Below are 262,181 nucleotides of genomic sequence, written 5' to 3'. Positions count from 1 at the left end.
GATCACAACTTTTCCCAAGACTATCGAAGTTTGTTTACATTCACAGCTAAGCAGGCCCTAAACTTAAAAGTTTTGTTTTGGGCCATCTGATTCAGCCAGAGTTCACTATGAAAAGAGGAGAGTCGATTGGGCATTTGTTTGTTTGTTTGTTTGTTTTGAGACGAAGTCTCGCTCTTGTCACCTAGGCTGAAGTGCAATGGCACGATCTCAACTCACTGCAGCCTCCGCCTCCTGGGTTCAAGCGATTCTTCTGCCTCAGCCTCTGGAGTAGCTGGGATTACAGGCGCCTGTCACCATGTCTGGCTAATTTTTGTATTTTTAGTAGAGACGGGGTTTCACCATGTTGGCCAGGCTGGTCTCAAACTCCTGACCTCAGGTGATCTGCCTGCCAAAGTGCTGGGATTACAGGCGTGAGCCACCGTGCCCGGCCCGATTGGGCATTTGTAACCACAAATGTCTTAACACACTGTCCTGAGCAGGAGGAAACCAGTGTCCCGTAGACTTTCAGCTTATGTAGCCTTTTAGAATACATCATTTCTTGTGATACTCACAAACCTCGTCTCCCAGTTACTTGGCTAGTAAATGGTGAATCCAGAGCCCCTTCCCCTACTTTCAACAGCAAACCCCTTTTTTCAAAGGTAACTGCATTGGTAAAAGGTTTAAGGTGTCTTTCGCCAGGATAAATTCTTGAGTTCACATTTATAACATTTACTGAATATAAAGTAACTCAATGAGAACAATGAGGCTGTTTTGAAAAACAAAAATTCATATTAATTAGAGTTATGAAAGCGTTCCAATCTTATATTCAGAGTCTATATTCGATTTCTCCGTTTTGCTTGTCTTTTTATTACCACTTTAAACGTGGAATTTGAATCTAATGTTTATAAAATCACAGAAGCACCTCATAGACTTCTACATATTTTCGTTTGAAAATCACTGCTCTGGAGTGCTTTTCTTCCTATACCATCCACCTTATAATGTGACCTTACATAAGTCATATGCTGTCTCAGCCTCATTTTCCTCACCTGTAAAACAAGATTACAGTCCACCTGTTTGGGTCTCAGACCTTTTGAGAATGTGTTGGAAGCTACAGAGCTTCGTCTGAAAACTGTACAACAGTGTGCACAACACAAATTTGGATCCTTTGGGGGTACACTGGCCCCACTCCCAAACCTATCCAAAGACTTAAGAAATCCTGGGCTAGATCATGTCTAATATCCTAACTTCAAAGCTATGCGGTTACCTGAAGAGTTTTTACTTTATAGGAACCAAGAAGAAGGCAAAAGGAACCACGGTTGAATGCCAGTACTGTGCAAGACACTTCACACATCTTTTTTTCATGTCCATTTGTAATCTCATTTGGCTGTGTTTGACCAGGCCACAGCAAAATCCCCGGGGATATTAGTGATGATCTCTTCCTGTGATGTTGTTAACATCAGGTCTACAGCAACCCAGGCTCAGATCAAGCTAGGATTTGCCTAAACCAGTCATCCTTGCTAATAGGATACAGCCCCTTTCAATCTACCCTGTAGCCAGAAGAGTTTAGTGAGAAAGGAAATTGAAGCTGCTGTTAAAACTGAGGTTTTACAATAAACTCTAGAAACAAAGTAATCATAATGTAGGCTGCAAATCTTCCCTAAAAGATTCCACGGGAAAAATGACCGGAAATTGAGCACTCTGAAAAGTACTGGATGCCATAGAACTGCAAGGAGCCATTACTTTTAATTTTCAGCCTATGGCCCCCAAAAGTCTCCAACAAAATGATGGTCTACCCAGCATCCATTGATCTCCTCCGTCCTTCCTGGGAGCCATGACTTTGTTCAGATACCTCCCCTGAGAGGTCTGACCTCAAGAGAATTCACCCCCAGCTGCTAGGATGAACCCAACTGGCCCAAGAATAATTCCATCCTTCTAGCCCATGATTCCATCAGGAATGATTATGTGACACAATATGGGCTCTTGAGACCTGAGGAAAGGTTTTCCGTGGACTTGGGAGTGGTTCCTCCTCCCTTTTCTGAAAACATTTCTAGAAACAGTCCTCTTTTCCTCTGGGCATGGCTGTTCAGGGGTGTGGCGCAACCAGAACGCCCGCAGATATTTTACCACTAGACTAGGGAGGGCCAAGCCAAGAGAAGGAGCAGGAAACCATGAAGGCCCTCTCAACTCTGAACGGATTGTGTATGAGAGCACGTAAGTGTGCTTACAGCTTAATTTGGTTTGAGTTAGCTCTCCATTGCTTACAGCCAAAAACATCCTGTCTGATCCACAGTACATTGGGTCTTTGCCTTCGTGGATGAATACTAGGTTCTGCTGTGCCCTAGGTGCTTTCATTATTTTTAACCATTTTGGAGCACTTACTATAGGCCAGACATTGTACTAAGCATTACCTCTTAATCCTCATGAGAATTCTAAGTGGGGTGACACTATTCTTATTCCCATTTTTCAGCTAAATGGCAAAGAACTTAAGTAAGATCACACTGCTAATGAGTGGTAGAGCTAGATTTGAATCCAGGTCTGACTCCAAAGGCCAGCTGTAGTAGTATAATATAAGGCTTATAGTATAATATAAGGCTGCTATGAACATGGGCATCTGTTTGATTCAAAGTGTTCTTGAGCCAGAGTCAAAGTCAGCCAGCAAGGGAATCGTGTGTCTCCTGTAAGCAGGTGTGCCATATATTATATATATAGCCACTATATATATATATAGCCACTATATTACACCACCTCCAGCTATAAGTACTAATACAACATTACCATTTTGCAGGTGGGTAACTTGAGGCTCCAAAAGTTTTTTTTTAAGTATTATATCTATAATGCCTTGCACAAAGTAAGTACAAAATAAATATCTGTTCAACTGAATTGCCCAAGATGGACACAGGATCCAAGCCTAGCATTGTCCCTCTGGCATCTGTCTCATTATTTCACAATGATTTTTCCATCGTAGGAGATGATGACGTCTGCAACCGTTAGAAAGATAAACTACGTGATTGAAGTGATAGTGTTCCTGACTGGCTTTTCGGCCTTTGAGAGAAAAATAAGAAGTCAGCATCTCAGCGGCCCCAGGCTATTTTCTTTCTCAGAGCATTGCACAACACTCTTTGGAGGCCACAGCCATACCCTTGAATGCCGGTATAAACTGAAATGAAGAATTAATGGGCAGGTCTACCTGAAATTTTAACTCCCACGAATTTCTAGGAAGTAAGCTAGCTCTGTCTACACAGGCCTCTAACTGCCTTTCATGAAAGCCCTGGAAGCTTTGGGTGGTAAATGCCAGTTTTGTACCAGGACTTTGTCAAGTTGATTGCTGTGACCATGAAAGCAGACCTTTGGGGGTCGGCAAGGCAGGCATTATGGGATCAAGTCCAAACCCTTGGTATGGCATTCAAATCCCCAGCCCGCCTCTCAGCTCAGAGGCCTGCCACTCCAGGCTGCTGTCTGTCCCTGAGCACACTGTTCCCCCACAGCCCCCTGCCTGTACTTGCTGCACCTCTGCCTGAAAATGACTTGATCTTCTCTGCATGTTTCACCCGGAAAATTTCTTCTCCACTACCCTCAACACTTCTGCAATGAATCAGAATCTCTGGAGGAACGGCCTTGGGGAATCCATGCTTTTAAAAAGTTCCCTGGGCAATTTGGGTGATCAGCCAGCTTTGGAAACAACAGTGTAAACACACACACACACACACACACAGAGCCTGCCCATCATTTAATCCCTTATGCTGGTTTCTGCTCTTTTACAGTCATATGCTTGGGAGCTTTCACATCATAACTCAATGGGGATGGAGTGATGGTGGGAGGTGACACAGAACAAGAAGGGGGAAAACAAGGTGAGAAGAGATCAAAAAGAACAGACGGGGGGGACTGGGGAATGTCCTCCAGCAGGTTCCTTGGACTGCTTGAGAGTCTCCCAGGAGAAAAGATTATGAAACAACATAGAAATATCCAAGAGGGACTTGTGACATGCTGAGCTTGAGTAGAGAGTCAGGACCCAGGGGACCAAGAAGGCACAAAACAGTCCCTTTCCCATACCCTGAAGACCGCAAACTTTGAGAGCATCCGGGGGCAGCTCTTGTGATGGCAGCTGCTGCAGTGATTTCTCCACATAGCTTTGGGGCAGCAGAATGAATCTGTGGGAACCAGAGGTAGCAAGGAAGGTCCAAGCAGCTGCTACAGGATGTGGCAGCTATGAGGATGCACCCTGCCCGCTTTCCACTGCAAGGCATATACTTGATAAGAGCTCCGGCTGCTGGCTTTGAACTTCATTTCACATGTGTCCCAAGGCCAGGCCTCCCAGTGACTGAGTGCAGGGGGCAGATAAGGCACGCCTGCTTACAGGAGACACACGATTCCTTTGCTGGCTGACTTTGACTCTGGCTCAAGTACACTTTGAATCAAACAGACGCTTATGTTCATAGCAGCCTTATGCACGATAGCAAAAAGGCACAAATAATCGGAGTCCATTGATGGCTAAATAAACCAGATGTGGTATAGACATGCAGTAGAATATTACTCAGCCACAAAAAGGAGTGAAAAGTTGATACATGCTATAACAGGGATAAGTCTTGAAAACATTCTGCTAAGTGAAACAAGCCACACACAGAGGACAAATGTTGTGTGATTCCACTTAAATGAGGTCCCTGGAATAGTCAAATTCTGAGACTGAAAGTAAAACACAGGTTACCAGGGGCTGGCGAATAGGGAAGAATGGGGGATTAGTATTTAACGGGCAGAGCGTTTATACTGGGGATTATCAAAAAGGTTTAGGTACAGAGAGTGGTGATGGCTACACAACACTGTATATGCAATGTTACCGAAATACACACTTACAAATGGTTAAAATAAATACGTTGTTATGTAGTTTGCCACAGTAAAAAACAATGAAAATGGGACTATACCATTAAATTTAAAAAGAACACTGAATTTGGCTTTGGGACTGCCAACAAGCTTTGCCAAATCTTCCTGGATTAAATAAATGACCACTAAGACACTTCGTGCAACCTTCTCTCCCCTTTTTCTCCACCTAGGGTCAGACCTGCGTCTAGGGTCTGATGGCTCTCCCAGTCTTCCTTGGTTCCCCACCTATTTCCTTTTTTTTGAGACAGAATCTCGCTCTGTCGCCCAGGCTGGAGTGCAACGGCACGATCTCAGCTCACTGCAACGTCCGCCTCCTGGGTTCAAGAGATTCTGTCTCAGCCTCCTGAGTAGCTGGGATTACAGGCATGTGCCACCACACCTGGCTGATTTTTTATTTTTAGTAAAGACAGGCTTTCACCATGTTGGCCAGGCTGGTCTCGAACTCGTGACCTCAGGTGATCCGCCCGCCTCAGTCTCCCAAAGTGCTGGGATTACATGTGTGAGCCACCGCGCCTGGGCCCTCCCTATTTCCTTTCACATAGGTATCCCCCAGGACAATCTACACACCTCTTATCTCACTGTGGCATCGCCTCTCAGGGCACCAGGATTCACACACAGGGTGGATGCAGCTTTTCTGCTAGTTCACAGGCAAATGCGAGGCACCTCTCTGGGCATTCTCAGAATTACCAGGGACATAGACAGGGCAGACGCTCGCTCTCACTGTCAGATGGACACAAGGAAACAGCTGAGCCACACTAGAGTACACACTTCAAAATGTTTTTATTGAATTTAATTTCCCAAACACAGATGTTTTAGACAATTTTGCAAGGACCCTGAATTTTTGCAGGGCTATTTTTGGATACTGTAAAAAACAAAAAAACAAAAAAACCATACACACACACTCATAGCAGAGTTGCTCTGCTCGCTGTAAGGCCTCTTTGAGGGAAGGACAGTTCCAAAAGGCACTGACCGGTGACATGGGTGGGTCCTGCCCCTCCTCAGGCAGCCAGCTCAGCCATGGCCCTGTCCAAGGGATCCACAGACCAGTAATCATCATCCCAGCCAAGGAACCAGCCCACGAAGGAGGGAGGCTCAAAGCCTTGCTTCACCACGGTGATGGGCGTCCGCCGATCCCGATTGGCTGGGTCCGTCTCGATGTACCGCTTAGCTGCAGACACACGTGCAAGAAAAGGAAACCCCAGGAATTCTTAGTGCCTCCCACACCAGGGAGAGGGTGACTCAGGACAGCAGTTGACAAAGAAGGTCAAAGGTCAAAAGACAGTAGGTCAAAGGTCAAAAGACAGTAGGTCTATGGTCCTACTGTCCCTACTGCCCACCCCCTGCCCTGGGCACCATCCTCCTTTAAAGGCATGATACCCATGTGGGTTCTCTACCACCCTGCTCAGGAACACAGGAAGGGACGGCGTTATGGCTTAACCTCCTGCTTCATAAAGTTTATTACTTTCCCTTGTAGTCCCCTACTGGAAGATATGGGAACCAATTTTTGGGTTCCCAGCCCATAAATCAGGTAGCTATTCAGCTACCCAGAATCTGCTTTGCAACATCTTTTTCTTTTTTTTTTTTTTTCATTTTGAGACACCATCTCGTTCTGTCACCCAGCCTACAGTATAGTGATGCAATCATGGCTCACAGCAGCCATGAACTCCTGGGTTCAAGCAATCCTCTGACCTCAACCTCCTGAGTAGCTGGGACCACGGCTACACACCAACACACCTGGCTAATTTTTTTGTATTTTTTCTAGAGATGGGGTTTCACTATGTTGCCTGGGCTACTCTCAAACTCCTGGGCTCAAGTGATCCTCCTGACTTGGCCTCCCGAAATGCTGGGATTACATGCATGAGTCACCATGCCTGGCCTGCTTTGCCACATCTAAACCTTGACAAGTTCAGCTCCTGAGTATTCTGGGAACTTGAAGAGACTTCTCATCTGTTCCTTCCTTCCTCTGGAACTGATGTGTTCTTCACTACCCCAGGCAGGACTTATAAGGGGCTGGCCACAGAGGAGGAAGTCCCCACCCTATCTTGTCCATCAGTCCCCTAGAAATGATGCTCATTCCCAGACCTGTACAGAAGCCACTCCCACCACCCCACAAGCAACGGACCCCCCCTCCCCCCAGGGACTTGGGTCCTCACCAGAAGTCAAGGCTTCTGTCTTTTCTTCTTCTTGAGAATCCTTTCCAACCCAGACAAAGACCTGGAGGTGAGATGAGACATGAAAGGTACATGAGGGGTGCTGACCAAATTCACGGCTGGAGGAAGACTGGGGAGGGGCCAGGTGTCAGAAAAGAAAAAGCCCTTTTTAAGCCCCTACTAAGAGAGCCCATGAACTAACACTGGAGGAATCTGGAACAGAGGTTGAAAACCAGCAACCTACAAACATGTTTTGTTTGCTCACCCACCACCTTGTGTTGGCCAACAATGTCTTTTTAAACTATTGGTGACATAAAAATCTAGATTTCCAACTTCTCTTAAAAAACTGGAGGATCTAGCAGCCTGGGCCTTCAAACCTCACTTGAGTCAAGCTGTGCAGGAGCCGGCCCTTTGAGATGGGCAGTTCTAGTTTGCCTCAGACTCCACTGCTCCTTCACATCTCCCCATCCCAGTCTGCTTCACTCGCTAACACTGCCAGCCAGGTGCCATCAGGCATTGAGTTTGAGATTCTTCTCTAAAGGTCCATAAGTTGTCTCTGAACAGCATTCACTCGTTCAACAAATGAGTGGCCAAACATATTCTCACTCATTTATTCATCCAACAAATATGCACCGAGAGTCTACTATGTCCCAGTCTGTGTGCATCTTCGTCAAAATGGGCCTACGGCTTGGAATAAAAACAACTCACCCACTGCTATCACCATTTTGAGCCTTGTTACAAGTTTTATGTCACATTATTTAGCTGATTTTTATGTATCATCTATCTTTATGCATATCTAAAATATTACTTCAAAGAGCACCTATCATTGATAAAATGGCATTAGACAGTAAAATGTCAGACTTGGTTTCTCTCACTTTTTTTTAAGACAGAGTCTCACTCTGTCATCCAGATTGGAGTGCAGTGGCGTGATCTCAGCTCACTGCAACCTCCGCCTCCTGGGTTCAAGTGATTCTTCTGCCTCAACCTCCTGAGTAGCTGGGATTACAGGCACCCACCACCACACCTGGCTAATTTTTTTGTATTTTTAGTAGAGACGGGGTTTCACCATGTTGGCCAGGCTGGTCTTGAACTCCTGACCTCAAGTGATTTGCCCACCTCAGCCTCTCAAAGTGCTGGGTTTGCAAGCATGAGCCATCGTGTCTGGCCCTCTCTTACTTATCTATAAATGTGTTCCCAACTAAAGTGGAAGCCCCTCGAAGGCAGGCATTCTATCTATTTTGCTTATCATAGGATTCTCAGCACTCAGCATTTGCCTGGAAGACAGTGGTGCTGAATAAATGTTGGCTGACTGAATCCCTAACAGATGAACAAACACATTAAGTAGCCAATGGACCAATCAATGACAACTGCTGAATGGCTCAAGCTGCAACCATTTTTGGTCCTGATCTTCCAGCCAGGGATTCCGACCAGCACTGTGGGTAGTGTATTCTTATGCCTTCGTGGTCAGTCACTCCATAACTCTGAGGACGCTGGGAGAAGCCACCTTGATAGGAAAGATGACTGACCTGACACCCCCGTGAGAACGTAAGCCCTGGGAGGGCACGAAAACGCCTACTTTATTTATTGCTCTATCCCTAGCATCTCAAACATAAAGCACCTGGTACAAAGCAGTGCCCAATTAATACTGGTTGAGTGAGTGAATGGCACCTTCCCCTGCCAAGAAGTCCTACATAATGGCCTTCTCTAGGAGATGAAGTAGAGACAGAGCCAAGAGCCCTCAAACCAGAAGCAGGAGCCCTCTAGAGTCGCTAGGTGACACTGGACAGTTTATGCCTGCAAACAAGATGCTGCTAAGTTCAACATCCCCCGCCAACAGATTTAAAGGAAGAGTTCATGCTCCTGCAAGGCCTGGGAGAGAATGATGAAGGTCATGTGATTTGGCTTTATAGGGCATTTTGCAGCTTTCAAGGTGAGTGTATCTGCAAGGAAGGTACCGCCACTCTCAGTTTACAGATGAGGAAATGGAAGCTCAGAAAGAGGAAGCGACTTCCAGTAGCCTAGAGACTTTTCTGGCAACACCTGGCACTGCCTCTTTTAGGTCCTTCTAGCAACTGATCATAGAACTGGAAGTCTAGTTTCTCCCACTCCCTCTGGCAGAGACAGCCTTCACCTGTCCTTCACCCACCTGGTCCCAGGTGTCCAGAAGCATGACATCATCCGTAGCCAGGTCTTCCTGCATGAGCTCACCAGGAACCTCTTCGATCTGGGAAGGAACGAAAGAGCATCAGCGAGATGTCTTCCCTCCCCTGGGTGGGCTTCCTCTCTCTGCCCCCTGAGGGAGTGGCACAGCTGGTTGCAGCTGGCAGGGGGCCCCTTCCTCTGTGCCATGCCATCAGAACTGTTTCTCCTGCCTCTGCTTCCGACCAGTCCCGTGGAACTTGTCTCCCGAGGGGAAAGCAGAGGTGTGACCTCAGCAGGGGCTCACCACAAAACGTCCAATCTTGTTGGAGCAGGCAAAGAGGCGAGGAGGATGGGCATCCATCTTCTTGTCCTTCAGCCGTGGGGATGTGCGGTAGGCAGCCTTCCCGCCCAGGGCCTCCCAGAAGCCATCTGTGAGGGGAGGCCATGCCAGTTTGCCGAGGGATGCCATCACCCCTCTCTCCCATCTCATCACACCCTGGGACCAGCCCTGCCCAAGCCCAACCAACTGCTCTCCCCCTTCTCCCTCCATCCTAAAATCCCAGGAGGTCCGGAGGGAAGAGGCCTGAGGGAATTGGAAGGTGACGAAATAGAGGCCCAGAGAGGGCAGACTTGGCAGGAGTGACACAGTCAGGACTACTATTGGCTTGAGGCTGACGACAGCATTGCGGGATGAGGATCATTAGCTCCACTCAGCTAATGAGGCGATGTGGCTCAGAGAGGTTAAGCAACACGCAAGGTCACACAGATGGTAAGTGTTAAGACCAGGATACAAATCCTGTCTGATTCGAATGCCCATATTCTTTCCACTATACCTGCTCTGTCCATGTGTAGCCATTTACATTTAAATTCATTAAAATTAAATTCAATAGAAAGTTCAGTTCCTCATTCCCACGAATTCCCACTGGTCACATTTCAGGTGCTCAACAGCCACAGGTGACTGGTGGCTGTCAAACTGGACCCGGCAGACACAGAACATCCATCTGCATAGAAGGTTCTGCCGCACAGAGCTGCTTTAGACCAAGTCACTCGTCTCCATTTCTGTTAAGCATCAAGCAGCTGGGAATGAACTCAAAGTAACAGTAAAAAGACTGCAGGCTGGCAGAAGGAAGAGCTTCCCGGCCCACATTCTGGAAACACAGCAGGCTGGTGGCATTTCTGGCCATGGGGAGTCTAGAGATGCAAAGAGCCCACTGCCCCTCTGATGCTATCAGCGCTGTCTACCACCTCTCAAGGCTTCCTAGCGAGGGACCGCCTCCTTCCACAGCCCAGCTGCTCCTTCCCACACTGGGCTCTCCTTTCTTTCTTTCTTTCTTTTTTTTTTTTTGAGACGGAGTTTTACTCCTGTTGCCCAGGCTAGAGTGCAATAGCATGATGTCAGCTCACCACAATCTCCACCTCCCGGGTTCAAGTGATTCTCCTGCCTCAGCCTCCTGAGTAGCTGGGATTACAGGAATGCGCCACCACGCCCGGCTAATTTTGTATTTTTAGTAGAGACGGGGTTTCTTCATGTTGGTCAGGTTAGTCTTGAACTCCCGACCTCAGGTGATCCGCCTGCCTTAGCCTCCCAAAGTGCTGGGATTACAGGCATGAGCCACCACGCCCAGGCTAGGCTCTCCTTCCTTTAGCTCCTGGAGACCCCCTTCTCTCTGACCATAGCCCTCATTTTAAAGCCACTGCTTTTAACATACATTAGGGGACAGGCCCTGGGGCATGGGGAGGATTTAGAGCCCGCAAGCCCAAGGAAAGAAGGGAAACCTAACAGCTGCATCCTGGAGAGCAGCAGGCCCCCCACCCCAGCTCCTACCTGGCTCACTGCCTTCTGCCACCTGCACAGGTTGGGCCCGTAGCACCCTGAGCAGCTCCTGGGCCCCCGTCTTCTCTGCCTCACTGGCTCCTGTACCCACCCACAGGTAGGCAGCTGAGGGGGTTTTCAGGACAAAGGCATCGTTGGAGTTCAGTGCACCAGCCTTAGGCAATACCTGGGAGGGTAGAGCTTGGTTAATCAGGAACCAGACAAAAAGCCCTCAGCCCCCTCCTCACAGCCCAGGAGACCCTGCAGCAGGGCTAGCTCTCAGGTGGGGACTTGGAGGAACACAGCCCATCAGAGCTGAGGGCACAGACTTTGGACCCTGATGGCCTTGGTGACTCCCATGAGTCACTAATACACTGTGACTAACAGAAGTTGAATGCCCAGAACAAAGGAGGTGAGAATCCCATTCCCCTCTAGGCTGCTCAAACCATCCTGGGAATCACGTCCTGATCTGTGCCTTCCTCCATGAAAGGGACAGTAGCCAACTGGAATGTAATCAGGAATGGCATCCCGATTGTACAGAATGGTAGGTAGTGAGCTCTCCACTATGCAAAGTGTGCAAGGGACACTGGGCATCCTTGAACAGGGGAAGTCTAAGACAGACAACCCTGTGGCCAGGGCAGGATGATACAAAAAGCTGCTTCTTACCCACTCACTCACCGCCCCCCGCCACCCCCGCCCCCATCCTGTGCCTGGACATCTGGTCATCCAGCTGGGAGGTTTCAGGGAGGCCAATCCCTTCTGTGGTCCAGGACCTGGAAATTACCTCGACAGCCCGGGTGGCTCCAGCGCTGTTGGCGCGGACCTGGAAGAGGCGGGTGCTGGCAGGGGCTGTCTGCCCGCCCTCGCGGGAGGTGCCGCCCTTGTAGATGATCATGGGCTTCCCACCAAACAGGCTCATGAGGTGTGCGGGCTCCTTGCCTTGGACCACACGGCTCTGGCAGGGAGACAGGAGAGCGAGTAAGGGACCTTGGGGGCAGGCCTCAGTCCTTCTATGTCGCACTGGGCCCACCCCGCCAGACAAAGCCATCATGCTTGTGTCTGTGTGTGGCATGGAATGTGACCTAACAACACACGGGCAGGGACAGCAGAATTCCAGGAAGAGCGGAGACAGCGCTATTGCCTGAGGTCCCCGGGGCACTGCTGCTGTGGCTGCTCTCCATCTCCATGAAGACGTGCCTTCCTGACCCTCAGCCTGGTCTAAGAACCAGGAGAGCCTGTGTTTGCAAATATTCCCTTAAATAGAAGCACAGGGATTGCTGGTGGACATTCTTCTAGAATGCTGACGTCAGGCCTGGGCATGACTGCCAGTAGAGTGTAAGAACAGAGCATTCCAGATCTGGAAAACTTCCTTCTGCACAGCCAGTGCACCCCAGATGCAGGAAACAGCCAGGGGCTTGGTGGTGGGAGTGAGGCAGGGAAGATGTACACCCTCACATCTGCTCCTGCCCTGTGTGTGGCACCTTACCGTGGCCCCAGCTAACCGTGTCCAGAAGAAAATCTCACATGTGTGTCGGGCGTATGGCAGTCGCTTCCCACCACGACCCACCACCGCTGAGTTAGGGCTTAGACTCCAACTCCACCCTGATGGTGAGAACCTGGGCACGTGTCTCAACCTCTTGGGTTCATCTTCTGAAAAATGCAGCCAAGGATGCCACTCCCAAGGCAGTTGTCAGGATGCACTGAGCTAAGATGGTCATCTCATTTAGTGCCCAGCACCCAGACTATCATAGGCAAAGGTCAGGGCACGAACCCCCAATTCCAATCTAGAGCCCTGCCCACTCCTACCACAGTGTGGAGGAAGCACAATTGTCCGCTTCCCCCTCATCTCCACAAACCAGCTCTGCTGCCCTCCAGCGCCCCCTACTGGCCAGAGCGACTTTTTAAACCAGAAATCACTACAGCTCAGACTTACCATTCAGCAACTTCCTGTTGTTCTCAGCATCAAGGTCAACATCGTCACCATGGCCTCTGGTGGTCTGGCCCCTCTGAGCACCTCTCTAGCCTCAAATCAGGGCACTTTCCCCTTGCTTTAACACCCAATGCCCCCTCCCACCTCAGGGCCTTTGCATGTGTACCACCCTTTACCCAGAATGTGCTTTCCTTCACTCTGCCTGAGCAACTCCTACTCGTGCATCAGGTCCCACTTGACCAGTCCCCTCCTGGGACAGGGATGGGCTTTTCTAATCCAATAGGATCCTACCCAGGATTTACGTCCTTGTACATAACACATGTGTATAAGGGAGGGACTTCTTATATGCCAGGCATGGCTCTAAATGCTTACAAATGTTAACTCTTAGTCCTCACAGCAATCCTGTGGGATGGTACTGTTATGACCCCTATTTTGAGGACACAGAGGCACAGAGAGGCTAAGTGACTTGCCCAAAGTTGCCCAGAGGTAAGGACAGAATTCAAACCCAAGCACGCTGGTTCCACATCCGTGCTCAGCCACGTCGCCTCTCCCATGTCTCTCTCCCCAAGGTCTTGTCAATTTCATTCACTGCATCTGTCACAGCCATTGGTGTGCATGTGTGTTGAATGTCTACTACCACCCAAGAAAGCAAAGCCCATTAGGGCAGGGGCAGTGTGCCTGTGTGTCCATGGCTACAGATGCAGTGTAGAACACATAGAAGCCCTAAATAAATACCTGTTCCATGGATGGATGGATGGATAGATGGATGGATGGATGGATGGATGGATGGACAGATGGACAAACGAACGGACGGATGAGAGTCAGACAGATGAGTGAAGAGAAGGACAAGGCTCAGGCTGCAGCCCAGAGAGGCGGTGGGCTGGGCTCACCTGAACAGGGGTACCTCCCAGCTCCTCATCCAGCTGAGCAGTCAGGATGGCCGATGCAGCGACCTCATCCTGGGTAGACTGGGCGCCCTGCCTGGAAGGGGAAGTGAGATTCAGCATCAAGGTGTACACAGAGCCCTGAGCCTCTCCCTTACCCTGAGTCTGAGAAACCTACAAATCTCCCCGTTACCAGTAATGAAACAGAGAGAGAGGGAAGGGCACTCTCTCAGAACAACGAGAGCCAGGAACCACACCAACACTTCCACTCTCAGCCTGGCATCTTGCCCGGTTACAGAGATCTGAGTGCAACGCATGGATTTCCTTATGCTAAATGTGTCCCTCAGGAGACAGGCTGGGTCTTCCCATGCTGAACAGCCACAGAGAAGATGCTCTGAGACTCACACCTGAGATGTAGAAAAGTGGCCAGGACATTTGTCTGGGTGGAAAAGCAGGTTGTAGAATAGCAAGTGTTACGAGAGCCTATTTGTGGGAAAAGATGTCAGTGATTAAGCCTCCCGTGAACACGTGCAGAGAGGTCTGAACAGATGTTCACCAAAAGGTCCATGGTGATCGCTCTTAGAGGGAAGATTCAGGGGGATTTTGCCTTTCTACCCCACCTCTTTGCATATTGTCTAAGTTTTCCATAACCAACGTATGTCATCCTATAAGCAAACAAAATCTGACATGTCAATGTGCTGATGCAGCTAATTTTTAAAACAGTCTTCTCACAAATTTTGTGCCAGGTGTGTGTATTATCTAGTGGAAAAAAAAAATTTAAGCTGTTTTTAGATGTCTAGGGTTGTCAAATTGAGAGGCATTCTACAAAATAACTGGCCAGTACTCTTTAAAAGTATCAAGGTCATGAAAAAAAGGAAAGACTGGGAAACTGCCACAGATTCAGAGAGTTCAGAGACATAAGTAAATGCCATGTGGGATCCTGGGTTAGACCCTAGATCAGGAGAAGAACAGTAGTGGGGGCCAGGTGCGATGGCTCATGCCTGTCATCCCAGCACTTTGGGAGGCCGAGGCAGGCAGATCAGTTGAGGTCAGGAGTTCGAAACCAGCCTGCCCAACATGGTGAAACCCCATCACTACTAAAAACACAAAAATTAGCTGGGTGTGGTGGCGTACACCTGTAGTCCCAGATACTCGGGAGGCTGAGGCAGGAGAATTGCTTGAACCTGGGAGGCAGAGGTTGCAGTGAGCCAAAATCACACCACTGTAGTCCAGCTTGGTGACAGAGCAAGACTCCGTCTAAAAAAAACCAAAAAACAAAACAAAAAACCCACACAGTAATAGGAAAACTGGGGAAATTTAGGTAAAGCCTATAGATTAGTAAGTAGTATTGTGTCAATGTTCGCTTCCTGGCTTTGTTAATTGTGCTATGGTTATGTAAGATGTGACCATAGGTGAATATTCCTTTGGGTAATGGATATACGAGAACTGTCTGTACTAGTTTTGCAACTTTTCAGCAAGTCTAATATTATTTCAAAATAAGTTTAAAAAAGAAGGAATCCAGCCGGGCATGGTGGCTCATGCCTATAATCCCAACGTTATTGGACGCGAAGTAGCCAGCGCAGGTGGGAGGGCAAGTAGTCCCAGCTACTCGGGAGGCTGAGGCATGATAATCGCTTGAGCCCCAGAGAGAGATGAGGTTGTGGTGAGCAGATTCTTAATCACCGCACTCCAACCTGGCACAGAGTGAGACCCTGTCTCAAAAAAAAAAAAAAAAAAAAAAAAAAAAAAAGAAGAAGAAAAAATCCAACAGTCAATAATCAGACAAAAAGTTTTAGACTGTATATAAGAGAAATACAAGTTAAAAATACACTGAGACACCATTTTATAAACCATAAGATTGACAAACGCCCAAAAGTTTGACCACACAATCCACAGGTGTGACTACAGGGAACCAGGGACTCTCCCAGGTTGTTTGGTGGGAATGTAAAATGCTACAAACACTATCGAGGGAAATTGGGGGCTATCTAACAAAATGACAAGTGCAGTTACTATTTGACCCAGCAATCTCACTTCTGGGAACTTACTCTAGAGGCATTTCTCTGCATGTTCAAAATGATGTTTGTTTAAGGTTACTAATCACAGCAATGTTTGTAATAGAGAAAGACTAGAATCAACCCAATTATGCATCATCAAGGAATCTGTTAAATAAACTATAGTACAGCCACCCAAAGGACTATTACACAACTGTAAAAAAGAATAAGGAAGCTCTCTATGTACTGACATTATTGATCTCTAGGAATAATGGAGTCAGAAGAGCAAGGTGCAGGGCAATACACAAAATATGCTACCTTTTGTGTAAGGAAGGGAGGGACCAGGCTATAAATTATTTGCAAATATATTTTTTTTTCACAAAGAGTTACTGGAAGGATATGCAAGAGATTAAAGCAGTTACCCAAGAAGGGGTGGGGTCTGGAGAATGGGGTAGAGAGGGACAGGGGTGGGAATAAGATTTCTCAATGAATACCTTTATAATCTATTTTGATTTTTGAACCATGTAAATGTATTCTCTGTTTTAAAATAATTTGGGGGCTGGGTGTGGTAGCTCATGCCTGTAACCCCAGAACTTTGGGAGGCTGAGGCAGGTGGATCACCTGAGGTCAGGAGTTCGAGACCAGCCTGGCCAACATGGTGAAACCCCTGTCTCTATTAAAAATACAAAAAAGTAGCCAGGCATGGTGGTGGGCATCTGTAATCCCAGCTACTAGGGAGACTGAGGCAGGAGAATCGCTTGAACTCGGGAGGCAGAGGTTGTAGTGAGTGAGACCACACTATTGCGCTCCAGCCTGGGCAACAAGAGCAAAACTCTGTCTCAAAATAAATAAAATAAATAACTAAATAAATAAAAATAAAATAAAACAAATTTTGGCTTGAAAAATATGTGTGGGAGGATAGACCCTAGTGTGCACAGTACTTGGCATGGATTTGTGGGAGATGTTCTGTTTGTTTCTCCACACTCACTATACCTCCTACAATAAATGTATAATCATTTGGTAAGAAGAGTTTAAAAGTTGTTTGGAGAAATAAGCAAGTGTGTTGCCCTGTGGACAAGAGTCTCTCCCAGCAGGCAGTGGCAGTCCCACCTCAGGCCCTCATACCCTCCGTCTGTCTTCAGTCTGTCTTCAGTCCTGCTCAGGGCCCAGCCAGTGCCCCCACGACACACACTGATGGCCCCAGAACCTCACCAGTTGTAGATTATCTGCCCCTGGCGGCCTCCATGGCGGTAGTTGTACAGAATGATGTAGCTGTCTCCTCCATAGAACTGTCCATATGTGGCAGGGTCCACGGGTACTTTGCTGGAGCCTTCAATTCTCCAGATCTGTGGAGCAAAGCTGGGGTCAGATGCTGGGCAGCACCCCCACCCCGCAGCTCAGGCAAGCCAGGAAACCACAGCATGGTAGGTTGTGGTTAGACCATGGGATGAACTTTTAATCACTTGGGCTTGGACTGGAGTTAAATAGTTTGCCCAACTCACAGAGCCACTAGGAGGCAGGGCTGGGACTCCCGGCCAGGGTTCCCGCCTGGGACCCTCATACCATGCCCTGCCCCAGGCTGTTTGTCCTTCGCTCAGGATCGTCAAGGCAGCTCCAAAGGAATGCAGTACAGTGAGGTGAGGAGCCAGACACAGACCCCAAATCAGGCCCCTCATCCCCTTCCAGGCCATGAGACCTCAGACAACCGATTTAACCGCTCTTAGCCTCAGTTTTCCCATCTGAAAAATGGGGATAATTACAGTACCTACCTCAAAGTATTGTGAGGCTCAAATGAATTTACTCAGGGCCTGGCACAAGGGAACTGCTCTGTAGGTAGCAGCTGCTCTTATTATCATAAGTATTATTATTGTTTTACTAATATCACCATTATCTCCATCGTTACTGAGCTGCCTGGATTCTTCTTTCTTCTTTTTTTTTTTTTTTTGAGACGAGGTTTCACTCTTGTCACCCAGGCTAGAATGCAATGGCGCAATCTCGGCTCACTGCAACCTCTGCCTCCCAGGTTCAAGCAATTCTTCTCTCTCAGCCTCCCAAGTAGCTGGGATTACAAGCACCTGCCACCACGGCTGGCTAAGTTTTGTATTTTTAGTAGAGACCGAGTTTCACCATGTTGGCCAGGCTGGTCTTGAACTCCTGACCTCAGGTGATCCGCCTGCCTCGACCTCCCAAAGTGCTGGGATTACAGGCGTGAGCCACCATGCTGGGCCTGCCAGGAATTTCATAGGTCACCTGCAGAGGCAGGGTCACCACGAGGCGACCTCAGCGTGACCCCTGCTGGCAAGTGTCTGCAGTGTTCTGGTGACACCGCTTTTTCCAAGTGGTCACGAGGCCCAGCAGCGCCACCTGGTGGAGCTATGGAGACATGGAGTTGTCCAAGTCCTGGGAAACAGAATCCTAGAATCTCTAATTTTGAACATTCTTGAAGGTGATGGAGTGGGATGAAACCCCACTTTACAAGTGAGAAAGTGAAGCTCAAAGAGGTTATGTTACTTCCCCAAAGTCTCACAGTCAGGCTGCCAGGGCTCTTACCACACCGCCCTACACGGAATGTTTTCATTGCATTATCCCTATCTACTGAAGCAATGAATGAATGCTAATAACACCAAACCAAAAACAATAATACATAAAAATGAACACGTTTGTTATTCCTATCATTAGGAATGGAATCAAGTTTGCCTGAAGCGGATTCTACCTCCTAAACACCTCTGAACCCCACACCCCTCTTCCCCTTCTCCACGGTGACCTTCTTAGTCTCAAGGTCATCATCTCTCCCCTAAACTATTAGAATAAGCTCCTCATAAGCTCTCTACCTTCATTCTCCTGCCTCCAACCCACTTTCTTAGTTTTCTTTTATTTTTCAACTGATTTTTTTTTTCCTTCTAATGATATCCTAGAGTCATATTCCAACCCATTTTCGCCGGGTGCAGTAGCTCATGCCTGTAATTCCAACACTTTGGGAGGCCGAGGCAGGAGGATTGCTTGAGCCCCAGGAGTTTGAAACTAGCCTGGGCAACATAGCGAGACCCTGTCTCTATTTAAAAAAAAAAAAAAGATAAAGCATAGATCTGAGCTTGTTGCATTTCTGATTTAATAAAAAGAAAAACCCCTCACTAGCAGCCCCTGGTTAGAGGATCAAGTTCACACCCTTGAAACTGGCATTCAAGGCCCCTCCCTGGGGATGCCATCAGCACTAGCCCCCTGGGACAGCTCCCTCCTTTCCGAACATAGCGAGTCCCGCCTGGAACACCCACCACCCTCCGCTCTTCTTCTCCGGCAGCGAAGCCCTACTCCTACTCTGAGACCCCACCCAAGCGTTCCCGTCTCTGTGCAGGCTGCCCTGACCAACCACCCCCGCTGCTCTTCCTGTGTCCTCACAATCCCCTGTGCTCCCTCCCATCTTCCACTGATCACACAGATCTGTGGCTGTGGTCAACTCCCCTCCCAGACCAGGCACTCCTCGGGGCAAAGTGGGGCCAAGACACTTGGCCCAGGGCCTGATACACAGTAGGTGGTCAGGGTGCATTGGCTGTAAAAACTAAGTAACACCAAAGAATCTCAGCTACCAAAATTGTGCAAACCTCAGAGAGAAACCTCCTTGGGGAAGCGAGAGGCAGTGCATGGGGAAAGTGAGAGAGGGGCCTAGACACACCCACCCCAGGCCCTAAAGGTACCTGTTTCTGGCCTGTGCCATCATCATCCATGCCGTGTTGGGCGGCCATGGCAGTGGAGGTGTGCAGGGTGGCGGCGTCGAAGGGCACCCGCTCCACGTTGGCGATATGGCTGGAAAGGTAGGACAAGCCCAGGCCATCTGTCTGGTCTGGGTCCCGCCAGTTCTTGAAGAACTGCTTGAACAGTGGGGTCTCACCGCCCTCGGGAAGGACCGAGACCTGGGGAGGGGAGGCGGAGGAGCAGAATGTGGCTGGGCTGCCCAGCAAGGGTCTCCAGGGGAGCCTCAGATACCCCATCTACACTGAGGGTGGGACACCCACCTTACTCCAGCCCATCCCCTCCAAACAGGACCCACCCCTTCCCATCCTACCTGGCCTCCAAGACTCACCTGGGTCTGCTTGGGGTAGTCCATCTTGGTGATGAAGTCAGAGGCTGTTTTGAGGGCAGCCTTCCTCTCCTCCGTGTTAGCCTGCTTGCCTGTCAGTACCCAGAGGAAGTGATGGAGGGTTAGGGGCCCAGCATCCTGCTGCATCCTGACCTCCAACGGTCCAGGAGAAGGAGCTGCCAAACTTCCCTTCCTACTCTTCTTAGACAGTGGATAGCCAAGGCCAGAGACCCCCAGAGCTGACCACTCACTAGAGCTCCTGGAGTCCAGCCTGGGGCTGACCAATGACACCAATCACAACACGATTGTGGTCCATTTAGTGAGCATGTATTTTGTGCTTAGAACTATACATAGATTATTTAATCCATGGAACAGTCTTAAGTAATAAAAAAAATTGCTAGCTTGTTCCTGAGTATCTATAAGGAAACCAGGGTCTTAGAGACATTAAGTTACTTGACGCAGGTTCCTCAGTGAGTGAGAAGCTGCCACCCTGAGGGCATTCCTGTGCCAAGGAGCTCCTGGCCAGCCAATGCTGGCCCTCAGTCCCAGCCTTCTCACTGCCAAGGCCAAGGTCCAGATCAGCTGGCTCAGGGCCCAGGGGGCCTAGAGAGTAATAATTATAATAGTTTCTCTCTCTCTCTTTCTCCCCACTCTCTCCCTTTCTCTCTGTCCTCCTACTGCCTCCCTCTCCTCTGTCCTCTTTCCCAAGATGAGCCTTACAGAATCAGGGGAGGATACTGATGGGTCCTCTCAGAAGATCTCAGGGCCTCTAAGAAACATCTGGGCAATGGTTTCCAAGAGAATTCCCACAAGACAGTACCCAAAGAGTTTATGAACTTCTAGCTTAGCATTTCCCAAACCAGATCATCTTCATGAAAAGCATCCCTGTGAATGCACAAGTTAAAAGTCCTACAGTAAACAAACTTGAACATTTTTAAATCCACTGTTGCCTATGAACTTCTCTGACCATACAGTTAAGATGTTTTGGCCAGGCGCGGTGGCTCAAGCCTGTAATCCCAGCACTTTGGGAGGCCGAGACGGGCGGATCACGAGGTCAGGAGATCGAGACCATCCTGGCTAACACCGTGAAACCCCGTCTCTACTAAAAAAAAAAAAAACAAAAAACTAGCCGGGCGAGGTGGCGGGCGTCTGTAGTCCCAGCTACTCGGGAGGCTAAGGCAGGAGAATGGCGTGAACCCGGGAGGCGGAGCTTGCTGTGAGCCGAGATCCGGCCACTGCACTCCAGCCTGGGTGACAGAGCGAGACTCCGTCTCAAAAAAAAGAATTAAAAAAAAAAAAAAAAAAAGATGTTTTCTACATAATTTCTTCAGGATGCCAATTGGCGTCTCAGAGAACTGACGTTATAATGCACTTGGGAAACACCCATTTTAGCCCAGATCAGGAATCTGAGGCCCAGAGAGGGTAAGTAAAGTGCCCAAGATCACACAGTACGTCAATTGCAAAACCAAGGCATCAGCCCAAGACTTCTGATATCCATTGCACCAGGCGCCTCTATCACACTCCACGCTCCCCTGGAGCTGAGTTCCTGGGAGTTGCGGGACATCCCACCCAAGGTCCTACAGGCCAGTTGGGACCCTTCCCCTGTCCCCAGTACCTTTCCAGACAAAGATTTTCCCGTCCTTGCCATGGTCCAGGATGAAGCAGTCCTCTGACTTCAGGGCCCCCTGGGCGAAGGGGTTCTCATCAGCCACAAGGGAAACAGACATGGTACCTGCACCATTGGAGACCTGAGGGGACGAAGCAGAAGGAACCAGCACGTGAGTGTCTGTGGCCGCCCACCACCATCTTGCCCCAATCCCCCGCCCCAAATGGCACTGCAGAGTAACACCTGGGCTTTCTCTTGCAAACACTGAGACGTTCTTTTTCCTTGTCTGCTTTGTCAGAACCACATCTGCTGACCTACACTCAGGGGTAACTGCACATGGGAATAGAGGGCGGGATAAAATGAAGGAACATTTGGGAACTGGGTGGCAGAGGGGAACTGCATAGTTTGCTGAAAAGGTATTCAACTTTACCATTTAAAAAAAGGAGTATGCAAGGTGGATCCTTGATGAGCCAACATTGCCCTGTGGATACATATCTATGTTTACGCGCTATTAGAACAGAAGGTGCTGTATATAGAAATATTGCTTTGAAGCAATATTTGCAAAACACGCAAACTTCTGTATCTGTATTTGGAAAAAATAAAACAGGTTCTTGTTGCAAAAAAAAAAAAAAGAGAGAGAGAGAGAGAGAGAAGAGGCCGTGTGCAGTGGCACACACCTTTAATCCCAGCACTTTGGGAGGCCCAGGTGGGTGGATGGCTTGAGCCCAGGAGTTCGAGACCAGCCTGGGCAACAAGACGAGATCCCATCTCTACAAAAAATACAAAAAGTAGCAAGGCGTGGTGGCGCTTGCCTGTGGCCCCAGCTACTTGGGAGGCTGAAGTGGGAGGATCACCTGAGCCCAGGAGGTCGGGGCTGCAGTGAGTTGTGACTGCACCACCACACTCCAGCCTGGGTGACAGAGCCAGACTCTGTCTCGAAAATAAAAAAGTAAATAAAATAGAATAAAAGTAAAAAGAGCTAAATGCAACCTGGTATCCTGGATTGGAACCTAGAATGAAAACCTGGGGAAATCTGGATAAAGTCTATAGTTTAGTTAATGGTATTGAAGCAATGTCAATTTCTTAGTTTTGATAAATGTACCTGGTTATGCTAAGATGCTAAGGAGAAGCTGAGTGAATGGTATATCGGAACTCTTTGTACTATCTTTACAATTTTTCCATAAACTTAAAAATTATTCTAAAACAAAAAGTTCATTCAAGTTCAAAAAAAAAGTCTATCTTAAGAGTCAAAATCCAAAAGTTTAACAATACCCAGTTGGCAAGGCTCTGGGTAAACAGGCACAGTCTGACTCCTAACTCCAGAACCAGTACTTTTTTATTTTATTTTATTTATTTATTTGTTTATTTATTTATTTATTTTGAGATGGAGTCTTGCTCTTGTCACCCACGCTGGAGTGCAATGGCGTGATCTCGGCTCACTGCAACCTCTGCCTCCCAGGTTCAAGTGATTCTCCTCCCTTAGGAGGAGAGCTAGGATTACGGGCGCCTGCCACCATGGCTGGGTAATATTTTGTGTTTTTAGTAGAGATGGTGTTTCACCATGTTGGCCAGGCTGGTCTCAAACTCCTGACCTCACGTGATCCACCCACCTCGGCCTTCCAAAGTGCTGGGATTACAGGCATGAGCCACCACACCTGGCCCAGAACCAGTATTTTCAACCACTGACTTATTCTTCAGCCTGTGACCAGCAGTTCCTTGTCTAGGAACTTGCCTTAGTGCTATGCTGTACTTAGCACAAGTGCACCAAGAGGGACTGTCTGTAATTGGAAAAGGTGGGAACATATTAGGATTTGCTTAAATTCTTACATTCATAAAATAGAATACTATACAGCTGTTATAAAGGGTCATGTTGAGATTTATTATACAAAGATATTCTCGACCATGTTGAGTGGAAAAAAGAAGACCACAGAACAGCATGAATAGTTTGGATCCAGTTACATAAAATAGAAATGACTGGGCGTGTTGGCTCAGGTCTGTAATCCCAGCACTTTGGAAGGCTGAGGTAAGTGGATCACGTGAGCCCAGGAGTTCGAGACCAGCCTGGGCAACGTGACGAAAACTTGTCTCTACAAAAAATATGAAAGTTAGCTGGGCGTGGTGGGACCTATCTGTAGTCCCAGCTACTTAGGAGGCTGAGGCAAGAGATCGCTTGAGCCTGGTAGGTAGAGGTTGCAGTGAGCTGTGAGATGCCACTGCACTGCAGCCTGGGTGACACAGCGAGACCCTGTCTCCAAATAAAAAAATAAAATGGAAATGGAAAAGTAATTAGGCACAGAAAGCTGTGGCTGGACAAAGATGTGTTCTCTGGTGAGGAGGAGAGGCTGATTTTTTAGCTGGGTATTGTCATTTTGGTAATTAAAACACATTTTAAAAATAATACTTTTTTTTAAACTAGTGAAATTGCATGGACTTTTATTTTCTTTTTATATTTCGAATACTGCTCATTTTTTCTTTTACAATAAACATGTATTACTTCATAGTCAGCAAAAAATCAATAATGTAGCAGTTTTTCTTTGGCACTGGGGGAATCCACATCCCTATTTTGTTGTTTTACTGCAAATACTTGGGGCACAACATAAGTGTGATTGAGCCTTCTCCCAGAGCTCAGCCAAGAGAGTTCCTTCGCTGGAGCTAAGCCTCAATTCAGTTGTGAAAATCACAAGAAAGAAACCATAAATAAAGTCATTATCTGTAACCCACACCCGCAGCCTCCCCACATACACACCATTTCTGTAGTATTTCCCCAAGTATTTTCTAAGCTGTTTTCCCATCCATTTTCTCTGTGGACTCCCAGAAATCCCGCAAAGTCGACCATTCTGCTCTTCTTCCCACGTTACAGACTAGGAAACTGCGACTCAGAAAGAGAGACCTCGTGTGTGAGCGTGACACAGATGTGTCCGGAGTTGATCGCATGCTCTTAGCACAGGAAAGCAAAGGAAGTACACATGCGTCCACTGGAGATGTGAGAAAGTCGAGTCCCCCACCAAAGGGGTGCTTTGCTCAAGGTCCCACAGCAGTGGAGTGGGGAAGACCAGGTCTTCCACCTCCCTGTCCTGACCCCATGCCCAGGCAGTGCATCTGGTGCTCACCTTGTAGAGCTTGGCCAGCTTGCGGTTGGCCGCATCCTCCTTGGCGGTGTCCTCGGTACCTGCAGGCAGAGCCGGCTTGGGGCCCAGCACCTGTAGGAGATAGAGAGATGGAGAGGAAGGGTGGCTGTGAGGGAGGGGCCAGGCTCCCGGGATAGCTCCCAGGCAGGCAGGGACCACAAGGGCATCCATTGTGACCCTCCCCATGGAGTCTGACCTCCTCCAGAGACATCCTGCGTCTGCTCGCAAGTCCAGATCTGTCCATCAGAGGTCCCTTCCACCTTGTCCCCCTGACTCAGAAACTCCAGGAGAACACTCCTGCTCCTCTGCCTCCAGACAGCTCTTCAGATGTTTTGTCTACCGGCTAATTGTGGTAACTACAGCTATTGAACGCCTTCTACTGCCTGCCTTTAAAAGATCTCACTTCATCCTCGCAACCAGGCCAGGAGGCACAGATTATCACTCTTATTTTACAGAAGAGGAATCTGAGGTCTAGAGAGACGAAATCACCTACTCACACAGCTATTAGGTGGCTAAGCCAGAATCTGAACCACCATCCCTGTGGTTTCAGAGCCTATTTTCACTCCCACTGTCCCTCCCTAGCCATGGTTCGTGTCCAGGTCCCTTCCCATAATAATAATTACCCTTCTGCTCTCTCCAAAAGCTGGAATTGGATGCCCCCAGAGAGGCAGGAACCAAGTGGCATGGAGCAGAGCTCATGGTCTCCTCCTTTTCCTGGTGGATCCTGCCTCTATTGATAAGTCCTCAAAGCACAATGGCTGGCAATTCCATCATGTGACTAAATGGGCCAAAAACTACCAGGAAGAGTCAGAAGAGGAAAGAGGGGATTGGGGCTCAGTGGTCTCTTTCTGACCTTGTTCTAGCACCAAGCTGGCCCTCTGGGGATGCTGAAAGACTGTCCTCCTGAGCTCTGCAAAGGACCTGGCCCTCCCCGCTGGAGAACGCGGTTCACACTCCCAGCACAGCCTTGGGTTCCAGCCTCACCCCTCGGGAAGTCTGGGAGTTGTACAGGTAACTGATCTCCCTCACTCCCTAAAGTGATCGGGTTTGATGGAAAAACAGCCTCAAAAGTGAGGCAGGGCCAGCATGGTGACTCATGCTTGTAATCCCAGCATTTTGGGAGGTTGAGGCAGGTGGATGGTATGAACCCAGAAGCTGGAGACCAGCCTGGGCAACATGGCAAGACCTCATCCCCACAAAAAATTCAAAAATTAGCCTGGCTTGGTAGCACTCGCCTGTGGTCTCAGCTACTCGGGAGGCTGAGGCAGGAGGATCACTTGAGCCCAGGCGGTCAAGGCTGCAGTGAGCTGTGATGGTGCCCCTGCACTCCAGCCCAGGCAACAAAGAGGAAGACCCTGTCTCAAAATTTTAAAAATAAAAAGGCGGTTTATAGCAGAAGTTTTTTTCCTCAAATTCACCTCAAATTGCCTACTGAACAGAAGAAAGTCATGAGCAGCGTGTCCCCATACCCATCCCCATACCCACCCCAGTGCGCACCCCACAGGCACCTGAAGCATCGCCTCGGGCTCAGCGCCCTCCTCAGACACGTGCACTCGGGCCCGGCCACTCCGCTCGTTGTCCCGGATGCCCTTGGACACCTGCGTGGCCTTCAGTCTTTCAAACCGGTTGCTGTTGGAACCGCACCACTGGTGGATGTCCTGGAAGACAGAGACCCAGGAAGTCAGTGTCCCGTCTTCCTATAAGCCCCGCCCAGTGACAAGGCTTGGGGAGTGTGGCGTGTGGTGTGCAGGTTCACCCTGTTCTGAGCTTGCCCACGTGCATTATTCACATACAATTAAGTGTGATCTGCATACACCAGGGGATGGGAGTGCATGAATTTTTTCACATACAACTACATCTAGAATGTGTGCAAAAATATTTGCCTGCTGAAGGGAATATAAATTGGTACAATCATTTTGGGAAACCATTTGGCCATAGCCACTAAAGGCGAATACACCTATCTCCTTAGGACCCAGAATCCTCCTTCTAGGAATATACCTGACAGAAGTGCGTTCGTATGTCCACCAAAAGACTTGTGCAAGAATGTTCAGAGTAGCACTGCCTGTAATAGCCCCAAACCAGAAGCCACCGCAAGTACCCATCAACAACATAAAGGATACATAAATCGCGGTGCACCCACACAACTGAATCTTCCACAGCAAGGAAAATGAACAATCTATAACTAAATGCAACAAGACGGATGCATCTCAGAAATGTAATGTTGAGCAAAAGGTAAGACATAAAAGAGCAAGGTTCCGTGTCTATAAAGTTCAGAAACAGGCAAAAGTCATCTATGCTGTTGAGAAAGTTCAGGATGATGGTTGCCCTTGGGGTGAAGGCACCAAAAGGGGGTAACAGGGGCCTTCTAGGGGCTGGTGAGCTTCTGCTTCATGATCCAGTGTTAGGTGGGTGTGTTCGCTTTGTGTAATCCATCAAGCTGTACACTCAGGATTCACACACTCTTCTGTGTGCCTAGGATGCTTTAATAAAAAGCTTACACTAAATCAGTGTGTGCTCATGTTTGCACGGACATTATATCACAGGTATATATGCATAGGAGCTTTGGGGTAGAACGGCCGTGTCCATTTGCAGGTCTGCACTCACAGGGACTTGTGAGACGAGTGTGTACGAAGCATCACAATTCTATAAGGTAGGCCTGGGTAAGGGCATCCCACACACATGGTCATAGATCACATGCATGTGCAACTACATGTATGACATACACATGCGGGACTTTAAGCAACATACCCGAGTATACATGTGTGGGCATTCATGATGGTGCACATGTGCACACCTGGTGGGCAAAAGTCTAGAGTGTTTGCCCATGACTTTTATGTATTTATAAGCATGTGAAAAAGGACACAAGATGTACGTACGAACAGAAGGTGCCAGGAAGTCTATATGTCAATCAAAGTCCAAGTACGCACTATACCCACGGTGTGTGCTTGAGTCTACATTTGTGGGAGTCTTTGCACACAGACATATCTGTACGTGGGTCTCTCCGACTCATGAACAATGCTGGTCCCCGTGATTTGCCCATCTGTGTCTATGCATTTGTTCATGTGGATGTTCCCAAGTCCATGGTCAGGCCAGGAGTACCTCGGTGGCTCCTGGGAAAGGGGAAAGCAGGACTCACGTTGCCCAGGTCCAGGATGAAGCAGTCGCCATTGTTGAAGCTCTCCCAGGACACAGGCACCTCGGTGGCACGGACCACACGCCTACCTTTGACCTGGAAGAGTCTCTGCACCACCACCTCGTTGGGTACCACGTGCTTGAATCCCGATGCCACACCTCCTTTCTGTGGGGCCAAAGAGACAGCATTAGCCCAGGGCAGAAGGCCCAGGGAAGCTGATATGGAAGAAGGGGATAGAAATGAGGTGAAGGAAATTCTGGCTTGTGGACCAGTGGCTTTCCAGCAACACAGCAATTCTCAGTTAACTCAGGACTTTCATACCATTATCTTGTTTGAGACTGGAACATTCTGATGCCCATTTCAGAGTAGGAAACTGAGGTTTAGGAAAGCAATAAAATTTGCCCAAGGCCACACAGCTAAGAAGTGAGAGATTCCCTGCCCACTGCATCTTTCTGCCACCCATTTGAATCCCATACTCCACTAACAAGGACCCCTGTAGCCACTTTCTAAATCAAAAAACTGCAACAATTCCTTTCTCAAAACCAGCATTTCCCAAAGGCACACTAGTCCCCTAACACATTCTGCAAGCAGAGTTCTACAGTCAAATAAGCAGAGGAAATGCTTCTCACTCACCCTCTCTGACTGTTACACAATGCACATGTGCATAATAAAGGCTCTGTCAAATCCTATGGTGGATACACCTGCTTGCCTTTTGTTTTATACAGCATTTCCCTATCTTACTGAATCAAGAACTGCTTTTCTTTCTTACCCACTTTCTTTTTTTTTTCTTTCTTTCTTTTCTTTTTTTCTTTCTTTCCTTCTTTCCCTTTCTTTCCTTTCCTTCCTTCCTTTCTCTCTTTCTTCCTCTCTTTCCTTCCTCTCTCTCTCTCTCTTCCTTCCTTTCAACAGGGTCTCACTCTGTCCAGGCTGGAGTGCACTGGTGTGATCACAGCTCACTGTAACCTCAAACTCCAGGACTTGAATGATCTTCCCATCTCAGCCTCTTCAGTGGTTAAGACCACAGGCATGAGCCACTGCACCCAGCTTATTTATTTATTTTATTTTATTTTATTTCTATTGTAGACATGGGGTCTCACTATGCTGCTTAAGCTGGTCTTGAACTCCTGGCCTCAAGCGATCCTTGGGTGCTGGGATTACAGGAGTGAGTCACTGAACCCAGCCCAAGAACCACTTTTCTTCACCATATCCTGCCTCCAGCTTGAGTATTCTGCAAAAGCCACTTTGAGAGGTACTAATCCAAATCTTTCTCATCCTTCAAGGCTCTTCTGGGAAGTCTTCCTGGATTGTTACGGCCACGCCACCCTTCACGCCACCCTACGGTACCACAGCAACTGCCCCCCAGCAGTGCCTTCAAAGCAGCTGAGGGTAAGGGACAGGTGCCCCGCCACAGCAATGCTCGATGGCTTTGGGTAAGTCACCCGCCCTTTCCGAGCCTCAGGCCTCTCCTTTCTGAAGAGGAGACACAAGCTCCTGCTCCCTTACCCTCTGTCATCATTACTGCATCCCAGAGCAGGACATTCAGGAGAGCGTCCCTGCTGCAGTCACAGCTGCCCTCACTCAGCAGCAAGCCAAGGAAAGTCAGCTGGGCTTTCCTGTGAGCAGTCCCCAGCTCCGTGCCCCAGAGTTGTCAAATCAGAGTTGTAAAGGTCCTTCTACAGCACCCCACTTTACCCACGGTAAACTGATGTCCAGAGAAGTGAAGTGACTCACTCAAGGGTGCTCAGCAAGTGTGTGGCCAAGCCAAGGCTGGAAACCTTGTTTCCTCCTCCCAGTCGGGTGCTTGTCTCCCGGCTCCACACATGGGGGTGGAAGCAGAGGGCTTCCACTCAGGCCAGCAATGCAGCCACCCCATCCAGGGCCCCTCAGTCCACTACGCTAAGTCTAATTCTAGCCACACAGACTCGAGGAGGGCAAGGGGCAAAGGGAGTCCATGTATATTGGGCTCCTGCTGTGTCTTCCCGTAGTCAACAATATATGTGTTTGTGAAATGATGATGCCCACTGTGCCAGGCATTCTTCACGCATCGCCTGCAAGGGAGGCATCATTGCTCCATTGCGCAGATGAGCAAAATGGGGCCCACAGGTGATGAGACTTGCCCAAGATTATACAGATGGTAGGTGGTGGAGCTAGAATTCAAACCCAGGCGTGTCTGAATCTGTAAGATTCACATTCTTCTCTCAATATCAAGTTTTCTTTCTATTTTCTTTTGAGACAGAGTCTCGCTCTGTCACCCAGGCTGGAGTGCAGTAGTACAATCTCAATTCACTGCAGCCTCTGCCTCCTGGGTTCCAGCAATTCTTGTGCCTCAGCCTCCCGAGTAGCTGTGATTACAGATGTGCATCACCATGCCCACCTAATTTTTGTATTCTTTGTAGAGACCAAGTTTCACCATGTTGGCCAGGCTGGTCTTGAACTCCTGGCCTCACGTGATCCTCCCGCCTTGGCCTCCCAAAGTGCTGGAATTACAGGCATGAGTCACTGTGCCAGCCAATATCAGGTTTTCTTAGAGCAAAGATCACTCAGACATCCAGGATGGGAGGAAGGAACAAGCCACTATTCAGAGCCCTCTTTCAAGTAATGGATGTTTTTGGGTTGCCAGTGGCTGGAGGACCCCCTGGTGTCCCTTCTTGGTCTCAGCTAAGGCCTTTCAAGATTCCCTTGGGCCTAGCAGGGCAGCCAGTGCTCACAGAGCTGACAACCTGTCTTTCCACCCTGCTTCCAGAGCCCCTCCAAGGGAGCTGTGGGTTGGCCATGCTATGACTGACCTCGGTGCGGAGCAAGGGGTAAGACTGTGACTTCTCCTGAATTTGCTGCCCAAAACTGGGAAGCAAGACAGTAACTTTTTCCATCATCAGGAAGGAGTGAGTTGGGACTCTGGGTTGAGAGACCAGGTCTGAGGGGGCCTGAGGGCTGGATGGCCATGAGGCCTGGGATTGGAGAGCCAGGCAGAGTGCAAAGGACATAGGTCAGGGCAATGCAGCGGGAGCACAGAAAAACAGGAGGGTTCTGAGAGCAATGTAACCAAGACTGCCCGGAGCAAGTGAGGAAGAGCAGCCAGGGAAGAAAATGCAACAACCAATGCTCACCTGCACTCAGCTGTGCTTACCTGTAACCACCACAGTGGCTGCCACTTACAGAGCTTTGCCAAAGCTGGGGCACTTGCTTTAAGTGCATGCAATGAAGTCCTGACAACAAGCCCCTGAAGCAGGAACTATTAATAATTATCCCACTTCACAGGCGAGGAAACCGAGATTCAAAGAGATTAAGCATTGTGTCCAGAGCCCAGTGCTGGGCGGCAGTGCTAGGTTCTATCCCCAAGATCCCCCTGCCAGGGACCCAGCCTCATTCAGCTGTCAGCCTAGGAACTCCTGACCACGGGACTTCATTCAACTGGACATAATGAGAGAGTGGATGTGCAAACCTTTTCCAAAAGGTGCTAGAAGGACTCACTAACTGTTTCTATTGATTCCTCGGAGACAAGGAAACGGGAGCAAAGAAAAAAATTGTATCCCTCTAAATACTCATTGAAGTATGCCTTTCATTTTTGTCATTAAAATTTTTACCCTATTTTTTAAAAAGGAAAAAGGTTGCTTTATGTCATAAATCTCACTTTTTAAAAATTCTCTGTATTTACTTATAAAATAATTCTTTTTTTTTGAGACGGAGTCTCGTTCTGTCGCCCAGGCTGGAGTGCAGTGGCACGATCTTGGCTCACTGCAACCTCTGCCTCCCAGATTCAAGTGATTCTCCTGCCTCAGCCTCCCGAATAGCTGGAACTACAGGCAGCCGCCACCACGCCCTGCTAATTTTTGTATTTTTAGTAGAGACAGATTTCACCATGTTGGCCAGGCTGGTCTCGAACTCCTGACCTCAAATGATCACCCATCTCGGCCTCCCTAAGTGTTGGGATTACAAGCGTGAGCCACCGCACCCAGCCTTATAAAATAATTCTTGATGTTGAATTATTGCAGCCATGAGTTTCCTGATTAATTAATTCCTCTAATTTTACTGCTCTAGGAAATTAGAATTGGAAAGATTAATTAACAAAAATAAATTAAAGCAAGCTCTTAGAAGACATCAGTGGATCTACAAGGGCAGGGGAAAGAAGTTTTTTGAAGTTGTTCCTGTTTTTGACTATAATCTTTAGCACTGATTGTTGCTTTCTATGGTCTAATCATTAGGTGGGCAAGATTGGCATCAAATTATTTGAACAAAATTCTATAGGATAAATTGTTTTAAAAGCCACTTTCCAAATTAAAGTGATTACATATATATGCATCTGTCTATCTATATACGTTCAGAGAGAAAGAAATTAGCCACTATATGCTATATATCTCCAAGGGTAGAATCTTGTTGGGGGGGCTTTTATTTTCTAGAACCTATATTTCTGTAATGTTTGACATTTTACAATAAGCTTATATTACTCTTGTAGTCAGAAGAAAGGGGAAAAAAGCGAAGAAGATTTACATGAAAACAAAAGTTAAACTGTTTCTAAAACCAAGAAAAATGAATTGATCAGGCTTGGTCCCCTCTACCTTCTAAACTCAGAGCTCTTTATCTAAGGAATAGGAGGGAGGGAGGACAGAAAGATTCCAGTGATTCTATGGGTTCCCAATTGTGTTCCTCAGGTCCAAGGGCTCCTAGGTCTCTGCACAGCCCAGATTCCATTTGAACAATGGGTTTCAAATAACCCAGCCCCAGGGGGTCTCCAGGGTTCAGTCCAAAAATGGGGGTCTGGGGAGTGGGAGGAGGAGGGTCGGGAATCAAGGGATTCTGAACTCTCTTGCAGGGCAGCGACCTACGGATTTGGGGGTCATAGAACAAGAGGGCCAAGCCCCAAGTCAGCCCTTTCTAGTGGCTCGCTGTCCCCTCCCTGCCCCTTCTCACACTCCGAGGACAGAATTGGCTTAGAGGAAGAGGCTTTCACAGGAACAAGTCTTGCGTAACAAGCCCTGCTCCTCGGGGATCTATAATTGATGAGGGCGCCGGGGCGAGAACCTTGGCCTGGACCTGCCAAGTGCGGGGGCAGCCTGAGGACTTGCAGAAGGTGGTAAACAGGATCAGCCCTGGGCCTCCCGTTCGCACCAGGAGCCAGCGCCTTTCAGGATGGAAGCCCCAAATCTGGGCCCAGCTGGAGCCCAGATCGTCAAGTGTGATCCAAGAACATCCTGGAAAATCATCAGCAGTCAGGGAACCTGGCTATCCACGTCGATCCCAGGCCATATCCGAGCTAGATCAAAGATCAGGGAACCTTCAAATGTCGACTCTGAACCAGGTCTGTGCTAGGCCCTTCACGCTTGGGTTTGCACCCTAATCCAGTCACTTACTAGCTGTGTGACCTTGGACAAGTTGCTTAACATCTCTGTGTCTTAGTAGCTTCATTTATAAAATGGTGCTAACAGATACCCTACCTGTTAGGGTAAAATGAGTTAAATGAGTAAAGCACTCAGAAGAGTCCCTGACACACAGAAAGTAATAGATAAGTGTTCAATGATAAGCATCTTTTACCAGCTGTGTGAACTTAGGCAAGTTAGTTTACTCCTCTGAGCCTCAGCTTCCTCATCTATGAAATGGGAGCATTACCATCTACCCTAAAGGCTATAGTGACAATTAAATGAGATCTTGTAGTCAAGGCTTAATACACGGTAAGGGTTCTTATCATCCTTGTTTATTTCTAAAAATCCAGGGAGCCTATGACCTGCTCTGCAACATTCTCTGACCTGGAAAATCATCCTTCCTGTGTATATGAGAACTCTCATATTTGTAACCATGTTAGACCGTCAGGTTATGCCCTAAGAAACGGTGACTAAGACAAGATAGATTAGCAAACACCTACTCATCTATCTCATCCCTGAACCCCTCTCAGAACTGAGCAGTCCCTGGGATCCCACCTGTCACCCAACGTGGAGGCAATGGATTGACTCTTCGTGAGCCTGCCAGTCTCCCCAACTCCTCGGGACACTTTCAAGGGCAGGGACCCACCTTCTTCACTTGGGCACCCTGGCACCCATCACGTGGCCTGGCAGGGGTAAGGGAATACAAGCCTGGTTTGAATGTAGCTTATGTGACCTCTCTGAGCCTCCAGTCTCATCTGTAAAATGGAATTGGAGTTCCTTACCTCCCAGGACAGTTGTGAGGCTGAAATGAGATAACCTACATTCCCGGTATCATGTCTGCCACAGTGTAGCAACAACAAGCCGGTGCTGCTGTTACTGAGGCTCAGTGAATGTTTGTTGAATGAATGATGAATGGAGGATGAGTGATAACACCCACCCAAAGATACACGACTTGCCCAAAGTCTCACAGCAATTACAGGAGGTAGCCTTGCGACCTCAATCCCAATCTCTGTGATTCCTGGGCAAGTGCTCTTTCCACTTCTTGCTCCAGAAGTTGCAAAAAGACCTGGTCCTTCTGCAGCTCAGGGACCTGGTTCCCAAACTTCTTACCTCTCCTTCTGCAAGGTGTCAAGGCCCCAGAAAGGACTGCAGGAAGAAGGCAGAGCTGGACAGCTTAGCAGGAGGAGCTCAGTGCAAAGGGAAACTGGCACACAGGGGGCTCCAGGGAATCCAACCCAGCCCTGCCCAGTCCTGGACTGTGGTTCCCAGGACACACCCTGCCTGTTGCTATCTGAGTCTCAATGACGCTTTCCCATCATTCAATCTCTTGTGCCTCACCAGGGCAGACAAGGTCACCCTCCATTGACACAGATGATGCTGAGGTCCAGAGAGGAACAGTGATTTCTCTAAGGTCACACAGCACATCAGCAGCACAGACAGGCTTGAACCCTACCCTAGGACCCTGGTCATTAGAAGTTTGTTGGTATAGTGGAAAGAATGCTGAGAGTTAGAACATCTGGGTTCTAGTCCTTGGTCTGGCACCAATTCTCTGTGTGACTCTAGGCCAATTGTTTAAGCCTTTCTGCATCTCAGTTCCCCTTCTCCTCCAGTAAAATGAGATTTGGACTCTGACATTAAGGCCCACCTGGCTGTGAAAGCCTGTGATCCGCCTCTCTGTCCTGACCAAGGAAAACCCCAGCTTTGTAAAACTACAGTGTTCCCAGAGCCCTTCCAGATGGCAAGCCCCACGCAAGGCATTTCCCAGCCACCCCTGCACCAAATCCTCTCCCAGTCCTGTAGGGCAGGTACAACTGGCTCTCAGGTAACCAGAGAGGAAAGGGAGGCTCAAGGAGGTCAAGTGGCTTGCAGGAAGTTACCAGCATATTAGGGTGCAGTCTCATGGAGCTCCCAGTTTGGCCTTGCTCTGCCCCACCTGGCTAGGAGCTTGGGAAAAGAGCTCCGTCTTGGTCCAGACTGCGAAAAGTTCAAGTTCAAAGGGGATTCTAGCGAACAGAAAGAGGGATGTGACTAGCAATGCCCTATTAAATACCTAATACGGGGCCTTCTGTTCACAAGGCCCTAAGAATTAAGGGGTACCAGAACAGGACCAGGCCAAAGCCCCCTGGGGCCTGCAAGAACTAGCTTTCTACCTCTGGCCCACTCCTCACTGTTGGGGGCTAGGAAAACAACACTATGAACTTACGGGGAATTTTCTTCTCCCCATTTTAAGATAAGGAACCAGAGGCTCAGAAAGGCCGTGTGATTTGTCCAACTTCACACAGCTAGAAAGAGGCGAGGATTTAAACACAACATTGGTTGACTCCAAAGCCTGACCTCTGATCGGTCTGCCCACCGCATCACAAGGCCGAAAGATAGATGGGCCTGAGTGAGCCCTGTTACTGGTGCATCTGTCCCTACTGCTCAAGCAAGGTGGGGCCCAACCCACCTTGTATTTCAGGCCAGACTTGAAGTAGCCTAGGAAGGTGGCCGACTCGAAGCCCTGGACCTCACGGTGCTGCACAGCCCGGCCGTTCAGGTAGTCATCCAGCTGCACGGTAAAGATGGCGGCCGCCCCGCTCTCATCCTGGCTGCACTCATTGCCTAGGGGACATCGGAACAGCATGAGCCTGGTTTCCCAGAAGTACCCCAGACCCCTGGGGAAGAGGAGGATGAGGAGGAGGAACCCCAGCACTGCCCTGACCTAGCTGTAGAAGCTGAGAAAGCCCTTGCCTTCTGTGAGCTTCAGTTAACCCATCTGTATAATGGGACGATGGACCTCATTTTTCTCTAAGCATCCTCCCAGCTCTGTCACATTCCCCTACATTCATTCTCAGCCCTCCTGAGCGTAAACTCAGGACTGGGAGCATCAGCTCAATTCACAGATTAGGAAACTGAGGCTCAGCAAGGGGGCAGGACTTATAGCATCCCACAGCAGAGGTGTGGCAGGGACTCCAGGCTCCTGACTCAAGGGCAAACTGGGGAGTGCCTGGAGCTGGGCCAGGGAGGTTGTGGAGGGGCCCAGGGTCTCCAATTCACCCACAGTTCTGAGTGTCACAGTAAGGCGTTTAACCCTCATGACATTCCTGTGAGATAGGGCAGAGCTATCATCATGTCCACTCCACAGGGACATTGAGTGACTTGCCAAAGGGCAGAACGTGAGTCAGGGGCAGAGTAGGGGTGTGAACTTGGCCAGGCTGGCTCTAGAGTCTAAGGGCACAAACCACCAGTCAAGGGCCCGGCGCATACTAGGTGCACTCAATAATCAGTTCCCTTCCTGGGGACCATGCCTCAAAGGTCTGTACTGTTCAGAACGGGCGCTGGGGCAGGGGCTGGGGGGCCAGCCTCACCCAGCCAGTAGTGGAGGTCGTACTGCAGATTCCCATTCCTCAGCTGCACTGTCTTCAGGATGACGTAAGCATCGCCCGTGAAGAAGTCTCCATAAAGGTTGGTGGGCACGGGCACCAGATCAAACTTCTCCACACGCCAGATCTGCAGGCCAGGCTCCTTCCCTGCCTTGAGGAACTCGGGGTGTTCCACCACCATGCTGTTGGGCTGGGAAGAGACAGGGCAGAGCCTAAGCAGGGGCAGGGTCCTGGCAGGGAAATGCCCCGGGCATGAGGGAGGGCGGTTTCCAGCACCAAGAGCATCTCACTTGAGCCTCCTGCTCTCCCCACGCCCCAGGCAAGTCTATCCCCTTCTGAGCACCCTGTCTCAATGAGTCAACAAACAGGACAAGAGTTTTATGCTTCAAATCCTGTGCCCTGGCCAGCATCTGTCCCTCCTACTTAGCCCTCTTCGGCTTTTTCTGGTGATGGAGGATACAGAGGGCTCTACCTCCCTGCTCCTTTCTTTTCTTTCTTTCTTTCTTTTTTTTTTTTTTTTTTTTTGGTGAGACAGAGCCTCGTACTGTTGCCCGGGCTGGAGTGCAATGGTACAATCTCGACTCACTGCAACCTCTGTCTCCCGGGTTCAAGCAATTCTCCTGCCTCAGCCTCCTGAGTAGCTGGGATTACAGGCACGTGCTACTACGTCTGGCTAATTTTGTATTTTTAGTAGAGATGGGGTTTCGCCATGTTGGTCAGGCTGGTCTAGAACTCCTTGACCTCAGGTGATCCACCTGCCTCGGCCTCCCAAAGTGTTGGGATTACAGGCGTGAGCCACCACGCCCGGCCTCCCTTCTTTTCTTATTGCCAATTGGATGTGATAACCAAGGCACAGAGAGGTGAAGGGACTCTGCCGGGGGACCTCCAGCTAGGAAACAGTGTAGCAGGGGTTGTCCTGGGCTCCAAGATCATAAGCTCTGGGACTATGGGTAGACCCCTCAGATGGCAATAGTAAATCTAAGGGTCCCCAGGGCCTCAGCTTGCTCCCTTCCAGCATCTTCAATGGCTCTTACAACTAAAGGGCCCTCCGAGAGCTCATTACCCAACCCCAATCTGCAGATAGAGAAACTGAGGCTCAAAGAGGGGAAAGGACTGACCGAAGGTCACACAGCCTGTTTGCTTTTGCTCTTTGGAAGTGGAAAGATTTCCAGCACGGGGCCTGGTAGACAGCAGGCGCTAGCTCTGTGCATGCTAAATGGGTACACTCGCAAACCGAGGTGAGCCCACCTGAGCCTCCCGTGATCCACAGGAACCCCCTGTCCTCCCTGCACCCATCCCCATCATACCCCCAAGAAGGGTCCAAATGGCTGAGCCCTAGTGGCCTCCTGAGCTGTCTGCCTCCTCCCTCCTGCCCCGCAACATCCCACCCCCAAATTGCATTTCTTGGAAGAGACGAGGATGCACCAGGGTCTGCAGGAGGCTGTTGGAGATGAGGTGGTTAAAAATGGGGCGGCTGTTAGACATGCACTGGGGCGGGGGCCGGGGTGGGCACAAGAGGGTTAGGCTGGAATCGAGGACAAAAATCAGCAGGTGCAGGTCACCTCTGGCCGGAGAAGAGATCTGGTGGGAGTAAAAATCAGAGGGGAGAAGTCAGAGAAACCAGGCAGGGAGAGGGAGAAGAACTCAGGCAGAAGGTGGAAAAACACGAAACCAGACAGGGCAGGGAAGACAGCAGCAAGGAGAGAAGAAATGATAGTAATGACCATAAGCAAACAGGTGAGGTCCTACAAGGAAGAAGGAAATATTGGAGAGGGAGAGAGATCAAATGAGAACAAGGAATCGGAAATGGAAGAAGACATCAGAAGAGGGAAGGAGAGAAATGAGGCAGAGGGGAGAAGAAAACAGAGAAGGGAAAGGAGAAATCAGGAGGCGGGGGAAAAGAAATCCGGCCAAGGTGAGGTTAGCTTCCTGGGAGGGAACAGCCAGGGCCCCCAGGCTCCCACCCTCATCTGCGAGCCAGGGCCCCAGAAGCAGCAAGAGATACTTACAAAGCAACAAAACAGTTTTTCCATTCTAGACCTGAATTACTCCCCTTTTCCTAGCGCTGTATCTGCAAGAACTTACAATAGAGAGTTACTCTGGGAGCCCCGGGGCCCCCCGGGCACTCACCCGCGCCTCGGGCACCCGCCCCTGGGATGCCCTCGCCTGGGACGCCCCCTGCGACGCAATGGCCGCACGCGCGCGGACGGGCAGCGACAGCGCGCACAGCGCCAGGAACAGCGCGCAGGGCAGCGCGGGCGCGGGGCGATGCGGAGCCATGGTGGCGACAGCGGCAGGGGACCCAGTCGGCAGCAGCGGCCTCGGGTCACCGACCTTAAGTAGCCGCCCGCCCATCCCGCCCAAACCCGGGACCGCCCCGCAGGGAGGGCGTGGGGCGGGGATAGGTCTCGGATCTTGGAGACATCTGGGTTCCCACCGGGATCGACCCGACAGGGCGCGGCAGTTCCTGCACCCCAGATCCGGGGCGGAGACCCAGCAACGGGCTTGGCATACAGCAGGCGCTAGCTCTGTGCACGCTAAATGGGCGCAGGCACGAACCGTGGTGAGCCCAGCTGAGCCTCCTGTGACCCACGCGAGCCCCCTCTCCTTTCCGCACTTAACGTCTCCAGCAAAAAAATAACATGAACTAACAATTTTTGAAAGCTTTTTACCGACGCATCAGCACATACTTTTCAGAGATGGTACAATGGCCAACCCATTTTACAGAGGGCGGAACAGTGCAGGGTGGTGAAGCAACTTGCACACAGCTTGCAAATGGTGCTGCCTGGATTTGAACTCAGGCAGCAGTGGGCCTGGGCAGAACCCCCACCAGGCAGCATGCACCGCAGCAGGGCAGGGGACCCGGCTCCCCTGGGCAGGTGAAACCAGCAGGACTCAGCTGGGCAGACGGCTCAGCTCCTGGGATAGCCCCTCCTACTTTACCCAAGACGGCCTTTCTTTCCTTCTTTTTAAAAAGTGTTTGTGTTTTCAAAGTTTTATTTTGATCAAAACGTAAAGTCACATGTCTGTACACAGCTGTTTCCTCTCCCTCCCATTTACCTCTCCCCAGGGACAAGCACTGCTATCTACCTCTTTTAGCTGATGGTTCAGGGTTTACCTTCAGGTCTCTAAACAAGCCCTTGTTACTTCTTGAAGTTGTTTTGTTTGGTTTCCATTTTAGGTACTATTCATTGACTCCCCTGGGGGAAGACAGAGTTTGCCTTTCCTCCTCACTCCCAGGCTCCCTTCCCATCCCCACCCCTCCACCCTCCCACTAGAGTCACTGGGTTAGGGGAAGAGCTATCCAAACTGAAGGCCTGCTTCCCACCTCCTCCAACCCCTCCTCTCCCTCCTAGCACTGTGCAGAATCCAGCTGCTCCACCTCTAAGTTCTCTTTGTATCCCAGACCTCCCTTTCACCCTGCAGCCTGATGCAGTGACAGGAAAGAGGACTGGAGAGTTGGAGAGCTGGCTTTCATTCCCACCTCCACTGTGCATGTTTTCAATGTCTCATTCTTCTCATCTACTAAATGAGTACAGTAGTTGAGGATTAAATCAGTCTGAGGGTATGAAAATAGCCCGGCCAGCAGCTAGGTAAATGTGAGTTCTCCACCCCCTCCCCAGAAACTATGGTCCCCCTTCCCAGCTCCTCCGGAAGTCCAGCCTCTATCTAATCAGGCTGAAGTTTGCCCTCTCCCACTCACAACTTGCTCCCACCTAAGGGGGGATGTGGTTCAGATAAAAGGCTAAAGGAACACAGAGGAGACAGTTCAGGCTGCAGAGATTATAAGAAGGCTTTGTGGAGAAAGGGACTTGTGACCCAGGCCTTGAATGACAGGGAGGATGGAGATTAAGAAGAAAAGACATTCCAGGGGGAGGGGACACATAGGCAAAGGGCAGGCAAACATAACCATATCCAGTGAATTACCCGGGGTCCAGCAGGAAACACAGGGAGCAAGAGGAGAGGAGGCTGCAGAGGGCAGCAGGGGTCACCAAGGCCTGTGTGCCACACTGAAGAGTCTGAACTTGTCTTGGTGTCTGTGGGGGGCCCCAGAAGGATACCTGAGTTCTCAGAGCTCCAAGTCCAGGCCTGGGCCTGCCCAGCCTGCAGTGGGCCAGCTCTGGCCTAAATTCAGAGAGCTCTCCCTTCCCCCTAGCCATTTGGAGGATGATATTATAAAAAAAAAAATCCACAGCTCCCATAGGCTCTTAATGGAAGCATAAACCAGTTTCACCTCTCTAGATAGCAATTTGTCCAAACTGAAAACACACAATGCAACAACAGTTTCACTTTCTACAGAATTACTTACCAACAAACACAAAAATATATGTGCAAGGATGTTCACTGAAGCATTGTTTGAAGAAAACTGGAAGGGACCCAAATGTCCTGGTTAAATAAATGAGGGAGCCACCACACAATGGACACTATGCAGCTGTGAAAAAAGAATGAGCTACATCTGATTGTGCCTGGCACATAGTAGGCACTCAGTAAACACAGGGAGATCTCCAAATGCAGAAAGCAATTGCACAATAATGGCTATAGTATAGCTCCTCTTCTCCTTTTTACAATGGTGCCTGTTTTTGCATACACCCTTAAAAAATCAGAGAGTAAGCACCAAACTGTTAAGGCCATTTGCTGGAAAGGGAAGGAGGAGAACTTCATCCTCGAACATTGCCGTGGCTGCCTGAGGCTGGAGGAAGTACCTAGATCACTGCAGTTGGCATGAGGGAACTTTTCAGGGTGATAAAAATATTCTAACACTGGATTACGGTGAAGATTATACAACCAATTAAATCTACTAAAATTCATAGAACTACATGTATACTTAGTGAGTGAATCATTATGATATGTAAATTATACCTCAATATACTAGCTGAAAAAATTGTAAAAAGCATTGCTATAGTGTTTGAAACTTTACAAGTATATATCCAATATAGTTTTATTCTTTTATAGAACACAAATCCCTTTGTTTTATAAGAAACAATCCCTTTTAAAACATGCTTACAGTGATGCCTGCTCATTAGACAGTTTGGAAAATTCAAACAAGTAGGAAGAAATTTTCTTAGCCGCCCAGCCCCCAGACTGAACCTGGGCCAGCAACTGCCCAGCTGAGTGGCCCCTTCCGGAGCAGTGTGACTCTGACCTGCATAGTTGGTGATTAATAGAGGGGCTGCTGTGGCTTGACCTTGGCCCCAGAGGCCACTGACCATCAGCCCAAGGACCACGTTAATGATCATGAAGGGCCTGCAGCTTTGCCCACTATATAGCACTGGAGCCCAAGCCCTTGGCACGGGAGAGCTGGTGAACAGACCCCACCCTTGCCCTCTGGGAGCCCTCACTACAGACCCTGGAGCCCTTGCTACAGGGCACTGATGAGTGGAGACCATGATGGGAGCAACATTGTCTTACTCTGCTTCCAGCCTGGAAGAAGATGTATGAGTTCAAGGGAATGGGGGAATTCGGGTACAAAAGAAGGGCCCCTAGGTGGAAAGGAAGAGGCCCCAGTGCTAGGGCTGGCTCTGCCACTGACTTCCTGGGTGACTTTGGGCAAGTCACTGTACCTTTCTGGGCTTCAGTGTCTTCGTATGCAAAATACAGGGTAGGGCCTGATGCTCTGACTCTAAGCCTCTTTCCTAGTCCCAGCACTCCCAGATACTGGTTGTACAACCAAATCCAGGACCTACAAGTCTCTGAGCTTCAGGGTTCCCATCTGTAAAATGGGCACATTGGACCAGGTCACCTCTACAGGCCCTTCTGGATCAGACAGTCCACGGCCCCTGACTTGAGGAAGGAGGCACTGCAGTCACTGACAGCAGCATGCCACCTCACCTCTGGGCCCAGCCTGGGAAACTGAGACTCAGGGAGGTTCAAGTCACTCAACTAGAAAGAAGTGTTGCCGAGATTCAAACACAAGTCTGACTGGTTTCAGAGCCCAGGCTCTGTGTGCGGAGATCAAGCAGGAGCTCCTAGCACCACCTGGCCCGGGCAGGGAGCAGCAGCGCCCTCTCCAGGTGACAGGCTACATCAATCAAGCCCGAGTCAAACCTGGCAGCCAGGAGTCTCCGGGGCAGCCGTCCCCACGACACTTCCCAGGCCAGGGCAGGAGATGATACCGGGAAAGCCCTCTAGCCATTCACACACCTGATGTGAGTGCCCAGGCCAAAGGCCTGGAAGATCCCCAGGCTGTGGCCACTTAGTGCGGGACTGGTTGTGGCACCTGCACTCTGGGCCACATGGCACTCAGGTCTGGCATGGTTCCTTTGATTTGGAGGCAGTCCTTCTGCTACCACCTCAGTACCTGAGCACGTCCTGGTCTCTGCGCTTCTCCGCACCTCGGAGATCTCCTTGACCTCTGATCTCAGCTGTTCCCGGGTCCACCTCCAGGCACACAGTAGGCAGATTATCTGTGTCTGCCACAGGATGGGGACTATACTGCCCATGTCCCCCTGGGGTCTCTCCCCTGTAGTTGACCCAGGACCTCCACAACACAACCAGCTCTGGGCCCTCCTTCCCTCTGTAACCTTGTGGGACTCCCAGGACAGCTACCAGAGACCAGAGGAGGTGGCCTCCCCACCCTCTTCCACAGTGTACAAAAAGGCCTTGGCTGGGCCTGGAAGACACCACCCTGTTCTTTTCTCTTTACTCCAAACACTGTTGTTCTTGATTTTCCAGGCAGCCAGGCACTCATGGAAAGCCCTCTCTTGGAGTCTATTTGCTTTTTGGCTCACTGCTGTTCTCTTGGTCCTCCCGGGAGCACCCGCCCTTCTGGCCAGGGATTTTGCTAACTGGGACAATGGTCAGTAAACAAGAGAAGCCAGTTATGAAACCCAGTGAAACTGGACAGGGCCTGGACAAGTTCTGGCAAGCTCTGTGGACAGGTTTTCGAATCTGGACTCAGCTCCTGCAATCAAGACCTCAGTTTCCTCATCTATAAAAGGGGGAGAATGGTACCTAGAGCACGGAGCAGTGAGGAAGCCCAGGATGTGACGCACAGGAGCTCCCCAAAAGTAAGCACTCTTCTTTCTGAGCAGCCTGGCTTCTGTACAGAGGCCTGCCTTCAGTATGTGATGGTGCGGGAGAAAGGTTACAGATTTCACAGTAAGACGCTAGAGTTCAGGTCTGGGCTGTGTAAGGTGGAGCAAGTTACCTTCCCTCTCTGAGCCTCAGGTCACTCGTCTGTAAACAGGGACAGTGATGCCCAGTTGCAGGACTTTTGGGGGAACAGGAGTGAGACTGCTGGAGTATGTTGTTCAGAGCAGGACTTATTAGCAGCAGTCAGCGGTCATTAGTCTGTCTTCTCTTTTGTAGATGATCACACCAAGAACAAGAGGGTGACTTTTCAGGGTCACAAAGCCAAACAAGTGCCTGGCAGAGTAGATCTAGAACTCAGCTCTCTCAAAAACCAGGCCAGAACTGAGGCCCGGGTCTCCATGACACAGCGGTGCTCCCCGTCGGGGCTGGCTGGGCTTCTGCTTTGGCCAAATCCATCCTGGGAGTGGACAGCTGCTGGGGAGGTGGCCAGCGGGGCTTGGCTGAAGCCAACTCCAGGAGACCAACTGTCTCAGGGACCAGAGCCATGGCCCTTTCCCAGCTTCCGGAGCCAACCCCACCTAGTGCTGGGACCGGGCTGGACAAAGACCCCATGCCCCGGAAGTAGCCAGATTTGGCCATGGGTTTGAGCTCTGGGCCGTTCTTGCTAGGACCCACTTCAGCAGTCGTCTCCCCTGCTCTCGGGGAGGAAATGGCCCTGAGAGGCGTGGTGGCTTAGTAGCCAGGGCTGCAAATAACTATGTCCTAGCCCCTTCAGCACCCCACCACCCACCCCTGGGGAGTCCAGGCACAAATGCAAATCTGCAGCAAGACAGGGAGGCCTGGCTGCAGATGCTGGGACCATGGAACCAGTAGAAGACTTTGGAGAGACATAGGCTCTGCAGAGCTGCAGGGGAAGGCAGGGTCTACAATGCCCAGCTGGAGTCAGAATGAGCAGGAGAAGCCACAGGAGGCAGCTTCCTGCTCTGCAGGGGAAGGACTTTCCAAGAGGGAGAAAAACAGAGAGCAACCTTCTGTGTGTGACTGTGGAAAGAGCTCCCACCAGAAATGCCTGCGTTTAAGTCCCCGGTCTGTCACTTATTAGCAGTGTGGCTTTGAGCAAGTCGCTCTGGCTCTCTGAGCCTCAGTTTCCTCATCTATAAAACAGGGATTATAATACCTTTTTCTGAGGGTAGTTGTGTGAATTTAATAAGGTAAAGAACATTTGGGGCTTAGCACAGCGCTTGGTACAGAGTAAGCACATATAAAGGAGGCTGCTTTTATTGTTAAAGGAGAGACTTGGATAAGCGTCTATCTCTCTGCGCCTCAGTTTCCTTATGTGTAAGATAGGGTTAAAAATGCCTTACCTCTTCTTTTTTTTTTTTTTTTTTTTTAAAGATGGGGTCTCACTCTGTCGCCCAGGCTGGAGTGCAGGTTCGTGATCTCGGGTCATGCAACCTCTACCTCCCAGGTTCAAGTGATTTCCAGCTAATTTTTGTATTTTTAGTAGAGGCAAGGTTTTACCATGTTGGCCAGGCTGGTCTCGAATTCCTAACCTCAAGTGATCTGCCTGCCTTGGACTCCCAAAGTGCTAGGATTACAGGTGTGAACAACCACACCCGGCCTATTAAATGGCAAACTTTATGTTGTGTGTATATCAACACAGTTTAAAAACAAACAAACAAACAAAAAATGGAAAGACAAATGCTGGTTTCCTTCCCCTTTTCCAGATAATGAGCTGCCCAGTGGTGATATGGTTGAGAGGACGCAGGTGGCAAGAAAATCCGCCCATGTCTAAGAACCCTTCAGGCCCTGGGACTCAAGGATGCTAAAAGACACACGGCGAAAAGCAAACAAGTTTGTGCATCTGGCCAGGGTACCCGCCTGCCTGCCTAGGGATCAGATTCATCCTTCACTGGGATCTACCAGGAATGCTGGAAGCTTCCCCAGGCCAACCACCTTCCTGATGGGGACAATGAATGATGCAGGACACCAGATGATGGCACCACATCCCTCCTCCTGCTGGCTCCAAACAAAGCCCTTCTCTCTCCTCAAGCCTCCCATATTAACTACTTTCAAGATTTCCTCCTTGCTGGGCTCTGGCAAGATGTGTGAGCCCATTGTCTGGATGTGGAAAATCGGGGTCAAAGGGCCTTTCTTGAAGGCTAGTTGAAAGGATTAAATGAGACCATAAATGTGAGGGATCCGAGGACCATGCCCTGCAAAGGCAACCTGCAGGGAGAACTCCCTGAGAAAGACAAAAGGGGGCAGGTGCAGCGAAGAGGGAAAAGACAGCGGGCTCCAGGAGTGCCTGCAGAGTCTCTGTGGGCCGGAGATACCAAAAATGATCAACAGGGTGAGGATGAGTGACCTTCCAACCTAAGGAATCTGAGGCAACATACAGGGACGAATCTGGACAGAGCCCAAATCCCTACCACCAGGGAACTTGTGCCAGTGGCACCTTCCGTGGCATTGCAATTTCCTCCTCTGTAAAATAGGGTGAAGATTCCAACCTGGTGGGGTGTCTAGTAGGACTGAAGGAGCCCCTGGCACTGTGCTTGGCACACAGCAGGTATTCAGTAAGCATAACTAGTCCAAAGACGACCCCCAGCATGTGTCCAGACCCTATACACACATATAGCTTACTGGCCCCTATACCTGCCCTACACCTACCTCATACCCACCCCTCTACCTCTGTGTCTTTGCATCCAAAGCAAGGGAGACAGGGAAGGTTCCAAACAAGGCTGGTACCAGGGATGGCGATGCATCTCAGGAGAGGGCCTCAAGCCAACAACTATTGAGCCAGCCTTGTTACCCAATCCCCTCCATGAGACTCCTTATGACACCCCCTCCCCTCCTCTCTGTCTTCGCCTGTTCTGCCCCACCCAAGAGAACAAGGGCTCTTGGCTGAGCATGGTGGCTCATGCCTGTAATCCCAGAACTTTGGGAGGCCAAGGCAGGAGGATGGCTTATACCCAGTAGTTTGAGAACAGCCTGGGAAACAGAGCGAGACCCTGTCTCTACAAAAAATTTAAAAATTAGCCAGGCATGATGGCATACACCAGCAGTCCTAGCTACTGGGGAGGCTGAGGTGGGAGGATCACTTGAACCTGGGAGGTCGAGGCTACAGTAAGTTATGATTGTGCCACTGCACTCCAGCCTGGGCGACAGAGCAAGACTCCATCTCAAAAAAAAAAAAACAAAAAAACTCCAGTGGGGAGATATATCAGAGAATAGCTGTTCCTCCGTATCCACGGGGGATCAGTTGGTTCCAGGACCTCCCTCAGATACCAAAATCTGCAGATGCTGTATATATAAAATGGCATAGGATTTTATATATTGGTATATTTTATATACAGTATTTGCACACAACCTACATATATCCTCCCATGTATTATACTTTAATCTCTCTAGATTACTTATAAAACCTAATACAATGTAATTGCTATTTACATAGTTGTTATACTGTAGTTGTTACATAAAAATATAAATGTAAATTTCTATGTAACAATAAACTATGTCAATAGTTGTTACACTGTACTGTTTTTAAAGTTTGTATTATTTTTACTGTTGTTTGTTATTTTTTACTTTTATTTTTTTTAATATTTCTGATCTGTGGTTGGTTGAATCCACGAATGAGGATACAGAGGGCACAAGGTAGCAGATATGTGGAATGAACAAGTCTGGAGAGCTCATGCCTGTAGTCCCAGCACTTTGGGAGGCTGAGGAGGGACCATCGCTTGAGCCCCAGAGTTCAAGACCAACCTGGGCAACATAGTGAGACCCTGTCTCTCTCTATATTAAAAATAACAAAGATAAAAATTTCAAAATAAAAAAGAGCACTAACGTGCAACACAAGGACTATAGGGAATAAGTTGTACTGTATTTTGGGATTCATGCTAAATGAGCAGATTTTATTAGGTCAGTGCAAAAATAATTGTGGTTTTTGTCATTGAAAGTAATGGCAAAAATCACAATTACTTCTATGCCAACAGAGATGGGTATGTTCATTTGCTTCACTATAGTAACCTTTTTACTGTGTATATGTATTCCATAACATCATGTTATATACCTTAAGTATATACAATAACTTGTATTTTTTTAAAAAGAGAAACTCCAAATAGCATGATTAGAGATTCTTCACAATTTATCTAAAACTTTTGACTACAATAGAACCATCAGAGATACAAAGATATTTTTATGGCTACTCATCCTTTTAACTCTAATAGGTTTTATTTAAAGTACTTTCCCCTCCTTTAACCCAAACAGAGGTACAGTACTGGAATGCTTTTCTTCCTTCCCCAGCTTACAGGATAATCATAGCCAGCTGGAAGATTTAAACAAGATCCAGCACCTAGAATACAGTCCCTGGCATGAAGTTGGGCTCCCATGTGGGTGCTGCCTTCTGTGCCCGGGTGTGCTTTAGGCCTCACCTCCGTCCAGGCACCTGCCCAGTCACCAGCACTGTCCTCCAAGTCCCTGTCCATGTGGGAGCTTCTGGAACCCTCTGGGATACCCTTGGAGGCAGGACCCAACCACAGTCATCCCACCAAGACCAGAGCAGAGACCAAGCTCACCTCCTCCCCACTTTACACCCACTTCTCACCCCCACACTCCAGCCACTGTCCTGGTTTGGTGTCCCCATCTTTTCCCTGGGATCATGACATCAGCTCCCTCACTCCCTTAAACCCTCCCTGCACTGGGCCCATCACCCATACAGATTGCATCATCCCTTCCATGGACCTCAGTGCAGACAGAAAGAAGTCAGGACTCCTGAGTTCGGTCCTCTATGATCTGGGGCCCACAAGCCCTTGCAGTCTCATTGCCCACTAACCCCCCAACAACATCCCCTGTGCCATCGCCTCTATACACCCTCATCTGCCTGCTCCGGGAGACCAAGGTCTAGCCTTGGCTCTGCCTCCCTGTGTGACCTTGGGTAAGTTCTTTGCCTCTCTGGGTCTGTCTCCTCATCGGGCTACTGGGGCTTTGTGTAAATGAGACAAGATGAGGTAGTGAGTGCCAGGTGCCAAGAGGCTCAAGAAACGTTAGCCTGCAATCCACGGCCTCCTGTCTAGCACATCCACCCCCTCCTACGGCAGCTGTTAGCAATCTACTTCTTCAACTTTAACAGCAGCAGGTTCTCACTCTCTCTCCTAAGCTCTGGAATGCAGACGTGCTCACAGCCAGCACCAGCAGGCAGGGAGGGGAGCAGAGGGAAGACAGCTTAGAGGAAAATTACCCAGCCTTCGCCCCAGCCTTCGCCCCAGCCAACGCCGGTGCTCACAGCTATCTCAGAGAGGGAATCTGGGGGCCTGGCAACCCCTTCCTGAGCCGGGGGCTTGGCCCCAAGCCTTGATCCCTGTCTGAGCTGGTGGGATGGCAGGGGTTACTCTGGCCACCACTGCTCTGGGGCACTCCCACTTTTTGGCATCCAAAGAGACAGGGAGGAGGAGGGAGGAAAAAGAAAACCAGACAGGCCTTTGTGAGGAGGAGAAAGTTGGTTCCTGCCATTGCTTGCTGGGGCCCCAGGCACCAACATAATGCAGGATCCCCAGTGACAAAGGGTCCCACAGTGGCTGAGAGCCTGCCCAGTTGCCATAGCTCAAGTCTCAAATCCTGAGTACCATGTCTCTGCATCATAGAGTTTGTCATGCCCAGTGTCACATACCCTGTAACTGTGCCACCTACCAGGCCCTGCGTTCCTCTTGCTTTGTCCCGTGTGTCTCCCTTGTAGTGGCATCTCATGCCTCTTACACCCTGGGTCATGCTTCATGCACCATGTCATGTCTGTTTTGTGACAGACTGTACCATGCACTCAATGGATTCCCCCCGCCTCAGTCTCCCAAAGTGCTGGGATTATAGGCTGAGCCACCTCGCCTGGCCTGCATTCTGTCTCTCTGAAGATCCAGACCTGTGTTCATTCCATCTCCCAGATCCCCTCTCTGAGATGCCTGTGAGTCCATCACACAAGGTCCTACCCCTTAGAAGTATGTGCCATTAACCTTGTCCTGGATCTATGAATTGTGTTGTCCCTTGCTTGATGATTCACATCAGGAAGGGGACAGGATGATATTTAGGGAGGACAGGCTCTGGGATGGACTCCCAGCCCTATCAACTATCATCTATGTGAGCCTGCAAAAGTGACTTCCCGTCTCAGTGCCTGTTTCTTCAGTTATAAAATGGAACTGATACTCACATTCACTGAGGATTAAAGTAGGTAATGCATGTAAGATGCTTAGTCTAGAAGCTGGCACACAGTGAGTGCTTTAAAATGTTTGCTAGGCCTGTGCCAACCGTGCCTGGGCATCTGTTATGTCCTGTGCCCTGCGTACCAGCCTCCCACGTACCCAGCTCCTCGGGTGCGTCAGACACTGTGCACATTAGTGAAATTCAACAACCCCCTACAGGGAGGGTAGGATTATTCCCTCTCATGCAGAGGAGTAATCGAAGGGCAATAATTTGCATGAGGCCACAGGGCCAGCTGGAATGAACACAGGTCTGGATCTTCGGAGAGACAGAAAGCAGGCCAGGCGAGGTGGCTCACATCTAACATACCAGCACTTTGGGAGGCTGAGGCGGGGGGAATCCATTGAGTTCAGGAGTTCAAGATCAGCCTGGGCATCACCACAAGTCCCCATCTACAAAAAATACAAAAATTAGCCAGGTGTGATGGCGTGTGCCTGTGGTCCCAGCTACTCAGGAGGCTGAGGTGGGAGGATCACTTGAGCCCAGGAAGTTGAGGCTGCAGTGAGCAGAGATCACGCCACTGCACTCCAGCCTAGCAATCCAGCCTAGGCGACGAAACGAGAACAATAAAACAACAAAGAGACAGAAAGCAGATACGTGGTCAGCTATGGGGTGTGCGTAGAGACGGACGTAAGCATGAGGGATCCTTTTGGGGATGATGAAAATCTTCTCAACTGAATTGTGATGATGGCTGCATAACTCTATAAATTTACTAAACATTGTTGAATTGAGTGAATTATGTGTATGTAAATTATATGTAAATTTACTCCAATAAATCATGTAAATTATATTTCAATAAAGCTGTTTTTTCTTTAGGAAAAAAAAAAAAAAGCCCAAGCGCTTCCAGTGCACTATTCTGCGAAAGCATTCTGCAAGAGAAGGGCGCTCCCTGCGGGTCAGTGAAGTTCAACCAGAGGCCAAGCTGCTCTGAGGCCCAGCTGGGAGCAGGTTTGAGCCCAGCGGTTCCCTAACACCTCTGTGGACCAGGTGTGCAGCAGGATCAACCCAGGGAGCTCAGGAAACAATAGATTCACAGGCCCCACCCCCAGCCTCTGAGTCTGTAGGTCTAGGGTGGGGCCTGGGAACCTGTGATTCTGAGGCTCAGCCAGGACTGGGCCCACATCTTCCTTTCACATTTGGGGAAACTGAGGTTAGCCAGGAGACGGGCCTGGTCAGACCTAGTTGATCAAACGGTGGGAGAGCCAGGGCTAGAATTAGAGCCCTTTCCTCTTCTCCTCTCTCCATTCCCTCCGCCTCCCTCCCACTCCTCCCCCGTCCTCAGCCTCCCAGTGACTCAGGGCTCTGAGTCACCCAGAGGCCCCACAGAGGAAACTTCTTAGGAAAAACAATCGCCAAACAAAGCTTTCCCTGATCTGGGGAACAGAATAGGCCCAGGGGGGCCAAGAGAGGGAGGGGAGGGAGAACACAGGGTGGAGTCGGAGGCTCCAAGACTTGGAGACTTGGAGTCTCAGCCACTCCCTTGTGTGGGGCCCTAGATAGGGATGTCCCCACAATGCACGTCCCCACCTGCAAATAACACCTCCTATGCTATTAGATGCCCATTGTGATGAGGCCACATGATGAGTACTTTATAAGCATTGTCTTGTTGAATCCTCCCCAAAACCCATAGCTGGCATTGATTCCTTTTATAGATGGAGGAACAAAGGCTCAGAGAGGTTCAGCCCAGGGTTACACCATTAGGAACCCAGGGCTGTCTGACTCTGAAGTCCGAAGTCTGACTCTCACTTCTACACACCTTTAAAAAATACCTACTGCACACAGTGGCATGAAGATCAGCTCTCATCAGACAGGTAAGGAGAATGATGGCCACAGTGGCTGTTCAATCACAAACTGTCTCCTTTCTTTCTCTGTGTCAGGCCCTGCCTTGGGACTTCCTGACCCAGTGGGCACACAAACAGGAACACCAATAGTCATTCAAGTAGCTGTGGGCCCTGGGAGCACAAAGGAGGGAGCACCCACGCCCGAGGGAGCCACGGAGGAGGGGCATTGGAGCAGAGCCTTGGAGGACAAATGGAGTTTCCTCTTTGGGGAGGTAGGAACAACAGAAGCAAAGGCTCAGGGCTATGGCCCGCACAGGGAAGCATAAACAGTTTGAAGAGGCATGGCTGGGGTTGAGACAGTGGATACCTGGGGGAGAAGGGGTCTGACTGCTATGGAGTCCTGGCCTGATCCGAGGCACTGAGGATTTTTAAGCAGGGAGAGAATAGGATCGGAACTGGTTTCATCTCTGCAGAGGGCCTGGCTGGTGGTTGAACTAACAGTCAGGAGTGGGACTTCCCCTTGGGTCTCCCTGGCATCCCTCCTCTGAGCTGGCTTCGGGGACCATCCCAGATCCCGTGCTACTCACCCACGGGTCAGAACTGCCCCCGAGGGCTTCTTCCTCGGCCATCACTAGGCTGGGGGGAGCTATGTGGGCCTCTCCTGACACAGGCCAACCTAATCATCTCAGCCTATAAATAGGACTCAGGATTAGTCTGGAAATAGCTGTGCCAAGCCAACTCCACAGGCATCACGGGCACGCACAGTTCCGGAAATGGTTCTTCTCCTCAACACAATTAAAACCCAACACTTCCTCAGGAAACTATTGTTCACACTCTGCTTTGCTTCCTTAAGCACGAAGTAGTCGGTTTTGGGGGAAGAACCTGCCTGCTTACTGCTGATTAGTGGGGGTATGCTTTGTGGAGAGGAGGCCCTTTTCCTGCTTCTCCTTCTCTGAGGACCTGAGGGAGCCACTACCACTCTCTGGGCCTCAGTTTCCCCAAATGTAAACTAGGGAGGTGGGACACGATGCCATTTTTAACTTACCAGGATTTCAAAAATTAGAATTGTAATAAACATGTGAGCAGGGAGAAAGGAACAGGTCCAGGGCCTGCCACGGAGGGGCTGAGTGGCCTCGGATGAGCCACTGTTCCTCTCTGGGCCCCAGATTACTCAGCTGTAAAATGAAGGTGCTGGGGGATGATGTCCAAGGTCAACAATTTTTTTTAATTTCATTTTTTTGTTTAGTACTTTTGAGAACCCAGCCAGCTGGCCAACCTATGCCAGCCTTGTGCTGAGTGCTGGGGATATAGGGACAAATAAAACCCAGTCCAGGCCTCTGTGTGCCCAGCCCTGTGCCGGATCCTAGAGTGTAACAGCATGTCCAGTCCCCTCAGTGTCCCACTAGAGGCTTTCTTTGGGGCTGCTGGGGACATCTTGTTTCTAGTTGAGAATTCAGATTTACGTCCAAAGACAAGAACTCCCTGAGGGGCAGATTACAACATGGACTGAGCTATTACAATCGACAAGGACACAAAGCTAACACAGCCATCGTTATACACCAGCCATGTGCTAAGGACTTGATTTCCCCATTGTTTAATCATCACCAACTCTATTATCACCCCCATTTCACAGATGTGGAAACTGAGGCTGAGAGGAGTACGGGACTTGTCCAAGGGCACAGAGCAAGTCAGGGCTACAGTGATGTTTCAGGCCCAGACCTGTTTGCCTCTGGAGCCCAGGGTTTAACACACCCCAGTGCTGCTGTGAAAGGGCTCTGGACAGCTCAGGCTGGCCGGCCAATGCGGGGATAACAGAACAGGGGCATGGAACAGAAAGGGGCATTGAGGATGTTGCTGTGTGTGTGCGGTGGGGGGAGTGACAAGGCTTCAGCAATGGTGCTCATTCTCTCCAACCAGCTCCCAGCGCTGCCGTCCTCTGATCCACCCTCCACTCTGCCTGCCATGGACTGATTGTTCTGAAATCCCATGGATCAAGCCACTCCTCAGCTGAAGACCTGTCCATGATTCCCTGGTACCCAGAGGATAGAAACCCAGTATTTAAAACCTCTCTGACCAGGTCTTCCGGTCAGCTCCCCACCTCAACCCTCACACTCCTGCTCACTAGCCCCCAGGCATAGTGGGCTCCTCCAGCGGCCAAGCCTTCGCCTATGGGGCCTTCCTGCCTGGAATGCCCAACTCCCCCTTCTCAGCCTTGTTTGACTCTCAAGTAGGAAAGGCACTCTTTGGCTCCCTGAGCCCTTTGGCACTTATCACAGAGCACTGTGGGCGTTAACTGCCACTGTCTCCGTCTTGGATTAGAGTGGATATCCAAGGGCCGGGTGGTGTCTGATTCACCTCCCTCTCCAGTGCAGCAGCTCAGCAAGGGCTGACCGGGTAAACTAAAAAATGCAAAGAGCCGAAAGAATTCTGGGAAAGTACACGTTTCCCAGGACTGCCCAGTGACAAGCCCCATACTGAGGCACAGCATCAGGACACCCTGCTGTGGAAGAACCAAAAATTGCACCCTCACGGCTTATCAGGATGGTCCTTGTGTCTGTCTCTTTCAAGGGTTCTGATAATGAAATCTGGGCAAGTCACCCTCCTGCTTTAAAACTTCCAATGGTTCCCAGAGGTCTAGCATAAAATCCAAACTCAAGAGCCCACATAACCTAGATGCTGCCTGGCCCCCAGGTCCTCCTCTTGCCATGCCCCCTCCCTGGCCAGCCTCCCTCACTTCTTTCAGTTCTTCAAGGACTCCCCCACACTAAAGCCTTACCCAGACTGCCTCTCCGCCTGGGGAGCTCCTCCGTTCCCTGCTCACTCAGCCACCTCCCTCTCCCTCTTCAGGTCTCACCTTTTAGGGGAGGCTTCCCTGATCTGTCCAGATAAGACCTCACCACTCCCACCCAATCCCACACGCTCCCATAACCCGATCGTTTCCTTCACAGCAAGAATTAATCTTTGGTGTAAATAATGATCTACCGGAAGACCCATGAGGAATGGGAAGGTCTTGTTTTTTGCTGATTCTCAAACACCCAGCTCAGAGGCTAAATATCTCTCAAATGAATGAAGATATGAATGGATGAATGAATGAATGAATGAACCTATATACATATATCAAGACAAGAAGGTGGGCAGAATCCTAGGGAACACTGAGGCAGAAAAAACAGGGCCCTGGGCCGGGCATCGTGGCTCACACCTGTAATCCCAGCAGTTTGGGAGGCCAAGGTGGGCAGATCACTTGAGGTCAGGAGTTTGAGACCAGCCTGGCCAATGTGGTAAAACCCTGTCTCTACTAAAAACACAAACATTAGCCAGGTGTGGTGGCATACGCCTGTAGTCATAGCTACTTGAGAGGCTGAGGCAGGAGAATCATTTGTACCTGGGAGGAGGAGGTTGTAGTGAGCTGAGATCATGCCACTGCACTCCAGCCTGGGCACCACAGCAAGACTCCGTCTCAAAAAAAAAAAAAAAAAAAAGAAAGAAAGAAAGAAAAAGAAAAACAGGGCCCTAACTAAAAAAGACAGGAGGAAAAACAGGGCCCTAACTAAAAAGAGAGGAGGGGCTGTAACCGAAAAAAAACCAGGGCCCTAACTAAAAAAGTCAGGAGGATAAACAGGGCCCTAACTAAAAAGACAGGAGGAAATAAACCAGACAGTGCAGCCTCCCAGAAGCAAAAGGAGGGAGTTTCTAGAACTGCACTAGAGACTGGTACATGGAATCCTGAGGAAAGCACTAGATTGGGCATTGAGGAGGTCACTGGGGCCTCCGTGATTGAACCAAGGTTCCGTGGAGGTCGGCACAGGGCTGCTACATTGCAGGGGGCAGAGGAGTAAAGGGGAGTGAATAAGCAAAGCTCTCAGGTGATGGGTGCTCAGCTGGGCCTATGCCAGCCTGGCCCTGCGGGGTCTATGGAAGACAGGGCCCCTGTGTCACAGTTACCAAAAGCATCAACAGGGCATAACATTCTTTTTGTTGACAGATCACTTTGAGGTAACTTGGCTTTTGGAGTTGTCAGGGCTCAGTCTCAAAGGCAGGCGCATCAGAGCCAAGACTCGGCCCTCAATTCCTCCAATTAGGGCAGCACTAGGGCCACCTCTTTGTCACCAAAACCTTTGGGTAGCAGCTGATGGGGTGAGTCACCTTTCTGGGCCCAGCAGGCCTTTCGGGAATCACTGGCTTTTGGGGTACAACATCCTGGGGACCATCAAAAAGCCCTTTCACCTGAGCTTTGGGAATGAGGAACCGCTCCGGCTGTGGGCGGCTCGTGTCACCATCTGGAAGCCAGCTGGGCCACAGCAGACGTGTAAGTCCTGTGTGCATTCATCCCCTTCTCCTTTTGGCAGAAAAGGGATGGTGTGGGCTGGAGAGGTGTTTTCCTGGGTTCTTGCACAATTGCTAATTAGAAATTCACTTTTGTTTGGGTGTTGGAAGCTGGGCGATTCCCCCTAGTAGCGATCCTTCCTGTCTCACTGGTCACAAAGCCCTTTGGCATCTACGAGCTCACTGGGTCCACAGAGCAGCTTTGTTAGGTGGGTGGGGGAGACCAAGGCACCCGTCTTACAGATGGAAAAACCGAGGCTGCAGCTGGGAGGTGAGCCAGTCTCCTGGCTTCCAGCCCAGGACTCTGCACTCCTCCCCCCACCTCCCCGCCTACTTCAGCAGGTCACCTGTGAATTTGATAGTCAGGTGGGCCCCACCCTGCCAGCTGGCCCCAGTGGGCATGACTCATCCGACTTCCCCATGACTCACACGCCTCGGGTGCTCCTCCTCTGGTCAACAAGTCTGGAGACTTGGCAAATGGACCCCCATTTTTCTCACCTCTCCAAAGCCTCTGGGAAGAATTCCTGCACCTCCTCTTTATGGGGACTCTATTCTTCTACAGAAGAGCCACCAAGGCCTTGAGAGGGAAAGCCACTCTCCTAAAGTCACACAGCAAGCAGGCAGCACAGCCAGGGTGGGAGCCAGGCATCCGGGCACTGAGCCCAGTCCCTGCCTCCTCCCCACAAGATCACTCTCGCCTGACCTCCCTCTCAAGGGCAGGAAAGGAGCAGAGACGCACTCTGAGCCTTATTGGGAAGACCTCAGGGACTCCCACTGAATCCACTGCGGCTACAGTGGCTGCTTCCACCACTGAAGTCCCCTCCAGGCTTCCCTGGGCAGCCAGGGCGGGGTTTAACAGGAGGACAGGTGTCTGCATTGCTCTACCTACCTAACAGGGCTGTGCAGGGTGAAGAGCGCTGCTCTGTGGGAAGGCACCCGAACCAAGGCCGAAGCACTGGACAAAGAGCTATGAGCACCACCTGTAAAAAAAGGGCACAAGAATGTCAGCCTCAGGGGGAGTTCAAGGTTATCTGGTCAAATCCCTATTTGATGTTTCAACTCCTTTCCTCCCCTCCACCAGGGGTCACACAATCAGTACTTGCACACATCCTGCAACAGGGCACTCACTACCTGCCAAGGCTGCAAGACCTGCTGCTGGAGGGTTTGGCTGGGTAAAAGAATTTTCCTAAGGACGCACTAAAATCTCTCTCTTCTTATGCCTTGTACCTGCTGGTACTAGCTCTGCCTCCTTCTGGGTCAGCCAGAACAGGTCTGTCCCCCTCTTTCCTGATGGCTCTTTGGAGATTTGAAGATAGTGATCCTGGGCCCCTCAAGTCTTCTACAAAGTATGCACCCCCTTTCCTCCAGCTCTTCCTGAGACCAGGGTTTCTGGTTCGCTCACCCTGTTCCCTGATCTGCTCCAGATGAACTCTGTCCCTACTGACAGGACAAGACCCAGAATTAGACAATCAGACAAGCTCTACCCAGGGCAGGGCGAGCAGGACTCTCACCTCCTTCATTACAGATATCATGCTTCTATTAATTCAGCCTAAAATCCCATTCACATTTAAGGTAGTCCTATTGCATGGCTGAATTCAGTTTACAGTCAACCTCAGAGTTGTACTTTAGGACTCTGGAGTTATATAAACTGGGCCCTGACTTAACTGTGTAAGTTGAGCAAGCTACATCACTTCTCCGAGTCTCAGTCGCCTTCTCTGTTCAAGAGGGATAATATTAGAACCTACAATGAGATCAAGCATGTTCAGGGTTTTGCACAAGGCATATGTTTACTCTAATGATTACCCTGATTATTAATAACTAAATTTCTAAGTCTTTTGCCTGCAAATTGTATCTTTCTCATCCTGCACATGTGCGGTTTGGGGACCCACCCTGTTGATTTGTCATATTCGCAGCTCTGTGCCTCAGCATCACTCTATTACTGTTCTAATGCACTACAGCTGAGCAAGACTACATTATCAATGTCTGGTGACAGGACTTTCTCTCCCTCCAGGCTGTCAGCTCCTCAGAGGCAAGGATTCTGTCTGCTTCACCTCTGAAGCTTCAGCATGGCATGTGCCCAGCAAATGGCAGGGCCAGTGGACATATGCTAGATGAGTGGATGAAGGACCACCCCACATCAGCTCATCGTGGAGTATGCAGCTCAGTCCCCCCGCCTCTCAGGGACAACTTGGATCTTCACCCTTCCTCGCCACTAAGAATTCCAGTCAGCTACATTCAGAGGAAAGCTGAGCAAACTGGCTCCTGCCCACACTGGAAAATTTCTCTGCCTAAACCAGCTTCCCCAAGCCGAGGGGAAGGTCCAAGATCCCGAAGGTGGCAGGGCCATGCAGGCTCCTGGGATTAAGACACAAACAAGCCCTGTTCTCAGGCCGACAGTAAATGATCCAGACAGTCTTGATGACTTGTGCATTGTGACTGACACGGGATACAGCCACGGAAGTGGAGTCACGGTACCCAAAACCAGAGACATCAGAGGCAGACACTTATCTGGGCTGCAGGACCTGGTGCCCACTTCTGTGGGCCTTTCTCAAAGACTATGGCAGAAACTTCCTGGTTCCAAGGGACGGGCCAAAGCAGAGTTGGGTTTTGTTTGTTCCGGCAAATAACTAATGACCTCCCGCACTATGTCAACTCTGTGTGAGGATGAGCCTTTCGAATCCAGCTCCACTTCTTTCTACACACCCCAAATTGCACTCTCATCCTCAGATGCATATTGCAGTTCTGCATTTGTTCCCAAGTGCAACCTGCTCCTTCCCAACTGCACCTCATCTCAGCAAACAGCACTACCATCCACCATCCACCATCCACCCAGTGGACCAGTCCAGACACCAGGCTCTCACCCTCCTCAACACACCACCTCACCCCTTTGCTCTGTCACTCTCCCCTCCAATGTATCACCATGTCTTGCTAGTTCAACCCCTGACTGCCTCCAGAGTGTCACCCCTTCTCTCCACCTCAATGCCAACATCTTGGTCCATAACCCCATCACCTCTCGCCTGCATGACTGCAGAACCTTCCTAACTGATCCTCCTGCATCCTCTCCCTCCTACAATGCATCCTCCTCAGAGCAAGCCCAGACCATGCCACTCCTCTGCCCAGACTCTACCATGGCTCCACTGTGGCCCCAGATAAAGTCCAAGATCCTTAACAAACCTCTCCACATTCTTCATGACCTGTCCCCTTCAACTCCTTCAGCCTCAGCCCTCATGGCTTCCTGTCTTCCACTATACCCCACCAGGCTCCAGCCAGATGCAACGGCACTCTGTTCCTGAGTCCTCCATGTAGTTTCCGCACAGACCTCCACACCCACTAGTCTTCCCAGTCACACTCTACAGTCTATTTGCAAGTCAGCCTCCCCAGTTGCTCCCATGTATCCCAGAGCCTGGCCTAGGGCTGGGACCACCGCAGCTCAAGATTTACCAAAGTAAGAAACTATGACTCGCATGCGTGCACACGTGTGTAACATACGTGCACATGCACACACACATTCGTAGAGCCGGCTAAGAGTGCAGATGCTGCCATCTACGGGCAAGAAAAGCATTACACCCTTCCTAAGATTCAGACACACCCCAGGAGCCTCCAAGCTCTCAGACTCAGCAGGGTTTAGAATTAGCCTCAGCTAACTCCAAGTTGGTCTGTTTTCCATTTTGGACCTTAAGGCTGCAGCAGTTTAAAAACAAAGTCGGCAAAACCACTGACTCTAGTCCACCGCCCACACACTCCAGATGGAGCCATAAAGAGAAGGGTTGCGTTCCAGCACTCACAATCCCAGCCCGGGGCTCTCACTACGTGCCTGTTTGCTGAATCATATCTTAGGGCATAGGAACAGAAGATGCCTTCCAATAGTCTCAGCTGTGGAAAGGCCAGCCTTTGGGGAGAGAGCTCGCCTGGTGAAAGTGTGCAAGCCACCACGGAACCCTGTCTGTCTACGTGGCTAAAAAGGAGCTTTCCGCTCTGGAGGTGGGATCGGGGGAGGCTGGAGCAGAGCATTTTTCTCTCCTAAAGGACTGCTCCCAGTTCATTGGAAGGGCCTTCAGACCTGATGGGAGTAACATGATATCTGTCCATTAATGCCATAAGGGTTCGAATGGCCACCCTTAATAACCATAGTTATCATTTTCTGTGCCTCTTCCAAGTGTTAAACTCTGTAGGCATCATGTCTCATTGTCGCAATAACTCTACCAGGCAGCAATCTTTGTCCTCATTTTGCAAAGCTAGGACACAAGCTCAGAGAGGTGAAGTAATGTGCTCAGGGTCACACAGCTAAGATGTCTGGGCAGTTCCCACCAATGCAGGCTGCCTCCCCTACGTCTTAACCTCACTATATTTCAAAGCTGTAAGGCTAGGCCTCTTGCTCACTAGAAAAACAAACAAACAAACAAAAAACATGCAAATCTTCGGGTACTCTAGCTCATGGGCCAGCAAAGTTTTTCTGTAAAAGGCCAGACCGTAAATATTTTAGGCTTCATAGGCTACACACCCTCTCTGTTGCATATTTTTCCTTGTTTGTTCGTTATTGTTGTTTTTTAACAGCACTTTAAAACTATAAAACCATTCTTAGCTTAGAGGCATACAAAAACAGACTGGGGCCTCCCCAGGGCTGTAGTTTGCATCCATAAATACAAAGAGAATAATGTTTATAATCACAAATACAAAAACTTCTGGTGAAAAGGTTGATCAAATGCTAGCTGTATTTCTCCCCTTCCAATGGCTTTCCACTGAGTCACTCTCTCTCCTAAAGAAGGACCCTACTTTGCTCCATAATTAAGCAGCAAAGTATTTCAGGGGCTGTTCAGATTCTAGAAACTCATAGCTGCAGATAAAATAGATAAGCCAGATATCGAAGACAAGACATTACAAGATCTGGGCTCCAGACTCAACTCTGTTACTGTGACTGGCTCTTTAGCCCTGAAACAAGGGACTTGCCTCTTAAGCCCCTTTTCTCATAAGTATTGATTCTACATGAATAATAGATTGATTTCAAATCTTACAACTGAAAATGTGATCCCTGGACCAGCGACATCAGCATCACCAGAAATGCAGAGCCTCAGGCCCCACCCAGACTTGTGGAACCAGAATCTGCATTTTAACAAAAGCCCCAGGTGATCTTAGAATGCTCTAGAACATATTTTCTGTCCATCTGAAACACAGTCCACAAAATCTTTGTTAGCAACGAGGAGAGAAAGGGTCTACAGACCTCTTTCATGATGTCATGGTATTAAGTCCCTGACCTAACGCACGTACCAGTGACTTCATAAAGCACTCCACTCTAAGACCAATTGACAGACCAAGATCTACCACCGGATCTTAAAGTAAAACCTTAGCCAGGCAGAAAGTAGACCTAGGGGAACAGGAGAAGGTGCTATTCCCCATATTATGGAGTGCGGCGGGGAATAGGTTAGAGAGAGAAATGACTTACCCAAGACCACGCAGCCAAGACAAACTAAGTGGGCATGACCACCACCAGGTTTCTTAATCTTCCTTAGTCAGGCCTTAGGTTTCATGAGAACTGAAATCATTTCGGTTTGGTAGAGCAGCAATGAGAGGGCTTGCTGTTGGCTTTGAGAAATTCACTTGCTCTCTCAGGGCACAAGTATCTGTAGCCATGAAGTGAGCGGGTAGAGCCAGGCGATTCGTAAGGCCCTGCCATAAAAGTCATGTTCTGGAACGTTTTGAGATGAGGAGGCAGTCAGGAGGGGTGCCCTATGCCAAGGGTCACCACAGTCACACCAAAGTCTCTGGGGGATGGGACCTCAGAGCCAAGTCCTTCAGTCCTTTGTGAGGAGGCTGAGGAGGGACCTGGTGTGGGCCCTAGTCATGCATCCCCTTGGGGCCACCTCAGCTGGTCACCACAGGCTGGCATGCATGCTAAGGATGTAGCCCATTTTACAGATGAGGAAAATACGTCCTCAAGAGGGCCTAGGGCTTCTTACCAAAGCAAAGAATTTTTCCCTTCAGCTGACAACAGTGCAAGGGTACCCTGTATTCAGAAAACCTAACATGTGAACACACAGATGCGTGCAAATAGTTGATCTGGGAATAATCAGGCTCTTTATAAATTGCACATTCTATTTTACCGACAGATTCGTTACAAAAAGGATTCATTCTGGGCTTTGATGGCGAGGCTCCCAGTGCAATGCCTCTCACACTTGAATCTGCACACGAATTCCATGGGGATCTTGTGAAAATCTGGATTTGGATTCGGTAGGCCCAAGGTGGATAGGGTTGCCAGATAAAACACGAGATGCCCAGTTAAATCTAAATGTCAGAAAGACATTAAGATGTCTTGGTATAATTATGCCCCAAACCCTCCTCGCTGTACTCATGCTTAATTGGCACGCTGTTTGTTATTTGCTAAATAAGGCAACCCTAAAGGTGGAGCCTGAAATCCCACATTTCTGAAAAGCTCAAAGATGAAGCCTTAGTGCATTTAAAATGCAATGTAAATCTATGAAAACTATGTTTAAGCAACTATGAATTTTATGGTCTTTTTTTAAAGACCACTGAACAGGCTAGGCAGGCATCTCTCACCTTCTAAAAGAGCATAGAAAGAATTCTGGCTGCCACTGGAACTGGGAACTTGCCTTCCAAAAGAAACAGGTACTGTGGTGGGAGGGGAGGTGGAAGGGGGATGGGTACAGGCCAGCCCACAAAAGCCCATTTTACCTCCATTCTAAACAACACAGTTCCGCTGGACGACCACTTCTTGAACTGAAGCTTAGGACGCCAAGAAATACGGCCGTTTCTTTTCTGAGTCCATGAAATGGGAAGGATCTGTCCCTACCTGCTTCCTTCCCAGGGCTCTTTGGAGTCAGATGAGATAATACAAATTCCCAGCATCCATATGATTGCACTGGCCAAGCATCGTGTTAGATACTTTGTAGAATTCTGTGAAGTGAGTATTGAAGCCCTAACTGTATAGTTGAGAAAAATGAAACTCAGTGAGGTGATGTCCTCAAGGTCTTATGGCAAGTGCAAAACATAAACCAGAAGGAAAACCAAGTTCTCTCCGCTTCTTCGGCCTGGCAACCTAACTTGTTAGGCTTTACTGCTGCTGAATTGTTCAAGTGTATTTGCCAAATGAATGAATGAAATGTAACGTTTCAGGAAAATGGTCGCTGTACTCTATAACAAGACAGCTGAGCTTTTTATAACCAGCTTCAGATGCTCCTAAAGAATGCTGCCACTCTCACGGTTGGCTGGTAGGAATAAGGACTACTGTAACCCTTATGAGTAGAAATTTAGCATGACACAGATTCTTCACTTGGCCAAACTTTAGCCAGGCTTCTGAACCTTCTCCTCGGCCCACCTGTGCACTTCCTTGTAAAATCCAGTTTTAGCAAAAGAACCCTGCTAAGTCTGTTTAGCCAGAACCCCTCTTCCTTGATATCTGATCGGGCTCCTCATCCTCCACCATGCTCCCAGTGATGTTTGAATCACCCTGGTTTGTCTTCATCAATACTTTTGTTAGGTTGGTTTAGCAAGAATATCCCTTATTCCTGAGCTTCCTGTTAGTAATTTTCCATCTGCTGACCCCTACCCTGCTCCGCAGCCAGCAATTCCCACGCGCCCCTGCTGTATTAGGAGTTGAGTCCAAACTCTCTCCCTCACTGTAGGACCCTGTTGCAGTGGTCCCTATACCCAAGGCGATGGTCCTGAATAAAGACTTCCTTACTGTGTTTTAACAAGTATCACTGAATTTTTTTTTAACAAGAAAAAGCTACAAAATGTGTCATTTTGACTCAGGAACTCCATTTCTAGGGCTCTCTTCTAGGAAATAATAAAAGAAGAACACACACAAAAATTATGCACTAGGTTGTTCACTGCAGTATTGTTCATAAACTGCCTAAATGTTTCATAATTGAGGATCGTTAAGGGAACATGGTATATGCATACCAAAGATAGAATAATAGTAAGTGACGAAAACTCAGGTGGGCATTTATTTCCACTATAACAAAAAAAAGTAGGAGGCAAGTCCCTTGTTTCAGGGCTAAAGAGCCAGTGACTGTAACACGGTCCAGCCTACAGTCCAGATCTTTTAATGTCTTATCTTTGATATCTGACTTATCTGTCTATTTCATCCGCAGCTATGAGTTTCTAGAATCTGAACAGCCCTTGAAATACTTTGCTGCTTAATTGTGAAGCAAAGTAGGGTCCTCTAGGAGAGAGAGATTCAGTAGAAAGCCGTGAAAGGGGCAGAAATACAGCTAGCATTTGATAAACCTTTTCGCCAGAAGTTTTCATACTTGAGATTATAAACATTATTTTCTCTGTATCTATGGAAGCAAACTACAGCCCTGGGGAGCCCCAGTCTTGGTTCTTCGGGGTGATCTTGGGCAAATTCTGTCTCTCTGAGCCTTTTTGTTAATAAATAAAAAGCATTATTTCATTTTTTAATCCCCTGCACTATTGGAATAAAAGATTTAAATTAGAATAAATATTTATCTACTTAGGTATAGTATGCTTTTAAAACTTTTAAAAATTAAATTTAAAAAGAATCCTTAATAACATGAGAAAAATATTTATGATATAATGTTGAGAAAAAACAAAGTCAGAACAGAAAATTATAAATACATGATAACCACAACTGTGTGGGGGTAAAAAAGAAAATGCACTGAAAATATCAGGAAGGAAGGACACCCAGATGTTGGCAGTGGTTTTCTCTGATTAGTTATGAACACTTCTTTTTTTATATATACTTTTTTATTTTCTAAATTTTCTATCACAAGTGTAATAGAAATAATAAGGGGGGGCGGTGAAGGTCCTTGGAGGTAGGGAGAAAAAAGTACATATGCCACCCACACCATCAACGCACACCCACAAAGTTAACTAGTATTTACTTAGTATCCACCAAAACCCAGCCCAGCCACAGCCTCTGTAATAGGAAAATTAAGGGCCAAGCCCCACCCTGAAGGCTCACATATGTCAAATATATATACTTTGCTTGGCAAATAAGTCTGGCCCCGATGATATTCTTATTGAGGTTGGAAAGTAACAGGACTGTTTGCTTAGCCAGCTCAGCAGAATAAAACGAATCCATTCCCACTGGTGTGACCCTTCTCGGGAGTTCCCTGTGAGGCTCCATGGCTTAAAGCCTTTCTGGATCACTCTTGGGAAGAGCTGATTTCAGGGGTACTTTATAGCCCAGGAAGAAAACTGTTCTCATCCCTTAACCCAAGCACTGCATGCAAGAGGTGAAGAGGCACCCTGTGAGGCAGAGCAAGCAAGGGACGAGGGAGGAGCAGGAGGGCCTGGGAAGGAACCTGACAGGCCATGTGTGGCCCCTGGGGACCCCTGGGCAAGGATGCTCTCGTCTCCAGGCCTGAGTTTCCTCACTGGTAAAATGGGTTACATAATGACAACCCCCTTTGGGAGGCCGAGGCGGGCGGATCACAAGGTCAGGAGATCGAGACCACGGTGAAACCCCGTCTCTACTAAAAATACAAAAAATTAGCCGGGCGCGGTTGTGGGCGCCTGTAGTCCCAGCTACTCGGGAGGCTGAGGCAGGAGAATGGCGTGAACCCGGGAGGCGGAGCTTGCAGTGAGCCGAGATCGCGCCACTGCACTCCAGCCTGGGCGACAGAGCGAGACTCTGTCTCAAAAAAAAAAAAAAAAAAAAAAACAAAAAAACAAGACAACCCCAGGACTACTGTGAGACTCAAAGAAGAGAATGTGAGTCCTTTTACTGTTCTGAGCCTCAGTTTCCTCATCTGTAAAATGGAGTCAATATCTCTCCCTCGTAGATCTGTTAAAAGATTAAAAAAGACAGTGAAAGCAAAAGGTGAACATACATAGTAAGTGTGTTACATATGGTGGCCATTATTATTGTTGCTTGTAGAGCAGGGAATGGGATACATAAACAGAATCCTAGACCTCTTATCTGCAAAATGGGGCAATCAATTCAGTCTGAAAACATTAAATTCAAGAACAGTAGCTGAATCACCAGCTGCACCACTGCAGGCTCACTTTGTGTCTCAGACATGCTGGACCCAAGTTCATGTGGGAAGCACAAAGCCCTCCAACTCAGAGGCCATCGGAGCTGGGAAGGCTGACATTATGCTGTCCACCCCACAGTGCAGAATGGACACTGGGGCCCAGAGAAAGGCATGCATTAGCCCAAGTCACCCAGCACTTTGTCACTGGCAAAGCCAGGACCCAAGTCCAGGCCTTCAGCTGCCCACCCCTGCCCACAACACCCACTGCTTTTCTCTGCCCTATTCTTAAATTGCTGATGTGGTCCCAGGCAGGGCAGAGGAGAGCAGGCATATGGCAGGGGAGGGAGACAGGGGAGGGGAAGCTGGCCAGCAGCAGGAACTGAGCCTGCCTGTGGTCTCCAGCTTCACAAACCACATCAGGCTGAAATATGACACACGCTCACTCAGTTGAAAGCGGGGAGATATTTTTACTTAACATCCCCCGGCTGCCTAAACACTGGTCTCTTTTTTTCCCTTCCTCCCAAAAATGCATAACCCCTGGGACGTTCTTTTCTCTGCTTCTGCTGGCATTTTCTCAGGGAATAACCAAGGAGCAGGAGGGTGCCCATGTTTCCTTGCTTTGCCAGATACATTTCCAGAACATGGGCTCGACTGATGAAAAGCGGGGACCAGTCCTGGCTGGGCTCTCACCTCACCACATGACCTTGCTGGGCAAGTCTTGTGTCCTCTTGGAGCCTTGATTCCCTGCAATTGAGGGGAGACTGACCTACATTCGAGGGTCCTGTGGATGGCACAGGAAAGTATGAGTTTACAAACAGCCCTGGGAGGCCCCTCCAGGCCTCTCTGCTGCAGGGCTGAGCTCTCCAAGCTCTGCATACCGACTCCCACCCCTCATAACAGCATAACAAACTCCCTTACCAGTTCTCCTAAAGCCAGGACTAGAAAGAATTTTCAAGAGAATGTTTAGTGCCGTCATTAAGAGCTATGGCTCTGTCGTCAGACCTCTGGAATCCTTGCACCATCACCCAATAGCCACACAACCCAGGGCATGTTATTCAGCCTAAGACTCAGTTTCCTCACCTGTAAAAGAGGATACTAGTATCTACCTCAGAGGAATTGCAAGGAATCAATAAAGTAATAAATGTTCCAGTGCTTGGTATATTTAAAAAATAGCTTTTTTCCCCCTCTTTTCTTTGTTTGTTTTGAGACAGTCTTGCTCTGTCACCCAGGCTGGAGTGCAGTGGCATGATTTCAGCTCACTGTAACCTCTGCCTCCAGGGTCTAAGCAATTCTCATACCTCAGCCTCCCAAATAGCTAGGATTACAGGCCCATCCCATCACGTCTGGCTAATTTTTGTAATTTTAGTAGAGATGAGGTTTCACCATGTTGCCCAGGCTGGTCTCAAACTCCTGGCTTAAGCCATCCACCCAAATCGGCCTTCCAAAGTACTGGAATTACAGGTGTGAGTTACCATGCCCAGTTAAAAGATAGTTTTTTATTATTATCATGCAAACCAACATCTCTCCATTCTACAGATGAGGAAACTGAGGCTCAGAGAGATAGGATTTGCCCAAGATCACCCAAAGAACCAAGACTGGGGGTCCATTTCCAAGTCAGTGCTTCTAACTTCTCTCACACCTGAGGTCTCTGATAAGCAAATATATACACTCAGAGACCGCAGACATAGGATGTAAAAGTTTAAAGAAAACCAGAGATCAATGTCTCAGCTAAGTACCATAGACCAAGCAGAAATCATCTCTATGACCCACGTCACAAATGACCCAAACTATTCACATGGAGTAGGGGAAAGTGGCCCACTGTCACTGGATGGCTAAGAGTGAAGGCATCCAACCAACGTGTTTGGCAGAAGCACACACACACCACTGTTAACAGTGGCGACCTCTGAGGAAAGAGGAGGGCTTGGAGGGATAAAGATTTATGTTTGAATCTTCAACAATATTTTTTGTTTGTTTTAAAACTCATGAAAAAGAAAAAAAATTACAATGCTGAATACGTTAGCATCCTTCTCCAGTAGGTATAGCCTGTTGTCTGCTTTTAGATGAAATTTATAGCAGGTTCTGAGACCTTCAGCTGGGCTTCCAGAATCTGCTGCTCTGACCCATCCCAGTGGCCACTGCTCTAGTTCAGACCTGCATTCTACTTCACTTGAATCATGCAGCCACCTCCTCAGGGCCTTCCTGCCTCCAGATCAGCCTGGTCCAATGCATCCCCTACATCAGCCATTCAGAATAATGAGTTTTTAAAAACCACTGCTCTGTCAAAACCCTTTCTCAGTTCTTCATTGCCTTCAGGATGAAGTCCAAACCTTTAGCTTATAATCTAGTTCCAGTTTCATTTAGAGTCTCAACTCCCACCACCCTGCCCTTCTCCCATCCTCCACTCTAGCCACTTGGATGGCTCAGAAAACCTCAGTGCCTTTGCACAAGTGGTTCCTGCTTCTCAGAATGTCTTTTCCTCCAACTCCTGTTTCTCCTGGTAAATGATTACTCATTCTGAGGTCTGGCTCACCCAGACAAAATTAGTCACTCCGCCTGCAGGCTGAAGTCACTCTTAATATGGCACGAAAGTGTCAACCACTATAGATGACAAGCATCTTGAGGACAGAGAGCTGTGTCCTCTTCTGAGGCTGTTGGGCCCCTCGCAGGGCAAAGCACAGAACACAGGTCCAGAGAAGGGCTGAAAGGAGGGAGGAGGGGTGGAAGGAAATGCCATGCAGGGCAAACTCTGCAGCCACCCCTCCTGGGAGCAGCCTGTTTCCAGGCTCATGTTAGTCCCTAATAAAAGGACTATGGAAAATTCTGGAGTAAACTTCCCTTCCCTGATTCACACAGAAACCTTCTTTGCTGCTGTGTAACTCACCGAATGCCAACCCAAGCTCCCCTGGCTGTTTACAATTTCCCTGGCATGTCTAGATAGCAAGGCCCCAGAAAGAAAAATGGAGTTTCAAAGGAGTTGAAAGCCGACCGTTCCCACCCCCATCCTTGCTCCTCTGTTTCCAAGCCTCTCTCCCTTAACAGCCCCAGGAAACACCAACCAGAATCCCCAAGTGTGTATGTGGGGGGGGGGGGGGATGCTTGTCCCTTTAGTGAACGGAACACCCAAGAAGGAGGCTAAAGTCCCTCCCAGCAAGGAATCCACAAAGAGCAGACTGGAATTGGGTCCCAGCCCTAACCTGCCTCACTGTGTGTCAACTAGCCCATCATAAACTCTCTGGGTCCTTGACTTTTCTTAACTGTGAAATGGGGATGGGGTAAGATTCTAGCAAGCTATGGTCGCTGTAAAGGGCAGAGCGGTGAGAGATCCTGGGGCCCTGGTCAGAAATGTGGTCCTGGGAGAACAGGACACGCAGGATTAAGTCTTTGAAAAGTCCCCAAAGGCCAAACAAAAGCGAGAGGCACCTCCCCAGAAGCCCCGCCTTCCACAAAGTCCAATTACCCTCAGGACAGCCTAGAATGAGTTCTGGGTGTTTTAAAAGCCCCTTCCATGCTCTGAGGAGGGTGTGAGGACAGGATAAAGCGGCAGATGTCTGGGCAGAGAAGGAGCTAGGAAGAAAGCCAATGTCACCTGCTCGCCCACACCCCCAGCCCCCAGTCTTCGGAGGACTGGCTCTTCTCCCCGGGCACTGCGCAGACCAGCCAACCTGCACTGGACCAGAGGGAAGTTGCTGTTATTTAGGTTTTGGGGGGCTGGATCCCAGAAGACATGGGGGATCAGGGAGAAGGGGTTCCAATCACTGTCTTCAACTCCGAAAGAAGCTTCCGTGTGAGTCAGGGAAGGGAACACTGCAGGGCCGGGGAGGAGCCAGCAGCTACAGGTAGCAGGCGCCCGAAGATTTCAGACAGTACAAGGAAGAACTTTCTAACAGTCCTCAGAAAGAGGAAGAAGTCGGAGAGGAAAGCAAGCACAGGTATCGTCCAGGAGGCAAGGGTCCTCTGAGTGGACTCCCCAGCGGAGTCACCGCCCAGACCGTAGCTGGTGGCCCCCTGCATGCCCGGCTCAGACACCCCAAGCGCGGGAGTGACCCCAGGCGAGTTCCCCCATCCCGGGGGCGGGGTCGAGGTTATTAGCTCAGGTGCTAGCAGCACAGTGGAATCACGGGGTGGAGGCCTGGCCCCTCTCCTCTCCTGCTCCAGCGTCTCCCCATCCCCCTGCTCCCATCCACACTCTTTGGTCCCCTGGAAGACGGGAAAAGTGAGCGCGGAAGCCCTTTTCCAGCGATGCCCCCGCGGCAGGGCCGAGCTCCAGGCGCGGGCGAGACAGGACCGGGAAGGAAGGGAGAGGAAGGGCTCAAATCAGCCCGGGACCCCCAGATGTCCGGGGCCGGGGCTCCGCGCCTCCCCTACCTGCTGCTGCGGCGCTGGAGACGGCGGCTGCTGGGTCCAGCTGTGCTCAGCTGGTTCCGGGCGGCGGGGCTGGGGCGTTGCGGTGCGCGCGGCCGGGGTGGGCAGGGCGCGGGCGGGAGCCGCCCTCGGGGCGGGGCGGCCCGGCAGGCGGGTGGGGGAGGAGCGCCAGGCCCTCCCGTTGGCTGCAGGGCGGGTGGCTCCAAGCTTCCCTTCATCCAGGGCGACCCCTCGCTTCACCTCGCAGGAAGGCACCAAGCCCTCTGCTTTCCCCTGGAGGAAACTGAGGCCCGGAGCACGGAGGGGAGATCTGAAGAGGCCTAGCGTCGGGGAGGAGACCCAGGGCAGCTCCTGAGCTGGCCTGGGGCCAAAGAGCTCAGATGGGGCGGGCAGGCGAGCAATGCTCAACTAGCACCAGCGGAGGCCGATTTCAGCCCGGGAGAGGACGGACTTCAGGAGGCAAAGCCCTTGGAGAGTAACATAGGCTGCACGCAAAGCAGGGGAGATTCCTTCCCACGGAAGGGAATAAAGAGGAAGAGCGATTCCCAGCTCATTCCGAATGAAGTAACGAAAATGCCAAGTGCACCCCTGGTCCTTAAAGTGGACCATTAAGCAGGCGCCGTGGAGTCAGAAGGGCCTGGTTTGGAACCCCAGACATCAACTAGTCCTGTAACTTTGGGCAAGCGAGCTCACATACCTAAGTCTCCGTTTCCTCGTTTGTCAAATGGGCATCCTGGATTGCCTCTTCATGGGGCGGTTGAGAAGACTCAGTGAGAAAAAGACCCTCAGCACAATGACAAGGCACTGTGGCTTCTGCATAAACGGATGTTCTTATTCGTGTCATAGCAGATATTGTTTGAGGAGACTGAGGAAATCCACATTGGGCAGAAAGATGAGTTCAAGGTCACTTTTAAACAAATGTAATACTTTGTTGATCTCAACAGCATCTCATATGCATTTGAGACGATAGCCGTTTATAATGTGGCAAGGCATAGGAGGGCCTCCCAACAGTCCTGGTGCACACGTGGGTTCCCAGGGCTCTTGGAGTTGCCGCGTGACTCCAATTTGGAAGGATTCACACACTCAACAGGAGACTGCACCACATGACAGAGATGTCCATTCCCAGCCTGGGTGCTGGCAGCAGCCTCATGTTCAGCCAGGGTAAAGCTCCATCTTAACACAAGATGAAATGTACTACAGTCTGTAATTGCCAGGTGCTGGGGATCAGAGCAGAAAAGGCTGTTGTTTAGCACAGAAGCCAAGAGCACAGCGCTCACTCCCTGGTTTTTCCATTGAATAGCAGCCAGGGAAGCCACAGGACCCAGGGAGTCTTGCCCTGGCTCTTCCTCCTGCCACTCTTTCTTTGTTCAGCACCAGTAAATACAAGAACCATTTCTTGAATGCCTCATGCCATGCTCTGGGCTTCCCACGTATTACCGAATTTCAGTCTCACCTCCCTACCTGACCTCCCAAGGGAGGCATTGCCATGTGTATTTTTCAGATGAGCAGGTCAAGCCCACAGAAAGGGTTAAGTACTCTCTGGAGGTCACACTACTGATACTGCGCAGTCTGCTGTTCTATGCCTGAGTCGTTGGCCCTCCCTTCTTTGCTCAATGTCTTATGTCACACTCTACCACCTTTCTTGGCTTGGGAAATTCTGCCGAGTTCCGCTTTCTCTGAGAATGGAAGCAAGGTATCCACCCCCCAGGGAGGCTCACACCATCTCTGCTACACTCTGCTGTCTCCAGAGGCTGCCTGGGGCCCAGTGCAAGGCTGCTGGGGAGAAAAGCAAAAACACAGGCTTATTTGACTCTGGACTTTTTGATTACAAGCCCCGGCATACACATGCCCTGGAATTATCTAACATATCATTTCCAGCCCCAGCAACTGCTCTCAGACAAAGGGAGGTGGAACTCTGAATCCGTGTCCCCATAGAACTGGAGAATTCCACATCACAATGGAGGAAACATTGGAGAACATCTGGTCCAACTCCTCCCATCAAAGATGGGGAAACTGAGGCCAAGAAAGCAGAAGGGTTCACATTCTAAGCTGGATCTAACGTTCCACATTCTAAGTTTGATCAGATGCCTACCCATAACCCTGTAATTGCTCTATTTGGTGGCTGGAGAGGAACATGGGAACAGGGCATCACCAGGAATCATTAAAAATGATAATGAAGATAATGATGATGATGATTGATTGATGATGATTGTGATGGTGATAACCAATACTTACACAGGAGTGCCCTCTAGGAACACTTCTAGAAATCTCCTGGTGCTTTGCTTTATGCCTCAACATGTGTATTTTATAGCTGGCAGGATATATCAAGTCTGCCTTTATTTTATTTTATTTATTTTTGTTTGTTTGGTTGGTTTTTGGTTTTTGGTGTTTTTTTTGAGGCAGAGTCTCGCTCTGTCGCCCAGGCTGGAGTGCAGTGGCGCAATCTCGGCTCACTGCAAGCTCCACCTCCTGGGTTCATGCCATTCTCCTGCCTCAGCCTCCTGAGTAGCTGGGACTACAGGCGCCCGCCACCACGCCCGGATAATTTTTTTGTATTTTTAGTAGTGACGGGGTTTCACCGTGTTAGCCAGGATGGTCTCGATCTCCTGACCTCATGATCTGCCCGCCTCGGCCTCCCAAAGTGCTGGGATTACAGGCTTGAGCCACCGCGCCCGGCCCAAGTCTGCCTTTCATGGATGCCTAGAAGTCTTCTTGGTATCCTGTCTTCATTCCTTTCTAGATACCTCTTTGTACTTCTCCCCCCATTGGATCTAGGCACCAGTAAGGCCTGTTTGTCCTGGATCCTCACCTCAGAGTGAATGTCTTGCTGATAAGGATCTCCTCTGATGGAAGAACTTTGGTATCTTCTTTTGCCAGAAGACCATCTCCTTCCCAGAGTGAGGCTGGGGAGAAATGAAGGCCACACACAGGCCAGGCATTAGACAATTTGGGGGTGCCTGCTCCCTCCTCTGAGAATGCCTCTTCCCAACCAACAGATGGCCCTCACTTGCACCCAGGTTTGTACCGTAACCTTCCCCTGCAACACAGTTGACAGCATGAGGAGTGGACGGCACGACAAAGCTGGACTATTAGAATTTGGAACTGGAAGTTGAGACATGACAATCATGGTTAATTAACTGGGCCTGTGAGGACTGATGATCTCTGAAGGCCAAGGCCGCCATTTTGAAGTGGCCATCTTTCATCGTATTCACAGAGAAAGCCAGTGAGACTCGTTGAATGACTAGAAGGCTGTGGAGAAACTCACAGAGGAGATGCCTGGGCTGGCCAGCCTGGGAGGCTTCAGGGTTCAGGTGCTCTTCTGATTACAGACCTGTCCTGGAGCTGGCTTCAGAAGAAGTTATCAGCACAAGTATTTGTGGAGCATCGAACGCCTTGTAGTAGGTCCCTAGAAGCAGAGGATGAGACGGGGATTTCGTACAAGGGATTACTTGAGAGAGCATTCTCAGGAGATCCTGAAATATCCCATGGAACACTAGGGCAGGGGTGCAGCTGGGCCTCAGGACCAGACCACAGGCAGGACCTGGGTACTAAAGGGAACCCAGAAAGTACTCTGTCCTCCATCTTTCATCTCTGCCTGTCTGCTCACATCACACAAGCATTTCTGCTTTCCAGAAAATGGCTTTTACCAGCAGCAAGCTGGAATCCTTGTTTGTGGTCCACATTCTAAGTTGGATCAGATGCCTACCCTTTATCTAATTAACTCTGGCCCGAGTGGCAGGGTCCCATTGCACAAACCTGGCTGGCTGCTCCCACTGCAACCTGTGGGTGGAGGGGGTGCACTTCCCAGAGAAAAGGGGAGGGGAAGCCTAGCAGAGACAACAGTTTGGACTCAGTCAGCCTTGAAAGGATGGAAAGAATAAGAGTGGAAGTGAGGAAGGGAACAGCATCTTCTGCTAAGAGCACAGAATAAGCAAAGGTGTGGAGGTCAGAGAAAGACAAAGATGGAAGAAGGAAAGGAGTCTTATTTTCTCCAGCCTTGGTCCCCTTTAGCGTTGTGCTAGTGTTAGGTTCTTAAGAACTGATTTAGTGTGTTTAGTATTATGTTCTTAAAAACTGATTGCTCAATTTCCATGAACTTTTGTGGGGTTTTTTGAGACAGGAGAAATTTCACTGTTACCCAGGCTGGAGTCAGTGGCACAAACATGGCTTCCTGCAGCCTTGACCTCTGGGCTCAAGCAGTCCTCCTGCCTCAGCCTCCCAAGTAGCTGGGACCACAGGCACATCCCACCAGGTCTGGCTAATTTTTATATTATTTGTAGATTTTAAGTCTCTCTATGTTACCAGGCTGGTCTTAAACTTTTGGACTCAAGAGACCCCCCCACCTCAGCCTTCGAAAGTGCTGGGATTATAGGAGTGAGCCATCACACCTGGCCACATTTCCATGAATTCTTACAGCCAGCTGTATTAAGGCTGTATTAAGCACAGCCTTCGATAACAATCTACATAAACTTATAATTAAGTAAATTTTAAATTGATATGGTCTGGCGGTGTGTCCCCACCCAAATCTCATGTTGAATTGAAATCCCCATAATTCCCATGTGTCAAGGAAGGGACCTGGTGGAAGGGAGGTGATTGGATCATGGGGGCAGTTTCCCCCGTGCCGTTCTCATGATGGTGGGAGACCTGAATTTTTTTTTTTTTTTTTTTTTTTTTTTTAGACGGAGTTTACCTCTTATTCCCAGGCTGGAGTGCAATGGCACAATCTCGGTTCACCGCAACCTCCGCCTCTGGGGTTCAAGCTATTCTCCTGCCTCAGCCTCCTGAGTAACTGGGATTACAGGCACCCACAACCACACCTGGCTAATTTCGTATTTTTAGTAGAGACGGAGTTTCTCCGTGTTGGTCAGGCTGATCTCGAACTCCGGAGCTCAGGTGATTCATCTGTCTCGGCCTCCCAAAGTGCTGGGATTACAGGCGTGAGCCACCTTGCCCGGCCGAGACCTGATTCTTTTAGGAGTTTGACAGTTCCTCCTTCACACACTCTCTCTCCTGCCACCACGTAAGACTTGCCTGCTTCCCTTTCCGCCATGACTGTAAGTTTCCTGAGGCCTCCCAGCCATGTAGGACTGTGAGTCAATTAAACCTCTTTCCTTTATAAATTACCCAGTCTCAGGTATGTCTTCATACCAGTGTGAAAATGACTAATACATAAATAGAGGTAATAAATTCTCAAAACTTAGTACTTCATAATTATTTTATTGTATTTCACTATTATCTGTGCTCTTAAGATTATTTTCGCCATTTATCTATATGGTAGAAATACTATATAATTGTGTGCAATTGCATATCTGTTCTCAACTCCACATTCAGTGACATCATGCTGGTAGCCCAGTCCCCACGGTGGGAGTATTTACACCACGGAGATCAGGAAAGGCTATAAATCAGGGTCTTCCTTCTCCCTCCCCCCAAGAGCCTGTTGTTCAACATTTAGCAGCACACCACTGCTCAAAACCCTGGGCTTCCCCCATTCGACTCACTGCATTCAGATTGTCTATTTACGTGTATATCTCATTAGACTGGCAGCTCAGTGGAAGGAGAAAATGTGTTTGCTTGGTTTTCCGACATCATCCTAGTGTCAAATAGTGCTTGGCACAGAGCAGATATTTAGCACGTTTTTATTGGATGAATGAATTGGTGAATGAGGAAAGTGACCAGAGATGAGTTTGGTCAGATAGAGTGACTGGGGACACTTCAGGAGGACTCAAGAGAGGGTTGCTCTTTGAATTTCAAGAGCCATTAATCTAGACATGTTCTGAATGCCCCAGGCAGGAATGTGTTTGTCCCACTATTTTAATGAGAACTTAAAACTATGTGTTCCATACAAGCACTGCCAGCTCAGCCCTAAGACTTGGATTCCTAGCAGCTCTGATTCTGTAATTACGTCCAATAAATGCCAGTAAGATGCTAAACAGCATAAGCATCAGTGACTTCACTGTTACACAGCAGAGGATTTCCCAGCTAGCCAGCCTCCCAGGTTAGATTTTTCAGGACAGAGCAAAACTGCCCAGAGGTTCTTCCTCCACAGCTTAACAGAGCTATGCATGCCCTATGAGAGTGGCATGCATAATAACAACTAAAAGCATAATTATAACTACCACATTCTGCATGCTTACTCTATGCTGGTCACTTTATTATTTCAATGAAGCCTGACAATTACCCTCTAAGTTAGGTATTCTTATCTCCAATGTTACAAATAAAATAAATAGGCTCAAAAAGGATAAGTAATCTGCTTAAGCTTTCACAGCTAGGTGAGTGTTAGAGCTGGGATTTGAATCCAGGTCTGTCTCCAAAGCCCAGATTCTTTCTACAGCCAGAGTGAAAGAAGGCCAAGGGAAAGGTAAGGTCTTTTCCACGCTTCCTACCCAGGATCAAGAATTATTTAATTTCATCTTGACAACGTTAGGGTCTGATGTTAGGCCCCTCTCTGTACACTCCATATAATGGTTGACTACAACTCATTGTTTCTTTGTATGGAAGGTATTTGGAGCTGTTCAAGAAATGTGGAACTACTTTCAGAAAGATTGTGAACTGCTACGCTTTAGAAACAAAAAGTAATTCATAAAATCCCTTAAACACACCCACACCAAAAAAATCTTGGAGATGGTGCTATTTTTGTACTCAGAGGCCTTGGAGGACAGGACCCTGAGTTACTCAACCTCTCGGAGTCTTGGTTTCTTCCTCTGATAATAGTATCCACTCAAAGAATTATGGGGAAATTAAATGAATTCTCTATGTCAAGGCCTGAGGCATATAAAGGGCTCTGTCAACAGTGGCTGGTGTCATTATGGGAACCCCCGAGGTATGGGCGTGGAGGTGTTTAAGGTGAATGAGCTTGAGCCAATGTGTCAGGGACACAGGGTACATCCACTGAGTTATGGAAGACCAAGCCAGACGGCAAGATGGATGAGACTTACATGAAATGGGAGGAAACCATATTCACGGGTGCCTGCATTATCTCCTCCAGAGCTGACAACAAATTTCTCAGATGGGAACTATTCTCACTCCCAGTTCATAGATCGAGAAACTGAGGCACAGCAAAGTGAAATCTCTTATTTACATTTCACAACTAGGAAATGACAGAGCTGGGACTGGAACCCAGGGTTTTGCTCCAAAGCCACTGGCTTTCATGTGGGGCTGGGAGCATGCCGGGCTGAAGGCAGTGGGCAGGAGGAAGCTGTCACAGGCTCACACAGGAGACTGACACTGTTGGAGCTAAATCAAGACGTTTCCTGTGGAGGGGCACAGGGGCCCACAGCCCTAATAGCCCATGCCTGCCAGGGATTTAGCAGGAAGAGCTGGCTTTTGTTCTAGATGAATCAGCCCAGCTGTTTCTGAAAGCCCAGCCCCACTCTTCTGGGCTCAGCGGACCAGAAGGCATTCAGCTGTCCCCGCAGGTCACCAGTAGGGTGGGAGGGGGCAGTACTTTGTACAGTGGACTGCACCATTTACAGAGCGTTATATTATCACAACACCGAACAATGGGCTTTTCAAATGTTGTGCTGTTTCTTGGAGTTGAAACACAATCAGACCAGCAATGCATTACCTTCTTAGGAATTTAGAGAAACTTAAAACGAACAAACAAAAAAGCTGATGATTGGATTAAAGTTTTAGTCCAAAGTTGATCTCCCTCCTTTTTCCTCCTCCCCTTCCACTTTCTCCTTCCTACTTTCCCTTCTCCCTGTTCTTTTGCGCTTCTCTGTTTCTTTTTGCAGCTTTTTCTCCTCTCTCATCACTGTTACCAGCAGTAGCAGACTTCACTGTGAAGTTCTAATGGCTTTGCTCAGGGAAGTAGAACATCCAAGTACCACCTTGTGTCTCCTCTATGTCGCGAATGACCCTGGGCAAGTCATCCACTTCTCTGAGTCTCCATTGTGTCATCTGCAAACTGGGACAATAGAACAAATTACCTCCAAGAGAGATTATACTTGGCTCATAAAACCAGGAGCTTTTCCAGCCCCTGGTTGTGCTGCACTAGCCCCAGCACAGGTTCCCTATCCCAGGGAGAACCAGACAGCACTTGTCTCATAAGATCCATTCAATTGCCTTTCAAAACGTTAGCTCTTAGGTCAAGTCACTCTAGGTTGTCTTACTTTACATCTGGAATTTGTAAGAATGTCTTCAAAAATGCACAGTGCAAATGCAATCACTTCATTTCATTTTTTCTCAAACCAAAACCTCCAACTCGAGAAACCAATACCTAATGAGCAAGAAGCACGTTTCCCCGATGGAGATTTCCTCTCCTCCTGAATGCTCCCCAAATTCTGAGGCTGAGGCAGTCCCAGAGAGAAGGGGTTCAGCCCATCATACCATGCAGGCAGTCTAGAGTTTTGTTTTCTCCCTGGCGCAGTCTTGCTGCTTTGATCTTGACCTCAGCCAGATGACCCTGCAGATCCAGGTCCCTAGGTGAGCCCCCCGGGGTCTCAGGGAGTTGTCCAGCTTCCTCTCTGCTTAGCCCAGTCCCATGCTTAGCTTCTCACACAGCCATTCTCCAAAGTCTTAGCTGGCTAGAAATCTTGTATCAAATTTGTTTTATACCTGTCCCTCTTTCTTGTTTCCAGATGCCCTCCATGTCCCCCTGTAGGGATGGGGGAGGAGGCTTTAAACAGTTTAAGGTGAAGTACCCCAGAAAAACTTTCAAGCCTGTTTTTTCCTAGAGCTGAAAAAGAAAAGCGGTTAAATCTTCAGCAACAAACTGTGAGCTCTCTTTTAAAGTACACTACTTGATCATGGCATAAAATATTAATAGAGCAGACACAGTCTGGCTTTATGAGACCCATGAAAGTCTCTGGGAATCCCCAGTGCCAACAGCCACGGGCTGGTAAGCTCTACGTTTTATCACTAATCCAGACAAGCTCTGAGCTGCTTTAGCCTGGCATTGGCGGCCACACATGATCTGGCCTTGCTTTATCCCTCCAGCCTCATCTCATCCCCTTCCCACCTGAACCCCATGTCCCTATGCCACAGAATCCTGCTGGTTCCTGGCAGGTCAAGCTTTGTATCACCCCAAAACCTTCAAGCCTTTGCACCCCAGCTCTCTTTCTTGGGACTGCCTGTCCTGACACTTTCCCCTGTTTAACGCTCCTTTATATTTTCAGGCTCAGTTTTAGAGGACCCTCTTTGCAAAGCCTTCCCTGTCTCCTCCAGGGTGTATTACATTAGCAGTCCCTCTGTGGTTCCACAGTTCCCTGCACATGCCTCCATCATAGTACTTCCAGGACCATTCTGCTGAAATAGGCTCCCCTGTCTTATTATTCTCCACCTCAGAACTCTGCTTAATTCCCTTGTAATTGATAGTTATTTGTAATGATTTCATTACTGGGTTGTTTACTGTCTCCCACACTAGACTTCGAGCTCCCTGAGGGCAGGGCCAGATATCTCAATCTCTGCTTCCTGTGAAAATGCCCAGCACAGCACCCTGGACAGATCAGACCCTCAGCACACACTGAATTGAATGGAATTGCAATGACACTTATCACACTGTGTTATACTTACCCGTTTATGTTTCTAGCTCTATCAGTGACTCTCTCATGGGCAGGGACCAAGTCTTGTTCACTTTTATGCTCCCAGTGCCCAACACAGAACTTGGTTCACACTAGTGAATGTTGAATGAATGAATGGATGAATGAAATGAATAAACAGATAAACTAACATGAAGGCAGGATGAACAGATGATCAAATAAAGAAATTCCAACTAACCTTTCTGAAGCAACCAATTGATATTTTTTATTTTTACTTTTAGAAATAAATATCAGTCTCTGCTCTTGATTCTGTTCACTTATGCTGCTGGGGAAAAAAAAAACTTATAATAGAATCGGTCAAGGCTAACCTTTAAAAAACAATCACCACAGAAATCCAATAACTAGAGTAGCCTTTTAATGAGTAGGCAAGATGTTGATATCAATTTACATTAATTAGTAAGGAAGGCTAAGATACCTTCTCAAAATGTCTGCTTCTGCAATCCTCTAGATTTGTATCAGGTATCACCCCTTAGTTTTTCCAAGTTTCATATTAAAAAAAAAATCAGTAACTACTTAAATATCTTCAATATAGTCTTTTTTTTGTTTTTGTTTTTGAGAAGGACTCTCACTCTGTCACCCAAGCTCTGCCTCCTGGGTTCAAGCAATTCTCATGCATCAGCCTCCCGAGTAGCTGAGATTACAGGTGCACACCACCACGCCCACCTAATTTTTTGTATCTTTAGTAGAGATGGGGTTTCGCCATGCTGGCCAGGCTGGTCTCGAACTCCTGACCTCGAGTGATCCTCCTGCCCTGGCCTCCCAAAGTGCTGGGATTACAGACGTGAGCAACCACATCTGGCTGAGCCTCAGTTTTCTCACCTGTAATCACTTCATCTCCAGGGAACCTCCCCTAGAATTCTTGAGAGTTCAATGAGCTAATGGAAGGGGTTATTCTAGCGAGTGAGAGTACAGGCTTTCAGGGGTCACATACGTTTTTGGAAGCCTGGCTCTGAAAATTCCTTGTTAGATTAACTTTGGGAAGTTACTTATGATCTTTGATTCTCGATTTTCTCATTTGCAAACTGGAAATTATAGTGCCTTATGCAGAGAATTAGTATGTGGATTAAATGGGCTTTTTAAAATGTATGTGTAATATTTAACCTAGTGCCTGACACATGGTAGCTCATAATAAATTATAGCTACTATTATTATAGTTACTATTAATTATCATACCTTTCTTTTCCATAGAGTGTATATATCATGATTACTTAACCTTTACCAAATGGTTTCCTGTTTCTTACTCTTTTTCTTTAATTGATAAATAATAGTTGTACATATTTTCGGGTACATATGATATTTTGACCAATGCATATAGAATGTGTAATGATTGAATCAGGGTAATTTGGATCTCCATTGTCTCATACATTTATCTTTTTTTGTGTTTGGAACATTACAAATCTTCTGTTCTAGCTATTTTGAAATATACAATAAATTATTGTTGATTATAATTTACTGTACTATCAAATTCTAGAACTTATTCCTTTTTTTTTTTTTTTGAGACGGAGTCTCATTCTGTCTTGCCCAGACTGAGTGCAGTGACACGATCTCGGCTTACCGCAGCCTCTGCCTCCTGGGTTCAAGCGATTCTCCTGTCTCAGCCTCCCGAGTAGCTGGGACTACAGATGTCCGCCACCATGGCCGACTATTTTTTTTTTTTTTTTTTTTTTTTATTTTTAGTAGAGATGGGTTTCACCATGTTGGCCAGACTGGTCTCGAACTCCTGACCTCAGGTGATCCACCTGCCTCAGCCTCCCAAAGTGCTGGAATTACAGGCATGAGCCACCGAGCCCAGCCTAGAACTTATTTCTTTTATCTGACTGCATTTTTGTAGCTTTCAACCAACTTCTCTTCATCCTCTCTTCCTCCTTACGCTCCCCAGCCACAATTCTACTTTCTACATCCACGAGACCCGTGGTTTTCACTCTCACAGATGAGTGGGAACATGCAATATTTGTCTTTCTGTGCCTGGTTTATCTCACTTAACATAATGACTTTCAGTTCCATCTATGTTGCTGCAAATGACAAAATTTCATTCTTTTTAATGGCTAAATAATATTCAAATGCATATATACATCACATTTTCTTTTGGCTCCTTACTCCTATAGGTAATTTCTGCAAAGTATGTTCTCAGGCATACAATGTTTTTCTTCTCAAAAAAAAAAAAAAAAAACTCTTCAGCTTAAACAGATGAAACTCCCAAGAAGAGCCAGCACAGGCACATGGCCTTCCCCTGCCGCTTTTGCTTAGTGAGCTCTTGATTTCTTAAGACCCAATTCAAAATATCTTCCTCTAAAAAGGCTTATTTGACCCCTGAAGAGAGTAGATCTCCCACAGCCTCACTTTACCTAGAACTCACCATCTCTCTCATAGGTATCTCTAGGTCCTCTCCCTCCAAACAATTCCCTCATGACCCCAGAAGGATTTCCCTAGAAATCATGTAAAGCACTGTGTGGGAAAACAGAATTTCTTGATGTCTAGTAAGAGTGTAAATTGATGCAAGATGAAAAAGGGCAGTTGGAACAGCTATTCTCTATGATCCAGCAGTTCCCCCCCCAGGAATTTTTCCTACAGATGTACTCGAATGGGCAAAATGGCATATTTACAAGTTATTAAGCATTCCTTGCAATAGCAAAATAATGGAAATCACCTAAAGGTTCACCAAAAGAGGATTATTTAAATACATAAATTTATTTAAATAAATCATAATACATGCATATATAGTAGAATGCCATTTCATTATAAACAAAGAATGGGGAAATCTTTATGTAGTAAAATGGGAGCAATCCCAAGCTATATCTATATTTTTATGTGTATGGAATATCAGTATGTGTGTTAAAAATTAAAAAGAGAGGAAAGAATAGCTGTATGAGCTAGACATGGTGGCTTATGCCCGTAATCTCAGCACTTTGGGAGACTGAGGCAGGAGGACCACTTGAAGCCAGGAGTTTGAGACTAGCCTGGGAAACACAGTGATAGCCCATCTCTATAAAAAATACAAAAATTAGCCAGGCACGGTGGCGCAAGCCTAGTCCCAGATACCCAGGGACTAGGTGGAAGGATCACTTGAGCCCTGGAAGTTGAGGATGCAGTGACTGTTGTGTCACTGTATTCTAGCCTGGGTGACATAGCGAGACCCTGCCTCAAAACTAAATAAATAAATATGAAGATATATCTATTTGCTTGTACTTACGTAAAATACTTTGTAAGGGTATATAAGAAACTGGTAACACTGGTCACCTCTGGGGAGAACACTAGGTAGCTGGCAGGTGGGGCAAAAGGAGATTTTTCTGTGTATATCCTTTTGTTGCTTTTGAATTTTAAACTAGATATATGTATTAGCTATTCAAAATAATAATAATAATATTAGAGGTAAAACATGTGGTGGAGACACAAACATATTGCTATGTTGCTCATTGCTACAAGGGCTAGCAGAAGAATTCATCTTTGGGAGAAAATTGCTTTTTTAGGGGAGAGAAGAATCTTTCTAAAGGTCTTTTGTTTGCACAAAGCCAAAGACCAGAGCCTGGTCTGGAGAAGAAAGGTTAAAACCATCCTAAAGTGAAGTGTGACCTCTTTAGGTAAAGAGGCTCTGCTTTTAAATAATTCTTTCCTCCTGTGTGGTGGACCCCAGAGACAGGAGTTTGAGGAAGCAGGAACTTGAGAGAGAGAAAAGGGAAGAGAAAGAACTTAGATTTAAATAAGAATGAAACCCAAGACTGAGAGACTCTGTAAATGGTATAAAGCCGAAGGCATTTAGAGCAGGTGATCTTGTTTCATGGGAAGCCAAGTCTTGCTGTTAGGCACGTAGCAGGCTGTGGAGGCTAAGACTGTGTTAGGATCAAAGCTGAGCTGTTTTGTAGTTGCTTCCCTTTCTTTGCCTACCTGCCACAATTTTTGCCCCAACTGTATCATGCAGTTTGAAGGCTGAGAGCTCCTGACTGCTTAAGGAAAAGGAAATTATCTTTTTTCTTTTTTGGCTTGTTTTAATTGCTGATGATCCAGACTCTAGATTTAATACATCATCAAGTCTTCTGCTAAAGAATAAGAGAGCAAAGGAACTGGTAGAAGAAGGGAATACTATTGAGGAAGCCAAAAAAGGAGAAAGAAGGATTTTCTCAAAACAATAGGAGATCAGAGGAAAGGAGGAGAAGAAGAAAGTGAAGGGAGGGTCACCTCACGAGCCCTGCCAGCCTGGGAGCTGATGTGGGGCAGTTTACCAAAAAAGAAGAGGACCTGAAGCCCAGTAGAGACAGGTGAATGGAACCAGCAAAGAAGGGCTTCAAGGGACATTGTTTGAGCTCCAAGGAGCAAGATGAGACTTGTGTCATTGTCACAGATCTCTCAGCCATAACCAGGGAGAGAACCGGCTGTTCCTGCACCAAATTCATCTATGCGCTTTGTTTCACTGTGGGCAGCTGGTAAATATGTCACTCTGTTAGCAGTGAACACACTCATGCCTGCCAAGCTGGAGAGATGCCCACTCATACCATATAACTTCAACATGAACCCGTCCCGTGACTCCAGGTTGCTGATACCACATAATGCTCCAGGACAAAACCTGTAAGCTCATAGCAGGGGAATGGGGCTCTGGGCCCAGAGCAGTGGTGACAACAAAGCTCTGGGCCTCTGTACTTGGTAAGGGAAAGACAATAAGAAAAATGGGAGCTGAACTGAATAAGCTCAAACCCTCCTGAGAGGAGACAATGGTTAATGGCACCACTGTTACGAATGGATAGGGACAATCTGGATGGCAGTTGTCTGGCAAATCTGACAATGTTACTCACCTGCTTAAAACCTGTCAAGGGTTATGCAATAGACTGAAAGTTTATGCCCACCAAAATTTGTAGGCTGATATTCTAACCCCAATGTGACACTATATGGAAGTGGGGCCTTTGGGAGGTAATCAGTTATGACAGTGGAACCCTCATGAATGAGATTACTGCCCTTATAAGAAGAGGCTGAAGACCCAACTAGCTCTCTTTCCACCATGTGAGGCACAATGAGAAGCTGGTAGTCTGCAACCCAGAAGAGGGCTCTCACCAGAACCCAACTATGCTGGCACCCTGATCTTAGGCTTGCAGCCTCTAGAACTGTGAGAAACAAATGTCTTTTGTTTATGAGACACCCAGTTCATGGTACTTTCTTTTAGCCCCCCAGACTGGCTAAGACAAGCTACTCTCCACCTCCAGGGCAAATTCTGAATTTCTTACCCTGGTGTACCAGTGAGGAAAGGTTAGGTTATATTATAGTAACAAAGTGGCCCCCCAAAATCCTAGTGTCTTAATACAACAAAAGTTTATTTCTTGCTCATGACGCATATCCAATGCATGTGCTCCACATAATCACTCATGGACCCCAGACTGATGCAGGGGCCACCATACTGACATTGCACTTGGAAGACGTGGCTGCCTTGTTCATTACAGCAAGGCAGGAAAGCTAAGGGAGAGCTCACACTCACTCTTTTATGCTTTAGCCCAGAACTGACACGTGTGGCTTTTGCCTATAGCCCATCGGTGAAACTAGTCATGTGGTTCCTCCAACTGCAAAAAGACTAGGAAATGTGGAAAGTAGGTAGGTTCACTTGGTGAACAGTAAATGTCTCCGTCATATGTGGCATTCAAGATCTTTTGAAATTTGCCTCCAGGAGCCCTTCCAGCTTCATTTCCTGCCACTGTCCACCTTCCCAAACTCATAATCCACCACTGGCCACAGGAGTCTTCTCCCAGCTCCCCAAGAGTGTCCTTGAACCATCACTCCCCCATACCTTAGCTCACGCTGGTTTCTGAACATATAACGCCCTTTTTCTACCTACTCCAACTGTCGACATTCTACTTCTCCTTTTAAGCCCAGCTCAAATGCTACCTTCCCCATTCCTCATCCCTGGGGTAAAATGAACTGACCCTTCCTGGTTTGGCCACATCTCTTTTTATACACCCCCATCAACACTTAAGTTCCATGGGACTGAGTTCCTGGCATTTCTTTTTACAGTGCCTGGTACATAGTGGGCACTGAATAAGCATTTGTAGAATAAATGCTTCTAATTTTTCAAATTATACTTGAATTGTTTGTATGTCTTTTTTCTTCTTCTTCTTCTTTTGGAGATGGAGTTTCACTCTTGTTGCCCAGGCTGGAGTGCAGTGGTGTGATCTCAGCTCACTGCAACCTCTGCCTCCCGGGTTCAAGCAATTCTCCTGCCTCAGCCTCCTGAGTAGCTGCGATTACAGGTGCCTGCCACCACATCCAGCTAATTTTTTTGTATTTTTAATAGAGACAGGGTTTCACCACATTGGCTAGGCTGGTCTGGAACTCCTGAGCTCAGGTGATCTGCCTGCGTCGGCCTCCCAAAGTGCTGGGATTACAGGTGTGAGCCATCGTGCCTGGCCATTTGTATGTCTTTCTCCACACCCATTCACCTACCCTCAACATCTCCATTTGTCCATTACCTACCAGCATCAGCACATTTTTCAGTCAATGTCTAGCGGCTATATAACAATATCATTTCTTATATTTAATTTAGAATGATGATTTTAAAAATAATTGCAAATGAGTTGTTTAAAAATGAACATCAGGCTGGGCACGGTAGCTCATGCCTATAATCCTAGCAGCTTGGGAGGCCGAGTTGGGTGGATCACTTGAGGCCAGGAGTTCGAAACCAGCCTGGTCAACATGGTGAAACTCTGTCTCAACTAAAAATTTAAAAAATTAAAAATTAAAAATTAGCCAGGTTGTGGTGGCAGGTGCCTGTAATCCCAGCTAATTGGGAGGCTGAGGCAGAAGAACTGCTTGAACCCAGGAGGCAGAGATTGCAGTGAACTGAGATGATGCCACTACACTCCAGCCTGGGTGAAGAGTGAGAATCCATCTCCAAAAAAAAAAAAAAAAAAAAAAAAAGAACATCAGCTGTATATATGTTATACTTCAATTTAAAAATTTACTTAAAAAAACAAACCGGGCCAGGTGCAGTGGCTCATGCCTGTAATCCCAACATGCTGGGATGCTGAGGCAGGAGGATAGCTAGAGCTCAGGAGTTCAAAACAAGTTTGGACAAAAAACCAATACAAAACCCCGACTCTACAAAAAAAAAAAAAAAATACAAAAAATTAGTCAGGCATGGTGGCAAGTGCCTGTAGCCCCAGCTACTTGGGAGGCTAAGGTAGGAGGATGGCTTGAGCCTGGAAAGCAGAGGTTGCAGTGAGCCAAGATCACACAGCTGCACTACAGCCTGGGTGACAGAGCCAGACCCTGTCTCAAAGCACACACACACCCCAAACAGGCATGACAAGCAAAAAAGGGAAGGATTGGGGGGGCACGGTGGCTCACATCTGTAACCCCAGCATTTTGGGAGGCCGAGGCAGGCGAATCATGAGGTCAAGAGTTCGAGACCAGCCTGGCCAACATGGTGAAACCCCGTCTCTACTAAAAATACAAAAAATTAGCCAGGTGTAGTGGCACACGCCTGTAGTCTCAGCTACTTGGGAGACTACAGGTAGGAGGATGGCTTAAGCCTGGGAAGCAGAGGTTGCAGTAAGCCAAGATCACACAGCTGCACTACAGCTTGGGTGACAGAGCCAGACCCTATCTCAAAGCACATACACACACACACACACACACACACACACCCCCCAAACAGGCGTGATAAGCCAAAAAGGGAAGGATCGGCATGGCCCCGTGGCTCATGCCTGTAAACCCAGCATTTTGGGAGGCCAAGGCGGGCAAATCACAAGGTCAGGAGTTCGAAACCAGCCTGGCCAACATAGTGAAACCCCATCTCTACTAAAACTACAAAAAATTAGCTGGGCGTAGTAGTGGGTGCCTGTAATCCCAGCTACTCCGGAGGCTGAGGCAGGAGATTCGCTTGAACCCAGGAGGCAGAGGTTGCAGTGAGCCAGGATTGCACCACTGCACTCCAGCCTGGGTGACAGAGTGAGACTCCGTCTCAAAAAAAAAAAAAAAAAAAAAAGGAGGAAGGATCACAGAGTAAATTGCATAAATGCAAAGGTACTTCTAGAAGATACGGTCGTTGGTGTGTGAGCTTTGTAACAGCATCTGTAGACAAATGTATGAAAGTACCACCAGAGCTAGCTCAAGCAACAGGAAGCCAAAGGCTAGACTTATATCCTGACTTCAGGATAAGGTAGCATCAGCTCCAAGTGCTATAGGAACCACACAGCCCTCCTTCTTCTCTCATCTGTTTCTCCCTGAGCATAGACTTCATTATTCTCACTCACTAAAAACCAGCTTTTTCTACTTCTCAGGAAACAGCCACTTGAATCATCAGCCAAAGCCACCTGGTTTCCATTTCTTTCAAGAGAGCAACAGCCATTTGCTTTCCCTAATTTCAAGAACACAGAGAAGGACTCTGATTGACCCAGCTTGCTCAGGTGCTCACCTGGTCCAACCACTGGTGACCAGGGCAGAAAGTCCCCAGGTATACACGTGGCTATTTCTCACCATGACCTTATTTACTGAGGAATCAGACACCAGAAAACAGGAGGTGGAAAAAAAAAATTGCTGCACAAACCATAAAGAAGGAGAACCGGTCTTGAGAAAGCCGTGTCAGAGAGAAAGAATAGATAAATAGAAATATATCCTCTGAAAAGAAGGGATGATAAGGACATGCTATTTGGGAAGGAATTAAGTGGTGTGAACCACTTCATGGTTACTTTCTTGCATCTTATTTTTTCATTTTTATTTTTGAGACAGGGTCTAATGCTGTTGCCCAGACTGGAATGCAGTGGCACAACCATGGCTCACTACGGCCTCCACCTCCCGGGCTCAGGTGATCCTCCTGCCTCAGCCTCCTGAGTAGCTTGGATTACAGGCACATGCCACCATGCCTGGCTAAATTTTTGTATTAAAAAAAAAGGTTTTTTTTGTACAGACAGGGTTTCACCATGTTGCTCAGGCTGGTTTCAAACTCCTGGAATCAGGTGATCCACTCACCTCAGCCTCCCAGAGTGCTGGGATTATAGGTGTGAGCCACCACACCGGTCTCTTGCATCTCCTTAGACATCATCCTGTCTGCACCTCTGTTGCCGAGTCCTATCAAGTCTATCTCCTCAGTCTTTTGAAATAAGCCCCTCCTCGCCATCTCCCATTGCCTCAGCTCCTGTGTTATCATCTTACATCTCGATTGTCGCAAGAGTCTCCTAACTTGCTTCAATGCCCCCAATCTCATCTCGTGCTAATCATCCACAACACGATGGCCTCTAAATGATGTTTCTTAAAAATATAATCCTGTCATTTCCCTGCCTAAAAATCTTCAACTGCCCACATCACCTTCCAAACCTCTTAGTACAGCCTCCAAGGTCTCCCTTGATCTAGCACTAGCCTCACCTACTCGCCTTCTTTCCAAGACACCAGGGCTTCTTCCCTGCCCCACCCCAACAACAATCTATGCTTGTGTGTCTTCTAAGGCATTTGCTCTCTCTGTTCCCTCTGCCTAGGACGCCTTTCCCATTTCCATGATCTCTACCTGGTCATGTTACTTATCCTTCAAGGCCCAGTTCAATGTTCTCCTTGCCTCTGAATGCCTTCATATTGTATCCAATTTTAGCTTTGGATACAACTGTTCCCTGTGCTGTGTTCTTTCAGAGCAGTAACCAGATCTCATGTATTTTCAAACCCCCAGTTTCAAGCCTAGGTCTTGACCCATAGTAGGACTCAATAAATGCTTATAGAAGGAAGGAGGGACAAGATGGGGAAGGGAGACGGGGAGAGAAAAAGGAAAGAAGGAAGGCAAGAGAAGGGAAGTGAAGGAAGGGAAGGGAAGAAGAGAGAAGGAGGGAGATGAAAGAGAGGGAGGGAGGATTAAGGAAAGAGACAAGGACTTGGGTGTGGTGGTGCACGCCTGTAATCCCAGCTACTCAGGAGGCTGAGGCAGGAGAATCGCTTGAACCTGGGAGGCAGAGGTTGCAGTGAGCCGAGATCACACCACTGCACTCCAGCCTGGGCAACAGAGTGAGACTCTGTCCCCCCCCTCCCCCCAAAAAAAGAAGTCAAAGGCTTGAAGTTATAACAATTGTTTTCTTCTTTATCACTGGCTAACAAGGATACTTTATAGCACTTCTCTGAGACTCAGTCTCCTCCTTTGTAAAATAACATCTGTCCTATCTAACTCCCTTTGTTGGGATCAAATAAAGGAAAGAATGTGGAAGCACCTTATTCATTTCTAAGCAAATATTAGTTATTATTAATTGCCCATTGTGTAACATATACATATTCTCCTAATGAACTGAAGACTACCCCTTTTCGTGGATGGACTTCATTGGTCAGACTCCCTTGCAGTGGCAGGGTGTGGTGGGCACTGGGGGTGGTGGTGGGGTGAGGTTGCTTTACCTAGGCTTTCTCAGTGATCCATTACCAGAATCTTGTAAGTCAGGTAAGGCTAACATTGGAGTTCATTAGGATCCCAGCATAACACCTGAGTCAATTTGATTATTTGATTTGGTGATTTGATTATTCTATTTTGGATGCTTTTCGTACTTATTTTAAATCTTGGATGCTCTTTTCCTCCTGATTCAAATGACTACCACAGAATACCCACAGCTATTGCCTAGATTAATGATTTCAACTCAAATAAAACATTTTTAATCACTTCTTTCTCAAGCTTCTGGATCAGTTTAATTGAAAAGTAGCTTAAACCCGACTGACATTGCAATGGAAGATGAGGAAAAACGATTTCAGTTTGCAACTACTCATGGCTGTGAATCAGGATGTTCTCAATACTATGTCACTAGAATGGAAGGTGGAAGTCAGAGGCTGCACAGTTGGAAGGCTACAGCTGTTGTGTTGTATTTTTAAGCCTGATGGTGTTGTAAGAAGTGGAACAATGTGGGACAAATGCCAGACAGCAGCGTGATGGGGGCTCCCTTGCGTGGAAGTAGATGGGCCCTTGAGCACTGATCTAGCCTTTCTTTCCCTGAGCACCAAAGCCTAAGCACCTCTGGTCTGGCTGGTTGCTGACTACTCATAGGCTGCAATGACCATTGAACTTGAGCAAGCCCCTGTGAGCACCCTGGGGGCAGCTGGGCGCCGAGTCTTCCTTGCCCTGCTGGCTGGCTTTCCCCAGACAACCGAAATTCAACCTGTCCAAGGCATCATTCTCAGCAATTTTTGCACCCATTCATGATCTCATGATCTGGCCTGACTCAACTATATAGATACCTATTGCTCTGTCTCCCTCACCACTTCCCACCTACACGTCTCTAGGAATTACTCTTCTCCCAACAGAAACACCACAGGAACCACAGGAACCACAGGAGCAGCCATGTCACACACACCTTAAAATCTGGCCATGACTCACTTAGGAGTGGGCCCTCCCCACTGGACAGGACAATCTCAGCTTCTAGACCAATCAAGCTCTTCTTCCAGAAGTTTTGGAACTGGGTCTGGAGAAAAAAATCCATCTCTGTCCAAATGGCTAAACTTTGAGTTGTGCAAGTTTTCCATGATGTGGGCTGGAAAATGAAGGAAGCTGGTCTGCAATGAGAGGGTGGTGATAGACAGTCATGGTAATGCTGAAGAGAGGCGATGAGAGCTGGAGAAAGGATCTGACATTGTGAACTATGTTCTTCATGAGTCTCGGTGGCACTTCTGTCCTAGAATTCCATGAGATTGTCCTGAATCTCCATAATACATCTCCAAACCTAAACTATGCTAAGGTTTCTATTAGTTGCAACCAAAAAAGTCCCATGAATATACATGGGTAAACCCTAGTTTCAATATTTGCATCCATCATAATTGCCTCATTTTCGCATTAACTATCTTTATAATTAAGAAATTTGAACTTATAGAAATGGAATAGCTATCAAATTGGATGCTTTAGGCCTCAAGCTTGCTCTTTCATTCTCACAAAGTGACTGCAGCAGCTCTGAGCATTGCATCTTCAGACAACTATCTTCACATCTCCTTTCTTCACATCTCCTTTTTAAAAAAAAAAATCTTTTTTATTATGGAAAATTTTAAGACCACTCAAATGTAGAAAGAGTAGTATAATGATCCTAATGTGCCCACCACCCAGCTTTTACAATTGCCACTACATACTCATCCAGAATCATCTACATGTTCATATACCTTTCTTCTCCCTGCCCTCAGATAATTTTGAGGCAAATCCTAGATATCACATTATTTCTTCTATAAATATTTCAGAACATACCTCTAAAAGGTACAAGTTCTTTTTAAAAAATACAATGTCATTATCACAATTTAACATATTGGCAATCATTTCTGAGTTTCAGTAAATATATTATAACATTTATATTTCTCTGGTTGTCTTTAAAATGTGTTTTTCGAGCTGGGCACAGTTGCACACATCTGTAACTACTCAAGAGGCTGAGGCAAGAGGGTCACCTGAGCCCAAGAGTTCAAGGCTGTAGAGAGCCATGATTGCACCCGTGAATAGCCACTGCACTCCAGCCTGGGTAACATAGCAAGACCCTGTCTCTTTTTTAAAAAGTGTTTTTCTTTTCACAGTTTACTTGAATTTCAATTATTTTTAGTGGGCATAGCTAGGAGATGCATATTGTTTTCTAAAGATAAAAGGGACCAAGCTCAGTGGTTCATGCCTATAATCCTAACTCTTTGGAAGGCTGAGGTAGGAGCATCACTTGAGCTCAGGAGTTCGAGACCAGCCTGGGCAACAAAGTGAGACCTTGTCTTTAATAATATGTTTTAAAAAAATTAACTGGGCATGGTGGTGCATACCTGTAGTTCCAGCTACTGGAGGGGCTGAGGCATGAGGATTGCTTGAGCTCAGGAGGTCTAGGCTGCAGTGAGCCCTGATCATGCCACTGGACTCCTGCATGGATGAGAGAGCGAGACCCTAACTCAAAAAAAAAAAAAAAAAAAAAAAGATAAAAGGTATAATGCATCCATACTGATACTTCCAATTGAAATGGAGGACTACAGAGTTTTTACTCAATCTTATCAATCTTAGATTTATATCTCCTATCAACTATGCCAAATATCTTAATTTTCAAGGACATCAGCATAATTATTCTTTTAATCCCATAATACACAGCTCTTTTTGCCAGATATAGTCTTCTAGGAGTACAGAGTCGAATGATAGTGATTGAAGGTCACTAAAGTCTTCTTTGTGTGGTTATGTCATCAATTGGACACACAAAGTCATTTTAATTTCACATTATTTTTACTTTCTAGGAATTTGATTTTTTCTTAATTTTGTGTGTAATTACATAAAATGTTTACATTGTTCCAAAGTTAAATCTACAATGCAAGCTATATTTTTAGAAGCCTAGCTTCCATCCCTGTATTCTTCCTTTCTATTCCTTCCTTTTTGCTATGGTAATATTTTATTAAATTTTTATAGTTTTTCTCTTATTTGTAGATAAATGATTGCATACTATATGTACTTTTCTCTTTTTACTTAAAAATTTATCCTGGACATCACACATAATAGTGGAGTAATTTCTTGTTCCTTGTAGCAGCTGCATAATACTTCATTTGGGGGATGTACCATCATTCATTCAATTAGTTTTCCATTGATGAAAATTTTGGTTTCCATTTTCTTGCTATTACAAATACAGCTGCAGTGGCTAGCCTTGCACATGCACCTTTTTATATTTTTACTACTGCATGTCTGTGATTGCTATCTAGAAGTGGGATCACTATACCACTACCTACCTCTCAGAGTGGCTAAAATTCAGAGAAAGAAAATTGACAATGCTAAATGCTGATGAGGATGTGGAGCAACTGGAACTGTAATACATTACTAGTGGGAATGCAAAATGGTACAGCCATTTTGGAAAACATTTTGCCAGTCCCTTATAAAATTTAACATACAACATATTTATAATATGGCCAACAATCCTTTTCCTACATATTTACTCAAGAAACATGAAAACATATTTTCACATTTGTCTGCACCTGAATATTTATAGAAGCTTTATTCATAATCACCAAAAACTAGAAGCAATTCAAGATTCTTTCATCTGATGAACACACTGTGATACATCTATTTAATCTAATTGCTACCCAGTGATAAGAAGGAAGAAACTTCTGACCCACTACAACATGGATGAATTTCAAATGCGCTGTGCTAAGGGAAAGAAACCAGATTTAAAAAGCTACATATGCTGATTCCATTTATATGATATTCTCAAAAAGGCAATATTACAGGGACAGAGAACAAACCAGTGGTTGCCAGGTGCAAACCACCCAAGGGGGTGCTTTGACTACTAAGGGCAACATAAATTAATTTCTTTGGGTGATGAAACTGGTCTACATTTTGATTGTGATATAATTACACAACTATATGTGCTAGTCAAAACTGATACAATTGTGCACAAAAATACGGCTGGGTGCAGTGGCTCACACCTGTAATCCCAGCACCTTGGGAGGCCAAAGTGGGTGGATCACCTGAAGTCAGGAGTTCGAGACCAACCTGGCCAACCTGGTGAAACCCTGTTTTTACTAAAAATACAAAAATTAGCTGGGCGTGGTGGTGCATGCCTGTAATCCCAGCTACTCGGGAGGCTGAAGCAGGAGAATCTCTTGAACCCCGGAGGCAGAGGTTGCAGTGAGCCAAGATCGCACCATTGCACTCCAGCCTGGGCAACAAGAGTGAAATGCCGCCCCCACCCCCCCAAAAATGAATTTTACTATATGTAAATTATACCTCAATAACCCTGACCTTGAAAAAAATAAATGTACAAGTAATTTTGCTGGTTAGTACCAAAATCCCCTCTGTGATAGGCTAATTAATGGCCCCCACAGACAACCAGATCCTAATTCCTGGAACCTTGGGATGTTAGCTTATATGGCAAAAGAGACTTTGCAGATGTGATTAAGAATCTTAAGATGGGGAGCGTGTCCTGAATTATCGAAGTGATCTCTAAATATAATCGTAAGTTTCCTTATAAAGTGGGGTCAGAAGGAGATTTTACCATGGAGGAGAAGGCAGTATGAAGACAGAACAGAGATCTAAAGATGCTACGTTGCTGGTCTTGAAGATGGAGGAAGGAGCCATGTGCCAAGGAATGCAAGGAACGAAACTCTAGAAGCCAGAAAAGGCAGGGAAGTGGATTCTCCCCGGAGCCTTCAGAGAGACCACAGATCTGCCAACACCTTCATTCTAGCCCAGGGAGACTGCTGAACTCCAGAACTTTAAGAGAATAAATTGTGTTGTGTTAAGTCACCAAGTTTGTGGTAATTTGTTACAGCAGTGATAGGAAACTAATGTACCCTCCATAGGGGTTGTGCTGTTTTATGTTCCTGCCAGAGAAAGGGTACGTCACCCTTCCCTTAAAGATGAGGACAATTTACCCAGAAGCCCAAGAGCAGGCGGGGTTTCTGGGAAAATTTTCCTCTTTCTTAAGGAAAAGATGACACGCCTTACACCCCCTGATAGCTCATTGGCCAGAATTGTATCACATGCCCATTGCTAAACCAATCACTGGCCAGAGTAATCAGGCTTCCTCCTGCCCCTTGTTCTGAGGCTGCACCATTCTCTCCTGAGCCACTCAGCTGTCTGATCCTGAACAATGTTTTCAGAGTTGCGCTGTCAAGGAATGAGAAGGGCATAGCTTTGGTTTGGCAACCAACAGTGCCTACCACAAAACTTATTTGCAGAAAAAAAAATTCCTCAGTTTAACATATATTTTATAAAAGTTAAAAAGCTTGGACAACACTCTCTAAGGAACCATCCACTGTGGTCCCTAGGCCATGGCTTTCCCCTGCCAAGCCCCCTTTGGTTCCTTACTCCTCTAGCCCACTTTTTCCAGAGGACAGCAGGCCCAGCCGAACTCTGGTTGTGAGCCACCAAGGTTAAATGAGGCCTTATGATGAATACACAAGACATCTTCCAGAAAAATCTCTCCCTCGCAAGTACTGACTCAAGCCCTGTTAAGCGAATCTTTTCTGTTTCCTCCCTGTTTTAGCTCTTCTCTGACATATTATCTTAGAATTTTAAAGCTGCAAAGGCCCTTAGAGTAATAATAATGATGGTAATTATGATAGTTAATTATTTATAATGCTCATTTATTGAGCTTTTACTAGGTTCCAGGCACTTAGTATTTATTATCCCATTTAACTCTCAAGTCTTCTTGAGGATTGATGAGGTAGATATTATTATCATTCCTTTGAGAGATACTAATAGATATAATAATAGAGATTATTATCATGCCTGTCTGATGGATTTTGAAACCAAAGAAATAATAAGTTGTCCAAGGTAATTGCTGGCACTATGTTTCGAACCAAGATCTGTAGAGACTTCAAAGTTCATGCTGTCAAACACCCTGAAGTCCAAAACCTTTCATTCTACAGATGACAACACAGGGGTTTGGGGTTGGAAACAGGGGAGAGGCCATAAGCATTTTTGCTCAGTTCCACGACCAGAGAGTGAGCCCTCACTTACTCACTGAGCAGCAAACAGCTCGCATTAGCTTTTTTCTCTCCTTCACAGGAATCAAATATTTAAAAATCATCATGTATCTGAGTTTAATAAGATGTGTTTATCTTTTTGCAGAGCAATGGATACCTTTTGCATTGTGATTTTTCCTATTTATTTGGCATCATGGAAGAATAAAAATAGCAACTGCAGCATGAAATGTGCTTTATGGTTTATGAGACACTTCCAAATACTTTCTCTCACATGATCATTGCTACAGCTGTGTGAAGCAGAAAGATAGGATTATCCCTCTTCACAGGAGAAAACACTAAGGCCCAAAGAGGTTACATTACCTGCCCCAAGGTCTCACAGATCATTAAATGACAGAACCAAAATCAAAACCTGGGGGAGAAGCTTTTTGGCTATGAGGACCTGACATCCCCAGACAGGGACTCTTCCTATGAGTTTTAGACTCATATTTTCAAGTTAAAAGACCTAGTTAGAATTTTCATTGGCTCAGGTTTGATTTTGTTTGTTTGTTCACCCGAAATCTTTCAGTGAATTAATCCATTTATCTAGGGAGAAATGACATCTTTATTCTCCCAAGTCTTTCTACCCTTTGTCTTTTACGCCTCCAAGGAGAATCTGATGTTTTCTCTTAATAAAGGCCTTTTGCACTTCTTTCCGAGTTTATTCTTTTACCAGCTGCCTTTGTAGCTAAGTTGAATAACATCTTTGGTTCTTTTATGCTTTCTTTCTCATTGATCTGTATGGCATTATTTTTATTTCCAGTTAGTAACTTGATACTTGGTTGAACTTTCTTGTTTCCAAGAGCTTTTCAGTTGATTCCCTTCAGTTTTCAGGATAGAATTATACCATCTGCAAATATTTTAAAAAGCCAAACAAAACCTGCTCTCCTGATTTCCCCAAGAGTGCTCTTTTTACCACATGACACTGCATTTCCCCACAACTCTGCATTTTCCAGATGACTAAATGGCTCCTTTAAGTGCCACAACATTTAGAAACACAACTGCCTGAGCTGGAAGTCTTTCTTAAACAAAGTACAACGTGTAGCAAACACCTGCGGTTTCACCTGTACAACACATGCCTCCCCAATCTTTAGCAGCCACCCCTCACTTTCTTTTGGAGAACTGCCTCTCCTCTACCCCATGAGGCCCTAGCAAGACTGTCCGTCATTTTATCCCACTCACATGCCCCAAACAGGTCCTGGTTCCACCACAGGCTAACCCAACCGACTCTTCCAAGAATTTGTATCTTGAGAAAAAGGATACTTGGCCAGAAGGATATTGATGCAGACTCATCTGGAAGGCAGGCCCTACGGAGATGTCCAGGACTTTTTGCCTCTCCCAAGGCCTGATTGTTGAAGTTCTCTTTTGATTCCAGGAGCCACCCAATACACTTCCAGTACATTCTCTTTCTTTGCTTAGGGTTGCTTCTGTTACAGAGCATACAGATATCAGCACCCAAGAGCTGACTGCAGACAACAGACCTTGTTATGAGTTGAATTGTTGTAAGTTGAATCACAAACCCCACGCAAAAAGTCTTGAAGTCCTGACCTCTAGGATGTCTGATTGCAACCTTAATTGGAAATAGGGTCTTTACAGATATAATCAAGTTAAAATGGGATAATCAGGCTGGGCCCTAATAGTAATATAATGTGACTGATGTCATTTAAAAAGGGGAGTTTGGACACGGAAACAGACAAATACAGAGGAAAGACAATGTGGAGACACACATTGAAAATTCTATGTCAAGATGATGGCACTGCAGGTGATGCGTGGGGTTATGAATGGGCCACACCCAAACTACCCATGCCCGCTGATGGTGGGAGCTCAGGAGCAGGTGCTGGCAGTTAGTCGGAACTACCTCTCCCAGCCTTGCCGTACATACAGCACGGCATCAAGAGTCCATGGTCCACTTGTGATCTTAGATCATGTTAAGTTTCCCGTAGACGCTGAGATTGTCCACTGGACATTACTAGATGGCACAAAGAGACACGGGCAAGTTCTAGAAGTTGGTGGCTCCAAGGCAGTTGTTCAGGTATTTCAAAGGACTGGGGATATTCCCCTAATATCAGTGTCTTAGGATATGCTTGGTTGGGTATTCATTGAATCGGGAAAACCCATTGACAGAGGTCCTCTTGTACTGGCTGAAGATTTCTTTGATATCATGGGATGGCCAATCAATCCTCAATGTCAAATCTACCCAGAGGAGATAATTCGGACCAGCATTTCAGCCATAGTTAGTGTGAACAGTATTGCCGGGGCAGAAAATTTTTATCTTCTCTGCTGCTGGGTTACTACACAAAGATTGCAGCTCAAATCTGCCACCAGACTGGTTTGCTAAATAAATCCAAAGATGTAGACTACACTGAGGAAAATTTTCCAATTGTATTTGCTGCTAGGGATGTAAACATGGAAACTGCCTGGTTCTTCAAATCTGGTGTTGAAGAAAATGGCTCAATGGACAACATCTGCCTATTTTTGAACTTGGCTAATGACCCAACTATTGGATTATCATCCCTCACTGGTTCTAACCACAGCCGAATTTCTGGCGTATCAATGTGAGAAACATGTATTGGTTATCCTAACAGATATGAGTTCGTCTACTGAAGCACTTCAAGAGGTTTCTACAAGCCAGAGAAGAGGTTCCTGGTTGACCGGGCTTCCCAGGTTACACTGATACAGACTTAGCCACTATATATGAACATGCAGGTCGAGGAGAAGGTAGAAATGGCTCGATTACTCAAATTCCTACTCTTACCATGCCTACCAATGATATCATTCACTCATCTCTGACCTGACTGGGACAGATCTATGTGGATAGACAGCTACACAACAGAGAGATTTACCCACCTATCAAGGTGCTGCCTGAACTATCACTGTTCATGAAGTCTGCTATTGGAGAAGGAATGACCAGGAAGGATCATGCAGATGTATGTAAACAGCTGTATGCAAACTATTGGGAAGGATGTACAAGCCATGATTGCTGTAGTTGGAGAAGAAGCCCTTAGCTCAGATGGTCTTCTTGACTTGGAATTTCCACAGAAGTTTGAGAGGAACTTTATTTTTCAGGGTCCTCATGAAAATCACACTGTCTATGAGACTTTGGATACTGGTTGGCAACTGCTCCGAATCTTCCCCAAAGATATGCTGGAGAGAACCCCTCAGAGCACCTGTGTTGGTCAGGGCTCTCCAGAGGGACAGAATTAATAGGATAGATATCTATATAAAGGAGAATTTCTTAAGGAGTATCGATTCACACGCTCACAAGATATAGTCCCACAATAAACCATCCGCAAGCTGAGGAGCAAGGAAACCAATCCAAGCCCCAAAACCTCAAAAGTAAGGAAGCTGACAGTGCAGCCTTTAGTCTGTGGTCGAAGGACCAAGAGTCCCAAAGCTGAAGAATTGGAGTCTGATGTTCAAGGCCAGGAAGCATCCAGAATGGGAGAAAGATGCAGGCTGGAAGACTAAGCTAGTCTAGTCCTTCTACGTTCCTCTGCCTGCTTTCATCCCAGCCACGTTGGCAGCTGATTAGATGGTGCCCACCCAAATTGAGGGTGGGTCTCCCCTCCCAGTCCAACTCAAATGTTAGTATCCTTTGGCAACACCCTCACAGACACACCCAGGAATGATACTTTGCATCCTTCAATCCAATCAAGTTGACACTAAGTATTAACCATCACAGCACCTAAGCAAATTTTACCCTTGAGACTTTGCAAAGCATTGGCTGTTGTTTCATCACTGCTTAATATACTTGTGAAATACTGGTTCTGTTTTCTTTATTCCTTTAGCACTCCCCTAGCCTCACCTTTGTGTTGGAGTTTACTATGTTAACCTATAATTAAAAACAAAGAATAGGTAACATATTGTTCCAGTGTTGAATGCTTTAAACTGCTAATGGACTTTATTCCCTATTCAGAAAACCTGGGTCTTCAGTGCTTTGCTTAAAGTAGCTGCAGGGATGAGGTGATGTTTTCTTATTGATGTTTGCATTGTACACAGTGGTATAGTTAGTTATCTAATAATGTCCTCATTATCTGGGTCTCTTAGACCTTACCTGTCAATCTCCTCGAGAGTAGCAGCCTCTGCGCTATAATGCTTTGGTCTCTAAATTAGGGGCAAGATCAGGTCTAAAAGATGACTCTTTTCAAAACAGCCAAGATGCTCTTTCTTGAGCATTTTCTTTTGGGTTGTTGATGTGCCTGTGGGTCTGTGCTGCTGCTCTAATCAAATGGTTTCTTTGGTTGGTTGGTTGGTTGTGTTTGTTTGTTTGTTTGTTTGTTTTTGAGACAGAGTCTTGCTCTGTTGCCCAGGCTGGATTGCAGTGGTGTGAGCACAGCTCACTGCAGCCTCGAACTCCCGGGCTCAAGCAATCCTCCTACCTCAGTCTCCCAAGTAGGTGGGACTTGTAACAGGCATGTGCTACCGCATGCAGCTAATTTTTAAAAAACTTTTTGTGGAGACAGGGTCTCACTATGTTGCGTAAGCTGGTCTTGAACCCCTGGGCTCAAGTGATCCTCCCTCCTCGGCCTCCCAAAGTTTTGAGATCATAGGCATGAGCCATTACCCCCAGCCTAGCAGATGATTTTGACTGTCTACTTGCTCTTTCTTATACAATAAACAGATGAGTAAAAGGAATTTCCTTTTCCTCTTTATTGCATATGCATTGAGATTCCTGTGTCTTACAGCTCTCCCTCTCTGAGCAACACACAGAATCCTACAACTTTTGCACAGCCAGTATTTATCTGGTAGCAGTGAAAAGCCTTGTCTTGTCTTTGGTGACCTTTACTGAGTTTCCATGCAGAGGAATCACATGACTAAAATCATTAATAGAGTGGTTGCTTGGGGTACAACAAGAGAAGAAAGAAAAACCTATAGCCATTCTACATTCTGACATGTGAATAGTGGTTTAAGTTTCTAAAGTGTTTGCCAGATGCTGAAGGCAAGGTGAGAAGCAAAGGTTCTTATGTTTGTGGATATTTTAAATTCTGTTAGGAAGCAGCCTTTGGAAAATCACTGATTTGTTTCTGCTTTCTGACCTACTTCTGCCTTTTCAGGGTAATCTTGTGGCACAGGTGGTGGCATTTAGAAGTTTTGGAGTTTTATTCCTGCTCCTTCCCGATGCAAGCCCTGAGCTGTCTTCTATGCAGTTGTGCCTTATTAACTGTTTGGTCTCTCTGTGTGTTCTTTGTCACTTGGGTGTGATAGCAACTTCCCTACTCCATGCATTCTACCTTTCAAATTGTGTAAATTTCTTCTCTTTTTTTTCTCTGAGGGTGTACGGTACAGGGGAAGTCAATATAATTATATTTTAATGTAGAAAATGTGGTATTTGGACATAAAATGAAAATATATGTTGGCCAGGCATGGTGGCTCATGCCTGTAATCCAGGCACTTTGGGAGGCTGAGGTGGGCAGATCACAAGGTCAGGAGTTTGAGACCAGCCTGCCAACATGGTGAAGCCCTGTCTCTAATAAAATACAAAAATTAGCTGACTGTGGTAGCATGCGCCTGTAGTCCCAGCTACTTGGGAGGCTGAGGCAGGAGAATTGCTTGAACCCAGGAGGTGGAGGCTGCAGTAAGCTGAGATCGTACCACTGCACTCCAGCCTAGGCAACGGAGCAAGACTCTGTCTTGGTGGAGGGGGGAAAACACATGTTAAATAATGGAAAAAGAAAAAAAAAAAGAGATAATTAGAGTGGGGCAGCCACAAACCAAGAAACAACTGTGGCTACCAGGAGCTAGGAGTGAGGTCTGGAGAACAGTTCCTTCCACTGCCTCTTCAGAGGGAATGTGGCCCTGTGGACACCTTGATTTTAGATTTCAGGCATCCAGAGTGTGAGACAATACATTTTCTGTTGTTTTAAGCCACCCAGTTCATGATACTTTGTTATGGCAGTCCTAGAAAACTCATTCAGACCCTCAAGGAAATAAGAGCTATTTGGAATGTGCGGCTGAGACTGCTAGGTGTTCACCAAAAGGCTTTCCATTCTGCTTTTTGCCTAAGTAGAATGGGAGCCAGGCACATGGCTGTCCCCCTAGACTGTCTTTGCCAGCCTTGCTTGTGTTTAGGGTGGCCACGTGCCTGAATTCTCACTAGGGGAATGAAGTGGGAGTGACGTGCCATTTCTGGGCCTGGGTTCTAAGATAACCAGCAAGCCTCCTCCACTGTCTTCTCCTTTCCCACCAGCTAGAACCTAGCTACACCTATGCAGAAGAGAGCACTGCCCTGGGGAAGAATGAGTGACAAAGAACCAAAGCTGCCTTGTGCCCTGGGCCACTCACCTCAAGAGGAAATAGGCTACTCTGGTTTGCCTTTTTATTATAGGGCCTTAACTTTTCCTCCAACTGATCCATGATTCTTGAGCTGGACAGGCAGTGAGGCACTGAAAATCCTAATTATCTTCCAGAATAGGAACGACCAGCCCTTGGAAGACAGTGGCTAAGCACATAATCTCTCTGGGTCATTTGGGACTTTGGACAAGCTGAAGCTAAAATCTTCAGCCACCTAAAAGGGAGATGAAAGATGTGGAAACCAGTAGGGTGGTTGCTTCTGAAAGCATCAGGTATCTTAATTTAGGATAATGACAAGCTCATGTCTTGAGATGTTTGCCACAAGGCACAAAGTGAAATTCAGGACTTTTCTCTGGCCAGATGGAAACTGTTCACTGGGGCCATGGGTGTGAGACTACTAAGGCCAAACTCAGATTCGGGGAGTTGCTGAATTTCAGTGACAGTCAACGGCATGATTTTGCCAAGTTTCCTTTAGGAAAGGATAGTGATATCTGGGGCTTGCAAGAGGACTTGGAGAATGTCTACCCACTAACCATCTTGGTCTGCAGCCTTTCCTCTGTGCCTCCCTCTCATGGAGAAGGAAGGAAGCTAACAGTCTTCCTTCTGCCCCACACCTCCCTGTTTCTCAGCTGGGAACTAACTCCATCTGGAGCAGACAAATTGTTCTCATGGCAATGTCCTACATTTATTTATTTAACTATTTAATTAATCTTTTTAGAGACGGGGTCTCACACTGTTGCCCAGGCTGGTGTATGGTGGTGCAATCATAGCTCACTGCAGCCTTTAACTCCTGGGCTTAAGCGATCTTCCAACCTTGGCCTCCCAAAGTGCTCGGATTACAGATGTGAGGCACCATGCCCGATCCTACATTTATTTTTTATTTGGATTTGCTTTCCCTGCCCTTCATGCCTCCACCAGCACCACAGCTTGAGGGCTTACAGAAGCTTTTACCGAGTCATGGTATGTCACACGATGCTCCCTCTTATCAAGGAAATCACTTTATGGCAAAAGTGCCAGTGGCTTAAGGCCTGTGGGATTCACTCTTCACCTAACAGATCCCACCATGATCCAGGAGCGGCTGGCTCCTATTGCACAGTAGAATGGCCTTATGGAGGTTCACAGTGCCCACAGGGAGATAACTGCTAGCTCCCGTCCGGAAGGGATCGGTGCTGTGAGTCAGCATCCCATATGTGATGCCATTTCCTGTGTCTCTCTATTACTTTTCAAGATGTAGCAGTGAGGCAGGCACTGCTAAGTGTCTCCCAATAGCCTTGCTTACTAGAAGTAGTAGAATTTAGAGCTGGATGCACGGCCACCCAAAATCAAGATACCATTTTCCAGTCTCCTTTGCAGCTAGGCACGGCCATGAGATACATATTAACCAATGGGATACAAGAAGAAGCGACATGTGGTGGCTTTAAATAACCTTCTACAGGAGAAAGCACCCTTTGTGTTTGCATCCCTTCCTCCCCCCTACTGCCTGAAGTGTCATGTTGACCTAGGAGGCTGAGGTCATGCATTGCATTAAAAAAAGATAAGAACCAGGGTCCCTGACATCTTGAGCACTATTCCAGCCTGGATCACTTACCCAGACTTTTGTGAGAGAAAGAAACTTTCGACTTGTTCAAGGCATTATTGTCTGGGGTTTTCTGTTGCTCAATGAAGGCAAACTGAATCCCAATCAAAACAATTGCTTCAGGAACAAAGGGGTGGAATTGCTCAAGGTGACACCTAATATCTGCTCTCCAAATGTTAGACTTCCTGTCCTGAGACTCTAGGCTCTGCTAGCTATAGGTTTTAGGGTCTCTTTTGGTTAACTGTTGCTGTATAATAAACCACTCCAAACTTTGTGACTTAAAACAGTAAAATATTTTTATCTCTCATGGTTCTGCGGGTTGACTGGGCTCAGCTCAGTGGTTCTTGCTTGGAGTCTCTTATGAGGTTGCAACCAGTTGCTAGGTGGGGTTGGAACCATCTGAAGGTTTAACTGGACTGGACATCAAAGATGCCATCTTTGTTTGACCTCCCATGCCTCAGTGGTCCTATTCTGTGTATCTAGCAAAATAGCCTGGATTTTTTTTTTTTTTTTTTTTTTGAGACAGAGTCTCGCTTTATCACCCAGGCTGGAATGCAGTGGCGCAATCTCAGCTCACTGCAACCTCCGCCTCCTGGGTTCAAGTGATTCTCCTGCCTCAGATTCCCAAGTAGCTGGATTTACAGGCACCTGCCACCACACCTGGCTAATTTTTATATTTTTAGTAGACACGGGTTTTCACCTTGTAGGCCAGGCTGGTCTCGAACTCCTGACCTCAGGTGATCCGCCCACTTCAGCCTCCCAAAGTGCTGGGATTACAGGTGTGAACTACTGCACCCAGCCTGCTTTTATATTTTTAAGAATAAATTTTTTTCCCCATATTTCCCTTCTCTTTCTCTCTCTCTGTCTCTCTCTCTCGACTCCCCATCTTTAAAACAATAGAATGTTTAAATGCTACATTACCACAAATGCTCATACTGTAGGACTCTGTGATTACTCTGTTGAAAACTTGCAGCACTTTCTCTTCCCTCTTCCCAGCTCTCAGTTGAATTGGCTGGAGTTCTGATACCCACTGATGCTACTGTTTTTTGTTTCTTTTTCTTCTTCTTCTTCATCTTCAAAATCACGTCTAAAGTGAATTACAGCTTCAAAGGGCTTTTCTGATCAGTGTCTTCAGTTGAGGCAGTTGGTTCTGGGCTGGCTCGATCTCTGCTACCTTCACCCAGTTCTTGTTTGAAGTGTAGGAGTCCTTGGTAGATAATATTAACCTAAGGCTTTCACGAGGTATCAAAGATAGAAGAGAAGAAAATCCTTTACAAGGATAGAAAAGAAGAAAAAAGAAATTCAAAGTCATCTGCTTTCCTCCCAGTGACATTTTCCACAGAAGGAATGCCATTTGCTGATGATAATACTCTTTCACCTTCACAGGGCTCTGCAGCTTTGTGGAGCGTTTTTCACAGTGAGCTCTTCTTTCTCCTTCTAAACAGTGTGACCTATGGAAAAGAACACACATGGAGGTCAGAGAGAGCCTGATGGAATCCCAGCTTTGCTTCTTGTTGGCCCTGGACTACCAATTGATCATGTATTAAAGGAGGAGCATAGCGATGCTTACCCTTTGGTTTTAGCATTAGGAACGTAAGTACCCTGCACGTAGTAGGTGCTCATGAAATCTGTTGAGTGAGGCTGTGAAGTTTGCAGGGAAGAGATTATAAACCCTGATTTACATGTGAATAAAATGAAGTTCAGGAGAGTGGGAACAGGGCTAATCCTAGGTCACAGAAGGTGGACGAGGGTCTTCAAGAATCTAAATCTATCGCTTTTTCTATCATGTTAACCCACTGAATAACAGGATTTTCTCAGATTTTAATAATAATAATAATAGCAACAGCACTGATGGTAAAGGTAGTTTTTGTCTATTGAGCACCAGCATGTGGCAGACATTACACAAGGCACTTTCTGCGAATGAACCCATTTAACTATGAGGTGGATATGATTACCCCATTTTCAGACGGAGAAAGTCTGGGATTCAACAAGGTGAACTAACTTACCCAGAGACACACAAGGGCTGAATCTGCTTGAGTCTTAAAGGAAACTTTGGTTCTTCTTTACTCCAAAACCCAGGCTCTTATCCCCCACATTACAACTTCCTCAATAAATAAAATATCTTTGAAATGTGTTACTGATTGTCTAAGTTCAAAGTTCAAAGTTACCATCCAGATATCTCCATCGTATTAGGCAAGCTCTGTGTGCGGACAGCTAAGGATTTAGCTACATCTCTTCATGAGGTCTTTCTGCACTACAGGATTGTCTGGCCTTTCAGTTTAGCTACTTTCCTAATAATTTGGAATTGAACGTCCTCAGCTTGAGCAGGATCTCCCAAACATTGTAAGAAGCTGTTTTCTCTCTCTGAGCCTCCTTTTCCTCCTCTATGAAATAAGGGTAAAATTCGAGCCTGGAATATCTTGTACCAGAAAACAAAGAAGGTTCAAAGCTATTGGAGCCACATCAAAGCACACAGCAGTCAGCTCAAACAAGCAGCTCGCACTGGTCAAATATGAGACAATTTGAACATCAAAATGAAAAATGATCACAAAGGATTTCTACACATTGAATTTAAAAAAATCCTTCTACACAAAGGATTTCTACACATTGAATCAAAAAGGATTTCTACACATTGAATCAAAAAGGATTTCTACACATTGAATTTATACAGTACATGAGTGTATAAAAAAAGAATCTATGAGTATATAGTGATATTCTAACCAAAAAGAAAAAATGTAGATGAAATTAGAAAAACACTATTTTGCAACCATTATAGTAACAATTGATTCAGGTAAGATTATCAGTGAATGCTACATCACTGGGCGAGAAGTTGTTCGATCCACATAGTCTCAAAGTGTCTCCCCAGAAATTACTTATTAATTACAAAGATGAATGGGTAACTTTACAATGAAGATATCTGATAACCACCAATTTAACCAACTGATCAAACTTAGCATCCCCAGTAATGATACAAGCTGACAACATGTGTGACACCCTGGAAGGACACAGAATCACCTGAATAGCATTTTGGCCCAAAAATGTATAACTTAATCTTATAATGAGGAAACACTAGACAAACCTTAATTGTGGAACATTCATAACACAACTGACTTTAATTTCTCAAAATTTCATTATGAGGCCGGACGTGGTGGCTTACGTCTGTTAATCCTAGCACTTTGGGAGGCTGAGGTGGGTGGATCACCTGAGGTCAGAAGTTTGAGACCAGCCTGGCCAACATGGCGAACCACGACTCTACTAAAAATAAAAAATTAGCCAGGTGTGGTGGTGCACGCCTGCAGTGCCAGCTGCTCAGGAGGCTGAAGCGGGAGAATCGCTTGAACCCAGGAGGTGGAGGCTGCAGTGAGCTGAGATTGCACAACTGCACTCCAGCCTGGGGGACAGCACATGACTCCGTCTCAAAAAAATTAATAACAAAACAATTTTTTAAATTCATTACGAAAGACCGAAGAAAAAGTAGGGGGAGGAAACTGTTCTAGGTTAACAGAGATTTGAAAATTATGAGTTATGAAAATTATCTGCCCTCTATATTGCTGGAAAAAAATTAAAAAGCTATAAAGCATATATCAGGCCAATGGGAGAATGCAAACATGGGCTGTTCTTAGACACTACTTTTGTGTCTCATGTTTATTGATTGTAATAATGGCATCAAGATTATGTAGAAAATGTCCTTTTTCTTAGGAGATAAGTGCTTAAGATTTTAGGAGTGAAGAGTCTTAATATCAGCAACTTTCAAATGGTTCAGGAAGAGAGAGAGAGAAAGAGAGCGAGCATGTGTGTGTGCGTGTGTGTGTGTCTGTGTGCACATACATGCACACAGAGATTTACAAACTGTGGCAAAATTACTGAATCTAGATGAAGGATGTGTGGGTGTTTACTGTACTGTTCTTTCAACTGGTCTGTTTATCTGAATTTCTTTAAAATAAACAGCTAAGGGCTGGGCACAGTGCCTCTCACCTGTAATCCCAGCACTTTGGGAGACTGAGGCAGGCAGATCGCTTGAGTCCAGGAGTTTGAGACCAGCCTGGGCAAAATGGCAAAACCCCATCTCTACAAAAAATAAAAAAATTAGCTGGATGTGGTGGCATACGCCTGTAGTCCCAGCTACCCAGGAGGCTGAAGTGGGAGGATCACTTGAGCTTGGGAGGCAGAGGTTGCAGTGAGCCAAGATCACACCACTGCACTCCAGTCTGGGTAACAAAGCAAGACCCTATCTCAAAAAAAAAAACTATATATATATATATAAAAAATATATTTATATATATATTATATTTTTATATATAAATAGGTAATGTGTCTAACACACAGTAGATGCCCAACAAAACACAGAACTGGGAGGTAACAGTTATCTAAGATCAAATAAGTAAATCTTTGCAAAGTATCATTTATGATTCATTCGACAAATGTGCTCTCTGCAGCACCGCGGGTGTGCAGGGTCTGTGCTAGGAGCTGGGGACAGAGGGAGGAGGATGGCATACTTCCTTCTCCTTAGCTTCCTAAGATAATGGAGGTAGACATTTGAGTAGGTAATTACAACACAGGATAAATATCAGAGATGGGAAAGTGAGCCGTGGCAAAGGACAGAGACTGCATCACGGTTAAGATCAAGAACTTGGGGCTGGGTGTCCACTTCCTGGTTGCAGGGGTGCAGCAGCCAGCAGGCTGCACCTGAAATTCTGGGTGCACTAACCAGCTCCCATATGGATCAGGTCACCCCAGAAGTAGTGCATTCCTGGCCCTGGAATGTCCAGGCTGAAGCTGGGATGAATCGATGCGGGGTGCTAGAGCCAGAATTCCTAAGCTGGGAATGCTGGGCCTGAGTGGTAACTGCCCTGCCCAGGCGCCAGTCACACTGGCCTTCGCTTGGTATCCCCAGGTATTAAAGATAGAAAAAACCGAAGTGTATATCTACTCTCACGTATAACTCAACACTCTGACACCAATGTGGGGGTGTATTTCCCCTCACACCAAGCAATTCTGCAGTGGACATCTGCTGGGTGTCCTCTTATTGAATTCAGTTCTAACACTATCTACCTAAAGATTGTGTTGGATTCCACAGGTGAAGGGCTGAGTCCCATAAGACTGTTCCCCACTTTAGATACACATTGCAAGTAGTAGGTTTTCATCTATACTTCTGACCGACTCGCTATAAATCGAGGCTCCCTCTACCCCCTACTTGGGTCCAATTAATGTGCTAGTGAGGTTCACAGAACTCAGGGAAACACGATACCAGTATCTTTTTTTCTTTTTTTTTTGAGATGGAATCTCGCTCTGTTGTCCAGGCTGGAGGGCAGTGGCACCATCCCGGCTCACTGCAACCTCCACCTCCTGGGTTCAAGCAATTCTCCTGCCTCAGCCTCCTTAGTAGCTGGGATTACAGGCACACGCCACCACGCCTGGCTAATTTTTGTATTTTTAGTAGAGTCAGGGTTTCACCATGTTGGCCAGGTTGGTCTCAAACTCCTGACCTCAGATGATCCGCCCACCTCGGCCTCCAAAAGTGCTAGGATTACAAGTGTGAGCCACCACGCCCAGCCTTCAGTGTCTTAATAAAAGTTAAAATAATGGATACAGATGAACAGCCGGATGAAAAGACATATGGGGCAACGTCTGGAGAGGTGCTGATTGCAGGAGCTTCTGTCCCCATAGAGTTGGCGTGCACCACTTCCTGGCACTCAGATGTGTTGGCCAACCCAGAAGCTCATTGAACCTCATACTTCAGGAATATTTATGCAGCCTTCATCTCATAGGCATGATCGATTATTAACTGCATTTCAGCCCTTCTCCCCTCTTTGGAGAATGGAGGTGGGGCTGAAAGCTCCAAGTTTCTAACAGTGGCTTGGCCTTTCTGGTGACCAGCCCCCATCCAGGAGCCCAATGAGGGTTGTCTCATTGAAACAAAGATACTCCTATCACCTAAGAAATTCCAAGGGATTAGGAGCTCTGTGTCAGGAGCCGGGGTCAAAGACCAAATATTAGAATAAAAGATGCTCCTAGCTCACCCATGTCTCAGGAAATTGTAAGAATTTTAGGAGCTCTGTGCCAGGGACTGGGGCAGAGATCAATATTTATATTTCTTATTATTTCACCCCATATAACCCTGTTCCATCTTGTTCAGACCTTACCAGGTCTTCTCTCAGCCCAGATGGCTCCAACAAACACAAATTCCCCCATGCATCAGGTCCCTTTCTCTGAGGACCTTTTTGAACACCTCCCTGCCACCTCATCCCCTATGACTCAGTCAAGAGGCTCCTGATATAATCTGGGTTGCTTTTCCTCATAGCTTTCCTTCAATTCTAAATAATTCGTTTTTGTAAAATTATCTGTCCTGTGTCTGATGTCCTAGTGAGACTAAGCTCCAGGAAGGCAGAAAGTGCCTCTTCCATACTCATGACAGTCTCCGCAGCACCTGCACAGTACCTGGCATGCACAGTTGCCCAACCAATACTGAAGAGTCTGGGTGAGCTCCCAGATACGGCAATGGGAGGGGAAAACACATTTTTTGATTGTCTAATAAGTGCCAGGCTCTGCCGGGTGCGGTGGCTCATGCCTGTAATCCCAGCACTTTGGGAGGCCGAGGTGGGGGGATCACAAGGTCAGGAGTTTGAGACCAGCCTGGCCAATATGGTGAAACCGCATCTCTACTAAAAATACAAAAATTATCCAGGCATGGTGGCAGATGCCTGTAGTCCCAGCTACTCGGGAGGCTGAGGCAGGAGAATAGCTTGAACCCAGGAGTCGGAGGTTGCAGTGAGCTGAGATTGTGCCACTGCGTTCCAGCCTAGGCAGCAGAGTGAGACTCTGTCTCCAAAAAAAAAAAAAAAGTGCGAGGCTGTGTGCTGGGCAGTCTACACTAATCATCCTATTCATTCCTCAAAAACATTCGGAGATGCAGATCTCAACAGACCCGTTTTACAAGCAAGGAGATAAGGGTTTGAGATGGTGTACATCTCGTCAAAGGAAAGGCAAATGCCACAGAGCCCGGATTCAAATCTGGGTGTGGCTAGTTTGAAAGCCTGAGTTCTTTTCCACTTTGGAGGAAAAGTGATTAATGGACACCTCCCCCTTCACACGTGTATCCATGTCTGATGCTTTTTCCAGACAGATTTTGGCTGCAGAGCTGGAAATCACAAAGATCATAATGACAGCTCTAACAACCGTGCCAAGGCTGATGAAAAATGCCTTTGAACAGCCTGGGCTCACAGGCATTATCTTTGCTAATCCTATAATTGGCCTGACAATTGGTGAATGCATAAATGATTTCGGATATGTGCTTTTGTGTTTAAAAGACTGGGATCTTGGGTGAATTCTCCTTTTGTCTTTCAAGTCCATTTGTAGTTACTTTTTAAAAAAATGTTGTTTTTGTTTTACCATGTAGGCATTTTAAAGCATTTTGTAGTCCAATTTGTTAAAACTTTCATTTATGATTTGTTTTATAAATTATAAAAGAAACTATAGAACTAACTTACTCATTTTTCTTGTTGTCTATTTATTTATTTTACATTTGGCCGGGCGTGGTAGCTCATGCCTGTAATCCCAGCACTTTGGGAGGCTAAGGTGGGAGGATCACTTGAGCCCAGGAGTTCGAGACTAGCCTGGGCAACATAGGGAGATTCCGTCTCAACAAATAATTTAAAAAAATATCCAGCGTAGTGGCATGCAAATGTGGTCCCAGCTACTCTGGAGGCTGAGATAGGAGGATTACCTGAGCCCAGGAGATTGAGGCTGCCGTGAGCCATGATTGTGCCACTGCACTCCAGCTTGAGTGACAGAGCGAGACCCTGTCTCAATAAATTTATTTATTTATTTATTTATTATATTAAGTGTTTGGCCCATTAGTGATACATACAAATTCAGTTTTCTTTTCTTTTTTTTTTTTTCTTCAGGTAGGAGATATGATTAGCCTAGCTAGTCATATCTCCATTGATTGACCAACTGAAGGACAAGTTTACTACTGATGGATCCCCAGTCATTCCCACTGGTATTCAGACTAAAAGCAACATTGGTGGCAGGAAATCCCACAGGAAAGGTTCTACTTCTGGAAAAAGTCAGAAACCCTGGGGAGAATCCTAGTTCTGCCCCTAACCTGCAGGATGGCCTTCGATGGATCTCTTTTTGTACCTTACTTTAGGTTTATAGCTCTACCACTGGGGCGGGGAGGAGGAACAAAGTAATCTCTGGCACTGATAATTAATTATCTTTGCAAAACAGTCCTGAAGAATTCTTGTGATAAAAATAAATGTATATTCAAATGACACGGAGATACTTTTTTTTTTTAACCTATCAGATTAGCAAATACTGAAAAGATTGATATTACTTATTATTGGCAAAGATGTAGGGAAATTCTCTTAAAAAACAAAAACAAAAAAACTCTCAGGCTGGGCACGGTGGGTCACGCTTGTAATCCCAGCACTTTGGGAGGCTGAGGTGGGTGGATTACTTGAGCCCAAGAGTTAAGACCAGCCTCAGCAACATGGCAAAACTCTGTCTCTACTAAAAATACAAAATTTAGCCGGCGTGATGGCACACGCCTGTAATCCCAGCTGCTCGGGAGGCTGAGGCATGAGAATCGCTTGAACCCAGAAGGCAGGGTTTGCAGTGAGCTGAGATTGTGCTACCGCATTCCAGCCTAGGCAACAGAGCGAGACTCTGTCTCAAAATAATAATAATAATATACTTATAAAGTACTTTATAAGTAAAATAATACTTATAAAAAGTGAGATAAAACTTATATAAAGTACTTACAACCGTGCCTGACACTCCCTGAGTAAGCATTCCCCAAATATTAGCTATTGTAAGCATGGTATATATTTTGGTGACAAAATGTGAACGTTTATCAGGTGTCCTTTTAATGGCATGCTGTGTGTTGTCTAGATTCTTTGGGGGTTACCTGATTCTATAGGAGTCTTTCCCTGTCTCTGACTAGGCTATTTCACATCTCTATGAGCTCTAGAAAAGTATAGTAATGTTACAGTAGGTAGGTAGTCAGACATGAGCAGGGCAGGAGAGGAACCTCTCTCACAGAATGTCAGGTGATCATCAGGTGTTTATTATACTATCTCTAAAATGAGAATTCGTCAAAGCCAGTGCTAGGGAAAGGCAGTTTCCCAATAGAAAACACCTGAAACCGGTGATCAGCAGCTTCCTGATAAGATCCCAGGAAGTGGGCAAGCGGGCTCAAGCATGCGCACTCAGAGGCAAAATGGCGGCGTTTAACTGCTGTGTGTCCTTCCTCTAGGAACGCTGGACTGGTAAGGAAAAAAAATGCCTCAGGTGAGCATGTGCACAACTTCAGTAAACACACTGCACATGCGCCCCTCTCAAGTGCTGGCAGACCACTGTGCATGCAGACAGCCCACCCCAAGGGAAGAATCAGGGGAACAGTAACGCAACCCTGGAAGCATGCCATTGTGTAAGACCCCAAGTCCAAGGTAAAATCGCACACTGGACTCTCTCACGTTACCTGCTTGGCTGTCTTCCAAGTGTACTTTTTACTTCCTTTTGCTCCTGCTCTAAAAATTTTTAATTTTTAACTTTTAATCCTGCTCTAAAATTTGCCTCAGTCTCTTCCTCTGCCGTAAGCACCTCAGTCAAATTCTTACTCCTGAGGAGGCAGGAATTGAGGTTGCTGCAGACCCGTATGGATTCACCACTGCTAACATATTTTGGTGGGATTCAGATACGCCCCCTAGAGGTAATTGTAATGCAAATTATCCTTGCCCATAGAAATGCAAATTTTGTCCCATAAATGTACAATAAATAAACGTATAGAGACAATTCCAAACATCGCATTTTATTGCCCTAAAAATAATAACCAGTTTTTCATCTACTATCAAATTTATTTCTGCATTCTTGATTGCATATATATACTTGTCTGTTAATCAGATTCTCCTTTGAACTGGCTTTAATATATTATTTCATTAATAACCGAATAAAGTAAAATCTTTGACAAGCACTCATTTTGTATTTCTTTAAGAGTCATGATTTTACCTTTTAAAAATTGTAACTGTATTTCTAGTATGATCCTATCTTCATTAAAAAGATTTTTGTCTTTCTATTTCTTAGAGAAAACTTGAAGGAATGAACACAAAAATGTTTACAAAGGATATCGTGGCAGAGGTGGGTGGAAAATATTTCAGTTGCCTTTTACTCTCTTCTTTATACATTTCATATGGTCCAAACATTTGTATACTGGGCATCTGTTTTATAGCAACTTAAAAAAAAAAAAACCCACCTAGTCTCCCTTTTAAAAGACAGAACAGGAGACTTTCCTGCTGGAACCAGTCCTTTGGGATGGGAGGAGAGAGTGTTGAGGGGTCAGATGTGAGCAGCTTCCTTACTCTGTCAGGCTTGGTTATTTATCTAAGGAGATCCCTTAAGAAGCAGGGCAGGCCAGCTTAATTCCCAGCAGACCTGTTTTTTCTGACATAACGCACTTAGGCATAAAGTCAATTGAAAGTGGCAGAGCATCAAAGTCGTCTTAGTGGCCAGGTTGAGGTGGTCAAGCCTGAGAGTTGGGCCTCAGCTCTGGCTAGCTCAGCCTCTTTGACTATGTGCTGGTCAACTAGCTCAGACTCTCGCTGCGGACCAGAGAACATCAGCCCTGAAAGAGACCCACCTAATCCCATCTCTTCTTTCTATGAATGGGAAAACAGGCCTGAAGAGGGGAGGGAGCTGGCAGAGAGCACACAGCAAATTGGGGTCACGCTAGCACTAGAACCCTGATGTCCAGAGTTGTGGTCCAATGCTCTTTTACCTCTCCATATTGGGCTGATTGTGAAGGGCCTTGAATGCCAAGCCAAGGAGAGAAACATGTCCCAGAGAAACATGGCACGCTAGAACTGGAGAGGGCAACATCAAAGCTGCACTGTAGAAAGTCTTCACTTAGAGCAGGGAGGAGTTTACCTCTCTCCTTCTGGGGGCTGGGCTGTGAATTAGAGCTGCTCTTAAGACCTAATGAAGACCAGGCCTTCAATAAACTGTCCTTGCAAAGCAGCCTGCCATGTAATTGCACTTGAAGGAAAAACTGGCTGTTCTTTTTTTTATTTTGGGAAGAACATAGTCAGGGGACTTTTGTTATGTAAAGGGAGATGGAAATCCCCTTGAAATGGAGAAGTTTTGGACAATAAAATGGCATCATGGAAAGGCTGAGTTTGTGATGTTAACTGGCTTTTTTTGGACTGGAGCTTGACTGGGCCAAGGCGCCTCTCCTCGGGGTCTCTGCCAGAATGAGGGAAAGAGGTGGCCCCTCGGCGCTGAAGAGGGCAGGAGATGGAGTCTGCCATCCAGGCTTAAGTTCCTCTTTATCACGTACACTGTTCCCAAGCCTGAAGCCCCAGATCTCACAATTTTTGACATTTCAACAAACGAATCACACTATTCTTTACTTAATATTTTTTTGTACATCTATTCACTTTTAACAACTGATATTTTTAAAGAATATTTCTATTGCTACATCAATAGCAAATCAACTTCATTTCCATAAAAATAAATACAAGGAAACAAAACAATATGATTAAGTTCTGGCTAGATACGGTTGCCTGTTCTGTCTTTGTTAGAAATGGAGATTGGAATTACGTTAGAGAACTTTTACTGGCATATTAGGAACAACCTGAAACTTTCCTTGATTTAATCAAAAGGAAGAGAAAATCATTGAAAATAGAATAACTGTCTCACCAAGTGGTTTAGTTACCTAATGTCTTTGTGTGGAACAGCTGAAATTAGCTGTGGTTCCACCACTGATTCTAGCCAAACCTTGGAAAATGCTTTGGACTGGACCTTGCTCTCCCACGCATTGACTGAGTGACCTTGGGAAAGTTCCTTAACCTGTCTGAGCCCCTGATTCTTCACTTGCAAAATGGATGTGTTGACAGGACTGACCCCCTCAGCTTCTGGGGTATGCAGTGACAGGAAGCATGGGAAGTGCTTCACCTACTGTGATCTCTGAGAGGTGAGAATAGTAAGAATACTAATGATGCTGATACCAGTGGGCTAGGGGAGGTCCCCAAATGCTTCACCTACTGTGTTCACCTACTGTGTTCTCTGAGAGATGAGAATGGTAAGACTACTAATGACACAGATACCAGTGAGCTAGAGGAGGTCCCCAAATACCTGTAGGACCTCAGCCCGGCTGGTGTGCAGGCTTTTGACGCCATTGTGTTAAGGAATTCAGTGACAAATCAGAAAATAGTGAGAGTTTGGAGAGTTATGGCAAGACAAAAAGTACACACTCAAGAAAAGGGAGTGTGGACTGGGCGCAGTGGCTTACGCCTATAGTCCCAACACTTTGGGAGGCCGAGGTGGGCGGATCACCTGAGGTCGGAAGTTCGAGACCAGCCTGACCAACATGGAGAAACTCCATCTCTACTAACAATACTAAAAATTAGCCTGGTGTGGTGGCGCATGCCTGTAATCCCAGCTACTCGGGAAGCTGAGGCAGGAGAATCACTTGAACCTGGGAGGCAGAGGTTGTGGTGAGCTGAGATCGCGCCATTGCACTCCAGCCTAGGCAACAAGAGCAAAACTTCATCTCAAAAAAAAGAAGGAAAAGAAAAGAAAACAAAAGGGAGTGTGGGTATACTTAAGAGAGACAGTCATGCAACTGGGTTTGCAGTTTCCATCTACATGCGTTTCTTTAACTAAGAGGTGGAATATTCATGAAGATTCCTGGAAAAATGTGAAGATTTCTCAGAATTCTGGTGCCACTCATTTTTACACCAAATATGGGTGTTCCAGGATCTGTCCTGGCACTGGTGGGTATGTGATTGAGTACGTTAATGAGCATACAATGAGGTCCTAGGTGAGACCTAAGTCAAATCCAGCGCCATGTTGGGTCCAGTTGGTCTTAGCCAGCTTGACCCACACCCTGATTTTTCAGGGTCTTCTCAGCCCCTAGCTTCTGCAGCTATTTTAACAGTTCCCTTTTGCTAGTCGTGTAAAACTGCTGCCTGGAATTTACTGTTCTCCTGTGTCAACCCTGTATCATTCCTGTCTCAATGCTATCAGGAAGGCTTTCGTAAAATCCCTTAACTTGGTGGGGTGCTGTGGCTCCCTGCTGTAATCCTACACCTTGAGAAACCAAGGCAGGAGGATCACTTGAGTCCAGGAGTTCAAGACCAGCCTGGGCAACATGGTGAGACTCGTCTCTATTTAAAAAAAAAAGAAAAAAAAAATTCCCCTAATTTGAACCTTCTGGTATTTGGTGTGCTTTGGGGAACTGAGCCAGGAGACCAGGTAAAGAGAAGCAGCAGACACAGAGCCCCAGCAGAAATGTCCGGCCAGAGGAGTTGGCCCCCATCAGGTGGATCTGGGCATCAAGGAAGTATCCCCAGGACTCTGAGAAACATCAAGGAAGTGAAACTGAATAAAGATATTGGACTTCAGGTGTCATGCAGGATGGATGCTTGGACAAAATGGTAGGGTAGCCTCCAAATACTAGATAATTTGAGGACCCTGGGAGATGAATATTATTGTCCTCCATTTTATATACAAGAAAAATGAAACTTGTGAAAGTTGCCAGTACCAAAATGCAGTCACTTAAGCTAAACTCTCACAAAATGGAGCTGGGAGGCCACGAAGGAAGGGTCCTCATGCATGTATGCCTATAACAGAAACTGTCCAAGGAATTCCACTTAAGCCACCTGGCTTGCACAGGGACATTTGCCCAACAGCGGTTGTCTCCACCAATAAGCTAATGCCATCTCCTGCAGCAAGCTCCTGTAACCAATGGTCTTATTTTCAAATTAGCTTACATGTACATTTCCTTATTTATTTATTTATTTATTTATTTATTTATTTATTTATTTTTGAGACAGAGACTCACTCTGTTACCTAGGCTGGAGTGCAGTGGTGCGATATCTGCTCACTGCAGCCTCCGCCTCCCAACTTCAAGTGATTCTCGTGCCTCAGCCTCCTGAGTAGCTGCAATTATAGGTGCACGCCACGATTCCCAGCTCATTTTTGTATTTTTAGTAGTTACAGGGTTTTGCCATATTGGCCAGGCTGGTCTCAAACCTCTGACCTCAGGTGATCCACCCACCTCAGCCTCCCAAAGCACTGAGATTATAGGCATGAGCCACCATGCCTGGCCTCTCCTTCTTTCTCTTAAAAGCTTCCTCTTGCCCCATCCCCTTTGGTGTATCTGTGGTCCACCATAGCACATGCACCCAAAATCGTAATTCCCTGTTATTCCCAAATAAACTCTTTGTTTTGGAGAACTGGTCTCTCCGTTGTTTATTTCAGGTTGACAGACCTAAAATATAATACAATATTAAATGACTGCCAGACAATTCATAGCAGACCTATACTCCATGACCACTCTTCTTAAGAGCTCAGTAAATGTTCTGAACATGCTTGGTCATAGCTAAACTGTGATTCAGGGCATGAGGTAGACTGGGCACATACAGAAAAAGAATGAATAAGATCAGGATATGCAAAACAATATGGACAATTTGATCGCATTTATGTAAAAGAGAAAACACACACCAAAGTTATATCTTTATGTATGTACCCTTATATATGCAAAAGCTTGAAACAGACCTGGTAGCAGTGTTAACAGTTGGGTAGAGAGGAGCGGGGAAAGGAGGGCTTGTTTTGTTTGAGGTTATAATAATAATAATAATAATAATAATAATAATATATTTCTATGTTATTTGAATTATTTAACAATTTAAATTTTAAAAATTTAAAGAAATGGCTGTTGTGGGCTGAATTGTGTCACTCAGCCACATCCCAAATGAACTGAAGTCCTAACCCCCAGTACCTCAGAATGTGACTGTATTTAGAGACAGGGTCTTTAATGAGGTAATTAAATTAAAATGAGGTCACTAGGGTGGGCCCTTATCCAATATGACTGGTGTCTTTATAAGAAGAGGAGGTTAGGGGCCTCTTGGAGGGTGTAGGCTGGGAGGAGGGAGTGGCTCAGGAAAAAGAATGAATGTGTACTAGGCTTAATACCTGGGTGACAAAATAATCTGTACAACAAACCCCTATAATAGAAGTTTACCTATGTAACAAACCTGCACAAGTACCCCTGAACTTAAAATAAAAGTTAAATTTTTTTTTTGTTTTTTGAGACGGAGTCTCACCCTGTCGCCCAGGCTGGAGTGCAACGTCATGATCTTGGCTCACTGCAATCTCCACCTCCTGAGTTCAAGTGATTCTCCTGCCTCGGCCTTCTGAGTAGCTGGGATTACAGGTGCCCACCACCACACCCAGCTAATTTTTTTTTTTTTTTGTATTTTTAGTAGAGACAGGGTTTCACCATGTTGGCCAGGCTGGTCTCGAACTCTCGACCTCGTGATCTACCCACCTCAGCCTCCCAAAGTGCTGAGATTACAGGCGTGAGCCACTGGGCCTGGCAAAAGTTGAATTTTAAAAAAGAAATCTCCTTAAGTTAGAAAAATACTTTAAAAATCTAAATAAAGTGGGAGACAAAACCCAGAACTAAAAAAAGAAGAGGAAATTAGGATGCAGACACAGAGGGAAGACTATGTGAAAACACAGAAAGAAGGCAGCTATCCACAAGCCAAGGAAAAAACCAACCCTCAGAAGAATGCAACCCTTGGATATCTTGATCTTGGACTTCTAGCCTTCAGAATAAAATAATTTTCTGTTGTTTAAGCCACTGAGCCTGTACTATTTGTTACGGCAATCCCAGCAAACTAATACAATGCCCAAGGTAAAATTTCTGTCTTCCAGGAACTCCTAGCTTAGTGGGAGAAGTGGGTATATAGAATAGTCTCACTTTAATACCAAGAAAACAGGGAGAAGTCCTGCAAAATACAGAAGCAAGGTACATGGAACCTGGGGGTAGGAGGACATTACAAGGCCTGGCAGGTATCACAGAGGAAGTGGCTTTTGAGCTGGGCCATGAAGGATAAGAAACAGAGAAAAGCAGGCAGGTGGGAGAGAGAGGGACTGTTTCTGGGGGAAATATAACAAGCAAAGGCCTGGCCAGTGAATGTCTGTCCCGTGTCAGATTAAAGCAGCAATATTTTCCCCAGTACAGGCTTCAGAAAGTGGTAGAGATGTAGCTGGAGGTGTTTGTTGACAGTTTCATTCATCAGCTGTTCCTGATAGCTGTTGGCCATCATGGAGGGTTATTAAGCATGAGAGTGACATAGTTGGATTTGCTTTGTAGAATGATCACTCTGACGGTCCATGAGGCAGGAGCTGAAGTGTGATGGGCCGGGTGCAGGGGCTCATATCTGTAATTCCAGAACTTTGGGAGGCTGAGGCGGGTGGATCACCTGAAGTCAGGAGTTTGAGACCAGTCTGGCTAACATGGTAAAAACCAGTCTCTACTAAAAATACAAAAATTAGCCAGGCATGCTGGTACAAGCCTGTAGTCCCAACTATTTGGGGGGCTGAAGCAGGAGAATCTTTAGAACCTGGGAGGCAGAGGCTACAGTGAGCTGAAAAAATAATAAATAAATAAGAAAAGTGATGGCCTAAAAGCCTTTCAGTCCACAGTAATGTTTTGTTTCACTCACCCAGTTATTTTTTCAAAATTAGTTAACTATTCTAACAGTTAATAAATTACAAACAATTATAGGTATAATTATAATTTATATGACACTTGAAATATATGGCTTATAATATAATTTCTAATCATAAACCTTATAATTACTTTTCCAATAAATTAACATAACCATGTTAATTCTATTGGTTGATTTACATGTACATTATAAATATTAGTAAATTGGAGAGCTCTTAAAATCTTCAGGTTTTTGTTTTTTTGTTTTTGTTTTTGTTTTTGAAACAGAGTCTTACTCTGTCACCCAGGCTGGAGTGCAGCGGCGTGATCTTGGCTCACTGCAACATCCGCCTCCTGAGTTCAGGCAATTCTTCTGCCTCAGCCTCTTGAGTAGCTGGGATTATAGGTGCTCGCCACCACACCTGGCTAATTTTAGTATTTTTAGTAGAGATGGGGTTTCACCATGTTGGCCAGGCTGGTCTCAAACTCCTGGCCTCAGGTGATCCACCCACCTCAGCCTCCCAAAGTGCTGGGATTATAAGTGTGAACCACCAACCCGGCCAATTTTCAGGTGTTTTAGAGATCTTTTAGCCAATGTTAATGGATTGAATTGTGTCCCCCGACAAAAAAAAAAAGATGTTGAAGTCCTAATCCCTGGTACCTTTGAATCTGATCTTTTTTGGAAATGGAGTCTTTGCAGATGCAATTTAGATGGAAATTGAGATGTGGTCATATATAAGTGGGGGGGTCCTTAATTCAATATGACTGGTGTCCTTATGAGAAGAGACACAAACACAGGGAGAAGATAGCCATGTGACAATGACAGGTAGAGCCTGGAATGATGCAGCCACAAGCCAAGAACAGCAAGGATTGCCAGCTACCACGAGAAGTTGGGCAAGGGCAAGGAAGGATTTACTGAGTCTCAGAGGGAGCATAGCTCTGCTGACACCTCGATTTTGGACTTCCAGCCTCCAGAACTGTGAGAGAATACATTTTTGTTATTGCAAGCCACCCAGTTTATGGTACTTTTATTATAGCAGCCCTAGGAAGCTCATACAACAAGGAGCCTATATTCCCTCCTAACAAGTGGCTACAGCCCAGTAAGGTACTCCCAGGAGGTACATCTCCAGCCAGATGGCATCGCTCATCCACCTAAGGCACAGATGCTACAACAGAGGTCCAGAAGAGAAAAGATAAGGTCTTAATGAATGCAGTAGCTCCTGGGGGTGACTTCAAACTGGGTTAGCTTGTAAGACCTTGGACAAGAGCTCTGTAGGAATATGACATAGGATAACTCAGGAGAAATTATGTCTTCCTGGGAATGCTATCTACTAAGTCTTTGGAATTGGTAGGAATGCAGGCTTATCCTTCTTTGTTCTTAGAAATTCCTTACTTCATGAGGGAGGATAAACTAGTATTTATTATTAATGTATTTTGTACACTACCCTGAACCAGGCCGTTTTGTGGGTTTTATTATATATGTTGTGCCATTTAATCCTCCCACAATGCTATGAAAATTCTCCACTTCATAGACAAGAACAGTGAGACTCAGAAAGATTATGGAACCGAGATTTTAACATGTAGAAGTAACATGTACCCTTTGGTTTCTGGCTTATGGAAGAAGAAGGAGGAGGAGGAGGAGGAGGAGGAGGAAGAGGCAGGGAGGGGGGAAAGAAAGAAAGAGAGGGAGAGAAAGAAGGGAAGGAAGGAGGGAGGGAAGGAAGGAAGGAGAAGAATGAAAGAAGAAAGAAGAAGAGGAAGAAGGAAGGAAGGAAGGAGAGAAGGAGGAGGAGGAGGAAAGGAGGGAGAAAAAAAGAACTAGCATTTTCTCAATGCCTTCCAGGTGCCTGAGCTGGCATTTTAGGCATGCACTCATTGAATCTTCATGAAACCCTGTGAGGTAGGTGCTTTTCTGATCCCCACAGTATGCCCTGCACCATTCAGATAAGGAAACTGAGACTGAACAGGTCAAGTAATTGCTGAAGCTGGATGAGGGATACAGCAGTCTGTGCTTTTGTCTGGATCCAAAGTCCTTGCTCTAAAAGAAGAAAGTCCTTGCTCGTCGGTTGAAAGGGCTTTTAATATTTTCATTCATTCACTCACTGATGAATGCTCTTTATCGTTTTATGGATTTTGGAAAGAAGGCAGTTGGGTGTAGCTGAGAGGACATCAGCACAGGTGCTGAGAGACTTGGGCTTTGGTCTAGCCTGAGCCTCAGTGTCCCCATCCATGACATGTGGGGGCTCTAATGGCTGATCTCGAAGGCTCCTTCTCGTGCCAAGAGTCTATAATTTTGTGATTCCCCAGCCTTGAGAAGAAGTCACCAATTAATATTAATACAACAGCTCAGAATGCTAATTTGCCAAGATCTCAGCTGACGGCAGAGTCAGGATTTTAATCCAAGCCCACCTGACTGCAAAGCTTCTTCACGTTCTTCTGGATTGGGAAAACAGAGGGACTAAAAGAGATTGAGGAAACAATGCTGCAAAACTGGGTGTGTGTGAGCAGCACGAACGGGACCAGTAGCCACAGGCTGGGAGTTCTGGCAGCCCAGAGGGCCTGGTGTGGTCCTGCTGCGCCCTCTGGTGGAACACGCCTGAATCGGCTCCTCTGGATTTCTCGTTTTGATACCAGAATAGGTGAAGGGAATACAGGAAGCAGGAAGTGATTTTCCCAATAGCTTTTGGAAACCAGTGACCCCAGCTATTGTCCTAAAATGTAGACTGCTTGAAGGCATTTGTCACTCCTCCGTGAAGCCCAACTGCCCTTTGTTCGTTTATTGATGAAACTAATTATATTTTGTTTCTGATTTTATAACTTATAGATACTTAGGCCAGGTATCAAGCAGTGAACCCACCAGAAATGGTACCTTTCCCAACTCAGCTCAGGGTGAGGGAGGGCAGACTTTAAAGCTGTAAAATTCAAAATAAATATATGGGCAGGAAGAAATTCTCCTTCCTTCACGCTGCCTTTTCTCCTTAGCTTTCTCTCCAATCTCTGGACGGGAAAAAGATCTTTGTCAAGAGCAAGAGCCAGGTGCGGTGGCTCATGCCTGTGATCCCAGCACTTTGGGAGGCCGAGGCGGATGGATCACTTGAGGTCAGAAGTTTGAGACCAGCCTGGCCAACATGGCGAAACCCCTACTCTACTAAAAAAAAAAAAAAAAAAACAAAAATTAACCAGGCATGGTGGTGTGCATCTGTAGTCCCAGCTACTTGGGAGTCTGAGGCAGGAGAATTGCTTAAATTAGGGAGTAGGAGGTTGCAGTGAGTAGAGATCACGCCACTGCACTCCAGCCTGGGCAACAGAACAAGGCTCCATCTTGGAGAAAAAAAAAAAAAAGACCAAGGAGTGAGACCAAAAGACTTTTAAACATAAAAAATGCTTTAAAATTATGTCTAGCTTCATTTGTCGCAGATACCATGCTCTGGGGCTTCTAAAATAACTTCTAGTCTGTACTGAAGCAATGCCCAGAGTCAACCATGAAGGCTATATTGTGAGCCTCCTCCAGGAGGGCACTGACTCCCTGGCAGGGAGAGAAGAGGGTGGGAAATGATTGGGGGCTATGGTGGAGGGGCATTTTACACACATTTATAACCTTCACAACAATTCAATAAACTAGGGACCACCATACCTATTTTACAGATGAGGAAACTGAGGCCCAGAGAGATTAAGATGCTTGCCCAAGTCTCAGAGTTAATAAACTGCAGAGTTGGAATTTAAACCTTGGAGAAACAACTGATAAGGATTCCACAGTCTGGTTTCCAGTCTCAGTTCTGAAAATGCTTGCTTGTGTAGCTGTTGGGATATCTGTTTTGTTTTGTTTTTATCTGTGTTGTAACCAAGCAAGTTATAGAGAAACGCCACACTTTGAGACAAATTAAAGAGTCCTCTGTTATCCAGCGACTGAGAGGCAGCTCAGCCCAAAATTCTCTCGGCCCGAGGAAGGGTCTAGGTTTGTTTTTATATCGTAGTCTAAATAGGGGAGGGGGGATTTTAGCTGAAGCAATTTTTACAGAAGCAGAACTGGCAAAAAGTTAAAAAATTGATTGGTTACAAATGCAGTTACAAAAAATCACTTCCAGGTGCAGGGGCTTAAACTATCACAAAAGATAGATGCAGGGGTTTTGGGTGCCATCCACCGTGTGCACCCCCAGGAGCTGCTGGTGCACCTCACCTCAATATCTTATCAACAGGTGCATTCCTGGATGTGCTTTGAGTCAGTTTTACACTAGCTATGCCTGGAGGGAGGGGAAAAGAGGTTACAAATGAAGAAACTAAAATGGAGTCTGTCTAGCTGTCTCTGCTAGGAGAGAGTCACTCAGGTTAAAACAAGGTAGGGTATCACATCTGCATTATGAGGGCTCAGTTAAAAGGTATCTATAATTTCTTCCCTGTCTGCCAATATAAGGGCCTCTACAGAAAAATGGGAAGCTGGTCACTGAAGGGCTTCAGTGGACAGGAGGAGACAGGAGCCCAGGTTTGAGTCCAGTCGTTAGTCATTGATGAATGACTGCATGGTTAACCCAGCGGCCTCTTCTTAATCTCACAGCTTCACCAGTAAGTGAATACAGAACATCAGAGCCCTCAGAGATTCCCCTATCCAGCTGTTTTTAAAGTTCTTAAACAGAAGTCCAATTCATAAAGCCCTTCAAAAAATAATTTTTTTTGCTATTTTTTTTTCTTTTGGTGGGGAGGTGGTTATTGGGAGAGAACGGCAGAGGGGATAGACTCCCATCTACTTGAACTGCCCTGCAAGACTGTGGTCCTTTGGTCTGAAAAAAAAAAATTGAACTGAAAAGATCAACTAACCTCTCCACATTCCTGATAGGAAAAAATGAGGCCCAGAGAGGGGAAGCTACCTAGCCAAGGTCACACAGCTGGTTTCAGCTAAGTCCTAACCTCAAGATCTCATTCCCAGTTCAGTGCTTTATCTACCTCACCCCCATCCCAGCCAGATCCTCAATTAATTATTAAGAGCAACTTTTATACCTGGAAGTATTTATTAGCATTATCAGGCTACTAAAATGCCATCACCTACTCACATAGTGGCTAAAGGATCTGTTGTGTGAGGCAAATTGCTCAAAGTTTCAAGGCATTTTAAGACTTGTGGGTTTTTTCAGTTTTGTTTGTTTATTTGTTTTTGCTGCCGTATACTTTTTTATGGTGGTAAGATATAGATAATATAAAATTTGCCAGTTTAGCCACCTTTAAGTGTACCATTTAATAGCATTAAGTACATTCACATTGTTGTGTAACCACCAGCACTATCCATCTTCAGAATTTTTTCATCATCCCAAACTGAAACTGTACTCATTAAATAATACCTCCCCATTCCACTACCCACCAGGGGAACCACCTTCCAATTTTCTGTGTCCCTGTATTTGACTATTCTACGTACTTCATATAAGTGGGGAATCCTATACTATTTGTCTCTTTGTGACTGGCTAAATTCATTTAGCATAACGGTTCATCCTTGTCGCATATGTCAGCATTTCCTTCCTTTTTCAGGCTGAATAACTTCCCATTATTACCAACAATATCCCCAAATGTGGCATGCGTCACATTTGTTATCCATTCATTCCTCAATGGACACTCAGGTTGTTTCCACATCTGTGAGTGGAGTTGATAACATTACTTACCTTGTGGTGTAATTGTGAAGACTGAATGAGGTAAAGCGGTTTACACAGTGCTTGGTTATGGGCTAAGGACCTCGGCAAGTCATTCCTGTGGGCAGAGAGGGGGTGAAATAGTTTATAATGTGTTCTTATCCTTTCCAATGCACTCATACTGGTATTGAAACTCTCTCGTGCAAGTGTGGTACTTTATAGTTTCCAAACCACATGCAGGCTGGTGATCCCACGTGCGTTCCCAGCCCTTCTCTGTAAGGTTCACAGGACGGGTGCTGGTATCTCTATTGCACAGAGGGCAAAACTGAGGCAAAGAGAAGGCCCCAGGTCAGCCAGATATTAGCAGCTCTCAGTGGCTGGCTGTCTCTCTGGCTCTTGGGGAGTCCACTGTGGTAGATTGGGTTACGTCCGGCTATATTCACCTCCCCAAAGGAGAATTATGCACCCCAACTCTATCAATGTGAGGCTATAAGACTTGCTCTGGCTAATACAATGTGAGCATAAGTGACGTGTGCTACTTTGGAGCAGAAGCTTGAAGACTTAGCACGTCACTCACCAGGTCTCTTTTCCCTCTTCTGTGGCATCTGACGACGTTCCAGAGAGAGAAAGGGAGAGACACGGAGAGGCAGTGTGCTCCGTCAGCCTGAGTCCTAAAGTGAAGATGGCGTGGAACAGGGAAGCAGTTGACACATTATGGATATAGAGAGTGAGCAAGAAGCACACCTTTGTGATAAGGTTTAAATCCACTGAGATTTTGGAGTCATTTCTTACATAGTAAAACCTAGCCTCTCCTAACTAATGTATCTGTAAAGGCAATATCCTGTCCTGAGAGTAGGGATTTATTATATTGGCTCTAGATGAATATTGACTGGTCTACAGTGCGTGCGTGCGTGCGTGCGTGTGTGTGTGTGTTCATAGCACAGAGAATATGAGAAAGTAAAGGCCTAGCCCAAATTGTCCCAGATGCTGTGTAGAAAGGCCTGTTTCTCATTCTTCATCTCTTCTCCCCAATTATTTGTATTATTCTGAAGAAAACTTTCTGATCTCTGTGAATTCCATGATAGCAGATAAAGGTTTTCTTCTTTCCTAACTTATTTGGGGAAATGACTTTCAGGAGCTATGTATTGGCTCTTAGAAATAATTCTAGCAGCCTGTGTTTCCTGAGTGTTTATTCCCTACCAGGTACTATGCTAAGAGCTTCTCATGCTCTGCCTCATTTTCACTTAATAATTCGTGTTGGTATTAAATGCTGCTATTTCCAAATTTTTGAGACAAGGAAATGAAGAATTAGAGATCTTAGGGAACTTTCCAAAGCCACACAGCTACTAAGAAGCAAGGCTGGGACTGAAATCCAATTACAGTGTTGGATGATTTCTGACTTTCAGTTTGGGTCCCTCTTAATAGGTACTATTATGCTTGCTTCCTCTGCTATTTCTTTTCCCCCCACCCTCTGCTAATTCTAAGCCCCACTCTTTGCTCACCATGGATGGTAGAGGGGAACCTCCTTTCCCTAGTCCTGGTTTCAGTGAGGAAGGATTTTTTTCTGAGCACATTCCTGGTTCCTCTCCATGCTTTATCCATTCCTGGAAAGATGAAGGATTGTACATTTGAGAATACCTGGTCATGCCCAACTCAGCACTTCTTCTGACAGGGAGGGAGCTGCTCCTTCACCCTGCCCCCTTCAGCAGAAGGCCTGCCCTAGTCTTTGCAGCCCACTTCTGGGGTTCACTATTAGTGGCACCCTTCAGCTACCAACCCTAAAATCTTCTTCTCCAACCTGACAATATCACTAATAAAGAAAATATTCTGGCCTTCCTCTGCATCTTTTTGTTCAGAACTCAGACAAGGCAAAGGAATGCTATTTATTCAGTCCTGCATAGAGCCCCAAACGGGCATCCTAAGGGAACTGCACAGGTGGGAAAGATTTCATTTTATAGTTGAGGCTCAGAGAAGTTAAGTGATTTGGGCCAGGCACAGTGGCTCATGCCTGTAATCCTAGCATTTTTGGAGGCCGAGGTGGGTGGATCCCTTGAGCTCAAGAGTTCAAGACCAGTCTGGGCAACATCAAGAAACCCTGTCTCTACAAAAAATACACACACACACACACACACACACACATTAGCCAGATGTGGTGGCGTGTACGTGTCGTCTCAGCTACTTGGGGGGCTGAGGTGGGAGGATTGCTTGAGCCCAGAAGGTGGAGGCTACAGTGAGGTGGTATCGTGCCATTGCACTACAGCCTGTGTGACAGAGTGAGACAAGAAGGAAAAAAAAGAGAGAGAAGTTAAGCGATTTGTCTAAGGTCACAGGAAATGAAATTGAGGTCAGTTTGAGTCTCAAAACCATATATTTTCCTCCATAGCATACCATTTACTCGTTAACTCCCTCTGCCAAATACAATACTATATCCTGCAATACAAAAAGTCCTACCCCTGTTGGGAGATGACCTTCCATGGGTCTCGTGTCTCTGTACCTTTTGTGAGCATAGGTACTGACTGCCCTTTGTCCTAGACTGTCTTTTCAAGGATGTTTGTAGGGCAGGCTTGGAGGATAGAGATAGTGTTTCCCTCTACAGCAAAAAATAGATATAACTACTTCCCATTATAAAAGATGTGATTTCCCTAAGCTCAGGGTTCTTATGTAACACAATCCACTGTGTGTGCTGGTACCCCTTCATACCACTGCCCATGGGGCTTTGGCACAAAGAGAACTGATGCCCATATGCTGATGCTCATGCTGCTTGCTGTGCTGTGAATAATACAGTCGTCTGTCTTTGACTCAGAAGTCTCACATCTTCTGCCTGTATCCATGAAACTGGCAGGCTGGCTTGTTAGCTTGCAAGTAGAGTAAAATCTCAGTCCTTAACAGCACCTTCATCATCAGTTTAATTCAGTTGTGTTACATCACACATGCTTTTAACTCTAATTATTTCAACTAAATTTACAAAGTCAGAAAAAGCAATAAAGAAATCATTTAGATACCAATCTCTCTTCCCTTTTTCTGAATAAGTGCATGCCTTGGAGTGAGCATGCAATGAGTTACATCTGTTTTCTCAGTAGGTCTCAGTTTCCATGTGGATCTCACGGTGTGCCACACTGAGTGTGAATCTAAAGTTGAAAGATGTTTACCAAGCATGATGGCACATGCCTGTAGTCCCAGGCTGAGGTGGGAGGGTGGCCAGAGCCTGAGAGGTGGAGGTTGCAGTGAGCCGAGATCACTGCACTCCAGCCTGGGTGACAGAGCCAGATCCAGTCTCAAAACAAAGAAATAAACAAACAAAGTTCAAAGATGCATATTTTTTTTTTCATGTAACTTGGCCTCTTAAATTGAAACCATCACTTTTGGTTGTCAGCCAAAGGAGTGTTTCAATGACAATAAATGAGTCTCCAGTGTGGTGCTTTCCTGGGAAAATTTCAAGCATGGTTTTTACCTTATAATATGATTTATTTGTTTGTCATGGGCCAAGTCCTCATTAGCTATGACACTAGAGGATATTTTTTGGGAGGGGTGGTATAAGGTGTATGGGGAGGTAAAAGGGCACTATTTCAAAGGACACACTATTTCTTTTACAATTGAATGTAGAATGTACTTTTTTTTTTTTGAAACGGAGTCTCGCTCTGTGGCCTGGGCTGGAGTGCAGTGGCCGGATCTCAGCTCACTGCAAGCTCTGCCTCCCAGGTTTACTTCATTCTCCTGCCTCAGCCTCCCGTGTAGCTGGGACTACAGGCGCCCGCCACCATGCCCGGCTAATTTTTTGTATTTTTAGTAGAGACGGGGTTTCACCGTGTTAGCCAGGATGGTCTCAATCTCCTGACCTCATGATCCGCCCGTCTCGGCCTCCCAAAGTGCTAGGATTACAGGCTTGAGCCACCGTGCCCGGCCTAGAATGTACTTATCATTACATTTATGCATCACCTTTTTTAGTGTGATAAGTTCAATCTAATCCTTTCTCATACGCAGAGACGAATGAGTCTCATGCCCTTGATTTTGACTTCTTTGTCAACTTACTAAATTTTGAAGTATATTAATTGCCGTTTCTTTTTTGGTTAATGTCAATGGCCATATCACCATGACTGTACCCGATCTCAACTTTTTTTGGTTAAACTAGCTTTTTTGACCATTTCTTTTTAATTGCATTCTGTATCACTGGAAGTCAATCAACTACATTAAAATATACTAGTTTTTAACATTGGGTAGAACACACATGTGATAATAAAATTCAAAGTACAAATTGTATTAGTTCTTTTAAATCTTCAATATGGCTTCAGGAATTGGGACACCAGTATTTTAAAGTCTGAGTGTGGCTTGGTGGCAACTCCAAAACCATGTAAGCATAGGGCAGGGGGGAATCTCCAATTCAAGATAAGCCTATGAACCAAAATTCACAAGCATAAGAAGAAAACTAACAAATAAAATTAAGCCTATAATAAGGAGATGAATTAGTTTTGTTTAAATAAACATAGTAGAGAGATCTGAAAATGACTTTAATTGTTTAGGCTCTGAGAAGAGATGAAGGATAAAATAACATCTATTTTTTACAAAACAATTTATAAAAATACAAGCAGAAATGAAACCAGAGCAGGTGACAAAGAATCTGTACCTGGAGGATCCTATGCATCTCCCCAGGAATAGGGTGACCCCTCACACGTTTGCTGTATCTTCCAGCAGATGGCTAGCTTGTGTCATTATGCCACACTCCTCTCTGATGGACACTTCTTTGCCTTACTCCAATCTGGGACTAGAAAGTCAAGGTGTGAGGAAGGGATAAGGGGAAGCAACTTCAGCCCCTCTCCATCTAAGGCCCTCCCCACACCATCCAAAGCCCCTACAGTGCTGTCTCTCTCCATCTGTGTTCTCCTTTGTGCAGGAAGCAATGGGGCAGAGCAGATCAGTGCTGCCCAAACAGATAGATATCCAGGGAGTTGTCAGTCACATCTGCCTGCAGGCACATCCAATCCTCACTAGTGATTCTTTTGGAGCCCCTCTCCCTTGGTTCTAGATAAGGATACAGTCCCCTTGCAGGGGACAGAAAGAAGGGGTCTCTTTCCATGACATTACAATTTCCCCAAAGGCTGACTTCCCTCCCATATCTCCAGTCTTTCTTTCCACAGATTACTGGTGATGGTGTGTCTGTGGGGAGGGGGTTGGAAATGGGGAATAGGTGAGGGAGTAGTGGAGTGGAGGTAGAATTTGGTGGAAGAGCTGACTTCTTCAACAACTGCTCTTCAAATGCCCTGCTAGAAGGTAGCTGACTCCAGCCACGGGCAGTTCTTTCAGTGTAGAATGTGGGCTCCTTGTGGCCTTTTTGTTTTCGAGTTTGGGCTTCAGCAACAGATCCAGGACAATAGGAAGAGATGTATACATGGAATAAACCCCATCAATGTCTAGTTATATAAAGATACATGTCTTCTTTGCCCTTCTCTTATAGTTTAACAAATGTTGGCATACTATTTAGTTTTCTGCACCTCGCTTTTTTCCCTCCAAGTATTTCCTAGACATTGTTCCGTATCAGGACATATACATGGGCCTAATTCTTTTTGATGGCTGCACAGTATTTCACAGTATACACATACTATAATTTACTATTACAACTTTCTAGTGATAGACATTTCATTTGTCTCTAGTCTTTTGTTATTACAAACAGTGCTGCAGTGCATATTCCAAGTATACATCTCTTCTTATAGAAATAGCTTTTAAAAAAGTTAAGTAGACACCCCAATGGATGTTTGGCACCCAATGGACAGTCCCTCTTAATTATGCTGCAACTGCTCACATAACCCTCCTAACTTTGAAAATTCTGGGACTTATTACAAGAATTGACCATTTCTACTATTTTTTAATTGCATTACTTAGCATGTGACAGGCACTCTGCATCCACAAGAGTGTTTCTGTTCAAAGCTGCATCGAAGTGTAATGTCTTTCACATAGGAATGCAGCAATTAGGGACCTGCATTTAAGCTGGCTATTGTGCTACAAGTGCAAATAAAGGGAGGACATGGAATAGGGCTTAGTAGAGCCCTGAGGTCACATGTGGCCAGATTCAAGTCCCACCCAATTTTCACCTAAACAATTTTAGATCTGTATGACACGCATTTTTTTTTTTAATTCATAAAACGGGATAAATACAGTACTGACTTCATGGGGATGTGGTAAGGATTAAATAAGAAAATATGCAAGATTCTTAGGACAGTTCCTGGTACATAGTAAGTGTTGAATAAACATCAGCTATGCATAAAGATCTCCCTTCAGGTGACAATTAGATATAAGGAAGCTTACTAGCTAAGGTCTAAGTTCTAAGTTCATACCTGGGCAATTAATGATCATTGGTTCACAGTTTCCTCCTTTACTTGGCTCAGGCAAATTTCTTAATTTCAAAAATGTTAAACTGTGACAACAAACTACACTTATTAAAGAATATGGAAATAGAAGCCTAGACCTCTAGGGTTGCAAAGGGATTTCAATATCACCCTATATTAGATTATCATGTAATAATCATTTCCCTCTCTTATTATATACCAGACATTTTGCACATATTATCCCATTTAATTTTCACAAAGACCCATATTGCAGAAAAGACTGACAATCTGAGAAATCAAGTGACATGCACAACTGCATACCATTAGATTATAGAGCAGGAATTCAAACCCAGGTCTCTCTGAAAATATGAGATGTACAAACTGTCACACACTTTTCCAGTGAAACCTCACTTGTTCATAGCAGAACCAGTTCATAAAAGGTCCTGAATGCTAAGAGAAAGATTGATTTAATGTGGGGGTGGGGGACTAAGGCAGGGCCACCTTATCCATTAGGGACAGTGCAGTATGCACAGTGCTTAGGGCCTCCAATACTTTTAGGGGCCAAGAAAAATGAATATTTATTTATTTTAGAGACAGGGTCTCCCCATGTTGCCCAGGCTAGAGTGCAGTGGCTCTTCACAGGTGTGATCCCATTACTGATCAGCACGGGAGTTTTGACCTGCTCCGTTTCAGATCTGGGCCGGTTCATCCCTCCTTAAGCAACCTGGGGGGTCCCTCCCTCCTGAACTTAAGTGCGGACACCCTATCTATTGATGCAGTGCACTACAGCCCATTACTTCTGGGCTCAAGCGATCCTCTCTCCTCAGCCTCCCCAGTAGCTAGGATTACAGGCGCAGACTACTAGCCCTGGCTTACGTTTTTTTTTTTGAAACGGAGTCTCCCTCTGTCGCCCAGGCTGGAGTGTGGTGGTGCAATCTTGGCTCACTGCAAGCTCCGCCTCCCGGGTTCACGCCATTCTCTTGCCTCAGCCTCCCGAGTAGCTGAGACTACAGGCGCCCGCCACCACGCCCGGATAATTTTTTTGTATTTTTAGTAGAGAAGGGGTTTCACCGTGTTAGCCAGGATGGTCTTGATCTCCTGACCTCGTGATGCGCCCGTCTCGGCCTCCCAAAGTGTTGGGATTACAGGCGTGAGCCACCAAGCCCGGCCGGCTTACGTTCTTTTAAAGTCACAAGAAAAAAATGAACTTTTAGGTCAAAGAAAATATTTTGTTATATAATATTGGTACGTCCTCTTTATATCAATGCCGTTGTAAAATATAAGTTAAATACTTATACATATATTTAACTTACATGTGTGTGAAATATGTGTGTGTGTATACAAGCCATAGGCAAAAGCGCTCAGGGCCCAAGGAAGTCAAAACGTGACCCTGCACCCGAAAAGCACGAAACCTTTTGGGGCAGTGATAACGGCAGATCAAGTTGGAAGATGGCAGATGGTAGACAAATTGTGAAAAATATCACATTTCTTTCTCCCTGTCAAAGGCACCCCCAAAGTGAAGTCAAAATAGAGATGAAATGCAGGGTCACTTCCTAACTGCGTGATCTTGGACAAGCGAGTTGACCAACCCAAGCCTCAGTTTCGCCATGGATACAATGGGGATGCCTGCTTCCGAGGTTTGTTTGACAGGGACCTAGGCTGGCTTGTTCACCGCTATATACCTTGCATATAGCAGTATATATAGTAAACGCCCCCATAAATACACGTTGAATGAATACAGTAAATGCATGCTTAGCACGGTGGCCAGTATACGGTAAGCGTCCAATAAGTGGTAAATGTTGGTTTTAAAAATAGTTTAAAAGTCTCCAAGAGCGACAGCCCTAGTTCGCCAAGACGCAGGCGCGCCCCACCACATTCCACGCAGACCTGCGCAGTAGCTCCCCCAAGAGATGAGGACACGCGACTGCGCTTGCGCATACGCGCTTTCCACCTTCCCTCCGGGCGTGAGCGCCCGCGGGGCGGGCCTCAGCGGCGGCGCGACGAGTCCAGAGGTGAGGGCTGAGGAAGGGGCGTGGCTAACGGGTTGGCCTCGGCCACCCTCTTCCGGGCTCCGCCAGCTGCGCGCGCATCTTCTCCCCCTTCTTTTGTGGTCCGGCCCATTGCGAGGGTGACAGGAAACCCTGTGCAGGGAGCGCCGCCATCTTGGACCAGCCCGAGGAAGATCCTGAGGGAGCCACAGGAGCAGTCACCGCTGCCACCGCTACTGCCGCTACTGCCGCCGGCGCGTCTGCACCTCTCGGCCTGCCCGCGTACTTGCCGGGGCCTCGGCCGACCGCCCCCTCCCCCTCTCCCGCTGCGTCCGCACTCCTGTTCCTCGTCCTGACGCCCCCCTCCCGCCCGGAAAGCTGCCCAGCCACCAGCAACCCCCCAGGTAACCCGGGCCTTCCGCAGTGTCCGGCCGGCTGATGCCTCCTCGCGCCGGGCTCTTCAGAGGGGCGGGTGTGGCGACGGCGGAGACGGGGCTGCAGGCGGGCGGCGCCCCAGGGGCCAGGCCCCGTCAGGCCGCGGCGATCCCGGGGGTCGGCGGTGAGCGCCGCGGCGCCGGCCTGACAGGACTCCCGGGCGGGGGCGGAGGTGTCCCCTGCGTGGCTCCTGCCTGAGCCTCCTGTCCACCCCACCCCGCGGGGCGCTCCGAGGCGTGCAGGGAAGGGTGTGTTCCGGCCTCGCCTTCCGCGCGTTCTCGGCTCGGCTGGGCAGGACCGCATCTCTCGCAGGCCCCCCTCTCGCCGCTGTTCTCCGCGGCCGCAGCCCGCCCCCGCAGGGTGTACCCACGCGTGCCGCGCCGCCCTGCAGCCCGCGAGCCCAGACGTGGCGGTCCCGTCCCGTAGGCCGCGTCTGGCTCTGAGTACAAAGGCAGCTCTTCGCAGCCTCCTCGGCATCTCGGGGCAACTCCGGTGCCCTTGTCGATGTGGGGAGTCCGGCCCTGCAGCCGGGCCAGGGACGGGGTCTGTGCGCCTGTGCTTGCGATGTCCTGGTTTTGGTGCGTTCCTATGAGACGCGTGGACAGCCTCTATGGCCCTGAAGCTACAGAGCATCTAGAAACAATGAAGAGAAAGTTGTGGCATTTCTAGAATCTAAGAGAAGACGACAGAACTGGAGTGTTTTAAGCGTTTTAACTGTGGGCCAGGTACATTCTTAGGTGTCTTTGTACGTGTTTATCTTGTCCCGCGTAGCCCTCGGAGGTAAGTTGTCTCCACTTTATAAGTGAGGAAACTGAGGCCTACAGTTGTGATGTGTGTCTGGCTGATGACGGTGTATTACAAACTGGCTTCGGCTCACACTGTGGCTGGTGGTTTTTGTACTACACTCAAAAATTAGGCTACGGTTACAGGCATGACCATTTATAATGTAGTTACAACTTAATTCCTTTTTCACTGTGTTCGCATTGGATGACAGCTGATTACCCCTTTATGACCTAAAGTCCATAAAGTCAGCCACTACACTGGCAAATCTTCATGCTCACAAACCCCAAAGGAGAGATGCCAGGATTTCAATTTCGTGTATGAAGAAACGGGTTCCGAGAGGACAGGTGCCTTCCTGGTGACCCCACAGCAAGTGTCAGAGCCCAGATTTGAACTCTTGCAAAGTTTACTGCTCATTTCGTTACTATCCCAACTGCCTTTAAAAAATTCGTATATTTTTCTAAGGTAAATATTGTAGAGGAACCAGCTGTCTTTTATTTAGATTTGATTGTTGAGGATAAATTTGACCTTGCAGTAATCCAGCTCCCACCCCTTTATTCCCCACAAGCCTTTCCAAATTTTTTCTTCCAAGTTCTGTTTAGGCAGTTTTACTTGATCATGCCTAGAGGTATGTCGTGGTTAAGAGTTTTGGAGTCATACTGTCAAGGGTTCCCCCTCCATTACTGCCACTTCCTAGTTAAGTGATCTTAAGCAAGTTACTTAACCTTTCGGACTCAGTGTCCTTATCTATAAAGGGGATAATTGAACCTGCATCTTAGAGTTGTTGCTAGGATTAAATGGGGTTTAAAGAAAGCCCTTAGCACGTTGCTTGGCATATAGTAAATCAGTGCCTGTAACAGTGCTAGGCACATAGTGGGTGTTTAATCTTTTGAATGAATGAGAGAGGAGCATAGCTTTGGAGAGCTACATGTAGAGTTAAACCTGGACCTTAATTCTAGCTCTCCATTTAGTAGTACTATGACCACGGGTAGATCACTTTGGTTTCCTTATTTGTAAAATGAGTTTTTAGGATTAGAGTTTGTTTATAAAGTAGCTGGCATGTGTTAGGCCCTCGATAAATGGCAGTTATTGTAAAGACGTAAAACCTTAGATTATAATAGCTATTTAAAAATTCCTTGAAATTAAAGCTACATTTTAAAAACTTGTTGCTTTTTTGTATTACAGTTAAACTTTATCATTGTTGCATACTTCAACTTTGCAACAGAATTTGGAGTGTTCATTTTTATCAATGTCAAATATCTTTGCATAGTCACAGTAAGATACTGTGCTAGTGGAGGAAACTTGATTAAGGTAAATAAAATGTTAAAACTCGGGCTATTGAGAGATGTTTCATGTTTTTTTAAAAAAGGCTTGAAACATTTTTATGTGGTTAAAAATGCCAGGCATGGCTAAAGACAGCAGTTTACAAATAGAAGCATTAGAGGTACTGTACTTTTAAGAAGCTTCATCTAGACATTTTAAATATATACAAAATAAAGTAGCATACTGAGCATTCATATACCTATCAGCCAGTGTCAACAGTGATCAGTCTTGCTTCATCTATATACACTTGCCTCCTTCCTGCCAAATTATTTTGAAGCAAATCTCAGGCACAGTATCATTAGTAAAATTTTCACTATTAATCCTTTTAACTTTAGCAATAAGTGCAGGGGTTTTTTTTGGCTTTTTGGGTGTTAAGTGCTTTCTTTCTGTGAACAGAGGTCCAGTATTAGAATACTTTATTTTCTGTATATAGAAGATCATCAAAGTTACTTCTCTTGCCACATTAAGCAATCCAGCTTTTTAAAATCATTATTTATATAAAAGTGACATTAAGTATATTGTCAAAAGTTAGATTTATTTTTTTTAAGTGGGTGGGCTGTTTGTACTACTGTTGAGGAAACTGACCACTCGTTTTTATTAGATTAGATTATTAGATTAACTACAGAAGTTTTATCCACCTGACTGACAAATCAGGTAGTAGTAGTCCATTTTAGTGGGCCTTTAGAGCAAGTCAGAATGCTTCTGTGCTTGAGTTCCACGAAGGCAGAGACAGTGTTGTCTTTTTTGATCATTGCTGTCTTGCCAAACCCTGGCACAGTGCTTTGTGCTTAGTAGATACTTAACAGATACGTTCATGTTGGAATCACAGAAGCAGTCCATCTCAGCTCTGGTATTTTTAACAAAACATCATGCATGTTAAACAAATAAACAAAACTTATCAATGGAAATAAGGATAAGAATTAAATCACCTGGAATATTTAGTGGGTTGCTTTTCCCTTGTTACGTCTTGGATCAACTATGTAAAAATTATACAGTAACATTGTCGGTTCTAAGGAGTAGAATAGCTATATAACAGGTTTTAAAATCAGAGCAAACAGTAAGTAGTTCAGCTATTTAAAAAAAAAAACCAAAAATATGCCCTCTACTATTGAGTGTTGGTTTTTTTTGTTTTGAGGCCAATCGTATTATTGGCTTCATAAGTTCCCCTTATTATCAGTAAATGTGGAAATAATGTTGGGAATGTTATGAGTGGGAGTTTTGTTTGTTTTTGTTTGGGTATTCTTTAACCTGTATTAAAATTACATAGAAAGTGCTTTTCACGTATTTATTGGTAGAGAAAATTTTATTTTTAATTCATTGTAATAAGTCAGTGCAGGGATCTATAAAGAAAAGTTAATACTTTCTCTCTTCCCTTTTTCTCCTGTCCGTGTATTTTTCACAATTTGATTTGTATTTCATAGTATGTGAATATAGGGTTGAGTGTGTGTGTGTGTGTTTGAAAGTGGGGTATACTATCGCATAAAACTCTGCAACGTGTTTTTTCACTTAGCAAAATCATGGAGGTATTTCCAGGTTAATGTATATCGATCAAAATGGTTTCTAAACTAGATGGATATTATTTTGTAGTACAGATGTACTTTATTCAGTCATTTCCTTGCTGATAGATTATTTCCAGTTTTTTGCTGTAAAAATGGTACATTAAATGCGCTAATACCTGTAGCCTTATGGACTGAAGCTTTTGTATATGTAGGATACTTCTAAGTGGATATCTGAGCCAAAGGATGATTTGGATTATTGTTAAGATTTTTAAGTATACTGATTACTTTCCAAAATGTTGGCACATTTCCACAAGCAGTATGTTTGGTAGTGTATACCTTCACATCTGTACCTACACGTTTCAAAACTAGTCGTTTATATGTCTGTGTAATCTTAGAAAGGTGTTGATTTAGTAAATAGAAACCATGCATTCTATTTTTGTCACAACAATAATTAGTGTTTAATATGTGTTCAGTAACCATTTAGATCTAAATGTACTGACATGAAAATGTGTCTGATTTTGTTGAGTGAAAAAAATATGCAGAATTTTACAAGATGGCATACCCCATTTTAAAATACATTTTTCACCTTAACAGTGGTGAAAATGGTGGTAAAAAATGGTATGTTTTCACATGGTGAAATGATATGTTTCCACAATGGCGAAAACTGGTAGTTGCATGTTCAGGAGATGAGATTGAGAAATCCTTTATTAAAACAATATTAAGCATATTAATATCTTTAAGGAGTCAGTTGAATACATGGCACAATTGTTAAGTGTTTACTGTGCATTTAGTAAATATTTCTCTTGGCAGCAAGGGTAGTTTATAGCTAAATTTTACATGCATTAATATCCTTCCTCTTTCTCTGATTTTTATTTTATCAGTCTACCTGTACATGCCTGAAATAAGCTAATAATAACTTAGGGAAAATCATGGTCTTTGGAATCAGGCCTGGGTTCAATTTCTAGGTCTACCATTTACAAACTTTGTAACACTGGCCAAATGAGTGAATTTTTCCAAACCTCAGTTTCTTTAATTTTTTGCATAAACATAATGATAATGACTCTGCAGAGTTGTGAGAATTAAGTAAGAATTATATAAGACAGTATAGGAAAAAGTAGTGTAGATCATTACATGGTTTACTATCAAGTGTTCTCAAGAAACTTTTTGTAAGTAGATGAATTATAGTATTATAGATTAGTATTACTAGTATTACCATTCATTTATATCTATAAATTCTGACTGCAGTGCATCTTCTGAATGTAATTCATGTATCTTATTCAGAATATTAAATTATAATTACGCGAGTGAATACTGCAGAGCAACATGGTACATCTCATAACCATGTGGAGGAGGCACGACGGTGGAGAGGGCAGGATGGTGTGGTGGTTAAGAGGGGATCTTTGCAGTCAAAACAGTCGTAGGTTCAGTACAGACTTGGCTGTGTGACCTGGACGTGTTACCTGCAGAGTCTGTTTCCTCATCTGTAAAATGAGGATAATAATTAACTATGTTATAGAATAGTAGTAAGGATTAAATGAAATTGTATGTAAAATATTTAGCACATTGCCTGTCATATGTCAAGTACCCGATAAGTAGTAACTAACAATTGTATTTGTTATTAGTTTGGAAATTGTTGATTATGTATTAAATGCCTGTTGTGTAAATATGTAGTACTTTTTTCCTTTAAAGGCAATAAAGATCTTTTATTTACATATGAACTTGATTCAAATACTTTTTGTAAAATGTGGAATAAAGTGAATTTTAATTGTCCCGGTAGTTGTATACAAGTTATAGAATATTACCGAGATTTAAAAAAAAATTTATGGGGATTGTAATGTTAAGTGAGCTCATGTTTTCAGAGTTTGAACTAGATCAGCCTTTCATGTCCTTTTTTTTAGACTTAAGAGTTCTCTAAGTAAAGCAAAAGCACTGTTAAATAATAGAGGAAGAACTTTTTTCCCGTCCAAAGTTAGGTAAAAATGTATTCCTCACCTTAACAATGGTATGTTTCATGTTCAAGAAATGAGACTGAGAAATCTTTTGTTAAAGCAACATTAAGCGTATTTAGTATTTGAATATAATTCTACTGCAAATACTTTTGACTGAAATGTATTAATATCAGTCAACAATGGGAATATATGTAAACCTAGACAGTATCTTCTTAGAATAAGAAAGGGAAGACCTGTTGTGAGTGTTGATGGCTACAGTGTTAGATGTTTTCTGCCTTTGTTTACTGAAATTAGTAAGTTTGAGTAGTTTTAATTCTGCTTTTATGGTTTTTATTTGTAATTTTTAAAGAAACAAACAAGAAAAATGTGTGGTGAGGTGAGACAGAGCCCTGGTATTCAATCTGAAATAGTGATCATTTCTTTTATTTGGAAATAGTTTCCACTATATGAATGTTTGTAATTTTAAGATACATTTTCAAAATTAGTTATCTCACATTTAATGAAAGTGTGATAATTAGCAAGTATACAAATTAGTACAACTAAAATTGGGTCATAATTTTATGATTAGTCTTTAAAGCATTTGAAGTAGAAATTTGGGATTGTTAGAAGTCATAGCTTTAACATAAAATAGAAGGAGCAAAGTATGTACAGCTACAACCTTCAGTTCGAAGAGGGAAAGAAATTAGGAAAAATCAAGGAGAAGAGCACAGGAGAGACAATAATTTAAAGGTGACTAAGTGATTACTTTTACCCAGGTTTGAATGGGGAAAGAATTTAGAAGAATTAAAAATTGATTAGAAAGAAAGAGTCTGGGAAGAATTCAGGTTAAGAAGTTAATAATCTTTAAATATTTTTAATGTAAGAGATTATTTTTTCCCCTTATGTTTGGCATCTAGTTCAGAGATCAGGTAAATAATCCAGGCCAATTTTAGTCCCAGGACCAAGTTCATTCTTAAAAGTTTTGAGTCCCTAGTGCCTGGAAAAGGGAATAAAGTTGTTGTGATGTTCAGAATCAGAGTTAATCTAACTAGAAAAACTCTCTCTGCTGAAAGAACTGGTTATGGGAGTTTTCTGTGATGCAGGAGACTGATTATAAATGTGTTAGAACATGCCAAACTGGAATGGGTAGCAGGGCTTCTACTTTCACTAAATGTAATACAGATAGCTAAGTGAGAAGACTGTAGTGTGTGGAAGTGATTAATACTTTACTGTAATTAACAACTTACTCTTTCCTTATAATAATACACTTGTTTTAAATATATATTCTTTCTACAGGTTAAATGTTATTAATTATATAGAACTTTTGCTTGCAATATGGTATATAGTAAGGTGATAATTTCAGTAAATAAAATTTTCCAGTCATATTAAATGTCTGGCTTGTGTAATGTGACATTGACAGAAACACTAAAAGCCAGGCTTAAAAATACTGTAAGTCAGACTTTTTTAAATGGGGTGAAATCTTAATTTGTATAAGTAATTTTTGTCTTAAGCTGAAAGCTGGTTTGAGAATAAACTTTATTGAAAGTTATTCCCAATTTTATAATTCACCCCCTTGTTTCTCTCTAGGACCTAGCACAATGTCTTACACATTCAGAGCATTCATTTAAATAAATTGGAAAGTTTTTTGTTTTCTTTTCAAGTAGGAGAGAAATTAGAATTCTTTAGGTTAAGTCTATTTGAGGGCAAGAAATGGGCTGTGATCTTTTGAAATATCTTCTAATACACAAGCTTTCAAATTTCGCAACCTTAAGTACAATTTTATGACATTATTTCTCTCAGTCCCTAGAATAGTAGATGGGAAGCACTTACTATGTTGTTAATCTGGCCGGGTGCAGTGGCTCATGCCTGTACTCCTAGCACTTTGGGAGACTGAGATGGGAGGATCGCTTAAGGCCAGGAGTTCAAGACCCAAGACCAGCCTGGTCAACATAGTGAGATGCTGTGTCTTCAAAAAGTGTGTGTGTGTGTGTGTGTGTGTGTGTGTGTGTGAGAGAGAGAGAGAGAGAGAGAGATAATCTGCAAGTCCTATATTAGGTTGAGCCATATGAAAATGCCAATAAAATTGACTTGAAAAATCTAGGAAGAACAGTTTCATGTGATTCAGTCTAGTTCCAACATTGATTTGGAAATCATACCATTGCTCTTTGGATGCTCTGCTGTTGATTTAAAGTAGAGTAAAAAGTTGTTTTGTGTTTATAAATTAAGTGGTTCCTTTGTATACCATTCTGTTTAAAATCAGAGTTCTGAACAAGTAGATCATTAGTAACTTACTTGATCAGTTAACAGGGAAGGGGACTTTAAAGGGAGCGGAGGCTATTTATAGTGATGTTTAACTTAAATTTATAAAGATTTTTTTTGTTTGAAAGTTTTCAGAGTAATACTTCTTACTGGATATTTTCTTCTTTTTTTAATTATACTTTAAGTTCTAGTGGATATTTTCTAAATGAAATATTGGTATAACTGGTTTCTCATATTTCTGTGGATAACACATGAGAATGTGTAAGCATCATTCATCCAAGAGAATTTGTGTATTTGATCAATTTGTGAAATGCAGTTTTATTCTGACTTACTGTAACTGACGTTTGTATTCAGTGTCCTTTTCTACCTTTAAAGGATAGCAGTGATCTGTTTGAATTACTCGTATATGCTTTCCTTCTGAAGTAACAGAGATTTCTTTGTTTTTAGTGCCACCATGGCAACTGCACCATACAACTACTCTTACATCTTTAAATATATTATTATTGGTAAGTTTATTTAACTTACACTCTTGTTCCCAAAAGGTTAACTTACAAAATATTTATATGCTAATACTTAAACAATACCGCTTCAGGAGTGACTGATTTTCTTACTGTAAAACTAAAGCTCCTTTTATGAGATTCATTTTTTGCATTAGCAGTGCAGCTTTTGCATTGTGGCCCTGGATATTTCTGTGGTACAGTGCTGGTGGGTACCTTGTGAAGTGATGTTCGTTGTTCTTGAGGGCTGCTTGAAAGCTTGTTGATGCTAGGAAGTATCAGTGTTTCAAGGAGTGCAGAAACATTCCTAAAATACTGTGAAAGCGCTCAGATCCCCCTGGGTTTCCATTATAAGGAAAAAGTGATAGAGAATATTGTTTTATTCCAAATCAATTGTGTAATATACATAAAAAGTATTTTTCTTAATTGGTGTTTTTTTCTTAAGTTTCAAGAAGGTTTTGCTCAAATTAAGTCTTAATGCTATTTATCCAAACATAAAACTACATTTGAAAGTACAAGTTTTTCAATGAATTGTTCACATTAGAACAGTTTGCTTTCATGTTGAACTTAATGTGTCCTTTTTAATGTTTCCTTCATCAAGGGTTAACATTGCTATAGTACAGTAAGAGATGACATCTTTTCTCCTGGGGTTTTCATGTAATGCAAATTCTTTTCTTTCATAGAATAATACAAGAAGTATAAGACAGGGACCTAGTGAATCAAGCTTCCAGAACTCAGTTTGTTATTTCTGCTTGTTACATGCTACCCCATTTGTCACTTTTTGAAATCTTTTGCTTCTATGCATGAGTTAAAGGAAACAACAACAATAACAACAAAAACCATAAAATTTTGAAACAGCTCAAAGTAAAAAAATTCCATTAAAAAATAAACACTTCCCAGCTGGTGGCTATTTATTAACAGTAATAATTTACAGCCAAATTCTGTCAGTGCTAAAGATTGGGAATAATATTCCATTTGTGTCTCACAGTGAAAACTTTCGAATCATTGTAAAGTAGGAAAATAAAAATTTGTGAAGTGTCCCAGAAACTTATGATATGTTATATGGTAAGGAATATAGCAGTCATTGCATAAAATTGAGAAATGTAATTGCCACCTGAAACTTCTTTTTTTTAAAACAGGGGACATGGGAGTAGGAAAATCTTGCTTGCTTCATCAATTTACAGAAAAAAAATGTAAGTTTAATACATGAGGTAAACATTAATAGTTTTCTTTATTGTCATGTTTCTACTTTTTAAAAAGTGTCATTTTCAGTGTACTTCATGCATTTAAATATAACCTTTCACTATATTTGTACTTTTTTTTAAATGGGTACAGATAAAATGAAATATACCAGCATATTTTAGTGTTGATTTTTATACACATTATATATATAAAATCTGATTTGCTTGTTTTGATTTCTTGATGTTAAAATAATTTTTAAAAATACATACAATAATGTCAAACTTAATCTTTTTATTCTCTGACTTTCTGTTAAGGAATTGATTATCTTATGAGGAGAAATTTGCTGCTTGTATCATTTGTTAAATAACAGATTTGGAATACTTAAAATGGAATTCTTTCTACGCTTTTTTGGGTGATAGAAGGGACCAATTTGTTGTAACTGATATGCTAAATATAGTTGAAAGTGTTTCTGTATAGTTGAAATTATTTCTTTGACATTTTTGTGCTGCTTACTACAGAAGTTTGATGTAACATTTTATGAAGTGCCCAGCAGTCTATGTCCTTATACTGGAGAATGGTGGGTTTAGGTTTTAAGTGGCCTCATTATAAGGAAAGGACTAATAAATTTGTTCATTGGCTTAGACATATATAACTTGTCATTGTATAATAAGAAGTATATATTAGCCAGGTGTGGTGGCTCATGCCTGTAATCCCAGTAGTGCTTTGGGAGACTTATGTGGGAGGCTTGCTTGAGCTCAGAAGTTCGAGGTTACAGTGAGCTATGCTTGTGCTACTGTACTCCAACATGAGTGACAGAGCAAGACCCTATCTCTAAAATATATGTGTGTGTGTGTGTATATATATATATATATAAAACACATGCTGATTTTCTTTGAGACACTGATATTTTCTGGGATAAGAATCTGTTTGACTAACAACTCCTAGGGTCCCAAGACCATTGATTGATCTGTTATAGATAATGATTGTAAGAAGGCTAAATGGTATAATGTTGATACTGTGAAGAATTAATTAAAATCCTTATTTTTACTTAACAGATTATTTTAGTCGAGGGGTCAGCAAACTGGCCAGTGGGGCAAATCCAGTCACTGCCTGTTCTTGTGAATAAAATTTATTGGAATACAACCATGCCTGTTTTACCTATTGTCTCTGGCTGCTTTTTTGCCTCGGTGGCAGAGTTGAGTAGTTTATGATAAAGACCTTTTGACCTGCAAAACTTAAAATATTTTCTGCTTGGTCCTTTCTAGAAGTTTGCTGATCCCGATTCTAGTACAGTCACATTTCCCTGACTTCTTACTTCTGGATATTTGTAAATTTTTTTTCCAGTGGTAGCTTTAGTCTATTTATAGCCTGTAAGTATTAGTAAGCCATTTGTTTATTTAGTGGATTTTCCCCCCTAGGCTTAATTTGAAGTTTTCTGAAAATTGGGCTATTACTTTTTTTCCTCCTTAACAGTTATGGCTGATTGTCCTCACACAATTGGTGTTGAATTTGGTACAAGAATAATCGAAGTTAGTGGCCAAAAAATAAAACTGCAGATTTGGGATACGGCAGGACAGGAGCGATTTAGGGCTGTTACACGGAGCTACTACAGAGGAGCTGCAGGAGCTCTTATGGTCTATGATATCACTAGGTAAGAGATAATTTTTTCAACCTTCATACGGGGAAAATCATCTTTGGGCATTTAAAAAAAAATTGACTTAGGCATTTTTAAAAATTTGTAATTTTATGACTGTAATTGAACTTACTTGTTTTTTATGGTTTCTTAAGTTGCCATGTAAAATTTGATATAACACATTGATATTTTCTGAAAGTTTTTATGACTAAAGAAAAATTTAGGGAGATATCGGGTGAAGCTAATAGAAGAATACAGTTTTGAAAAGCAACTTCAGTTGAATGATTTGAGGAGAAATAATATTTTATATAAAATGTTGTTTTAAGTAGAAAGCAAACATCTCACTCTTGGGACTTACTCTATTTAGTCTCTAGTGTTAAAGTTTACACCTCTCAAAATAAGGCCAAGCAAAGAGTTTTGCTAATCCAGCATGGGGGATTATAAAAAATTTTATGCTTGCATCTGAAGGTGTTTATTCATTTACTTTTTTTTCTCTTAAAATGGATAGAAATGACTTCAAATACTACATGCAGTAGGTTTAAATTTATTTCAACATGACTGTTTCTGGAATTCCAAAGCACGTGATGTAAAGTGATAAAACTACTGTACGTAAAGGTTTGACTTTGGAGAACATGGAAAACTGTACCACTTGATTAGACCCTGCACTGTTTGTCTACTGTAAGTTAGAAAATGAACTGGATCACCTTTCATGTTGATGTAAAGCGCCAGTCAATAGCAATGTGACTCTGTTTCTTGAGGGTAAAGATGGGTGAGTGGGACCAAGTGATAAGTAGATTTTAAAGCATATTTCCTTTTGGAAAATGCTTTATACGGTTTCCTCTTGATGTGTCATAATGCTCATTAGCATATTAAGACTCCGGAAAGTTCTGCAGTAAGAAATTCTTTGCTGTATGACTTTATTTAATTTGGTGTTTCTTAAGCTTATTTTATTGAGGAGCACACTTTGGGAAATGCTGCCTTAGAATAAAGATATTGACTAGTTATAATTATAACTAGTTATAATTATAGTGCCTAAAGTTTCAGTAAATTCTAGAATTGGGTGGCCTCAGAGCAAAACAGAGGGAAACAAGCCTTAATGCTTTTCATTATAGCCAGGCAATCAGTGATATGATCAAGAGTATTATGGGAAGGCTATTAATAAACCTGGCCGCCTACACAGAACTGTCTAATTTTATGAGGAGTGCATTTCTGAAGACTTCACATAATTAAACACTCAATAAAATTTAAATATGGTGATGTGTGCTAAGAATATTGTTTTTGCTTTTAAGCATATCTTTTAAGCATAGTTAATACTTTTGGTAAAATCTGTGTCTATTCAAGTCATCAAAAAAAGTACTTCAACTGGGAACAACCAGAATATGCATCAACTGATGAATGGATAAACACTATGTGGTATATCCATACAATGAAATGTTACTCAGCTATGAGGAAGAAGGAAGGACTGATACATGCCACAACATAGATGAAACTTGAAAACATCATGCTAAGTGGAAGAAACCAGACACTAAGAGATACATATTGTATGATTTCATTTGTGAAATATCCAGAATTTATATTCTGGTAAATTTATAGAGAAAGAAAGTGGATTGCCAGAGGATGGGGAATGAGTGACTTCTAAGTGGGTTCAGGGTTTCTCTTTGGGGTGATGAAAATGTTCTAGAATTAGATAGTGGTGATCAGTGCGCAACTTTGTAACTACCCTTAAAACAACTAAATTACGTACTTTAAAAGGATAAGCTTTATGATATGTTCATTATATTGTAATAAAAACTGTTACTGGAAAAGAGTACCCCAGGCTTTAGTCAGGTGCTAAAGTGATACTTTATAGTGACTTCGATGTTGCAGTCATGACACCAATTTTTTTCTATTATTCTTTGACATTTTACAAACATAAAAGTTCCTTTTTATTTTTGTCATTAACTCTTGTTGTTACAGGGTGCTTTTCTAAATTGACAGCGTAGCCTATTGTGACAGTTGTTTTGCCATAACATTTTGACATATCTATCATTTTAGCACTGTTTTAGCACTAGTACCACCAATTAATATTTGAATAATATTTATTTATGGATTTAAAATTATAGTGATAGTGAATTTTAAATTAATAACAATTACCAGAATCCTTGGCAGAAGTTATGGTACATGTAAGTAATATGGTTTATATGATCTTGGTACTAAGCTTTTCTGTGTACCTCACTCTGCCTGCCAGCTTTGAAATTTTAAAATTCATCAAAATCAGTAGAAATGTTCGGACTTGTTTTAAGGTTTATGCATGAAGTAGTAAAACGTACCTGTTGTGTAAAGTCAAGGTATGCCAATAATACAAATATCAAACACAGATAAGGCTTGTGCTTTTTAAAAATGACATTTTATCATTGTTTACTTAGAAAATTCTAAAACATTGGGGGGAAAGGAGCTATTTTGATATATATGACTTTTTTGTCATCTAAGTGATGATTCATGAGTAATATGATTAGCACAATAAAAATCTGAGTAAGGAGTTCTTCTCAGTTCTCATTGGGAAAGAACTATATACTTTGAATAACAAATTATCTGTGAAAACTGGCAGCTAGAGATCATGGAATATATTCACAGGACTAAACTAGAAACACTTGAAGGACGTGTGGTATTTGTAAAAGAGTTCTAGGCCTGGTTTTGACACCAGTTAAGTCTTTATGGGCTTCCGTTTCCTCACATGTTAAACGAGTAAGATAGACTTATATTCTGTGAGTCTATAAATCAGAAACATTTTTAATCTCAAAAATTTTATTATCTTTGACCCCTTTGGTAGGTTCTACTGTGTATAATATTACAAATATTTGGGTTTGTTTACCATCTTAGAGCTTACTTGGCTAGTGCAAATGAACCTATGAGTTTTTAAACTCTTGCTTGGAGAAAGTAGAAAAATAGGACAGTTAAAGAATTCCAGAATGATTTAGCTACCTGGTAAGAGTACAAAGTTAGGATGAACTTTTTCACTGATATCTGGGGACCTGAATTCTTGTCAATGTATAAATGTCTTCAAAGTCAATTTTATGCTGTTATGGTTAGCTTGCTCTTTAAATTATTAAGGAAAGGTGAATTGTATGCCAGCTTATAATAGTGTGACTTGGTTTTTAATGAAACTAAAATTTAAAGACAAGCAAAAGTGTCTTCCATTAAATGTGTCATGGTTAGGCATTTTGATACAACTTTGTCTCTGCTTTGTGATTGAAAATCTGTATGATTTCAAAGTAATTTGAGTTTTGACTCCACATTGGCATTTCCATCAGTTTACTGTGTTGTTCCTTGCTTGCTTATTGGTCTGTTTACAGTCTGCGTTTAGGAGTAAATAATTGACTCCTGACCTGTAATTATCAAAGTTGTTGGATATTGAGTTATGTATTTAAAAATAATACGTTTGGCTAGATTTTTGAAAAGTATGCAGTTGTATTTCACAACTACTGTTCTGAGTAACTGGTCAAAGCAAAATTATTTTAGGATATATTGATTAAAGTATGTATTTTAAGTATTTGTTGAATTTTTTTCTATAATTATGTGGCAGTCACAAATTTAAACTTTTATTTTTGCAGAAGAAGTACATATAACCACTTAAGCAGCTGGTTGACAGATGCAAGGAATCTCACCAATCCAAATACTGTAAGTTAAATGGCATCTTATTACACAGAAAATGTAAGAACTAAGCTAACCCAAAAAGGGAAGCCATTTACTGGTGAGATTTTTGTCTTCAATTAGTCGAAGAAAATGTAACAGTTATTTTTCAGTTCTAATTAAACCTGGTTTTGCATTTTATTATACCTAGGTTTTTTGTTCATGTTTGTCGTTACAATTATGAATGTAGTGGTGATCTCATGTGAAGACTGAAATCTGAAATTATGATGTTAAAAGGGATCTGCATTAATTTCATAAAACTTCAGCATTGGAGGAAACTGGGCAAAATGTAGAAGAGATCTTTCTTTACGACTTCTTACAACTGCATGTGAATCTGCGTTACCTCAATAAAAATTTCAACTAGAGGAGGAGAATTAAGAATGAAAATTTCAGTCAAAAATAAAAAGGATTCTATATATGTTAAGACATTAGCTTCTTAACCAGACTGAGATTATATTTATTGAGATTTTAAAGGCCAGTCACCATGCTAGACTCTGCAGTATACAAAGATAAACATGGATCCTTGGTCCCGAAGAGCTTATAGTCTAGCAGGGAGAGAACTAGCAGGTATGCAGATAACTGTGCTGCAAAGTAGATTGAAGCATGAATTAGAAATAGAGGGACTAGCACAGTTCTGGGGAGCCTAGGATGATCAGTGCTGTCTGGAGAGAAAGCAGCTTTACAGAGGAATGGTGTTTGAGGGGTGAGTAAAGTTTCAGTAGATATTGTTGAGGGTATGCCAGGAACAATATGAGGAAAGATGCACTGAGCTGTGACTGAGTTTCTCAGGAACAAGGCTCGTGTCTCTCTTGGCTTTCCCCAACACTTGGTAGAGGCCTGCTTCAAGAACTGTGTCATCAGTGGTAAGATTAGCATTTATCAGGAAACGGTGGTTTAATCATACTGAGAGTCAGTTAACATTGTTCGCCTATCATGCTAGGGACTGTGCCTGAAACTTTCATTTCCATTATCACACTAAACCCAAGGTTTACATACACACCTATAGAAGGGTGTTCATAGCAGCTTTATTTGCAGTAGCCCAAAACTGGAAACCTAGGTGTTTCCCAACCTGGTCATTGACAGGTGAATGGTTAAACAGTTCAGAACATCTCTATAGTGGAATACTACTAAGCTGTACATAGGAATGAATTCTTTATATATGCAGCAATTGAGCTGGGTCTCAAGGGCATCATGCCCAGTAAAAAAGCCAGTCTCAGAAGTTTATATACTGTATAATTTCATTTAGAAAACATTCTCAAAATGACAAAATTGTAGAGATGGAGAATAGATTAGTGATTGCCAGGGGTTAGCAAAGGGAGTGGAGGGTGGTAGTGATGTGACGACATAGAGGGCAGCACAGAAGCAGTTTCTTTGTAGTGATGGAACAGTTCTGTATCCTGATAGTGATGATGGAGATCTGTACCTGAGATAAAATTACATAGAACTACCCGTGCACGAATGCACATGTGCCTGAGAATCTGTAAAAACTGAAATCTGAATAAGGGCTGGGGATTGTACCAATGTCAGTTTCCTGGTTTTGAGAGTGTATTGTAGTTACATAACATCCTACTATTAGGGAAGTTTGGTGAAGGGTACACAGGACCTCACTGTTATTTTTTGTAAGCCTCTGTGAGTCTATAGCTATTTCAAGTAAAATATTAAAAACAAAACTCATTGTAGAAGGCCCATGGAGGAGTATAGTAAAATTAACCTTCCCGTCCTGTGTCCTTCCTGTCTCATTTATGTGCTTTGAAATAGAACCAGATCAGGAGAAAAAAAATGTCTTAAGTTTTTCTTAAGTGCTCCATTTTCTATAAAATTGCCCTTGATTTCTGTGTAGAAGTTGTGTTCTCTACCATTTTGTTGTGGGCATGTTTTGTATCTCTGTAATTAGCATGCCACTTTACGTCTTCCCTTTCAGGGAGATAAGAAGCCTTATTTGGAGATTCAGAGAGAATCAGGAGTGGGGCAGTATTTCTTGTTTTGAGTACCTATCTTATAATGAGTACCCTGTGCTTGTCATTGTGGCTTTACCGGACTTGATTTTTTTATAAATTGATTTCCTTTTTAAGTATCATTATTTTATTCTTTTAAAAGACTAATGGATAGTGTATGACAGTTTCCTCCCCATCACAGTGGGCACTTTGTCCACACTGTTTAAAGAATGCTCACTTTTGTTGTACACTTAACTGTCCTTGCATAAGGTTTACATTCAGATCAAAATGATGATTTGGTTTATGGACACACATTTTTGAAAGTGGAAGAGCCAGGAGCTGTAATTTCACATGAAAAAAAAATTAATGGCTGAAGTGCCTTTTAGTTGAAACCGTCTATTCCTAAAGTGTTCATATCTAGATTACCATATCTGTTTGGAAGGGGGAAGAAGGGAGGGATTTTACCAACTGGTGTCAAATAAGCTCATAAATGTACAAAGACAGTTTATCCATAACCCGCCCTCGCCACCCCAGATAAAGGCCAAAGCCCTTTGCTATTCCCCAAGGGTACGTATTTTCTTCTTACAACTTTGCAGAGCTGCCTTTAACTTTGGCCTAACTTCATATGAGTGGTTCCAAGGTGGATATAGGTAGGTGGGTGCTGGCTCTTGGACTGGAACTTACTGCACACGCCCCAAAAACCTTACTCCTAGCTTCCTTGTATACATATAATGCTCTATCAGTTACTGTTAACTATAAACTCAGTCCTATCTAGGGATAATGTGGGGTAGGATAGTATTTGTCTCAAGATCACAGTTTGGGTTTCTACCTGAGATCTAATGTCCTCCTACCACTGACTCACTGAGTGACCTTCAGCAAGTCCTTTTGCCTTGAGCTTTAATTTCCTTACTGGTAGCCTAAAGGATTGTACCTAGTGGCTTTCAAACTTTTTGAGGATCTCAGAACTGTTTGAAATCTGATGGAAGCCATGAACCTGCTCCTTTAGGACATGCCCACAATTGATGATGATTTCAGGGTATTTGCAGATCCCCTGGAGCTTGTCCATGAACCCTTAGTAATCTTACTAGATATATCATAATCTTTGGACTAGATCAGGTGTACCTAGTGGCTTTCAAACTTTTTGAGGATCTCAGAACTGTTTGAAAATCTGATGGAAGCCAAGGAACCTGCTCCCTTTAGGACATGCCCACACCACAGTATTTACGTGATTTCAGGGTATTTGCAGATCCCCTGAGCTTGTCTACGAACCCTTAGTAATCTTACTTCGATATATCATAATCTTTGGACTAGATCAGGTGTACCTAGTGGCTTTCAAACTTTTTGAGGATCTCAGAACTGTTTGAAAATCTGATGGAAGCCATGAACCTGCTCCTTTAGGACATGCCCACAATTACAGTATTTACGTATTTCAGGGTATTTGCAGATCCCCTGGAGCTTGTCCATGAACCCTTAGTAATCTTACTCAGATATATCATAATCTTTGAACTAGACCAGGTGTCACCAAAGTATGTATGGCCTACGGGCCACATTCAGCCCACAGCCTGTTTCTGACTGGCTTGTGAACTAAAGATGGTTTTTAGATTTTTAAAGGGTTGTTAAAAACAACAACAAAAAAATAACCCAGCAAAGAACATGTAACAGAGACCATATGAGGCCCACAAACCTGAAGAATATACTATTTATTCTTTACAGAAAGTTTGTCAACCCCTGGCCTAGATCATTGCTAAGGTCCTTTGTAGTAATGACTTCATGAATCTGTAGCTCTGTCTAGTGGATAATTGCTAGTACTTGGTTTTCTTTTTAGGCCCAGTTATTTTTTCTATCAAGATTTTTGGATTTCAGAATTTACATGGTTGGTTTAAATTACTGCTTTTGTTATAAGTGTCTTTCTTTTGATCACAAATTAGGTAATAATTCTCATAGGAAATAAAGCGGATTTGGAGGCACAGAGAGATGTTACATATGAAGAAGCCAAACAGTTTGCTGAAGAAAACGGTGGGTTTCTTTAAGACTTAATGGTCACAATTGGGAGAATTATTAAGGAAAGGTGGGATTTTGATACTGCAGATTGACAGTTTTTTGTTGTTTTTTAATGCAGACTCAGAAATCTCAAGAATGAGGAAGTAACAAAATGTGTTTCTCTTTCTGTGAGATTTATGTTGCAGCAGTACAGTTATTTAGTGACAAATATAAAGATGCTCTCCACCTCAGACTTACATACTTTTTCATAAAATACTATGGGAGGAGTACTAAAAACTGATGGGAAACTTTTTCAGATGTTACTAAAGAAATGCACTTGTGGGTCAAGCACGGTGGCTCTCCTGTAATCCCAGCACTTTGGGAGGCCAAGGCAGGTGGATCATGAGGTCAGGAGATTGAGACCATGCTGGCTAACACAGTGAAACTCCGTCTCTGCTAAAAATACAAAAAAAATTAGCCGGGTGTGGTGGCGGGCACCTGTAGTCCCAGCTACTTGGGAGGCTGAGGCAGGAGAATGGGGTGAACCCAGGAGGTGGAGCTTGCAGTGAGCTGATATCGCGCCACTGCACTCCAGCATGGGTGACAGAGCAAGACTCCATCTCAAGAAAAAAAGGAAATGCACTTGTGAGTTAGTTTGAAGTGTCCTAATTATAGTCTGAATTTTATTTTTAGGCTTATTGTTCCTCGAAGCGAGTGCAAAAACGTAAGTATGACCAAAATATAGATATTTCAATTATATTCAAGTTTCTCAAAGTAGAATCGTATATATGAAAAGTATATAATGTATATACACATATAAAGTACTATATATAAATGTGTAATGCTTACTGCAGGAAGAACAGCAAACATCTCTCTGCTTCCTTTTTTACATTTCAAAATAATATGAATTTTTGTTACCTAAAAGATTGTACTTTGATTATGCCTGTTGGTAACCCAGGTTAATAAAATGGAACTTTGTTTACATTTCAGAAGTGTTTGACTTTTCACAAATGACAGTGTTTGACTTTTCACAAGTGAGGTTGAGTTTGGCATCTCAGACAAAAGCTTGGTCAATTTAATTTTCTGAGCACGTTAAAAAGCATGATTTAAGGGGTAGTGTCTACTTAAGGGGTAGTGTCTACTCAGAAGAGTAGTGAACATTTTCTAATTGTTCTTCCATGTCTGCTTTGAACTGTGTGGCACTCCCATCATTATTCTTCATTTATTAGGTCAAAAATTTCTTTGGTGAGAGGCTAACCTGTTTTTGTTTAGTCTCAGCTGTGCCGTTAGTCCAAAGAAAACTGAATGGAGGTGTTAACGTGGCTAAGCATGATTATGTCACTATCACCCGATTAAAAACAGCTCAGTTCATGCTTGGCTGAGCAGACCATATTATTCTTGGAATTCTGATTTCAGCATGTTTGGAGAGATTTCATTTCTGTTTGGAGTATCCTCTCTGTTATCACAGAAATGACATATCTCAGTCGTCATGGTGTGTATTAACATACAGTATTTTAATGATTGCATATAACACATGTAGTTATCCAAATACGATTTGTAGAAAGGGCTTTCGGTACATGTATGTATGTATGCTTTCCACAGAAAATAGTTTTCCGGCCGGGCGTGGTGGCTAACACCTGTAATCCCAGCACTTTGGGAAGCCAAGGCAGGCAGATCATGAGGTCAGGCAATCGAGACCATCCTGGCCAACATGGTGAAACCCTGTCTCTACTAAAAATACAAAAATTAGCAGGGCGTGGTGGTGCGCTCCTGTAGTCCCAGCTACTTGGGAGGCTGAAGCAGGAGAATCACTTGAACCCGGCAGGCAGAGGTTGCAGTGAGCTGAAATCACACCACTGCACTCCAGTCTGGTGACACAGACTCTGTCTCAAAAAAAAAAAAAAAAGAAAAAGAAAAAAAAGAAAAGGAAAAGAAAATAGTTTTCCATGTTCTCTTAGCTCAGTGTTCTGGTAATCTCTTACTAGATGACAATGGTTAAGTTGAAGACATCATGGCAGTTAACTAAAGATTAACAAAAGGTCAGTATATAATGTCTTTTGTAGAAACTGTGGTTCTCCAATAAAGTTATCAATTGCCTCTTAGGGGAGAGAATGTAGAAGATGCCTTCCTTGAGGCTGCCAAGAAAATATATCAGAACATTCAGGATGGAAGCTTGGATCTGAATGCTGCTGAGTCTGGTGTACAACACAAACCTTCAGCCCCGCAGGGAGGCCGGCTAACCAGTGAACCCCAACCCCAGAGAGAAGGCTGTGGCTGCTAGTGACCTCTTTGCCGTGGCCCCTCATTTGACCTTTCACCTCTGTCTGTTGAAAGCAGTACTTTTTACTGCCTCATTGTCTTCTGTACATCTTACTGGGTTTAATTAAAAAAAAAGAAAAAACAAAAATCTGTTGTAAAAACAGTTTAACACAATACTAAACTGCTAAACAACTAGATGTAATCAGGTTATCAAAGGCAAGTAGAGTAATAAATCTCTCCTGCATGGTAAATCTAGACTTTTTTTCCCCCTTGTCCTCGTGATAAGTATGTCACCAATATATGATTTAAACTGAGCACTGATGCTGGACTTCATGATTTTTACCCTCCCTCTTTGGCAAGGCTTTGTCTCACTGTACGGTTTAATTTGATGATATCTTAAGCCTTTCTACCCATCCTTAACTGTTCAAGTATGTCTGTTGTAACCAATAAGTTTATTGCTGTGAAATGACTTCTGATGGTAGAGAAGGGGTTCTATAACTGCTTTTGTTTTGTTTTGGATAAATTTCCTGTTGTGTGGGTGGCATTTTTCTTGACGAGGTTTGCTTCTCTCCTGGCCTCGCACAGGGAAAATATCCATTTATCTTATCTCTCGTGCTTAATTAATAGCTTTATCTTTTTTTATACCATTTTATCCTTTTCTCTTTAACAGAAAGTAAATATGTATAAAATTTGAAGGAATCGAACTAACAATACATTCTGTGTATATTATTTTAATGAAGAAAATAAATTGATTACTGGCATTGGAACAGTATAAAATACCAGTTTGTACAGTATGACCTATATGTGACCATGTTACTCCCTTCCATTTCACACAAAGAAATAGACACACTGCAGTTCACAAGTAGTACTGGCTCCACCCCTTGGTGCTGGCAGTGTTTGGGGACATTATGCTGGAAAAAGCTCCTAGCATCAGAGGATTAACACTAGCAGATTCTGTTCCATCTTTGCACTGTTGCTTACCTGCTGATTTTCTTAACTGTTCTTGTGCAATCGACAATGTGCTAACCTGCTTTTCTCTTTTTGTAAACGTTTTTGCATTACAGGCTGCATTCTTGCCTTACTGTATAGGAAAAGAAAAAAGGCTGGGTTTATTATTGCACATTTTAAGCTTTTATACCTTTATCTTCTTGGAATGGTCAGATTCTGAACTGGACAGTCAGAACCACAGGTCTGCTGTTAAGGGATTTTAAATTGTGCATTTTTAACACTACAGTGAAATAAGATATCCCCGTGTTCATAGTATGAGGGGCTGTTTTATGTCATGTTGGCATAAATTGTTTCATAAAAGGGAAAGTGTTTCTAAAGGTGTTTCAGTGCTTGTGCTGATACAAAGTAAGTTATTACTTTGCACTAGGTGGTTTGGCCACTGAATTAATACTGTATAGCAAGAGAAACAATCTTATGTCTTTGTACAACAAACATGTTTAAGTTCTTCATTTCTGTTGATTTTTCTTACTGTGTTTATGATTCAGTGGCTGGGAATTGAGAGTTTATTTGAAGTAGAATAGGTAACACCTCAGCGCACCATAGAAAATGCACTCAGCTCAACTGCTGTGTTTAAAATACACATTTTAAATCCCTCTTTACAGACACTAACATAAAAGTACATCTTTTTGGGTTGTAAACGTGGTAGTACCAGAGTATTGTATAGTCAATGTTAAATAAAAGCCAAAACTGGAATGTGCAGAAAATAGGCTTTGGTTAATTTGTGGATTCATTTTTATTTTTGTCTTTAACTTTTTAAAAAATAGGATTTCTGGAGTAGATTGGTATGTTCTGTTAAAGACTTACAGTGATCCATTTTGCTTACACTGTTGCATCACAAGGGATTCACCCAGGGACCATGACCTGCTGGTGTGTGTGTATATTTACAAAAACAAAACAAACAAACCACCCATTGGGATATAAGGTGGCAATCACAAACGAAAGACTGCGGCTTGTTGAGGTGCAATACCCTGACTCCCAAAGTTAGTTACAGTGGGTTTTATTGTTTTTGTGACCGAAGGATTTATTCAGACTGCTGTACTCTTCATTTGATGTAACAAAATGCTATTAATCTAAATATTTGTAAATAAAGTACCTGTATCTAGATTAAAGTTGGTTGCATTATTTTCTGAACTATAATAGGGTTTATTTTCTTCAGGTGAACAATTTGATGTGTCATCAGTTTTTATTGCAGCACTGTCTGTATTCGTTGTATAAAGAGGTCTACATATGTAGCATATAAAACCACATCACTAAGTAATAGAGCCACAGTTTTATTCTTGTGTTTACATCACCCTTGAAATGTTTTCAGTCAACCATTTTCAGTGTAAGATCAGCACATTTGCTGGCTGATGCTGTTCTCCTTTGACTGTACTAGGAGCCAGATTCTATCATACGCATGTGTAATCCCCTGTAATAAACTTGGGTGCTCACAAATAGAGCAGACTGTCATATTGTAACATGTGTGTGCCAGACACTGGGCAGTACACTTTGGAAAGAATGTGAAATCCTTTTAATTTTTAATCCATAGCTTACTGCTTGTGCAGTCACCTGCTTCTCGAGGTTACTCATTGCCCTTGGACCTGTGAGGAGGTCCTCAGATTAGTAATTGGTGCTTAGTACTATTTATACTTAAATAGATGTTTCAGTACAATGTTCAAGTCTTTTATGGATAATAAAGTGATGGAGTAATTTTTTTTTTTTTTTTTTTTTTTTGGTTGGTGGTGTACACGTAATAGGTAGTACAATTTCTTTGGAAAGATGTCTTTTGAAGCCAGATGTTAATGTTCATACATTACCTTCCTTCTCAAATTCCATAAGACAATAGTTTTGGGGAACTTTTTTGCCCATGTGTCTGCTGTTTTAAGTGTGATTTTAAAAACATGAGTGGTTCAGTTCATTCCCTTAAACAGAAGAAAAGACCAAATAATTACCTTCCATTCCTCTTCATGTGGGAGTACAGGGTTCATGTGGCATTTTAGAGAAAAGAAAATTTATCCTCATTCAACACAGGCCCAGAAAATTGTGTCCCAGAAGGATGTCAATAATTGTGACTAGGCCAGGCCTTTTAGCATTTTGCTAAGACTTGAAACAAAAAATGTAAATACAAAAGAAATCAAGTTTTGTTTTGAAAGTAGATGCCTTCTAGAACTTACTGTGTATTAATAAATTGTCATTTTCATTATCTTTATTGTAACTCCATTGATGCCGTATCTTAACAGTCCACTTCTAGCCAAATAACTGTTTTGGAATAAAAACCTTGGTGGTGAGGGATTACTGCACTGTGCTGTTCTGTATTATAGTAACATGGTAATATGCCTGTTGTGACTCAAAAGCTGTCTAGTGATCTAGAAAACAGTTCCCGAGAATATTTTAAAACTTACTACATATTTCCCCCTTGGGAATAATTATGCCAGACTGTGAGAGCAGTTGCTATTCTAGTTTTTAAAGAAATATATACATCATGGAGTTGAGCTGTTAATTTGAATTTATCACTGGGTCATACTCTCCAAGGTACAAAATTTTTCTGATTCTCCACCAAAGAATATGTCGGCTGAGGAAAGGCATCTGAAGCATAATAGTTTTATAATTGATGTATTTCCAAATGATGAAATCTTCATTGATAAGTATAACGTACTTCAGCCTCCAGGTAAAAGAAAACCACCTGAAAGCTTACTTACTTGGAATTAAGGTAAAAACTTGACAGCTTTTCCACAGAATTACCTGTGAAGTGTAACGTCAGCGGACAGACCCACGTTGATTGTTATCTTTTATTTTTATATGAAAAATAGATTTCAAGCAAAATTCAAAAATAACACTATAAATAAAGAGGGCCTTAAGTACATTCTTTTTGTTAATAAGATTTACCAGTTTGTAGGTTCAGATATGCAGTTAAAATCACTGGTTTTTATAAAAAAAAAAAAAGTTACGAAGATACAAACAAAAAGGCTTAGCCGCATGGTTTAAATTCCCATATGCAACTATTCCCATATGTACTATGTACAAGTTATTTATAAAAACATTGGCATTAATGGTATAGGCAAAATAAACTACATTGAAGTTTCAGAATCTTAGTTCACTGGATCTTGATTTAAAAAAAAAACAACTGACATTCCAATGATAAAGTCAGTGAGGTAGTGGAGGTGCTTTCCTTGAATATATTTACACAAGACAGTATTCCTCATCTGGCTGAGGCATTCTTTTCCTACAATAAGACAAAAGGAAGGATAAATCAAATTTTTGAAACAGTAAAAACAGTCTTAACTAAGTGATGGCATGATGGCTTATAGCTAAATTACATATTTTGAGTACCTCTTTGTAAAAATGTCTTAAGATGAACCAGTGTACAAAATTCTGAGAGAAAAAGTTATTCTTAAAACTGCTAAAATTCAAGATCCTCCAATTAAAAGTTCTAGTTTAAAAAAAAAAAATCTGTAACATCTACCCAGTGAGGAGGGATGGCATCAGTGCCAGTAACTGTCTAGTGGTTCTGATGGACCTTGTAGAACTTGTTGGAAGGAGCTCTCAGCCTTTTGGCTAAGATCAAGTGTAGTATCTATTCTTACCAGAAAAGAAGGGAAATAAAGTGTTAGGCTCAGAAGCCAGCCCCCTAACTTTTAAGTAGTTCAGGCTTTTATCCCACATAGGCCTGGATTACAACCCCAGACTTCTAAATAATTCTACCAATCTCACCTCTACCCATTGTGCATTGGTTGCCTTTAAAGCACCTAAATAAATCTGGCTGCCACCTTGAGCTGGTAATTGAACCTGGCTCTTAAGCCCTTGTGTACTCTTCTCCCACGACTCTGGGCTGTCTTATCCCTAAAGCTTCCCTATTCAATGCCCAGTGCCTCTCACACTCCTCGAACCCTGCCCTGAGGCCCATGATGATTTTGGCCTTTACCTGACTGGGTCCCACCACAGACGGTGTTAAGATAATCATATTCAGATGGCCCTGCTGCTATTAATTAGCTGTGTGACCAAGGTGAGTCACTTGCCCACCTTGGGCATATTAAAGAGGCAACAGTTCTTGAAAGCTCCTTGTGGCTCCACCATTAAAATATACTGCTCTGTGGTAAAGAGAGATTAGCCCGTAAGTCCTACTGTTGTCCTTTGCTATGTCCTCGACCAAATCATTTATCATTTTGTACAGATTACTTACCTATATAAAGGGATAATTCCTACCTCCAAGGATGTAAAAATTAGATAATGTATATAAAGTTTTTTATGTGCACACAATAGGCACTCAAAAATGGAAGCTGTTACCGATCTCTGACAGTTACGTGTGCTACTACTTACCAGTTCCATGAGCATATTTCATGTTCCTCTTAAATGCTTATTAACCTTATTTAAGCTCACACAGAAAACCTTTGTGAAATTCAGGGTTTTTATAGACCCTAGGTTAAGAGGTCTGAATTCCAACTTCTTAAATGTAAGTTACAAAATGCAGGGAGACATACTAAACTAGGACTCATACTGGCCTCATAGGTCTAAGCTATTTATATTGACAGAGTAGGAAATAAAGAAATCCAGAAGTGGAGGACATGAATAGAATTAACTCTATCCCTGCCAGGTCATCTAATCTGCAGTTGTAGTCTGTTTCCTAAGCCATCAGCTTATCCACCTCTACCAAGTCTTTGCTAAAACAAGTGTGGTGTTGTGTGCCTGTAGTCCCAGCTACATGGGAGGCTGAGGTGGGAGGATCGCTTGAGCCTGGGAGGTCAAGGCTGCAGTGGGCTGTGACAGTACCAAGCAAGACCTTGTCTCAAAAAAACAAACAACAACAAAAAAAACAACCCCAGGCTATTGTTTTGTTTTTAAAAAGAGCTGCTGTTTACCTGATTTTGTCCAAGTTGAGAGTCCTCTGTGAGGGAAGACTCCAGCTGAGACAGACTGGGTGACGATGCTGAATCTGCAGAGGTGCTAGTGACCAGTTCCCCTAAAGCATCTACTTGTCTTCTCAAACTGTGTAAAGTGCCCTCTGTCTGCCGCTTTCCTTTAATTAATACTTCTGCTTGCTTGGACATACAGTGTCGGAGTTGGGCCTGAAAAGTGTTACAAGACTTAGGGTTTGACACAGAAGAAATGCACCAGAACTACAGCTCAGCTTCCTCACATACACTTGACAGGCAAATCTGGCTAACAGGAATGGTTGTCGAAAATGTTCATCTTTAAAAAGAATCGTAGGAGATGCCAGGTAGATACTTAGTGAGCATAAACCTTTACTTTTCTGTGTTATCATTAACTGGGCCTTTCACTTGGCCCATTTTTTCCATGCTAGCAGTGCTTAGGATTTCTGTATCCCTTGCTTCTCCATTAAATTATTGCCTCATCTCTTTTTTCCTTCTCTGTTATGACTGAGATCAGTTAGTTTATACTTGACACCTGGAGTGTCTCCTGATTATGTATTTTTTTTTCCTAAGCCTTAGTTTCTTGTCTGTAAACTCACTAGGTATTTAATCCTCAACTTCATACTACTTTTTGGCTTTTGCCCCTGCTATAATCAAATTCTCTCAAAGTCTATAGCAGCGCTGTCCAACAGAACTTTCTGCAGTGGTGGGAATGTTCTACCTCTGGCTATCAGTATAGAAGCCACTAGACACATGAGGCTATTAAGCACTTGAAATGTGGCGAATGAATAACTTAATTTTTAACTTAATTATAATTTATTAAAATTTAAATAACCACACATGGCTGGAGACTATTGTTGGACATCACAGGGCTCCACTCAATACTATAGCACTGCACTCTCTCATCCCATGCTTTCTACATAGCCATTCCCCCCAAATAAATGTAACCTCCCATCTATACTTTTAACTCTCACATCTTTAGGTCAACACTGATCAGTAATCCTAGACTCCTATTTTTGGCTGCCTACAGACAGACATCCTTCCCTGGATATCTCACAAGGCCTTCAAAGTCAACATGTTCGGAGCCAAACAATTCCTTAACTGACATTCAGCCTACTTTTCCAGTATCCCAAATCTTTCCTGCCACCGCTGGCCTGTGATAACCTTATAGTTCATCACTGTGTTTCTACTTCCTGTCCCAAATACTTAGATTCTATCAGTTCTAGCTGAGGTAACGCAGCATTACATAGGTTAAAGAACACTAGAGTCGACACAAGTCATTGCTTTGAACACTGACTACCGTTTACTGTGTGACACCAACTCCTCAGAGCTTCAGACATGCCATCCCTGACACTGCCGGCAGTGCTGCAACAGCATGGATGTGAAAGCATCAGGTAAATGTAACTTTCCCCTCCCCTCCCCAATGTGCCCAGTATCTCATACTGGTTTTTTGTTTGTTTTAAAGGGCAACCTTGAGTCGGTCTTCTCGGTGACGCAGTTTCTCCCGGAGTGCTTCTCCACGCCAGTGCTCATCCTTTCTCAGAGGGAAAATGGAGATATCAGATACCACTGCTGCTACAAGTGGAAGCCAACCAGCCTTTCCCTCCCCTACCCCAGCACCCCCACATCTGTGTTTTAGCTTGGCTGGGGGAGGCGGTCAATCCTATGAACCCAGAGAATAGCAGGATAAACCCTTACCATTATGTGAACTTGTGAAAAGTTCAGTTTTTCTTCAAAAGGTCCCTCATTTATGGTAAATGGAAAGTTCTCTTTCAAGCTTTCCAATTCTCCTTCTAGGTTTTCATTTCTTTCCAAAATAGCTTCTAGATCTGCTGGTAGTTCTGGAAGAAACTGATTGAGATTCTTCAGGCTGGTTCTGATTTCATCCTTCACCTCAGATTTAAGTGTCCTCATTGCGTCACTGATTTCCATTTGTCTTCTCTCCAAATCTTTTTGGTTTGCCATCTAAACAGTGAGTTGGTGTCAAATATCATTGTATAAAATTTCAGACTTACTTGGAATTGAGCTGAATGATGTGCCACGTATTTAAAGATCTATAAATATCAACTACTATAATTACTAGAACTGTAAAAACTGGTGATTTTTCAGATACTCAAGAATCTATAAGCTACTGAATAAATTATTTTATTGGCATTTTCACTGGAACAACTTTCATTTAGAAAAGGCACGTGCATAAAGTTCCTTGAAGACAATCTCTTTGGAGTCAGACAAAGCTAGTTACCAGTCTCATTTCCAGTATTACCAGTATGACTTAGGGCAAGTTGGCTAACATCTGATCCTCCATGACCTCATTTATACAAGGAGATAAATACCTTCTGCTCAGAAATGTGAAAACTAAGTGAGAATTTACATGAAGTACCTCAGTGGCACCCAACTGGCAACTAGAGTAAGCCACAAATGAGAAAAGGGCCATTTATTGAAATAAGTCATAAGTGATCTGGATTATAAATGCTAATGCTGGAATTTTATAAGTGAAGAATCTGGTAGCTTGAGCAATATACATTTTTTTTTTTTTTTAAAGACAGGGTCTTGCTCTGTCACCTAGGCTGGAGTGCAGTGGCACAATCTTGGCTCACGGCAGTCTCAACCTCCCAGGCTCAAGCAATCCTCCCACCTCAGCCTCCTGAGTAGCTGGGACTACAGGTATATGCCACCACACCTAGCTACTTTTTGTATTTTTAGTAGAGACGAGGTCTTGGCATGTTGCCCAGGCTGGTCTTGAACTCCTGAGCTCAAGTGATTCACCCACCTTGGCCTCCTAAAGTGTTGGGATTCCAGGAATGCACCACCACACCCAGCCTAGAGGTTTCTTAAAGTGTTACCAATTGCATTTGATGCCTGAGACTACTCTATGTGGCTCTACCCCATATACAGCTTAGTGAAAATGAGATTTATACCTACTGCTAATTGCCTTACCAAATTTGCAAAGGCAAAATCACTAAGGGCTTGTGGTCTTTAAATAATTGTTTTTAGTTATTTTTTCTTGAATCAAATGGTAGGTATATGTGGGGCATCAGGTGATTGGAAGCACAGATGAAACTAGAATGGCCACGTGGGGTCATCCAAAGGACTAAGTATAGCAGGGCCAAATAAGTGGCTACAGCAGCCCCTGCTAGAGTTCAGGGATGGCCCAGATGCTCTAAAGGACACCAGAGACATCAAGGATTAGAGACTCTACCAGTCCAGGCATGAGCTGATTTAATACTCTCTGCCTGGCTACATTATGTGATATCAAAGGTTTCCCCCTGGACCATCTTTTCTTGCTCAAGGGGTAGGGGAGGTTTTGGCTCCTATAGACTTGTTTATGGCATAAAATCTAACATTTCAACGTAGTTCTTTGGGACATGAAATATGATGCTCAAGAATTACCTTTTTTCCTTGAAAAACTAACATTTTAAGAGCTTGTCAAATTTAAGAGAATTTTGAAAGTATATTTTTAACAAATAGTGGAGGTGCATTTCTAAATTTTAAGGCTAAAAAACCAGATTTGACTTAAAGAACATTCTTATAATCAGTTTTTCTATACTACTATAGAAGGGATATTAAAAACAATACAATCTGCCTGAGCCCAGTGAGTCCTCTCCCCCCAGGCTGGCCAGCTGGGCTTCCTGGGCACACACCTGTTTCTTGAGCTCCGTGTACTCATACTGCATCTGGTTGAGCTCCTTCATCAGGCGCCTGGCCCGCTCATGGTTGTCCTGGGCTACCAGTTCAATTGTTGCCATTTCCTTTTGCATGCAGCTGTTCTCCTGTTTTTGCTCCTAGCACAGGAGGAAGAAAATAACTCTGCGATCCAACAAGTGGAGGTGTGGTTTGCTGGCTTACACACTCACTAGCTCTATAACTTCATTCCCCATCTGGGCCTCAGCTTCTCTAGCTGTCAAATAGGGAAAATTCTATCTTCCTTTCATGGGCAGATCAAATACAGCTGGGAGTATATACACGTCAGAGTCTGTTAGCATCATCTTTGATAATAAGCTACTAACCCTTTCTAAGTCTTCATTAATTGTCTGTAAAATGAGAATAATAATAGCCATCATCACAGGGTTACTGGTAGGGTTAAATCTGAGACATCTATATTCCATCTGTATGATGATCTGGCCTATCACTAGTTAGAAGTGTATCCCCTTTGAGAGACACACATGGTTTAAAAGTTCCTTTCATAGAACAGGGCTCCACTAATCCCTCCAGAGGGTACTGGAAAAATCCACACCCTTGACAGTTCCATTGCTGCTCAGCTGCCTCCATCCACCATAAATTATTCTGACCTATCTGAGTGTCACTTCCCAAATTTATTTCAAGGATGAAAGCATGGTAGATTGAGCTTCCTGGTTTTAGGATAATGATTAAAGCTAATGTTGGCCAAAAAGGGCAGGATGAGAAAAATTTGTAAGCACTGACTACAGCAGTGTAATAAAACTGGCTGGGCATGGTGGCTCACGCCTGTAATCCCAGCACTTTGGGAGGCCAAGGCGTATGGATCATAAGGTCAGGAGTGCGAGACCAGCCTGGCCAACATGGTGAACCCCACTCTATTAAAAATACAAAAATTAGCCAGGCGTGGTGGCATGTGCCTATAATTCCAGATACTCAGGAGACAGGATAATTGCTTGAACCTGGGAGGTGGAAGTTGCAGTGAACTGAGATCATGCCACTGCACTCCAGACTGGGTGACAGAGCAAGACTCTGTCTTGAAAATAAAAATAAAAATAAACCGTCTATGGGCCTGGTGCAATAGCTCACTCCTATAATCCCAGCACCTTGGGAGGCTGAGGCAGGTGGATCACCTGAGGTCAGGAGTTCAGGACCAGCCTGGTCAACCTGGTGAAACCCCATCTCTACTAAAAATATAAAAATTAGTTGGGCGTGGTGGCGCACACCTGTAGTTCCAGCTACTCAGGAGGCTGAGGCATGAGAATCGCTTGAACCCGGGAGGCGGAGGCTGCAGTGAGCTGAGATCGTGCCACTGCACTCTAGCCTGGGAGACAGAGCAAGATGCCATCTAAAAAAAAAAAAAACCGTCTAGAGAAGGCTTCTTCAACACCCCCTCCACCCGCCAGTGGAGGTGTAAACTGAGGCTCACTGGCAGAACGTGCTCTCTACTTTGTGCTGATAATGGCTGTTCACATGACAGTCTCCCCAGCCAGCCAGAGCTCCTTTGAGGCTGCACCCCGTCCCAGGTAAAACTTATTACCATCAGCTTCAAGGACAAATGATGCATAAATACACCAATAACAACAGTTGGGTTCAGGACTGTGTTGATAGGTAATTTATTTTCTCTATGTTGAAGTGGTGTTGCAGTTTAAAATTTTAAATGTATCATTTCCTCACAAACTGCCATGGCAGCAGGTACTCACAAGAAGGTTTTTCTCCAGCTGGCTCCGCTGGATCTTAAGTGCTTCCTTCAGGCTGGCCACTTGCTTCTCAGCTTTCTTTCTTTCCGTCAAGAACTGGTTCCGCAGGAGGCTGAAGTCTGCCCTCATAGAGTCTGCCTCTTTCTGGAGGGCCAACAGCTCACCTGACTTCTCCACCAATTGCTGCTCCCTTTCTGAAAGCTGCCGTTCTGAAATGAGCATTTGCAGTCGGTTTAGCTAAAGAGCCCAAGCCAACTGTGGGCAGAGCTCCCCTTCCCTTGTGGCAGATGCATAATGGTGATATGCGACCCATGCAGGTGCTTTCCTCCATTACAAAGTCTTACAAGCCTACCCTGACCCACACTTCAAAGGCCCAGAAAAAGACCCAGATAAGGGTGCCTTTTGAAGTAATTGGTTCCTGGAGAGACTGATCCCAGAGTGACAGACAGCTACTATCTTCTCTTTCAATTCTTTGAGACCAGTGAGAGGAAACCCAGCACCAATCCTGAATTGTGTGGAACAGATGAAATGTTTTTTATAAACACTGATTTTCATAAAGGGAGACACACCAGTACAACATCCTTCTACAGGAGGCAGTGCAGTGGAAAGTGCACACGATTTGGAGCTGCCTCCTACACTGGCATGAGCCCCATTTTATAATGAGGAATACATTTCCTGATGTTCAGTTAGAATCATGTATGCAAACGCTTGGTACATAGTGAGTACTCGACAGAGAATGCTTACAAAATAAAAGTGACATTTAAAGGATATTTTTCTTATCACCCAGATTTTACTTTTCAACAACTCTGGCATGATCAGAACTGGACATATTTTTTTAAAGTTTCATTTTAATAATGAAATGATTGGGTCTGCGTATATCAAGAGTTCCCAGGGAAAAAGGAATAATAACCCTTTTAGATCCCCAAGCCCACAACATTTTCCAAGCATTATTAAACCCTGGAGCCTAAGAAAGAGAAAAACCATTTACTGATGTGAGAACAATCATTTACCCTGGATTCCCATGTCAACTTCATTTATATATGGTTCAAGAGAGAACAAACTGACTTAAAAGCAAACACCTGTATTCCGGTACCATTCACTAGGCCAAATCTGGACAGAAGAACTGTTAATATGATTTTTTTTGACACTTGAGATGAAGGAGATCATTATTCCCAAAGCTCAAAGGTAATATCCTTTAAGAGTATCTTTTGGCAGTTATTCACTTGAATGTTCCACTTTCTTGAGATGGCATTCTCAAAGGAGACAATACAAGCAAGGAAGGACTTTCTGGTCAGTCTCAGGATCACATCTCTTCTCTGAACCTGCTTCCTCATCTTTCACAGGGCTGTCATACCTCCTGCTTTAACTTCTCCTGCTTCCTCTCCTGGCTCTGGCTGGGGTCTGGATATCTTTAAATACTTTTGCAAGACAACCAGCAGAGCCAACCCATACCCCATCTCCCAGTGAGAAGTTCCAGAATACATACTAGTTTGGGAGAGCGTCTTCTCCAGGCTCTCACCCCACCTCTCCTCTTCCTGCAGAATCCTAACACGCTCTTCAGCCGCCAGCACCTTTGAGAGCACTTGGTCCAGTTTGCTTTTCTGGTCTGTTAATTCCTTTTCCAGCTGGTGCTGTTGCTCCTTCAGTGTCACTTTGCTGGTTTCTAATTTGCTTTCTTCACTTTCTCTCTCTTTCTGGAGTCTCTGAAATATCTTAATAAAGAGTAATCTTGATTAGTTATAAAACAACAAATAGTGTCCCAGAGAACCTGCATGGACATGAGACAGATTCCAAGTTCAAAAGAAAGTAGAAGACAGCCCACAGGGACAACTCCATTACAGAGGTGATCAAGAGGGCTTGGGAAGCTGTCTGGCCAGCATGTGAGGAGGGGATTAAAGCAGCAAATGGCACGTGGCCATTAAGTATCTTTACAGGACCGATGTTCTATGATCATTAAAGGTCTCTAAGTCACATAGTTGGTGTAAACGCCACCCATGGCTACATAGGGCGGTTAAGCGACACACAGTCCCATGGGGGATATTTCTCAGCAGCTTTCTGCCAGGGGAAAAATAGGCTCACATAAGCCACAAAATGCTTCTTTTATATAAAGTCATAAATGTGTAGTACCATTTCTTGTTGGACTAGTTTGAGCTTGTTTTCTTCAATCTCACTCTGAAGCACTTGAAGTTGTTGTTGTTTTGTCTCCTCTTCTTTCTGACAGTCTTCAAACCTATTTGCCCATTCACTGATGTCCTTTTGGAGTCGGGTCTGCTCACTAAGCAATACATCCTGATGCTTGGTGGTGTGAAGCAGGTCCTTTAGGTGAAAGAGCAAGTGGAAACTACTAATAAAGCCATCTTTACTAGAGGTGGCCAGGTGCCAATCCAGTATCTACTAAGTCTGACAGAATGAGAGGCATAAAAGTTTATTTCCTTTATTATCTTAATAAACTTATAGGTACAAGAGAATTTAGATGTCTAATCCAACTTTTATTTTATTTATTTATTTATTTATTTGACAGTCTTGCTCTGTTGCCAAAGCTGGAGTGCAGTGGCATGATCTTGGCTCACCGTGACCTCCGCCTCCCAGGTTCAAGCAATCCTCCCATCTCAGCCTCTTGAGTAGTTGGGACTACAGGCACATGCCACCATGCCCAGCTAACTTTTTGTCTTTTTAGTAGAAATGGGGTTTCACCATGTTGGCCAGGTTGATCTCGAACTCCTGGCCTCAAGTGATCCACCTGCCTTGGCCTCCCAAAGTGCTGGGATTACAGGCGTGAGCCACCATACCCAGCCTGTGTCTAATGTAACTGTTTTTTTTTTTTTTTTTTTTTTCTGAGACAGAGCTTCGCTCTTGTTGCCCAGGCGGGAGTGCAATGATGCAATGCTGGCTCATGGCAACCTCCAGGTCTCAGGTTCCAGTGACTCTCCTGCCTCAGCCTCCCGAGTAGCTGGCATTACAGGCATGCGCCACCACGCCCAGCTAATTTTGTATTTTTAGTAGAGATGGGGTTTCTCCATGTTGGTCAGGCTAGTCTTGAACTCCCGACTTCAGGTGATCTGCCCGCCTCAGCCTCCCAAAGTGCTGGGATTACAGGTGCAAGCCACCGCACCTGGCATAACTCTTAATTTACATAATAGAAACTAAGGTCTAGAACTCGCCTGAAGTGCTCTGAATTACAGCACTAGTCTCACAGGACAACACTGAATTCCCTTTAAGAAAATCATTAGATGTATAAGGGTCAAAAATCTGCTATATTCAGTATCTGACAAGATAGAGGCCCAGATTTGACGGTTACTCTATGGCTCAAGGAGTAATCAAATCTAAGCCCAGCCTTTAAAGTCCTCATCTGTGCCATGGATTAGAGATGACCCATCTGGTCCCTGAAGCCCCAAGAAGGGCTGCTGAGAGACTGCTGCTGGGCTCTGGTCTAGCCACCACCCTACTTACTAGCTTTGAGTAAAACTTTGTTTGTATCAAGAGTTCTAAGGCTAAAATAAATTAGCAAACCACTGCTCTCCACCAAAACTTTTATTTATGTGACGGTTATGTTATATAAATGGCCCTAGAGTATCTGCTGTTGTGAAGAGGAACCAGCCTACTTGATTTCTTTGTTATTTAAACCAATTGTCTGCATACCCTCAGTATTCTACTAGAATATTACATTTGTTAACCTTACCTGTTTTGCTAGGTTCAAATGGTCTTGGACATTAGCTAGTTCCTCCTGCAGTGAGTTTACTGCTTCTTGTTTTTCTACAGAAATGACATTCTCATGAAATAAGAAATACATACATACATACAGATTCCCATTAGCATTCCCAAAAAGTAGAGAAGTTATTTTACGCTTACTTCTGTTACATGTATGACTATGCCATACTATCTCATTAAAGGCCAAAAGAGAGTTATATGCACAATCCACATTTGGGCTTGGAGGTCAGGTTTTTAAAGATTTTCATGTTCAAAATCTCACAACGAAAAAATTACAGATAATGTTAGGTGCATAGTTTCAAAACAGCTACCTTCTGCATTGCTGGTATAAATAGAAACTTAACCTTTCAGGAAGGCAATTTGGGAATAAATTTTATATCTATACTGGCTTTGTCAATTACTAGCTGTGTGACCTCTAGCAAATCACTTCTCATTTAAGCAGTCACAAGAAAACTAAGCTTCGGTTTCCTTATTTACAAATGAGTAAAATAACTTTTATCTCATAAAAATGTTATGAGGATTAAATGAGAAAATGAAATATCAAGGACATAAAAAATGTTCAACAAGTATATTATTAGATAGAATTACTCAGCAATTTCTTAAAAAATTATCATATTTATAAACATTTGATAATTTTAAAATCTTCATTATTTACATCTTTGCTTTTCAAACTAGACACACACCCCTAGGAAAAATCTGGAAGGATATTCACCAAACTGTTACTAGGAATCTATGAGGAGTGAGGTAAACAGCAATTTTTATTTCTTTTTACTATGTTTTAAAATTGTTCTCTAAGGAAGATGAATTAGGTGTTTTGTTTTTTTTTTTAACTGACTTTGAGATAAAATGTACATATTATGTCCTATTTAAAGTGTGTAATTCAAAGTCTTTTAGTATTTTTCGAGTTGTGCAACCATTACCACAATCTAATTTTAGAAAGAAACTCCATGCTCCTTAGCAGGAATTACTTCTGCCATAAGAAAAATCAAACAAAGAAACTAACAAAGGGCAAGGAAATCACACTTTCACTGTTCTGCTGCCTTATACCTTGGAGCTGCTGTTGTATTGCTGAAATGTCGTTATGCAGTGACAACTTGTCTCTGTTTAGTTGGTCTAGTTCCTGCTGTAGTTTTCTGACATTCAATTCCAACTTTTCTAAGTTTGATTGCTCCATTTTGCTATTTTCTTCTGCTGCTGCTAAAACCCTACCACAGAGAATAAGTAAGACTGTCAAATATAAAATATTCAAGCACACACAGGAGATGACTGAGAAACAGTGTTATCCTTTCACAACATACAGTTATGGAAAGTATAAAAGATTATAAATCTTCACGAAATTTAAGACAACTCATTTTCAAAATCTTATCAGCTTTCTAAGTGGAGACTTTTTTCAAATGACTCATTAAATTGAAGTTTTATAAAAATCATAGATTAAAAACATGGATAACATTCAGAATTCCAAAAAACTGATAAAAATGGAGCTGTGACAATAAAAAAAGTAGAAAACGATTGTATGTACAGTAGGATCTGTTCATATAGCAGACATGCATGAGCATGTATTGTAGTATATAAAGGGAGTCATACTGTATGAACTTGCTTTTGGTCTGGCTTCTTTCACACAGCGTAGTTGCTTTGCGATTCATCCATGTTGTGTGTATCAATACTTCATTCCCTTCTTATTGCTGAGTAGTATTCTACAGTGTGGATATACCACAATTTGTTTCTATTTACCAGATGATAGACATTTGGGTCATTTCTAGTCTTTGGCTATTACAAATAAGGCTGTCATGAACATTAGTATATACACTGTGTAGAAATATGCTTTCATTTCTCTTGAATAAATATAATACCTAGGAGTGGAATGGCTAGATCTTCCGGTAGTGTATGTTTGATTTTTAAGTAACTGTTAAACTGTCTTCCAAAGTTAAACAGTTACTTAATACTATTTTACATGCCCCTCAATCATATATGAAAGTTCCGGCCAGATGCGGTGGCTCACGCCTGTAATCCCAGCACTTTGGGAGGCCGAGGCGGGCGGATCAGGAGGTCAGGAGATCGTCACCATCCTGGCTAACACAGTGAAACCCCATCTCTACTAAAAATACAAAAAATTAGCCGGGCGTGGTAACGGGTGCCTGTAGTCCCACCTACTCTGGAAGTGGAGGCAGGAGAATGGCGTGAACCCGGCAGGCGGAGCTTGCAGTGAGCCACTGCACTCCAGCCTGGGTGACAGAGACTCCCGTCTCAAGAAAAAAAAGAAAGTTCCTGGTTAATATTAACATTTGGTATGGCTGTTGTTCTAATAAGTGTGTAGTGATATCTCGCTGTGGTTTTAATTTGCATTTCCCTAATGATTAATGATCCTGCGTATCTTTTCATGTGCTTATTTGCCATCCATTTATCTTCTGTAATGAAATGTCTGTTCAAATCTTTTGCCCATTTAAATAATTGGGTTATTTTCTTATTGAGTTTTGAGAGTTCTTTATATATGTATTCTGAACACAAGTCCTTTATCAGATACATGGGTTGCAAATATTTTTTCCCAACCTGTGACGTATCTTTTCATTACCTTAACAGTGTCTTTTGAGGAGCAGATGTTTTAAATTTTGAAGTCTAATTGTATCAATTTATTATTTTATGGATCATGCTTTTGGTGTCATACCAAGAATTTGTGCCCACTCTAAGGTCACAAAAGTTTCCTACTATGTTTTATGTTTTCTTCTAGAAGTTTTATATTTAGGTTTTACATATATGATTATGGTCCTATATATAAACATAAAAATAAATATGTGTATATATACATATTTTTTGAGACAGGGTCTCACTCTGTCATCCTGGCTGGAGTGCAGTGGTATCATCATGGCTCACTGTAGCCTCGACTTCCCAGGCTCAAACAATTCTCCCACCTCAGCTTCCCAACCCGGCTATTTTTCTTTTTTTTTTTTTTTCTTTTTTGCAGACACAAGGTCTTTCTAATTGTGTGGGCTGGTCTCAAACTCCTGGGCTCAAGTGAACCTCCTGCCTCAGCCTCCCAAAATGCTGGGATTACTGGCATAAGCCACCGTGCCTGGCCTCATTTTAAATTAGTATTTATATATTATACAGAGTGAGGTATGAATTGAGGTTCTTTTTTTGGTTTTGTATATCCAATTGTTTCAGCAACATTTTTCTAAAAGACCATCTTTTCTTTTCTGAAAAAGATGCCTTTGTATCTTCATCAAAATCAGTTGTTTACATATATGTCAGTTTATTTCTAGACTTTCTATTCTATTCCATTGATCTATGTGTTCATCTTTATACTAATACCACAGTGTTTTGATTACTACAGGTTTATAAAAGTGTTGCAATCAGGTAGTGTTAGTCCTAAATTTTTGTTCTACTTTCTAAAAGTTGTTTTGGTGTCATACCTAAAAAACTGTATAAATTCTATTGTAGGTCTTAGAATAATTCAATTCTAGGTTCATATAATTTCAGAACCAGCTTGTCAATTTCCACAAGAAAAGGCTATTGAGATTTTAATTGTAACTGTTTTGAATCTAGAGATCAATTTGAAGAGAACTAAATCTTTATTTTACTTAAAAAAAAGCATAATAGATTTTTTAAAAATGCTTTTGAGGAAAAAAAAAAAGCTAGAAGGAAATTCACCGAACAATGCAACTGGCAAAATGTATTATGATACCAAGTTTGTGGTGTATTTTATCCTTTTCTCTATTTTCCAAATTTTTTATAGCATGTTTATAATGTCTTGGCCTGAAGAAGTGATCCTGCAAGCTTATTTGTTCTTGCTCTCACCTTTTGGTTTGTGCCAACTTTTTTTCCCAAATGTCACATTTCTCTTGGAGATCTTCCTTTTCTTTGCTCAAACACTCAACACACGATTGTAAAGCTCGGGACTCAGCAGTCATTCGTTCTATTTCTCGTTTATTCCTCTCGAGGAGCTGCTTCTGCCACTCTATTTCCCCTTTCTGCTGCTGGGCTATCTGCTGCAAATTCTCTAACTCCAGTTTCTCCTAAATCAGATAAAAGAGGACTCAAACATCCTACATGAGAAAGACCTCAGTTTCTTAAGGGTACAATGGCTTTGTTCATTACCTCTAGCACTGCCACCTGAGTCTTCTCTAATTCAGATACCTTTTGGTCATGTTGTAGCTTCAAACCTTGTAGCTCATTGTTTTCAAGTTGCAACATGTCCAGAATATTCTTTAGTTCTAAAGGATAGAAACAAAGCATGGTCCATGATATTAAATGAACTTGGAAAACATTTACAAAATGAAACAGAAAACAATGCTATTGACTAATACAAGATAATTTTTAAAATTCTGTTGCGCTGAATTAATGGTGCTAATTTTATTCTTAATAAAAAATTCTCTAAAAGTATTGTTACATACTATTTAATTTGTTTAAAACATTTTAACAAGCCAGGTGCAGAAGCACGCGCCTGTAATCCCAGCCATTTGGCAGGCTGAGGTGTAAGGATTGCTTGAGCCCAGGAGTTTGAGACTAGCCTGGTTGACAGAGCAAGATCCCATCTCTATATAAATAAATAAACAGACAAACATTTTAACAAAAACATTTAATTAACAAAGATCTGGTTCCAAAGCATTTGCTTCTACATAAAAGAATCAACTAAAACCATTTTATATAAAATTGATCAAAATAAGTTAAAAATACTTTGAAATACAGACTGAGATTTACATAACAATTTTTTGGCCTTTGAAATACAGATATTTAAATATTAACTTTTTTTCTGAATATAGAGATACTTGCTTATTGTAGAAAAGTTGGAAAATACAAAAAAAAGCGTAAGAGAAAAAAATAAAAACCCACCATCATTTCACCACCCCAAATCACTATTACAATAGCATTTTGATGTTCCAAGAATGCATGCGCACACACACACACACTCTCTCACACATTTTAAAATAAACTGGGACTATATACTCCATATTCATTTTTTACCCACTTTTTTCATTCTTCTCATGGGCAGGCTTGTATGTCATTAAATGTTAAAAATATGACTTTTAAATTGGTCATCTGTTTCCAATTTTGCGGGGGGTGTGGTGAAACAGGGTCTTCCTCTGTTTCCCAGGCTGGAGCATAGTGGCATAATCATAGCTCACTGCAGCCTTGACCTCCTAAACTCAAGGGATCCTCCCTGCTTGGCCTTCCGAATAGCTGAGACTACAGGTGCACATCAGTGTGTATTGCTAATTTTTGAGTATTTTTGTAGAGATGGGGTCTCACTACATTGCCCAGGTAGTTTTGAATTCCTGGGCTCAAGCAATCCTCTTGCCTCAGCCTCCCAAAGAGCTGGGATTATAGGCATGAACCATCACACCCAGCCTGTTTCCAAATTTTGTCATTATAAATATTGCTGTGATGTACATACTTGCCCTTTCTGGAGGAGTAGAAATGGGCTGACTGGTTCAACAGGTGTGAATTTTAAGAGTCTTGAAACACTGGGAGATTGTTCCAGTTTATATCTCAATTGATAGACTGTGTGTGCTCTTCTTTCAGCACACTCTGATCAGCAATGAGCATGATTATTTTGCTTTTAAATAAAGTTTATCAATTAAAATGGCAGAAAATAACATCATATGCCTTTTATAACCTGCTTTCTTTGCTTATTAGTAGTAAGGTTAAACTTTACAGTTTGTTTGGCCATTTCTTATTTTTTTCTGTGACTTGTAATACACAGACATTCCCAACCTCAAACTTTGTATGATTGTTTTCCTTTAAACTTACCAGTTTTATGTTTAGACATCTGCCTTAAAACAATCTGAAGATTTTCTTCCTCTTTTTCAATTTCCTGCTTTATAAGTGTAAGCTGAGTTTTTCTTTCACTAATCTGAACGTTCAGTTCTCCTTTCTGAAAACTCAGTTCTTCCAGAAGAGATTTTACTTCCTGTGTTTGAAAAAAAAAAAGTTACCCCCTCCTGTGACTGTAAATGAAAATTACTTCAAAATAAGTTCTGTTATTTATTGTTTTATTTCATAGAAATTCTAATTTGGAAACAAGCTCATTTTTGCCTTTTATGTCAAGAACAGCATTATATTTTGCAGAAACCTATTTCTATATAATAGAAGAAAGTAACATATTCTCTTCATCTAAATATATTTGCAACATTACTATAAGCAAGGCAATGTGCTATAGAGAGAAAAGCCTGACTGAGACATGGCTCCTGCTCTGGAGGGGCTTAGTACCTTGATGAGTGGTAAGGCAGGGAACATAAACACGATCACAAAAGGCTAAGATGCCCTAGGAAACATGCAGACAGAGTGTTTCTAAACTCAAAAGAAGGAAACTCCTTCTTCCAAGAGAAAGAAAAAAGTCAGAGAAGTTTTCTTTTCTTTTTTTTTTTGAAATTGAGTCTCACTCTGTCACTAGGCCGGGGTGCAGTGGCACGATCTCAGCTCACTGCAACCACCGCCTCCCGAGTTCGAGTAATTCTCCTTTCTCAATCTCCCGAGTAGCTGGGATTACAGGTGCATGCCACCATGCCTGGCTAATTTTTATTTTTAGTAGAGATGGGGTTTCACCATGTTGGCCAGGGTGGTCTCAATCTCTTAATCTCGTGATCCGCCCGCCTTGGCCTCCCAAAGTGCTGGGATTACAGGTGTGAGCCACTGCACCCGGCCAGAAGTTTTCTTAGAGGAGGTGGCATGAAGCTGCGCCATGAGAAACAGGTGTGATCAGGCTAGTGATAGGGGAGAAAGGGAATTCCTGGAGAAGAAATGGTATGAGAAATGTACAGGGGCAGGAGAACTTTGAGCATATCCAGAAAACGACATGGGGGACTACACATGACAGCCACTGCATGGATACATAACAAATTGATTTTACAGAGGAGGCAAGATTTCAGGAATTTATATTTTCATTTGGGAAGAAGCAATGAAAATACATCAAAGTAAACCTATAGCACTGTCCTAGGACTCTTCAGAAAACCTAATAAAAAACACACCTTAATGTGATTGCACTTCTCAGCTACTTCAGTCTCTCCCAGTCTCAGAGCTTTCTGGAGGTCAGCTTTTGCCTGCACCATGCTTCCTTGGAGTAGATGCAGCTCCTCCTTTTTATACCCTAACTGCCTGTCCAAGACAGCCATCTCCTGCTGCTGACTTGTCACCTGTATTAAAGAAAAGGGAAGAGTAAGTTTGACAAAGGCCATACAGCTCTCTGTGCTAACCTGGAGATAATTTAGTTGTGAGGTAAAATCAGGAGCTAATAGCCTAGCCCCCAGGAGTCAGAAAACCCAGGCAAGGAGTGCAGAGTGAAATGCCTAATGAAAACCTTGAGCTCACATACTTAAAACCACTCAAATCACAGTGATCACAGTAAGAACAACAATATGACAATCATGATTATCCCTCAGGTTATGGTTTTCCAAGAACTTTTATTTTTATACCCTAATTCCATTTTGACATCCTTGGTGATGGAAGTTAGTCAGAGATTTTTAAAATGTATTCATTTTTAAAATTAAAAACTTGTTACAATTTTAAGGACAATACATATTTGTTTACAAAAAAAGAAGACCACGCGGATATGCAAAAGGAAGAAAACAGAAAATACTCAAAATCCCCCCTTATCAGATGACCACTTTTGTACTTTGGTATTGACTAAAAATACAACCGCAAGTGTTCATAAAGGCATTTAACAGAAATGATATCATAGAGTATACCATGTTTTGAGACTCACTTTTTTTACTCAAAAATATTGTATTGAGTTGGGATTCAAATTTAGTTCAGACTTTATCATTAACAACTATAATACATAGCCTCATTTATTCTTTTCTACAGTTAAACATGTATTACTTTTATAATCATACAGTGCTGTGTCAGTTGTTTTTTCAAGGCGTCTATTGTCATACCTGGCTTTTCAGCTTTTCCAGCTCAGCTCTCTTGGCTTGAAGGAGTGTCTCAGATTCTTTAAGGACTTGCAGGTGGTGATCCTCACTGCGTTCTGCCATCTCAACGTCTTTTTGCAGTTTCTGAAGCCTACAAAGCACCAGCAACACTAGAGCAGATCCTAAGGGACTCGGAACCCCAGAGCTGTCTTCCAGCACAAACCCCTTGTAGCCCTACAGGGGACTGACTTACTCTTCTGTCAGTTTTTCCTTCTTCTTGCTTAAACATTGGAAGTCTGAGTCTTCTGCTGCTACAATTTTGTTTATTTCTTTCAAGATTTCTTCTTGCTTGATTTTGTGCTGCTCCAAATCCTTTGCATCAGCCTGGAGTAATCTAAAGCACATTGCTTTATTCCCCCCAGGTCCTGTAGACTTATCATGCATTATTTATCATAAACCAATTATTACCCCCTTAGAAGCAAACTTTTCATTCATCTCAATGTGTTCTTCAACGGTTTAGGGAATCCACCTACCTTAGCTCCTGATGAGCTTTGACAAGGTTAATGGCAGTTTCCTGAGCTCTCCTTTCTAATTCCTCAGCATCTGACTCAGTTTGCAATAAACTTCTCTTGGCATCAGTGAACTTTTCGACAGCATTTTTTGTCTAGAAAAGAAACTGTCATTAAAAGCCATTCAGTTACAATACTCACTCACAGCTACTGGCCATGTAAACCAGTACATCTCTTTTGGAAAACAAGATGATACAAAAAGACATAAAAATGTCCATTCACTATAACTCTAATTCTTGGTAAATAATTCAGAAGCAAAGAACTACTACAGAAAAATGCTCATTGTATAATAATATAAGACCTGACAAATAATAGGCTAAGTGATAATGCATTAACAAAGTGGAATACTGTGTAGCCTTTAAAATGATCAGATGACAATGTGGCAACACAGAAGACAATTAATACTATGTTGGCTGAGAAAAATAAAATGATAATAAGCACTGTGAGAGCAACTATGTAAAACTACACGTGTCAATAAAGACAGAAAGACTATATAAAAGTAGTCACTTGAAAGTAGTGGAACTAAAGACGCTTTTTATTTCAAAATAATGTGTAATACTATTATATCATTTAAAATATTAAAACTATCTACCCAACTAAGTGGTAATGAAGTGATTTTACCAAGATTCTCTCCACACAGAAATTCTTGCTGTACTCTATAGTCATTATCAAGTGAAGTAAAAATGCATTGATCTGGTGATAATGTAATTATGGCTGACAAACACAAACATTAAATACTTTGCAAATGTTTAAAATCTTCCTATATAAGACTTGGTAAAAACACAATTTTTTTTTTTTTTTTTTGAGATGGAGTCTCACTCAGTCACCCAGGCTGGAGTGCAGTGGCGTGATCTCGGTTCACACCATTCTCCTGCCTCGGCCTCCCAAGTAGCTGGGACTACAGGCGCCCGCCGCCACGCTGGCTAATTTTTTGCATTTTTAGTAGAGACGGGGTTTCACCGTGTTAGCCAGGATGGTCTTGATCTCCTGACCTCGTGATCCGCCTGCCTCGGCCTCCCAAAGTGCTGGGATTACAGGTGTGAGCCACTGTGCCCGGCCCACAATTTTTTTTTTAATCAACTTGGTTTCTTTTTCTGCCCAACATAAGATGCTTAAAACAATGACATCAAAAGTTCCAAAAATAGAGTGTGGTTTGCACTTGGTTGAGCAGTGACTCACCTTCAGCCAAAAAAAAAAAAAAAAAAAAAAAAACTGAAGTCTGCCATTGTACTAAAGCCAGAGGAGTCCGTATGTTAAATTTGTCTATTAAATATCTGCATGCATGCAAAAGGGTTGGCAAGCTCCCAGAGAGCTACATATTTCACCATAGGTCTTTCCATTTCAGATAGCTTGTTTCTGTCAGTTTCATCAGCAAAGCACTGGACAAAACTCGCTAGGCATTCCAGAAAAGCCACCAAATAGTTTTTTGTCTCCTTCTATGTCAGGTTTTAACACGTCTGGCACACTCCTTACAAAACGCCACTACTTTCTTTCTCCTCCTCCTTACCAAGCTGCCTCCCTGAGTCATTTTGGGAGGATGAAGGTAAAAGAACTTACCAGCTTTGGTTCACTTACTACCTCTGCCTACTACCGCTGCCATCAATTTTCTTTTGATGATTTTATATATATATATACCTATATATATTAATATATAACCAAAATATACCAAAATATATAATCAAAATATACCAGTGATATTTTGAAGATACATCATCAAAATAATATATCTTATTATATATTATTATACCAGTGATATTTTTTTCCTCTAGTTCTGCTCACATCTATTTTCTCTCACAGTAATCCAACATATGAAAACAGAAGGAACAGCTCATCTGAAAAGAAAAGGACTTTTTCCATTTTTAATTACTCACAGAATTTCTTTAATAAACAATTTAGTTCCCAGGTAATAGATTGCTTTTAATTTAAATATATTCATGTTGAAATAGCAAAATAAAAATAATAGTTCCTGAGGTGTTTCATGTGGGTAAGGAACTCTTTTCACCCTGGAATTCTCATCCAATTAAAAGAGCCCTTGGCTATGTGACCCTGGGCCAGTAATGAGCCTCTCCGAGCTACCTCAGTAAACCAAGCTAACATCATCCTACAGGGCTGCCAGGAAAGTTAAACGAAACATTTACAAAATGGCCATGCGTAGCCACAGCAGTGGCTCAATAACAGGTAACTCCTTTTTCTCCCCAACTTCCCTCTGTATTGTAGTCTAAAGAATATTATCGGGCCAGGCGCAGTGGCTCACACCTGTAACCCCAGAACTTTGGGAAGCCAAGGCAGGATCACAAGGTCAGGAGTTCAAAACCAGCCTGGCCAACATGGTGAAACCCCGTCTCTACTCAGGAGGCTGAGGCAGGAGAATCGCTTGAACCAGGGAGGTAGAGGTTGCAGTGAGCTGAGATTGCACCACTCCACTCCAGCCTAGGTGAGACACCGTCTCAAAAAATAAAAGAATATTATCTCAGACCAAAAAATATTTTGTATCATTATCAACTTGAAGACCAAAGTAATACTTGTGAGGTCCATTGTAGTTTAATAAGAACATAAAGATTGACCTATTTTTAAAAACACAGCAGAATCCAAATAATTAGATATAAAAGACACACAGGATAAGGAGGTGGGGTGTGCTAGGAACTAAGTAACTTCAGGAATTTTAAATATGCTGTTTTATTTAATCCATGCTGAAAAGCCTACATATTCTTAGCCTGAATTTAAAGATAAGAAAAGCAAAGCCAGGGGACTTATATGACTTGTACAAATTCTCACATCTCCTTAACTAGCAGAGTCCAGCCTGGAACCTGGCTGTCTGACTTGGACAACTGTCCTCTTAGCACACACACTCTCTTTCTAATCCTTCATGCAGATAGTAAGCTGACTCACCCACACTGAGCTCACACCCCAAACCACAACAAGACATACCTTTTCTTTAGTGCACGAAAGTTCACTCTCAGCCTCTGCCAGAAGTCGGTCAGCTTCCCTGAGCTCTGAGCGACGTTTCAGAAGAGTCTTCTCAATGCACTCAATTTCATCTACAATATCTTCATGATGTTTGAGTGATTTTTCTATTTCTAGTTCAGTCATAAGACTCTCAACATTTCCATCAATGAAGTCCCTAAAAAATAATATACACACCCATTAAAAAATTGTAAATGTAGACAATATAGGTACTTGTAGCCTAACTACTAAAAAGATCTACAATGATTTTCTAATTTTATATGAGAATAGATAAGAAAGACTGCTACATTTGATTCTGTTCAAGGTCTATGTTTACCATTTTATTAAACATGGAATTCTTATTGGCAATAAATGCATAATATGTAAAATGCATGACATGGAATTGTTTGCCCTTTTAAATATAACAACAAAGATTATTATGTTGTCATCTCTTGACCAAGAAAATGTTGATACTTCTATTCTCTTGAGGTACAAAAATAAAGCAAACCACTACCACAATATTCATCCATTCCCTCAAAACTATCCTTCAAGGGCAGTTTATAGGCTGCCCTGAAGACTACCTGATTTTGTGATTTATTCCATTCGGCTAAAGTAAAACTCTGGTGACAACATTTGACATATCAAAAACCGTGACACACAATTCAATATCTTAAGGCTAACATGACAAAATTATTTAAAAATTAGATTATCTATCACTGCATGACAGAAAAATATGAAAATAAATTCAACATTTAACAGATTCTTTCTCTTTAAATGAAGGCATACATATGATTTTTACTTTCTTCTTGGAACATTTTTGTGTTATCCAAACTTCCTAGAATAGTATTTATTACACTTTTACAACTATGAAAAGAAGTGGTGATCCTACCACCCTATCACCTCCCTCCAAAATACCTCAGAATAAAAAAATTCCACTCCCCAATGTGTATACCCACAAAAATAACAGATACAACCATCTGCCTAACCTTCAAACGTCTAGCCCCTATCTTTTAGGTGTGGCCCTTGCTTTCACTTGCCAAGACTGTTAGTCACATGTCTGCTGCTAGATGGCAGCAACCACGTCTTTCTTACTTGTGTCCTCTGCAGGCCTCCCTACCACCCTGGGGTCTGGGCCAGTCTGGGTTAAATGACAAAAACTGGGGAACTGTCATAATTCATGGACTTCTGCAACAGATAGGCTTTTGCATAATTAACCCAATCAACAGATGCTGCATTCACTAAGTGATCCTATGACAGGTGATGGGACACAGAGATGGAGGTCCAGCTACTGCCTTCAAGGAGCTCCTGGGCTCCCCACAACATTGTGTGAACAGTGCTATGACCAAGGTTGCTAACCTTGAATTGTGGGCACCTGAGAAGAAATAGGCTTTTAATGAGGAAAAAAAAGAGAGGGGATCTCTGACCTTTATTTTGAAGACAGGTTGGAGTTAGGCAGGGGGGTCAGCAGGGAGAAGACAGTACAAGCAAAGGTGTAGAGGCAGGAGAAAATGTGGTGTTCAGGGAAACCACAGGACAGTGAGCCAGACCCAACACTGTGATAAAAGAAAAAGACAGGTAGGTTTCAGATGGAGAAGGGCCGTGTATATTGTGATGGGACTGAGAATCACACGGGAAAGTGGAACAGTCAGATTTGCAGTGTGTCAAGATACAGTGTAGACCAAGAGAGAAGACATGGAAGGCCACTGTGGAAACTATTACAATTGCTAGGATGAGAGTAATTAAAAGCTAGAGAAGGGGAGATGACAGAAAGGGACCAGTTTGAGAGCTCTCTGGATGCAGTCAGCAGGATTTAGAGACCAACTGGAAACACAGGAGAGTAACGGAAGAGAAAGAGTTGAGAACCCCTGCCATATTTTTAGTTAGGGTAACTGGAGAGGGGAAATGGTTATACCACTCTTCAAGAGGGACTACAAGAAGAACTGATTTGTATTATTGGCCAAAAGAACTCAGAACTGTATTGCTCAATGTGGTACTCAATATGTGGCTATTAAATTAATTGAAATTAAATTTTGTTCCTCAGCTCCATCAGCCACATTTCAAGTGCTCAACAGCCACACTGAGCTTGTGGTTACTGTTTTGGACGGAAAATCAAGAACATTCCAAGATTACAGAAAGTTCTATTCGACAGCATTAATGAACTAGTATCGCATTTGTCTGAATTATAAAAAATATATTAATTACTTTTGCTGTTGACGTTTCTGGACAGTTCTATGTAATTCTTCTACTTCACGCTCTAAGCTTTTCTTCTCTTGCAAAAGATCATCAATATTATGATGCAGTTCTTCCATTTCTTTCTTGGACTGCCGCTTGGATGCTCTCATCCACCGTTCTTCCTGCTGCTTTGATTTTAAATGCTGCATTATGTCTTCCAATCTAGAAACTTCATTCTCCTGAATGAAGAAGGGGAAAAATGCAGAGCTGAAACATCACAGGATGTTTCCTCTCTTTCCTGCCAAAAGCTGAAATTAACTGTGGTTAAAGTGGTATCAATGACCCAAAAAATGATGGTAGATTCTAAGGCTTTGGTATAAAAAGTTAAATGTCATGGATGAAATTGATGGACAAATAGAACCTTTAATTTTTCAAACAGTCCGACTATGATTGAGAAACATTCGCCAAGCCTCTTGTGGATAACCTCTGCCTCCAAAGAGTTCGGTGTCTAGCACAGAAGACTTTCTAGACAGAAGTCTCTCCCTCCTCTGGACAAATGGGAGAAACGTTTTCTGAGAAGCCTGCCCAGAGGAAGAGGTGTTTTGCCTGGGTTTTGAAGAATGAATGAAAGAGGAAAGACCTAGGCTGAAGAAGTAACATATGCAAACGTAGGGAAGTATAAAAGTGTACCTGAGAAACTATATAAACGGCCGGGTAAGCTTGGAGAGTAAAAGAACCAGTTTAAGAGATTATCAATAAATGCTGAATAGAAAGAAATTGTTACAAATTACAATGTGCAAGAAAAAACTTTAAGAGAATATGAGTGACTACTATAGTTAAACTTGTAAATGCACACAGACCCTCTAAAACTAGTCTGACTTATTACAATGGTACTGGTGGACTTGATATGTGTCCTAGTTTATCTTCCACTCAATCTGCCAAGAGAGTAAGGAAAAAACAAAGGCTCCAGGTGTTCTGAGTCTGAAGGAGGAGCTTAGATTGTATTTTATTTCTCTAGAACCAAAAAATCAGAAAGTAATCTAATGAGGCTGGGCGCAGTGGCTCATGCCTGTAATCCCAGCACTTTGGGAGGTCGAGGCAGGCGATGACTCAAGGTCAGGAGTTCGAGACCAGCCTGGCCAACATGGTGAAACCCCGTCTCTGCTAAAAATATAAAAATTAGCCGGGCATGGTAGTGGGTGCCTCTAATCCCAGTTACTCGGGAGGCTGAGGCAGGAGAATCGCTTGAACCCAGGAGGCGGAAGTTGCAGTGAGCCAAGATTGTGCCGCTGCACTCCAGCCTGGGCAACAGAGAGAAAGTCTGTCTCAAAAAAAAAAAAAAGAAAAAAGAAAAAGGAAGTAATCTAGTGATTAGGAAATAATTATTTCTTAGAATCTAGCCTAAGAATAAGAGATACAGTAAGAATTTAGGTCAGCTACAGTACCTACAAATATAGAAATGTTGTACAGTCATTAAAATACTGTTTAAAGACATTTATAAAACCATGGGCAAATGCTTATAACATTAAGTAGGAAAAACATATAATAATACAAAATATTATATACAATAAAATATAAACTATGAAAATAAATAATAAATCCCACCACCTAGAGATAATCCCCACCAAAATATAAACTATGAAAATAAAAAATAAATAAATCCTACTACCTAGAGATAATCCCCACCAAAACCTTATTGTATGCTGTCCATACCTGTGTGCATACACGTGCACATACATGTATGTGTATACACTCATATTATACATATGTGTATGTGTACAAGTACAGGCACTAGTAAGTGAATATATACATACACATTAATATAACACCTGTCAATAGAAAAATATATAAGCTTTGTAAAAATGGTAAACTTCTGGACTGAAAACATTTATTAAATGGCTAACCCAGGTTTGTAGATTGGCCTGAGACCCTAACTCCTGTACATGGTATTTTTGTTTTTTTGGTTTTTATTTTTTGCTGTTACCGGGGCTGGCCTTGAATTCCTGGGCTCAAGCAAACCTCTTGTCTCAGTCTCCTGAGTAACTCAGACTATAGGCACACGCCATTGCTTTTAGAAGAGAAATTTTAGTAAGAGAATGCTTGCACAGTTCTAAATATCAGCCTTACAAACACACCTTTGCCATATAATCCAGTCATAAACAGGTCAACTCATTAAGTATATACCCTTATCAGTCACCCATGGAAGCAGTGTGGAAAGAGAGTTGTATGTCTTTCCACTTACTAAGTTATGGTGTTCAGGGACGTTGCAATGCAGCACACCCATAGGGATGAAGGGGATTGAGAAGTTGCGGGGTGGAGGCCCATACACCATGGGGGCCCCAGCAGGAGGTGGGCCATAAATAACAGTGCCAGGGGTGAGAGGTCGGCTATTGTTTGGCAAGGGAGGAGGTGGTGCATACAGGGCCATGCCCTGGGGCACAGGAGAACCATCAGGAAGCACAGTATACATCATGTATCCAGGAGGAGGCACAAATGGGGGTTCTTCTTGGTCATCCAGCTCACTCTCTTCCTGACTATCTCCTCCACTGTCTGCATCTTCAAAGAAACAAACAGAAGAGTTTATTAAACAAAAGAGTGTTTTACCCCCATGGTTTACCAGGTAAACAAATTTAGTAGAAAACAGCAGCATTTAAGCCAAGATACTGGAGATGTGAGAATAAAACTGAAAAAAAGGTCAAAACTACTTTTGAAAAGCAGCTCAAAACATGGATTCAAAGTATTTTCTATGGCTGACACTTGAGTTTTTCTTATGTTTATCTGTTGGTTTGTTTCTGCATTCATTAATTTATTCATTAATTTATTAAGTGACCATCTGGGTATCTAATTCATGCTACATACAAGATCTCACAGCACTCAGTGTTTACCACTGTCATGACATTTAACACTCTCCAATGTGATAGCTTACTAACTTATCTGCCCTAAAACCAGAAAATATGTTTGCTGATCACTGACAACAGAGAACCTAGAACACAGGCACACAATAAACACTCAATAAACACTTCCTGGCCACATGCGTGGCTCATGCCTGTAATCCCAGCACTTTGGGAGGCCGAGGCAGGTGGATCACTTGAGGTCAGGAGTTGGAGACCAGTCTGTCTAATATGGTGAAACCCCCATCTCTACTAAAAATACAAAAATTAGCCAGGCATGGTGGTGCACGCCTGTAATCCCAGCTACTCGGGAGGCTGAAGCAGGAGAGAGAATCACTTGAACCCGGGAGGCAGAGGTTGCAGTGAGCCAAGATGGTGCCACTGCACTCTAGCCTGGTGACAGAGCGCGACTCCATCTCAAAAAAAAAAAGTTTCTGAATGAACAAATTCTCAGAAGGTCATATTCACATTTTACAGATTAACAGTTTCAGAAGCTACATAATTAGCCGAAGACCACACAGCTAATAAGTGAAAAAGATTTACTCAGGTCTGACTCTTCCCCCAGAGCTTTGGAAGACAGATCCATAACACTTCATTTTAGGAAGGTGAGATTAATGCCATGAGGCACAGACACAAGACACCATGCTCCAGTACAGTCAAAGAGGCTGCTTAGTCAGCCTGGGTGAAGCAGGGTGGAAGAAAGCTCCACTTAGGAGCATTGTTTGAGGACCTAGGTCTTGCTGAAGGATAAGTAGGCAGCAGCATGGGAGGGGAAGGAGGAAGGACATTCCAGACAGGGTTTAAAACGACGACAAGAGGTCACTGGCCAAGACCAGATCACAGAAGACCTTATGGAGCTAGCTAAGGAGTCTGGACTGTGACTTAGGGATTTCAGGGAATCAATAAAAGGTTATTAAACGGGCAAGAGAAATGCAACTTTCCTATGTGATTTGACTTACCTCTATTTGGAAACAATTTATGTAACCCACTCCTGATGGGAGAATAAACCCAGTATCCTGAGGCAGGGGGAGGTCCACTGCCTTCCTTCCCATCCTGCTGCCCAGGGCATGGTTTTCTAACAGGAGTTGAGGCTGTGTACTTAAGGCCAACACCAGAGTCCTTGGTGGCCTGGGAACTATGGCTGGAAACCTAAAACAAATGACAGCAAAGCACACTATCTATTACAAACGGAAAGGCTGATTTTAAGAAATGTCAAAGTCTAGAGCAAAGTTGAGATGTAGCAAGGTTGAGAAAGAACTTGGTTTCTTTTCATTATCCTTATTTTTCACAGAAGTGAGGTGATTACACAGTCACATAAACTGCAGTTCCATACACAATTCAGTTTATTAACATCCCTCTGGACTTGATCGACATGGCAGTGTCAGGGAAGCCATGCAGAAAGGAGGGCTGTGTGGGTAATGGCTGGGGTCACATCAGACTGGTCTGTGAAAGTGAAAGGCTCAAAGTGTGGTGAAAGCAACCAAATTAATGTCTATTTATCCTTTCAAAAGCCATTTTAAAACACCCATCTCCTATCCTCTCTTTTGGTACAATTTTCTAGAAATCACAAGTCCTTGGCCATACCAAAATGGAAAAAGCATGTTATCTAGCAGTTTGACTGGGTTAATTTTATGCAGCAACTCCCCAAGAGACAGAAATGAAAGCAAGTTCTCCATAGTGATCAGACTCCCGGGTGTCAGCCTCTGTTCTCTCTGTAGTAATTTTTCCTAGTGGTTTTTTGTTTTGTTTTGTTTTTAACCTCATCCTTAATGGCCCAGCAACTGAGGCAAAGGAAACCCGTGAACTTCGAAGAAATCTGGGGACACCAGTCTTCTGTTGTCCTGGGAGCTTGGCATGGCTTTAAAGCTCTACTCTGCTACCCTCTTTCTCCTTCCCAGTCTGTAGGTACATCCTCTAAACCTTCACCCAGCTCAGGCTTATATGTTTTGCTCTAATTTATACTGCTTCCACCTCCAACTCTGGTTGTACCAAGGAGTTGGCTTCCTTTAGGATTGCTGGGAGAATCTAAGATTCTGCTCTTCAGGGGTCTGGTTAAGTCTACACAGCCCTGGGATCCTAGTGTATCTGAGCTGCTTCTCCCTGACTATTGCTCATCAGCTGATTCTAGCAGGATGGCACTAGGCCCCCCTCTGCTTTGGATGAATATAGCCTACAGTCTTCTCCTCACTTCCCACATTCAGGCCCCAGTCTTCTTCTCACTTCCCACATTCAGGTCCCAGGCTCTGACCATTTCTCTTTAACATCTTTTAATCTCATCTCCTCTTTCCCAGATCCACTGATCTAGCTCTGGCTTCTACTCTTTACCTCAATCAGTTCAAAGAGCCCCACAGAAAGCTCACCCTACCACAAATATAGTCTCTGTACTAGCCAGAATATTATTCCTAAACTACAGCTCTGATCATTTTAGTATACAACCCATTTCCCATGGCCTATATAATTAAGTGTAAGAGATTCTAAGGCCCTTTTAAAAAAGCATGACCTCAGGCCGGGCACGGTGATGGCTCATGCCTGTAATCCCAGCACTTTGGGAGGCCGAGGTGGGCAAATCACCTGAGGTCAGGAGTTTGAGACCAGCCTGGCCAACATGGCAAAACCCTGTCTCTACTAAAAATGTAAAAATTAGCCAGGCATGGTGGCGCGTGCCTATAATCCCAGCTATTCAGGAGGCTAACACAGGAGAATTGCTTGAACCCAGGAGGCGGAGGCTGCAGGGAGCCGAGATCACACCACTGCACTCCAGCCTGGGGGACACAGCAAGACTCCACCTCAAAAAAAAAAAAAAAAAAAGGCATGACCCCAATCTACTTTTCAGCCTCATCTGACACTGCTCCTATAAATCCTCTAGTCCCACAAAGCTACTTGTCTTTGCTAAGCCAATAACTCTCCTCTTCCACACAAGCTGTTTCCTCCCTCCTAAAAGTCCATCGCTCACTGCTTGTTAAGTGCTGACTCTACACCACTGCTTGAGAAGCATTCCTTCCTGAACTTCCCATCAGATGAATCCTTAACATCTCTCTGCAACCAGAGAATACAGGTCAGGTCTGTTGTCACCATTTTGCAATTATGCTGGCATGGCCAATGAGATCTTTGAGAGCAGGGGCTTTACCATTCAATGTGATGCCTCACCACTGCCTACCACTTGGCCTAGGCTTCAGTAAGCACTGAATGAATGTTTGTTAAAAGGACATGAAATCCAGGTGCCTTTTTTTCTGTCGGAGGTTCTGCACAATTCTATGCCCATTTCAGCAGGCTCTCTGGGCTCAAATCACCTTTTCCCCTTATAGTATCCTCATTCAAGGACCTTAACACATACCACCTGAGTATGAACAGCCAACTGTCACCTTCCCCAAGAAAGCCCTATTTTCATCTCAAATATTAAAAACACTACAGAACCTCAATGCACGGCTTAGCATAGAAATGTCATTTTTGGTACCTGCTCATAAATTTGGGGAAGGGGACAATGTCACACTTTCTTCAAGAAAATTCAGTATACATTCCCAACACCACAGAATTCCTACTTTTGATGATGGTGGTGGTGGCATAAAGTACCAATAGCCTCGTCTTTTGAAAGGATCTGCCATGCTGCTGATGTAATCATTCTGATAAGAAACTTCACGTCGAAGTTCAGCAATTTCTTCTAAAACATTTTCAAAGCCTCCTTTGTTGTCTGTAAAGAAAAGTCATTCTCTGAAATTGATATGAAATCATTTACTTCCTTTCTTTTTCAAAATATAAAAGAGATTCCATGAGAGTCAATTAATGTTATCAGTTCCTCAAAGCTGACTTTCAGTCTGCCCTTTGGTAAATAAAAAAAAAAAAAAGCAAATAAACTGATTTGTAAACATTATTTCTTTTGAAATTACAAATACAAAGCTCTCTTTTTTTTTATTTTGAGATAGAGTCTTACTCTGTCATCCAGTCTGGAGTGCAGTGGCCCAATCTTGGCTCACTGCAACCTCCGCCTCCCAGGTTCAGGTGATTCTCCTGCCTCAGCTTCCTGAGTAGCTAGGTTTACAGGTGCCCACCTCCACGCCTGGCTAATATTTGTATTTTTTAGTAGAGACAGGGTTTCACCGTGTTGGCCAGGATGGTCTCGAACTCCTGACCTCAAGCGATCCACCCGCCATGGCCTCCCAAAGTGCTAGGATTATAGGCGTGAGCCACTGCGCCCGGCCACAAATACGAAACTCCTGTCTTGGTACCCAAGTCCCCCAGTAACACACTTACAGAAAATACTTTTAAAATTATCTGATTTTACTTATTAAGCTAATTACCACAGCTCTCTAAATCAAGCATGGAATTGATTTGTAACAGTTAAAGGTAAAAAACAAACAAGATGATTTAATTTTACGACTACAAAACCACTGCCAAAAATCAAAGCCCAATCCTTTACCAGTTCCGGTGAGGTCTAGTACATTCTGCAGCCTTGCAATCTCTATCCTTTGTCGTTCCATTGTCTCTTTCAGTTTCTCAATTTCTAGGACCTGTGAGTTTGATCCAGTACCTACACCTGTTTTCTCCATCTCAAGTCGAAACTATTTTAAAAAAATCACACAAAGTTGCCAATGAATTCATTCTTTCCCAAACACATTTATCCTTTCAACTTGATTATGATTCTATATTTATTTACACTTTCCCAGTGAGGAAACTGCATTACTTGGAAACTGCACCAAGCCTGGCACACAGTAGAGGATAAAGTACTGATTAACTATTGACTGCACTTCAGAATTCTTTGAGACATCACCTACAGTAATTTTGTCTTTTAGGAACTGATAAGAATCTGATAAAGGGGAGGTCTCTGGGTACCAACACTGACCTGCTCCTCCTTCTGCCTGAGGAGATTCTGCAGGAGTTCGATCTCAGCTTCTGCTCGGGTCAGATCCCTGGCTGCTTGTGCTGCCTTTCTGCTGAACCTCTCTGCTTCCTGCAACTCCTACTGGGACAGAGATATGAGAAAGGCACCACTGCTATCACAGGTTGTTTTCTTCATTTCTTCCTCTTGGATTGATTCCTCTGCTTTCATCACATTGCCTACCAGGCTGTTCATAAAAATGGACACCCAAGCCCCACCTTCTCCTGTGTTGTTCCCATTGTTGGGCAGCCTGCCCAGCCCCCAACCCCAAGGTGCGACATCAGAAAGAACAAAGGCTAACTTTTTTACTTTTGTACTTTTACTACAGTCTTCCATGATTATGTCTCTCTGGGCTCTCATCATTAGATATTTTTGTCTCCTATGATCTGCTATCTTAATCTTATTAGCATTTGCATCCTATAAAGCATAGTAACAGCCATTAGCTCAGTAAGGAGTCATACTATGAAGTAACATTTTCACATAACTGCACAAGATGAAAAATTTGAGATTCAGAGGGATTATATGACAATCCTTCAAGAACCCTTGTCCAGGTAGATATTGACAGCTACCTCCCTAAGCAGATCCTTACAAGTAAAGGTAGGGATAGTATGTTTATTTGATGATTCCTTTCAGGGCTCAGTAGAATGCAGGATCCATGGCAGCACAAAATAAATTATTGGGGGTTGTTATGGGGGGAATATAATCTGTAGGTCTTAAGAAAAACAGACAACTTTACAGTGGTTTGTAAAATAACCAATGTTTATAACAAGATCAATAACACAAGTTGCCATGTTTTTTGACAGCAGCATCATTGATGGAAACCTGTTCTGTACATGTGAACTCACCTCTGCTCGCTCCTGGTTAATTTTCATAACAGTTCCATGAAGGGATTTCAGCTGGTCTTTGGCAATGGTGAGCTCAGCTGTGGCTAGCTTATCAGAGGTGGCCACAGCTTTCTTCAGTTTTTTCAGTTCTTTATCTAAACCAAAAAATTGCTCCTGAGATTTGGCATCTTCAAGTTTCTTCTAAAATAAAAGAAACATTAATTAAACAGATAAATTATTTGGCAGGAATGAATTCAGATGTAAGCTCCAGGAGGGTAGGGACTCTGTTCACTGCTGCCTAGAACAATACTTGATACACAGGAGGTACTCCACATATATCCACTGAATAAATAATAGATCTCAAAACTGTGAGAAACTTGAACTAGGTCTTCTTGGTCAAGAATCTTAGTGGTCATAACTTCTTCCATTTACTGGAAAAACATTTCCTGGTACTACCACCAAGGCATGGATGAACCTGCCTTTGAAATCAGGCCCTGGGCATAGGGTGTGAGTAAAGGAATTTGGCATTTTTGAGCAACTGAAAGGAGAAGCACAGTGAGAAAAGGAGAGATCTAAATAGAGGCAAATCACATAGGCCTCGTAGGCTTAAGAATTTTGGCCTTAATCCTAAGAACAAAGGAAGCTACTGGAGGGGAGACTGATTATAGCCACTTGACATTTTAGAAAGAGCATCTTGGCAGCTCTGGAGATCAGGGTCATGAGTAGAAGTGACAGATCGATCAGACAGCCACAGCAGTCATCCAGAAGAGATGATGACAGCACAAGTGTCTAGCATCAGAGAAGGAAAAAGGTCATATATTCCAGATATATTTTAGAGATGGATTCAACAGGACTTGGAAACTGATGGCTTCTCAGTGAAGGATAAAGCAAGTCATTCACTGAGGCTGGGAGAAAGCAGACGGCAGGTGAGAGGATGAGAAGGTGTGAAACAGTGAGGCATGGGAGAGGAAGATCACCACAGGAAAGGGCCATATTGTCCATTTGAGATTGGTAACTATAAGTTTTTAATGACACCACTACACTGGATGGGTGACTTTTTTCTCCAGGAACACCCAGTGTAAGTGCAGGCCCAAAGAAAGCAGAGAGCTTCAGTTTTGTCAGTGAAATAAAACAGTAGAAAAGGACAAGGGACTTAAGGATATTTGTAGAGAAAAAAAAAAAGTTATAGCTGGTAGACCACAAAATTTAAGTTGGACAAGTAAGAAAGTAAAGACAAGGGCTTAACAGATAGCAAAGGTCGGGGTGAGGCTATTGAACTGGAAGCTCAATAAGGTTGAGAAATTTTTAGTGTGTGGATGCCAGCAAGATAAGTGGTTATGATTAGAGCAAGACACTTCAGTTTGTGATTTCAGAGGTGGGTGCAATTTTTAAACTTGACAAAGTCCAGAATGTGACAATGGGAGTAGATGGTTGAGGTGGAATGGAGAAAAGCCATCAAAGAGAGGCAGGGGTATTAGAAAGGATGATGAGGAGTTTAAAAGTAACTTTCCATGGATGTGTCCAATTGGACAAGAGGCTTCAAAGGAGTCAAACTCCTCCCAATATCATTGTTAAGTACCACCTAATTAACTCGAAAGTCACTCCTTACATTCTCAATTCTCTTGTTTCCATCTACCATAACACCTGGTCTTAGGCTCTTGATTCAATGACATGCATCCAGGTCCCACCCAGGTCAGGTTCAGCACTGTGCCAGCAATGTAGCCAGAGGTGACTACAGATCGCACCCGTCTCAGCTGACCTAGCTGCCAGTGGGCAGAACACTGCCAGTGGGCAGAGCACTGCCAGCAGGCACTTATGTGTCTCATTTTCCAAGCCTTCCCTACCTTTTTCTCTAACTCTCGGAGTTGGGCCAGAATTCTCTCCTTCTCTTCATCAGCTTCCTGAAGTTGGAGATCTGTAAGGCCTTGGATTTCCTCCATACTTTTTAGATTTTCTTGCAAATAGTGAATTTCATTCTCCAGTTGCTGGATTCTCGCTTCATGTTGTCTCTTATCAAAATTAATCTGTGAAGAAATAAGATTTCAAGAATGATTTTTAGGCAAAATATGTTTTAAGAAAAATTAAAACTTTTTATGAATTATCACCCCTTTTACTATAGGCTGTAACTTAATTATTTACTAACGAGTTGTCAGGAATGGTTTTATCTTGAACGATCTCTAGGAGTCATTTGAATGTTTGCCTCTTCATTAAAATCATCACATCAAAAAATACCAGATTCTGGCAACACACCATACTCTAGGAATGTGGCATTATTTACCTGCCTATTATAAAATAACTTGCCTTTGCTTCCAAATCAAGGAAAACACAATGTCACAAACAAGCCTGACTTTGACATAATAACCACATTCAGGGTTGAGTTTTAGTCACACCCAGCTTGACTTGTTATAAGTGAAAATAACAACAATTCTGTTGTATTTACATGACAAAGGAAGCATTGTAATTTGCTGGAAAACATTAATATTTGCCAAACACTTCCCTCCAGGTGCCTCTTGTCCTTTTCTTACTCTTGCTTCCAGGGCTCTCTCACAGGCCTGCCTGAACTCTTCTTGTCCAGTTGCCAGTTTCTCTTGCTGCAGAGCCATTTCTTCTTGGAGTTTTCTTTCTCTAACTTGTGCTTCATCTCTTTCCCACTGGGAGTGTGCAAGAATTTCACTGAATTGTTTCTGTAAATCAGCAAGACTTTTCCCTAAGACATCTGAAGGACTATGGATGCTAGCGAGGAGGAAAAATGGTATAAATGTGACATTTAATTTTTGATGCAAACATGCTATTAACATTACCTCGAGTAAAAAGCTGTGTGGAGGGACTGGTGTCAATCTATAGCAATTTACTGACCATCTCCTAAGTGCAAATTATTGTTTTACCAAATGACTGCCGCCACTCTGAAACCATAGGCTCACATGAGGCTAACAATATTTGCTCCAAAAATAAATGTCCATTTCATATATTTGAAATAATTATGTTTTCTTTTGATGTTTCTTCTCTATTTAAAATGTATAATGTGGCTCTACTTCCTGACCATATATAATTAACTTTCAAGAAAAAAAAACTCTTAAATACCAAAAATTACCCTTAAATACCAAAAAAAAAAGATCCAAAATGTAAAAACTATCAGTGGCAGACAATTAAAATTAAATAATCTTCTGTCTCAGTCATGAAAACATTATACGGAGAACCTTACAAAAGAAATTTGCCATTAACAGAACTTAGACAGGTGAGTTTATCATTGAACCTCACACTCACAACTCCCAAGTTGTGAGGCCCACTCTAGTCTTGGAGGTCTTGCTTTTTCCTTACTTCATTTCCCCAGCTCCTAATTTCAGTTTTCTTCTTAGCTCATCCACACGAGCTGCCACTTCTTCTGGACGAACCAAACCATCAACCACATGGTTAAGATGATTCTGGAAATCTTTAAGTTGCTGTTTTAACAGATTATTGTCATCCTATGGAGGGGGATGAAATAGGGATTATCTATTACATGACAGCATATTTTCACTACTAACGAACTAACAAACATATCTAGACCACAGAACTAAATTCAGACAATGCCTCTTTCAAGTAAAAAGAAATTCCTAAAATTTCCCTATGAGTAATCTACTTCAAACTCAGTGTAACAATGTTAACTGAAATAAAGAATTTAGAATGCAATTAATATGTTTTCAAGTGCCTGTTCCATCTGGAGTCCTCTTTATCTACAAAATTGCCCCAAGGCAGCCCTTTCTGTAGTACTATCTAATCCTGGCCACAGATCATCTGACTTGAGGCCAGTCAACACATCAACTAGCCAGAAAACAGGTTCTCATTCTCTCCATAATTTGAAACAAGATTCAGTACAGCAAGTCTATATAAATGTTGGACTTGAAAATACGTCAGCTCAGGGCTGGGGTCTATGCTGGGCCACAAACAATGCTCGGAGAGATTGAAAAAGAGAAATGAGAAAGCCCCTATATCAACATCAAAGGTGGAGCAGCTCTAGTTCCTAGCAAGCTATCTCCTTTCTTGAGCTCCTGTGAGTAGGTTTTGGTTCATTGCAACTAAATGATTTCTGACAAAGAATTGTAGAGTGGGTTTAACTTGTACTCAGGAGGTTAGCTGACCAAGTAACCAAAGAATCTAATTCTAACTTAGTCCCACAACACGTGTAAGCATTCTAGAAAGCTGACTTCACTTTCTACTTTGGAGAAGTCCCCTGAAGAATATATATTAGTCCTTTTCTGTAAGAGATGTACACTTAAGTATTTGCAGGTGAAAGAAAGATGTATAAAATTTTTCTTTAAAATATTCCAGCAACAAAAGAGGTGGACAAAATGAAACAATGAATGTTGACAACTGTTTAGGTTGGGCAATGGATAAATAAAGGGTCATAAGTATTCTGTTTTTGTGTTATATGAAAATTTCTATACTAAAAATGGAAAATGATAACCCAAGGAAGACCCAACACACACACACACCTCACATAGTAATGAAAAACATGTGTATCTTTTATATTTGCTTCAGAAGTGGAACTGAGAGCAGTAAAAATTAAATTCTAGGTTATTAGATTTCTTTAAACTTCAAGGAACAAACATTTGAAGTGTTAGAAGAAGAACTTTTGCGTGAGCTTAGTCTTATTTCTCTCAAATTCCCCTACATGGTTTTTTTTGGAACCCTTCCTCCAAGCCACATAAACTCTGCCCTTTTATTTCTGGTGATAACAGCTACCATCTCAGCTAGCCAAGAGGCCCCCAGCCTCACAGATTTGGAGACCTGAGTGATGATTCAGGTACTTGTTTGTTCGGACATCTGTCTTCTTTGAGAGTTTAATTATCAGAAAAATCCTATCCACCTGTTTTTCCTGCAGTTTGTTCAGCAGATTACTGTGAGAACAGCTATACATATGTTGACATACATTCCCACAAATAAAAAATGATTACATTTTTAATAGCATCCTTTCCAAGAAGAGGATTGTGAAAACTGTTTACACATAAGAAATCCTACTGCAACCCACTCTAGTTAAATTCCTGGATAATTACAAAGATATTTCAGCCGAAGAGGAATGCACCAATCTGATCATTTTAGTTCGGTCTGGTGACAAATCTACTTTTAGAAGAAATGCAAGATACTGCTTTTGCCCATGAGTTTACACAGTATATTGTTTACTACTGACACTGCCTCTATCTCTTTGCACCATCATAAAAACAAAAGGAGATTCACAAATAACAATTTTAAAACAATGGTCACAAGAGAATAGGGGCTATGGTGCTGCTCCACCCAGAATTCCCTTTTGTCTAGTAATTCAAGTTGCTTACTACATGTTAGAGCAGGTTGCTAAGTGCCTGACTAAAGATATCGTCATCTTTGGGTGTTCTGTGTAAGAATGTATTCTAAAACAACAAATCTCTACCTGCAGGTGTTTAAGTTTTGCATGGAGCTCACTGTTCTCTTGCTCCTTTTCTTCTGAGAACTGGGCTTTTCCAAGGGCATTCTTGAGGGCTTGCCTTTCCTTCTCAAGTTCTGCTTGAAGGGCTGATTGTTCTAACTGTCACCATACGAAGCAATGACATGAAAGTATAAAACAGCAATAATTTATTATTTTAAAAGGCACAAATAAATTTACATATACACACAATCCCTGGCTAGCTATAGTTTTACAACTCAATTTTATGTTTGTACTCCCAAATTTAAAAACCAAAGATAATTTTTTCACACAATCCTTAAACTATTATTAACACTTAAGAAGGAGTAAGCATCGGAATCAGGTCAGCCCAAATACAACAAATCAGAATCTTCAGGTGTGGGCCGAAGCACCTACCTTTAAAAGTTGTGCAAGTGATCCAACAATTATTGCTCTTCTTTCCCTTAGACTAGTATTTCTCAAACTGTGGTCCTCAAAAAACCTGTATCAACACTAGGTATGCCTGTTAAAAATGCAGACACCTAACCTCTATCTCAGAAAAGAGATTCTGGATCAGAATCTCTAGGGTGGGTGGGGCCAAGGAATCTGTACTTATCGAGCATCACAAGGGAGTTCATGTAACTAAAGTTTACCAATCAGAGACCTGCAGATCTTCAGATCAGAGACAGAAGACCTGTTATGCTTCATATTCTCAGTGTGGTTTGAAGACCAATCCTGGCAGTCTTGGTGCTGAGGAAGGGGGAATGTCCCTTTCAATACCAAGTGAATCAGTGAAAAGGCCAGGCTCTTAAGATAATTTTGTCAAGACTTCTGAGAAGAAAATAAAAGACAATCAAAGTACAAAGGACAATGTATTTCAAGCTAGTACAGTCTGGCTTGAAGAGGAGAATTTATTAAGGAAAATGCCACCTAGAAATTTTATTTTATTTATTATTATTTTAAAATATTTACTGTTATTTTAATTGTTTTCCTAAAACCTCCTAATTTCTGAGACTCTAATCTTGTCAATTATACTTCTACAAAACTCAGCACTCTTGAGAAATACAATCCTGACAACTGTCTAGTGATGATCTGATATCTCATAAGTAAAGGAATATACATAATTACTATAATAAACCAGATATATTTCTAGTTCATTTTCTAATTATATGAATTATTTTTTACATGCATTCCTGAGATTCAAAATATCTTATTTATTTCATTTTTATCAAATAAGCACGTATTGACACTTCTCATATGCCAGGCACTAAAAAAACAGAAACAAACAGATACAATCTGGGCATTCACTGAGCTCTGAGTCTAGCTGGGGTAAAACAAACAGATCATCTAGGATCATCTAAACAGATGATCATCATATGCATGATAAATACCTTTACTGTGCACAGGTTATAGGAAAACCAAACTGGAGTCCTGAACCCAGATTTTCAGCAGGCAGAAAGGAAAGGTTGAAGTGGCTTCCTGAAAGAAGATGCAGCTCATCTGGCTAATAAATTGTATTTTTAATCTGATAAAGAATATATTACAACTGGCCTCTGCCTGCCCCTCTGCCTTTACCTCTCGTTCTCTTTCCTCACTCCTCTCCCTGCTCCTGGCATCCTGGAGGCATACTTTCAGCACTTTAAATGTACTTACTATATGCTCTCTCTCCTCACCTCTCTGCCTAGAATACACATACCTTACCTTTACCCCTTTCACCCTGTCCCCTCTGCATGGCCAAATCCTACTCATCCATCAGTCATCAGCTGAAACATCATTTCTGTAGGGTGATCTTCCCTGACTACTTCCTCCTTGGCCAAAGAATCCTGTCTCTTTCTTTCTTCCACACCTGTTTCACTTGCTGGACTAAAGTTTACCAATCAGAGATCTGTCAGCTCCACAGGATGGTGACCATGTCTGTGCTTTCCCTAGAGAATCCACAGCACCTGGCCCTCAATGGCCAATCAATAAATATTTATTGGATATGTTTTCTGTAACTTGCAAGTACAATTTAAACTAGTGGATCTTTCAGCCAACCCTGAAAGGAGACAGCAAACTACAACTTACCATCAACCTAAAAGAGGTCTCGGCCGAGCGCGGTGGCCCATGCCTGTAATCCCAGCACTTTGGGAGGCTGAGGTGGGGAGTTTGCAGACCAGCCTGACCAACATGGTGAAACCCCATCTCTACTAACATACAAAAAATTAGCCAGGCATGGTGGCACACACTGTAGTCCCAGCTACGCAGGAGGCTGAGGCAGGAGAATCGCTTGAACCCAGGAGGCGGAGGTTGCAGAGAGTTGACATCACATCACTGCACTCCAGCCTAGCAACAGAGCAAGATTCCGTCTCAAAAAAAAAAAAAAAAAAAAAAAGTCTCTTAAACGTGTTCTAAGAAGGAAAAACAAACTAGCATTTATTGAGTATCGATGTCAGGTGCTTTCATGTCATTTCTCTCATTTATCTTCCCCATAAGCCATTTTACAGAGGAGGAAAAGGCTGGGAGGCTCAGAGCTATGAACTGATTTGCCCATGTTCACACAGGGGTAGTTATTAGCACTCGGAATGTCTGACTCCAAAATTCTGCCTTTCTCATCACTCCATATACATGGTATGAAAAAACGCTTAACTTTAAATTAAGACATAAATAAAAGAAGGATGATATCTTCAGGCACAGGGTACTTAGTTTCTAGTTGGCTTTATGCTCCTACTTACCTGGGTTAGTCTTGTTACTTTTTCCAACTCTTCCTTGAGCTGGCTGGCTTCAGTATCTCTTAGGTTTAGCCGAGCCTCTAGCTCAGCTTCATAGGCACTGAGATCTCCCTGGGTCTGCTGCAAAGATGCATTCACCTCATGCTGCTCCTGGAGGGCACTTTCTAGCTCTGCAAGCTCCTAGAAAGATACAGTGGGTTTAACTATGGAACCCTCACTATGCTGCTTAAGCATCTGCAAGGCATTATAAGTAACTTGAGCACTGTAAACCAAACGCTGGCCAGCTACTGCTGCCTGCCACAAAGTTTTCAGTAGCAATATCATGAAGCCTCAGACTGTGCATATCCTGGTTGGAAAACAAAGCCCTGGCTAAATGTAATCAGGAAAGTCAGTAAGCTACCAACATACTGTTTTTCAAAGGGACCAGTTCTGTGATACTTACGAGTCTAAAAACATAAGGAGGGAGAAAGGAAGGGAAAAAAAGTGTAGGATAAGATTTAATGCCTATTTTTCAGCTGATGTTGGACAAAATGTTTTCGTATTCATTATTCATTGTATCTTCACAATCACTGTATAAGGCAAATTGCAGTTTTACAGATGAGGAACTGTAGAATGAATATCTAAGTAAATTGCATAGGGCTATGTAGCTAGAAAAAGGATAGTCAGGATATAAATGTACATCTCTGACTCCAAAGCCCATACTCTTTCTATTAAACCATAGCATGTTCATTTATCAGAAGAACAAAATGGGACTGGCACTCTCTAATATTAAGGACGATAAGAGTACCTTAAATGAGTGCTAACAAGAATATAAGTACATATTTATTAGCATACCATGGTTCTGATTCATTTTAGTCCATTTGTATTTTGTGATTAAACATTACCTCTTTCATCTATTTACTTGGGATCAAACTATTATAGCTTAAAGAGGAGGATAGTATGATGAGAACTTCTAAAAAGAGCTGTCCAAAAACCACTTGGCAACTCAATTATTTGGGCTGCTTGTTTGAAATGTAGATACTACATATAACCAACCAAAGATTATTATCCAGAATATGTAAAGAATTCCTACAAATCTTTAAGAAAAGGCAAAGACAATTCAACAAAAAACAGGTAAAGAATATGAATAGGGAATTCACTGAAGAGGAAACCTGAACAGCAAATGAAAGGTTATCAGCCTCTCCAAATGAAAGGTGATCAGCCTCTCCAGTAATCAGGGGAAAACGCAGTTAACTTAAGATACTATTTTACATAGAACATAGAGATACAAGTTAAACAAACCATGAGGAAACAATCAGTCAAACCCAGAATGTGGTTCAATCTAGGGAATACCAGCTTGGATTTTACACACACACCTGCGCACGCACACACACACACACACACACACACATATATATATTCTTGGGACAACAAAGAAAATCTGAATACGGTTCAGATATTAGAGGACATTAGGGCCAGGCACGGTGGCTCATGCCTGTAATCCCAGCACTTTGGGAGGCCAAAGCAGGTGGAGCTCGAAGTCAGGAGATTGAGACCATACTGGCCAACATGGTGAAACCCATCTCTACTAAAATACAAAAAAAAAAAAAATTAGCCAGGCTGATTTGGTGGCACGCACCTGTAGTCCCAGCTACTTAGGAGGCTGAGGCAGGGGAATCGCTTGAACCCAGGAGGTGAAGGTTGCAGGGATGATGTTATGATATCTGCAACTTTCTAATGAGCAAAGGAAAAAAGTATGTGTCTGTGAGAAAGAGAAAATACATCAAAATATTTATTGAATCCAAGAGGGTTCACAGATGTTCACCAAACTATTCTTTCAACTTTCTTATAACTGTAAACATCTTCACAATAGAAAAATGGAAAGAAGGCCTTTAAAGCTCAGCAGACTGGCAAACATGAAGTCTGATAAAATACTGAATTTCCTAAATTTGATAATTATTCTGTGTTAATGTTAGAAAATGTCCTTGTTCTTAGGAAATATAAACTGAAATATTTAGGAGCAAAGGAGCATGATGTCTACAACTGATTTTCAAATGGTTCAGGAAAAAAAATCTGTATAAAAATGTGTATAAAATTGAATCCCGTTCCAAGATGGCCAAAAAGGAACAGCTTGGTCTGCAGCTCCCAGCATGATCAACGCAGACAACAGGTGATTTCTGCATTTCCAAGTGAGGTAACTGGTTCATCTCACTGGGACTAGTTGGGCAGTGGGTGCAGCCCACGGAGGGCAACCCGAAGCAGGGCGGGGCATCGCCTCTCCCAGGAAGTGCAAGGGGTCGGGGGATTTCCCTTTCCTAGCCAAGGGAAGCTGTACCTTCACAGAAGATGGTACCTGGAAAAACAGGACACTCCCACCCAAATACTGTGCTTTTCTAATGGTCTTAGCAAATAAAACACCAGGAGATCATATCCTACACCTGGCTTGGCGGGTCCCACGCCCACAGAGCCTTGCTCACTGCTAGTGCAGCACTCTGAGATCCACTGCAAGGCAGCAGCCTGGCAGGGAGAGGGGCGTCCACCATTGCTGAGGCTTGAGTAGGTAAACAAAGCAGCCAGGAAGCTCGAACTGGGTGGAATCCACCACAGCTCAGCAAGGCCTCTCTGCCTCCACACGTAGACTCCACTTCTAGGGGCAGGGCATAGCTGAACAAAAGGCAGCAGAAACTTCTGCAGACTCAAACGTCCCTGTCGGACAGCTCTGAAGAGAGGAGTGGTTCTCCCAGCACAGTGTTTGAGCTCAGAGAACGGACAGACTGCCTCAAGTGGGTCCCTGACCCCCATGTAGCCTAACTGGGAGATACCTCCCAGTAGGGGCCAACTGACACCTCATACAGGTGGGTGCCCCTCTGGGAAGAAGCTTTCAGAGGAAGGATCAGGCAGCAATATTTGCTCTTCTGCAGCCTCTGCTGGTGATACCCAGGCAAACAGGGTCTGGAGTGGACCTCCAGCAAACTCCAACAGACCTGCAGCTGAGGGACCTGACTGTTAGAAGGAAAATTAACAAACAGAAAGGAACAGTATCAACATTAACAAAAAGGACATCCACACGAAAACCCCATCCGGAGGTCACCAACATCAAAGACGAAAGGTAGATAAAACCACAAAGATGGGGAGAAACCAGAGCAGAAAAGCTGAAAATTCTAAAAACCAGAGCACCTCTTCTCCTCCAAAAGATCGCAGCTCTTCACCAGCAACAGAACAAAGCCGGATGGAGAATGACTTTGATGAGCTGACAGAAATAGGCTTTAGAAGGTCGATAATAACAAACTTCTCCAAGCTAAAGGAGGATGTTTGAACCCATCGCAAGGAAGCTAAAAACCTTGAAAAAAGATTACATGAATAGCTAACTAGAATAAACCGTGTAGAGAAGACCTTAAATGATCTGATGGAGCTGAAAACCCATGGCATGAGAACTATGTGATGCATGCACAAGCTTCAATAGCCAATTTGATCAAGTGGAAGAAAGGGTATCAGTGATTGAAGATCGAATTAATGAAATAAAGCAAGAAGAGAAGTTTAGAGAAAAAAGAGTAAAAAGAAATGAACAAAGCCTCCAAGAAACATGGGACTATGTGAAAAGACCAAATCTACGTTTGAATGGTGTACCTGAAAGTGATGGGGAGAATGGAACCAAGTTGGAAAACACTTTGCAGGATATTATCCAGGAGAACTTCCCCAACCTAGCAAGGCAGGCCAACATTCAAATTCAGGAAATACAGAGAACACTACAAAGCTACTCCTCGAGAAGAGCAACCCCAAGACATATAATTGTCAGATTCTCCAAGGCTGAAATGAAGGAAAAAATGTTAAGGGCAGTCAGAGAGAAAGGTTGGGTTACCCACAAAGGGAAGCCCATCAGACTAACAGCAGATCTCTTGGCAGAAACTCTACAAGCCAGAAGAGAGTGGGGGCCAATATTCAACATTCTTAAAAGAAAATAATTTCCAACCCAGAATTTCATATCCAGCCAAACTAAGCTTCATGACTGAAGGAGAAATAAAATCCTTTACAGACAAGCAAATGCTGAGAGATTTTGTCACCATCAGGCCTGCCTTACAAGAGCTCCTGAAGGAAGCACTACACATGGAAAGGAACAACCAGTACCAGCCACTGCAAAAGCATGCCAAACTGTAAAGACCATCGATGCTAGGAAGAAACTGCATCAACCAACAGACAAAATAACCAGCTAGCATCATAACGACAGGATCAAATCCACACATAACAATATTAACCTTAAATGTAAATGGGCTAAATGCTTCCAATTAAAAGACACAGACTGGCAAATTGGATAAAGAGTCAAGACCCATCCGTGTGCTTTATTCAGGAGACCCATCTCACGTGCAGAGACACACACAGGCTCAAAATAAAGGGATAGAGGAAGATCTACCAAGCAAACGGAAGGCAAAAAAAGCAGGGGCTGCAATTCTAGTCTCAGATAAAACAGACTTTAAACCAACAAAGATCAAAAGAGACAAAGAAGGCCACTACATAATGGTAAAGGGATCAATTCAACAAGAAGAGCTAACTATCCTAAATATATATGCACACAATACAGGATAACTCAGATTCATAAAGCAAGTCCTTAGAGACCTACAAAGAGACTTAGACTCCCACACAATAATAATGGGAGATTTTAACACCCCACTGTCAATATTAGATCAACAAGACAGAAAGTTAACAAGGATATCCAGGACTTGAACTCAGCTCTGCATCAAGTGGACCTAACAGACATCTACAGAATTCTCCACCCCAAATTAACAGAATATACATTCTTCTCAGCACCACATCGCACTTATTCCAAAATTGACCACATAGTTGGAAGTAAAGTACTCCTCAGCAAATGGAAAAGAATAGAGATCACAACAAACTGTCTCTCAGACCACAGTGCAATTAAATTATAACTCAGGATTAAGAAACTCACTCAAAACCACACAACTACATGGAAACTGAACAACCTGCTCCTGAATGACTACTGGGTACATAACGAAATGAAGGCAGAAATAAAGATGTTCTTTGAAACCAATGAAAACAGACACAACGTACCGGAATCTCTGGGATACATTTAAAGCAGTGTGTAAAGGGAAATGCATAGCACTAAATGCCCACAAGAGAAAGCAGGAAAGATCTAAAACTGACACTCTAACATCACAATTAAAAGAACTAGAGACGAAAGAGCAAACACATTCAAAAGCTAGCAGAAGGCAAGAAACAACTAAGATCAGAGCTGAACTGAAGGAGATAGAGACACAAAAAACCCTTCAAAAAAAATCAATGAATCCAGGAGCTGGTTTTTTGAAAAGATCAACAAAATAGATAGACTACTAGCAAGACTAATAAAGAAGAAAAGAGGGAAGAATCAAATAGACACAATAAAAAATGATAAAGAGGGTATCACCACCAATCCCACAGAGATACAAACTACCATCAGAGAATACTATAAACACCTCCATGCAAATAAACTAGAAAATCTAGAAGAAATGGATAAATTCCTGGACACATACGCTCTCCCAAGACTAAACCAGGAAGAAGCTGAATCTCTGAATAGACCAATAACAGGCTCTGAAATTGAGGTGATAATTAATAGCCTACCAACCAAAAAATGTCCAGGACCAGACAGAGTCACAGCTGAATTCTACCAGAGGTACAAAGAGGAGCTGGTACCATTCCTTCTGAAACTATTCCAATGAATATGGAATCCTCCCTAACTCATTTTATGAGTCCAGCATCATCCTGATACCAAAGCCTGGCAGAGACACAACAAAAAAAGAGAATTTTAGACCAATATCCTTGATGAACACTGATGTGAAAATCCTCAATAAAATACTGGCAACCTGAATCCAGCAGCACATTAAAAAGCTTATCCACCACGATCAAGTTGGCTTCATCCCTGGGATGCAAGGCTGGTTCAACATACAGAAATCAATAAACATAATTCATCACATAACCAGAACCAATGACAAAAACCACATGATTATCTCAATAGATGTAGAAAAGGCCTTCAACAAACTTCAACAGCCCTTCATGCTGAAAACTCTCAGTAAAGTAGGTATTGACGGAATGTATCTCAAAATAATAAAAGTTATTTATGACAAACCCACAGCCAGTATCATACCGAATGGGCAAAAACTGGAAGCATTCCCTTTGAAAACTGGCACAAGACAGGGATGCCCTCTCTCACTACTCCTATTCAACATAGTGTTGGAAGTTCTGGCCACGGCAAGGGAAAGAAATTCTCTTTCTCTTCCTAATTAGGAAGAGAAGAAGTCAATTAGGAAGAGAATTAGGAAGAGAAGAAGTCAAATTGTCTCATTTGCAGATGACATGATTGTATATTTAGAAAACCCCATCGTCTCAGCCCAAAATCTCCTTAAGCTGATAAGCAACTTCAGCAAAGTCTCAAGATACAAAATCAATGTGCAAAAATCACAAGCATTCCTATACACCAACAACAGACAAACAGAGAGCCAAATCATGAATGAACTCCCATTCACAATTGCTACAAAGAGAATAAAATACATAGGAATCCAACTTACAAGGGATGTGAAGGACCTCTTCAAGAACTACAAACCACTGTTTGACGAAATAAAAGAGGACACAAACAAATGGAAGAACATTCCATGCTCATGGATAGGAAGAATCAATATCGTGAAAATGGCCATACTGCCCAAGGTAATTTATAGATTCAATGCCATTCCCATCAAGCTACCAATGACTTTCTTCACAGAATTGGAAAAAAACTACTTTAAAGTTCATATGGAACCAAAAAAGAGACCACATTGCCAAGACAATCCTAAGCAAAAAGGACAAAGCTGGAGGTATCACGCTACCTGACTTCAAACTATACTACAAGGCTACAGTAACCAAAACAGCGTGGTATGGTACCAAAACAGATATATAGACCAATGGAACAGAACAGAAGCCTCAGAAATAAATAACACCACACATCTATAGCCATCTGATTTTTGACAAACCTGACAAAAACAAGAAATGGGGAAAGGGTTCCCTATTTAATAAATCGTGCTGGGAAAACTGGCTAGCCATAAGTAGAAAGCTGAAACTGGATCTCTTCCTTACATTTTATACAAAAATTAATTCAAGATGGATTAAAGACTTAAATGTTAGACCTAAAACCATAAAAACCCTAGAAGAAAACCTAGGCAATACCATTAAGGACACAGGCATGGGCAAGGACTTCATGACTAAAACACCAAAAGCAATGGCAACAAAAGCCAAAATTGATAAATGGGATCTAATTAAACTAAAGAGCTTCTGCACAGCAAAAGAAACTACCATCAGAGTGAATAGGCAACCTACAGAATGGGAGAAAATTTTTGCAATCTACCCATCCAACAAAGGGCTAATATCTAGAATCTACAAAGAATTTAAACAAATTTACAAGAAACAAACAAACCCATCAAAAAGTGGGCAAAGGATATGAAGAGACACTTCTCAAAAGAACACATTTATGCAGCCAACAGACACATGAAAAAATGCTCATCATCACTGATCATCAGAGAAATGCAAATCAAAACCACAATGAGATACCATTTCACACCAGTGAGAATAGTGATCATTAAAAAGTCAGGAAACAACATGCTGGGGAGGATGTGGAGAAATAGGAACACTTTTACACTGTTGGTGGGAGTGTAAACTAGTTCAACCATTGTGGAAGACAGTGTGGCGTTTCCTCAGGGAATCTAGAACTAGAAATACCATTTGACCCAGCAATCCCATTACTGCGTATATACCCAAAGGATTATAAATCATGCTACTATAAAGACACATGCACACATATGTTTATTGCGGCACTATTCACAATAGCAAAAACTTGGAACCAACCTAAATGTCCATCAATGATAGACTGGATTAAGAAAATGTGGCACATATACACCATGGAATACTATACAGTCATGAAAAAGGATGAGTTCACGTCCTTTGCAGGGACATGGATGCAGCTAGAAACCATCATTCTTAGTAAACTATCACAAGGACAGAAAACCAAACACCACCTGTTCTCACTCATAGGTGGGAACTGAGCAATGAAAACACTTGGACACAGGGCAGGGAACATCAAATCTTGGGGCCTATCATGGGGTGGGGGAGTGGGGGGGAGGGATAGCATTGGGAGAAATACCTAATGTAAATGACGAGTTAATTGGTGCAGGAAACCAATGTGAAACATGTGTATACCTATGTAACAAATCTGCATGTACTCTAAAACTTAAAGTATAATAATAACAAAAAAGTATATAAAATCATGTAAAAATTACATGAGGAGATAAAGCAAATGTGTTAAAATAGTAATTGGTGACTCTGAGTGAAAGGCAAATGTGAGTTATTTGTATTCCTCTTGCAACTTTCCTGCAAGTTTGAAGTTATTTCAAAATAAAAGCTTTAAAAAAAAGTTGGACAACACTACAGGGTTGGCAAGAATGTGGCAGAATGGTAGCCCTCACATTGCTGGTGGGAGTAGAAGCTGATAAACTCACTATGAAAAGTAATTTGACAACATCTACTGAACTTAATTAAGGATGAACATATTCTCTGACCCACAGTTCTGCTTCTGAGCATAGTCCCCCTGTGTTCAAGATGTGTGCAAGAATGTTATGCTCAGCATTGTTTGCAATAGCATAAGACTAGAAATCACCTAAATGTCCCCCAAAAAGAGAACGAATAAATAATAAATTTGTGGTATGTCCATAAAGCAGGATGGTAAATATATCAGTAAAAATGAACAAAGTAGAACTGCACCTATCAGTGTGCATAATTCTGGAAAACATAGGCCAGGCACCATGCCTCACACCTGTAATCCCAGCACTTTGGGAGGCCAAGGTGGGCAGATCACCTGAGGTTGGGAGTTTGAGACCAGCCTGATCAACATGGAGAAACCCCGTCTCTACTAAAAATACAAAATAAGCCGGGCATGGTGGTGAATGCCTGTAATCTCAGCTACTCGAGAGGCTGAGGCAGGAGAATCACTTGAACCCAGGAGGCAGAGGTTGCAGTAAGCCGAGATCTCGCCATTGCACTCCAGCCTGGGCAACAAGAGTGAAACTTCGTCTCAAAAACAAAAACAAAAAAGACATAAACATGAAGAAAGAAAGTGGCCAAATATGTACATTATGATACATTTTGTGTAAGTCTTAAAATCATGGAAAATACTATATATTGCTTACGGATGTTTACGTATATGATAAAAGAATAGAGGTGCAGGGAAATAATAACCATATTCAGAACTTTGTTACTTCTGGAAAGGAGTAGACAGAGGATTTCAAATATATCTATAATGTTTTATTTCTTAAGCTGAGTTGTGAGTACATGATGTTAAATATTATTTGTGATTTTTTAAATATGCCTGAGATATTTCATAATATTAAAATATATTAATTCAATTTCTGGAGCCAGCTCTACTGAGCAAGAAGTTTGGAAATCTCTGGTTCTCACATATGATAACATTTTCCAAACAACTAAAATAGCGCAAGGGAAATCTCCAAATGAATGGGCAACAAATCAGGTTCATAAGGGTATAATTTAAAACAATATGTCTGTCTTGTTAGCTATAAAATAATGTTAAAATTATCTAGTAACCACAAGAATAAGAAAAAACATTCTGTGCTCAATTTTGCAGCACAAATAAAATATGAACATTTAATACAGTATTTGTAATAGCTACCATTTCATATTCTTTAGAGTTATTTGGCAACAATACCTTTCAGGGATAGAAATGCAGCCTAAATAATCTTCCTTTTCTGAGCAAAGAAAAAATAATTCCAAATGTATCACAGCTAAACAAGAAAAAAAAAAAGCCCAACTTTTAAAAGAAAAAAATCACCATATAGCCACTAATACTTTTTCCCACTTAAAAATGTACTGTTAACTCCTCCAACTAACTTAATTTGGACATTATCTACTTATGAAGCTAAGGAAAATAGGCAGGAAAAAAATCATACCTTCCTCATATTTTCTGCATCCATGGCAACTATTTCCAGTTGGTCTCTCTCCTGCTCGACTTCTGTCAATCTCTGCAACAACGTCTCTTTCTCATCCTGCAGCTTTCTGCACTCATTCTGGGCCTGAGTTGCCTGGCCTTTAATGGTCCCCAGGTATTCTTGCAACCCACTGATGACACCTTCTAAATCCTTCTTCAGGGCTTCGTTTGCTGCTATCTGGCCTAAGCAAGATGCAAAAAGGGTAATAATATATCTTTTTAAAGTACTGTAGCATTGTCTCATCAGCATTTTGTTATTAGCCAAGAGTGAAATTCTAAGCTTTCAATTATTTCCTATCATTTTTCTTTTTCAAAACATAATGTTAAATTTTCTTCCTATTATAGATAGTATAGGACTATTAAGCAGGTATAAAATAAAAATAGTATATTTAGGGGCTATGCTTGTAAAATACCTGATTCATGCTGTAAAAAGTTTAATTTCGCCCAGGTGCAGTGGTTCAAGCCTGCAATCCCAGCACTCTGGGAGGCCAAGGCGGGAGGATCATGAGGTCAGGAGATTGAGACCATCCTGGCTAACACAGTGAAACCCCATCTCTATTAAAAATACAAAAAAATTTAGCCGGGCATGGTGGCACGTGCCTGTAGTCCCTGCTACTCACAAGGCTGAGACAGGAGAATCACTTGAACCCAGGAGGCAGAGGCTGCAGTGAGCCGAGATCAGGCCACTGCACTCCAGCCTGGGTGACAGAGTGAGGCTCCATCTCAAAAAAAAAAAAAAAAGTTTAATTTCCAAATAAAATAAAAAATATGTAGCAAAACTGTGAGTTCGTGCTGCTAAATACATATAACATAATCACTCAGTATATTATCATATAAATAGATAATTCTGAAAAAGTCCCAGAGAATGCCCCCATTAGCTTAGCTAGGGCCATAAATTTATCTTTGAACCAATCACCATGGCCAGAATGACCAGAGTGAGGGTGTCTTGAATGGCCAGTTCTTAATTATGGCACTCTCTCTGGGCTTTGATAGGGGAAGATGTTCAGTACCCATGTCCAAGTAATGTAATATTATATAATGGTTCTTGTTCACCATCTTTGCACTACCATTCTGTTGTGTCTTTTGGGTGTTTCCAGGCTCACAAAGATCTAGGAGATAATTTAGAACTTTAAAATTAAGTCAGAAAGAGCCTTGGGCAAGTCTGAGAAAGACCTAGGTAAGTGGAAACCAATAATAAAGATGAATCCAAGACTGGCAACATAAACGTGTAACCTAAAGACTTAAAACACACACACACTCCCCATGTACAGTACTGGATACACACTATGTGCCAGGAACTTTATGAACACTCTCTCTCTCTTCTTCTTTTTTTTTTTTCCTCAAAGTTTCACTCTGTCACCCAGGCTGGAGTGCAGTGGCACAATCACGGCTCACTGTAGCCTCAACCTCCCTGAGCTCAGGTGATCCTCCACCCTCAGCCTCCCAAGCAGATGGGGCCACAGGCATCTGTACTACTACATCTGGCTTTTTTTTTTTTTTTTTTTTGTAGAGTTGGGGTTTCGCCATGTTGCCCATGCTGGTCTTGAACTCCTGGGCTCAAGTGATCTGCCCACCTCAGCCTCCCAAAGTGCTAGGATTACGGGCATGAGCCACCACTCCTGGCCTATGAATACTATCTAATTTAATTCTCCCAACAACTAATAATTGAGATAAAAATAACTTGTCCAAGGTGACACAGCTGATAGTAGCAAAACAAGGAGTAGGATCTTTTTACACTGAGCCCTATGTGTAAAAACCACTATGGCCTATTGTCTTCCTTTTCCACTATTATGGATATGTCACATTTTAAATCTGCATTGCAAAAGTAGATCCTAAAACTCTTTCTTCTTGCAACCAGACACTGAATTCCCTGATGCCAATGGGTGCTTTGCTCCTGAATGGATTTTATGCCATAGACAATCACATGCCAGAGCTTATCATGATCATGTATTGACTTCTGGCCTACTGACTGGAATGACCTGACTCACTAGGCATCAGTGCCACAAAACAAAACAAAAACAAAACTCTTAAAATTGCATTAAATACTTTTGGGTATCCTGTAAATATTTCCCTATCAAATACTAGTACTAATAGGTGAACTGTATTTAGCTACTATCTGGATTAATGCTTGTCTTTATAATGTTCCTTTCACTAGTAATAAAACTGATTTACCCTAAATCACACTGAAATTCTTACCTTCAGTAAGTTGTTGTTCAAGGTCCTTAATCTCTTCCGTTTCCTTAGCAATTCTAGAAAGTATCTCATCCAAACGACTTTCAAGTTGTTTGTACTGCTTGTTCATAATGTCAAGCTGTTGTTCTTTACCCCTCTTTTGAGCCTTCATATGGGACTGAATTAAAAAACAAAAAAAAACAAAACAAAACTCCAAGTTCCTTAAACTCCTTTAAAAAGAATAATCCTTAACAACATTTTTAAACGAAGAATAGAAAATAAATATAATAATTTGCACTATTTTGTGTCAGGCCCTATATTGTTTTCACATGGGTAGTTTTCATTTAAACTTCAAGATAAGTTGATATGGAAATCATTTCTACTTTACAGGTGAGAAAACTGAGGATCAAAAAAGTGGTTTTTCCAAGGGCACAGCTAGGTAGGTCAGTGTTATTTGCATTGCATTAAATTGTGTGTCTCTCTTTTTTTTCTTTCTTTTTTTTTTTGAGATGGAGTCTCACTCCGTCGCCCAGGCTGGAGCGCAGAGGCACAATCTCAGCTCACTGCAACCTCCGCCTCCCGGGTTCAAGCAATTCTCCTGCCTTGGCCTCCCAAGAAGCTGGGACTACAGGTGGGGGCCACCACACTCGGGTTTTTGTTTGTTTGTTTTTGTTTTTTGTTGCTTTTTTTTAGTAGAGACGGGGGTTTCACCATGTTGGCCAGGCTGATCTCGAACTCCTGACCTCAAGTGATCTGTCGGCCTTGGCCTCCCAAATCGCTGAGATAACAGGCATGAGCCACCGTGCCCAGCCTAAAATGTGTCTTTTAAAAAAGGTTTCCAAAGTTAGTTAGTTATGGCATATATCTATAAAAAGACTTAAAAACTACATCCCAAAATGTTAACAAGAATTATACCTGGGTGGAAGGATTACATGGGGATTTTTTTCCTTTTGTAGTGAGTATTTTTATATTTAAAAAACTTTTATAGTAGATAAGTAATGCCTTTTTAATAAAAAAAATTAAGTGTACTTTTTAAAAAAGGTTTCTTAGAAGAAAATAGAGGCATGAAATAAAATACCTGAAATTCAAATTTACTTTCAATCTCTTATACAAAGAAACATTTGGCTTTTCAATAAACTGAGAGTTGACAGAGACCTCAAAGACCACTTAGCCCGGTGAGTCTCAAAATGGAGGGTCCTAAGGAGGTATACCTGTCTACCACTAGACTTCCCCATGGTGGAAAACAGAGCTTTCACATACCCACACACCCTCTCGCACCCTGAAGTCATGGCATTAGGGAACTGCTGTTAACTGAAAAGAGTGTATTGTATTTCTCAGGTGTGCTAGGGAAAGCAAATCAAGAGCCAATAATCTAGTCTAACCCTTGCTTTTGAACATGAGAAAACTGAATTTCGGATCCATCAAATGACTTGCACGTGAGGCAACTGTTCATATGAAGGCAAAATAATTCCCCAGAGAACCTTTGCCCTCCCACTCACACCTTCATGACTCTTAAGTTGGTACCCACAGGATGGGAGGAATACAACAATAAATGAAGACAACGTTATTGAAAGAGGGAACTGTATCAGAAAAATGAACACCAATGATCTCAAGTCTAAGACCCATGTGATGATAAAATAATATTTCTCAATTTTATGTATTTGCTTACCCCAAATACAAGAAAAAACATCTTTTCATTTCTGATGAACAAAAGAATGGCAGCTTAATTGGAAGGTTTTAAATTTACTACCGGTAAAGCTTTATGGTATTTTGCAAACTCTTTTCCCTACACTCCCAAAATACCCATTTGAAATCTTTCTGAAAAGTTAACTACATATAACAGCTTACATTCTAAGTAAATTTCGGATTTTTATGGCTCAAGAAATAATTTCTTAAAAGACTACACTCATATCAATAAATCTTTAAAATTCACCATTAAAAATTCCAGCGAAACCTTTATACGCAGGATAAAAATCTGATTCAATATGCTAATGGTGTACATTAAATACAGGGGAACAAAAGTAGATTCTGCGATTTACATCACCGAGAAGCTCACAAGAGTTATTGTAAAAACAGGAACTTACATCTCTGACTCCTCCTCCTTTTAAGTCCTTTGTACACAGAGAGAAAAAATGATCATACCTCAAAATTTATCCTGTTAAAACTGAGCCGTTGAGAACAGAGAAACTGTGGGCGGAACACTTTCTAATGCTGTCTTCAAATTCATGTGCACTTCCCTCTCTGACAGCCACATTTTCGCAAGCGACTCCGAGCCTCTGTAACTTCGCAGAGGCTCAAACCACATTCTTGGCCAAAAGTGAGCGGCGGCCCCGCCCATCCAATCACCAGCAGCCTCTTCGGGCAGGCCCCACCCTCCGCGAGTTAAATCATAACACAGGAAGCTCCCGGGGGCCAATCACGCCCAAACTTTGCAACAGATCACTACAGCTCGTTCCCTCTAGCGAACAGTTAACTTTTGCTTCCAATGGGGCATTTACCAATCAGAGAAACACAATACAAATCTTCATTATGTTTGCTCCAGTGATAATTTGTGCTTGTATGAATAATTTCATAACTACAATAGTCTGTGAATTTGAAACCTCGTTAAATGCTTATATTTGCTGAAAACCTGCCTAGGCTTAGTTCTGAGCTAATTTAAAAATAATCTATTTAGACCTTTAATCGCTTTGTGAGGAGAGGGTCATTGTGGTAGCATAAGCAAGGGCTCCACCTCTTTCTAAAACAATGACTTGGGGGCAAATCACTTAATATTTCTATATCACATTTTCATCCTCTTCAAAATGAAAGAAAAATGGCTAGATGTGAATAAAGTTCCTCACCAGAACATGTAAAATACAGCACAATGTACGACACATTGTGGGCACTTAATATGTTTGTTTTCTATGATTTCTCATCAAAGTTAAGCTTTTACTTTTAAATTCTATTGGCTATTCAGAAAGATAGTTCATCTAATTACATAAAAATTAATTACATAAAAGTCTACCTATATCTATAGAAAAATATGCAGGCATCCCACTCTTGATTATTTCTCTTCTGCTTAAAGGCTCACATTTTGTAGCCTAAAATAGGATGCCAAACACTAGCCAATATGAAACTTTGTGAATCAGAAAAAGATGTTCCCTCTGGATAAACTTAAAAGAGATGTCCTCTGATGCTGGGACTACGGCTGCAAACTTAAGAACTATTAGCGGGCCGGGCGCGGTGGCTCAAGCCTGTAATCCCAGCACTTTGGGAGGCCGAGACGGGCGGATCACGAGGTCAGGAGATCGAGACCATCCTGGCTAACATGGTGAAACCCCGTCTCTACTAAAAATACAAAAAACTAGCCGGGCGAGGTGGCAGGCGCCTGTAGTCCCAGCTACTCGGGAGGCTGAGGCAGGAGAATGGCGTAAACCCGGGAGGCGGAGCTTGCAGTGAGCTGAGATCCGGCCACTGCACTCCAGCCTGGGCGACAGAGCGAGACTCCGTCTCAAAAAAAAAAAAAAAAAAAAAAAAAGAACTATTAGCAGTTTTAATAAAATTAAAAAGGAAATTCAAATCTGGTTTGTATGTTTCATCCCCACTGCACAGGTTGATTTTAGCTAACTTTAAAACTTGGATACCATTCCCATGTCTCATTTACCGCCTTTCTATATATAATTCTCTACAGAAATCCAGTGGGAACTGAACTCTCTGTCCGCCAGAAATATAACAGTCATTTGTTGAAAGCAAACACATAATCCAGCTACTAATTAGACTCATAGATCACAAAACTGGAAGGGGAAGCAAAGGAGTTTTGGGTAGGATTTATAAGCTGCTTCCTTCCTCCCTTCCATGATGCAAGCATTCATAAACACAGGGCTGGTTGGTCCCTGGGAATACAGATACCCGTAGGATACAGTTCATGTCTTCAGGGGCCTTACATGGGTGAGATTGAACAAATACATTCAATAAAGTAAGATATTATTGACCACATTATACATTACTTAAAATACCCCATTTTCCCTTAAAATTATTTAAAATAATCAAGACTACTTTTGGTTTCAATGTTAATACTTTGGTTTCAATTTTTAGGCTTTTGTTAGAAAAGACCTTATATCTGTCATAAGGTTATCCTTTATCGAAATTAGCTGGCCCACAAAAAATATATATGATATTGTACTAAAATGCTTAAAGGAATAGTTAAATAACTTGTCAAGTACTAAAGCAATTACAATATCCTCACTATGTTAAATTCTATGATTTCTATTAATCCAGAGATCTTAGAGTTCTTTAAAAAAAAAAAAAAAAACCCTATTATTCAAGGTATACCAGGAAAATACATAGAAGATATTTTTCCTTGTATTTTAGGAGTATTAGCTAAAATATAAGCAATTAGTACAAAGAGTAGAGACAGAGACAAGGGCTTGGCCATATCCAGCCACCTGACCATATCTAGTCATATCTCAGGAAGAAACATTCCAGAGAAATGTTTCCTTTTTTAAGGACAAAACAAAACAATATGAAAAAACAAATACCTTCAGTGGAATATTTGCATAAAGGATTAAATAGAAGAGGTAGAAAAAGGACTCGGAACCCCCTTCAGCTTCTTCTGCTCTTAAGAAAGATGAAGGGCTGGACGTGGTGGCTCACGCCTGTAATCCCAGCACTTTGGGAGGCCAAGGCAGGCAGATCAGAAGGTCAGGAGTTCAAGACCAGCCTGACCAACATGGAGAAACCCTCTCTCTACTAAAAATACAAAAATTAGCTGGGCGTGGTGGCGCACGCCTATAATCCCAGCACTCTGGGAGGCTGAAGTGGGTGGATCACGAGGTCAGGAGATCGAGACCATCCTGGCCAACATGGTGAAACCTTGTCTCTACTAAAAATACAAAAATTAGCCAGGCATGGTGGTTGGTGCCTGTAGTCCCAGCTACTCGGGAGGCTAAGGCAGAAGAATCACTTGAACCTGGGAGGCGGAAGTTGCAGTGAGCCAAGATTGTGCCATTGCACTCCAGCCTGACAACAGAGCAAAAAAAAAAAGAAGAAGAAAAAAAAAAAAAGAAAGAAAGATGAAAAAAAGGAAAGGAGGGAGAGAGCAAATCTCTCTTGCTCTGCAATGCAATGAAATTCAACCACTTAAAAATAAATAATTATGCCATGTGGCCATCATTTACTGAAAGCCACCTTCTCTTCAAGCCCTAGGTTGTTTTGTTTTAAACATACACATTCCATATATATGTGTGTGTGTATATATACACATATATTTATATATAACACACATACATATACACATACATACATTATATATACACACATATATGTACAGTTTTCCTTTGGTATCCATGGGGGATTGGTCCCAGGATTCCCTGCAGATACCAAGATCCACTGATGCTCAAGTTCCCTTCTATAAAATGGCATAATATTTGTATTTAACCTATGGACATCCTCTTATATATTAAAATCATCTCTAGATTACTTATAATACCTAATACAGTATAAATGCTATGTGACTAGTTGTTATACTGTCTTGTTTACAGAATAATGACAAGGGAAAAAAAGTCTGCACATGTTCAGTACAGATAAAACCATCCTTTTTTTCCTAATATATGTGATCTGCAGTTGGTTAAATCCACAGATGCAGAACCCATGGATATGGAGGGCTGACTGTATATGTATATCACTTAAATTTGTACATGAAACTAAAACAGACTTTCAGAAAGGACTCTGGACTCTGATGCTAACAATGATGAGACATGTAATATGTAGGGAGAACAAAAAATTTCTTAATTTACTCACATGTTTTGGGTCTTTGGAATCCAGGCTATCTATGGCTATTTGCAGGTCCTTAATCTCCTTCTGCTTTTCGGCAATTTCCTGCTTTTGCTCTTCCATCTGCAGTTCTAGATCCAGAGCTTCCTGGCGTAATTTATTTACAAGTTGTAGTCTACCACTCAACTGCTTGTAAAGAAGGTCCTTCCCTGCTTCTGAAATCTAATCTCCCCAAACCCCAATATATAATTAACAGAGAAGAACAACATTGATTTATTAAGACAATGTCTTTAATTTCTATGTTCTATCAGTTTTTTAAAAATAAAAGTAAAATGTGGGAGTTATCTAAGCACTCCATGCATATTTTATACTTTTATGCTTATTATATGTAGAAAATCATACTTTAAAAAGTTTATGAAAACTATTAATAGCAAGCACACATAAGTTGTCATTCTATAATAGTATAGGCAACTTGTAAATTATTAATAATAAACATAGTATTAATAATAGCTGGCTTCATATAGCACTTACTGTGGGCCATGCACTGTTCTAAACTCTTTATATCCTTTAATCTAATCCTCAAAACATAAAAGGTAAAAAGTATAATTATCCCAATTTTATAGATAAGGAAACTGAATCATGGAAAATTTAAATATCTCGCCCAAGGTCATACTAGGAGTTTGTGGAAGCAAGACTTTGTGTGACTCTAGACAATTTCACTGACTACTACACTACAGTTTCCTAATTAGTTTTAATGTGAAGACAATCAACCAATAAATTGAATACTGATATAGAAGTAATAATTAATACTCTATCTCTTATTTCTAACAGTTTTTAGCATAGATTTAAACAAATGTAAAAATTTCTCAAGAGTCTGTATAGAAGTGTAAAAAAGATGAAGATAAAAGACTGAAAAGAAATAAAATAATGATGATTACTACGTAATTCCCCATAACTGCAATACCTTTATAATCAGGAAAAAATTTTAGAATTCCATGTTCACTGGACAATCATCTCACACTCAATAATTTCAAAATACAGCAAACTCTCATTAAATTGACATTTTTATTTCACTTAATTAGAACCCAGCTGAAGCTTACCTTTGTTAGCATGTCAAGTAAGTGAACAGTATAAACAAAAACTTAGGTTATTAACTTTCTTATTAACTATTTATTAACTATTATTAACTATTAATATTAACTCACTTAAATAACTCTATTTTCTAAGCATATTTTGGAAGTATCCATTTCTTTTAAAATTATGTACATTATTTACATCTATCTATGTAAAGCTTTGGCCAGTGCTATTATAAAATATTCTTTTTAAATTATTAAAACCATCTTGATAGCTCCCTCTACCTCATTTCCTACTTTCAACCCATCATTAAGTCCTGTCAGTTCTACTGTCCAATGTTTCCTGGAATCAGTTGGCTTTGTCTCCACATCCACCAGCACCTTCCTGGTTGGTGCTAGTATCATCTCTTGCCTGTACTGAACAACAGCCTCCTGAGAGATACAGATGCACACAACCCCATTCCTTCCATCTCACTCAGTCCATTTCACTCTTCATGAAGTAAGGCAAAGTGACAAATAGGATCAGCCACTCAACTGTCTAAAGCCCTTCAAAGATTTCCTATTGCATGCAAAATAAAATTCAAACTTCTTAAAATGGCTTATGAACAATCTGGGAGGCCGAGACAGGCAGATCACTTGAGCCTAGGAGTTCAAGACCAGCCTGGGCAACATGGTGAGACCCCACCTCTACAAAAAAAATACAAAAAATTAGCCAGGAGTGGTGGCACATGCCTGTAGTCCCAGCTATTCCAGAGGCTAAGGTGGCAGAATCACCTGAGCCCAGGAAGTCAAGGCCCTGTCTCAAAAATAAAAATAAAAATAAAATTGCCTATGAAGCCTGGCATGATCTTTAACCTCATGACTCTTTAACTTCATCTTCCTCTACACTCTCCCTTATTCTGCAGAGAAATTTTTTAGTCTGAAGGCCTTTGTACACACTGTCACCTCTCCATGGAATACTTTCTGCCAGCTCTGCCTCACTGGCTCCTTCTCATCCTTTGTATATTAGCCTGTCACCTCCTCAGAGAGGCCTTTGTGAATCCCCACAATCTAAAGTGTATCTCTTTTAACATCTCCCCTAGTTTTCTATTTTTTTCTTACAACACTGATGCTGTTTAACTTTTTTCCTTTTTTTAAAATAAATATTTTTTTCCTTTTTGTTTATTTATTGTCTTATTTCCCCCACAAGTCTGTCCATGAGAGGGATACATGTCTATTTTGTTCATTACTCAGCGCCCAGCCCAGTGACTGACATATAGTAAGGTATAAACTTGAGTCAATTTCTAGTTAGTATAAAATCTGAAAGTAACAATACAGTGTATCTTTTAAACGAATCTACAATTTGGACTTCACATTGTTGTTCTACCTACTGTGATATGAATGTAGTTACCATCATAATTTTTAAATACTGATTTTTAAAAGTTATAAATAACTAAAACCTTTTTACCCACTTAAAAACTAAAATGTCACGCTACTTCCTTTTTTTGAATTTTCCCCTATGCAATTACATCATGGATTTGAGCTGCTTACTTGCTTACTTTACAACACACTTTGGTAATTTTTGAGAATATGTTACTTCAATCTTTTTGTATACTACATATCTCTTTTTTTTTTTTTTTGGCTTGTGTTTGATGACAATGTTCATGTAATAGCAGAGATATCTCCTGGTTCTTAATCTAAGTCCCAGGATCTTAAAGGTGGAGAGTGCTTCATTAAATTAGAAGAGATACATCAGGAAGCAACTTCTCAAGACTACACCTTTTTACATAAAATTAAGTAATTTATTTATTAATAAATTGCTAATTAGATGTCATCATAAATGGAAGAAAATTACAACTGGCAAATTCTAGAACCATATTTGACTGTGGAATTTATTATCCCATAATTAATTAGGCAGCTAACTGCTTTTTAAATTGTTTTATATGGTTATGAAGGGAAAAACACGTTTCATTTTTCATTTCCTCTTAGCATTGCTGCTTTGCTTTTACATACTTTTTTTAGTTGTACAGCTTCTTCCAGTTGTTTAAATTCTTCAGTAGCTCTCAAAATTTGTTGTTCTGCCTTTTCTATTTCGTCATGCAGTTCTGATAGTCGAGTTTGTGCTGCAAATTTAAAAACCATGCTCACATAATATGAAACAAGAAAAATATTGAATTCTGAAATTTCTACCAGATATTCCTTCTTTGTAATATCCTTCTCCCCTCTCTATTAAACTGTCATTATACATCACAAAAAAAATTTTAAACTAATTACTTATGATTGGCTTTTGTTTATTAATTAATCTCTAAAATAAACTGTTTCATGATATGGTATAGAACTCGAATTGTTTTGTTTCATTCTGTTTTGAGATGGAGTCTCGCTCTGTTGCCCAGGCTGGAGTGCAGTGGCATGATCTCTGCTCACTGCAAGCTCCGCCTCCCGGGGTTCATGCCATTCTCCCGCCTCAGCCTCCTGAGTAGCTGGGACTACAGGTGCCTGCCACCATGCCCGGTAAATTTTTTTTTTTTTTTTTTTTTGCATTTTTAGTAGAGACGGGGTTTCACCGTGTTAGCCAGGATGGTCTCGATCTCCTGACCTCATGATCCGCCCGCCTCAGCCTCCCAAAGTGCTGAGATTACAGGCGTGAGCCACTGCGCCCGGCCGGTATAGAACTACAATCGATCCTTTTATTTGTAAAATTCTTAACATGAAAGGGGCTATTCCCAACACCAGTAAACCCTTTTTACTAGAGAATAAGACTTTTATTGGGAAATATGCGCTTTACATGTCACTAAGTTATAATTAGGTTCAGGGTATTAAAAATAACCCATAAAACCTTGTGTTAGAGGGAAATGCTTTACGATGGAATTCAATATCAAGAAATTCACTACTGAGCTCTCTCTCCCAGCTGTAGATGATCTCAGATCAATTATTTTCCACCTCAAATTTAAGATTTCTCTCTCCCTCTCCCCTATAAAACTGAGTCAGCCCCTTTAAAGCTAGTCTGCACAAAAATCTGATTTATTTTTGCTTTCCCCCAGAGACTTGCATATAGTATAGGTAGACATAAATAACTCAGTTTCTTCTCTTCCTTCACCAAGTCAACTTCTATTTGCCTTCCATGTCTTCCATTTAGCTACCACTCAAGGAAAGATAAGCTGCTGGTCTGATTGAGAGCACCACAGTGGGCCATAATGCTAGGGGGATGCACAAATCCCGGTAAGGGTTCTCTTTCTTCCATATCCACGCAGCTGAGTGGGTAAGTAGATTCAAAGTCTGTCATTGGCAGGGTCTCTAAAGTGCCCCCGTCTTGACTTCTTCCTTTACGTGACTTGCCAGAAGGTATTAAGATTCCTTGAATTAGATTGTGGGGCGTGGGGCATGTCAGGAAAAGTCAGAGGCTACCCTTAGACCCAGGCCTGAGGAGAATGCTCTGTTCCAGCTTATACAAAGCGTTGCTTTAGGTTTTTGCTACGTGCATAGTAATCAATCAAGTGGTTCTTTACTTGCTTCAGTTATTACTAATTGTGACTTTAAATATATAGTTCCAGTGCTTATTTGAAAGAGGGGATTTACTCATTCTTGAATCCCCTGGACATGTTGCCACCAAATTACTGCCAAAAACTCTATTAACCATAACAGGAATCATTACAAAATAAATGCTCGATATATCTGCTTGATAATCACTACTTTTGTTTTAGACTTTTCATGGAAACAACACCATCAACATGTTCAATTAAAGGAGTTACAGGGCCGGGCGCGGTGGCTCATGCCTGTAATCCCAGCACTTTGGGAGGCCAAGGCGGGTGGATCACAAGGTCAGGAGATTGAGACCATCCTAGTTAACACAGTGAAACCCTGTCTCTACTAAAAAAATACAAAAAAATTAGCTGGGCGTGGTGGCAGGTGCCTATAGTCCAAGCTACTCAGGAGGCTGAGAATGGCGTAAACCCGGTAGGAGGAGCTTGCAGTGAGCTGAAATTGCACCACTGCACTGCACTCCAGCCTGTGCGACAGAGCGAGACTTCATCTCAAAAAAAAAAAAAAAGTTATAAAACAAAATTGGCCTACATATTCAATGTTTTTATATTTTTTAGAAGAATTTTAAAAATAACTTTTTTTAACCTGCACTTATTTTTTTTTCTTTGTCTTCCAGTTGCCTGTCCAGCGGTGCGTGGCCTCTCAAGTTCACGTGATCATTTCTAAGTTGTTCATCTGGCTCCATCTTCTTGATCTGTATTGCCTGAGCATTATCAATAATATAACTCTCTGTGGCAAACATATTTCTCTTGTATCTGGATTTGCCAATGTAAGGGCTTTCATCTGGGGCTTTATCAATTTCAGCATACTAAAAGCAAAATAATAGACTTATGGTTTAATAAGTGACCTCCAAGCAGTCAAACGACATTATTCATTTTATTAGTGGCAAACATATCACAGAATTGCTCAAGTTATATAAATCCTACATGCCTAGAAGCTGAAAGATATATGTTATTCTTTTATCTTCTTCTTAATATACCAAAAAGGAAATTAGAACTAAAAATGGTCTCAAAAGAATTCTTCCTCCTACCACTGAAGAGTGAAAGTTTGGACTGATTGATTAAAGAAACTGCCTACAGTTATGTGATTTTTAGCACTGCTTGATCTCTCAAATTGGAAATATGGGTGTTTTATTTTGGTTTCTTGGCTCATATAAGTAAAATCTCAGTCTTTTTTTTTTTTTTCAGATACATGATATGCAGCCATCAGTACAATACATTTTAATAATTGAAGTTTTAAAAATGAAATATACGATATTGGTTGGAATCACTGGGTCTTAGAAGTTTGGCATTTCCTCACTTGCAGTGACATTATGGCATTTGTACCAGTCATGACTGACTAATATTGAACCCAGTGATTACTGAACACACCATGTAAGGAGATGACTATTCCATGGTACTGAAGCACTTATCCCAGACGTCTGGATTTAAGGGAACTGATCAACCCATACACCTGGGAAAGATAGCTGAGAGTTAGACGACTGCTTTTGGTAATGGATATGGCTATGAGCAAAGATTTTTTACCTCTTTAGGATACTGTTCTAACTCCCTGAGCCAAATAATTCATAGATTCAACCAAAATACAGTTTACTCCTCTCATAACAAGAAAGTGGAATGATATCTGATGAAATCCCTTACATGTCCTCACCACCTGCCCTCCCCCATTCCATCCCATGTGGGCTTTTAACTTTGGGTTACTAAAAAATTAAAATAACTCACCTCTGATGGATAATAATTTAGTGGCTCAAATTTAGCATCAATTTTATAAAAGGCCAATTCCTGTTCCAGCTCATATTGCTTCTGACATGCTCGTGTTAGTTCTATGGTCTTCTGTTTTAGCTATTGGCCAAATTTGATATGAGACAACATACAGGATCAGTAAGTTAGTATAAAGATGTGACGATATGGTTAAGTTCTCATCATAAGTAATAATTATATAGGTTTAAAAACTCCACAGTAAGCTGCACAACACTCAGAACATTTTATCTTACTTCTAAATTATAAAAAATGAAACACAAAATTATCATTCCATAAGAGATCAAGTAAAAGACCTTTGAAGTTCATAAGCTGTTTCAGGATATAATGAATAATGATTTTTAAAATCTCTTACGTTTGTTAAACATGAAAATATTTTTGTATCAATTATTTTTGTGTAACTGGACTAATGAATACCTACTTCCTGATTTTCCAATAATTAGCACTAAAGAAATTAATTTCTTTAACTGACTTTCCAACTTTAACAATAGTTTCAAATTATAAGGGAAAATGATAACTGACACTAACTGCAGAGAAATAAAGAGGAATCAGAAAGATGAAAATAAGAGCTTGGTTTGAACTGTCATACTGTTGTTGCTATAGTATTTGTGGCTAATGGCATCACAGTTTTAAGTGTTCAGAACATTATTCTTTGTAATAAAGAATAAGGGATGTAATAAAGAATAAGGGATCCAAATATATAATATTCAATTTTAATAAAGTAATTCTACCATAACTTTTTATTCTTAGAAATTTTTGGAGCTTGCAGAAGACAAATGATCCAATCTAATTCTCTGAATTTATAAATACAGAAATTAAGTTTCAGATTGGTGAACTGACTTGTCAAAAGTTACATATTAGATTAGTGTCAGAAACTAAATATTTTATTAACTAACTACTAGTACTAGCTCCTTTCTACTAAACCAAACTTTGAGTTTTTTCACAGATCCACTAAGTGATTTTTGTCTTTTTTTGGCCAGTGTCTGATGGTAGATATCAAAGAAAAAACATGCAGAAAAATTTCATTAATATAAAAATGCAAGCTGAAGAGAATAAAACATAAACAAACACAAACATTTTACACGGCCCAAGAAATCAAAGTCGTGCATGATTTAGCTCACAGTCACCTACTGATTATCCATCAAAATGGAACTAACAGCCTAGATAACGGGTAACATTTGGCCAAATACTCAATGTGTGCCAGACATTGTGCTAAGCATTTTACATGTGTTATTGCACTGAATCTTTACAACCACCCAATAAGATGATAAAAGCTGCACAGCAAAGTTAAATAACTTGCCCAGTTTCACAGCTGGTAGTGGAAGAGGCAGAATTCAATTCCAAGTCTCCTGATTTCAAATCCAACACTGCCTATTGCTCCACGCTGCCTTCAATGTCCTGCTGCAGGGTGTCCAGCACATTACCCACATTGATATTTTCACTGAATGCTCATAACTCTCCAAGTCTCAAGAAAGCAACTCACAATCAACACTGTCAACTAATCTTGGGTTCTCTCCTCAAAACTCATTGGCAATAGTGGCAAACAAAAGGCAAATGTGACTGGAATCATAGAGAATACAACTGGTCTCTGCAGGCAAATAATAATAAATAGGCTGTGCATTTCAAAGTCTTTTGTGTCTTTTGTGCATTTTGTGTCTTTTATAAGCCCTAGGCTTAGCATATAGTAAGCACTCAATAAATGTCTGTTGAATAAATGCATGAATAAAAGCAAAATAGAAGTCAAATGAACTGGAAAGTAGGCTAGTCGCAGTATTAGCTATGGATAATCAAGAGTTGACTGCAGGTAACATATTTACCAATCAGAAAAATAATTCTTTCCCCCACATTCAAGTTTGCTCTCCTATATAAACATCCATTTAAAAAAAAATTCAAACACACACAACCACATTTCCCAAGAAGACAAGCCAGTTTCAAAACTTAAAATGTAAGCAAGCATATTAATGCAAGTTATCATGCAAACCCTGAAAAACATAGTATGCAGTTCAGGCCTGGAAGAACTACCTTTAAGGAAGAATAAAGAATCAGCAGAAAAGGGCCTGCAAGAAACCAAGACAAGGGCTAAAGAAGCAAATAGATACTGTCACCTGGAGAATTAAACTGTAATAATACAAGTTTCTCTTTACTGAAAACTTACCATAGGAAGACATTGGCTTTTAGTATTGGCATTGTTCTTACATGGACATATTTTATTGCCATTCTGAGTTACAGATTTACTACCTTCCGTTACTTAGCTTGATTCATTTCAAATTGTTTTCACACTCATTGCCTTATTAAATCCTCACAATTCTGTGAGGCTAGCAGGACATTATGGTAAATAACCCTCATTTTAAATATAACTCAACTGAAGCACAGGAATTAATTTGCAAAAAGACAAAGAGTAAATTTGGTTAATATTTATTGGTGGCAGGACAGGACTACTACGGTTTAAATGGCCACCAGAAGACTTATTTCAATGCTACTTTTCTTTTAGACATTAATCGGCCTAATGCATAAGCAATTACTTTTTTAAACTGGAAAACTTCACATAATTGCAGATGATATTATCATTAGATATTCTGCAAAAGATAATAAAAATGTTTTCAAATGTAAGCTCTTAGAATAAGACCCAGAATTATTTTAGGCATCTAATAGTCCTTGGGACTAACAGAATAGGCAGAACCAATATGAACTGGTAATTTAAAGAAGAAATACAAAATAGCCAATAAATATATATGCAATACTCAATGCTCCAACAACTATAAAAATTCAAAATTAAAACAAGATTCCATTTTTTTCTACCATATGTACAAATTCAAAATAATAATATCCACTTGGAAATTGGATACTTTCTTCCCTGCTGTGGAAATGTAAGTTGGTTAGAAGTTTTTGAAGTGTGCATTAACATTTATCAAAATTTTAAATGCAAATTACATGGTAATTCCACTTCTAGTGGTTTATGCTAAAGAAATACTAGTATGAATGCATAAGGTATATATAGACACACACACACACAGATTTTCTCTGTAGTACTGTCTCTAATAGCAAAAAATGTGAAAGCAACCTAAATATCCATCAGTAGGAATAGGCTAACTAAATTATGAAGAATACATTTAATGGAACACAACACAGACTTTAAAAAGAGTGAGAAAGCTTTATATATGCAGGTACATATATTTTTTAACTTGGAGAGCTGTCCATGTATGCTGTTTTGTGAAAGTTAAGATGCTAAATAATAATATACAGTCGACTTTCCATATCTGTGAGTTCTGCATCTGTGTATTCGACCAACCACAAATTAAAAATATTTTTTAAAAGGATAGTTGCATCTGTATTGAACATGCATAGATATTTTTTCTTATTATTTCCTAAACAATATATTTATATAGCATTTACAATGTCTTAGGTATTATAAGTAATCTAGCAATGATTTTAAAGTATACTAGAGGATGTATGAAGGTTACTTGCAAATACTACACCATTTTACATAAAGGACTTGAGCATCCGTGGATTCTGGTATCCATGGGGGTGTCCTGGAACCAATCCCCCACAGATACAGAGGAATGACTGTATACAGTAACATTCCTTTTTTTTAATTACAAAAATATTCAAAGGTATAATATGCATAATTATATATACATTATGTAATTACATGTATACTGTATAAGAAGCATGGAAAACAAAATATTAATATCTGGGGAATGGGGTAGGGAAGAGTGGACTTTCATTTCTGCTAAATACAGTTATGTTGTCTAAATTTGTTACAATGAACATACGTTAATTTTGTATATAAATGTGTTTTTACTTTATTTTTATTTTTGTAGAGACAGGGTCTCATTATGTTGCCCAGGCTGATGTTGAATTCCTGACTTCAAGTGATCCTCCCGCCTCAGCCTCCCAAAGTGTTGGGATTAAAGGCGTGAGACTGGCATAAACATGTTTTTAAATGGTTAATGATAAAAATAACAATGACATAGAGAAGAGCACAGTCTGACTTCTAACAAAAATAGGTATAGAAAAAAAGCAAAAACTTCTGACAGTTTACAAAACATTTATTCACAGCACAAACATATCAATAACATTATAAATAAGCAAAAGAGAAAACTAGGCAACTACAGTTCATAGTTTTGGGATAGTGGAAAGTCTTAAGTTCTGACATTTTGCCAAGGTTTTCAATGGGCTGACTAACGTGCACCAGGGAATCAGCATAAAGATATTATAAAGTTATTTTATCTTAGTAATAAAAGATGGATTCCATGTCCAAAAAGACTTATAACTCACGAAAATCTGGATAATTTTGCCAGATTGCCTTCTAAATGTTTTTGCCAATGAACAGCCTCACCTACAATGTTGTTTTTAAAAATTACAAATGTCTAGGAGTACATAATGCAGCCCAAGATCCCATCAGTCTTTTGGGAAGCCATATCATCCAGTACACCGTCAACTGCAATTCATAAGCCTTTCACACATATTTCTGTTAAACCACGTCTTCCCCATTATATGGTCAGGAAGTTGTATTTTTAGACCCAAGGGCAAAGAATTATCTGTCTTAAGAGAATACAGCCAAAGCAATGTAACATATGAACTTACCAATTCATTTTTTGTGTTTAAGTCACTCTTGAGTTCCTCACAGCTCTGTTTCTGTAACATGGCCTCCTCTTTCAATGATTTGTTCAATTTATCTTGATTTTTAATTTCCTCAAGAAACTTTGTTTGTTTGCTCTTAAGCTCTTCAGTTTCTATCATCTTTTTTTCTAGGTCTCTTTCCAGTCTTTCCACTTCTTCTGTCAATGAAAATTTAATAGCTTATTTATCATTATATTTCCTATTTTTAAAAAGATAAGAATATTTCTCAAAACAATAGCAAAAAAAGGCTAAAAATATCATAAACACAATTCTACTTTTAAAATTAGCCACCACGGTTTTGGAAAAAAGACTATCCTGATCTTGAAATTGATTTATATTAAGAGGCAAGAAGACATCATTTTGATGACATTTTTAAAAGATTAATACTTTACTTCCAAGTATTTAATCCAATTAGTGTGCTGATAAATGAGTTTTTTTCTAGGTGACCTTTGAAAAACATGCAATATTTGATCTGACATTAGTAATTACATTTAAAAGGATGCTGCAAACATATTTGCAAAATTTTGTATTATCTTAAAATTATTCAATGGCTTTCTGTTACTCTTAGGATAAGATCCAACAGGCTTGCAAAAAGGTGATAAAGCTCTTCATAATTTAGACTCAACCTCCCTCTTCTGCCTCATCTTCAAGCATACTCTACTGCAGCTTTCTTAAAGTGATCCCATTTCTTCAGATTTTTGATGCCTCTTCTCACCTATAGGCTTTTATTCACACACTTTCCCTAGAACTGTCTTCCTCTACCTCCTACTGAGCTATTTTGCATCCTCCAGGTCTTAAGTTTTAAAAAAAATATATTGAGAAGCCTGCCCAGGCCCTATCCTGTCGCCAGGTTAGATGATTCTGAAGTATGCTCCCACGCTACCCTGAAATTCTGCTTGGCCCTTGTCACACAGGGAGTTGTAAAATGTGATCAAATAGCTTAGCTATCTGCCTTCCCCCACTAAAGTGTCACAAAAGCAGAAATTACATCTATCTGGCTCACCTAGACTAGATCCTAAGAGCCTAGCACATTAAAGTCTCCTAATTAATATCTGAAGGCATGAAGAAACCATAAGTAGTCTAACCATTTCCCCCAAAAGTTATCTAGATGACTTTCCTTTGCATTATTAATATTTTTAATGATTCCAAAACATAAACTTCAGAATAACAAATGTTGAGTTAGGGAGATTCCAAACTAATAAAAACTTGCCACATTTGTCCAGTATTGGATCAAATCATATGAAATTGCCAGGTTTGCAGATCAAAACAGACTAACACTAATTTCAAATGAACATACAGGCTCATTTCCCAACACTCTAAATTGGCTATTTCATACCTTCCTCTTTTTTTTTTTTTTTTGAGACAGAGTCTTGCTCTGTTGCCCAGGCTGGAGTGCAGTGGCATGAACTCTGCTCACTACAAGCTCTGCCTCCTGGGTTCACGCCATTCTCCTGCCTCAGCCTCCTGAGTAGCTGGGACTACAGGCGCCTGCCACACGCTCGGCTAATTTTTTGTACTTTTAGTAGAGATGGGGTTTCACCATGTTAGCCAGGATGGTCTCGATCTCCTGACCTCATGATCCACCCGCCTTGGCCTCCCAAATTGCTGGGATTACAGGCGTGAGCCACCGTGCCCAGCTCATACCTTCCTCTTTCTTCTCAAACTTCCCATGCACCTTCTTCTATTTTCTCTCTCACCTGATGATCTCACATTTAATTAAGAAAATGACCCCATCAATAAGAACTCCCTATTTTCCCACCACCACAGCAACAAAACTACCCACACCTGCACATATCTTCGCTCCTTTCTGAAGGAGAAAGTGTCACTCCAACCAAAGGGATGATTTTTTCCTTTTTTTCTCTAATCTCATTCTTTTGTCTTCTCAAGAACCAAAAGAATTGAGCCATGTCTTGTTTCTCCACTCTGCTTTCAGCTTTTATTTTTTTTTTTAGACAGAGTCTCGCTCTGTCGTCCAGGCTGAAGTGCAGTGGCACGACATCAGCTCACAGCAGCCTCTGTCTGCCAGGCTCAAGTGATTCTCCTCTCTCAGCCTCCCAAGTAGCTGAGATTACAGGTGCCCGTCACCACATCCAGCTAATTTTTGTATTTTTAATAGAGACGGGGTTTTGCTATGTTAGCCAGGCTGGTCTCGAACTCCTGACCTCAAGTGATCCACCTGCCTTGGCCTTCCAAAGTGCTGGGATTACAGGTGTAAATCGGTACACCTGGCCTCCACTCCGCTTTTGAATATTCTGTTCATTTGGTTTTTTGTTTTCTGGCTTTGAGGTTTACTGCATTTGTTGTTTCTGCCCATTTCCTGGTCTGGAAGCCACTGGTGAATTTTTTATTTTTTATTTTTGATCTTTTAAAAAAATTATTTATTAAGTACTAGAAGAGACATTGTGGGAGAAAATTTCAAATCTCCAGCCAAATGTCTCCCTCCTATTCATTCTCCAATCCATTATAATCTAGCATCTGTTCCCACCATTTCTTTTTTTTTTTTTTTTAACATGGAATGTTAGAAATTTCTTTAGTACGACTTATTCTTATTAAGCGCCAGCTTAATGCTGCAGAAAACTTCAAATCACCCTTGATAACCCACTTTCTTGTCTCCCACCCAAATTACTGATCAAGAGTTTTTCAAGTAAAGACATGCTCTTCTCTCTTCTGTATAAAACTTTACGAAATAAAGGCAAAAGATTGTGTACATCTCACTGGAAAATGCTGCCCAGGGCTCTGGAGACGGTGGCTGCCCGGGTTCCCTTCACTGTCCAGGTCCTGAAAGACTCTTGTTCATGAACTGTCTCTTCACAAAGCAAATCCACCACTTGCTAGGTTTATCATTCCGAGGGTCAAAAACTTTCTCACAAAGTCTCAGTCCAGTCTCTTGCCTTAGCTGTTGTAAATAGGCTCTCATCACTTCATCTTCCTGTTTGTTTGCAGGTTTGGCATAAATTGCGTTAAGTGGAAAACCAGGCTCTCCAGGAATGGGAAAATTAGTGATTCCCAATGTATACATTTATTTCTCACCTTGGCTTTTGGAATTGCACTTTTGGAGTTTCTTCAGACATTCAGAAATATAGAGAGTTATATATACCAAGGTCCTATCAGCTTCATTCTTAATTTCATAGTTTTTGAAGAAGACATTGGCCTTGAAGTAATAGATGGCTTCATCCACAATATCTGTATCTTTTGTCTCTCTGGGTGCAGGTCCTTTGAATTGACTTCTGATAGGTAACAGTGCCATGTTTCCGATGAGTTTGGTGTCAGGATCCATGAGAGAAGAGTGGTAAGCCGGCATCTTGGCAGCACCCGGATTCCAACCCAGAGGAGCAGAATCTCTGTTCCCACCATTTCTTAACTACTCCTGTCAAGATCATTATCATCTGTTGCCAATCTAAAGCACTTCTCTGCTTATCTCACTTAATATCTCAGCAACATTCAACAGAGTTGACCACTTCCTCTCTTGAAAGCTTCTCTGGGCTATTTCCCACTATTTCCTGGTTTTCTTCTACCTTGCTGGCCTCTCTTTCTCAGCTTCCTTAGCAACTACTTTTCTTCTTTCTCCCAGCCACTGCCTGAGTAAGCTGATTTCCATGGAATTTAACGTCATTTTTATGCTGATGTGACTCAGCATAAAATTTGTATGGCTAGTCCAGATCTCTTTAAACTCCAGACTCACATTTCTGACTCTTTATTTGACACCTCCACTTAGCTGTCTCACAGACATTTCAAATTGAATATGTCCTAAACAAACCTCTGAATTCTCCATTTTTATAAATGATATCTCCATCTAGCTACTTACTTGAACCAAAAGCCTGGGGATTATCCAATCCATTAGAAAACGCTGCTACTTCTACCTTCAAAACTGATCCATCTATCTTTCATTTCCACATCCAACATGTTAAGTACAGGCCATCAACGTTTCTAACCTGAATCACTCCTATCCAAGTGTTAACCAGGGCTGACTCTGCTTAGCTTTCAAGATCTTGTGACTGCATTCAGATGGTATGGCATAGACTCCAGCCTAGATTACTACACTAGCCTCCTAATAGGTCCCTTCATCTCCATTTTCCCTTCTCCAAATCATTCTACTATGTATCAAAAATGATGTCCTATCCCTGCTTAAAAATTGTCAGTGGCAGCTGGGCACGGTGGCTTATGCCTGTAATCCCAGCACTTTGGCAGGCCGAAGTGGGTGGATCACCTGAGGTTGGGAGTTCGAGACCAGCCTGACCCTGTCAGAGAAACCAGAGAAACCCCATCTCTACTAAAAATTAAAAATTAGCCTGGCGTGGTGGTGTGTGCCTGTAATCCCAGCTACTTGGGAGGCTGAGGCAGGAGAAACGTTTGAACTTGGGAGGTGGAGGTTGCAGTGAGCTGAGATTGCACCATTGCACTCCAGCCTGGGCAACAAGAGTGAAACTGTGTCTCAAAAAAAAAAAATTGTCAATGGCTTTCCACTGCAGCTGAAATAAAATACAAATTCCAAGGCCCTGTGCCACCTCACACCTACCTATGTCTACACACTTTTTATTGAGCTGTCCTCCAGTCTATCTGATTTTCTTTCACTTCCTTAAACTCACAGGGTCTTTTGAACTAAAGAACAAGCTGCTCCCTCCCCTTAATGCCATTCTTCACGTGGCTAACCCTCTCTTCTCTTTGCTTTCAGGTTAAATGTCACTCCCTCAGAAAGCCATTCCTCTATGCCACAAAGAGGGCTCCCCTCTGTTACTTTATCCGATTTATTTGCTTTTTGTCTGTCTTCTCTGCCAAAACATAAGCTGCATGGATGTCAGCACCATATGTCTTGCTCCCCATTGTATTCTTAGTGCCAAATACAATGCCTGGTTCACAGTATACATTCAGTAAATATTTGTTGAATCGATTTATGCTGCCATTTCCTGTGTACATTTTAATAGCATTATAAAGTTCATAATACATATTTCTAGATAACTTCTGAAACTAAATTCCTCCCTCACCGAAATTTATTATTTTTTTAAGTTTAATCTTACCTAAACTGAATCTCTCAAAAGCCTCCTGTCTATCCTGAGTGGTTACTGGCTGACCTTCCAAACTTTCCAGTGAACGGAGGTGGAAAATGGTAAACTGGAGGTAATGAGGAAGGGTCACAACTGGATTTTCAACTAGGATCAGAGAAATCAAATCTTGAAGCGGTTTCAACTTGCTTATATCTTGGAGCTGAAATGATATAACATTAGTATTGGTATAATGTAATTTAAAAATCATAGCATACCTAAAGGAAGTTACAAATCAACTAAATTTAACATGGCAAGGAATCTACTCATGAAACCAATTACCCAAAAGTAGTGGTAATACTTTTGGGTATTTCCAGTATGGAAAGGGAGTATATGAGTATTTATGGTATATTTGGGCAGTATTAGGCATTTTTCCATACACTGTTTCATTTATGACTCCTCACAACAACCTATCATGTAAGTATCATCTTAATTTTACAGATGAAGAAACTCAGGATCAAAGAAGTTAGGTGACTTGCCCAGAGTTCAAAGCCTGTAAGTGAATGAAACAGGATTTGAATTCAAGTTCGTGTAACTCTCAACTTTGTCTTTTCATTATACTGATTCAACAAATCAAAAAAATGAATGGTTATAAAAAATATTTTGGCAAATCTTCAGATAACTGTGCTATAATTGATAGTTTATTCAGATAGTTTATTCTCAACCTAAAAATGTTGAGAAACAGTGCTCCAAATAGCTAGTACAAATAAATCTTCTCTCCCAAGTGAATGTGCAGCACTCTTCATAATGCCAATGTCAATATCAACGGGGTGAGGACAGCATACAAAATTAGAAATAAATATTTATTGATTTTCCTATTGCATAGCTGACACTAAGTTGACACTATCTAAGGATCAACTACTTCAGGAATATTTATGGCAAATTTTAGATCTATGGCTACCTCTTCCCATCATCCCATAGCGTCAACAGCTCCAAGGTGATGCTGTACAACGTGGGTTTGGGCTTGGGCTCTGACGCTCCTGGACTGTCACAGGATAAAATCAGAAAGCACAGGTATTGTTAACAACACGGCATTAAATGAATATTGCTTCTTCTTATTGGCCTCCACTGGTGAAGGCTTAAAGAATATAGCTTTAGACTTATTTAGTGTTTTAAAGTTTTTTTTAAAGCATTTTTCACATCTATCATTTCATCCGAGCCCCCATAATACCCCTGTAAAGGAGGCAGTATAGGGATTATTTTCCCCAAACAGTGAGTTTTAGAGGGATTAAAGAATTCTCCAAGGTCATGGAAGGCAATTCTATAGAGACTCATCTTTGAAGTCACATTTTTCATTTTCTATTCTACAACTGATGTTCTTTAAATTATAGCACAGTTTTCCCAATTTTAATACAAATTTAAATAAATTAACATTTTTACTAAGCAAATGCTTATTAAATACCTAGCTGTGAATAAATACCATAAGAAAATCATAAACTATACTCCAGAGAAAAATATACAACATCATCTAAATATGTAAATCATGATAACAAAGTTGCTCTATATTGAAAAGCTAGTGATCAACCTCTTGTAACACCTAACATCATAATCAAAATAAACTGGTAAATTTGAAATTAAAAGTTAATACTGTCAAAAAAAAAAAAAAAAAAACCCAGAACTTTCTTCCAGGCATTCAGTGATCTGGATTCTGGCACAAAATGTGACGCTGGATAAGGGACTTAACCTGTCCTAGACCTACTTGTTACTACCTAACTCATAGCGATAGAAAAATAATCCCTGTACCGCTTTCTTAACAAGAGTGTTATGAGGCTCACATGAAATGATAAATGTAAAAATGCTAAGAGATCAACTCTTGGTTACTATGGAACCCATGCAAAATGAGGACTGCTTGTATTTAATGAATCTAGAAAATCATGGGCTATGTCTGAATCTAGTGTTTAGACAAATGACTAAAACTTTAAAAGAAGAAATCCCATTTTTAAAAAACTTTTATTTTTCAACAAGTCTACACATTCCTGCTATTTTGAATAACTTACCGATGATATCTTGTTGCCTTTCAAATTGAGGACTCGCAAAGATTTTAACTTCTTCCCTAACCATACTGGAATATGCTCAATTTCATTTCCTGCAAGGTTAAGCTTTTGCAGATTACACATATTTTCTATGCCTTCAATTTTGCTGGAAAGCAAAGGATAAAATAAAATTTAGTAAGTATAATTATAGAGTCTCTCATTGTATTTTTAGAATAAACAGCCTTAGCTCCATGTGAGATTATTTTTCATAATGATAATTTATCAACTCTTTTCATAAATGAGAACAAAGAAAAGTGGCTAAAGCCAAATTTACCAGAACAGCTAAACTGCCAACCTTTTATTACTATGCCAGGAATCCTATCCATCTTATTATTAGACTTTGCAACTCCATAACATAGAAAAGAAAAATTTGTCCATGGCAATCTCACCAACTACTGCGAACAATACTAGCAAACAGCCAGCAGAGAGCTGGGAAACTCAATAGCACCCTGTGCTATCTGCTACATTCCTGTCCAAAAGATGTTCTTAACTATTGCCTTAAGTCATCATAAAAAGATTAGCTATGCCAGCAGGATATGGGAACCCAAAGATGATACTGTATTTATGAATATAAGTAATTTAATCAGAACTTTTAAATAAAGCATTTATCACACATATTGATGAATTCTGACTGATGAAGCTTTTTCCCAAGTCACTTCTAGTTTATTTGTCAATTTAATTCCTTGGTCAATTTTCTATACTGCACAAATACTTCAGAGCTTCTATCTACACTAGGTAAATATTTCTAAGCTTCTCTACTTTCACTTTTATTTTGCTGAAAATATTTTCATCAGAATCAACTTTTTATACAACTTTTATAATAAGGGTTTGGTTCATTAATCATTTTTTTTCACTTCAGTTTTGTCATATCAGAACTTCTGCCATTGCTATTCATTTTCTTGGCCATTCTATTTACCAAGTCTAACTTGGGGGAAAGCATACAGATATTAATAATTTCAAGATTTGATTATTGTATCATTTTGTCTATAACAAGTTTTCTATATGCAGTTTTAGCCACTGTCAGTTTTAGTATATTTATTTCTCACAGTAATATTTATTATGAATTGGAAACAATTGAGAGCCTATTTCTTGTAGCAATGAGCAAAGAACATCAGAATCAAAACAGATTAGAACATCTTGGGGGTCAAAACAGCAAGGTTAAAACATTCTGCTTCATGTCAACATTCTTAACGCAATAAGGTAATAAAATCACAGACAATATCTGAGAAAACTCCCTGTCATAAACTAAATTAAGATATAATTTGGTGCTCAAAAAAATATCTCTTTGATAATGCTAGATGTTATTCTGTACTTCAGTAATGCCAAAACATAAAGACAGTTACCTACCATATGTGAAGAGATAGACATTCATTTGATCAATGAATAAAGATAAAAAATCTTCTGTTTCTGTGTCAAAGGATTCTTTCAGTAATGTGGATAACATTAATCTACCTCTCTAACAAAGCTACCTACAATGAATGCTACCTAAAGATTTTGTTATATAACTCACCTGATTTTGTTATAGGATAAGTTGAGTTCACGTAATTTTAACAGCTTGTCCAACTTTTCAATCTTCCCTATTAGATTATAGCTGAGATTCAGTACTTCAAGTTTAATACATTTTTCCAAATTCTCGATATACTAATTGGAAACAAATGAATAAATACTTTACACAACAGATGCCTTGACATACAGTATAATATTTACATATGTGCATCAGGGACTGTTTGATCAGTCATCAGAAAATAATATACCCTTACTGTTCTCCTGGACAATCCCTTGATGCAGCTCTCCTTGACTAGGAGTAATAACTCTACTCAAGCTACCAAACTCTCCTTGCCCTTCAGTAGACAATGACATTGTCTACATACTAAGAAGCTCAAGACCATCCAACAAGATTTCCCTCACTATCGTTCCCTCTACCTCAGTTTTGCTATACCTCTCCCTCTCATTCCCCTCTTTTCTTCCAGAAGGTAGTGCTATGGTTGTAGTTTATTTTCTGAAGATCTTGTTTGCTATAAAATCTATATAATATGTAGCTATTTAAGCATATATAAATATGTTTGCTATAAATTCTATAAAATATGTGTGTGTGTATATATATATGCAAACAAGGTCTTCAGAAAATAAACAGTGCTAACAAGGAAATAAAGACATCTTGTGACAGAGTCCAAGGCACCAACATGGCAGATTTTGCCAGTTTTGTTCACTACTCTAGCATTACTGCCTGGTGCTAAATACTTGTTGACTAAAAGAATGAGAGTGCAACTGAGGACAAGGTGGCTAATTGTGATTGGGTGGTAACAGAAGGCATTGGCCTGGAGGACAGAATGAGACCCTGTCTCAAAAAAAAGAGAAGACCTCACTAAGTTGAGACCTTAATAACAAGAAGCCAGCTGTATGAACGTCTAGGTTGCCCAGGCTGGAGTATAATGGTGCGATCTTAGCTCACTGCAACCTCCACCTCCCGGGTTCAAGTGATTCTCCTGTCTCAGCCTTCTGGGTAGCTGGGATTACAGGCACCTGCCACTACGCCTGGCTAATTTTTGGTATTTTTAGTAGAGATGGGGTTTCACCACGTTGCCCAGGCTGGTCTCAAACTCCTGACCTCAGGTGATCTGCCCACCTCAGCCTCCAAAAGTGCTGGGATTACAGGCGTGAGCCACTGTGCCCAGCTGCTGCTTTTATTTTAACTTTTTAAAATACATCTTTCATTAAATACAACTTTTAAGTCTTTATGCATGTTAAATCTGTCAATACTTTTCCTTTGTGGTACTAGGGTTAGTATTTGCTTAGGGGGAACTTCACCACTCTAAGATTTTTAAAATATTCTCATATACTCTCTCTAATACTTTTAGAGCATTTCTGCTAGTTGGTTTTTGTTTTGCTTTGTTTTCATTTAGTTCTTCACCCTTCTGGAATTACTTTTTGTGAATAATATGTGGTAGAAACCTAAGGTTTTTTTCTTCCAATTAAAGGAATTAAGTTGTCTATTATAATGTGTTCATGTTGTACAGTTTATGAATAAAGCTGTAAACACTCTAGAGCAGAAATTAGCAAACATTTTCTGTAAAAGGCTGATATGGTTTGGCTGTGTCCCCACCCAAATCTCATCTTGAATTCCCATGTGTTGTGGGAGGGACCCAGTGGGAGGTAATTGAATCATAGGGGCAGGTCCCGTGCTGTTCTCGTGAGAGTAAGTCTGATGAGATCTGATGGTTATTATAAGGGGGAGTTTTCCTTCACAAGCTCTCTTTTTGCCTTCTGCCATCTATGTAAGATGTGACTTGCTCCTTTTTGTCTTCCACCATGTTTGTGAGGCTTCCCCAGCCACGTGGAACTGTAAGTCCAATTAAACCGCTTTCTTTTGTAAATTGCCCAGTTTTGGGTATGTCTTTATCAGCAGCATGAAAACGAACTAATACAAAGGCCAAATAGTAAATGTTTTTGGCTTTGTAGGCCATATAGTCTGTGGCAACTACTAAGCTCTGCTACTGTAGTGCAAAAACAACCATAGACAATATGTAAACAAATAAGTGTGACTGTGTTCCAGCAAAACTTTACTTACAAAAATAGCAGGCCTGATCTAGCCTGTAAGCTGTACTTTGCCAACCCCTTCTCTACAGAGTCAATATTGTAGAGAATATTGAGTAATAGAAACCTATTAATTTGGAGATGTCATATACTTCTGATTTAGAATATTCACTGGAAACAATAAAAGGTCTGCCACAAATTAGGCAACATTAGGATAATTTTTTTTTCACAGTTTTAAAGCACAGAAAAGTTAAAAACAGTATCTATGCTCAGAAATTATTGGTCCTACCTTAAATTTCTTGCCACCATCTTTAGAAAGAGAAAGGTTCAGAGACTTTATCAAGGCCAAATTGTCCTGTTTAGTAAGTTTTTTAATGAGGGCCTCTGTAATATATCGAACTCCTGCATGTGAATCAGCTCCTGAAATTACAGAAACAGATCATCAGCAGTAGAGGAAAGACATGAATATCAGAAAGAACAAATCGTTTTGATGTTATATAACAAAAACAAAAATTAAGCCATGCATATACCAAGAAAAGCTGGCTATTTCTAATCATAATGTTTTAATAATGTTTTACTTCATAGCATTTCATAACTATAATGAGGATCATAATGGTTATACACACTATAAATATTTGCTGTGTGCCAAACTTTAGGCTAAATGGTTTACATTTTTAAAATTTAATTTATGCAACAAACCTTTGAGATAGAAATTACTAATATCATCACTTATTTAAAAAACATCATTTGCTCAAGATCCTACAGCTAATTAAGGCACAAATCCAGAACTTGAACCCAGTCAGAGGAATATAAAACTTGCACTTTTAACTATATGAAGGTTTTTTAAGCAATATTTTCATGTTAGTTTTTAAAAATAAACTGGTAACAGTTGTTTGTTTTTTAGAAAATTCCAATCTAAAGTTCAGAAACACTGAAATTCTTAAATATCTTTTCCTTTTTTTTTTATGGTGAGAAACTCTAAATTTGTTGCTCTTTTAAATAGAGAAAATCACAACATATTGTACAGGGCTAGAGTAGTCACTTGAGGGATGGCAAATCTGGTCTTATAACGTTCCTGGATATTGTTGTCAAAGACTGTTAATGCCATATTACATTTTACAAAAGTAGCCCTAAAAACAAAATCATCTCTTGGTTCTTGCCTTATGAGTCAGAAAAAATTAATCCTGTGTTGAGATCCAGGCTGTGAGTCAAAGATTCCCTAAGATTATTTATAAGTTAGTATTAAATTTATTTTGGTTCAAAATAAAATGATTTTTAAATTTAACTTGGCTTGTTCTGGGAAAGAAAATTAATATTTGATTAATATTCTAAATTTGATAATATTCTAAAATATCAATCGTATTAGAAATAACAATATGCCAACTAGCAGTAAAGATATAGCATAAACCCAATGTTGTTAATGCTTACTAATAAAACATGATTAGAGTTTAATGGCTATTATTTCACGACTTACCAAAGAATAACTTACTTTTGAAGTCAAATGCTCTACCACTAAGCTATACCCCCATCAATGCACTTTTGAGAACAGATTCCTAGACTAACAGAATGCTTTTAAGAAAAAAACAAAACACTGGTGGAACATACATGCATGCCCCATATGTGGAAATCAGTCCATTCACAGATAAGCAGTTTGCTAATAAGAAGACTGGCATAGGCCAAGTATGGATAACATTTTTTTACTGAATTAAGGCACTCCACTCTGAAGTGAAAAGATCTTCCCTCCCTTAACCAAAGAGGATGGCAAGTTTTGGTATGAGTTTTTAAGACACTCTCCTACCACAGGAAACAAAGCTTCCTCTTTCTGGAAACTCCCTCTTTGAATCCACTGACATCTTTACCCTCACCCAGAAACCTCAATCCTCCCACTATCCTTACACAGTTTCTGTTAATAGAAACAACAGATCAAATTAGTACCAGAATGTTACAGTTGGACCAAAAATGCAAGCCGAAAATTTTCCATCTCTACTTAAAGTATGTGGTCAGACCAATTCTTAGATTAAAAAGTGATACCTTTATGGTCTTGGTAGTCCAAAAGCATATTGTTTTCATCTGCAATCTCAACTTGCTCACACCACTGTCCTCCAGAATGAAAAGGTAGAGTCTCTGATCCAATCAAAGGTGAAAGTGACCTAGATCTCAGATTGGACATAGATGATGGGATAGGAGAGTGAGATGACGATGGCATCTTTGCTTTGCAGAATATTTTTTGTTGAGAACCTTTCTTCATTGCAAAAATAAAGCCAGGTGTTCATCAAAACCTGTAAGAGTATTCAGTATATTCAACAAGATTAATTTTTAAGAGCTATCAAAACTATTATTTCTAGAAACTTCAGGTCTATAAAGTTATAAACTCAGAGGCTGTAGATACTAGGACCCATACTACTCCAAGCTGATGGAGCAGACACTATATCAAGCATCACTGATGGCCTTGCCAGAGAGAAAAGAGATCTCCAGAGGGTCTAGAATTGACACATGCTCCAGCTGGAAGTGTTGTCATTCCTGTTGTTTATTGAACCAAACTAATCCCAAGGCCCCTTTTACCCACACAAGGGGACCCTAGAATGCAGGAAGCTGGAATATTTGGCAACCAGCAGTATTTAATACTGATAAGCACTCTCTCCTTCCTCAAAGTTTCTTCCTTTGGTTTCTGGGACACCTCACTCTCCTGGTATCCTCGTGACTCCCTGGCCACTCCATGGACTCCTTTGCTGGCTTTTGTTCCTCCTTGCAGTGTAATTTAAACATCAGAACTCCTCAGTGGTCCCTTCTAGTTTCTCTCTAATCTTATCTTGGACAAATTAATGCACACTCATGGTTCCCAATGCCATGTGTTTACTCTTATTTATCTATTTTTATTTTTTATTTTTTTGAGACGGAATCTCGCTCTTGTCGCCCAGGCTGGAGTGCAATGATGTGATCTTGGCTCACTGCAACCTCTGCCTCCCGGGTCCAAGCTATTCTTCTGCCTTGACCTCCTGAGTAGCTGGAATTCCTGGTGCCTAATACCATGACCAGCTAATTTTTGTACTTTTAGTAGAGACAGGGTTTCGCCATGTTGGCCAAGCTGATCTCGAACTCCTGACCTCAGCTGATCTGCCTGCCTCAGCCTCCCAAATTGCTGGGATTACATATGGGCATGAGCCACCACACCCAGCCGATATTTATATCCTCAATCCAATCTTTCTCTGAGCTCCAGACTCCTATTTCCAATTGCTTACGTGATATCTCATTGGCATCCTAAACTCAGTTCAGCTTGAATTTATTATTTACCCTATTCCTCCTCTCACCCTCCTGTTCCTCTTCCAGTGTTCCCTAAACAGTGAACACTGCTCGCTGGAATAAGCCAAAAACCTGGGAGTCATTCTTGACACCTCCCTCTTCCCTTGTCCCATACTCAGCCAATCGCTAAATCTTGTTAATTCTTACTCCCAAATACCTCTCAAATTAAGTCTGCTTCTTTCCATTTTCACTCTCACGCACTCTAATCCAAGCCCTCATCAAACTACTATAACAGCTTCTAACTGATTTGTCTGCAAGCTCTCTTGCCTTACTCTTCCATCATTACATTGCAGTCAGATAGCCAGAGTGATGTCATTTTGCTTAACATTTGTCTCCATTCTGAACTGTATGCTCCACGAGAGCTTGTGTGTTTTGTTTACAGTGTCTCCCCAGTCTAGTATAGTGCCTGGTACCTAGCAGGAACTCAATATATATTTGCTGAATAAATGAACGAATAGAGTTATCTTCCAGTCATCCCTCTCCATCATCCACCAATATTGATTCTATCTCTAAAATAGTTTGAAATTCGTCTCTATCCATCTTCGCAGCTACTGCCCTAGATCCAACTTTTATCCTCTCTTGCTTTGACTATTAGATACTCTCTGAACCAGCTTCCTTCCAATTCTCCTTTGCTTTACCCTCAATCCATCCTCTACCTTTGATCCACTTATATAATAAAAACAAAAGAAATGTAATGGTTCCCAGTGCCTATGAGTCTAAATATTTTGGCACCATGCACCACAAACAGGACTCATCACAGTCTGACCCCAACTTTCTGGCCTCCCCATCACATGCCATTGCTCTAGTCATCTTTTTGTCATTACCTGAACACATCATGAGTTTTTGCTTATGAAATTCCCTTTCCTTAAAGGGAATTCTTTAAAGGGAATTAAACATCCTCTTCTTTCTCTCAACCAATTAAAATGTTACTTTATTTGTGAAGACTTTCCAGAAATCTACTTTCTTCAGATAGAATGAATCCTCCCTGTTTATTACACTGAATATACCTACTGTATATCTTTTGCTTGCCCAGAATGTAACATCAACAAGTGGAGGAATAATCTCTGAATTCCCAGCAGCTCCATGGTATAAGTCATGAATACATCTAACACCTTATAACTAGAAATCACCCGGTTTAAAAACCATACTTTCAACAGTGTACTCTTTCATGCATGTGCTCTTTCTCTGTATGCATATTTTTTATTGGAATGTATCATACATAAAGTACATAAATCATAAGTGTATATAGCTTCATGAATTTCTATACAGTGAACACAAGCTATGTAATCGACATCCAGGTAAAGAAACAGAATATTTCCAGAATCCCAGAAGTCCTCTCATGCCCCCTTCCAGTCACTAACTCCCACACATGGGTAATCACTATCCTGACTTCCAACACCAGAGATTTTTGAACTATTTTTGAACTTTAGAGAAATGAAACCATAAAATATCTTTTAAATCTGCCTTTTTGTTAAATATTGTTTTTGTAATTCATTCATATTTGTCTTATGCTATATGAAAAACATCTGATCACTTCAAATTTCAGTGTCTACTATTCTTATCTACAAAATCAATTTTATTGAAGTATAAGTCTTCCAGAAGGAACTAAAGCATTTGTTAATGAAAGAGACCTTGGTCAAATTCCTTTAAATGTTTTCACATAAAAATATTTATTTTCTTATATGAAAGAAAGGTAAAGTTCACGACCATTAAGGCTCAGAATGGTTTAGCACTATGACTTGATTAGTCCTTAAAAATGACATCCTCATCCGGGTGTGGTGGCTCATGCCTGTAATCCCAGCACTTTGAGAGGCCGAGGCGGGCAGATCACGAGGTCAGAAGATCGGGACCATCCTGGCTAACATGGTGAAACCCCGTCTCTACTAAAAATACAAAACATTAGCCAGGCATGGTGGCAGGTGCCTGTAGTCCCAGCTACTTAGGAGGCTGAGGCAGGAGAATGGCATGAACCCGGAAGGCGGAGCTTGCAGTGAGCTGAGATCGTGCCACTGCACTCCAGCCTGGGCAACAGAGCGAGACTCCGACTCACAAAAAAAAAAAAAAAAAAAAAAGACATCCTCTTCTGTTCTAGGCATACAGTGTGCTGTGCCTACAGTGTGCTGTACGCTGTAGAACACAGCCTAGCAAATGGCAAATAATTAACATTTATTGAATGAATTAGTCATAAAGAACATAAAATGTAAAATGTACTACTTAGTATCTCAACAAAAAGATGCCTGCATGAGCAATACTAGTCCTCAATATCAATCGTCCTAAATTTGCAAAGTTAGTGTATGTAAAAAAGATTTTCATGATACACAGTCGTTCTTATTAAGTACGTTTAGTCTAAAAACAGTACAAAAATTATAAACTTGACAAACTTTTGGACAAAAAAAATCTTATAAGATGTATAGATCTTGAGCAAGGCTATATTAATAATGATGCTATCTTTGCTTAGTACCTTAATTTCCCCTATAGTCACTGCTGAAAATGTGAAAATGGAAATTATTTTTTAGAAAAAAATTTAATGAAATAAGATATTAGCTTAAAGTAGTTTTTAATCCAAGAATTGAGTAGCTCAAGTGTTAATGCTATATAAATTGGTGTTAGAAAGGGATAGTGGAATGATGTGTAAACATCTTCATATACGTGATATTGTAAAATATCACACATATGATATCATGCATCACATAACAATGTTTTGGTCAACAATGGACCACATACATGACAGTAGTCCCATAAGATTATAATAAAGCTGAAAAATTCCTATAACTTAGTAATATCATAGATGTCATAATGTCATAGTGCTACACATTACTCACATGTTTGTAGCGATGCTGATATAAACAAACCTACTATGCTACAAGGTGTACACAAGTCTGGCACATACAATTATGTAGAGTACATAGTACTTGGTAATAAATGTCCGTATTACTGGCTTATGTATTTACTACACCATACTTTTTATTGTTAGAGTGTACTCATTCTATTTATTTAAAAAAAAAAAAGTTAACTATAAAACAGACTCAGGCAGGTAGGTCCTTCAGGAGGTATTCCAGAACATAATATTGTTATCATAAGAGATGATAGCTCCATGCATGTTACTGCCCCTGAAGACCCTGAAGATCAGTGGAACAAGATATGAAAGGCAGTCACACTGATTATCCTGACCCTTACAGGCCTAGGCTAATGTGTGTGTTTGTGTATCAGTTTTTAAAAAACCATTTAAAAACTAAGAGTTTTTAAAATAGAAAAAAGCTTATAGAATAAGGTTATAAAGAAATTAATTTTGTACAACCGTACAATGTGTTTATGTTTTAAGCTAAGTTTTATTACAAAAGAGTCAAAACGTTTTTAAAAAGTTTAAAGTTTATAAAGTAAAAACATTACAGCAAGCTAAGGCTAATTTACTATTGAGGAGAGAAAAAACGTTTAATAAATTTAGTGTAGCCTAAGTGTACAGTGTTTATAATAAAGTCTACAATAGTGTACAGTAATGTCCTGCATCTTCACATTCACTCACCAACTAACTGGGAAAGAAACTTCCAGTCCTGTAAGCTCCAATCATGTGGTAAGGGCTCTATACAGGTATACTTTTTTACATTTTATACCATATTTTTATTGTACCTTTTCTTTCTTTTTTTTTTTTTCTGAGAGGGAGTCTCCCTCTGTCACCCAGGCTGGTATGCAGTGGCATGATCTCGGCTCACTGAAACCTCTGCCTCCCGGGTTCAAGCGATTCTCCCACCTCAGCCTCCTGAGTAGCTGGGACTACAGGCGCATGCCACTACACCTGGCTAATTTTGGTATTTTTAGTAGAGACAGGGTTTCACCATATTGGCCAGGCTGGTCTCGAACTCCTGACCTTGTGATCCACGTGTCTTGGCCTCCCAAAGTGCTGGGATTACAAGTGTGAGCCACCCACCCAGTCCCTTTTCTATGTTTAGATGCACAAATATTTACCATTGTGCTACAACTGCCTGAAGTATTCAGTACAGTAACATGCGGTACGGGTCTGTAGCCTAGCAGCAAGAGGCTATCCCTATACCATCTTGGTTTGTGTAAGTACATTCTATGATGTTTGCACAATGATGAAATTGTCTAACAATGCATTTTACAGAGCAAATTCTGTCATTAAGGGACACATGACTGTATGTTAAATTAAACTAAATTTTGCCTGCAAGTGCCTCTGTACTTTAAGTCTCTACATAATGAACTGCAACATAACTTAAAAGGTAAACTAACTGAAAGCCTAACTTAGGAGTATGTTTTTGTAACAAATAGCTGACTCTCAGCTAATCACAGCAGCTGAGCTTCAGTCAATCACAGGCAGTCAAGTGATTGTACCATGTTCAAATAAGGTAAACACAGAGCTGTAACCAATCAAGCTGTTTCTGTACCTCACTTTCCTTTTCTATCCATAAATGCTGCCTGCCTACACTGCAGAACAGACCTCTCTGAATTTCTTCTGGTTCTGAGGGCTGCCCAATTTGTGAACTATTCTTTGTTCAATTAAACTGTTAAATTTAATTTGTTGATAATTTCTCTTTTAACCTGTATATTTGATGCTCCTCCTGTTTCCTATCACATAGCTCTTAAAACCTTTGGGATCTCCACAGTGATAAGAGTGTCTTTCGTATACTGATAACATGACTGGTGACACCTGGATAGCTTTGGGATGGGGGCCAGTCACCAGAAAGACTAAGGCATGTTTAGAAGGTTGGGACTTTGAGCCCAACCCCACAATCTTTAAGGAGGGGAGAGCAGCTAAAATTTGAAAACCAGTAGCCAATGATATGAGCAATCATGCCTACATAAGTAAGCCTCCATAAAACCCCAAAAGGACAGGGTCCAGAGAACTTCCAGATAGCTGAACATGTGGAGGTGTCTGGAGGAAGGCATGCTGGCAAGAGCATGAAACTTCATACCCCTTTCCACATACCTTGCCCTATGTAACTCTTTCTCTGGCTGTTTGTATATTTTGTAATATCCTTTATAATAAATGGGAAAATGTAAGTTCTGTGAGCCACTCGAGCAAATTAATTGAACCCAAGGAGGGGGCAGTGGGAGTCCCAATTTATAGCTCAGTAGTCAGAAGTATAGGTGGCAATCTACTACTTGTAATGGGCATCTGAAGTTAGTGGCACTCTTGTGGGACTGAGTCCTTAACCTGTGGGATCTGATGCTATCTCCAGGCAAACAGTGTCAGAATTGAACTGAGTAAGAGGACACTCAGTTGGTGTCCACTGAAGAAGTTCTGATGTATGGGGCAACAACCCTTACACGCCTGGTGTCAGAAGTATTGTACTGTGTGGTACGGCAGTAGGAAAAACATTCTGAGTTTTTCATATCTCTATTAAAAGATAATATACCTTCACTAGCATATGGGTATACATAAGCTGTGATTATACAGAAACTTCCCGCAAACTCCCAGCTTTCTGTGTAACAGCTGGCCATAAAGAAATTAAGACCCTCATTCCACAGGGGTCCTACCCAATACCCAGGAGGAAGGAATGCTGCACAGAGAGGTCAAGAGAAATCTGGAGAGGCAGGCCTTGCTGAATTTCCTCACTCAGTCTGTTAGCGTTAGATCATACCCATTTTGTCCAATCCTATTTCTATACAGCTGTCCATACTTCATTGATCCTAAACATAAAAATGGATAATTTTTTCTGCATTTTTGGGTCTTCATTCTGAAGGTTCCCATGACACACAAAGCTTTGATCGAATAAATTTGCTATGCTTTTCTCTTGTTAACCTGTCTTTGTTACCGGAGTGTTGGCCATGACCTTTATGATGGGACAGAAAGGTATCACTCCCTTTCCTCCCCTACAGAACTTATATACAGTATATAAAGGAGAGATTACACTAATATAATCTATTAATATATTCAATTTTTGGAATTCCTCTTTGGATTCTGCTTTCAAATTAATTTGTAAGTCTCACAAGAAAATCGGGCCCATCACTTCAGGTACATTTTGTTTTTATTTTCCCAGTTTGATCGCTAACCTTACTCAGTAAACTTGACTCCATTTAAAGTTTGTCTACTTCCAAAAATTTAATGAAAAGATGATGATTGAAGTTAATTCTAAAGAATACCATACTAGTGGCTAACATTTACTGAGGGCTTACCATGTACCAAATATTGTGATATTTCGTCAGGCACAGTGTGTATACTTGCAGTCCCAGTTGCTCCAGAGGATGAGGCAGGAGGATTGCTTGATCACAGGAGCTCCAGGCTACAATGCGCTATGATCAACCTTGTGACTGGCCACTGCACCCCAGCCTGGGCAGCATAGGGAGTCTCTGTCTCTAAAAAACAAACAGACAAACATATGTTGTGATAAGCTCTTTATGTGTATCATCACATTGAAAGAATTGAATATAACAACTCTATAAGTGTTATTTCCCATTTTACAGATGAAGATCTTAAATAATTTGTCCAAAGTTCCTTAACTAATTGGTTTGGCTAAAACTTGAAACCTGATCTAATTCAAAACCCATGTTTTTAACGACCATATCATATAGCTATCTGAGTTTCCTGGAGTCTAGATTATGTTTGCTTTGTTCTCTATGGCCTAGCATGATGCCATAGGCGGCAGGTGCCTGTAATCCCAGCTACTTGGGAGGCTGAGGCACAAAAATCACTTGAACTGGGGAGGTGGAGGTTGCAGTGAGCCAAGATCGTGTCACTGCACTCCAGCCTGGGCCACAGAGTGAGACTCTGTCTCAAAAAAACAAAACAAAAAAAATCCTGAAGGTAACCCAGAAAATTTTATACAAAGAAAGGATCTCTGATACCATGATCTGGTCTCTCAAGGTGAATAGTCTGAAGGGAATAAAAACCTGTCACACTTTTTGCTTTTAAAAAGTTAATTATTATTTCACATACATTACAATATAGCCAAATGTCCCATGCCAATAGCCTCATTCACTACAGGTTAAGCACTCCAAATCTGAAAATCTGAAATATTTAAATATAAATATAAAAAATATAAGTATAATGCAAATATTCCAAAATCTGAAAAAATCCAAAATCCAAGACACTTTTGGTAGCAAGCATTTTGGATAAAAGATAATCAATCTGTACTTTATTTTAATTTTTTTGGAGACAGGGTTTCACTATGTTGTCCAGGCTGATCTCGAACTCCTGATCTCAAGCAATCCTCCCACCTCTGCCTCCCAAAGTGTTAGGATTACAGACGTGAGCTACCACACCTGGCCTTCAACCTGTTCTTTAAACTGTGAACTTAAATGTATCTGTACTTTTTGCTTCATTTTCTCATATTAAACTATATATATGGATCAGAAAAACTCCCCCAAGTCACATTAACTGCTATTTATGCCATTTCCACAAGGCTTTTGGTCCAAATTTCAAGCGTGGTAAACAATTTCTGTGCCTTATAACACAATTTTGCCATGGAAAAAAGTCTTTTAGTAATTTTAATATTATGAAATACATACTTAGTCTTAAGTCTCTTTTGCTGTCATAAGTGTCTTTTTGTATGCTAATGAGTTGACCGATGGCTAGCCACCTCTAGGCAGCTTCAGGATCATGGCTGGTCACTAGAAAGAGGGAGGGGAGAGGGGCTAAAGGTTGAGTTGATCACCAATGGCCAGTGATGTAATCAATCAGGCCTACATAATGAAGCCTCCGTAAAAATTTAAAAGACTGGGTTTGGGGAGCATCCAGATAGCTGGACACGGAGGGGGTCCTGGAGGGGAATCCACCCAGAGAGGGCGTGGAAGCTCTACGCACCTTTCCACCTGCCTTACACTATGCATCTTTTCATCTATATCCTTTGTAATACCTTTTATAACAAACCAGTATATGTAAGTAAGTGCTTCCTGAGTTCTGTGAACTGCTCTAGCAAATTAATCAAACCCAAGGAAGGAGTTGTGGGAACTCTCATTTATAGCTGGTCAGTCAGAAGCACAGGTAAAACTGAGGCCTACCGTTGGCATCAAAACTTGGGGGCAGTCTTGTGAGCCAGCCTTCAACCTGAGGGATGTGACACTGTCTCCAGGTAGACAGTGTCAGAATTGAACTGAACTAGAGGACAGCCCTGTGGTGCCCACCACTGCAGAACTGACTGCTTGCTTAATGTGTGGGGGGAAATCCTACAGGATCATATTGTGAGCGTATAATGGGAGAAATTGAGTTTGTTTAATCTGTAGTCTCAGTAATACTATTTTTTTCTTTTTTTGAGACAGAGTCTCACTCGGTTGCCCAGGCTGGAGTGCAGTGGTGTGATCTCGGATCACTGTAACCTCTGCCTCCCAGGTTCAAGTGATTCTCCCACCTCAACCTACCGAGTAAATGGGATTACAGGTGTATGGCACCATGCCTGGCTAATGTTTTTATTTTTAGTAGAGATGAGGTTTCGCCATGTTGGCCAGGCTGGTCTCAAACTCCCGACCTCAGATGATCCACCCACCTCGGCCTCCAAAAGTGCTGGGATTACAGCCACCACACCCAGTCCTCAGTAATACTATTGATGTTGCTAAACTGCACTGGCATTCTCCTTCTAAATAAGAATACTCTAAAATTTGAGAAAAGCTAAGAGGCATGTGCTTAGGTAAAATCTTATTCCTAATTAAATGGATTAATAGACGACATTTATTATAGTATATATAGTATGTAGTTGGGGGTTTTTTCCCCCTTAGGCAAGGTCTTTCTCTGTCGCCCGGGCTGGAGTATAGGGACATGCTCACGGCTCACAGCAACCTTGCCCTCCTGGACTCAAGTGATCCTCCTACCTCAGCCTCCTGAGTAGCTGGGACTATAGCAGCATACGACCATGTTCAGCTAATTTTTTATTTTTTGTAGAGATAGGGTCTCACTATAGTTTCCAGGTTGGTCTTGAACTCCTGGGCTCAAGTGATCTTCCCGCCTCAGCCTCTCAAAGTGCTGGGATTACAGGTGTGAGCCACTGTGCCCAGCCTGTAGTTTTTACATCCTAATGACCAAGACCCCTTAGGTCTCACCAGACTATCATGAGGTCTTTTATTACCTCTCCTGATTAGTAAAAGTCAGGCTTACTCATTCATAGACTTAAACCCTTGCTTGCCACAACTTCTGTAAAGTTTTAACATTGAAACAAGATATATGTAATCGGTCTCAGAGAATAGCTAACTCAGTGAAGTGGGCTTATGGGTTTACAGTGTTTGAGAATGGCTGGCATTATTTCATAGGCTACTGCCTGGAGGTTGAAATGCTGAATTATAATTTTAAGGGAGAGATGAGGATGTAGTTTGATCCTAGGATGTTGTCTGCAATCACATGAACAAAGACCAAGCAAGCAATGGAAAAAATGAAGACAGCTGAGAGGTAGGCTAGGGCGAGTGAAGGAGCAGGATAAAGAGAAAAAAAAAAAGCAAATAAAGTTCAGAGCTACAGTTGTATTTTAAAGGTTGTCTGCAGAGCAAGAGAAAGCCATTGGAATGACATGATAATCAGAATCTACGTCCAGGCAACAAAACATTACCCGTCCTGCCACCTATAAACCCAGATACTTGCTCTGATCTAACAAGTCAGTCCATCACAGCTTAGTAGAGACTGCAAACTCCACCTCCATCCAGCCTTTCCTAACTTTCCTAACTTCCCATCTTCTCTGATCTCCAAATAAGGCAGACTTCCTTCTGTCTCTCTACAGACTCCCTAATATGCAAATACCCATCCCCATTTCTTAACCCCCATATCCCTCTCCTTAGGCCTTTAATTGGATTTCAGTACTTTCCCTCCAAGTCTACTTCATCCCATACCCTCTGACCTACTGAAATACTTTCCTTCCTTAACCTTCTCCTCCTTTCAAATATCCTGATTCCTACTCCTCTGCAAAGTCTCCATTTTTCTTTCCAAAGCCAATTCCCCCATTCTGTGCTGTCCACCTCTGCCTCCCACTCTTCTTTATCCCATTCTGACTGCCAATTTGCCCACAAATTCTATCCCAGTTCCCCAACACAGTAATAGTCTCCCCCACTTCTCTATGGTTCTTTCCTGTGCCCAGACTCAGCCTTTCTCTATCCATCCAGACTTCCCAAGCTGCTCATCTCTCTTCATCCCAGAAAATACCCTGACATCCTAATGCGTTCCAATATGCTGACCTCCAATTACTCCCCTCCCTAAACAAAATACTCAAACCTCCACCCATTCCTCTTTATCGCAACCCAACTGCCTGCCTATTTGCCCTTCCGTCCTAATACTCTGGCCCCCGTGTCCTTTTCCACCTATTAAAAGCCTGAATCCCCCTCTCCCATCTCTCTTCTGCTCAGATAAAAAGCCTGAATCCCCTTCTCCCATCTCTCTTCTGCTCAGATACCCTAAAACTCAAGCTTCCCATCTCTTCCCATTAATTATTCAATTTTATTGAGCAACTTTTATGTAGGAAGAACCATGCTAGGATCTAAGCTCAAGATGTATAAGATTTTGTCTCCCAATTACCCATGATCTCTGCACCAAGCAGTCTCCTTCATAGCATTTTAAAACAGTTATTTGTGAAACTACTTGATTGTTGCCTGTTTCTCCTTCTAGACTATAAGCTACAAGAGAGCAGAGGTCTCGTCTGTTGTTCTATAGACAATAAATATTTGTTGACTGAAGGACTGTACTAAACACTCTAGACAATACCAAATTTAAATCCTCAAAGATTTAGCTGTATAGGATCAGAATTACTAACCTCATTTACAAGTGGCAATGTATCTGAACAATTAAAAGCCTGGATTCTGGAACGAAACAGCCTGAGTTCACATTCTGACTTTCCACTTACTGTGTGACTTTAGGCAAATTACTTAACCTCTCTGGTCCTCAGTGCTATCACTTTTTAAGTGGGAATGATAACCTCATACAAGTTATTTTAAATTCTAAATGAGATTAATACGTGCAAAGTGCTTAAAACTGGATCTGACAAATAGTGAACACCCGAACGTGATTAGCAATTATTTGGACAATGAGGAAACATGATCAGGAAGGCTCAGACACATGCCAAGGTTCACAGACGCGGTTAAGTTACACAAGGTGGCAGAATTGAGGTTTGAGCCCAAGTTTGCCTGGCTTCAAAATTCACTAGTCCCTTAACGAATATAACGGAAGTGTTTGCTCTTCCCCTCCTTTTAGCATTTCGTCCCCACATCCTGTCATCTTTCTCCACGCACTGTAGTCCGTCCGATACCGTGACAACCCGTCAGGACGCCCAAACTGTCCTTTCTCCCGCTCACTCCCCACAGACAGCTGGCACATCCCAGCTCTCCCCTCAGCTCAGGTAGCAGGACGCACAACCTTCTGGGCGCCGCACCCTAACTTCCACACCTCCCCACGCTCTGGTTCTTCATCCCCAGTCGCCCCCGCCGTCCTCACCTCTTCCCATCCAAACCTCCCTCCTTCATCCACCGCCCCACGCCCGTTCCGGGCCCTCCCCTCTTTCCCGTCCAATCCCAATTCCCAGACATGCGCCCCCGCCCCGAATCCATCCCAAGCCGGCCCACCCCACGCCCGGTTCCGGCCTTCCCGCCTTTGCCTCCGGCTCCCACCGCTCGGGTTGGACGCCGGAGAACGGGCTCGACCAGGTCTGACGCTCACTGCCTAGGAGCCAAGCCGAGCAGTCCCGCAGGCTGAGGCGGAGCGGAAGACGCTGGGGCTCTTTCCTCAGGCGCGCAGCGGCGCGACGGCCATTTTGTTGTGTTGTGCCGGTTGCCGAGGGGCCCCGCGCGCGTGGGCGGGGCCTGTCTCAGCCACGCCCCTCTCCCTCTCCGGGGCTTTTGGGAGGGACGCGGAGGCGTTTCCCGCCGCCTTCGCTGCCAGCGCGCTAGGGTGCTGGGGAGTCTTGGGCGCGAGGCTTCCGGCCGCGCGGGGCCGGCGGGATTTGCTGCCTTCGCCTTCGGATTGCGTTGCAGGTGAAGTTACGGGTGCAGAGTCAGGGAAAGCCGAGGTTTCTTGCGGCAGTCGGCCGCAGTGCAGTGGCCTTCGCTGAGACAAAGCTGCAGCCGCCACCCTCTGAAACACGGACACGATTCTCTGGGCCTGGGTCCGAGGACGGCCTGAACGCCGACCGGCGCAGCGCATCTCCGGCCTCCCCCAATTCTGACGCCTTTTTCTTACCATTTTCTCGCAATCATTCCTTCCTGTCTTCATTTCTTTTCTTTACTACACAGTTTATAGTCCACCTGTATAACACTATTTTAGAAACTTCCTCTCTCTCTGTGCCTCAGTTTCCTTACCTATGAAACGGGGTCCTTTTACCTATTAACACTTCCTACAGTTTTCCTGATAACTATAAAAGTGAATCCAGGCCGGGCGCGGTGGCTCAAGCCTGTAATCCCAGCACTTTGGGAGACCAAGGTGGGAGGATCACTTGGGGTCAGGAATTCAAGACCAGCCTGGCTAACAAGATGAAACTCCGTCTCTACTAAAAATACAAAAATTACCCGGGCGTGGTGGTGCACGCTTGTCATCCCAGCTACTTGAGAGGCTGAGGCAGGAGGATCGCTTGAACCTGGGAGGCGGAGGTTGCAGTGATCCAAGATCGCACCACTGCACTCCAGCATGGGCGACAGAGCTAGACTCCATCTCAAAAATAAAAAATAAAAATAAAAATAAAAAAGAAGCCCAGTTTTCCTGATAATTATAAAAGTGAATCTCTGTGGAAGAACTTAGAACAGTGAGGGACCCATAGTACGTTCTCAATGTGTCTTAGGTATTTCATTATTAGACAAAGGTTACCCAGAAGCGATATTTCTTTCTACGCCCGAAAGAAGAGTTTAGGCAAGGGGTAGGGAGGTGGGGAAGAATTTGCTTGGCAAAGGAAACAACTTGTGCAAACCGCAGAAGCGGGAGAAAAGAGCTTGGCAGTGTGCTGGATGTTAAGTAATTCAGTGTAGCTGGAACAAAACATGAGTATGGAAACATGAAGTAGTTCAGTATGGCTCGTGCGAAAATCGGGTGGAGAAGCTAAATCTGGAAAAGCAACCTTATTATAAGCAGTATTAGGCACTTCATTTTTCCTTAAGGCAGAGATAGCTTCACCTCTATAGGAAATTCAGGAGACGTCCAAGAAGGAATAAACTGCAATAAACATGGGGATGCAGACGTGTCTTTGATATACTGATTTCCTTTTCCTTTTACTTAAATGTGATTCCCACTGACATTTAAGTGAATGGTGCTGTCCTCTCCCCAACTAGTTATACAACACAGAAGGAAGCCCTTGGAGTTAAAACCCAGAATTTTTGAAAAGCTCCATTTAAAATTAAAAGGAGATTACATTCATTTTTTTCTTTCTTTCTTTTTTTTCTTTTTTGAGACAGAGTCTGGCTCAGTCACCCAGACTGCAGTGGCAGAATCTCGGCTCAATGCGACCTCCACCTCCCGGGTTCAAGCGATTCTCCTGCCTCAGCCTCCCGAGTAGTTGGGATTACAGGCACACACCACCACGGCCAGCTAATTTTTGTATTTTATTACAGACGGGGTTTCACCATGTTGGTCAGGCTGGTCTCGATCTCCTGACCTCACGTGATCCGCCCGCCTCGGCCTCCCAAAGTGCTGGGATTACAGGGGTGAGCCACCGCGCCCTGCTGAGATGACATTCATTTTTAATCGAAGTTCAGGGGATATTTATTAGTTCGGAATGTGTACATTGCCGAGTTTCAGTTCTATTTGGCATATGTTTTGACACCCATCGTTTCTATTTCTTGTATCCAAGACTTAGATTTATTGCGTAACCTCATTGCTGTGTCCCTCAAAGTGTGTAATGGTATTCACGTGGGATCCATTATCAAGCCGTGGTGTGCTGGTGTAGTTCACTATCAATCATATTAGTATCAATTAGTAGCCATCAGATATACACAAAAAGTCCAGAGGGTGGCGCAAAACACTTTTCTCTTGGGTAATCTCCCAATTAGCCGCGGATGGGCACTCTTCGGTCCCATGTTGTCGGGTTTTCCTCCTCATACAGACCTCTGCTGGTGTCTAGCATCGTCTCTAAAGAAGCTAGAGACTTCAAAGGAGAGACCTTTCTCCGATTAATTTGAATATTAACTGTCTCTCTTAGCATGCTAAAAGAACTTCCTTCTCTGAAGGCAGAGTGAGGGAATGCAAAGTGGTTGCGGACAGTAGAAAGGACAGCATTTTATCTGATAATGGGAAGAGATAGTACTCGTTTGCAATGCAAATGTGGCCACGTCGAGTGGGCTGGCTTTTTGCTCTGGTTCTTTTTTTTTTTTTTTTTTTTTTTGAGACGTAGTCTCGCTCTATCGCCAGGCTGGAGTGCAGTGGCCGGATGTCCAGCTCACTGCAAGCTCCGCCCTTACTCCCGGAGTTCACGCCATTCTCCTGCCTCCAGCCTCACAGTAGCTGGGACTACGGAGGCGCCCGGCTGGTTTTCCAGCCCCAAAGGCAAGACAGGAGTTTCACCATGTCGCGCCAAGATCGTCTCAATCACCCACAACCTCATGAAAATCACCCAATATAAGCACCAGATTCTTACCTAATATTAACCAGCTATTCTGTTTAACCCCAACTTTACCTTAGTTCCCAAATCATTTTACAGGTATCTTACCGAAAATCAGACTAGTTTGTCAGGCAGGGATGGCAGCTTTCTTTATTGCCATTTCTTTTTTTTTTTTTTTGGGGAGGGTCGCTCTGGCCGCCCAAACTGGAAACAATGCGCAATCTCAGCTCCGCTCCGCCTCCAGGTTCGCGAACCGCCTGCCTCAGCCTCCTGAATAGCTGGGACTACGAAACCCGCCACGGCGCCCGAGCTATTTTTGTATTTTTACCGAGAGCGGGGTTTCCACCGTAGTTTGATCTCCTGACCTTGTGATCAGCGCTCGGCCTCCCAGTAGCTGGGATTACGGTGACTGGTGGAAACCACACCAGCGCCAGCCCATTATTGCCATTTCTTTCTGTGACTGGCCAGTGTGATTTTGTTGTTTTGTTTTTTGAGACAAGGTTTCACTCTGTCGCAGGTTTCAGTGCAGTGACACAATCATAACTCACTGTAGCCTTGACTCTCGGGCTCAAGCGATCCTCCTCCCTCAGCCTCCCAAATAGCTCAGACTATAGGTGTGCACCACCACACCTAGCTCATTTTTAAACTTTTTGTAAAGATGGGGTCTTGCTGTGTTTCCTAAGCTGGACTTAAACTCCTGGGCTCAAGCAGTCCTCCCACCTCAACCTCCCAAAGTGCTGGAATTACAGGCATGAGCCAGCATGCCTAGCCTGATTTTTTTTAAATTTTTATTTATTTATTTTTGTTGGTGTTTTTTGTTTTTTGTTTTTGTTTTTGTTTTTTGAGACAGAGTCTCACTCTGTTGCCCAGGCTGGAGTGCAGTGGCACGATCATGGCTCACTGCAACCTCCACCTCCAGGGTTCAGACAATTTTTGTGCCTTAGCCTCCCTGGTAGCTGTGATTACAGGTGTGTGACACCACACCCAGCTATTTTTTTTTTTTTTTGTATTTTTAGTAGAGACAGTGTTTCACTATGTTGGTCAGGCTGGTCTTGAACTACTGGCCTCAAGTGATCAGCCTGCCTTGTCCCCCCAAAGTGCTAGGATTATAGGTGTGAGCCACCATACCCAACCTTAATTTTTATTTGTAAATGACATATATTAACTGTACATATTTATGGGATACATAGTGATGTTTTAATACATATAAATGTATAGTGGTTGAAGTAATTAGCATATCCATCATCCCATTTATCATATATTTATGTTAGGAGCATTTCATACCCTCCTTCTAGCTATTGGAAGCTATATATTATTGTTAAATATCTTCATCCTATAGTAGTATAGAACACTAGAACTTATTGCTCCCATCTAGCTATAATTTTGTATCCTTTAAGATATCTTTCTTTCCTTCCCTTCCCCCTGCTACCCTTCCTAACCTTTAGTATCCTCTGTTCTACTGTTTACTTCTATGAGGTCAACATTTTTTAGCTTAGACATATGACTGAGAACATGTAGCATTTAACTTACTGTTTCTGGCTTATTCACGTAATATACTGTCCTCCATTTCCATCCATGTTGCTGTGAATTATGGTATTTCATTCTTTTTTATGGCTAAATAGTATTCCATTGTGTGTGCGAATATAGATATGAATACGCACACACATATGTATACACATACAGAATATAGATATATCACATTTTCTTTTCTTTTCTTTTTTTTTTTTTTTTTTTTTTTGAGACAGAGTTTCGCTCTTGTTGCCCAGGCTGGAGTGCAATGGCATGATCTCAGCTCACCACAACCTCTGCCTCCTGGGTTCAAGCGATTTCCCTGCCTCAGCCTCCTGAATAGCTGGGACCACAGGTGCCCACCACCGTGCCAGGCTAATTTTGTATTTTTAGTAGAGACGGGGTTTCTCCATGTTGGTCAGGCTGGTCTTGAACTCCTGACCTCAGATGATCTGCCTGCCTTGACCTCCCAAAATGCTAGGGTTACAGGTGTGAGCCACTACATCTGGCCCACATTTTCTTTATCTATTCATCTGTTGGACACCTAGGTTGATTCCATGTCTTGGCCATTATGAATAGTGCTGCAATAAACATGGGGATGCAGATGTGTCTTTGATATACTGATTTCCTTTGGATAAACGCCCAGTAGCAGAATTGCTGGATCATATGGTAGTTCTATTTGTAGTTTTTTGAGGAACTTCCATACTGTTCTCCATTGTGGGTATATTAGCTTACATTCCACCAACAGTGTACGAATCCCTTTTTCTGGCCAGGCACGGTGGCTCACACCTGTAATCCCAGCACTTTGGGAGGCTGAGGTGGGAGGATCTCTTCAGCTCAGGAGTTCAATACTAGTCTGGGGAAGATAGTGAGACCTCATCTCTGCTAAAAATCAAAACCATTAGCTGGATGTGATGGCACTTGTCTATAGTCCCAGCTACTTGGGAGGCTGAGTGGGAGGATGGCTTGAGCCTGGGAGATTGAGGCTGCAGTGAGCTATCATCATGCCACTGCACTGCCGCCTGGGCAACAGAGAGAGAGAGAGAGAGAGAGAGAGAGAGAAAAAAAGAAGAGTTCCTTTTTCTCCACATCCTCCCCAGCATTTGTTTTTTGTTGTCTTGATAATAGCCATCCTAACTGGGGTGAGATTATACCTCATAGTGGTTTTGATTTGCAGATTTGCATTTCCCTGATGATTGATGATGGTGAGCATTTTTCATATATTTGTTGGTCATTTGTGTGGTTTCTTTTTGAGAAGTGTCTATTCAGATTATTTGCCCATTTTTATAGAGTTTTGTTGTTGAGATATTTGAGTTCCTTGTGTATTCCAGCTATTAAGTCCCTGCCATATGAATAGTTTGCAAATATTTTCTCCCTTTCTCTGGGTTGTTTCTTCACTCTGTTGATTGCTTCCTTTGTTGTGCAGAAGCTTTTTAGTTTGATATAATCCCATTATTTTGTATAAACAAATCCCATTTGTTTATTTTTCCTTTTGTTGCCTGTGTTTTTGAGGTCTTACTCATAAAATCTTTTCCTAGACCAGTGTCCTGAACCATTTCCCCTATGTATTCTTCTAGTAGGTTTATAGTTTCTGTCTTACAGTTAGGTCTTTGATCCATTTTGATTTTATATATAAACTCACATATAAGGTTTTTATATAGGGGGACATGTGGGGATCTAGTTTCATTCTTCTGTATATGGATATCCAGTTTTCCCAGGACCATTTGTTGAAAAGACTATTCTTTCCCCAGGGAGTGTTATTGGCATCTTTGTCAAGAAACCAGTTGTGGCTGGGCACAGTGGCTCATGCCTGTAATCCCAGTACTTTGGGAGGCCAAGGCAGGCTGATCACGAGATCAGGAGATGGAGACCATCCTGGCTAACACTGTGAAACCCTGTCTCTACTAAAAATACAAAACATTAGCCAGGCGTGGCGGCGGGCACCTGTAGTCCCAGCTACTCAGGAGGCTGAGGCAGGAGAATGGCGTAAACCCCGGAGGCAGAGCTTGCAGTGAGCCAAGATGGAGCACCTCTGCATTCCACCCTGGTGACAGAGTGAGACATCTAAAAAAAAAAAAGAAAAAGAAAAAGAAAAACCAGTTGGCTGTAGATCCATGGATTAATTTCTGAGTCCTCTATGCTGTTTCATTCATCTATCTATCTGTTTTTATAACAGTATCATGCTATTTTGGTTACTACAGCTTTGTAGTATATTTTGAAGACTGTTAGTGTGATGCCTCTAGCTTTGTTCTTTTTGTTCAGGATTGCTTTGGCCATTAGGGTTCCTTTGTGGTTCCATAAAAATTTGGAGTTTTTTTTTCCTATTTCTGTGAAGAATATCATTGGTATTTTGATAGAGATTGCATTGAATCTGTAGATTGTTTTGGGTAGCATGGTCATTTTAATAATATTGATTCTTCTGATCCATGAAAAGTGAGATGTCTTTCCTTTGTTTGTGTCCTCTTCAATTTCTGTCGTCAGTGTTTTGTAGTTTTCCTTGTAGCAGTCTTTTACATCCAGGCTTAAAGTTATTCCTAGGTGTTTTTTTAATAGCTATTGTAAAGGAGATTGCCTTCTTGATTTCTTTTTAGCTCAT

The 262,181-nt window shown here is 42.8% G+C and overlaps 4 protein-coding genes, 1 long non-coding RNA gene and 3 pseudogenes across 36 annotated transcripts; 4 read left to right on the top strand and 4 right to left on the bottom strand.

The window, feature by feature from the left end:
- Positions 1-5,615: 5,615 nt before the first annotated feature.
- GSN (gelsolin) lies at positions 5,616-70,463 on the bottom strand. Of its 6 annotated transcripts, none has more exons than XM_009188150.2 (19): positions 70,126-70,230; positions 56,694-56,784; positions 38,435-38,505; positions 36,411-36,615; positions 35,510-35,664; positions 27,710-27,871; positions 26,082-26,231; positions 24,556-24,645; positions 21,455-21,587; positions 19,843-19,931; positions 19,457-19,672; positions 16,977-17,110; positions 13,780-13,870; positions 11,744-11,914; positions 10,972-11,146; positions 9,451-9,575; positions 9,151-9,228; positions 7,008-7,068; positions 5,616-6,022 (listed from the first exon to the last, which is right to left on the bottom strand). In XM_009188150.2, the coding sequence occupies exons 3-19, from the start codon at positions 38,456-38,458 to the stop codon at positions 5,853-5,855; spliced, it is 2,229 nt and encodes a 742-aa protein (XP_009186414.1). In that variant the 5' UTR covers positions 38,459-38,505; positions 56,694-56,784; positions 70,126-70,230; the 3' UTR covers positions 5,616-5,852. The 6 variants fall into 6 exon arrangements, with proteins under 6 accessions (XP_009186414.1, XP_009186415.1, XP_009186416.1 ...); XM_009188151.2 differs by having other exon boundaries at positions 38,435-38,496; XM_009188152.3 differs by lacking the exon at positions 38,435-38,505 and having other exon boundaries at positions 70,126-70,463.
- Positions 56,205-56,697, top strand: LOC103878113 (putative uncharacterized protein GSN-AS1). The gene is given in 2 exon segments (XM_017949589.1): positions 56,205-56,216; positions 56,218-56,697. Coding segments are annotated over 2 exon segments (492 nt in total).
- Positions 70,464-94,292: 23,829 nt separating the features above from the next.
- LOC110741364 lies at positions 94,293-99,900 on the top strand (annotated as a pseudogene).
- Positions 99,901-134,469: 34,569 nt separating this feature from the next.
- On the top strand, positions 134,470-158,882 carry RAB14 (RAB14, member RAS oncogene family). Of its 2 annotated transcripts, none has more exons than XM_003911293.3 (8): positions 134,470-134,718; positions 142,986-143,044; positions 144,175-144,228; positions 145,691-145,868; positions 149,441-149,507; positions 153,382-153,469; positions 154,127-154,157; positions 155,537-157,809. In XM_003911293.3, exons 2-8 carry the CDS (start codon positions 142,993-142,995, stop codon positions 155,712-155,714), a joined length of 648 nt encoding a protein of 215 aa, XP_003911342.1. In that variant the 5' UTR covers positions 134,470-134,718; positions 142,986-142,992; the 3' UTR covers positions 155,715-157,809. The 2 variants fall into 2 exon arrangements, with proteins under 2 accessions (XP_003911342.1, XP_009186418.1); XM_009188154.4 differs by lacking the exon at positions 134,470-134,718 and adding an exon at positions 135,277-135,474 and having other exon boundaries at positions 155,537-158,882.
- On the bottom strand, positions 152,195-152,634 carry LOC116270069. Its single transcript, XR_004177990.1, has 2 exons — positions 152,576-152,634; positions 152,195-152,384 (listed from the first exon to the last, which is right to left on the bottom strand). It is a non-coding gene; the product is annotated as an uncharacterized LOC116270069 (long non-coding RNA).
- CNTRL (centriolin) lies at positions 155,951-255,358 on the bottom strand. Of its 25 annotated transcripts, XM_021927203.2 has the most exons (45): positions 255,165-255,357; positions 251,100-251,201; positions 249,768-249,947; positions 242,367-242,614; positions 240,625-240,755; positions 238,312-238,442; positions 236,766-236,907; positions 234,745-234,931; positions 229,694-229,887; positions 225,071-225,190; positions 223,938-224,160; positions 221,826-221,935; positions 218,788-218,982; positions 213,034-213,187; positions 210,800-211,020; positions 200,853-201,029; positions 198,151-198,285; positions 196,065-196,210; positions 195,272-195,479; positions 194,591-194,770; positions 192,768-192,947; positions 191,887-192,003; positions 191,464-191,605; positions 190,589-190,737; positions 188,009-188,198; positions 186,401-186,714; positions 184,189-184,397; positions 181,972-182,164; positions 179,008-179,138; positions 178,728-178,868; positions 178,499-178,625; positions 177,593-177,757; positions 176,376-176,535; positions 174,723-174,838; positions 174,423-174,640; positions 171,678-171,835; positions 170,602-170,675; positions 169,050-169,238; positions 168,409-168,634; positions 166,926-167,131; positions 165,189-165,329; positions 163,246-163,512; positions 163,019-163,081; positions 161,536-161,742; positions 155,951-159,902 (listed from the first exon to the last, which is right to left on the bottom strand). In XM_021927203.2, exons 4-45 carry the CDS (start codon positions 242,581-242,583, stop codon positions 159,879-159,881), a joined length of 6,978 nt encoding a protein of 2,325 aa, XP_021782895.1. In that variant the 5' UTR covers positions 242,584-242,614; positions 249,768-249,947; positions 251,100-251,201; positions 255,165-255,357; the 3' UTR covers positions 155,951-159,878. The 25 variants fall into 25 exon arrangements, 22 of the variants coding, with proteins under 22 accessions (XP_021782895.1, XP_009186419.1, XP_009186421.1 ...); XM_009188155.4 differs by lacking the exon at positions 251,100-251,201; XM_009188157.4 differs by lacking the exon at positions 251,100-251,201 and having other exon boundaries at positions 218,788-218,907.
- On the top strand, positions 160,218-160,362 carry LOC116270192 (annotated as a pseudogene).
- LOC101000573 lies at positions 232,241-233,917 on the bottom strand (annotated as a pseudogene). The gene has a single exon (XR_162588.5). The product of XR_162588.5 is annotated as an actin-related protein 2/3 complex subunit 3 pseudogene (transcript).
- Positions 255,359-262,181: the final 6,823 nt, after the last annotated feature.

Source organism: Papio anubis, chromosome 13, assembly GCF_008728515.1.
Source record: "Papio anubis isolate 15944 chromosome 13, Panubis1.0, whole genome shotgun sequence".
NCBI lineage: Eukaryota > Metazoa > Chordata > Mammalia > Primates > Cercopithecidae > Papio > Papio anubis.
This window is presented reverse-complemented; position numbering and strand designations above follow the sequence as displayed.

Coding starts and splice junctions, on each gene's coding strand:
- GSN (XM_003911287.3), bottom strand. CDS start 38,705: ATGGCTCCGCATCGCCCCGCGCCCGCGCTGCCCTGCGCGCTGTTCCTG. Junction 35,665..36,410: donor CGACCTCCACTACTGGCTGG/GTGAGGCTGGCC, acceptor GATGTCCCCTAG/GCAATGAGTGCAGCCAGGAT. Junction 13,871..16,976: donor GGGCAGATAATCTACAACTG/GTGAGGTTCTGG, acceptor TTCCCCTTCCAG/GCAGGGCGCCCAGTCTACCC.
- RAB14 (XM_009188154.4), top strand. CDS start 142,993: ATGGCAACTGCACCATACAACTACTCTTACATCTTTAAATATATTATT. Junction 145,869..149,440: donor ATGGTCTATGATATCACTAG/GTAAGAGATAAT, acceptor TTATTTTTGCAG/AAGAAGTACATATAACCACT. Junction 154,158..155,536: donor CTCGAAGCGAGTGCAAAAAC/GTAAGTATGACC, acceptor ATTGCCTCTTAG/GGGAGAGAATGTAGAAGATG.
- CNTRL (XM_021927203.2), bottom strand. CDS start 242,583: ATGAAGAAAGGTTCTCAACAAAAAATATTCTGCAAAGCAAAGATGCCA. Junction 186,715..188,008: donor TAAATTGTTTCCAAATAGAG/GTAAGTCAAATC, acceptor GTTTCTTTGAAG/ATGCAGACAGTGGAGGAGAT. Junction 171,836..174,422: donor AAGTTGGCACAAACCAAAAG/GTGAGAGCAAGA, acceptor TCTCTGTGGTAG/GGTTTTAGCAGCAGCAGAAG.